Source organism: Maylandia zebra, linkage group LG17 (genome assembly GCF_041146795.1).
Source record: "Maylandia zebra isolate NMK-2024a linkage group LG17, Mzebra_GT3a, whole genome shotgun sequence".
Taxonomy (NCBI): domain Eukaryota; kingdom Metazoa; phylum Chordata; class Actinopteri; order Cichliformes; family Cichlidae; genus Maylandia; species Maylandia zebra.
The window spans coordinates 32,483,657-32,772,014 of record NC_135183.1 but is presented as its reverse complement, the minus strand read 5'-3'; the positions used below and the strand labels follow the sequence as shown (position 1 = coordinate 32,772,014).

The 288,358-nt window shown below is 40.3% G+C and overlaps 8 protein-coding genes and 1 long non-coding RNA gene across 37 annotated transcripts; 5 read left to right on the top strand and 4 right to left on the bottom strand.

Moving 5' to 3' along the window:
* Positions 1-72,330: 72,330 nt before the first annotated feature.
* Positions 72,331-122,552, bottom strand: tfec (transcription factor EC). Of its 10 annotated transcripts, none has more exons than XM_004560851.4 (9): positions 122,460-122,552; positions 112,589-112,818; positions 79,863-80,117; positions 79,007-79,108; positions 76,895-77,015; positions 75,972-76,028; positions 75,765-75,840; positions 74,669-74,816; positions 72,331-73,569 (listed from the first exon to the last, which is right to left on the bottom strand). In XM_004560851.4, the coding sequence occupies exons 2-9, from the start codon at positions 112,793-112,795 to the stop codon at positions 73,084-73,086; spliced, it is 1,452 nt and encodes a 483-aa protein (XP_004560908.4). In that variant the 5' UTR covers positions 112,796-112,818; positions 122,460-122,552; the 3' UTR covers positions 72,331-73,083. The 10 variants fall into 10 exon arrangements, with proteins under 10 accessions (XP_004560908.4, XP_023009098.3, XP_076732046.1 ...); XM_023153330.3 differs by having other exon boundaries at positions 76,970-77,015; XM_076875931.1 differs by lacking the exon at positions 79,007-79,108.
* Positions 122,553-125,634: 3,082 nt separating this feature from the next.
* On the bottom strand, positions 125,635-128,343 carry LOC143413133 (uncharacterized). The gene is made up of 3 exons (XR_013093713.1): positions 128,259-128,343; positions 125,955-126,090; positions 125,635-125,869 (listed from the first exon to the last, which is right to left on the bottom strand). It is a non-coding gene; the product is annotated as an uncharacterized LOC143413133 (long non-coding RNA).
* LOC101477205 (aldo-keto reductase family 1 member B1) lies at positions 127,863-137,714 on the top strand. Its single transcript, XM_004560855.3, has 10 exons — positions 127,863-128,041; positions 129,036-129,203; positions 129,323-129,439; positions 129,532-129,609; positions 130,476-130,598; positions 135,608-135,714; positions 136,024-136,105; positions 136,274-136,357; positions 136,451-136,533; positions 136,642-137,714. The coding sequence occupies exons 1-10, from the start codon at positions 127,976-127,978 to the stop codon at positions 136,682-136,684; spliced, it is 951 nt and encodes a 316-aa protein (XP_004560912.1). The 5' UTR covers positions 127,863-127,975; the 3' UTR covers positions 136,685-137,714.
* Positions 137,715-139,548: 1,834 nt separating this feature from the next.
* On the bottom strand, positions 139,549-143,596 carry akr1b1.1 (aldo-keto reductase family 1, member B1 (aldose reductase), tandem duplicate 1). Its single transcript, XM_004560856.4, has 10 exons — positions 143,491-143,596; positions 142,854-143,021; positions 142,326-142,442; positions 141,254-141,331; positions 141,031-141,153; positions 140,809-140,915; positions 140,614-140,695; positions 140,152-140,235; positions 139,803-139,885; positions 139,549-139,683 (listed from the first exon to the last, which is right to left on the bottom strand). Exons 1-10 carry the CDS (start codon positions 143,554-143,556, stop codon positions 139,641-139,643), a joined length of 951 nt encoding a protein of 316 aa, XP_004560913.1. The 5' UTR covers positions 143,557-143,596; the 3' UTR covers positions 139,549-139,640.
* A 2,185-nt stretch (positions 143,597-145,781) lies between these two features.
* LOC101478054 (THAP domain-containing protein 5) lies at positions 145,782-156,502 on the top strand. 3 transcript variants are annotated; one of them, XM_076875733.1, is made up of 4 exons: positions 145,782-146,564; positions 146,781-146,846; positions 154,219-154,405; positions 154,758-156,502. In XM_076875733.1, exons 3-4 carry the CDS (start codon positions 154,265-154,267, stop codon positions 155,460-155,462), a joined length of 846 nt encoding a protein of 281 aa, XP_076731848.1. In that variant the 5' UTR covers positions 145,782-146,564; positions 146,781-146,846; positions 154,219-154,264; the 3' UTR covers positions 155,463-156,502. The 3 variants fall into 3 exon arrangements, with proteins under 3 accessions (XP_076731848.1, XP_014265121.1, XP_004560915.2); XM_014409635.3 differs by lacking the exon at positions 146,781-146,846; XM_004560858.4 differs by lacking the exons at positions 145,782-146,564; positions 146,781-146,846 and adding an exon at positions 153,324-154,013.
* Positions 150,788-153,296, bottom strand: LOC101477770 (dnaJ homolog subfamily B member 9). The gene is made up of 3 exons (XM_004560857.3): positions 153,157-153,296; positions 152,626-152,867; positions 150,788-152,336 (listed from the first exon to the last, which is right to left on the bottom strand). The coding sequence occupies exons 2-3, from the start codon at positions 152,840-152,842 to the stop codon at positions 151,867-151,869; spliced, it is 687 nt and encodes a 228-aa protein (XP_004560914.1). The 5' UTR covers positions 152,843-152,867; positions 153,157-153,296; the 3' UTR covers positions 150,788-151,866.
* Positions 156,503-160,359: 3,857 nt separating the features above from the next.
* On the top strand, positions 160,360-170,118 carry pnpla8 (patatin-like phospholipase domain containing 8). 2 transcript variants are annotated; one of them, XM_004560860.4, is made up of 10 exons: positions 160,360-160,471; positions 161,805-162,828; positions 163,857-164,006; positions 164,104-164,255; positions 164,437-164,531; positions 164,645-164,816; positions 164,992-165,049; positions 165,220-165,414; positions 168,548-168,743; positions 168,880-170,118. In XM_004560860.4, exons 2-10 carry the CDS (start codon positions 161,947-161,949, stop codon positions 169,152-169,154), a joined length of 2,175 nt encoding a protein of 724 aa, XP_004560917.2. In that variant the 5' UTR covers positions 160,360-160,471; positions 161,805-161,946; the 3' UTR covers positions 169,155-170,118. The 2 variants fall into 2 exon arrangements, with proteins under 2 accessions (XP_004560917.2, XP_076731870.1); XM_076875755.1 differs by having other exon boundaries at positions 160,386-160,523; positions 161,809-162,828.
* A 6,618-nt stretch (positions 170,119-176,736) lies between these two features.
* On the top strand, positions 176,737-241,226 carry nrcama (neuronal cell adhesion molecule a). 17 transcript variants are annotated; one of them, XM_076875544.1, is made up of 33 exons: positions 176,737-176,966; positions 204,001-204,050; positions 219,536-219,716; positions 220,180-220,197; positions 220,474-220,579; positions 220,722-220,915; positions 221,047-221,169; positions 221,355-221,525; positions 222,299-222,355; positions 223,123-223,234; positions 223,366-223,550; positions 223,806-223,937; positions 224,071-224,214; positions 224,338-224,449; positions 224,542-224,708; positions 224,817-224,964; positions 225,045-225,169; positions 227,214-227,243; positions 228,757-228,858; positions 229,008-229,205; positions 229,292-229,362; positions 229,459-229,684; positions 229,980-230,095; positions 231,229-231,436; positions 231,799-231,921; positions 232,046-232,222; positions 232,413-232,445; positions 232,971-233,036; positions 234,238-234,360; positions 234,501-234,656; positions 236,198-236,329; positions 236,421-236,499; positions 237,854-241,226. In XM_076875544.1, exons 3-33 carry the CDS (start codon positions 219,623-219,625, stop codon positions 238,086-238,088), a joined length of 3,963 nt encoding a protein of 1,320 aa, XP_076731659.1. In that variant the 5' UTR covers positions 176,737-176,966; positions 204,001-204,050; positions 219,536-219,622; the 3' UTR covers positions 238,089-241,226. The 17 variants fall into 17 exon arrangements, with proteins under 17 accessions (XP_076731659.1, XP_076731658.1, XP_076731661.1 ...); XM_076875543.1 differs by having other exon boundaries at positions 219,531-219,716; XM_076875546.1 differs by lacking the exon at positions 220,180-220,197 and having other exon boundaries at positions 219,531-219,716.
* Positions 241,227-243,759: 2,533 nt separating this feature from the next.
* cntn1b (contactin 1b) lies at positions 243,760-257,613 on the top strand. The gene is made up of 24 exons (XM_004560871.5): positions 243,760-243,870; positions 248,567-248,699; positions 248,811-248,846; positions 248,945-249,071; positions 249,156-249,337; positions 250,430-250,525; positions 250,646-250,858; positions 250,942-251,041; positions 252,580-252,764; positions 252,846-252,970; positions 253,091-253,208; positions 253,315-253,465; positions 253,551-253,678; positions 253,771-253,943; positions 254,098-254,221; positions 254,637-254,804; positions 254,999-255,148; positions 255,235-255,305; positions 255,394-255,646; positions 255,744-255,865; positions 255,955-256,144; positions 256,227-256,348; positions 256,458-256,614; positions 256,721-257,613. The coding sequence occupies exons 2-24, from the start codon at positions 248,645-248,647 to the stop codon at positions 256,801-256,803; spliced, it is 3,129 nt and encodes a 1,042-aa protein (XP_004560928.1). The 5' UTR covers positions 243,760-243,870; positions 248,567-248,644; the 3' UTR covers positions 256,804-257,613.
* Positions 257,614-288,358: the final 30,745 nt, after the last annotated feature.

Sequence of the window (288,358 nt, the reverse complement as noted above, 5' to 3'; positions counted from 1 at the left end):
GGTGATGGAACGGGGACACAAAGCAATGTGATTAATAATTTACTGTTTAGTTTTACTAATTGATCTGTTTTGGGAGCCGGGATAAAAGTGAGGATGCATCTTCAGTGCACAATGCCTTTCATATGGCATTTATCCACAAGTCACAACCAGCTCCCTCAAGATGAATAATGAACTAAACAAGATCAAATAATTATCGCTTGGGAGTAGGAGAGAGAACTCCCTTACAAACACCACCGAGTTTACCTTTGGTTCTTTCTGCATATCACACAACAGAGTGGTGCAGGAGACGAGCTGTACAGAGGCAGGTTGTTAGCGGCAACAAAGGACACAAGTTAAGGGCTTGCAAGGACAGAACTTGAGATTAGTTTTAGTGCTTGTAAAGTTAGAAAACTTTAACACAAGTCGAGTTTTATGAGGATTTCTTGTGAGATGATTCTCTTACAGTTACCTTGACTGTCTCTGCATCTATCCATAAGTCCATCCATCCATCTATGTCAGCTATTATAGGGCAAAAGGCAGGGTATAAACCGGGTAAGCTGTCAATCCATCAAAGAATGACTTCTGGATGTTTGGCAATACTCTTAATATATATTTTTTATTTTGGTTAAAAGCTATTTTCTGCACACAACTGGCAATTAATAACCTAAACTATATATAACAGTCATATTAAAAAAATTACTTGAACCTGGTCGGATAAAGTGATGCTGTCCAGTCCCAGTGGAACCAACCTTCCCAAGTCTTTTTTGTTAAATCGACAAAACAGGGCTTTCTAAATCATTTAGAACATCGTGTGTCATCGCTTTGAATACTTCACATGAACCATTCATTGAAATTGAAGTAAATCCGAGCTCGTGTACGTCAAATCGTCTTCCCGGCCCCCGCTCACTTATAACAACTCAGCACAGTCAGTGAAGTGCTTCCTGCTGGATGTGATTCACGCACTCTTTCCGCCTGAACCTCTCCACAAGTATTGTCATGGAAAAAGTACATCGGCCCGAGGCATCCTGCTGGCTCAGCAAAGGAGGGGAAATGAGCATACTGTGTGTCTGTGACGTCAAGGATTTGAATCCATCTCTTGACTTTTGACTACCTGCAAATGCAGTAATGATAATGAGGAAAAATAAATTAGCATAACAACAACAAAGAGCAAACATGCAGTCCAGCTAAATACTCACATCTGGCCTTTTTTTATTATGCACTGATAGGATAGGTACTCAGGCTTGGAGTAAAAAGCAAGAGATAAGGCAAGTGTAAAAGTATTTATAAACACGCACCCTGTTGGCCTGTTGTGAATATACTTATTTATACACAGCCTCTTCACAGACTGACTTGTCTGCGAGCCATTTTATTGTGCTAATTTGTGCTTAAATCAGGAGGGGAAGGGAGAGAATGCAATATATTTATCCACAGCAGCACGTTACACTGAGGGTGTGTTGGAGGGGATTAAAAGTGAAATGAGAAACACTGCCTCCTTGATGCATTGAGGTCTTAAAAAAGAAAGAAAGGGACGTGGTGGCGGCGGTGGTATCACAGAGATGTGATACACGTGTTTGCAGACAAGGCATGTGTGTTTGTGTTTGTGTGTGTGTGTGTGTGTGTGTGTGAGAGAGGCGAGAGATTGACTCAAATTTACATTTTATTGTTTTGGATTACACGCTCTTGGCCCATTGAACCTAATGTGGTTTCTCCGCCACCGCATGTGTAATGGTTATAGCTGTTAGCTTGTAAATAAGGTTTAATACAGTGAGCCACTGTGAAGTACCAATCTCCTCCGCTCTGTGTGTGTCTGTGTGTGTGTGTCCACATGCTTTCAGTAGTCTCTTATAAATAGCCCCATGGCTGAGTAGAGAGTGTCATTATTTGTTAGCTGCAAGTAGCACAAGATTAAAGCTCGAACTAAATGCCCATATCATTACCCTATTAGCATATGACACATATATGTATAGGTGCCTGCTTAATTAGCGATGATTGATTGGAATCAATGACTGTAAAAAAAAAAAGAAAAAGGATGGGGTGGGGGGGCTAAGAGGGGGCAGAGTTTGTGGGTGGGTAAGTCGGGCGCCTTCTGAAAATATCCCGAATTAAATTGAAGATAGGCCTCTTATTTCTGATTTGATTTGGCTAAGCTGCTAAACAGCCAGACAATCTAGTTGCCTTTGATACTCCACTGAAATCTATCCTGCAGCTTCCTCCCTCCTGCCCCCCACTCCAAAAAAAGAAAAAAAAGTAGCCTAATTTTGTCACGGATATTACACAGACACACGCATGAATCAGTGTTGGTTGTCATAATTATGTTAACATAGGGGATATTAAATGAGACAGGCCCATTTCCAAAGGTGAGCCTGTAGAATCAACTCGGCGCTCAACAAACCTCGGTGTCAATCACGCAAGCGATTCATATTCAGCGAAAGTCAAGCGCATCTGTCTGGATGCATTATTTATGTCAGAAATAAGCAGCTTAACCGAATCATGCTAGCAGCTATTAGCAAGAGACACACACCTAGCTTCCCTCCCCGTCTCTCTGAGGAGGCCAAGTTTGAAGTCTAAATAACACAAGTTTGATTGGGCCCATGGAAGCAAAAAGCAATCCCATTGAAGTCTGCTGTTGTAGCGCTAGAACAAAGCTACATCTGTGTTTGTAGTTGTCATTAGGCTGTGTATCTCCCTCCACCCTCTGTAGCTCTCTGCAGGCCAAATAACAGTGGAGGTTAGCATTCTAGAGTTACGACTCTATCCTCCTGTCATGAGTGTAAAGCTCTGTTTTAGATCAGCTGTCCCCGCTGCGCCTGATGGACAGCTCTGAGGATAAATGTAACATGAATAAAAACAGCACTGTTGACCGTACAAAGGCTTTTGTTGATGAACCAGAGCTTGTGCCGAGGGGAAGGGAAGAAGGGTTGGCGGGGTTGCGAGAGGGTTAAACATTGCAGGGGATGGTAAGTGAATGTCATCCTCCTCCTCGCTCTTCATATTCAGCCTGCACCTTTCAAACACATCTCATTCATAATGGATAGATCCGGATCTCTGTTTTGCAACTTCAACTGACAGTTTTAGTGTTTAACTTTTTTTTTCATCCTAGCAGCTAATGTTCTGGTTGCTATGCTGTGGGAGACTGCGGCTGTTTGCTCCGTGACAAAGGGAAATACCTTTGTGTTACAAAGGGCCGTAATCTGCTGCTTAGTTCTTCTTCTGTGCGAGTCCATGAAATAAGAAGCCATTCGTGGTTTTATTAGAGATAAAAATATCACATTTGCTCCATTTGTCTGGTGTTACCGTCCTCTTCCAGTATTTGCAGGTAGACAGTGACAGTAAGTGGAGGTGGGAGAAATATCCTGGACTTGCAGACGTATAAACACCAGCACTTACACTGAGCTTCATAAAGCCATGTACAACAAAGTCGCATCAGGTGGTCCCCACAGGTTACCCGTCATTAGGCCTAAACACAGCCCTCCATCTCACACACACACACACACACACACACATACACACACAGATATACACCCTGTAACCCTGGCAGCCATAGTGCAGGCTGCCTTTTACCTCTGCTTATTTAGATGCACTCGAGGACACAATGGGGGTGCATTAGCAGCGCTCGGCCTCACAGCAGCTGTAATTTCATTGTGGTTACCACATGCATCCTACTTGACTCTCAATTCTCTCTCTGGGATGAGGGCCAAATAATGGGATTTACCCTGTAGCCTCCCACACTTTCTCTCTTTTGCGAGTGCGCACACGCGTGTCCGTGCATGTAAACGTGGCTATCTTGTAGATAGCGCTCGCCAACGTTTATGCGTGCGTGCGCAGACTTTGCATGTGCATATATGCAGCACAGTACATGTATATGCATGAATGTGTGTGTTGTCTTTGTTCCTGCCAGTTCTGCTGTCATTGTCAACATCAGGGCTAAATGCACTACTGCAGACCCACTACGAGCTAGAGGGATGAGATATTTCTAAATGGACCACTGAGTGAATGGTTTTATGGAGGAAAAGATTTGGCTGAACATGTGAGAGGCGACATTTCTATATGCTGCTTTTGAGCAAAAAAAAAAAAAAACCAACAAAAAAGCTACAGTTGCTCGAGTGTTTAAAAGCTCAGATACTTGCACAACCTTTTAGCAGCAGCTTAAAAAGGTTGTGCAAGCAAAGGTAGGTTGGCGTGACTCTTTTTTTTAAGGTTTTGTACCATAGAAACATTAACATTTATGATGAATTCAAGAAACGTTCAGGTTTTTATGTTTTATATATTTGTGTCTTGGTGCTGCATGTCCCACAGAAAGCTCTGCTTTTGTCTTAGCCACTATTTCTTAGTAATTACAGTGGATTTTTTTTTTTTAAAGAAGAGAAAAGTAAAGAGCTTAAAAACTTTTAATTTGTATTCACGAGATAAGAATTGTGAGCCACGAGGAGGAAGCAAACAGCTCCTGCATCACAATACAGCGAGACGTACTTTTATCACGCGGGAAAACATTCGCATACACATCCTTGCGCGGACACACGCGTGTGCACACATGAAGACAAACGTTACACGAAACCGAAATTAATCAGGATGAACAAAGACCGTTTGAACGTGCGGTTGCGCTAGCACGCGCCTTCATGCACACAGTACAGCAGAGGCATTAATTTATTCAGGTTAGTGGTGTTGTTTAATTATTACAACCACCCTTCTCTCTCCCTGTCTCTGTCTTCTTCCCCACCCCCAGTAATAGCCAGCACATTTGTAGCTGTAGCTGTCAAAAACAAGCTGAAACAATTTCATCTGTGAGCAGAGAAACAAACACACTCTCTGCTGCTTTGTAGTGTAAAGGCCTTTAATCAGGCTCTGGTGTATTTTCTGTTTGTTTATTATGTGATAGTGAGAACATAGCCTCTAAATGTGTTATGTTGTTGCGTGGCTTCATTGAACATTTCCCAGGGAGAGGAAATTGATAGGCAGTTTCATAATTAAGCAAATTAATGAGTTTATTCGGTGAGCAACCAAACACTTAGTACGATGCCAGCTCATATCTCCACGGAGACATGAAAAGTCTTACTTTGTTGCCAGGGTTTGTGCCACTAGTTTGTGCATGCACTGGTGTTACTGTATGTGAGCCTTGAGTTTAGATCCCTTTGTTTTTTTCCCGCTCATCTTTACAGTCCTTTGCATATATATGGTGCAGCCACGCTGAAAAAGCCTGGTGCTTTTTTATATTGATTTTAAAGCTATGCAAATAGACTAAGAAGGACATTTTAATATCAAACATGCTACAGCAACTCCTCAGCAATTTTTTCCAAGAATTTTTGTTCATCACTAGTGGCCCCAGGAATAAAGCTTCCCTGATTTCCAATATCTAGCTGTGTCATAATGGCCCCCTGTCACAGCAGGTTGTTAATGAGCGGCCGTTTTGTGTCTTTGACTGCAGTTGCACTGAGCTTCATTAATTTCTACAGGTCTCAGAGGTGAGAAATGGGTTGGGGGGGTGATGGCGGAGCCATTGTCTCCGGGGACACAACACTGACTATTCTGAACCACATTGCATTTATATATTCTTGCATGTGTGAAGAACTGTCCTCTTCAGTGTATGTTAGCCAGGGTCTTGAGTGTGTATATCGCCATAGTGACCACCCCTGCCCTGTCTGTAGGGTGTGAAATTACTTCAAAATAGGAAACAGAGGCAGGTGCGCTATGATAGATGATGACCCCTGCGCCCTCTTGTTCAGTAGCAATGGTCCGTGCCGCAACGGACAGGGCCACCCCAAGGCAGGAGGAGGAAATGACACGCTTTTTAGAGGACATAAACGCCATTAGGTCACCACAGGCTGTCTATAGCTTGTTCATTTAGTTTTCCTGTCTAATTTTAATGCTTTCTGTTTTACTCCCTGTTTTAATGTTTGGCAGCAACGATGAAACAGGTGTCAGAGTGCAGAGGAATTATGTCACAGTCCTGCTGAGTGCGACTTTGTTGTGTGAACATCAACCTGCGTGTGAATATGCAGTGTGTCCACAAGCTCAAACCTTTAGAAATGTTTGATTTTACTTTAAAAAGAATTTGATTCATATCTCACATCTCAACTCCATTGAAAAGGTTATTGAATTTGGAAGCTATTACTGTGCAGGATTACCCAAGTGCAACATTTGCATAAAATTCAATCCATCTATCTATTTTCTGACTGCTTATCCAGGTTCGGGTCAGTAGGGGAGCAGTTTAAGCAGAGAATCCCAAACTTTCCTCACCCTGCCCACTTCTTCCAGCTCATCTGGGGGCACACCAAGTTGTTCAAAAGCCAGCCAAGAGATATGATATCTCCAGCAAATTCTGGGGCTGTGTTTGGGCCATCTTCTGGTAGAACATACCTGAAAGACCTCGTCTAAGGAGGCACCCGGAGGGCATCCAAATCAAATGTTTCAAACTGCCTCCTTTCGATGTGGAGGACCAGTGCCTCTACTCCAAGTCACTCTAAGGGAGAGCCCAGCCACCCTAAGATCTTGCATGAAATTATTGGTTTGAAATTGTTTCAAAGTGTGCCAAAGTTGGCATAATAACCAGATACCACCAGCATTTTGAAGGACAGATGGTGACACACTAAACACAGCAATGGTTGAAGTTCCTAGCAAGTGACCAGTAGGAACGAAGATCCAGGGGAGAATTGACTAGTGAGGGTTTGTACCACATACAGATCACCGGCATAAGTTCAGGCCATGGACTAGCTGCCTGACCCTTGCAGCAATAGCAGCTGCTTCATGCTATTGGGATAGGAATGACCCCCTTTTTACATGGCACGCTACATATTGAACCCTTTAGGTTTAAACATTCTGGACTGACATCATAGTGCTGACATCACAGTCCCTGTAATGCACAGGTGTCGAACTCCAGGCCTCGAGGGCCGGTGTCCTGCAGGTTTTAGATGTGTCCTTGATCCAACACAGGTGATTTAAATGGCTAAATTACCTCCTCAACATGTCTTGAAGTTCTCCAGAAGCCTGGTGATGAACTAATCATTTGATTCAGGTGTGTTGACCCAGGGTGATATCTAAAACCTGCAGGACACTGGCCCTCGAGGCCTAGACTTCGACACCCCTGCTGTAATGTGTTTATTGTGGGGCTTGCAAAATTGCGACACAGGCCTGGGGTGAATGTTTATGTAATGCAGTGATGGCCATTAACAGAGCAATGGCAGAGAGAGATGTTCCATACTAGCTCTCCCTCTTCATCTGTCTTTGCACTCCTCCCCTCCCTCCTCCCCGGAATCATTGCTGATATATCTCTCTCTCTTAACTTCGAACTGCCCCTCCCTCACCTCTGTACCCCCATCCTCACCCCTCCCACCAGCAGATACAATAAATATCATGTCATGAAGATGGCAATGCTCCTTCATGGAACACTGCATGTTTATTAGAGGCAGAAGAAGTTTAAGAGAAATGCTAACAGTGTTCATTAATGGGCCGCATCCGCGTTTGATGAGGCATGGCACATCCTAGCCATCGGCCAAACGGGGAGAACAGGCGGGGTTTCAAGGGGGAGGAGGGGATGGGGCGATGGGCATAACGGCCACTGGTAAACGGCCGGTAATTGCGTCCAAATTGTACTGCAAGAAGGCCTCTCAAGGACTGACAGTGACGGAGCAATTATGGCAAGCCAAGCGAGCTGTGTCAAATTAGTCCTCTCCTCCCCTACCTCCTTACTCCAAAGCCCAACCCCTTCTGCCACCCGCTGATGGGGAGTCATATTTCTTTGCCCTACATAGCAGCATGGAGTGATAAACCTTTGATTGTGAATGATACGCAAAACTAGCCACGGCACTTGATGATTCAAATTGTAAATACCTTTTTTTCCCTCAAAAGCAAGGGATCACGTGGGTGTCTTAGGCCATATAAAAATGTTTAAGAAGAACGAAAGTTTAGAAAGAGGCGGGGGGGGGGATGGGTGTGTCTTGTGCTCAGCGACCCAACTGAGGGAGTCTCTACCCAGGAAGGTCATCAGTCAGTGTTGCCTGTCAGGAATGGATCACACACAGTGGAGTGCGTCTGGTAATTACATCTGACTGCAGAGTGGGGATGTCTTCTTTTGTGGGCCCACAAAGACTGCATAATTTCTAATTAACTGCAATCAGTTCAGTCACAGGGATGTTCATCAGAGCTTTTTTGTTTTAGGGTGGGGTGGTTAGGAGTTTAGGACTTGATCATCATTCTGTGTGTTTCAGTATCGCAAGCTTCAGATGTAGAAATGCATTTTTTAACCTAAATCCAAAAGCAGCTTTTGCTTCTATTGTCTTTCCTGTTTTTCTCCTCTGACGTTTCACTAAGTCCTGCAATGTATTCTTTATGACCCTTCTGCCAATGTTTATGCACACCGGAATCTGAGAAGGAACAACTTATTGGCTGGATATGCAAACTTTAGGTGGAACAAATGGGCTTTATGAAGATCACAGTGGAGGGGATCAATAGCACTGATGATTCAAGGTGTCAATCCATAAATGCAAACACATTCTAATTGATTTTCTCCTATTGATTTCACTTGTGCATCTGTGGCTCTGGTTAAGATGGGAACATGCATTTGTGTTTGATGATAGAATTCAGACAATGATTAGGCCTGCACTGTGTCAAATTAGTGTTGCTTACTTTGATTTATGATTGTAATGCATATTAAATAAACCTCAGACATTGCAAGCTGGGTTTGAATTATGATTAAAGGAGAATAATATATGGGCCGTAATGTGATAATTATCTTATAAATTATGTAAACAATTATGCCCATGAATCACATTTCCCAAATCATCTAAAAGTAGTTATTTAAATGAAATTCATTGTACTCCCCTTTTAATTTGAATTTGAAATCGTAATGCATCATTTTCTGTGCTTCTCCATGTAATAATTAATCATTCCATTTTAGGGTTAAGATAAGGTTAGGTAAGTAGTGGTTACAGTTAGGGTTAAGGTAATTCTCTGGGAAATGTAAGTCAGTGTAATGTCCTCTGACGTGATGGACATGAGTGTGTGTGTGTGTGTGTGTGTGTGTGTGTGTGTGTGTGTGTGTGTGTGTGTGTGTGTGTATATGCACACATGCACGCACTTGTGTGCGTACGTTTGCTTCTAAGTTCTAAGTTGAGTCCAAGTGTATCAATCTTGTTACTGCCATTAATGTCACTTTCAGCTCATCATACTCAAATGATATTTAATAATAGATAGCTTTTGGGCATAAATGTTAATGCAGAATTGCATAGAATTTTATGTTCTGAGAATGAAATGCCTTAGTTAACCTCTCAACATTTAGAGAGCTACTCCACTTCAGATGGCAAAAATCCTAATAAGTGAATGCAGGCTCATAACTTCCTCTGCAAACTTTCCTCTTAGTCTAAACCAAACACATTCCCTTAATTTCACTCTGAGTTTGCTTGAATAGTAAACACATTGATTATTCATTTTAATCCTAAAAGCAGTTTTATCTAACACGTCTACAGTAATGTGTCACTACTGGTTTCTAGTTCACTTTTTGATATTTGCCATTTCCGAAGAGCAAAATTCAGTGGTTGGTTTTCTCTTATGTCAAAGCTTTTATTACATCTATTGGGAGGTTTAAAAAAGTTTCTTTAGTTACGAAAACAAAAGTCATCAGAACTGCATTCCTTAAATGAATTCCATTTTCAAAAGCAGGGTGGTGTGGTGGTGCAGTGGTTAGCACCATCCCCTAACAGTCATAAGGTCCTGGGATCGGGCACCGGCCAGGTAAGGTCTTTCTGATTGGAGCATGCATGTTGTCCCTGTGCCTGTAGATTAGGTGGCCATTGGATAAAGCAGTGACCTGTACACTAAAGCGTGTACCCTGTGTCTAGCCCTATAATACGTGGGATAAGCTCCAAGTCCAGCTGTCATCCTAAATTAGATAAGCAAAAGAAAATGGATGGATGGATTCTTTAAAAAAAAAAAAAAGGCTAATTTTAAATGCCAGCAACTGTTTTCAAAAAAGTTCCGACAGGGTCACGATAACCATTGTTTTCCATCTCTCATTTAATAGATTTAATAGACTGTACACGATTTCTGAAGCTTGTAAGTTTGGGACCTCATTTGTTATAATGCACCTGATCCTTTTCAGTGTATGACAGGGACTGCAAGTAGGCCAGATTAACCTACAGGGAGTGCAGAATTATTAGGCAAGTTGTTTTATTTGAGGAATAATTTTATTATTGAACAACAACCATGTTCTCAATGAACCCAAAAAACTCATTAATATCAAAGCTGAATGTTTTTGGAAGTAGTTTTTAGTTTGGTTTTAGTTTTAGCTATTTTAGGGGGATATCTGTGTGTGCAGGTGATTATTACTGTGCATAATTATTAGGCAACTTAACAAAAAACAAATATATACCCATTTCAATTATTTATTTTTACCAGTGAAACCAATATAACATCTCCACATTCACAAATATACATTTCTGACATTCAAAAACAAAACAAAAACACATCAGCGACCAATATAGCCACCTTTCTTTGCAAGGACACTCAAAAGCCTGCCATCCATGGATTCTGTCAGTGTTTTGATCTGTTCACCATCAACATTGCGTGCAGCAGCAACCACAGCCTCCCAGACACTGTTCAGAGAGGTGTACTGTTTTCCCTCCTTGTAAATCTCACATTTGATGATGGACCACAGGTTCTCAATGGGGTTCAGATCAGGTGAACAAGGTGGCCATGTCATTAGTTTTTCTTCTTTTATACCCTTTCTTGCCAGCCACGCTGTGGAGTACTTGGACGCGTGTGATGGAGCATTGTCCTGCATGAAAATCATGTTTTTCTTGAAGGATGCAGACTTCTTCCTGTACCATTGCTTGAAGAAGGTGTCTTCCAGAAACTGGCAGTAGGACTGGGAGTTGAGCTTGACTCCATCCTCAACCCGAAAAGGCCCCACAAGCTCATCTTTGATGATACCAGCCCAAACCAGTACTCCACCTCCACCTTGTCTGAGCAGAGAGCTCCAGTCTGACTCAGACGCCAGAGTCAGACTGGAGCTCTCTGCTCTTTACCAATCCAGCCACGGGCCCATCCATCTGGCCCATCAAGACTCACTCTCATTTCATCAGTCCATAAAACCTTAGAAAAACCAGTCTTGAGATATTTCTTGCCCCAGTCTTGACGTTTCAGCTTGTGTGTCTTGTTCAGTGGTGGTCGTCTTTCAGCCTTTCTTACCTTGGCCATGTCTCTGAGTATTGCACACCTTGTGCTTTTGGGCACTCCAGTGATGTTGCAGCTCTGAAATATGGCCAAACTGGTGGCAAGTGGCATCTTGGCAGCTGCACACTTGACTTTTCTCAGTTCACGGGCAGTTATTTTGCGCCTTGGTTTTTCCACACGCTTCTTGTGACCCTGTTGACTATTTTGAATGAAACGCTTGATTGTTCGATGATCACGCTTCAGAAGCTTTGCAATTTTGAGACTGCTGCATCCCTCTGCAAGATATCAATCAATCAATCAATCAATCAAAGCTTTATTCGTCACATGCAGGTTGCCCTGCAGTGAAATGGGACCCCCCCCGACCTTACACATATAGCACAAACATTACATGGGGATACAGGTCGGAGATTGGTAGAATCAGAGAAAAAAACATTGAAATGTACACTACAGTGGGGAAAGTACAAGAGGAAAAAAGAGACCCCTACTCATGCTGTGCTTCCATGGTAGGACAGCATGAGAACAGGAAACAAAAAAACTCCTTTGCACAAAAAAGCACATAAATGTCCACAGCACAACATTGTGAAGACATGACAAGCCACAGGGGTGGGTGGGGGGTGAGGAGTAATCCGAAGAAACACAGCAGCCACCCTGCACAGCGCTATCATTCCAGCGCGGCACACAGACCCGCCGTGTTCCCTCGCCGGAAACAAGCATCGAAGGCGTTGGAAAGGGAGGGGGGATGAGTGAGTGCCTATCAGTGTAAGTGTATGTGTGTGCGTGTCCATAGTTCAGCGGAGACAGTGTCCTTCGCTCTATCAGGCTAAGTAAACAGTCTGCCAGCCAACCCAGGTGGCCTTCATGGGACGGGAAGAATAGTCATCACACAGTCATTATCAGGGAGTTGTTTTGGTGGGCTCCAGCCTTGGGCCTAGCAGCTGGCCCCGTGGTGTCCAAATGTTGAATATTGTTGATTTGTTGATTTCTCCTTTGTGAGCAGCTCGAATTTAGCCCTCTGACACTGGTCCCTCGATCTCCCGTTGGAGAGCCGCGAGCCTCCCCATGATGGTATCAAACTTCTGTTCCATGGTGTTGTCAGTCTTTTGATTCTGAGACCTCACAACTGCAGTGATCCGTTCCGCGATGTTTTCCAACTGTCGCTCAAGGGTGTCATTTTGAGCAGGCCTTTCTCTGATGTTTCCCCTCATACGCTCAATGGTGTTGTTTTGAGCCTCCACAGCAGCTGTAAGCGTCTCCAAGGTGTTGACCATATTACGTTCGTTGTGAGAGGTCGCGCCTCGTCCCGTCGCTTCGAATCCAGCGGGCAGCCTTGTGGGGGTTTGAACAGCCGGTTCCGCTCTGATAAACCAGGGCTAAGCCAACGCCGATCAGCATGAACCCTGTTATCATGGTTCCGAATAGGTAGATATCTTCAGCGTCCTCGATCGACAGTCCCGCCAGGCACACGGTCCTCCAGTTCTGCCACCCGTCCATCGTGTAACCGGCAGGGAAAGTCCCTCCAGGGCACTCAGGCTCTCCCGAGCCCCGACTTCTCGTTGAGAAAAGGGTGTCAATAGCACTCAGAGACCAGTTGATCAAATCCATAATTCTCTTTTAGGTTTTAGAGAACGACAGTGAGAGACTGTTCCAGGGAAAGTAAATGCACACAAGACAAGACAAGGACATAGAGGCTAAGCAGGGAAGATAAGGGTGAGGAGGAGAGGAGAAAAGTGCGACCGCCTTCGCTGAGAGCTCAAGACTTTGACTTTTCTGAGCCTGTCAAGTCCTTCTTTTGACCCATTTTGCCAAAGGAAAGGACGTTGCCTAATAATTATGCACACCTGATATAGGGTGTTGATGTCATTAGACCACACCCCTTCTCATTACAGAGTTGCACATCACCTAATATGCTTAATTGGTAGTAGGCTTTCGAGCCTATACAGCTTGGAGTGAGACAACATGCATGAAGAGGATGATGTGGACAAAATACTCATTTGCCTAATAATTCTGCACTCCCTGTATCTATCCATTCATCCATCCATCACAGGGCTAACACTCTAGTTTACTCCCTTAACTTTCTTACAGTAGAGCAGAGACATCCTGCTGTAATGCATGCAGAATGTCATTTGGCATTGTCTGGCTATAATAATGACACCCCTTAATAAAATATGTTTTATATGCATTAATGGTTATCTGACACATGTGCAAGTTATCTTCTGAAATGTTAACGTTGTGCTATTTTCAAAGAAATAAGCTGCTTAACGATTTGTGAATCACTTCAGTTTTTTTTCTGTGATGTTGACTTAAGAACAAGCTTTAGAAATCAATTTTTGAAGATGTCATTTTTGCCTCTTAAACAAGTGTCAATATGTTTAGCACATTAACACCTATTCCGTCTCATTCCAATGTGTTGCCCCTAGTCTTCTGTATACGATTAGGTGGATTAAACTATTGGGAATTGACCGTGACCCTGGACCATCGACCCTGTATTGATTAGCCATTAACCCACTAACACCAAGTAATCCATTTGAAATAGGTTTCCTCAGGACATAAATGTTGATTTCTTCCTTTTTGCCACAAAAAAACCTGGATGCTGGCAACCATCTTTGCAGTCACATTACATTTTAACAGCATCGCCACTAATGTTCTTGGTGAGTACACCGAAGCAGAGCCGCCTCCAGGATTAATTATTAATACTGTCCTTTGCGGAACCCAAACTAAAAGCATGTTCACAGTTTCTTTTTAAAGATTATCTTATATAAAAATAGCTTAGTGCTCTTACGTATGGAGCCTAGATTCCTGTAAACATGTTTTGCTTGGATTTCCATGGATTTAAGGCATCATTGAGATTCACTTACATGTTACCTTGCCTGTGATTGGAGCCTTTTCCTTGTATTTGTGTTTTTTTATGCTAAATAATACATTTTAAAGTGTTGTAGTATTTGACAAAGATCTGGACTTTTATTATTTCTACTGAAATCACAGTTTGGACACAAGTTCCACTGAACCACTGGAGGCTAACACATCTATTGTTGCATACTGGTGCATGTTCTTAGCATGAGGGTGTTCTGGCTTGTCTTACTCCCTTGCTGCCCGTCCAAGCCCCTAGTGGTATGTTTTTGTTTATTAGCCTGGATTCTTGAGTCCTGTTGTTTATTCATAAGCCATTGTTTTCAAGCTTGAACTGCTCTATTCATATTTGTCAGCTGAGTGTCAGTGGATGGCACCGACACGCCTCCCACCACCTCCAGAGACTCTCATTCTGACAAGGACATTTTTTTTCCTCCCCCATCTTCTTCAAGCTCCTGTAATGAAAACTAAATACACACATCTTCCCGTGCTGTCTTAACAAACCCTCGTTTTCTCTTTTTCTTTACTCTCTCTCCTTATTTTATCCTTCTCTCTCTGCTTTTCTGACACCTTGGCCAATGGGAGTTGTTTCTGTGCTCAGTGGTTGTCAGGAGAGACAGCCAATAAGCAATCAAAGTGGCGGCCAGCGGCTGAGACAAAGGAGCACTCTGCCTTTTTCTGAGGTGCTGCAGCGGGCCATATAGAGGGGGCTTGCATGTATAATTAAGTGAGAGAGGAAGCCGGGGCCACTTAATCTTCCCCCTAATGGTGATCCTAGCTCCATCACCAGGTCCCCTCTAGGGGGGCTGTACCCCAAAGACCCACTCTCTGGGTCAACGCTGTCCCCCAATTGTCATTGGCAAATCTTTTTTATCGGCCGGAAGAGCTGTTTTCCTGGACCGTTGGCATTGATCCATTCATCATGGCTTTGTTCCTTTAAGAACTCTGAGGGCACACCAAGGGTCTACCGAATGGGCTATTTATCATCCAGCAGAGAAAAATAGAGAAAGAAGTCAAGAGATGCATATTTCACGCAGAGTTTTTCTCAAAGCTTACAATAGCTTGACATATTTTCGAGTTCAACTTGTATTGTTACAGGAGTTCCTGTCACCTGTGTGATTTATATGAACAGTAATCATGTTGGAATGGCATTGAAACATACTTGTTTGATTATTGGCACTAATAAATAAACTTACATTGTAAACACAGCTTAGTTTTACGAGATCTGTGGGACTGCTGTCCTCTGGCTGCTCAGCATTTGAATAGTTTAAAAGAATAGTTAAACACTTTTAGAAATGTGCTTATTCAGTCCTGAGATTTAAATGACAGGTTTGTTAACAGGTTTGTCTCCATGCTATTAAGTTTCAGCTGGAAATATGGGTCTAGACAGTGGGTGGGAAATTATCTAATCCCCTGCTTAACTTGTATGTTTTCTCACAAAGGAATCAGCCATATCTAAGTTTGTTTCTATCATTATTTCATTTTAATGTGAAGATTACAATTACTGATACTCCTGATCTCAACTTGCTACGTGTATAAAGCACAACTGTCCACAGAATCAGTTTCTTCCATTCCAATTTCTCCACCACGGTGGGAAAGACCAAAGAGCTGTCAAAAGACATCAGAGAGAAGATTGTAGACCTACAAAGGTTGGATTGGGCTACAAGACCATACCAGCAAGAAGCTTGGTAAGAAGGAATAATGACCATCAGTCGGCCTCAAAGATCTTGCCTCGTGGGGTGAGGACGATCATGTGAAAGGTGGTGGACCAGCCCAAAATTACACAGGAGGAACTAGTAAATGATCTGATGACAGCTGGGACCGCACTCACGAAGAACACCGCTGGTAACTCACTACACTGTAATGAATTGAAATCTTGCAGCACCCATTCATCTGCTCAATAAGACACACGTACAGGCCAGTCTTTAAGTTTGCCAGTGAAAATCTAAATGATTCAATTTCAAGTAAGAAATTGCCAACAAGGCAACAAATGAGTGGCTAAAGAAGAAGCGCATTAAGGCCTAGGCCTAGTCTCCTGACCTCAGTAGTATAAAAAATCAGTGGAAGGAGCTGAAGGATTTGGAGAGCTTCTGTAAAGAGAAGAAGAGGGCCAAAGACCCTCTTCAAATGTGTGCAAACTTGTGACCAACTAAAAGAAGCATCACTTTGCTTGCCAACAAGGGTTTCTCCACCAAGTAGCATGTCATGTTTCAGTTAGGGATCAAATACGTATTTCACTCTTTGACTTGCAAACTTATAACTTTCAAGTAATGTGTCTTTTCTGGATTTTTTTGGTTGATCTTCTGTCTCTCTCCACTGGCCTGTATTTGTATAGTTAGTCCCTAAGGACCCCAAAGCGCTTTACACATTCAGTCATCCACCCATTCACACACGCAAGCTACATTGTAACCACAGCTGCCCTGGGGCGCACTGACAGAGGTGAGGCTGCCGGACACTGGCACCACCGGGCCCTCTAACCACCACCAGTAGACAACGGGTGAAGTGTCTTGCCCAAGGACACAACGACCGAGACTGTCCGAGCCGGGGCTCGAACCGGCAACCTTCCAATTCCAAGACGAACTGCCAACTCTTGAGCCACGATCGCCCCATCTATTATAAAAAGTAGAGACTGTTCATTTCTGAGTAAACTTACAAATTCAGCAGGGGATCAAATAATTATTTATGATCTTTCCTAACTAGTTTTGGTCTTTCAGCTTAACCTTGAAAGAAAGCACCAAGTGAAAACAGAAATAAATGAAAAGCAAAGCCCACGCGCAGCTCATGAGCTGCACTCTGCTGGTTAACTGTGTTGTGATTTGTTGCTGCTTTGAAACAGAGAGTGTTTGCTTTCATTTGATTTTGCTATGGCCTTTACAGTGAGTCACAATGATGCTCATTCTACCAAACCTGGAGGCTATCCGTGTATATCTCAGGAGGCTTTGACATAGCAACAGTTTTTGATTCCATGGGAACAAGAATGATTTCTCTATAAAGGTAAAAATACAATATGTATGACTATATATAGAGAGAGATTAGAACCTCGAAAGTTGCCACGATAACATGTTATGTCATGTTGTGTCTTCTCTACAAAAACTAAGCCAGCAACAAGTTGTGAGTTTGGAGTTATGTTGTGGAGTATTTCTTGTTCAGGCAGGTGACTATTGCAGTAACTGTCAAAGAACCTAAGGAGAAAGAGTATGAACTGCTGATCTTAAGACTTTACTTTTATCTGACTCAGACTCTTTTCTCCATCTTTAGTCTCTCTGGGAAACTAACCATCAGACATGACAGCAGTTTTTATCTTCGTTCAATTAAACAAGACATCGAATAAGTGTATTTTCGAAACAGTACCTTTAGCATACAGGTTTTGGTGTGTGGATAAAACTTGACTCGTTTTCATTATTTCTTCAATATGTGATCTTGCCAAAGCTTTTTGCATCATGTTGCTATTTGTTTGTTATGCTTGTAAGTATGCTTGCTCACTTTTATTACACCGGGTGACTCAATGCACAATAGAAAATCAGGAGCACGGCATCTCTCCCCATACTAAGCAAACCAAGATTTAATTCTCCTCGTTCTTACTGATGCAGTTAAAGGGAGCATAATGACCTATTATAGCCTACCTGCGTCATGCTTTATTCATCAGGTGGTGATGCTGTGTTTCCTTATTCAGTAGCCTCCTCATCCTCTTGATACAAAGCAGCAGCAACTAACAGGGTAGCAACCCTCAATCAAGTCCCCTGTGTCTACATTGGCACTCCAAACCACCAGTGACCCTTCACTTTCTTTGGACAGAGGTGAGGATCTGGGGACCAGGACAGGAGACTAGAGAGGACCCATGTGACTCAGTCCAAATGGAGTGTCTTGTGGTTATATCTCTAATATAGACTATAATGTGGTCCCACCACTGACACTAATGGGATGTTACAACGATTTAAAATGATTTAATGGCTCCCAGGTTGGGGCCCCTAATGGCCCTCTTTATACGTCAGTGCGTATTATGAATGGTAATGACAGTGTTGTGAAGTGCCTCTGTTTCTTTGGCTTTCTTTTTTCCCCTCTCTCCTGCTCTCTCTTTCTAAGCAGCTGTTCAGGTAGTGTGACAGGTATCAATTGTGTGGTGATAGGGCTGCAGACAGTGCTGTGAGTCAGTGGATGGTTGAAAGACTCCTTCTGCACACGTGGTGCAATAACGGGCTCATTAAAAGTCTTATTGCTCATTCACTCATGCGCACCAGACCATATACTGAACAGTTTGTTTATATTATGTGCGATATTCATGATTTATACTGACTAAAAACATGTCAGCTATTGGTTTTTAAAGACATATTTCAAAGACCAAAGCTTCCAGACTCTTAGAGCATGACTTAGCTATTCCCTAAAATATCCATCATGGACAAAATGAACATCATGCTTTATTAAAGAAGACTTGAAACAAGTAATCAAGAACCTTACTTCACTTATGTGCAGTAGAGTTTTACGCATCAAGTTGAAGATTAAAAAAATTAAAAACAGAATAATTTCTGAGATCATTTAAAAAGCAACAATGCAGCATGTATTGATACTTTTACAAACTTCCTTGAAAGAAGTAAAAACATATTTGCAAATCTAGATATCTGTGCTCAAAATTTCAAATGGAGAAACACATGTTGAAAAGGAAAACGTCTCTTTTCAATGCTCTAATATAATATGTGCATGGGCTATTTTAGGTTTTTAATTATTCATTGTTGTGATTGGATGAGGGGTAGTTAATTTTAGCTAGTATGTATACTTTCAGACATCATAACAATCTATAGCATGTTCTAGACCCCTTATTGTAATGTGTAAAATCTATAGTTACAGTCTCCATAATTCCCTGATACATACTTGTGGTGTGGTATGTACATGTGATGTACAAATACTTAAGGATCCAGGTAACTGTTTTGTAACTCCCAAGAGAAACATGATCCAACTTTCCATGCATAATGCAGATTTGTATGATGAATTCTTTTCTCTCTTTTTTGGGGGAGCAGGAATTCTTTAGAAAATGGGATATATCCATTTTTACTCTGCTCAATTATACACCAAAGTAAAAAATATCACTCATCCAGCAGATACTCAGCGATGTCCAGCAATCAACGTGGCAAAGAAATAGAATGGAGATATAATTGATGGCTTTAATTTTAAAGTCCTCTCTCTATTTTCTTATCCAACATGTCTGCTTTGCAATCCTCAAGGACGTTTCTCAGTGTGGATTAAAGCTATTGATCATCTATACACATACATAAGCCAGGCGAAGAGGTTAAGCTGATTGCGCATGTTGCATTTTCTAGTCCCCAAAAACTGCACACTTAAAGTTGTAATTTGTAATAAGCACTCATATGTGAAGTCACAAAAAGGAAGATCTGGAAGATCAAGTGCACACAGAATCTTATCAGACCTAATAAGGATATGATTTTTATCAGCATACAGATGATTATATGTTTCTAAGCACAAATGACAATATAAAAAAATATCAATTCCAACAGCCTTCACACTCTTTTTCCATTGTATTGTGTCTGTGGATGGTTGATGGTTGGAGCAGCTTGAGATGACCGGGTTTATTCCCTGAAACTCTTGGTCAGTTCAGCTTAGCTGTCTAGCAGACTCTCAATATGTTGTCCACAGAACAAACGGGAGGTTTGCGTATACATACGTTTCTATACCACAATATAGTGCGCGAGCGCTTCATGAGTAAGTGCTCATGTGCTTCTGTGTGTGTCTGTGTGTGTGTGAGACAGAAGGAGAGCCCAGAGGATTGACAGCTCTAGCAGTCATTACACGCTGGATTGAATGCTAGATTAGTCCAAAGTGGCTCAGGGTCAAGCGGCTGCCTGCTCCCTTTTGGCACTCAATGACTTTAATACTGGCTACTGTATTAGTCAATTACTTCAAAGGCTAGGCTGCCCTCTCATTACCTCTCCCACAGTCCTGACTCCTTGCTTTACGAAGCATCGACTTTTTATTGTATCTATTATTCAATTGGCTTATTTATATTTGATATTAAGGACAAAAGAAGACAAAAAAGACAAAGGGATTAAGTTTTTGCATTCATTCATATTGACCATAAAAAACAGGATTTTTATCCAGGATGTAAACATATTTTTAATGTGTCAACAACACAGATATTATTCATATTTTTGCGAGAGCTACAAAAACCTTGATCTCGACGAATGAAATTCTGGGAATATTTTTGCTGATATATATGTGAAAAAAAATAAATGAAATATGAAAAAGGTTGAAAAATCTTGTCAAAACATTAACACCCTGTCTGCTTTTCAAATAAAGCGAAGATAAATGTACAATGAATAGAGCTAATTTGAAGTACAGCAGGAAAAAGAAGCATTTCGATAAACCTAACAGATCCTAAAGCGCCGAAGTTTTCCAGTCTTGGACATTCTGTCTCCTGACCATCAAAATATCACGTGAGCACTCTGACATAAGATCGAGCCGCTCCGCTCTCCACCTCTCTGCTATTCTTTCTGTCTATCACAGCTCCACTCCTCCCATTAGCTCTGATGTTAAATTGCTCTTGTGTGATTGTGTCATCAGGCTCTCCCTTCCTTTTCTCTTGGGTGACTGATATGACCTTTAGGTACACCGACTGACAATTACTGTCACCGAGAAATTGAATTATTAGCTTTCTCTGCCAACGGAGCCGCGGGTAGGTGGTTGGTAGTTGAGAGTAAAATGCTGTAATTACTTAGCTAAATTGCCATATTATATTTTTTTGCCACTCCTTTTCCTTTTCCATTCTTTCTCGTATGTGATATAAAAGCAGGGTAAAAGAGGGAAAAGAAAGGTGTTGAGCTGTGAAGCTGATGAAAGAATGATTTTGAATGTCCCCTGTAACCCTTTCAGGTGTTGATTGTCAATAGGAGCAATTTGGAGATGTGTAAGGAGGGGCCAGAGGGAAAAGGTCACACTATGCCCCCCACCTTCCTTCCCTTTTTTTTTTTTTGTCTTTTTGGTTGTTGGTCAGCATGACTTTCTCTCTTTTTCATTCTCTCTCAGCCTCTCTCTCTCCGCCAAACAGCCAACAATTGATTTGACCCCAGTCTTTCTGTTCTCCAGCCCCCCTCTTTATCACACACAACACTTGCACATACACATCCCAGACTGGTCAGGCTGAACATAATTATTTTTTTCCTCCTCTCCAGTCCTGAGCCAGCAAGTGGTTTCCTTTGCTTAGCAGCTTGTATCACAGCCTGTCAGATCTCACACTTTGATTACAGTATCTAGCTATTTAGCAAAGCCTAAACTGTGCTTTTGTTAATTAACTAGCATTTGAGGAGGATTGATGACTGCGAGGGCCTTCAGAGGTCACTTGGCTTCCTGAGAAAGTGAGAGGAAGACAATGTGGCGGTTTAAAATGCAGAAAGAGCATAGTAGTATCTAAGATAGCACAAGAGGAGAGAAAAAAGCGTGCATCTGCATCTGTATTAACCTTTTCATCTCTTCTTCAAATACACTAAATACACACATTGTCAGTTTCACGAGGAACAAATACTGGCTTCTTATTTTCTTCATTGTTAGAAGGCGTTTATATTTGACAATTAATGCAAGTATTATCTGTATTTCTTTATAGGCTACTAAATGCGACTAATGGTTACAGTTTAAATGACAGCTATCAAAACACAAAAACGTCTCTCTGTGTTTGGCAAAAATTCTAATAAATGTAATCACTAAATACGATTGATTGACTTTTATACATTTACATTAAGACGTATTCTATATTAAATTACTCCTTAATTGTTGAAGTGGTCTTCAGGAGTAGTTTTCCAGGTTTTCTGAAGGTCTTTCTTTGGGTTTGCTCTGCTTTTTCATTCATGAACCAGTGTTGTGTCACACACAACAGAGCAGAGGCAATCTTTATACACTTTACACACACAAGTTGTTCCCATTTCTTTGGTTGAATCTATGAAAAACAGCCAAAGATAACAGTTGACAGGCATAAAATAGTAAAATAGCCTTCAGTTGATGCATCTAGTGTTGGCTGAATGTTCAACAGAAGGATAGCTTTCATAAAGACATTTTTAAAGAAGTTCAGGCTGTGTTCCACATTAAAGGTGGAATTATAAAATATCGACTTTCAGGCTTGTTAAAAATGTACAAACTCATTTTTTACTTATGTACTGTATTTCCATTTATGTTTGCACATATTTCAACAAATCGCTCCACCTATCCTTTGTTTTCCATAAAGAAATGAAGGGCGACTCGAGACACAGTACATATAGTGTGTATATATACGACTACCAAAGTCTGCAAACTGTCAGCTTTAGAGAAAACAGGCAAAAATGTCCAACAAAGGAATTTGAATAGGCACAAGAGCATACAGGGAATAACACAATGAAACCAAACAGGTAGGCAATGCAGGCTGACTAAACAAACACAATGATGTGGAGACTACAGGGGACAAGGGGAGACTATAAAAACCACACATGGCTGATTGTGGGGTAGGCACAGTTGGGTGATGAAAGACAAGTAACTACCAAAGTAAAACAGGAGGTGGATAACAAGAACTGGAACAAGGAAATTCAGCAACCTGGATGAACAACAGAAGGAAGTGGAGGAAAGTAAATAACGTCTGGTAAGTAAAGTGAGAAATGAAAGCACAGCTTGGCAGTAAATGTCATAAAAACTAAACAAGAAACCAAGAAAACTCAAAAGCACGCGAAAAACACAAGGAGCTAAACTACATAAGTAGTAAACCAAGATGCCGTTTTTCCTTCAGCTGTGGAAGGTGGTGGAAAAAAGGAAACAGAGATACTGAATACTACAGGAAAATGACAAATGATTGAAAATCATAGGCATGATGGGGGAGGGGGGGTTCCAAGATTTTCTTTTCCGTCTTTAAGGTCGAGCCAGCTAAACTATCATAAAAAGGGGACAATAGCCCATAAAGGACATTTATGCTCATCGCCTCGTCCCAGCAGAACCCCCATTGCTCTTTGTCTTAATTGTCCATGAACAAGACATTGTTCTGCAAGATCAGGGTCTGAAGAAAATTTCCTCAAACTTATTCATTGTTACAAGAAACACATTATAGTGCCTTCATTATTTTCACGCTGATATAAAGAATATGTTATTTGAATTTACATAATTCTCTGTGTGGCTCAAAAGCCACTTCTATAAATAGCTTTATTCAACTTGAGCGCAGATTCAAATGAAGGGAGAAGTCATAATCTCGTACAGTTTTACATCTTCTTCCGTTTCATGGCTGTGTCGTGCACACACACGCGCACACACAAATTTTACACGTCCGCTTTTGTATACTTTGTCCCTGGTTTGTGATGCATGTCACCGTTTTTTTGCGATGAATGCCAATGAATTGCTAGCCAATGGGAAGATTAATTTGTTGTTCATCTTGTAACACACGCGACTTTCTGCTGACTTTGTGCTGCTCTAAATTGGGTTTTTGTGTGTGTGTGTGTCGTACATTTGGCAGGGGGTTGTCCCACTTTCAAAGACTTTGTTTCAGAGAAAGGCCCAGAGGTTCTGTGACACACCACCCGCCAGCTCAAACACATCGTCACACATCCACACAGTGTTGACCAAACACAGAGAATCGCACACCAAAATCTGCCTTTCCCTCTGAAAGGAGCTTATCCTCAGCCTGATTTTTTGCCCTGGAGTTTGGTTAAAAGTGTTTTATGTGCTCTCGCTGCTTCTGCTTGGCTAGCCCAGCTGCGCCTGAGGACATACAGTTGATCAATGTGCCATCACAGACAGAGGCAGGACTTTCAGCAGCGCATGACTGACTCCAGCTCGACTACTTGCGGTGTAATAATTCTATTTTGTGGGCTTTTTTCGAGTCCAGAGGTTATAGGTACAATGCTTGAAGAACATCGGTGTTTTTGCCCACTCGCCAAATTACATTTACAGGCCATTCCAGTTTTTTATTAAACTTGACGTTGGCACTGGGATTTGGAAAGGAAGGATGTGATATATTAGTGGTATGTTAATCCCAGGAGAGCGATAAAAATGCATTAAAAATGAACCCTTGTTAATTTGTTGTTGGTGTGTGGCCCTGAGCGTCAAACAGTCCCTCTGTTATTCAGGTAAAGTTTATGTGGCTTCAGAATTATTTCACTACTCAGCCTTCTTCCACTCCTATGGCCCGGCTGCGCTGCCGGGCACTACAGTATCCATAAACCCAACCTGCAGTCTCTCACCTCTCGCCTCTCATTTCTCATGGTATTAATAATACAGAGGCATCCATAAAGTGGGGAGCTGGGCTTGTATTAAAACACCACTGGCCCAGGATATATCCAAGGTCACCACAAGGCTGAACTGTTATTCTCCCCACACACGGAGAGAGGCGAACCGCTGGTCATTCCAGCAGATGGAGATGAGCACCAACACTGAAATGCTTATTTTTCTGCTTAAAAAAAATTATATATATATATATATATATATGCAATGAGTTACCCATCAGAGACCTCTCTGGGTTGCAGAGATGTCATCTGCATTCTTTGTTGTGTTAAGAAGAGTTAAATGACCACTCGGGATGGCTATGGGCTGACCTTTAACCCATGAGGATAATGAATGAAATGAGGACCGGCAGGTATAATAGACTGCTGAGGTTGATAGTATTATAGCAGAGGCGGTGGCGGAGGGGGGGTAGGCCTCCCATGCTTCCTCACGTCTTTGCTTTCTCTCTTTTTCCTCGTTGTTAAAGATGATACAGACACAGAGGAGCAATTACCGAGAGAAAGAGTCTCCCATTTCCATCTGACAACTGAGTAAAAGGCCGTGGCCTTCTCGCTTAGGCATGCAGAGGGCCAAAGTGTAACAGGAAGCTGGAGAGGGTGACAGAGGCCAGCGGCTGCTAGCATCTATTCTCAGATTCCAAGGCCTCACAGGTTTTTTGAAATATGAAAAATGAATTTCATGATGTTTCTATTATTCATTAAATCCCAGACAGGAGTAGAGGGAAAAAGGAGGAAAAGGCAGGCAGGTAGGCGACCGCGATTATCGATTACAATGCTGAAAATATAATGAAGTAGATATGAGAATTGAGTTTTCCTTCATACATTCTGAGGCTACCGACTGTCACAGCGCTGTGTCTGTCTCTGTCACCGAAAGGGCACATTTGTTGTACGTCTGCTGTTGTGTCAAGGCGATGTGTGTGGAAAAGAAATGGGTCCTTTCTCTCTCTCACTCTCGCTCACACACACACACACACACACACACACACACGCACACACACGCACACAGACGTTTTTAACAATCACATTCCAAGGAATTCATTTGTCTTGGTTTAGCTTTGTCTCAGAGGTGACACACAAGCAGGGTGGTGGTGGTTGGGGAGCGGGGGCTCCTTTTGTTGCTCAAAATTGATACCGCCAACTGTGTAATAAAAATGTCCAAAACTTGCAACTCTGTTTGAGGGAGAGCTCCTTTTGTTCCTGGGGAAGCTGTTGTACAGAGGAGATAACTGCAACACTGTGTTTGGTGGCAAGATTAATATGTTGGGCCGTTTAGACCGGGGGTGTTTTCTTGCTCTGGCTGTGTCTCTGGTGTCACCATCACGGCTCTTTCTTTGAATCCGGCTCATGAGCGTGCTCATTCTGCTGAAATGGTAACCAGCACAGTTTAGCGACACATATATCCTGCTGTAGCCTGCTTTGGTTACAAACTGTGTTGCTGCCATCGGGTTTAAAATACTCCAACAAAGACAGCATTAATTCATTTAATCATGAAAGTTGGCTTATCGGCAGAGCAGAGGGGTGATGACTATCTACAAGGGGTTCCTTAGAATAATGACGACAGTTGATGACTGGAGTTTAAATCCTTTTTTTTTTTTTCTTTTAAGGTGGCATATCCAAATAAAGAAAGTGAAATGATGCTTTTCAATTCATTTCGTAGTCTGATATTTTTTTCTTTTGGTCTCATGAAGTAACCTGACACGGCTGAATTACTGAACTGTGTCTAAGGACTAATGAGAGAAATTTCCCCAGAGAATCTTTATCTATTGCTCCTTGGAGAGCACCTTGTGGACTCGCTGTGCTGTCTGTCACGTCCACACACACACACACACCATCCACACTCGACCCCGGTCCACCCCACCTCCCAACTCCGATCTACCTCTGTACTGTCTGCCTGTCTTCCCCTTTCCACCTCTTCATCCCCCTCTCTCCACCACCTCCTTCACTCATTGACACCCCTGTTTCCTGTAACACTATCATGTAGCACAGCCATTTCACTTTTGCACCTCGCAATTAAAACCAGAGGAAAGGCGGAGGAAAAAGAATATACTTTCAACCCCCACCCCTCATTCAGCAGCAACTACTGCCTTCCCATCAGCAAGACAACCTTTCATGGATTTTTTTTTTTTTCATATATGCGATACACATGTATGTGTTAGAAATCCAGAGTTTATGAGAATGGCAGGCATGGAATTAATTAACAAAGGAAATCTCACCGCTGCTTTGAGCTGAAGTTGATAATTTTAGCTTTTTAGTTTCTGCTCCTGTGATAGCAGGTGGGGGCAGATGTGACAAACACTTTAATAAAGAAACGGTGGAAAGTGAGATTTGTTGTGCCAACTGGAGGAGTCCGTTATTCTGCGATGGCTGACTGATTTGACTCACATGGACAGCACTTCTGCTGAGAGAAATTGTTTCACTTGTAACAACCACACAAAAACTTGCACACACGCACACTCTCGTGTGAAGTCAAAAGCTTTGATCATTTGGTGTTGCTTTGCTGACCTCTGCAGGATCCTCCCCCAGCTCTCTCTTGTGAGTTTGAGAGTGTGTGTTTGTATGTGTGGCCTAGCATAACTTGCTTGTTGTATGTATATGTTTTTCTTTGTTTGTTTTATAGGTGTGTAGAATTTAACATTTTCAAATGGTAAGGCTGAAAGATGGTTATAGAATACTGAGCAAGGAAAATGGGAAATAGGGAAATAGGTGTGGAAATGTATTGAAGCATGCAAACATATGTGGAAAAGGCAAAAAGAGAGTTTGTGCAATTTACTTCAGTATTTTTCTTCAGGCTGTATATTTCTTCAGTGCAGCCTGAGCTCATAGGAAGCTTTCTTGTAATTTCTTTAAGCAGTCTTTGTAGTCTTCAGGAATAGTTCTCCAGACTTACGGAAGGAAATTCAAAGCTCTTCTTTGGATGATGGCTTCCTTTTGTTCAGTCCTCTGTCGAGATGATCCCAAACTGCAGCAGTAATATTGAGGTCCTGTTTCTGGGGAGGCCAATCCATGTGTTTTTCTCTCCAGGTAAGCTTTTACTGCATGGTTGCCATGGTGAAATATTACATTTTTGCCATTTAGATGCTTTTTGGATGACATTGCATTATGCATCAAAATGTGACGTCACTGTTGTCACTCAGTCCAGTTCTTGTATATTTACATACTTCACCTTTTCTACCTGTTTCCATTCATTAAGAATAACTTCTTGACCAGTGTTGGTCAAGTTACTTGAAAAAAGTAATCAGTAACTAATTACTGATTACTTCCCCAAAAAAGTAATCCCGTTACTTTACTGATGACTTATTTTCAAAAGTAATTGATTACTTAGTTACTTAGTTACTTTTTAAAAACACGATTTACAACCTGAAGAGATGATAAAGCGATAGATCTTTCAGCCCAATTCTACTTTTTCTACATAATCCATCATACAAAATGTAATCAAATGGAAAAGTCTCTTTTTAAAACTTGTTTTATCAGTTTTAATCTTTTAACTTTATGCATCAAGCAAAAATTTAATTATATGCAACATTCTCTGACTTGAATAAATTCACATTCCATGACATAAAATAAAATACTTTTTGTGTTTACACTCACTCTTTCAAATAGATGCAAGTAAAACACAGCAGAAAATAAATAAAGTCAAAGACTAGCGGTCCTGTTCCTCTATTTTCACCTGTAAAGCAGGACTGCGGTAGGCGGAGGTTTACCCTGGTGCAGGTGTGCCGCGGTCAGTTGAAGAATCCGTGAGTTTCTCTGTGAGTTTCTCATTACCTCGTTGTGCACTCGGTGCTTGCTCAGAAGTTTAGGGGGTTTTTTCGCTTTAAAAAGAAGTTTTCTTCCCACGCACGATGGACGCTAATGTTTTTGTCACTTTTTATGGAATCAAACTCAAAGTAAGGTCAGTACTTCCACGCTTTAAACGCTGCATGCTCATACTCTCTCTGCACTCGATATGTGATCCATTGTCGATCTGCACACAGCTGTTTTCACGAACGTCGCACTCGCTTACGTCACTGTCATGAGACATTCTTGCAAAAAAATCACGGTTTTAGTAACGCAGTGACGCAGCGTTCTTACGGGAAATTAACGGTAATCTAATTACCGTTTTTGCAATAGTAATCCCTTACTTTACTCGTTTCTTGAAAAAAGTAATCAGATTACAGTAACGCATTACTAGTAACGCGTTACTAGTAATGCGTTTCAACTGAAGGGTCAGATGCATCTCTCAGGTAATGGGTCAGGTCATAGTTCTTGTTTTTTAAGGATATGACATTCACATACACATTCAGAAATGGAAACAAATTAAGTGTTTTTTGACAGGCTACTATTAACAAAAGACAATTTAAAATTGATTCATTGCAAGTCATCTGAGATACCTTTAGAAATATATAATCTATAAGACAAAAAATGAAGAAAGCCTATCTGTGGTCTCGTGGTGTGGAGTGAATTTTCAGCTTTGGTGGAGGTCTACTCTTCTTTGTGACACTGAAGCTGTCTTTTGATTACTCACCTGCCTCAGTCCTGAGATCCTGCATTTAGGTCTGTACTCTAGAGATGATAATCTGACGAATGAGTCTATCCACATATGGAAAACATTGTCTGTTGAGTAGTCCAAAAGTTGTTCGAGCTAATTAGGACATCTCACATAAAGAGAATGACCCAGGAAATTACATTGCTTCTGTGGCTAATTTCTTGCTAGACAAACACCATCTGTGTTTTCATACATGGGAGAGCGATCTGTGGTGTGACAGTATTTGGATGGAAGAAACTGCTCAACAAACAGAGCCAAACGGCCCAGTGTAATTTAGACACACACACATATGTGTACACAAACATTCATAGACACCAAGCCCCCTTGGGAAAACACCATCACACATCGAGTCAGAGATCACAGCTACGTAAACAACAATCCCTGATTAGTGTTGCATTACTGTTCAATTTTTTATTCGTTCCAAATTGGAAATCTGAGGGCTCTGTGTTTTTGTCTCTTCTTGTACGCCACAAGTTCTTTGATATTAAACATGGATTAGCAGTGTCTAAGCTCTCGCTGACCAGACATGAATGAGAGAAGAGGGGGTTGGAACTGCTATCTCTCCTTGTAGAGGCCATTGATTTCCAAGCTACTTACGCCTTGTTTGTATGTACAGACACACTGGAGTGTAAGCCTGTTAAATGTGAAGTGCTTCACCTGTCACCTACAGGTCCCTGTCTCATCTTCTTTGGGCTTCTCAGCACACAAACTCGCGCACGTGTGCACAAAATACAATCTGGCCACTTTGCAAATCAGATTTAGATATCGTATGGGACGCGGGCTGATTTTATCACCGTACCGTCTATTATATCAGGATGTTATGAGCTACTGGGTGACATGGAGCCGACTAAATAGGGTTATCATCCATTTGGTATTCTTATTCAGGGCCTCTGTTAACATAGCTGTAGCTCTATTTTAATTTTAATGTGGCAATAGTTATGTAGGGGTGGTGCCTGGTTAAACATTTGATCTACCGTTGATTTTCTTCTTTGAACTGACTAAGAACACGAGGCAAGATCGCTCCTATAGATTAAAATTCATGTCAAGTAATATCAATCATGTGATTACTCCCTATCATTTGTAAGTTCTCCTTTCATCTCATCCTTAGTGAATAGAGTTTGACTTGAGCGCCAAACTACTCATAAGGGAAGACAATTTTGATTATTTCTCTGGGTTCCTAAGAAAATAGAAGTTTGTATTTCTCATAACGTGAGCTTCCATCTGGCCTTGGTGTTCGGTGCTGAAGGATAGCCCAAGTGATTACAGTCTGTAGTCTGCTCCAGCTTATTATGGCAAAACATCACTGGCCCCTTCTCCAAATATATCATAAATAATTATTACGGAGTGCATGTTCAGTGCTCTGGGCTATGGATATAACTTGTTTAGTTTCAAACACAGCCCAATCAATATAACCTGTCATCTAAAATTTATGAGAATACCAGCTTGTATTTTATTTATCTATTTATTTATTTATTTCATTTGGCTGCTTTCTTTCAGCTTCTTTTTCTTAACTAATTTTGCTGATCTTTGCATGTGTCTGTGTGTGTGTGTGTGTGTGTGTGAGTGTGTTTGAATTCCTGAAAGCACTTGTACCTTTGTGTGGATGCAGTCAAGTATGCGTGTGTGAGTCTCTGGATGTGTGCACACATTCTCTGCAGCTCGGTCCAGCAGGCAGCGCCACTCAGGGGACTCCTGGAATTATGGATTGAGGACAGGAGTCATGCGATGATTGACAGCCGCATTCCGTTGGAGGTGATTAGGTGCACGAGGCCCAAAGAAAACAGACATGATGGAAATTTCAACATCCCTGCTCTAATTTTGACTGTGGGTAATTATGATACATGATGATCTGCAGACATCATTGGCCACACAGTCTGCTGTGCTCAGTCTCCCCAGTTCTCGCTGGCTCTCTGTGCCTCACTGGCTCACTCACTCACTCGCTCTCAGAGCAGCACAAAAGATTTCTTACAAACAAATGGTGTCAAAAAGCAGGTGGGCATCATTAAGCAGCACCGAAAGTATGAAGGTTTGTTTTTTCAGCGAGTTTGTTATTATCTTGTTATATTACTGTGTACACAAAATCAAAGTCGGGGTTTAGTACATCATTTGTAACATTTGTAAGGCAGGAAAAATTTTTAAATCCCAGAATCATTTGTTAAGTATGGGGGGAAATCCCTGTGTCCAGCGTAAAGTGGATAAAAATGTTGGCTGTAGCCACTGTGGCTTCACCCGTTAGTTCGTGAACTCTTCTTCGGAAGCTTCAGTTTCTGAATACTTAAATCATTTTTTGTATTTGCACAAGAAATTTGTGTGCTACGTTTTCAGCTAATGCTAACTAACTTGACCAGCAAGGTGCTAACCAGGTACACCTGCTCAGCTGCTTAATGCAAATTTGCTTAATGCAAATATCTATTCAGCCGGTCACATGGTAGTAACTCAATGCATGTCGGCACGTAGACATGGTTAATTCAAACTGCTTAAGTTTAAACCGAGCATCAGAAGAGGGAAGGGAAGGCGATTCAAGTGACTTTGAACGTGGCGTGGTTGTTGTTATTGCCAGATGGACTGGGCTGAGTGGTCCAAAAAATTTAAACTATCCAGTGAGCAGCAGTTCTATGTGTAAAAACGCTAGTTGATGCTACAGGTCAGAGGTGAAGGCCCAGACACCTTCAAGCTAAGCGGAAGGTGACACTAACTCAAATAACAACTTGTTAGATCTAAAGTATGCAGAAGAGCATCTTTGTTTGAGCAACATGTTGAACCTTAAAGCAGATGGGCTACATCAGCAGAAGAGCACACTGGGAGCCACTCCAGTGTGGTCTGCTCCTTGGTCTCTTGCTTCTCAGTAGGATCAGAATTTAGCAAGAGAGCATGAATCTATCCTGCCTTGTATCAACCACACAGCCTACCTGAGCATTGTTGCTGACATTGCACATTCCCTTATGACCCCAGTGTACCCAACTTCTGATGCCTGCTTCTAGCAGGATAAAACACCATGTCACAAATCTCAGATCATCTCAAACTGATTTCTTGAACATGATAATGAGTTCACTGTAGTCAAATGGCCTTTATCGACACCAAATCTCAATACTATAGAACAAACTTTGGGATGTGGTGGAACAGGAAATTCACTTCATGGATGTGCAGCTGACAAATCTGCAGTGACTGCGTGATGCTATCATGTCAATATGGACCACAATCTCTGAGGAATGTTTCCAGCACCTTGTTGAATCTATCCCACAGAGACCTGAGGCAGACACAAAAGGGGATCTAACTCAGTACTGGTACTAAAATGTAAACTCGTGCAAATAAAATGAAATTAGGTAAAAAGTGCAACCCAAACGTCTTGAACAGGCTTTTAATACAACAGATAAGATACTATTTCTCAGACAATAATAACAAAGCCAAAAGGTCCAGTTGAGGAACTCGTAGTAGTAGAACACATGACTCAGCACCCACTGTTTACTTAAAGCAGTGATGCACAAAATACCTGTACAGTTGTGAGCAATACTCACTGCAGATACCATGGGGGGCAATGGGGGGCAAGGTTATTTTAAAGCCTACCCCATGTGGCCATTAAAAGATCTGCAGTTATAGGCAGTTCTGCAGTGTCAACAGCTAGCTGTAGTTATAAAGACAATGTCTTCTCATGCAGCCCTCTGCAAGATAGTAAGTGCATTTCACAAAGTGCAATTAAATGTGAATTAAACATCTGTTCCACTGAATTTGAGTTAGTCCTTCATTCTTAAGTATCACATTCCATTTAAGTAAACTTACCTCTAGTAAGAACCATCGTGCATCTTATTAATGACAAAACTAATCGGCGTGGAATTTAACTGCTGCGTTAAATCACGCCACACAGTTTTCAAAACCCAAACACACAAGTGGACTCACTCAAACGCACGCACAGGCACGATCTGCAAAGGCCACGAGCGCACCATCGCGGATCCCGAGCCGAGTGTTCAGATCTGAAAGTTACAATATTCCTCCCAGCACTTTTCTTCTCGGCTTCTCTCATGTGCAGCCTCACTCTTTTCCCCCCATCTGACAAGAGCTGCACGTCCCGCTCTCACTCCCCCAACGTCAGGTGCGTTTAGCATGGCTTTGAACGCCATGCCGCCATATTTTATTGAACACTTTGTTGGTTGATGCTGGAGCCCTCCACAATGCCTGGCGATGAACTCATGCATTAGAGATGTGAGATGCGGACGGCGGCTGGAGAGGGTTTGAAAGAAAATACTGGGAGGGCGGGTGTTTCTCTCTGTTTTGGTGAGCTGTATAGAAGTCGTTGTGATTTAGTGTTTCAGTATTAGTTCTTGCTCCCTGTAAAGAAAAATCCATGATAGCTCTCACAGATTCCCTCTTAAGGATAAGAGCTCTGCAAGTGCTCTTAGCCTTGCTCACACACTGTCTTTCTTTCTTCAGCAGGTTCATAACATTGTTTTTTTGTTTTTTAAAAATTTGTTGCTCAAACTTGTGCTCCATGTTGACAGGAATAAAAGAGACTGTTGTCTCTTTTATGATCCTTCAGTCCGGTACCGTATCATCAACATTTCCCGTGTGACCTTTTCCTTTGCCTAGAAAGACGTTCTTGGGTGTGGAATACATAGAACAGAGTCTATTTTGCATATCTAATGTTAAACCCAGCTGCCCGTCCTATAGAATAGGTAAGAAAATACTGATTAATCCCCCAAAGGGGTGAGTGTAAAATACATATCTGCATTCTCTTGATTGTAAAGTGTAGCAATAGGAAAATTAGACACTGAAATGTGTTAAGCCTTAAATTAACGCTCCATATTTTAGTGCCATTTTCAACTGTAGCACGTCGCAAAGGCCTCCACAGACAAGAGGCATCTCACTTGTTGTCAGACAACCTTCTATCACCTCTGCTACACCTTTGTAGGATTTGCATACGATCTGGTTATGTGTGAGCCAGTGAATTAAGAACCAGGCTTTTTATTTTTGAGGTTGCATCTTTTTTTGCAGTACTGGCATTAAAAATAATCCCAAACTGCAGAGTTAGTGCAAAGGTTTTGCGTCGCTCTTTGGATTTCTGACAGAAACTCTGTTCTCGGACATTTATCGATTCACATTTATCTGATGGTCGCTGGATTCTTTGACTGCAGCGCCACAGCCAAACAGATGTTTCATTTACAGCTAACAATTACACCCCGAGAAGTTTTGGGATGGAGGGGGTGGTAAAAAAAAAAAAGGCATGAGTTTATTTAAACAGATTCTTCACATGACACGTCCTCTCTCCAGCACCCCGCAGATTTATTTAAAATGAAACAGTTTGTGCTGATTCTCTCATTTACTTCTCAACCCCCTCAGTCCGCGGAGCAATAATCTGGCTTCCTGTAGACTAAACATAAAATTAAAAAGCAATCTGGTTCTCCTGTATGTTTTATAGAAAATCTGGGGGAAAAAAGAAGTCACATCAGCGACTTTTACAGATAAAAGTGCCATGGCTTGCCAAGTGAAAAGACGGATAAAAAAAAAGAATATCTTTTTTTCCTCTCTTTTCGCCTTTGCATATGTTAGAGCAGCTTGATTAACGGCAGGGCTGTCCAAAAGCTAATTATTTTATTGAGTTGTGGGATGAGGCGGGATCCCACCCTGAGGATTTGGCTTTGGCTTTGGCTGCAAAATAGAAAAGGGCCCCCTGCATGTGATGTGTGATTTCTCCCTCCTCCTGGTGCCCGTCCTGCACGGTGACAGCAGGATGAGCCCCAGGTATGGGTGGTCTCATCTCTTCTCTATCAATAAGGAGCTTACTAGCTGTACTGGAAATGGGAGGGAATACAATACCATTGCAATTTGATTTTAAGCCCCACAGGTCAATCTCCTGAACCCCCTTTTCAGGTGCCGCCTTTTATCATTCCCTCCCCATCCTTCACATCTGTCATTTGCTTTCTCTTTCTGAGTCTCTATCGTCCCCCCTCACTTTCATTCTCTTTTGCTTTCTCTAACCCTTTGTCTCTATTACTCTTTTTTTTTTAACTCTCTGTGTTAAACCGCTAGCAGAAGTGCATTTAAGTTGCTCTCAGAGCGGTCTCTCTTTGAAGGTTGGTGGTCACATCAAAATATGCAACAGCCACAAATATGGATTTTAAATGTCAGGATGTCGTTTCTTTATGGTCACCACTGAGTGGCAAGTAGTTATTCACTTCAGTGCAAGAAAACAGATGCGCTGCACACAAAATGGGACAAACAAGTAAGAACTGGTGCATTCGTGTTTGCATTTATGCACTTCGTGCTCATTATTTGGCCCATTATAACATATACTTTGAATCCTTGAACAATAACAAATTATGGCAATCTTGTATGGAGGTGTCAGGATAATCACTTGAATGCAGCACAAGTTTTTGCTGTTTGTTAATGCAATGTGTAATCTTAAAGAACGACCCAGACAGCTCAGGCTGTGTCCAACAAGTGTCACCACACCTTAGTTCTTGTAGAAGAACTCTACGCTGACGATCACCTTGGGGGTGAATTTACAGTGCACAGTCCTCACCTCATGTGCCTCCTCCTCACTTGAACTTTGCACACTGACTAGAAATCTACTGTTTGGTCTCTGGGTGGGAGATCCATCTCTCATCACAACTGATTCAAAGTTGGGTCAGCTGGAAGTTGAGGTTGGAGGTTTTGAGGCCCGTGCTGAAATTGCAGATGTGCACATGCAAGTGGTCAGAATGGGACTTCCCGAGGGTGACCTAAAAATAGTAGCCATACTGGAAGCCGAGACACAAATATAATTCAAGAATCTTTTTTGGATTTTTATGGGTCCACTATGCAGTCAAAGTTCATTCAGGGTTTAACCCTTGTGTGGTGTTCGTATTTTTGTTACTCAGCCAGTGTTCATGGGTCTGGTGGACCCGCTAGAGTTTTGGCTTTCCAAATTAACACTATCAAACAATTTTATGTTAAATTACTCAACAGATGTTTACTTCATCCCAATTACAAGACATATGAACAGCAAACATGGTTAATTTTTTCCCTTTACCTTTGTTAGATCACATTTATGAATTAATGTGCTTCTCGTTTTTCTGTTATATAAAATGTTATAAATAAATCAGTGATAATCAAGTGGAGTGAGTGGAAAGACACAACACATTTACACGTGAAAAAATAATTAATTGTTTAATTTTTCTTTTGAAAAAAACTGAACACGGGTCTCACAGACCCGAACACCATACAAGGGTTAAAGCCTGTTTTTATATCGAGTAACTTGATGCAGTTGTTAAAGTTTCAGCAGTAATTCTTCTGAGGTTATTTAATAGAAAAAGAAGTGAAGAAAGAAGAAATGTTGTACTCATAAATAAACATTGATTAGTGCGTAATTACATCTTCCAACAAACTTTCTTCTCGTAAACTTAGAATTTATCCATTAAAAATACATAGGAAGCAGCGCCAGTTTGCGAAGCTGCCGTTTTGCCCTGCCATCTTGATTAGAGTGACTCAGATGGACATTGTCAGATGGACAAGCATGTGGCTAGAGAACTGCCACATACATAGTACCTCTTATAAGATCTCTCTTATCTCCTTTCTACTTCATCCTCTTCCTCCTCATTCTAAGCCTCAAATACTGAGCCGAAGTCAGGGCTCTAATATCAGAAAATGTGCAGAAATATGCCTATTTATTCCGAATATTGTCAAGCGTGTAGACAACAATTTTAGATCCATTTCAAAGAAAGTTTTACTAATGCCAGCTAACAACAGCTGACAGTGGCTAACAGCAGTTAACAGAGGCTAACAGCATCAGAAAAGTACAGGATACCTCAACAACTTCATATCACTCATCAGTGAGAAGTGAGGTTCACTGACTCAGTGTCTCAGATCGGACTTCTTTCATGAATTTTTACAGCCTCCTGCAGAGTAAATAGATAGGGATACATAGTGAGGCAGAAATAAACAGCGGACTAACAGCCTACATTCGCTACAGATGAACGGATACTAGAGTTGTTTGTCTTACAGTGTCCACCATAGCAAGAATTATACCCTTGAATTGGATGGATTAAAAAACATAATTCTGCAAATTTGACCGCAATCGGCAATCTACTGACATCTAGTGGTGAGCTTTTATAAAGTGTAACTTTAAAGCAGACTACGTTAACTTTAATTCAGAAAATGAATTAATTAATGCATTTCTTAAGTTATATACACTACACAAGTTTGACTGTGATGCACAGCATGCCTGTGTGAATGCGTGCTTGCATATGGTGTATATATGTGGGTGGCTCTGCATGTGTCATTAGTGTGTTTTAGTATACCACCGAATGCCATTTTTTGTGTGTCGCTGTCTGTAGGATCTGATTGACCTCACATCCCTGTCAACAAAATGTAGAGCCAGGCCTGCGAGTTCCATAAAAAAAGAAAGAAAAAAAAAAACTTTACTCACTTCTTTGTATCAAAGGCAGCTGCGTTGCAGACAACAAATTGGCTCTTCATGTCTCCCTCTCCAAATGCTAAGGTTAGGCTTTAATTGTGGCACCTGGGTCGGAAAGCAGCAGAGTTATAGACAAAATAGCGATGCTCATGTCAGTGGACGTGTTGTGAATAGTTCACATAATACCAGTGTATACACAGTGGACACGGAGCCAGCCACCTTTGCTCCTCTCCCCTGTTCTCGCTGAATAAGAATCTGACATAAATTCTGCACATATAAAATTAGTAAATGCCACTGTAGCCGTAGTTAAATATCACACAAACCCCCGGGGAGGGGGGCAGGGGGAGGCGCCGACAAGTTACCTTGGCCTATTTTTTTGTGGCGAAGACAGGGGGAGGGGAAGGGCCTTTGACTAGCAAAAGAGATGGTGGGAGGTTAGAGAGAAGGAACGGGGAGAAGGGAAAGGAAAAAGGGAAAGGAAACAGCTGTACATCATCAGAGAGAGGGTGGGGAAGGAGTGGTGGCGGTCTCCCTGCGAAAGAACCCTGCTTTCAGATATGGAGCTGTCATGCAGCAGGCGTGCTCGTCTCCCCCCGCTGCTCCCCTTCCTTTCTTCACATTGAAACTATCAAATAAAAAAAGTGTCGTGCAGAAACTTCTTTCTTCAGCCATCATTAGAGGTTAAGTGCAGTCTAATCTCTCCACTAATAAAGTTTCTTTGAAGTGAGGAAAAGGGGTGGAGTAAGGCCAAGGGTTGTTCACACACTCTATTTAGTAAATTAGCTCAGCAGAGGCATCACTGCTGGCGACGGCTGGAACACTCAGCATGAAAGCTGAACTGGCCTCATAGAGTTAGTTGATTATCAACACAGCCTTAGAGTAAATACTGGTTCTCAGTACATTTGGATGTTGGATGTTCTCCAGAATCAGTTTGCAATTCAAGGCAAGCTTTTTGGCTGTTTTTGCAGCTTTTTGGATGGAAACGTGAATATTTGATATTCTAACAAGTGGCTGTTGAATGGAAATGTATTTAAGAAAGTCAAATGGTTTATTTTCTACTTTCTTGTAATTTTTTTTAAAGTGGTCTTGAGCAATAGTTCCCCAGGCTTTCTGAAGGTCTTTCAAAGGTTTTTTGGACATTGGCTAATTTTTCACTCATTTTCAGTCCACTCTTCATACATTTTCAGAGGAATGAGAGCAACCTTGTTATGTCTACACATAACAGACAATTAATCAAAGAACCAATTTTAAACTCTATCTTACATCTTTGGGCCCTTTGTTACTAGCAGTCTGTCACAAAAACGCATCCTTTAGTTTACTTTACCAAATATGCCAAAGATAACGCAGTTTGACAGGCGTTAAATAGCATTTTTGCAACAAGGCGATTTCCAAAGACCTATTAGCTGAAAACTTGGCATTTCTCGACATCATGTGCATGTATCTTTTTAAGATTTGGGGAAACTGCTCGAGTGAAGGACAGAAATAAGAAGCGACAGGCCAAAAATGCTGTCAATAACAGATGAACAGTAACTAAAAATCACATCCTTAAGAAATAGAATAAAAAATGCAGCAAAGACCTGAAGCAGGATCTTCAGATGATTCTTAACCCCTGAATCCTCATCAGAAATAGTCTCAGTGATAGCTGAGATGGCTTCTTGATAGCCACCTTTCCATTGGTGAGGTATTTTTAATTACTGGTAAGGTAGGTTAAATTACACATAAACTGGACTGAAATCAGTTTAGATTTTGTTAAAGAATACAAAATACTGACTTTCATAATGTCAGACAATATTTTTACAGACCAGCCTTTAAGGTGTCGCGGATAAATGCAACAAAATAAAATGATACGACCAAGACAAAAACTGTGGTATTTTGTAAATATAAGAAAAAATGTGAATTATTTGTGCAATTGTGTAATTGTATTAGCAGCGTCCTCCTGAAATACGTCAACAACATTGAGAGTAATATCCTCCTCTCTGCCCCTTAATGCTCTCTGGTCACTATGGTAATGCGTAAATATTTCTTTCAAAATTAGACACACAACTACAACACGGGAAAAGACACAGGGAAACCGAGTTAACGATAAAAAAACCTGAAAACCATAAATTTCACACCTGAGCCTCAACTCTCGCGGCCCAGCACCAAACTACTTACGGACCGATACGGGTCCGTGGCCCGGGGGTTGGGGACCACTGTTATAGACCATATTTCCATGTATGACTGCACATTTCTCTAAATAAATGTAGGGTGGCTTAAGACTTTTGCACATTTAAAAAACTGAGCTCCCTTTCAGTCGTCAATGGGTAATAACTGTGATTTTGTGTGTAACATAGCAGCATCTAACAAAACAGCACATTTATTAAACAGAAAGTACTTTAATGTAATTTGTCTTATTGGATTTTCTTCATCATCCTTTTTCTCCTTCACTTTCTTCCAACCTTTCCCTGCCTTGTGTGTGTGTGTGTGTGTGTGTGTGTTTTCTTTCGTATCAGCCTGTTGCTTCCACAGCCTCAGCCTGGCACAGCGCCAGTGCTGGGCAGGAATCCCACCCCTCCCCTCCTCATTAATTTGCCAACAGATTGCCAAGGGCTGCTCGCCGTTCACAGACGAGGGGGCGGTGGTGGTCGTGAGGCGTGTTTACAACAGTTAAGTAACAAACTGACAACCATTAAAACCTTAATGCAGCACAGCATCACAGAGCAAAGACTCGACTGCCCCCACTTTGTCTGGCACGCGTGATGATGCAACAGCCAGAGCCGGGCATGCTGTTGGCACTTCATCTTAACTGGAAATCTTGGGATCCTGCCAACACCGGCAGCCAAGAAACAACAGGTCTGAGGCAGCACGGGCCTGCCAGTGAAAAAAAAACCCCAAAAAAATGCATGCAGACAAATTCATTCAACAAGTGGAATTTTTGTCGCGCGTCAAGTATAAATAATGTACAACGTCTAAACGGTGAAATTTAAACTATTTAAATGATAAAATAGTTTTGATAAATATTTAGCACTGACTAAATGTGTTCTGCATGTGTCTGGAGCATTTTTATAAACTGTAATTGCTCATTTTCTTGTGCTACAGATGTATTAAAATCAACCAATCAATTACGTCAATCACATCATGAACAAAAACAACATTTCCCTGCATAAACTGTTATTGTTGGGGCGGCTTACCTTATACAACACAGCTCAATTTGGTAGCGATTTGCAGAGTAAATGTTATTGCCCTTGCATGCATCAACGCCATATGTTTTTTGTGTGTGTGTCTTTTGTTGGAAATTTCACTGGAAGGGGGCAAAATTCCTTCTCCAAAGGGATCTTGTTAAATTACTCCGAACCGTTTAGTGACCAGCACACAAAAATGCCATTTCGTGACCATATGGAAGCCTTTATGTAAAGTTTTTCCTTGTTGATATACAGAATCTATAACAAATGATAATGATTTGCACATGTGGGATGGATAGGGCTTGGTGTCAGTTGATGGCTTGATGGCTTCAACATGAGTTGTGTGCCCAATTTTAAAGTTGTTCCCTGCCCACTACCTGTCGTAATGGGAAGTTTATGGCTACTTTATTATATCCAGTAACTGGCAGATAGTTTGAGGGGCTAGATTTAAGATGACCATGAGAAGGAAAGTAAAGTGCTGAGCGAGCTCAAACAAGCTTAGTAGGAAACTGAGTTTAAATGTTTTCAGCTTTCCCATTGATTTGATCGTTTAATCTACGCAGATAGATTTAGCTGAAAACCCCAGACCCTCAAGTACACCATTGCGTGACAGATTCATGGCGCAGTGACTACCTCCATATTTGGATTCTGAATGGCTGGTGAGCTGATATGGAATTTTACGCATATAGTTTTTATCAAGAAATCACAACCACATGGATACATATGTACATCATAATGTGAGAGCCTCCTGTGAAGAAGGTAAGCTATCTGAATGTAAAAGGCAGATAAACATGAGATGCTGGCAGCTTCCTTTGTCGGTCACTTGAATCAAAATCATTCACACAAGGGATACAAGGTGGATGAAAGGCAGAGATTGCAAACATGCGGGTAATTTCTAATGCATGTATAGAAACATGTCCTCTAGGAAAGCTGATATACCGTCACTGACCACCAAAAAATTTAGGCAAGGCGGTGACAAATTGCATTACAGGGCAAATAGGCTAGTTTTTTAGAGGCCCCAATTTGTCGTTTCCAATAAAGGCCATTGTTGCTCAAAAGTCTGGGCTCATTGCCCAGTGGCTGTTTAGAGCCAAACTGATTGGACGTAATGTCTGACAGCTGTCGGCGGTTCCATGAATTGAGTCAATTTCTATGTGTCATGCCAAGTTTTCTGTACATCAATATGTATAAGGTGAAAAGAGAGGCCGACAGGGCAAAGGAGAGCGAGAGCAAAAGAGACTGCTTTACAAAGAATGGATGACTTCCTGCTGTAACAAGAGGCCCCATCTGGCGCTGCTTTAGGTTCCCCGGGCTTCATGTGTAGACTGGGGAGAGTTTGGTCAAAGGGTGGGGGAAGTGTGGGTAGAATGTGTGGTAGGGAGTATTATGTGGTTACAGAAGGGACACTTCAGGCTCCCGAGGTAGCAATGTGAGAGTTTCTAGGTCAAGAGGGTCGACTCTGCCCTACCGTGGGCATCTGAAGTCTGGCATTTGGACTGACTTTGTAGTGATACAGATGGGTGGGCATGACATTAGGCCTGTAGGATGCGTGCTAGTGACACATATATACAGATATGTGTATAATACGTCTGGGTGTGAGCATGCAAGCCTGTGTGAAGTCTGATCAGAAGTTTTGGGAAGTCATGTCCAAGAATAGAAATAATCTGTGCTGAATAGAAAGACAGTTTAAGTTAAGTAAGTTGTGAATGCCTGAACACTTTATATGTGACTGCAGGTTCTCTTTCATTTTTGTGAAGTTAGCTACAGTGTGCTATTATATACATATACAGGGAGTGCAGAATTATTAGGCAAGTTGTATTTTTGAGGAATAATTTTATTATTGAACAACAACCATGTTCTCAATGAACCCAAAAAACTCATTAATATCAAAGCTGAATGTTTTTGGAAGTAGTTTTTAGTTTGTTTTTAGTTTTAGCTATTTTAGGGGGATATCTGTGTGTGCAGGTGACTATTACTGTGCATAATTATTAGGCAACTTAACAAAAAACAAATATATACCCATTTCAATTATTTATTTTTACCAGTGAAACCAATATAACATCTCCACATTCACAAATATACATTTCTGACATTCAAAAACAAAACAAAAACAAATCAGCGACCAATATAGCCACCTTTCTTTGCAAGGACACTCAAAAGCCTGCCATCCATGGATTCTGTCAGTGTTTTGATCTGTTCACCATCAACATTGCGTGCAGCAGCAACCACAGCCTCCCAGACACTGTTCAGAGAGGTGTACTGTTTTCCCTCCTTGTAAATCTCACATTTGATGATGGACCACAGGCTCTCAATGGGGTTCAGATCAGGTGAACAAGGTGGCCATGTCATTAGTTTTTCTTCTTTTATACCCTTTCTTGCCAGCCACGCTGTGGAGTACTTGGACGCGTGTGATGGAGCATTGTCCTGCATGGAAATCATGTTTTTCTTGAAGGATGCAGACTTCTTCCTGTACCAGTGCTTGAAGAAGGTGTCTTCCAGAAACTGGCAGTAGGACTGGGAGTTGAGCTTGACTCCATCCTCAACCCGAAAAGGCCCCACTGTCACGGTCTGGCTAGGGCAGACCGTATGTTGCAGGGAAGGACTCAAGCGCAGACCGAAATGAGATGTGAATAACAAAACAAGCCGTTTATTAAGGCAAGAAACGAGGGTACAAAATAATAGAGAATCGATGAAAACTAAACAATGACCTAAACTGGGTGAACTAAAACAAAACATAGAAAACTCTAAACATAACAAACTGACAGGGATACCTGGAGCGGAGACATAGGAAACAACGGACGAATACAACGGGTGAATACAACGGGTGAATACAACGGACGACCTGACAAAGAATGACTGAGAACACACAGACTAAATGGACACAGGAAGATAATGAGGGAAGTGGCAACACCTGGGGAAACAGCTGGCACACATGAACATAATGATGTCACAGTGGGAGAGTAAAACTGAACACGATGAACACAGAAATGCCAGACCTCTTCACAATAAAACAGGAAACAGAGTGAGACATAGACATGACAACCTGAACTTGACAACATAAGCCACAGACATGAAATACATGAAAAGCAGGGGAGACTTAACATGGTGGAAACACGAGGGGAAAATAACTAGAAACACCTAGGCATGAAAACGATGAACTTAGGAAACCTGAAGGCTACATAAACTAAACACAAAACGCTGGGTCAGCAGACCCAGGATCATGACAGAGCCCCCCCTTCAAGGGCGGATTCCAGACGCCCAAAACCCCGAAAAGACAAAACCAAGGCAACCCACCAAGGGCGGGCGGCGGGGGCCCAGGACGGAGGGCCAGAAACAAGGCCACAAAACAAAACGTCCAACAAGAGCACAGGAAACAGTTCGCAACTCCTCAGGGGGCCGACCCGGAGGGTGACGGTCCAGAAGTCCATAGTTGACTCGAGCAGGGGGCCGGCCCGGCGGCAGACGGCACAGGAGAACACATTCAAATAGTTCCGGGGGCCGGCCGTGCGGGTGGCAACGGCGGCGACACAGGCGACGGCGATCCGGGGGCCGGCCGCGCGGAAGGCAGCGGCGGCGACAAAGGAGACCACGGAGCAGTTCAGGGGGCCGGGCGCGCGGAAGGCAGCGGCGGCTCCCAAGTGTCAGGCGTACCGGCCGAGGCTTGGAGGGCACAGGACCAGGCGACGCTGAAGCAGAGGCTGGCCCAGGCGACGCTGAAGCGGAGGCAGAGGTTGGACCAGGCGTAGCAGAAGCAGAGGCAGAGGTTGGACCAGGCGTAGCAGAAGCAGAGACCGGACCAGACGAGGACGAAGACTCGGATGAAGCCGGACCAGACGAGGACGAAGACTCGGATGAAGCCGGACCAGGCGAGGGCGAAGCACAGGCTGAAGCCGGACCAGGCGAGGACGAAGACTCGGATGAAGCCGGACCAGGCGAAGCACAGGCTGAAGCCGGACCAGGCGAGGATGAAGACTCGGATGAAGCCGGACCAGGCGAAGCACAGGCTGAAGCCGGACCAGGCGAAGCACAGGCTGAAGCTGGACCAGGCGAGGATGAAGACTCAGATGAAGCCGGACCAGGCGAAGCACAGGCTGAAGCTGGACCAGGCGAGGATGAAGACTCGGCTGAAGCTGGACCAGGCGAGGATGAAGACTCGGCTGAAGCTGGACCAGGCGAGGATGAAGACTCGGATGAAGCTGGACCAGGTGACGACGAGGCGGCCGCAGGTGGCGGCTGGACAGGCTCCTCGGGCCCTCCAGCTGACGCGGCGTGAGGCTGAACGGACCCCTCGGACCCTCCAGCGGAGACAGGAGGCTGAACGGGCCCCTCGGACCCTCCAGCGGAGACGGGTGGCTGAACGGGCCCCTCGGACCCTCCAGCGGAGACAGGAGGCTGAACGGGCCCCTCGGACCCTCCAGCGGAGACGGGTGGCTGAACGGGCCCCTCGGACCCTCCAGCGGAGACAGGAGGCTGAACGGGCCCCTCGGACCCTCCAGCGGAGACGGGTGGCTGAACGGGCCCCTCGGGCCCTCCAGCTGACGAGGCATGAGGCTGGTGTGGTTCTCCGGAACCACCAGCTGACGAGGAAGGCTGCTGGACGGGCTCCTCGGGCCCTCCAGTTGACGTGGCATGACCAGTAGGTGCAGAGACCACCGGCTGAACAGAAGGCTGAGCAGGTGATGGAGCAAATGACTGAGCTGCACAGTGGGTTAAGGGCTGGGCTAACGGAAGCACAGGAATGTAAGCTACGGACTGGGCTGCTAACAGAGCTAACGACTGAGCTAATGACTGAAAGGCATGCAGTAGCGATGGCGGTGTGGATTGCAGACCGAATTCTCCTGAGCCCTCAGTAGAGACAGGGACGGGTGCAGGAGCACGCCGGACACTAGCCACTCCCACCCGAGGAGTAGGTACAGGTGCGGAGACGGGCTGTATCCTGGCTGCCCTCACCCTGGGGACCGGAACAGGTACCGGCAACGGCTGGGCAACTGCTCTTCCCATCCGAGGAGCAGGTACGGGTGCAGAAAGGGTCAGAGCCTCAGCCGGCCTGGAAACCAGAGCGGGAGCCAACCGGGCCTCAGTCTCCCCCACCCGAGGAACAGACACGGGTGCAGAGGTACGCTGGGCCCGAGTTGCCCCGGGAGGAGAAACACGAGCAGGAACGGGAGTAGGCTCAGATAAAACAGTCGCAGAAACGGCAGGCTCAGGGTCAACATATATAGGGTCGACAAAAACGGATCTATCAAAAATGAGCCCGCCGTCCACTTCATGTTTAGCAGTCTTAGCAATAGCAGTCTTAGTTTTAACAGTTTTCAAAATCCTTGGGTTAACAGTTGCAGAGCGGGTTGACTCGGGGATGACTGAACCGGACCTGACAAAACCCGAACAGACGGAACCGGAACTGAAGGTGTTTGACCTGGTAGAGTGGTTCACAGTTTTCCCTTTAACCGCATGTGCAGACTTAGGCGAGCGGGTATTGTTTTTCATCTCTCCCTGTGTAGAGGGAGCAAAGCAAAACGATTCTTCCCAGTCCACGTCGTCATCCATAAGGGAAGTTCCCCACGGATCAGAAGTGAGCTGATTACTTTTAATGTCAGACGGGACGTGAGAATAAAAGTCAATGTCACTCACCACCGTGAGCTCGGCATTGTCCAGTTTATGGCGACGGGCGCGCCGCTTCCTTCGAGCGGAGGAAGCCGGCGGAGCGAGCGACTGAGCCCCCGGTGCACAACACGGCGACAACGAGGCTGGAGCGTGAGCGCCTGTAGCCACGCGAAAAACTCCCACTTGAAGCGGACGAGGCTTGGAAACAGGCGGGGACTTACGGCAGCTCTTGGGACCTCCGAGAGCTAGCCGAGTCCCGTGGAAAATCCGCTCATAGTCGGGGGCGCACCACGGCTTCCAGCGGAGCTCCTCCTCCAGCTGGGCGAAGGCTGCCTCCCGACGCTCGTAAAGCTCGCGGTCTGCTGAGTCCATAGTGGTCAGGTCGTACTGTCACGGTCTGGCTAGGGCAGACCGTATGTTGCAGGGAAGGACTCAAGCGCAGACCGAAATGAGATGTGAATAACAAAACAAGCCGTTTATTAAGGCAAGAAACGAGGGTACACAATAATAGGGAATCGATGAAAACTAAACAATGACCTAAACTGGGTGAACTAAAACAAAACATAGAAAACTCTAAACATAACAAACTGACAGGGATACCTGGAGCGGAGACATAGGAAACAACGGACGAATACAACGGGTGAATACAACGGACGACCTGACAAAGAATGACTGAGAACACACAGACTAAATGGACACAGGAAGATAATGAGGGAAGTGGCAACACCTGGGGAAACAGCTGGCACACATGAACATAATGACGTCACAGTGGGAGAGTAAAACTGAACACGATGAACACAGAAACGCCAGACCTCTTCACAATAAAACAGGAAACAGAGTGAGACATAGACATGACAACCTGAACTTGACAACATAAGCCACAGACATGAAATACATGAAAAGCAGGGGAGACTTAACATGGTGGAAACACGAGGGGAAAATAACTAGAAACACCTAGGCATGAAAACGATGAACTTAGGAAACCTGAAGGCTACATAAACTAAACACAAAACGCTGGGTCAGCAGACCCAGGATCATGACACCCACAAGCTCATCTTTGATGATACCAGCCCAAACCAGTACTCCACCTCCACCTTGCTGGCGTCTGAGTCAGACTGGAGCTCTCTGCCCTTTACCAATCCAGCCACGGGCCCATCCATCTGGCCCATCAAGACTCACTCTCATTTCATCAGTCCATAAAACCTTAGAAAAACCAGTCTTGAGATATTTCTTGGCCCAGTCTTGACGTTTCAGCTTGTGTGTCTTGTTCAGTGGTGGTCGTCTTTCAGCCTTTCTTACCTTGGCCATGTCTCTGAGTATTGCACACCTTGTTATTTTGGGCACTCCAGTGATGTTGCAGCTCTGAAATATGGCCAAACTGGTGGCAAGTGGCATCTTGGCAGCTGCACGCTTGACTTTTCTCAGTTCATGGGCAGTTATTTTGCGCCTTGGTTTTTCCACACGCTTCTTGCAACCCTGTTGACTATTTTGAATGAAACGCTTGATTGTTCGATGATCACGCTTCAGAAGGACCATTTTTAATTTGTCATTTATTAAAATTATAAATATATATTTTAACTCAAAAGTACAGTTTTTAAATTTAACCCTAACCCTTGTGCGTGTTTTTTATTTTGACAGCGAATGCGCACCTGCGGACCACTTATGTGCAGCCCTGGTTATTTAGCTCATCATATTGCAGCCACAGAAGTTCTTTTGTCCATGAAACCATAAAGCTGCACTTTCTTTTTGCCTTATAGTCTGATTTGTCATAACTTCTCCGTTTTGTGGTAAGCTTTTCTTTGGCTGTCACTTCTTCACCCTGACCTGTCTTATTTGGCTCAGCAGAACTGAAATGCTTTTACACATGCACTCACATAAGCTCAGCGATTCTCTGCGCGATCAACCTCTCACATGTTTAAGCTTGCTGCGGGAGATTTCACTTGTCATGTTTGCATAGTAAGCTAACATATTAATAAGACGATGTCAGAGAAATTGGTGCACAAATTATCATCACTCACAGATCAGTGCTGTCGCTCTCTATACACAGTTCGCACGATTGCAAAGTGAAAGCAAAAAAACAAGCGCAAATTCAAACGCGACTTCAATATGTCACATATTGACAGTGGCTCACCGATGCCAATGACATAATTACCCAGCTACATTTCTGAAAGAATGCAAAAGCATTGACATATATTTTTCCTACAATAGCCCGACGGGCAGGGAAGAGATAGATTTTGGTAGCCCGACTGAAAAAATCGCTAGCTCCGGGACGTCGGGCTAGCGATATTGCGAGCCCTGTATCTGATTGAGGAATCACTCATCTTTGGAAAAGAGAGTTTATTACAGAGAAACGGCTCTTTCCAAAATAAAAGCTATACTATCCGCTTCTTCTGGGCTATATTCTCAGCAGCATAAGGAGAATCATGTGCTAACAGCTGTCTAAATGACTCGGCTAAAGTTAGTAGCATGCTTGCTTTTTTTTGTCTGCTTCCACTTGTCTTCGCACTAGGATGATGTCGGCGTAAATGTGCAGTCATATTCGTTGTGTTCCCACTAGTGCTTTCAGGTTAATCTCGTTGAAATGACCTTAACGCCACAACACGGCAAATCTCCGTTAACGAGCTACCGCCGATCGCTCCGTGCATGGGGCTAGACGGCCAACACGTTAACGAGCTAACTGCGCTAACACACTAGTTCACACCAATGTAATTGAGCATTGCATGGCACATCCAACATACTGTTTTACTTTAGTCCATGACTCGCTTACCTTCAGGGTCATACGTCACATGAAAACCAAAATAATTCCAAACGCCAGATCTGAATGAGGTTCAATTTGCCTGTTGCAAGTAGAGCTTAACTTCTGTCTCGCTAGCTTGCCCTGCGCTCTTCCTTCTGACTATGCTGTCTGTGTTGAGCGCTCAGTGGATCTGCGCTCGACAGTGCAGCCTAGGCGGAGTAGTCGAACACAGATTCACTGAGCGCTCAACACAGACAGCATCGTCAGAAGGAAAATTGATAAAATAAATTACAAATGTTGTATTGTTCGATACATATGCGTACCGAACCGAAAGCACTGTATCGAACGGTTCAATATCGATACGAATATTGTTGCACCCCTAATATATATATATATATATACACACACCATCAGCCGCTGAAGTCTTTCTTTCAACAGATTTTGTCTGCATGATAGCCCACAACTATGCAAAAGTCACATAATTTTGGAGGCAGAATTTGCAGATTGGTAAGGTTCAACATATGAATGCTGAGTACTCAGTAGATTAGCACCAGCACAGAATTCTTGGACAATTGACCTCACAGCGAATGCTGAGGCCCAGTTCAGAGGTTCAGTTAGTACACCTAGCAGCCAGCTGCTAATAGCGCAAAACCTAGAGCCCCTGCTATTTCTAAGAAAATTGCTATAGAGAAAAAGTGTTTGGTTTTTTTTTTGTATCAAACTGTAAACATTTTATACCCTGCTGTAATATTTGGCATTTTAACATGAGAGTCACTTTTGCTGCCATTGGCCATTTAAGGGACTTTTAGCACTTTGCATTGGCTTCATTTTTCAGCCATATAGGTTGTGCTAATGTAGTAATGGCTATAGTGTATATGCAGTATAGCTATACTGCATATCCAAAAAGTATCTGATTTAGAAATTCAATTTTTGTGGATTTAAATGGGGTGGGATTAAAAAAAATTAATACAGTGATTTCTGTCAAATAATGACAAACCACAAACTAGTTAACACTACAAATATTCACAGACAGAGTGCTCCCAGGTATAAAACATATCTCATAGACCTCGTATAGGAAACATTTAGCTTGTAGCACTGACCGATGTCTGATTTAGACTAATGCTGGCTGCACTGACAGTGTGTGTAGTTCAGTTTCTCAGGAGGTGCACATCAGGTTCTGTAGAAGGTTACGCTGTACATTTAAAAGAGGTTTCCAGTTGCTTCAAAAGTTATGATGTCGATTTCCCACAGAAGTCTAAATCAGTGATTAGTGAGCCAACGTGCATAAACCCAGGTTCCTTTTGATAAGACAGACTTGTGTTTATGTTAAAAGAATGCATATGTTTATGTTGGTATTATTGAAAATCTTGTGAATTTAGACTGCTTTTAATGAGATACAGAACCATTTGAAGAATCCATGACCAGCTCTTTTCCCTGGGGTGTGAGTCAAATTAAACCATTGGCTTTTAGTAGATTTCAGATCTGTGACACTGATTATCCTGCCATTAGCAGTGTCTGTTTATTTGATTTGCTTTATCGATTGGAGCCAGTCCCCGATCAAACAAACTTTGTGGATGTAACAACACGACCTCCAGGTCCCTGGATAAACAAGACACGGCTTGTGGGGGGCAGCGACACCAATCTGTTCTGGAAAAGTCTCCACATTTCATAACAACTGAACAGTGCTGTGGTTTCCCATAAGAGACGTGCAGAGGAATTATCTGTGACAGCACAAGCAAAGGCATGTGATTAGATGCCATATTGTGCTGCCATCTTTTACATACAATATTTATCCTATTGATTTCTTTTGATTAAAAATCTAAGCAGTCAGTGTTGGCTTGTCACTGCGAAAATCTTCACATTTCCCCTCCTTTGTGAGGGATATGTGTCATGTGGATTAATATTTCAAAGTCTGGTAATTCATTTATGGCAGGAAGAGCTCGTTACGGGGGGGAAGAAGCGTCTTCACGCTGCATAGTGAGGAAAAAAACCCCAACAACAATCGTGTTGCTGTTGCTGTTTGTCAATGACCTGCCGCGAATTGGCGATGAGGGAGTTACGGAGCAAGATGAAAAGAAAACATGCTAAATAATACAACAAATTACATTGCAACTTTTTCCCTGTGTGTCAGGAGAGCAGATTTGAATATCTATTATTTACACAAACATCTTGTTAGCTAAAGAGTAAGCAGTTTGTTTACTAAATATGTGTTTTAGGCTGGATCAGAACACTACAGTTGCATAATTCATGGAGCCAGGAGTTGTTTGTTCACGTAACTCAAGCATTGCAAAATGTTGTGGTGTCGGGCACATCCCTGCGCATTAAATATAGACTAGTGCAACACAGAAAAAGCTCCTTCTTTCCAGTCACTTATTCAGACTCGCTTCCGCACATTAATATTGCAAACCGTACACTGGCACGACAAAGCTTTTTGTGTGTGTGGGTGTGTGTTTGTGTGCCTTTTTACCCCAGTTCACTAATATGCCTTGTCCTGAGGATTTTTCCTGTTTCTGCTTCTTCCCCTCCATCGCTGCTTCCAACCACCGCTACCCCGACAACCCCCAAAATTAATCCTCATTTTAAACGTCTGCTCTGGTAGCAGATCAGGCCAGGTGAGAGATTGTCTTCTCCTCCCGCCTTCAGGGCATCTCAAGCTCCATTTAATCCAAATGCCAATTTGTAGCACACAAATAGGAAGAGGCTGGAGCCAGCTGCCTGGTTGGCTGGCTTGTTTGGGCATTTTGTGCACATACAGTACAAAGGTGTGTGAAAGTATCTGCATGCGTGTGTGCGCATGCACACGCAAGTTCCCCTGTACGAGGGTTTACACTGGGCTCTCTCAGCTTGGTGCGTCTATAATTGGAGAGCAGGGAGCGTCCAGAGGTGTGGGGTTGTCAGTCACTGTTTAGGTTGCCCCGGGGCCCCTGGCACTCCTGTGGGTATCAAAGTGGCGCTAATTAAATGTGGGCCCCGCTGTACGGCCCTCCACATCACGGGGCCAACGAAGAGCTCCCGCTCGGCTGTCTTCCCCATGCCTTTGAGATTCTGGTGCTCGCACTAATTACCCATTGTCCATTGACTTGCCCATTCTCACACACCCACACACAGACACACGCATTTCATCCCCTACCAACCCCCATCTACATCACTAACCCCCCACCCTTCCTATATTTATTATTTTATATTTTCTCTGCCCACTCTGTCTTTGGCTAGCCAGTCTAATTAATCTTATGGAAATCTCCTCCAGCCAAGGTTGGCCTCCGATGTTTGTAATTTGATTTGGTGATGATAAAAGTGAAAGCCGGGTTCTGGGATGCCGAGGGAACAGTGTCATTTCTCTGTCCTCTCGCCCTGTCCCCCTCCACATCCCAGTACTCGGGAGACGCGTGGGGGCTATCAATCTTTCCCACGTGCCCAGCAAACTGATATCCCTGAAAATTAACTTCAATTAATAACAGAAATCCCCTGATGCGGCCGTGGAGGCAAGCCGGGGCTTTGAAGGAGAACCTTCAAAGATGTCTCTCTGCAAGTCTTTTATAGGCCAGCTGGGGAGGGGGGTTTCTTTTCATTGTCATCAACCACCATTTGAACACTCATTTTTTCTTTTTCGTTTTTTTCTTTCTTTCTTTTTTTGTCTATGGCTGTGGACATTTAAATAAAACCACTGTCAACACTGAAAAATCGATTAAGTTTCCCTCCAGCTAGAAAAGAAAAAACAAAATGGCTGCTCATTATTAAATTGCACAACTTGGCCTTTGTGTGCTCGGTAATGTAAGTCTTTCCAACAAGACCTTGTTTATATCAAATGAATGACCACAAATTTCAGTCATCGTGTCAGTTTTTTATGTTTGCAGAGATTAGGATTTCCTAAAATTGAAGTTTTGACTTTAATATATTACAGAGATGTGTTAGTGTAGTAATGTAATGTAGTAATTCACACGTTCACCTAAGAAACAATGGGTTCTTGGTTTGGTCCCAGGAGGAAACACAAAAAATTACTTTGTGTTAGGAAGGTTATCTGCTGTAATAGTAGCCGATAGTAGGTTCTTCCAAAGTATTGTGACTAGTCAGGCTTTTGTGTAATTTCAATAAAAAGTTTTTTGTCCTTAAGATTTACCAGTATACCAAAAGATTATCAGATTTTTTTTTAAATGTAAAAATGTTCATCATTATCCCAAAAGTCTACTATTAATGAAGCTATTGTCCTTTTTTTTTTTTTACATGGGGCATAATTATAATTTGAGCAATTCTTACAATTTGTGAAATGACAGGCTTTTAGGGTTTTAGCTGACCTCTTAGAATGTCTCACAGGTTTTGCTGACTTGTACAAAGGTACAGTCAGTTTACAGGCCCTGCTCCCTCAGGCATTTTTCATTTTTTCTAAATTATCCCTCTGTGTGCTTGATTGACAAATCCTTAGTTCTTCTTTTTATTTGCGGAGCCTATCAGAGTAAAGAAGTCTGATTGATTCATGATGATCTCGTATAACTTCATTTCAACTTGAGAAGTAAAAACAGGCATATGGATGGGTGCTTCTTGAAAAGAGAGAAATCTTTAGTGTGAATCTCTTCAGCATTGTTTTTTTACACTTCATCACTCTTTGTCAGATAGTATAGCTGGATAGGGGGATCCATGCAGAAGGTGAGTACCAGCAACATAGTGACTAGAGACCATAGGAAGCCAATGAGATTCAGTGACTTTAAGCAATGCAGGCAAAAAAAACTCTGGAGATTGAAGTGATTACTGATGAAATGCCAATGAGTGATGTATGTCAAGATGGCAAATACTAAGGTTTTGAAGACACTAACTGCTAACCATGTGACATGAACGATTCTGTATGTGTGATAATCACAGTGATGTAGTGAAGAATGTGAAGTCAATAAGACCCCAGTCACACAGACCTAGAGACTGGTCCGCTGCCCTTCTGGTAATACCCATTCTGAGGGAAAAAGGAACATTCCCAGTTGTGAGTGTTTCCTGGAGGTTGATTGCACTTGTAGAGAAAGTGAAGGTTAGAGTGTTCAGTTAGGCGGGTCCCCAACCAATTTGCCTTCAAAGTAATATTTTTGCCTCACCGCTGAAGCTAGCATGTTTTAAAATGTGCAACTTTTGCTTTGAAAGCAAGTCTTTGCCATTTCCGGTGACACTTTTCCAAGCGGCACTACCGCTTGGTTAGTAGTAAGCTACCATTTTCAGAAAAACATGGAAAAACGACATGCAGCCTGCTAGCAAACAAAGCAATCACTAGGAGGTTTTTGACACTGCTCCTTCTTTGCAACCGATTTTCTCAGAAAGAGAAACTGAAACTTCCAGAAACCATTGCCAACCATTTGGGTATATAAATTTTATCCTTAGTGAAAGGTTGTTGTATTGATCCACTAACGATCAACATAGCATTGCACAATGAACAAATAGCTTACTGTGTGGACTCTTCTTAGTAAACCACTTAAATTTAGGACTTTATGAATACTATGTACTTAATTTTGTAAAGCATGAACTTAAATAGGTCAGTGTTGTCTCAAACACAGCAAGTTGCGTATTTACCAGAAATGGCGATTACAATATTTGGCTGCTATTGTCCTGCTATCAAGTGTGTCTTGTAAACATTTACAGTTTGTTGAGCCTTCAAGTACAGTTCTAAGCTCTTTAACAATAAAGAGAGGGACTTAATGATCATAAAAACTAACAAAGATACAATAACTATACAAAACAAAACAAAAAACAATAATTGCTAAAAGAAATTTAATTTGTAGTTCTAAATAAATTCTAAATGCATTTAGGACTTTTTAACTCACTTTATGTCTCTTCCACGATATTATTTTTTCTCTCCTACAATGTAGGTTACAATTACATTAGCATGACCAATTATGCAAATTAGCGCTAAAGACTATATTCCCTTTTACGCCATGTAGAAAAGTGTGCAGAGTTCTAGAGTGAAGTTCTGTCGATCATGAATACAGTGATCCCTCGTTTATCGTGAGAGTTACGTTCTAAAAATAACTCGTGATAGGTGAAATCTGGGAAGTAGTCAGCTTTATTTTTTACAATTATTGTAGATGTTTTAAAGCTGTAAAAAACCCTCACTGCACACTTTATGTACTTTTCTCAGACAGGCATGGACATTTTCACACTTTTCTCTCTTGTTTATACACTCTCAAAGTTCAAACCTTCATAGAAAAAAAAGTCCAATATTATAGAATGAAACCAAAGATCAAACCCTGTTTTCATGTCCAGGACAAGGGAATAGAGCAGCTGCCAGAGAATTCAACATTAATGAATCAATGGTACAGAAGTAGAGGAAGCAAGAAGAATGAGTTGAGTAAAGTTTGACTGTTTTATTTTGCTTATGCGCCTTATCATCTGAAAAATACAGTAACTTCTACCTGCCTTTAGCATGTCCAGAAGTCCAACTTTTTATGCAATGGTTAGCATCTTCCTCTGCCTTTTGGGTGCTAGCGCAGGTGCCTTTGAGGGTGCAAAACGTTTCGTCGACATTGTTGTGCTTGTTGGGGAGAAAACGTACAAACATACAGTACAGCACTTCAGAGTCACACTGCTAGCGATCGAAGATTTATGTAAATTTGACAAGCTGAAGCCATTCTGTACTGTACAGGAAACACGGCACGAAATTGATTGACAATGGTTTACAGCTGATCAGGACACAGAACAAAATGCGCTGTAAAGAAAAAAAAGGGGAAAAAATTGCAAAATTGCACAGAAAAAATCCACGAAACAGCGAGGCCGCTAAAGGTAATACCGTGTTATAGCAAGGGACCACTGTATCGCATTTCATCTTTGTAGCCATACTTCACTAAAATAGCAAGTAAAATTAGGCTATTAAACCTTTCAAAACAAAATCATTTTCACCTCATATTCAACCTTTAAATCTATTTTTATATTATATAAAAATATTTGACATTTTATTCCATTAAAAAATGCCTGGAACTATAAATGGCCTTTGCCACAGTAACAAATTCCTCTATGCTTGTTGTGTCCTTACACGCCCCCTAACATCTTTTCCCACACAAGGAGCTTTACTTTAAGTGGCACAAATACAACAAATACACCATGCTTATCAAGTCACAGTCCCCTGCCACCCCTACAATAAAACACAATTCTGTTTTCTTCACGCTGGCTTCTGGCGTGCTTGTATGCCATGGCGGTCACGTCTGGGGAGAGAGCTCTCTGCTTATTTATTTGTGGCTGTTTCCTCGGCTGTCAGGATAAAGAGGGCAACACGGAGCTAGTCTGAGAACATAATTTCACTCAGAGTGCCTTAGCCTGAAGCGCTGTACACAAGCACACACATCTAACAGACATGCACATACTGTATACATTGGCACACACACACACACAAACACAGACTCCCAAGCAGCGAGAGTGGCTGTTGACCTGCTGAACAATGCTTTCAGACTGTTGAAGCAGTGCAATGTGTGAGTGTCTGCATGTGTGTGTTTGTGTGTACGCCTCAGAGTGGGTGGTTAGCAGCTTAACCCTCCTGCTGACTCTTGTTAAGGGCTAAAGGGATCCATGTCAACAACAAGCAATAAAGAAGATGCCTCATCCAGAGAGATATGGGGGAGACAGAATACAAGTGCACGCACAGAAACACACACACACAGTCAACATGATGCACATCCTCATCCACAGCCTTCAAATACACACATAAACATAACGGACTTGTCTCAAATAAAATATAGATAGAGGTAAGAGTGATTGAAGGGGCTATTAGCACAGACAGTGCGGGAGTGATAGGGGTGGGATCAGTGTCACAGCCCCGCTCGGCTCAGCCCGGCATTGCTGCACGCCGTGGGGAGCTTGGAGTGCTGCCAGCTGCCTGTTTACAAGCCAGACGTGTGTTTGATAAGGACTGCTACCAGTTGATAGAAGCCAAATCCCCTTTCAATGAAAAATAAAGTAGTGGGCTTCCTCTGAAGTAGAATGGGCCAACATGGAGCAGCTCAGTTAAGCCATGATGCTGCCTGAGAGCTGCTGAGTCAGTGTGATTGGCTGTGTTGACTGGTGGATTGTAGAGCAACTGAATGTCTTTGTTTTTCTTTTCTTAAATGCAAAATATGACAGGGCTGCAAATGACTCATATTGCCACAGCACCTTACTTACAAGAGTAAGATGTATCACTTTAAAGAAATTGCACTTCCTTGGGTCCCCAGCATACACCCACCAATTGTGTAAGTAAGATAAGATAACCTTTATGAGATAGTAGATAACAAATACACACACACACACACACACACACACACACACACACACACACACACACACACACACACACACACACACACACAAACAAGAAGACAGACATGCAGAGTATCCCTTATTAGCAAGAATTGTAACAGCCTAATTGGCAGATCTTTTTCAGTTGTATAAACATACAGTGCCCTCAATAATGTTTGGGGCAAAGACACAATTTTTGCCCTTATACATCACCACAGTGGATGGTAAATCAAACAATCAATGTGTAATTGATGTCACATTCAGGCTGTCACTGAAGTTATTTTCATCCAAGAATTAAAAAATGAATCTTAAAAGGCTGAAGGTTGAAGTATGGACAGTTTTATCCTGTTAAACATCGTTTATTTATTGCAGAAATCTCTCTTCTTCCTTTAATACCCTTTTAGTAACAAGGTCATTTGAAAATGACCACAGTAAAACAAATAAACAAGACAGAAGTCGAGGTTCTTAAAACACTTCATAAGCTTGTTCCCTTTTTAATGCTAACAAGCCATGAATGTTTTACGTAATGTAAGCTTCCTGCGGGCAGATCAGTGGGTGGTTAATTAAAGTTTATTCAAATTCTGAATCAACCATTTAATCTGAAAACGATCTATTAAAGATGCTCTGGTAATAAGATGAATTAAGTTGCTCCAGTGTTGTGAGAATAAAAAAACACAAAATACTTGAAAGAAACTTCCCTGCACTGTGATTTCACAGTAAGTTCACATAGCTCCCACCTGTTACAAGAAAATTGTAATTTTTAGCCGCGGTCTCCTCCTCCTCCCTCTCGTCTCTGCCCGAGGCAGTGCCTCTCCTCCGGGAAGGTTTACATGTTGTGGTAGACCATCTACTTATTGATCGCTGCTAATGTCTCAGTGATCTCCACCTTGTGATGTTGGAGGGAAGCTGCTGTGCTTACTGATTGGTCAGATAACGGTGTGATCAGGTGAGGAGCAGTGGTGTGTTAGGCAGTTTGTGTGAGCGTATTGTACATCTTCGTGTGCTTCTGTATCTCGCTCTTTTTGATCTATAACCACTTTAATTAGCTGTGATGTTAATTAACCCCCCTCCCTTTACATTCAGTCAAGTAATGGATATTTTATTCAATTACATCTCATCTCAGCCTTTTCTTCTCATTTCAGAATCAAACTTTTGTTTCCTTTTTTTAATTTCTTTGGTTCATCCTGTCTTGTCTCTGTATATTAAAACATGTTAAAAGGAATTAAGGGGCTTGATACGAATGCTGACATCAGATATCACATTCATAATCACTGGTGTTCAAACTCGATGTGAAAATGTAGCACAGTCGAGTTAGGAAAAGACAGCTGGATGTATATGTGGGTACAAAGACCTTGGCTCTTTGTGAAGAAACAGTGCCTTCCTCTTCCTTCTCCTCGTGCCTATGTATATTGTTGCATTAATCATTTTCTCCAAGCTGAATGTCACAGAGTCTGCCTGGTAGCCCTGAATAAACACTGTCATCCCTCTGTAGGAATAACCTTCACATATTGCTACTGCCTTGTGTATGTGTTTGTGTGTACAGTATATGTACAGTGTGTGTGTGTGTGTGTGTGTGTGTGTGTGTGTGTGTGTGTGTGTGCCAAGCCTGACTAAAGGTTAGGAGGGCATGTAAATAAAAGAGCAGTACATGGCAGGCTCTGATAGTTTGCTTATGTATCTGTGCATTCTCACTTGCCTGTTAAAGCACCCCGTTGTGTTTGATTAGTCTGAGGTAGGGCAGGTTATTTCTTCACACACACACACACACACTGCACTTTCTTTCTTTTTTACTCTGTCGCTCTCCACGTCCCTTCCTGACGTTCCTTCGCTCCCTCCAACTCTATCCCTCGTTTGTTTTCATTAGTGTGATTGCCTCAATGTCTTCCTGACCTTCAGCCATCTTCAGGTCTCTCTCATTTGCTCTCTCTCTTTTGCTCTCACACACACCCACCCACGCACACATACACACACACACACACACACACACACATATATAAACATTCCTCTGGATGATCACTTCTGATTTTAGGCCTCATATCTTCATCCTATCGCTCATTTGGCTCTGTCGCTCTCTTTTTTCCCTCTTTCCCAGACCTGCTGGTAATAGCAACACTGTAAATGTTTCCAAGCTGATAACTGATAACTTTTCCTTTTGAACGAAGGTCTTTGTTACATTTTGACTCCCATTTTTCTTTCTTTCTTTCTTTCTTTTGAAGATCTCTAATGGACTATTGGTTCAAGTGGCAGCTGCTGTTGGAAAAAAAGGGGGGAGGGGGCTGGAAAAAAAGAAAAGAGGAGAAGGACAGGTCAGAGGAAGGGAGATGTGTTGCTGAGTAGCCATGACCTTCAGCGGTGATTAGGGACAATTATGTCTTCAACAGTAGCTTGAACCATAAAGCTACTCAGACAGAAAGATAGAGGGGGAACAGACATGAGGATTTACCAAGGTGTGGTCATTAGCAGATGTCCATAAAATGACTGTAAACGCTTTATTTGATGCCTTTTTCACCCCCACATCTGTATTTAACACAGCAGCAACGAGATGGAGGGCTTGTTGTGTGTGGGGGGTGGGGGGGTGGAGAAATGATTAATATTAATTCAAGGGCTGATTGAAGGCAACACTCGAGTGAAGTGGCTCATGATGATGTCTCCTGAGCAACTCCCACGCACTGCTCCCGCCATGAGTGGAAAGAGGAGAGAGGAGAAGAGAGGAAAGGCGACAGGAAAGGCAGGAAAGAGATGATGCCAGATGTGACAGCGAGAGGAAGATGTTAGATGAGCCACCATCCAACATCTCCCCACCCACTCTTCCATCACCATGTTATGGATTTTAAAAAAATCCACAAGCAAAACAGAGTTCACACAAAGAACTTTCGGGCGGGTTAGTTCAAGTTTTTTTTAATTAGCATGTGCTAGAAAATTAAGTAGTTGCTTTCATTGCCTTGGCATTTAGGGATTGGCATTAGCATTAGCAGACAAAACCAAAGACTAAATATTAACTTTTATTTTGTTTTGTTTTTAAATAATATATTCTCTGTGGTAGAAGCAGTCTTTGTATGTTTAATTAGCACATTCAGAAGTATGGAAGCTTTTTTAGAGGTCCAAACAAGTAGTGTGTGGTACAGTAACACACAGTTTCCAAACTTTGGAAGCTCACAATAGTAATCTTTCAAAATAAATGACCAGAACTCTGTGTATGTGTATCTGACTGGCCAGTGCAGTGTGTTGGCAGCAATGTTGTGTTGTGCTGCGCCAGAACTTTTTCTTTTTCTTGATCGCTCCGCATGTTTTTGTCAGATCTTTTTGGATCTGGATCCTATAAAAACAGAAAAATGTTTGCTAAGACCTTCCTTTTTTCTGCAGTCTTTATTTCTTGCTTTCTGTTGGAAGGCTGTTTTTGGCCTCAGTGCCTCATCGATCTAAGGCTAGTGAAGGTGGTGAAATGTGAAGTTTAGCTTAGTGTTTAGGCTGTATACGCCCTTGGCCTCAGATTCTATTCCCCTTGTGTCTTCCTCAATTTCCTGCTTTCATCCGCGGTCAAAAAAGGCTTAAAATGCTAAAAGTAAATAAAATTGTTTTCTTTTATTTGCAGATCTCTCTCAAGTGTGACTATTTAGAAGAGTGCGCCAGATTCTTCCAAATGTCTAAGCTTTCTCTCTCTCTCTCTCTCTCTCTGTACTAACCCATATAGGTTGACCAGAGGTGCCGGGTTAAGTTATGTTAATGTTACAGGGATCATCAGAGTGTAAAAGGAGATAACAACATGTTTTAAAGTCCACATTGCTGGGAGGTTGAATGGTGTTGAGGCTTGGGTTTGGATTGGCACTGGCGGCCTTTCGAAGTGTGTATGTGTGTGTGGAGCTAAGGCATAATGACTTGGGCCAAGGGAGGGGAGGCCAGAGGGACTGGATTGGTGAAAGCAGAGGCAAGGCAGGGCACCCTTAGGTGCCATGTGAAATTAGGAATGATTAAGAAGTAAGAAAGACCAGGAGCAGCGCTTTGCAGTAAGGCGTACTTAATGAATAATGCAGTAAAAAGTCACATGCATGTACCCGGACGGACACATTGAAAGAAAGACGGACAAAAATATACTGAACTAGGTCCTTCGAGCTTTCTGCTTTACAAAGAGGCACAAAATAACTTTCATGCAAACATGCCCGGTTTGAGACACAAGTGCCTATACGTATTTCTGTGAGTCGACAGATACTACATCGACGTGAATCGAGGTAATTTGTGCTCAAATATCTAACTCAAAGCAGGTGGAGTGCCTGCTGAGAGGCAAACAAGAGTCGAGGAGGTGTTGCAGCGTCCATCAGGGGCTGACATTTATTTTGGCTCGAACAACTGATGTAATTAACTTTTAGACCTTCCTGTTCATGACTGCTTCTCCGGGCAGGTGCGCCAAGGAAAACATGCCAAAATTACCCACCCTCCCGTTCTCCCTTTCAAACACATCCACATTAATTTGCGCGCACACACTTCTTCCCTCGTTCCATCTCTTCTCTAACGGTACGTCTCTTCCAACCCCTCTTTTTCTCCCACCCCCGTTCTTTACCTTACAATCTGCCCTCACTCTTGTTTTCTTGCTCTCTTTCTTCCCGTCTCCTCCTGGCAGTACAGCGAGGTCTCTTCAAGCTTCGAGTTTTCGTAACCAACCGCAGCGGCGTTCAGTTTCCCCTCCATCGACGCGAAAAAGAGAAAAAAAAGCCACTTCCTTACTTTGTAACAATTTTGTACTCCGGGGAGAAGTACTCAGTAGGCCTACGAGTTAACTTCAACCGCCGTGACACTCCACAGTTGCTTAACGCAGCACTTTTTTTTTTTCATCAGCCTGGCAGTTTTGTATTGGAATGACTGACAACATACAGCCATCAGCTTCATGTTTGTACCTTGTATGTGTCTGGAAGACTACAAGAGTTTCCCATAAGTTGGAGTTTTCACAGGTTTTTTTGCTCGTCTTAGACTGACTTTCAGTTAGGCTTTTGCGTTTGATGACAAGATGAATAAATGAATAAAAATGAATGAATTCTATATGAGGTAATAGCATATCCTAAAGACATGACTCCTAACCTCCTTGTCAGTTAGCATGAATAACCCATATCACCTGTGAGGAGCATTTGGCATCTCCCTTGGGTCACTTTAGAATTCTGTGGGTGGTGCAGGTGTACTTTGTACACTGCCCCCAACTCTGCCGTATCATCTTTAATAATGAATAATGATGCCTGTGGTCTTGTCGGGTTTATTTGTCGGACTGGAAGCAGAATCTGGATTATTTTGCGAGACGAGTGATATGAGGCAGATATGAGGTTATAATGGCTGGCAGATGCGCTGGCCTGCACCGGGCCCGCAGAGCAAGCAAGGTGTTTGTTTGTACAAGCTGATTTCCCAGACTAAACGGGCTCTGTGTCCTACCAGCTGCTTTGGATCTAGACAGTCAGTTTGGAGCGGGAAGGAAAGGGCCCTCAGATTCACCTGGCAAAACAAGATGGGACCTCGGCATGACAGAGAGGATAACATCTCTGCTAGCAAAGCGAGCTGCTTACTGAGATGACACATCTGAACGGCCCGCACGTACGCCTGCTCTGTCTTCAGACTGGGCTCAGACAGAAATACAGGATCTTACAAAGTCATAGGTTGTTCTTATGCACAGATCAGGTGGTCGCAATGATAGCACTCTGGCCTCACAAATCCCACCTCAATCTGCATCAGTACTCATGTAGGCATTTGGTTTACATTAAACCGGGCCCCAATGCGTCGCTGTTTTTGCTGTCATGCGCTGTTGGCCACAGCCAGACGCCATCAATTCAGCGTCTTTGGGTCTGAAAGAAACTGTAAATCACATTAGTTACTCAGGTAAACAACCTCAGCAACTACACCCCAGAGAACATTTGATTTCACGAGCAAAGGCGCGCCGCTGAAGAAAAAAAATAAAACACAGGAAAAAGTGTTCAGATGTAAATTTTAATGACCGGTTGAGTAGCGGCACAGGTGCGTCGAAGCAGAGGTCGCCTGCAAAGGAGAAAGAGGACGGGGAGACGAGTGTTTGAATGAGTTCTGTGTGTTCTAACAGGTTTCTGCATCTCCGGGAAACCTTGCTGGTCTTGTTGGCCAGCAGGCTGCTGCCTTCTGGGAATACTGAGGAAATGTCCTCATTTTCTGTTTTTAGAGGCCCAATTCTGTTCATGTGCAGGTGCAGGTCAAGAAAATAATTCTCTCTCTTAAAAAAAGGAATACAATTTGTGTCTTTTTCAAGCCTGTTGAGTTGTTTTGTGCTAATAAGAGCTAAATGTTTTTAGGAATTTTAGGGATTTTGTGTTCTGGTTTCTGGTGAAAACAGTGCTTTTATAGTGTGGATTAAAGGTTGAGACATTATGGACTTAGCATGCATTTATTACAGCAATAAGACAGACTTGCAGTCTTTGGCTTAGAGCCTGTATTTATAGAAAAACAGTAGGCAAAAATCCTTTGCAAAAATCCATCATATGAAAATTGGGCCATTGCATTATGTTGCAAAAGAGCAGAATGAGTCGGTTTAGAGAGGGTAATTGAAGTAATGAGCCATTCTGGCTTCTTCCCTTTGATTTCCAGATATAGATGATTCACAGCAGTCGAGGTAAACTTCCCTCAGTTAGAGAATTATTGCCTCCTTGTCGTTCCTTAAAAGCCATGGGGATAACATGGCTGCAGATCGTGGTATCTCCTTTATCACCTGCCTGTTACAGCTGAAGCCACTTCATAAATAAAGCCATTGCACTTCAGATCCAGGGTGGGAGGAATTGGGGGGGCACATACACACATAAACAGGCTGACATTCACACTGCGGGCAGGTACTCAGGCTGCTGTCGCTGGGGAGCTTTAACCCTGAAACCCTGACCAGCTTAGTTCAGAGGCGAGAGGCTTTATGGGACATCGGGGAGCTGCTTGCAAGGAGTAAATAGAATCTCCAACAGTATCTGTCCCAATCTCAGATTAAGCCACCAAATCTCAGCAGTTTTTCTCTCTGACAGAGATGTGTACATATGTTTCTACAACATGCTTTCAACACGCACGTGAAAATCAGCCCATACAGAAAACAGTGTCTACGAGTGGGTCCCAGTGCAGCTAGGGGTTTATGCTGACACTAAAGAATGTGTTCATCTATGAGTGAAGGGCCTCTCTCTGCCTGTCTGTTACCTGCTTCCCTGCTTTACCGACAGACCGACTTACTGACTGATTGACTGACTGAATGAAGTGCAGTGCAGCGGAGATCTGACAGGGATCTCGACGTGATCCGATGCAGCTCCCAAAGGACCCCGAGCTAAAGCTTTCCCTGAGCGTGCTGGCAAAACAGTGCTCCATCTGAGCAGAGCCAACTTGCAGGGTGGCCCAGCTTTTTAGTCAAGCTTTCGCTGAAAAACTCCCAAGAACTGATGTCTTTTGTCAAAATGTACTCCCAAAAACAGAATCTCTATTATTTTGTGGGGCTTCTGGGGTCACCGGAGGTTTTTCTGGGTAAGTTAACTAAATGTTGCCAGGAGCCAGGAGGCTAATGGTTCAAAGGTGAGCAAAAGTTAGCAAGCTGTTTGGAGTGGATGGCCTTTTCTTCGAATCTGTGGAAAGTGTGAGGTTAAATCTGTGCCACTCTCTCCTTGTTTTCTGGTACCCTGTCCTGGAGACCGTGTGGTAGAACGTTAAAGATGGAGGAACATAATTTATAAGGCAAGCAAAAGGAGTTCATGAGCTGATGTTGCTTGGGAAAGAAAAAGCATGATAGGGAGTAACAAATCACCACAGGAGGGAAAAAAAGAGTTCAGAAAAGAGTGGAAATTTAGCTAGTGGGGGGAGGTTAAAGTAGGGTATGTGTAAGCTTGAAAAATAAGAAATTTAATTTGAAGAAAATATGATTTTGAATGAAAAGTGTGAGATCTAAATATTTACGTCTCTGCCTCCCTGTTAGCTCAGACGGTATACTTGAACCGGTCATTGATGGTGTTCATAATTTTTACATATGTGTTTGTAACACATCCAGGAGCAGCTGAGGTTTCTCCACGACGTGGCTTTCACACAGCGCGGGCTTGATTGAATTCCAGTCTGCACGTAAGTGTTTTTTGATCTAGCAGGCTTGATCCTTGTGCACCAAAGCAGCGCCACACACACGCACGCACTCACACGTGCAGACGCGAGCACACGCATCCCATTATACGACATCAGGCGGGCTCAAAGTGGATCATTATTTACTAAACAGGTTGCCTAACAAGAAAAGACGGATTCCCCTGCAGGCTTGTATAAAAACCCTGGAAGCATGGCGGTGGAGCAATATCCATCATAATTGATGTGTTGCAAAGCAGATTACACACATTAGCGCACACTGTTCTAGCTATGACAGCTCCAACTGAACATGACAAATTCCATAATATGGAAAAGAAAGGTAAAAAAGCTTCTTTTTTTTTTACTCTCTCTGGGTATTAAAAAAAACCGGCACAGCAACTAACAAAGAACCATTTGCATGTGGCAGGAGTAAATGTGTGTTTGTGCGCTCAAATGTTAGCGCGTGAGCATCCGTGTCTAACTGCACCTCCTCCGTGCTCTCATCTCTCCTTAACTACATTCTATTTGTTCCACTTGGGGCGGAGGGGTCCTGTAAACTGTTTGGCACAGCTCTCCCCCTGCTCTGACACAAGACTTCATTCAGCACAGCTAATCCCAGCGTAGCACTAGCTACATGGGATGATGCGTTTGAGGCCAGCTGACAGCTGCAGCATTATTTACAGCACGCGGTACAACAGATAAGCCCATTGAAACGGCAGCCGGCAGTTCATTGTGGGGAAGTGTTAAATGCGTATGTGGCCGGCTAATCAGTGGGCCGGATGCTAGAGGAATAAATAAACCTCAGAGGGGAAAGAGGGGCGGCTCGGCACGCTCACTCCCTCCTCTCTTCTTACTTGCCCGCTCGCTCTCCGTCATTCGCCTCTCACACTTCTAATCAACTCAACAGCATTAGGGCAAATCTGCCAGCAGAATTCCTATTTCTGTACGAGTGCTATTAAATTAGAAAAAGGCTGCAAATAACGTGTCACTGATTTGCACTTATCAATATTATTATTATTATTATTATTTGATTCTGTTTATGGTTCATTCGCTTGAAAACCTGCATATTTTCTCCTCTTTTTTTCATCATCTTTCCCAGCAATTTAATGAAAATATTCTCACCATGATAATTTTATTAGAAATTATCATTTTTATTAAGTAAGAGGCTAAAAAGTCATATCACAGTCATACCTTCTGTTCTGCTGTAGATGCTAAGTAATTGGATGTAATTAAAAGAGAGCCTGGAATGACTTACAGTTGTTTTTATACATTAATAATAAAAAAAGGGTTTTATTTAGAATTTATTTTCCTTACACATCCTAAAGATATCCTTTCATTTTGTTTGATGGCATAAAAAATATAATTTTATTTCCCTTTGATTAAAGCTAACATATTAAAGTATTTTGCTCAGCACTAATTGTCAAATTCATTTTAATTGTAAAAGAAGGCCGAAGCTCAACACTGTGTGTGTGTGTGTGTGTGTGTGTGTGTGTGTGTGTGTGTGTGTGTGTGTGTGTGTGTGTGTGTGTGAGACCGAGCTGTTTCGGAGCCGTGTCGTTAGCCGCACACTCACTCCTGACGACCCACTAATTAACACCCCATGTTAATCACTCTCAACCCAGCCAATAACCAGTGACATGCCATCATGCAGATCACTTTATCATACCGCAGCACAGCAGCACATCCGAGCTGGGCGATATCCCCCCCAACCCCACCCCTCGATCCTCGCTGTTTTTGTTGTACGAAACTCTCCGTCGGTATTTTGACTTCTTTCACAGGACGAGAGAAAAATATTTCATCTGTGTTACCAAACCAGTGAGTTGCCATTTAACGTGGGAAGTGAAACTGATATATTATAAACACTTCAACAGTGACAAAGAAACATGTCGTCCCCACCTTTCAATCAATCCTTTTTGTTTCCGCACATTCATTTATGTCACCATACCGAGTGCCACATGCATTAGATCTGATCCATTAGCTTGATCCCACTTCACATAGACTGGTTTAAGTGCATGCTGGCTAAAATATCTTCTCAGTGAATCTGCCATTCTGGATGAAATAATAATTTTGATATAAGTTAAGCTGATTTGCCTAAGCTACCGAGTAATTAACTGGACTTAATCATTTCATTTCAATTCATTTCCATTACCTGAATTATTTTTCCCAGTCTCTCCTGTCTTTTGTAATGTCTGCTTTAAGCGTGCTGTTGTTTGCTACCGAAGACCGGTGTCCGAACTCTGTTACAACACTGACCTCTAGTGTCGGTTCGCCCCAGCTGTGGCTCGCTGTGTGAGGGTTTTCTTTTTCTTTTTTTAAATGTGACATTTTAGCAGGCACATTGGTAGTCCTATCTAAGGTAATGAATCCGCTTTGGCCAAACTGCCTCGAAGCTTTAGCCTCCAAACGCCTGCAGCGGGGATTGCCCACGATAGGGTAAAGGTAGATTAGGAGCCAGTGTAATGAGAGGCAAAGCATCTCTTTAGCTTACCCTTTGTCTTTGCCTCCATCCACCGAGCCTTCGAGGAGAAGGAGAGACTTACTTCTTTAGCCAGTGGCATCCACACAAGCTTTAGCTTTATTTTTCATCATCCTTTGCTCCTCTCCTCCCTGCCAACTTCCTCCTATTTTCCCATCTCTACCTACTTTTTTTTCTCCTGTATTTTCTACATCCTGAGCTGTGCTGACACTTACTCATGCCAAAGCAGTCTCACGTCCTTGAAAGGGGATTGTCAGATCTTCTAGAATATGGAAAAAACACAGTCGCTTGCCAGCCACACTGGTGTGCGGCACTTGGGTAATAGGCATAATAGGGTCATGCCTGCATTTAATAAACAATTACCCATCTATAATAGATGAGTCCAGCTCCTAAGGCCCAGTGCCTGGCCTGGGTTGGAGAGAGGGAAGAGAGAGAGCGGGAAGGTGAATGAATAATGCAGTGGAGTTGCCCATCAGAGCGCCCAAAACGCAGTGCCAATTATCTTCGACTGCTAATGATGATCATCTTGATGCTCTCCCCTTTTACACCCCCTAACACTGCCATGCCTAAATCTGACATTTACCCAGCTGCTCCCACACCTCACCTCACCTCACCCAACTTGCACAACACGAGCCAGGAGGCGCGTTAACCAGCATTTATTTTATTTTGGAGGGGCATCCAAAATGTATTTATTTTTCTTCCTGTTGGTGGTCAGTGGTCATACCTGCTCTTTGTGAATTTCAAATCAATCAGGGACTTCTCTTCAGCCGCTTCGCATTCAGTCCAAGGTCACCCAGATTACACAAGGTTAAAGTGTGCACGTGCAGGAAGACTTAGGGTGGTGGTGGTGTAGAGAGGAGGGGGGCTTGCAAGTTGGATTAGCATACAGCACTGGCAGAGCAAGGGAATTAAAGGCAGCACAGAGGTACGATGGCCAAGCAAAATGGTCCCCGCTCGCTGCTGTATTTGAATAGAAAGCCTAAGATACGTGAAAACAGAGTGAGGAAGCGAGGAGAAGCTCCGTGGCCCTGAGGATCAGAGGGGGGAGAACCTGTGGTGCTCAACTCAGACTGCTAGTGAAGTCGATAGGGCCCCAGCAGACAGCTCCACTGTGGGCTCTGGGAAAAATACATAGCCATTTTGGCTCCCTCGGGGCCCCGAGTCTGTGGTAATAATGGGATCAGAGCCATGACCCTCCCAGGACACCGTACCGCTGTTGGATATTCTATTAGTTTTCTCTGCAGTGAAAAGAACTCCGTGCTCAGCTACTTTCCTCACTCCGGATCACATTTGTTTTACTTTTATGTCGGTTTTAACAGCGACTAATCGAATTACTTCAAGTTTCCAGGAAGAGATTTTATTAACAACAGAGCAGAGTGCAGCGTTTCTTATGGCTGCCGTAAAACCCTCCTAGTATATAAACTGTGGATATCTTCTAATCATATCTAATGTTCTTTATGTATGCAAGGATATTGTAAGCTATTAACATATGCGGCAAAAAAAAAGAAAGAAAAAAGAAAGAAAGCCCCATAATTGTTCCTTTTTACCATTTAATCCCAGGCACTGGAAGATACAGCAGAGATCACATTAACATTTACATTTCTGAATCCCTCCACCTCCTTGATACAGTTCCAGCTTTCAGCCCCGGCATCTCATCTGCCTTTACATAATATCAGGGCGTATTAATGCTACATATGGCACTGTCTGTGCTGTGCCGATTTACATTTTTCCTAATGATGTGCTTTCATTTTTCCTCCTCTTATCCCCCGTGTCCTTCCCTTCACCTCCAGCCCACAGCCCACTGTGATTTAAAATGCATACAACTGTGCCGCTGTTTTTTACTGCGGAATAACAAAAAAAACACACACACAAAAAAAAGAGCGGGCCGAGACACCTTCGGTTGCCCCGGCTCCATCTGTTGCACATCTGGAAGTGGTGTGCGGCACCAATAATTGGAAGTCAATTTGTTTGAAGTTATGTATTTGGCATCTGGTGCGATTCATAAAAACTCTGGAAATCGCATTAATTTTATAGCATCTTGAGAAGGGCCTTTTTAAAAAAAATTCAATTCTCTGTCTCTCGTGTTCCTTTGTTAATGCACGTGGGGGCCTCGGCGGTCCATTGACGTGGGAGTTTGTCGAGCGTTGGTCAGGGTGTGGTCCTTAATAAAATCAGCCCTTAGAGAATCATGGGAAGTATTACTCTGGTGCAATGGAAGAACACAGTCAATGGTATGAGCATTAAAATGTGATGCTCAGACTTTGGCGAAGTTTTATATATTTTTTTTCACCTTTAACTTTGACCTTAGCTTCAGATCGCTTCTTATTTTCCTGAAGGGGGGAAAAAAACTCATGGGGAGGGGGGGGCGGGGTAGTTTGCCACATTTCCAGTAGATGGGTTGACTGATTGAGAAGCAGCATGGTGTTGTTTGTCACACAGCTCTGAGTCATGGCTGAAAATAGATATGACACTTGATGTTTGGTTCCTCACTGCCGGCTGTCATATTGTTATTCCCACTCAAATTTCACCTAATTTGTGCACAAGTCTTGTCACAGTCCAGATCCTGATGAGGGCTTTTACGTGGATTTCTCTCTCTCTGTCTCTCTCTCTCTCTCTTTTTTCACCTTCTCTTCCACCTATGTGTGGCAACGAAGCTCAGTGATACACACACCTGCGCGTGCATTTGTGCGGCGAGTGTGTGTTTGTGTTTACACACGAGCACATTTGATTAGGCTTGTTTGTGTGCACGAGCGAGCGCGCGGCCCCCCGTGCATATGTCTCCGAGCTTGCCATGCCTCCAAAGTGAGTCACCTCAGCGGGAGGTGATTAAGAGTTGCCAATGGCAGGCTCGACAGGTGAGCGCATTGTAGCATGCTGGCAGCTCTGGCATCTGTGCAGGTGACAGCTTCTCCTGCTCGGCGGTGGCGTCAGTGTTGGTGGGTGGCAGGAGGTCTGACAACGTTGTTTTGGTGACAGAACGACTGCGCTGTGAGGTTCACGACATCACTTGCCTTCTTTAGATTTGTCAGTTTATGCTGGGAAGTATATGGAGTACCCTGGACTTTAGCATATACTGCCAAGGCACAGTTCCATATGGGAAAGTAGTGTTTTCCAGCCATTGTTACACAGTAAAGGTTTTTTTTATTCTTCTTTTATTGGCTTTCCTTAAATAATCCACCACAAACGTTCCCTATTGGCACCACAGTCCTGCATTGAGTTTCTTTTCATTACTGCACAGTGTGATAACAACACACAGCCAGCTGCTGCCACCTGCTGTTGCAATCAGGATACAGCAGCAGCCTTTTCTTTTCTTTCCTCCTTTTTTTTGCAGTCGTGGAAGTGAGGTGATTCACCGAAGGGGACCATGTTCCTGTGGGTGCTTGTAGTATAACAGAAGGGAGGTGAAGTATTATTTTACTAGGTGCACTTTTTTTTTCTTTGCAGATTCTGTAAGAAGCTAGAATCCCATCTGTTTCTCTACGACGGAAATTAGGCAAGGACTATAGCGAGTGAGACAAAGATTGAGAGAGTTGCGCAATTGGAAATATACCCAAATTTGTTTTACATGTTCAAGTTTAACTCCTTACACATGCAGCTAATGCCTCTAACATGCAGGCAGACATGTTTTCTCCATCCAGCGCAGACACAAACCCTCCGAGTTTTTCAAACCTGGGCTTGATGAGCTGTGATATTCCTAATAAAAAGTCACTTGTTCTGATGTCACTGTTGCCTCATCCGACCACATTTCCTTTTGAAGCATGTGCACAATGGACCTTGAACTTTGCCTGTGATAGCTTTTTGATATGGAGGAAATGAATTAGTTAGGAAGTGTGTTTTGTCTATAGAGTGTGAATGTTTTGGTTTTCTTTTTAATTAACACCTTTTTAAAATGTTCTTGCTTCATATCCTTCCAATACTTTAACTACAACAGAGAGTGCTGTTTTGTTTTGTTTAGCATAACAGAAATCTGTATTTGCCTTCTATAACTGATTTGGAAAGTTACTCGTAAACATCACTAATCACTTTGTAGTTTGAAGTGGCTCTGCTCCAAACCAATTGATTGGATCTTCTCTTTATTTGCAGCTGAAGAGGAGATGCGAGTGGGATACGTTTCGATTTCAGTACACACTAATAAGACTCTGAAACATTAATTTGAAGAGGCTTTGATGAGAAATCCATTTGGGAAGTATTGGCGTGTTTGTTGTATTATTAATGCATGACCTCATGATTAGAAAACCGCTTGTTGATGTATGATTTTTGTCAATGACACAGCTACTTTTTTTTTTGTCAATATGAGATCAAAGAGTTTTTATTTCTGTGTCACACAGAAAGTTTCTGCGGCTAACTTTGATACAGATTGTTTATAATCGTATTCCGAAAAGGACACCATCTCCACAACCTCTTACCTCAAAGGAAACTTTCTCGGCTCTCGGCTAACAGCTCTCAGAGCAACTCTTTATCCGTCGCCATTATTCATCCTCAAGGGCTCATCAGCTCACAGTGGGCTCATCAGAATTATTACTCCTCCTCCACTTGTCTTTATTATCTAATTTCCCTCCTCTCTCTTCCTTTCGGCCTCTCGTTGCCAATCAGCCACCTTGTAAGGCTCCTCGCCTTTCACTATGAATCTTTCCAGGCTTTTTTATTCACTCCTGTTGTCATCCAGAATGTGCTTTTCTTTTCTTTTTCTTCTTTTTTATTGCCCCCAGTTTACAACTAGTCACTTTGTATCAAGTTTTTACCTGCAGGTTTGTGGGTGTTGAGTTAGAAGTAAAAGTTTTTGTAGCAAAGTGAGAAATGTGTTGCTTGGATGTGACAGATTGCTAACTGAAATTCCTGACGGTGGCTACAACAGGTGTGACACTCAGGAACAACTGTTTGAGGAAGGGTGCACCAATGAATCCAGCATGACAAGAAATAAGAAATACAAAAAAAGGGGTTTATTACGTCGTTCCCACCCCTACAAAGAAGTTTTTAAAAAAGGTGTTAGATAATAATATATATACTTTTTATGAATAAATGGAATAAAACATATAAATACACCAACATTTCAAACAAAAACATTTCAAAGACACTGATGAGGACGTGTTAGGCATTGGGGTGAGTACATCAGTACTGGTCAAATAAGGCACATCAAATAATGCAACCATCTGCAACGTATTAACATGATCTTTTGTAAAGAATTAATGCTTTCATGAAAGGAAACACCTTTGGTATGTTTTTAGTGGTTATTTTGCATATGTTACAGTGTGTGGCCACCACAGTGTGTTTAAAAAACAGTAGTCATTAACATTATGTACTTATAATTGTCTCCCTTTTTCTTATAAGTCTTTTTCAGCTGTGTCTGGGAGGCAGAGAATAGTTGAAACTGTCTGTAGTAAAGTTAAAAAGAGCAGCCGGTCCGTGGTGTGCTCACAGGATGTTTCTGTTCCCGCTCAGCTTTGGCGAACGTCAGTGTTCTGTAGCTTCAACACTCAACTGATCGACAAGAACTACACGCTTAATGCACAGGTGGCACTTTAAAGGAGTGCTGTCAGCTGTCGTTTAAATTACTTGCAACCCTAGTAGGAGTCTTAAATGTATGCTCGGAGCCATCACTCAGTCATTTAAAGGCCACGTGGATGCCCTTTACCGACAGGGATTATAGGTGATAACGAGACTGAGGGCACCCTTATAGGTCATCACCCTCGGCAGAGCTGAAGCTGCTCCTGCGGCTGCTGTCCTTGGATGCAGCTCCGGGGGAGCCGGCCGAGAGGAGCGGATCGGTGCCAAACGGCGACAGTGGGTCATCCATCAGGATCTCATCCAGCTGGTGTTCCTCCTTAAGCGTGGTGGTGAAGAAGTCTGTGAAATGGGACAGCGGGTCGGAGAAGGTGGTGCAGGCGTCAGTGCCACTAATGTGATCCTGCGGCCCGCTGACGGTGGCAGTGGATGGCACGCCAGATGCCGCAGCTATCCTCTGGAGGTAGTCGTTGTTGATGTCCTCTTGGTAGAGAGTTGGCTGCTGAGGTTGCTGGGCCTGGGGAGATGATTGCTGCTGCTGCTGCTGCTGTTGTTGTTGTTGTTGTTGTTTGAGTAGGTGGGAGGAAAGTTCGACCGTCCCCAAGGCTGTGGCCATGTTTGGTAGCCCGTGAGCTCGTGCTTGAATCTCAAGCTCCTGGAAAGCAAAGAAAAGAAACCTTTTAAAAAATAATAGGTTTAGAAAATGTGTGCATCGCGAGAGCAGGCATAGGTTCAAAGGTGCTGGGGCTGGGTTGCAAAGCAGTTTGCAGCTGTAGGTGAAGCTGCCAACTGGATGCACAGATGGATGTAAGCTGAGACGTCAACTTTTTTTTGAAAAAAAAAAAAGCTATGTGTAGTATCTGAATAACTATCTAAAACTGTGTGAAATTCATCAGTTATGAGCTGACGTCTTTAACTAATATGGGAGTAGCTCTGACACAATCACAGTCACACCCTGGCTCCTCCACATTCTGAGGTTGGATTGGGAGGTTCACTGCGTAATCTTCTCACACTTTTACAGAGTACATTATCTGCGCTTATCACCCATCAGTGACACCACAAAGCCCTGCTGTTGCATTAAGCCCTTTGTTTGCTGCCCTTTTGTCGGGGTTGGTTATTGTTTCACACATACTTTTATCATCATTTCTGATTACACATACTTTTCTTTTCTTTTTTTTAGCATTCCCATCATTGATATCTACTCTGGTTAACCACAGTGAATGAGTGTGAAAGTCTGCATGTGCATAGTGCAATCCTATCAGCACACATTTATCAGTAAGCATCTCTTCTATTAGTGCTCTTCATCTATTTATGCCCCTGCTGCATTCCCTGAGGTCGCAGAGCTGAGGTCATTGTGTTTATTTATCAGGTAATTAGCACTGACCTCTATAAGAAAAGATTATGGGATGTGAGGGATCTTTTGTAAAAGAGAGTGGTGGTGAAGGTGGCGGGGACTGTGGGAGTCCCTAAGTTTGCGTTGTGGTGTCGTAAAGCATTCAGGTGGAAATTAGCGTGAAGTACCTGGGGATGATGGATGTGGGACTGGCAGTTACCAGCTGATCTTTGGCAGGAAGAACTCAGTATTGTAAAATAGAATTAAAATATTATGCTGTGTGCTGATTGGCTTGTAAAAATGTATATGAAATATAAGTTCCTTCTTTTTCTCTCTGTGTTTATCAAATGTGTCAAGCACTTTATCTGCATTTATACCACAGATATAAAGTAAACCCACTGAGACATTCACATCTTATTACCTGGATCCTCAGGAGCAGCCTCCTATTGGCTTGCTCCAGCTTCTTCTGACGGCTTTCCAGCTCCCGGGCGTGCTGCTGCTCCTTCTGCAGCCATCTTATGTACTCCACTGAGGCCTTGAGGATGGTGCCTTTGTTCCACCGCATGTCGCTGCAGAAAGGAGAAACGTAAAAGATAACCTTTTACACAGAACCCCCTTATGTCGGCAGAATATCCTTTGCAATAAAAAAAAAATGCAGGGAAAAGTTTTAACAGAGGTTTTTTTTCTCCCCCTTTTTTATGATATGAATAAGAAATGGTGATTTACACGGGGCAATTATTCATCCTTGGACATTACATGGGGACACTGAATGGGAATTTTAATAGAATAGTTAAGTAGGTATGTGGAAAGTCCATTCTTGTACCTCCTTGTACGGTAAAATTAATCCTCGAATAAAAATAGGTGAAGGGAAAATGAGCTAAGCAGGAAGGCAAGGAGAAAAATGGAGAAATGGACTTAAGGTGCTAGAGTGCAAGTCATTCTTTTGGAGATATTATTACTTTTTTAAAAGAGGACAGGGAAGCTGTAGTAAAATTGTCCTTTTCCACACGAGTGAGACGTTGGCCTGATCAGCGCTAATAATCTCTTTTATCCCGCGTTAATGGCACGACGACAACGCTAACCTTCCATTTAAATTTGAAGCAAAGTTCAACTGCGAAAGATGGCCGCGGGATTTCAATTCAGTTCCACGCTCCGTCTCGGTGTTCCAATTGTGCTTCAAACTTTGATTCAAATGCCGTGGCCCGCTTCTTTGCATTTGACCCTTTCCTCATCATTCATGCTTTGAGCTGAACTGCCGGGACCCGGCGAGGAGACGTACAGCTCGGAGAGCGTCGACTACAATGAGAGTTCAAGTGCACCCTTGAAATATGACTGAAATGTGCTCGAGCACTCATTTGAATTCAATGAACGACTTTTCGAGTGTCTTTGTGCTGTGAATTTAATACCCAACACACAGGTTCTTGCAGTTGTTTCAGTGGCGTGAAGTGAAGCGAAGCAGGAGGTGGGGTGGCGGGGGAGAATTTTTCAGTAAATATATTTAGGATTTTGCAACTTACGGATCATTCGACTTTGGTATGAGTGTTCCAAGCTCCTTAATCCTGTAGTTAATGTTGTATCGTCGCCTTCTTTCAACTGTGCAAGCAGAAAGAAAAAAAAGGGAGCAAAAGTTGATGAGAGCAGTGTCAGATGCTGCACCAAAGGTTATCCCAGATGTTAAGGTATTATGGAGCTGAACGGCGTGGGTTGGAGGGGGTGACACTTACTCAAATTATGGTTGTCTTTTTTCTGCCTCTCTTTGGCCATCACCCTTGTGTCGTGTTCTGTCCAAAAAAAAGCAAAAAAAACATAAAAATACACGAATAAATAAATCACGCAGGAGAACGAATGGATTAGCAATGCACACAGATTTAGAAACTGAAAGACAACAAATACAAAAAGCCACAGAAGGTCCAGTCAGGAGACGCACAATCAGCCGTTTTGAGGGGAGTTCAGCGCCAGGGTCAGAATGAGGAGTGTCTGTGCAGCGAGTCTACACTACAGACATAAATTTGACCTCCTTACACACACGCTGACCCCGGTTCATCCCCCTTCAGCATGTATGAAGCTCATTGTAAAGAAAAAGAAAAATGGTAACCCCATTTTTTTTTTACCGCAAAACATTCTATAATTAAGAAGATTTAGCGAATTGACTCATCCGTCCGAGAAGGACAAAAATTCCAGTGTATCCATATTTGTAGTCACGTTCTCCTAAATTACATAATTGGGGACCTGAGATTGGATTTCCCAATTTGTCTCTTGTTGATTTATTCAGGACAATTTGAACTCTGTGCAACAGCCCATTGTCCCCTCTGCCTACTCTCAAATGAAACAGATGGCAATGTTCTTATTTGCCCATTGAGACTGAAGGATTTCATTTATTTATTTATTTTTGGTCAGGCATCCTTTCTGTTTCCTAATCAGCTTTCGTCTGGGTGTTTGTAATTAATATGAACAAAAAAACCTAAAAGGATCTCTTTTTTGTTGTTGTTGTTGTTGTTGTTGTTGTTGTTGTTGCCTTGAGATGAAAAGTCTCCACTAGTGTCTAACAAAGGGAACTTTGTTTTAGCTTCTATTTTTTTAGGTTTCACAATGTGAGCAACTCTTTAATGGTTTAGCTGTTTGGTCAGATTATGGTATGAGTTCATACCTGTGTATTCCCTTTTTACAGTGAGCTTTGTAGGGTTAGATGTAGGACTCAGTCCACCATTAGGGGCGTTCATACCTTGTTCACCCCCATAGACGTCCAACATGCTGCTGCTGAGAGACACCTAGGCAGGAGAGAGGGGAGATGCAGAGGAAGAAAGGGGAGTGAGTTAAGTGAATGGGAAGTGCATTTACATTTCACACATTCACACGCACATAAACAAACAGGGCTTTCACACTTTGACACAAAAGCCGCCAAACAAACAGTTGTTTTTAACTGCTGTGTGGCTTTGTTTGGCAAAACTGACAAGAGACATGTGGAGTGATCAGAGCATTGAAGAAAAGATTGTTAGCATCTCCTCCACTCTACCCGGGAATGTGGCAATGGAGTAAAAACAACTTAACAGAAACGCAACCTAATTGTAAGACGTTTTACCCCTGACCTCGAACCCAGGCTTGCTGCTCGCCAAGGGGGCGATTTGACCAAACATAGCGCTTTGATTTGCTAATGGTACCATTTTCAGAACCCCTCCAGATGAAAGTGCTCCTAACACTGATTCGCTCTGTGTTGAAAATAGCATCCCATTAGATGAAAAGGCTAGCTAGGTCAACTGCATGAACAGAGGCAAAACTGTTTTCCTACGGGTGTCTTCTTGTCTGAGAACACATGTATCCCCCTCTGCAATAATACGGCCTTTTCATGGAGTGGAGGGACAGAGATGTCTGGATCTTTAGCATGATGGCACACGTGTGTGTCTAATTCGCATTTGTGTATTTATGTCGAAAAAAAAGCATGCCAGAAGCCACCACGGATTCCAACTAATTTTATCTCCAACGTGTGTTAGATTTAACAACCACGCTCTTATATGTGGAAAAAGGAAGTCAAGAGAAAATGAGTGTTAGCTGGTTTTAAAAATATGTACGTGTGTATATATATATATATAGGAGGAGGGGACAAAATTGCATATCAAAATAAAAGATAGGAACAATTCCCCTACTACTAAAATTGTAATCACTTCAATTCCTCTCCCGTCTGCGTTCCTGAGTGTGTTGACACAGCGAAACGATGTGATGCATCGTACTGTATGACTAATTAGGATGAATTGATCCATTTAAGCACGGTATCATTTCTGAACAAGCCCATGGGGACTATGTGCATTAGGCCAATCCACTGGCTCAGTAACTCTCTCTGGCAAAATCTCTCACTCTTCGCTCCTGGCTGTTGCATTCCTGTCTACATTTGAAACCCACTGACTCGCCCTCATTCTTCCTCCTCCATTACAATGTCTGTTGTGTTTTACTCTGTTTTGCTTTATCTGTGTGTGTGCCTCTTTTTATTTATGGAGTTAGGCCTGATTCCCATTGTGTAGCTATGTTCTCTGGCCAAACTGACCTCTTGTCCCAGAGTTTTTGAATTCTTCCCTGTCTGTGAATCCTACTGGTGCATCAGTGCATCCACTTCATTTTTGCTAAAGAGTTAAAAAGTGTGCATTTTATGTGTTTTTTTTAGACTGATTTAAAGTTTTCCTTTATGTTACTAAATGCTTTAATGCACTAATCTAAATGTCAGGTTTAGATTTGATTACTTTGAGAGCATTTATTTGATTTTTTTTGTTATGCGCACATCATTACAGACTAGTATAAAAAGACCTTTCTCACATGTGATTTTCCTATGAATTTATGAATTTACTATACATTTAGCTTTAGTTGTTAAACGCATGTCATCACTTTTCCTTTAAAAAAAAAGTTCTTAATCTGCTTTGTTAAACTTCTTTAGTAATGTTGCTAATCTCAAGTGAACTTTGACTCATTTCTAGACTTAAGCTGACCTCAAACTGAGTCGGGTCCCCTTTTTCCCAAGCGAGTCAAACCAGCACCTAAGGGTTTGGGTAAAGAAACCTCACTTTCAAGTCCCCATTCAACTTTAAAAACAGAGAAGTGATTAGTTAAGGGGACTGTCACAAATCTAGGCTCACCTAGTCTAACCCACAGAGGCAGCCATGCAGAAATGCAGAAATCAGCACAAAGCATTATTTAAAAAAAAAAGGGGGGGGGGGGGGGGGGGGGGGGGTTAATGAGTAGCTATTAGAGCAAAGTTGATGTGATTCATACTTACATTGTTTTGCATTATGATGTTAGGCTCCATGCAATCCAAGCCTCCATCATTGAAACCGGATTCAAGACTAATTAGGTCATCAATAACTTCATCCATTGGAAACTAAAAGAAAACAGTGATTTCAGTGTACTCAAGGACAGACTGATGATGTTTGTACCAGAATTTCAATGCTGTCCAATTCGTTTGAAATCTCAACATTCAAACCAGAATAGACAAGGGAAAAAGAGGGAGGAACTGTGGAGAGATTAATTCAATAACAGACGAGCTCTTCGCCGCCATGTTCTCAGATTTGTTAGTGGTGCTGGCGGGAAAAAACAGGCATCTGTTACCAACCTAGTTTCCTCCTTTGAAAGGGGTTCTCTCATCAGAGACTGCATGTCTGAAGTTATTGATGAGCACATCAGAGAGAGAGGGCGATCAATAATGGCATCACTTTGTTTAGATGATTAGTTGGACCTGCTCCCTGCATTAAGATTCAGACCCAATCCAGATAGTACATTTAGTCATAATTGATGCTTCTGAAGTATGCACCGTGTCAGCTATCCATCTCAACAAAGTGTCAGCCATTATTTATCACCCTTAGAAAGAAATTAGAGGGGCAGCAACAAATCTTTCACAAGTGCTTATTAAAAATCAACAGAGAAGAAAAGCTTTGCTTTAAAGTAATAGGCTGTGCTGAAAGGAAAACCTTGTAAGGATGTTGTGTAATCTACAAAAACCATGAACCACAGTTCATCCGTAAGTGACCCAGTCTGTGGTTCAAAACTTCTGTTTCAATTTCACGGTCGGAGTTCTCTGAATTTCAGTTCCACAAAGTCATGACTGAGATTCTTTCCTTTTCCATGCGTCCACTCACCTCACTGTCATGATTGGCCATTGTAAGCAGGGTAACAGGGCTGTTGGGGTTACTGCTGTCACTGACAGGGGGCATGTGTCCGTTCCTCATGATCGGCACGGTGGCGAGTGCCTGGCCAGGGGTGTGCGGATGTGTCACGGCGTGGCCTGATGCGGCCGAGGAGGCCAGCTTGGAGCCCAGCGTCAGGTACTGCTTCACGGGCTGATTCTGGCTCTGGTGGAGATGGAACTTGGAGTTCTCCAGGTGGCTCTGTACCTGTAGCAGAACAGATCATTCAACAGTTCAGCAAGCTGACTAAGTTAGTCCAGGAAGCGCAAGGTTGGGCACTGTTTCCCATACCGCTGAAACAGCGCTGACTCAGAGTATTTGCACAGGGGTTGTCCAAAACAGCTGTTGACTTTATGAAAAGAATATCTAAAGTAACACACATAACTAGTTTGCCGTGATTAGTCACTTATGCGCAGTAAATTTACAGACTTGCAAACTGTAAGTTAGAACTCATAATAAAGTGAATCATGTACAGAAATAAAAATGTTGAAAGTGTCTTTATGGGAATTTGATCTCATTCTCTGAACTCATTTTCACAGTCTAAAAGTTAAAAAAACAAACCTAAAAGCAAAAAGCTTTTCTTCCCCCCTGAGACTTCAGCTGAATTTAACCAACTAAGCTGACTATTTTTACAATCAATCTTAATATTTAATCTTCAGTTGATCTTGAATTACATGTCAGTACAGCAATAGTCAAGATAACCTTAAAAAACATTATGAAAGCAGTGTTAAATAAACTTTACCAAGCCGCTCACAATGTTTCTAAAAGTTGGTATTCTTACATTTGAAGCTCTGGTTGCATCCCGCATTGTGTAGTAACTGCAGTCACTTAAGTGTGGCATTCTCAGAAAAGCAGATAATCTTCAAATTGATTTGTTCTGGTGTGGCAGCAGGTCAACTTTAGGGATCCACAGCTGCTGCTGCTGCTGCTGCTGCTGCTATCCTGTTGATCTGGTGACTTCTCAGTGAGTGTCTGTCCCTTCCAGTCTCCCTACCAGCTCTTTATAAAGGGCCCTAAGTGAACTAATTAGGCCCAAAGCTGGGTGTAAGCCTTTATGTTGCGTAGCAATGATAATCACTTCAAACACTGGACTGTTAGATCATCCAAGGTTTGATCACTGCAGGGTATCTGCCTTTAGCATCTATCACTAACTCCCTCAGACTGCCCTTTTCTTTCTGGTTGACCAATCAGTGGTGATCTCCCAAAGTCCTCTGCAACCCTCTGTAGGGGTTGTGGCAGCACAATTGACCCTTGTTCCCCAGTGAAGTTTTTAAATAACTCCTCCAATGCCATTTTTAACCAAGCCTTTCAATTCATTCAAGGCTTTTAAAGTAAATAGTTTAGTATTATGCGTTCCCCATACAATAACTGCAGTAAATCTGTTTTGAAGTCTCCTTTGGTGTAAGTTGAGGGCAAATTTAGGAAAGAACATCCCTCCTAAAATATCAAATTTTCATGCTTGTTGGTGCTCACAAAGATGGTTGCTGTCGTGACTTGCTTTATTAGTTTAGGGGCTGCAGAGTATTTAGGGGAGTACATGAAGTGCTATGATTTAAGAATGGTAGTCTTGTTGACTGTAATAGGTTGGTCAGTTTGCCTGTGTCTCGCGTACTTCCTCCCAAATCTGTTTTATTTACTGGTCAAAACAGCAAGCTCTCAGTTATTTTAAACCATGGAATAGATGCTCTTTCAGGGACTGACGGAATCAGGACCCACCAAAAACTGAGCAACAACAAGCTCAAGAAGCTTCGATTGGCCAGACCAGTATTACTCGAACATGATTTGAAAATGCCGATATTTAATGTGTTCCTAATTTCATGGTAACACATTTAGATCACAGTACTCAGCCTTAAAAACAGGCGACAGGTGTCGTTTATGTGAGATGAGGAAAGCAGCTAGCTTATTTAAAATGCCAAAAAAAAAGTATCATCAGCTGTTGGTTAGAACAGTCCAAGTGTTACTTCTTCTTTTACGCTGCCTCAGAAAAAAAAAATAGTCAGAACTGATTTGTTATGCAGCTATCCTTTATATCGTCATGCTTTCAGACCAAACTTCTTATTCTTCAAATGCTGTCTGGCACAAAGCTGCTGAACTGTAGGGAGTTTTTAGCTTTGACAGCTTTAGAATTGGTCTTTATGCTAAAAGTCAGCATTAAATTCCCCCTTGTCAGCTAGACTAGCTGACCTTATTCACAACTCAGCCACCTAACTAAGACCAGGCTCATCACAATACTCATCTTGTCAGTAGTGACTAAGAGTTGTTATCTGAGTTCTCCAGGCTAAACAAGATGCCAGTTGTTAGCCAATCAACATTTTTTTCCACTTTGGATAGCAGGAGGGATGCCAGGACCGCTGCACACCACATCTGCTTTGTGTGACAGCGGATTGTCCTGGTTTCACTTCAGCTTTCTCTCTACTGTAAATGCCGGAGACACGCTTGTTATCCACTTAAGGAAATCTGATTAGATTTGAGGAGTAATGGTGCTTCAGTCACCAAGGCCAGCCTCGACAATGGCAGGCCTGTGCATGTGTGAAGCGGGCATGCAGGAAAATTATCAGTGCCCGCCATACACATGGGTCAGGAGAGAATATAAGAATGTAATCAATCAGGAGTTTGGGCATGTTGTAGCTATTCAGATGCTTCAGTTTTGTTTTGTTTTGGTTGTTTTCCTCTTTTTCGGCACGGCTACCAGCACCTGCTACAACAATCGAGGCAGTGTTTGAGATTATTGGCACAGAGGAGGTCATGGGTTCAGTTTTCTATTTACACACATTTGTACAGTTATTCCTGACATGCAAACCTACATTAAACTATGAAAGCTTTTTGCCTTTTGACTTAATGCACATAGTTTAACTTTAGAACACACCTTCTTGTCAGCATATTTCAGAGTGTTTGAATAAAATAATATATATCTGTATCTTCCTCACTTTTCGTCATTAGAGATATTAGACCACTAAAATAAAAATGCCAAAACCCAGAACATGCCTTTGTCCCTACATATGTCCTAATCAAATCTAAAGCACTCTACAGTACACGCCCAAGAAATCCCATCACAAGTGAATACAACTGCAGCTCTTCAACATATCAATTCAAAGCTCTGTCAGGCTTAAAATAAAGCAACATCCCAAACCTCAGCTTCTACTTACAGATAGCAGCAGGCCCGAAATTACAGTAACACCTTCACAGCTAAACGTAAGCCCAGTTCTTTAGCCTCTATTTGTGAGATCCATTTAACAGTGGTGTCATTTACCTCGCAGTTAAGAGGCGTATTTCTTTAGTGGCCCTCTCCCCCCGAAATGCTGCACTCACAAAGCCATTGTACTAGACAACCTTGCAGGTTTTACATTGAAATGCACAAAGCTCTTGCCTAATCCAGTTTCAGTCTTGCCCAAGTTCTCCTTTCACTTCAGAAAAATCCAACAACTTATGAAACACTGGGTGATGGTGACATTAGCTAGCTGTACAAATTATGGGCAAAACCTACTAGGAGTTTTCATTTCTGCAAAATGCCGCACTTTGCGACATATTGATGCAGATTATTAACATCTAACATCTTGTTTTCCCATCTCAAATGGATGGAGATGAGTTGAAAGTGGAACAAAACTCTTCCTCGGTCATGCTTACTGTATTTTGCTGAGCCTGCTAACCAGTAAATAGCTGTAACCACCCACTAGATTGTGCAATGTGAGGAAAGATAAGACTGGGATAGCGAACTGATAGCAAAAGTCCCATTCCACGGTGCCTCCATGGTTAGTCTGGCTGTAACTGCAAATGTGTCTTGCGTGCAAACAAATGCACACATAGAATTTAACACAATGTTTTCTTCAGTGTGTGTCATTGCCTCAAAATTCCTGGGCTGTAAATAAGTCATTTCCCCTACCTGTAAAAGTTGGATCTCTGTCAAGGTGATTACTTTGACCACACAACAGCGGCTCATGGCTCTCCAGAGTGGCAGCGTCTCCCACCACAGGAGCTGCAAATCCTTACAGAAGAAGAACAACTGTCACAGCCACAGCTTCGTCTCACACCGTGACAGGAGGAGAAGAAGAGGAAGAAAAAGAGAGGTGCTGCAGCCTCCTTCCTGAATTTTTTTTTTTTTTCAGAAATATCAGAAAGGAAGCCATGACACATCAGCTTATTTGGGAGCAGCACGAGCCGTTTCCCCTCTGTAGCTGTGTGTCTGTGTGTGTGTTTGGTCAAGGAAAAGGCCTGACAGAGGCAGAAATACAGATGGCATTTACAGTAGGGGGTTGAAGTAAGTGTGTGAATGTGTGTGTGCGAAGCCATAATAAGTTGACAGAATGTGAATTCCTGCTTGCTTGTGGATCACTACACTTTCCTGCTTTTCCCACATAACATCCAGCCTAGCTCAGCGCAGTTTCCTGTCTTCATGACACCAACTTCCCAGTGGAAGTCATTTTATCCACAAAACTGTAGTCACTTTTCCAACACAGGGAAACAGGAATCTTGAGAATGTGTGCAAACATGCTAAAACACACATTTTTATTATGTTCTAGTTATTATTAGGCCAAAAATCCCTGAAAAGTCCTCCCTTTAATCCCAAGATTTACAAGTTTTTATATTAGCAGGTGAATAAATCTGAATCAGAGTTGCTCCGATACATGTTCTGGGGTGAACTCCACACTTCATATAGTAATTATTTTTGATTCACTGTAATAAACACATCAGGATTAATTTGAGGACATTGAACATAATGGCTTAAACTGAATCAATTAAATCAATCCTGTGCAGACTTTGGGTTTTAAAAGTCTTCTTTCAGCAGTTTAAATGCAGCCTGCCCCACACGTGTCTATGGTCAATGTTTTCATTACGCAAAGAATGCCCTTCTTGATGCTACTGTGCACAGTAATCTTCTGTGTATATAGCGGATCTAGATCATTAGGTAATATTTATGCTGCACTATCTGGATTCTGTTGCTGCTGTTTGACCATCAACACAAGGCATGCCCATCTCTCCAGCTTATCTGTTGCTGTGTTTTCCTGCACTCGTTTTTGTACTGTTCTAACCATTACCCATGTGTATATTTGTCCACTATTTTGTTTATTTGATGTCTGCTGTATGTACGCTCCATCAGATCTAGGCAAAAATTCCTGGCTGGCCATTTTTGGCTCATCTTGGGGCAAGCCACAAGTGCTCACCTTTGTTAGTCCCCCGTCATAGCATGTTTTAAACATCAGGGACTTCCTGTAAGAGTTGGCCTGCTTCTGAGACAACACTTCAAAGTGCAGCGCCCACATCTGAGGACTGTTTTATCCTGCTAGAAAAGGAATGCATAATGGACACAGCACCACTGCACTTTTAATGATTCTCATATGAATTAAATATTACAGCTATTTTAACTGGATTACACATGAAACTGTGTGCGAGAGCATGCGCTTGTTACCTTGATGAAATATTGAATTTAAGAAAATGGTTCACCTCAGCAGTGCTGCGAAAATAATTAAAATTCATACTTAAAGTAAAGACATCTCACTGTAAAATGATTTAAAGGTGCCCTGTGGAGGTTTGATTGTAAACAAACTTCTTTTTTTTTTTAAAAAATGCCATCATTAATTACAAAAACACGGGTAATATTTTGAAGCCTGAGAGAAAATGAAATGTAAATTCGTACAGCGCCATTAGCGGTACATAACTACAGCTGTGGTTAAAAAAGAAAAACTGATTCCTGTAAGTACACAAACAAAACCTATTTAACTATATTTGACTGATATAGCAAGCAGAGGACTTAGTTGTGAAACTATTTTCTCTGGTTTTAACACCAAGTCATATATAGAAAAATATTTTCATAATCATTTTACTTAACAGTTCACTTTCCACTGAATTTTGGTTTAAAAATGTAGTGAACTAAAAATGTGAGCTACTGTAGCAAAGTGCAAATACCTGACATAACACACTAATAGACTAACAAAGTATACATTTGTGGCTGACTCGTTTACCTTTAATTTTACAAATGAGTATTACATAAATAGCTACAGTCAGCTGAAGGTCTTCATTTTTTCTCTCTCTCCTTCTCTTTATTTATGAACAAGTGACGTATTCTCTCCACCTGTCTAAGCAACGCACACAGCATACATCCCTAGTTATACACAAACATCTATGGGTACACTGAGGTTCATTACATGGAATATAAATGGAGCTGGCTCCAGAGAAAAGAGGTTAAAAATATTTAACCAACTCAAAAAACTACAGGCAGATGTTGTCCTATTACAAGAGACCCACAGAGCCTCTTAGAGGTTCGAATGAACTTAAAACACCTGAGTTTCCTAATGTGTTCTCAGCTTGTTATAATTCTAGACAAAGGGGAGCAGCAATTTTAATACATAAAAATATTAATTTCACAGTACTCGATACAGTTATAGATCCAGAGGGCAGATTCTTAATCATTAAACTATCTATACGTGATAAAAAGCTATGTATTGCAAGTGTATATGGTCCAAATGTTGATGATCCCTCATTCTTTCACGGTTTTTTCAGTGCACTCTCTGAACACTTAGATGGCACACTTGTTCTTGGAGGTGACCTCAACCTTGGACTAAATGAAGACATGGATAGGCTCAATACAGCGGGAACTCAGCGTAATTGGCAGTCCACAAATATAATCAAACAGTATATGAGCGACTTTGGTCTTTGCGATGCATGGCGCTCCCTTCACCCCACCAGTAAGGAATATACTTTTTTCTCACATGTCCATCACTCCTACTCTCGTCTGGATTATTTTTTGGTCAGCAGCTCACTGCTGAACGACATTTCAGACACTGAGATTCACCCTATAGCTGTCAGCGATCATGGTCCTGTATCTTTAACACTAATGCACAAGAATAATACTACGCCAAGAAAAAACTGGAGATTTAATATATCACTACTTAAAGATGAAGACTTTATTAAATATTTTAAAAAAGAGTGGACTTCATATTTGAACTATAATGACACTCCCGAAACATCAGCTTCTGTTCTATGGGAAGCAGGGAAAGCTGTGATGAGAGGTAAAATAATTTCTTTCTCATCACATAAAAAGAAAAAAGAAAACAAAAATATTCAGGAATTAGAAAAAAACATCAAATCACTAGAAGAAGCCTACGCGTCCCACCAAGATCAGGAAACATTGAACAAAATACGCAAAACAAAACTAGAATTAAATGAGATAATTGATAAAAAAACAAAATTCTTAGTACAAAGACTACGCCTACAAAATTATGAACATGGTAATAAATCCGGTCAATTTCTAGCAAACCAGCTAAAAATAAATAAAGAAAAAACAACTATATGTGCTGTTCAAGATTCATCTGGGAACACAATATATGATCCGATACAAATAAACAACATTTTCAGGGATTTCTATAAAACGTTGTATTCACCACAAATAAACCCATCTAAAAAAGAAATTGATCAGTTTTTGGACAACATAACTCTTCCAAAATTATTGGACACTCAAGCAATGGCACTGGATTCACCACTGACACCAGGTGAACTCCAGGAAGCCCTGATAAGTATGCACAATAATAAGGCTCCAGGTCCAGATGGCTTTCCTGCAGAATTCTACAAAGAATTCTGGTCGATTCTAGCACCAGTTTTCTACAGAACGTTGTTGGAAATTAAAGAAAAGGGCAGACTTCCATCAAATATGAATTCTGCAAACATTAATCTCCTGCTAAAACCAGGCAAAGACCCTGTATATCCCTCAAGCTATCGTCCAATATCCCTTATAAATGTAGACCTTAAAATAATCTGCAAAGCTCTCTCAAAGAGACTGGAGAAAATAACCCCCCTCTTAATTCATCCTGACCAAACTGGTTTCATAAAAGGTCGGCACTCATCAACAAATACACGTAGATTACTTAATTTGATAGACTACTCATACAGTAAAAACCTAGAAACTACAATATTCTCTTTAGACGCAGAAAAAGCATTTGACAGGGTTAACTGGAAATTTCTATTTGCAACTTTACACAAATTTGGTTTTGGATCCTCTTTCATAAACTGGTTAAAAATATTATATAATTCCCCAACAGCTTGTGTTAGAACAAATGACCAGACATCCTCCAGCTTCTGTCTCTTGAGGGGCACCAGGCAGGGATGCCCACTCTCCCCTTCACTATTTGCAATTTTTATTGAACCACTAGCAGCAGCAATTAGACAGAATTCAGTAATTAAGGGCATAAAATGCAAGAACGTGGAACATAAAATCAGCCTTTATGCGGATGACGTGTTACTCTTTCTCCAAAATTCACAAACCAATATCTCTGGGGTGACTGAATTGATAAACTCTTTTGCAAGAATATCAGATTACTCAATTAACTGGTCAAAATCTACAGTCCTACCGATTAATTGCTCCTTCCATAATTCCTCTTCTACACCACTGCAATCGGGAAATATAAAATATTTAGGTATTAATGTTTCTCCCAAGCTTGCAGATCTAACTAAATTAAACCATATCCCACTTTTAAAGAAGGTAGAAGATGATCTGGCTAGATGGAAATGTCTACCCATATCACTCATGGGAAGGGTCGCTGCTATAAAAATGATGGTCTTACCAAAAATAAATTATTTATTCTCAATGATCCCAACTAAACCGCCACAAGATTGGTTCAGATCTCTAGATTCATGTATGTCCAAATTCCTTTGGAAAAATAAACCCCCACGTATAAGCTTAAAAACACTACAAAAGACCAAGGATAAAGGAGGACTAGAACTGCCTAACTTTCAGCACTACTTCTTAGCCAACAGGCTTCAGTTTATCTCAGGATGGCTAAAACACACCCTCTTAGATGAACCTTGGCTAGATGTAGAACAAGCACTCTGCAATAATCTAGAGATCTCAGACCTACCATTTATCAGCTCAAACATCCAACGACATGAATGCTTTAAAAGCATCAACATCAGCTCTTCTCTGACAGCATGGTGGGAGTTTCTAAAATTGACGGCGTCTTCATTAATCCCATGCAAACGTACACCTATCTGGAACAACCCTGACATATTACAAAACAATAATATGATAAACTTTTCAGATTGGAGTGATAAAGGAATCAAATATTTAGAACATATACTAGAAGGAACAGAATTTATTTCATTTGACGGACTAGTTACACAATATGGGATCAACAAGAAAAGATTTTTAGAATATCAACAAATTAAATCCATAGTAAAAAAGAAATTTAAACCGGGTCAAGTTGAACTACAAACACCACCAAGTGTGGTTCAATTTCTTACTCTTAAACCCCCCAAATTACTATCCAAAATATACAGAATGCTTTCTAAAACAGATGAATCAATATCACTTCCTATTGCAAAATGGGAAGCGGATTTATCAGTTAACTTAGACCTAAACTTCTGGTCTCAGATTTGCTTAAAAACCTTTCATCTAATTAGAAATCCCAGTCTTCAATTAATTCAATACAAAATATTACATAGAGTGCACTATACAGGTCATCGGATGTTCAAGATGGGCTTTACGTCTACCAACAACTGCTCACACTGCCAAACCAATTCACCGGACAATTATATCCACGCTCTTTGGTTCTGTCCACCAGTTCAGAAGTTTTGGCGCGAGATATGTGAAGACTTATCGAAGTGTCTGAAATGTAACATTCCAACTTTCCCCTTAGTGTGTTTGTTGGGCAGCTTAGATAATGTCACTTCAGAAAAGAATATCGCCCATATGGTTTTCACTGCCCTATGCATAGCCAAGAAAACAGTCCTCATGAACTGGAAAAATAAAAATAATCTTAATTCTAACCAATATAGAAATTATCTAATAGATTACATTAGTCTCGATACAGCCTCTGCCACCACATCAGATCAATTGCTCTGGGCTCCTTTGATCAGCTCCATCACCTAGTGGGGGTGGGGGGTCATAGTTTGGTCCCGCCTTCACTGTTGTGATTGGTGTGGGGGTAGGGACAGGCTTAGGGCGTCGGGGGGTTCCCCGGAGGCATCTTCCTTGGGTGGCTCAACCCGGGGTAGCGGTCATGTCCGGTTAGGGGCTCTGTTGGCTCTCCGGTGACTGTTTCTTCGCGGCTGCGTGCAGCGGGGCTAGGGGAGGGTCTGTGCTGACGGACGTGGGTTACTGACCTGGTAGCCTGGCTGCCCCTGGGTGGGTCCGGGATGGGCGTGAGATTCTGGGGGCGCTCCGTCTCTGGGCTGGGACCCGGACCGGGCCTCGGGGGCTTGGGTCCTGGTTGGTGTGTTGCCGGGGTTGTGGGCGGGTGGGTGCATGGGGGCCCAGCCCTGGAGCAGGGTGCCGCCGGTGCGTCGAGCCACCTGGGGGGCTCTTCAACTGGTGGGGGAGATTGTCACATCTTGCAGGAGCTTTCCTCTCCTCAGGAGCTGCCTCTGCAGGAGGGGGAGATACAGGAGAGGTGGAGGAAGATCTCAGCCTGGGTGTTTATTGTCTTATGTAGTCTGGAAGATGAGTGGATGGTGGGGTGGGTGCAGTTTTCTCTGTGGTGGGGTTGGGTGGACTGTCCCGGGCTCTGTGGGGCCGGGCGGCGCTGCTGCACTGGGCCCGGTCTGGATGGGCCTGGGCCCCCTTTCCCTGGCGGGTCGCGGAGTATGGGGGTGCCTACTGGGGTCAGCGGGGGAGCTGGCCCCAGGGAGGGGTCACTTGCCCCTCCCTTCCTTCCCTCCCCATCTCCAGCTGCCTCCCTCTTCCCGCTCCACCACAACCACCCACACATGCAGGGCCTTGGAGTAGGGGTATGTCACCAGGGTGCAGAGAAGGCTACCCCCCCCCCCCCCCCCCCCCCCCCCCGTCCCCTTCTGGCTGCCTCTGCCTCAATTTTATCCCACAACTTAGACATTCACATTACTCACACTCTCATTACACATACATATAGGATCTTGGGGGTGGGCACGATACACGGAGTCCAAAGTACCATCAGGGTGTACACCCCACCCCTGGCATCGTTGCCCACCTCTCAATTTTAAATACACGTAGACATTGAGGGCTAGCAGGAGGGACCATGCGCTTACCTGCTGCTCTCTGGCAGGTAGCTCCAAGCCCTCCTGGGTTTTAAATGCACCTTAGAACACACATGCATCAACATTACAATGAACGGGTGGAGGGAGGTTCGGAGTCTTCTCTCACCCCCGTTCTCTGCGACCTGCTGGAGCAGGGGGGCTAGGACTAGGAGGAGGAGTTGGCCGTCCGACTGCGGTCTGGAGTGTGGAGCCTTCCTGCTGCTGCGGAGTCGGGGCGGTCTGCCTCCCCCCACCGCAGGGAAAAGGGAAACACCACCTGGGTCTGGGTGCAGTTCCCCCCTCCAGGGGCGGGGGCACCTAGACCCGGTTTGTAGAGTACGCTTGGGGAGTGTGATCGTGTGTACAACGTCTCTTTATGTCTGTCTCCACGTTGGTTGAGTGTGGAGTAAGTGCATATGAGAGCATGAGGGTGGGAATGGATGTTTGTATCTGTGTGTGCCTGTATGTCTGTGTCTATATGTCAGGTTGGGTGTCAGGCGCCACCTCTCTGGGGACATCTCAGGCCCTCCAAGTTTTGGAGGCCTATCTCCCCCTACCACCACTTCCCCTGCCAGTGGCGGACCCCCTCAGACATCGGTGCGTTGGTGGTTCTTTGTGTCCGGGGATGGGCGTCCAGGTACACACCGGCTCACTCCTTGGCGGCCGCTTATCGGGGCCTGGAGCCTGGGGCTCGCTCAGGCCACTTCGGAGGTGGGGTGCCCCCGGCCTCTCGGCCTGGGGCTCGGTCACTCAGGCGCAGCTGGCTGCCGGCGGAGCTCACGGGCGCGTCACTGCAACTCCCCCTGGCTTCTGCTCCGCGGCTGCTGAGTGAGCCCTCATCTGGGACTCTCCTCAGCTCTTTCCGGGACAGTGGCGCAGCTGCCCCTCTGTTGGTCTTCCTTGGTCTCTTGTGTTCTGGGGGCCTCTGGATGTCTGGAGTTTTGATCTCCTCCACACCTGCTTCACGCCCTGGAGGACGGGGCTGTGGCCCCCCCACACCCTCTAGCAGATTATTACATGAAGGAACCTTTTAAAAAAACAAAAAACAAGCGCGTCCATGCTCACAGGTGTACACACGGGTGATCACACCCACAAACTACATCCTTTTTGGCTCCTACCTCAAAGCACACTGTGTTCTGTTGATCTTATGTGCTGCACAATAATGTTTAACATTTAGTATTTACTGTCATATTCCCATATATCATTGTGATGTTGTTTATTCTATTACTCTTGTTCTCTTCTGCTTGCTTTCTTTTTTCTTTCTCAGCAGGTGATCCAGGTGATTGATATATGCATTTTTTTTCTCTGCCCGTTCTGTTGGTTTTTGTCTTTTGCCCTTCTCCCCCATCCCTCTTCTCAGCTGTTTCTCTTTCCCTCTTTTTTTCTCCCCTTCTTTCCCCCAGTCAAGTCTGTCCCGTATTCAGTAAGTGAAAATAAAATAAACAATAAAAGGTGAATCAAATGGACCATTACGGCAAGGCTGGGATGGTCAGTTTGGTAAAGTAAATCCGTTGGGCATCTTTCTTTGCCTTTAGACAACAATTCTGATGGCAAAAGAGCCAAACGGGACAGGCCAAAAAAAAAAAAAAAAAAAAAAAAAAAAAAAGAAGGTCTTCAGAAAGCTGAGAGAGGAGTAGGAGAAAGAGCGACGCAGTGCAGCCTGTCCTCTCTGTCAGTACAGGGTAGATGTAATTAGTCAAAATGCAATAATACAATTTTTGCTGCTAAATCAGTTAGAGCGCATTATTCTTTCTGTGAGCAGTGAAAAAGGAGCCTGTTCACAGGAACACCTGAGAGGTCGCAGACCCTCATGCACACATGCATGCACACTACTTCACAGACACGCGCTAGTTAAGAACATGAAGAAATAGCACAGAATAAATCCAGGTTTGTAGACTATGTTTTTTGGTTTATATATATTTTTTTTACTTCACAAGTGGTCTACACAAACTGTATATTTGTGAATAAAACCTTTTGCTGTTAATGACACTGTATTGTTTACATTGGTTGGTTTTAGTTTTTTAATGATAAGACTATAAGACATATAATAACTAAACATTATTTAAAAAAATGTTAAAGTGCACTGTCCTGTTGTTGTTAAGCCACCTAACACTGACCTGTATATTTTTCACACATAAAATGGCCATTTAACTCAGGGGATTAACCAATGATGCGTTTACACAGAACTCATTTTAAATTGTATTTTTAGCCACTTTGTTACTAGCAGCCTGCTGCAAATACATTTCATTTGTTCTAATTTCTTTAGTCAAATATAAGTAAAATGGTAACAGAATAACATAAAATTTGACATAAGTTGGTGCTATTGCACCAACAGGGTGATTCCCAAAGAGCTAGTAACTGAAATATTGGCATATTGTGATATAATGTGCAGTCTGTCCGTAAAAAATTGTGGGAATGGAACCCATGGAGGATAAAAGAAGAAGTTGTAGGCCTAAAATATATAACAGCAGATGAACCGTTTCTAAAAGTCCTTAAGAAATAGGGGAAAAAATCCAGCAAAGACCTGACACAGGACCTGACTGTTGCATATGGCCCTACAGGTGAGCCCTATACTGTTCACTGAAACCTCATCAGAAATGGTCTAATAAAAGGAACCAGGAAGAAATGACTGAAATATGCCACATTACACAAGAACCTGACAATCAGTCATTTGTACAACATAGGCTCTGTCTGCGACTGCATGCATTTCAGCCAGTAGCGTTGTGCAATCTTGTCAAACCTGATGGAAATATTGTATGGAAAAGTATGATCAGGTTTTAATACCATCTCAAACGTATCGAATTGTCAACTGCTTCATTTCTCATCATGACAGTGATGAAAAATTCAACTTCCAATGCAGTAAAAGCATACCCGGGCAGAAAAACACATTTCTTTGACACACTGTCAGTCATGGATTGGCCTCCCCAGAACCTCTCAAAATTATTGAAGCAGTGTGGGATCATCTCGACAAAGAACAGAAAAAAATGCAGCATAAGAGGAGCTTTGAATGTTCTTCAAGAAGGTTGGAGAATCTTTCCTTAAGAAAACATGAGAAAGTTTTTCTAAGAGAGTTCGGACTGTATTAAAGGATAACAGTAGTCATACCAAATATTGACTCTAAAGCTTGTTACAATGATCCAAACTTTGATTTTGTTATTATATACTACATTTTTAGGCATGTTTGCATATAATTAAATTAGTGCAGTCAGCATTAATCTCCTTAAAATGACATTAACACCACAACTGCATTAATCTGGCAAATCTCTGTTAGTGAGTTAGCACGGATCGCCTGATGCGTGCGTGGGGCTGCATGGCATCAACGTGTTAGCGAGGTTAGCTCGTTAACATGTTAGCGCCATCCAATGCGGTTATGGTGTTAACGTCAATTTAACGAGATTAACACTGACCGCACTAATTTACCGCACCAGGCCACCTGGTGGATTTGAGCAAGAAACACAGGACAAGTTTTCCTCAAAAGAAGTTTAAACAGAAGCTGTTGAGCAGTACAGAACAGAACAGGATTATGGGTAAACTACTGTGTAGTAGTTCTGAAAGGGGAATCTCAGCCTTGACCCTCACTGTCCAGTGAGCTAGAACAGGATAGAGCGATGTTTAGTATTGCTTCTTTGGATGATGTCAGAAAGCTGCACCATAGACAAACTTTAATCTCTCGCTTTGGCAGACGGTGAAAAGAAGCCCCAGTGAGCCCCAGCTATAACTATTAAGATGAAGTCTTATTAAAATTATGCACATGATTGATTGCAAGACAATCCCAGCTTACCAAACTAAAGACTTTTCAAGACTGGATAAAGGATTATAGACAAAATAGTTACAATACAGACAATGAATTAGATTTCCTTAAAAGAAAGATGCGGTTAAGTACGACTGTGCTACCCTACTTTTTTGTAAAGGACAGATATATTTATCTATTTATCTCAAAAGATTTGACTCACTGTGCCTTTTGTACAAATGCTGCATGTCAAACTGAGTCTAAATACACTTAGTCTAATCGATTAGGAATCTATTCTCTCTCACTAATTCAATCTGTTCTGAAGTTATACATCCTGGTGGGAAACCACAGTAAGAGACATGAGTGTAAGTAGGATTTTATTGAAGCGTTTGATCTGTTCAGTTCACAGAGACTCTGACCTCTCAGTCCTCAGTACCAGCTGTCTGCGTGTCTACACCAGGCTGACTGACAGCTTAAATTTGCTACTGGTTTTATTATAGGCATAGATTTTTATGTATCAATTTACCAATTTCAGTCATTTCTATCTGATTTGTTTAGCAGACAAGCAGAAAATAAAATCAGAAACTACAATGGTTGTCAATAATCGGTGATTGGTAATCCTGCTTTGAAGACTTGTCATTTCATAGCATGGAGGTTGGTCTTTTACCCACCTCCAACAAAACTTATACTGAAATAACACTTACAGACATAAAACTAGAACCTTTTACATCTGCACTGATGGGAGTTTAAGTTTTAATCTGGATTCTTTGACATTTCTAGCTAGATAGTTGCAATTAGTATTAATATTTAGAACAGCAAAAATAACACTCAAAGATCATCTACTGGAATATGTTTAAATCCATTATTTAATTACTTAAACACAGCCCAGCTCATATCTATATATCCGCAGTCCACTCACAATGAGTCTGCATCTATCAGTTACTAAGAAAACATAACAATTTTTAAGAATTCAATGAAACTGTCTACTGGCAATTCTTGTAAAATTACACTCTTAGATAAACACCCTGAATGAAACTATTCATATGACATGAAGGTATAGTCATGGATGAAGCACAGACTATTGAATTTAATAGTCAGGAAAGAATCGGTAGAGCTGGCCAAAAAAGATTTAATAATCTAACAGCATCAAGACTTGTAATTAAGTCTTGGGTAACCTATTACAGAATGATCAACTTAGTCTGTAGTATTCTGAATCAATATAAAAACATTAGGCAACATGATGTAACATATAAGTGGAACATTAGACGTGCTTTTTGTGTCTGAAGATAATGGAAAATACAAAAACTAGATTGTAACTTTTTCCAACAAGGGTGCACAACATTACTTTGAATGATGCAAGCCAAATCTCTGAAGTCACATGCATAGTGTTTGGCGGTTTGTATTTCCTGTCTGGATTTAGCTGTTCGGGGAGTTGCACCTTGTCGGCCCTTTGTCATTTCATCTGGTAATAAAAAAAAACGTATTAGCTGAGATGCTACTGTGAACAGAACATGATGATTTTCCACTTATCAATCCACCTACGTTCTTCCACTTATTCAATTCGGGGTCGTGAGGGGGCTGGAGCCTATCTAGTCGGTCATGAGGCAAGAGGCAGGTTATACCTTGGACAAGCTGCCAGTCTGTTGTAGGGGTAATGGAGAGGATCAATTAATCTGACGTGCATGTCTTTGGACACTATTGGATCTATGTAAACCAGTCTAGTGGCCAAGATCCGCTGTTTGATCCTGGGAGGAGACACAAATCCCTTTGGTGTTGCGTCACAAAGTCCACCCGGTTTTAAAAGACACTTTAAAATCAAATATGTGGGCCTACCAAATGTGGTGACTCCTTGTAAATAAGGGAGCAGCTGGAAGAAGCATCTTTGTGGGAGTAAGCTGGAGTACCTGGATAGAACCCATACAGGCTTGGGGAGAACATGCCACACAGAAAGGCCCTAACCAGGTGGTGGATTCAAATCCAGGACCTTCTTACTGTGAGGTAACAGCGCTGACCACTGTCCCCTCTGATATATTGGTTTTTTTGGGGCAAAATCATGGATTCAATTGGACCAGTTACCTGCACCCCACATTTAGCAATTTGTTTAAACACTCTTTCAAGCGTTTAATTTATTCTGTGAGCTACTTTTCATTTCAGCTTACTATTTCAGACATCTATCTATTAGTTTTTATATAGTAGTGCCCTTCAGGTGGACTGTAGTGCATTGGTTGCAGACTTCAGCATGCATTACAGAATTGTTCGTTAATTTAGCAAGCTGTTTATCCCATTTATCTGTTATTTTAAGTTATTTCATCTGTGTTTTTAACTTATCATCAATCAGTTTTTTTAACCAGTTATCTAACTAGCTGTCGCAGGAGTATGGAGTCTTTCCAAGTCTTTCCACCTTGGAAAGATCCCTTTTAACTTACTGTTTATTTAAGTATTTAAACCATTTCTCCAGTGCTTCTCTGTTCATTCATTCTCAGGAGCAATTTATAGTTCATGTTTATATTTGCCACATTTTTTTAATTAGTTGGGATACTCAAAAATCTTTACATATATCACTTAGTAACTTCCACTGTATCCCACAGGGTAAACAGGACAGGCCATCAGGGTTTGATGAGTGTTTATTCTAAGTCCTCATAAACATTCAAAAACTTTTGATGAACTAAAGTCTTTGGCCAGAAAATCAGAATCGGAAATATTTCAATATTTTAATATAGTGCTGACCTTTAAAGCTTAATATGGCATCAAAAAGAGGATCGTACTGTTCCTAACTAGTATAAAGCTTTGTGGGCTAAATTTGTAATCTACTGTTCAAAAGCTTTTGGTGGACATATATTAATTAGTCAACCCCTACTCTTCTTCCTTAACTTGATTGTGGGAAATTAAATAATGCAATAGCTGTTTAATGAGAACTAAGCAGAAAATTAAATCAGCTTTGACCTTACCCGAACTAATAATATATAGTGGAGCTGTGGACAAAGAGCTGTTTGTTTGCTCCGTCTGGCTATCTTTGTGCTTTTGCTGTTTGAACGAGCGAGCTGCTGTGAAGTGAAAAGCAATCACAAGCAGGATGCAGCTCTGATCAGACGCTGATCTGCATTTAGATCATATCACATCACCTTCCTACATAACATAATGTGTTTCCATATATGCGCACTGACCAAAATGAAAGTATTTTTTTCTCAAGACTTCAAAAGCAGGCTTTCTCTTTTCTTTTCTTTTTAAATATCCTTCTTGCGTAGATACTACTGGATCATGCTACACTGCGAGCCACACTCTCCCACCACTCCAACTCCTAGTCTGGGGTAAATTGTGTAATTAGCTTTGCCTGAGTTCAATTTATTATTATTTATTTCATCATTTGGGTACTGCCAGTTCCAAGTGTGTTACAGAATTTCTGCCAGTGCCAACTTTTTCATTGTAGGCTACGATGCACTCCCCTGCCGCTCAAAATAAAGTTCAAATCAACTACAGGTTCACCAGTTTTAAACCTTAAATTTAACATGAATGTTTTGATTTCTGTTACCAACAAAATGAGCTGCTGCACATCACATCGATGTTCATAATGGCATTTGTTAATCTTTCTTGCGTCTTCGCCATATTTTAAAAGTAAACTGGCGCTTTTATTTGTTTTTCTATAACAGACTAGAATACCAAAGGGTTATCAGAATACCAAAGATTGTCTGCTTGCAATTGACATCCATTTTCAACATTTAGTGCCAGGAGTAGAGGGAATCTGCACCACACATTAAGGTTTGGGGGTGAAGTTTGGGGTGTTAGTGCAGTAGTGTCAGGGATATGAGTTACATGTAGAAGACCAGATTTTGGTCCAAGCCTTAACCAAGTGTTATAGCTGCCAAAGATGTCTTTCAAAGGGAAATGCAACAATTCCCTATTGACCAATCCTGTGCTTTATATTCCCAAATATCTTCCCAAAGCTCCCACCTCAATATCAGGAAGCCTTCATTTATTATTAATTGTAGAATGCAGTTAGAGCGTGTTGTTTTACTCTTAAAGATCCTTCTCAGACATTTTTACAGAATTTTTATATTTAAAAAAATCCAAATACAAAGTTAAAAATGCTTAAAACCAAACTTTCTTGTCATTGAAATGAATATTAACTTGCTGTATTTTATTTTAACTGTTGGATGTCCAACACCAGTTCTTATACTTACATTCAGTAACTAAGCATAAACACATTTTCACTCATTTTTGTAATTATAATGTTGTAAGGGATGGGCGGTTTATTTATTTCTTCCTCAAAACCCTGCTGACACTCCCTGAATACTACTTGCTCATTTCTGCATGCTTCCATTGTCTGTGTTCAAGCATGTGTTGTTGCATTTACTCTACTCCATGGTATTACTCTGTGTGTGAACCAAAATGATTGGTGCTTTACAATTTTCTGCTTCTGTGTGTGAAACGTTTGCGATGTCAGTGAACCAGAAATGACCATGAACCGTTGCTGTTTTACATAATTTATAATCATATATAATCCTTTTCATATCTTTATATACAGTATGAGCAACATAATTCAAACTGGTCATGTAGAAAGGTGCACAGTACAAAGAAATGATGGATTAAAGGATCTTGCTGGTGGTTATGCATGTTTTAACGTGTGAAATAAAAACTTTGTATACGTATAATTATAGCTAAACATTTTCTGGAGCATTTTAGCTTCATCTTTGTCTGTTTAAACAGCCATATGCCTCATATTATCCCAGAATGTTTTAGAAAATATAACTTTCTTCCACAAATCTTTGGCTATTTTATATTTTATAGGACCCTGAAAGTATGTTTCTCTTTCCATCTCAACTTATGGTAATTATCAGATGTGCTGGCGGAGAATGCGCTTGTGCGAGGATAACAAGACACGACACCAGTCTTTTCACAATTGGGAGGTCCACAGACCAAAAGACTCACTTAAAAGGCGTTTTTCAGGGTATTAATTGCTTGACATGGCTTACCCAGGTATGGGAAATCTTTGGTTTCACAGTTAAAAGACTAAAAGAGGGGAAAAGACCGTTCTGCAATAGCTAAGAGGATGGCAGAAGTATTTCACGGTGTGTAACACGCAGCTATGTTTTCCAACAAAATCACGTGTTGTGAACAGACAAAGTTCTGGCAATTGAAGTAACTCTCCTGTTATCCTTTGCTCCTTCACATCTCCTTTGGTTATGTATGCAAGCACAATATTTCAAGAAGGGTTTTCAGCCCAAAGCCACACTAGCTGGTTTTGACATGTGTAAATAAAATGAAGTTTGTCAGAAAAAAAATGACAAAGATACATTTTTTAAAAACCCAGGAAATTCTCTCATTTAATGATTAACAATATCAATTAATGATATTCATTAAACACATCAGAAAATCTGTGAAGTACAATTACGTTGTTTAGTACTATGATGAAAATACTTACACTGACTTAACAGATAACGAAGTGTGCTAAACAGTTCCTGTGACATTATGACATAGAACAGCATGTAACTACTAAAGAAACAAATTGAATTACTTATTGTCAACATGCTTTATTGTCCAAAATCAAAAATTTAAACAAATCTATTTTTCCTATTTACTGTGTTTTTTACTATAACGTAATTCTACCTTGCACGTGTTTACATCACTTCAAAGAAAGCTAGTCGGGATTTGTGAATATTAGCGACCACTAAAGCCAGGGGCAACACTACTGTAGCCCTCATAGTTGCTGTGACAACAAATAGTGTTCATAACAAGTGAATGAAACAGAAGTAAAGTTAAGCTCCTTTAAGGAGATTATCTTTTAATGAGTCTGCAGTGTTTTGCTATGTCACTGATGAGGTAATACTGTCGGCCTTGTTAATTTAAACAGAATTTGACGGAGTCTGATGCCATTTAAATGCACATTATTTACTCTAACTATGCCCTGTACAAACTTCATTTTATTTAACATTTAATAGAGTCATCAAGTTCTTTTTTTGTGCTATGTGAAACCAGGCTGTTCTTTATGCTAAGCATTTAAGCAGTCACACAATACAATTATATTATTTTAAAGTTAGTGATATGAAGTTATGTAAATGTATAGAGTAAGAGTCCAAATAATTGCTTTGATTTTATTGAGCATGTAGTATAGAACGAGGGTAGACTTGGTCTGATTGTCTACAGTCTGAATGTTAAACAATAAATGGCGTTTAACATTGTTAAACAATGTAAGCAGTCAATGCACAGCAGTATAGTAATTCAACATTAGCAATTCTGAAAGCTTTGCAGACTCACGCAGATACATCAGCAGAGGTTTACATCAGTATACTTTTGAAAGCATCAATGCAGGGATTGGTGCGTCAGCTTCACTTACCTGTCCGTACCAGTTATATTCCAGCATCGCTACAGGACTTGTAGGACTCACAAACATAAACAGTAAAAGTTGTATGTCTACGTTCTTGCACAACTATTTAAAAATAAAAAAATTAAGTTAAAAAGTGCAGTCTATTGCTCTTTGCTCTCAACCTGCCTGTACAACTCTTAGTTTTCCTGTGTGGAATTGATGTTGTCAAGACTTGGAGGGGGGGCAGGCAAAAATCTAAGCCATTACACACGTTTTTGTACACATGGACTGGCAAGCATATGCACGCTCACTCACACACCCCTGACTCTCCAGTTGAATTTTGGCACTCCCAGGGCTTACAACCTGTTGATAATGAACCTGAACCCATTATTTTGAGTCAATGAATTGAAAGAAATAGGGCAAAGAATGAAAGCCACAGGGCCAATTAACGGCATTCTTTGATGTATTACCCTCGCTCACCACTCAACCAGACCGCTCTGCGCCTTTTGTCTTTATCCTCTCTGTTATTCATTAATTATTCTGAGCGGGGTCAGAGTTCGACTGGCTAATTGTGCAGACTGTCTCTCTTTGAGGATGGCAAAAGATTCGCCCAACACTGACACTCCCCCTGACTGTGCCCAGCCACCTTGAATTATGCCAATTATTCCAATTCTTTGATTTTTTTTCCCTCCTACTCTCTGTTCCATCATTGTACTCAGCTATATTACTCTTTCTCCCTCCCTCCTGCCTTTTCGTAGTTTAGTCTACATCACTGGACTCTTATCTCTCTCTCACACACACATACACGTACACACACACTCAAACCAGTACATAATATTTTGGCAATGATGGCATTTGAGCTGGACAATTAGGGTCTTCTAAGGATAAAATCTGACTCATAATTGAATTATACACTCAGCAGATCTACACTACAAAATGTGTCACACAATCTACTCACAAGAAGAGCACCATTCTGATGTATTAACCCATTATAACACATAAAAGGAAAAGTTTTGTGCTCTTTTAAGTGCACATTTGTTAAGTGTAGATCTAGTGTTCTTGCCAAGAATGAGATGACATGATTAATAATGCCACTTTCATAACTGAATCACCAGATTAATAGTAGATAAACACGCAATCTTCCATAACAATAGAATTAGTAAGCTAAAAAAAATAGCTCTATTCTAAAGAAAACAAGGCTCATTTTCCCCCATGTTTCTATTTTTTAGGCTAAGCTAAGCTTACTAGCTGACCACTGAACTAATATGGAACTATAATATTGAGCAAATCACAGGAATAGGTCTTGTTGGTTTATACACAATTTATAAAATCTTAGACTACCTTCACCTGGAAGACTGAGAACCTACATAGACTTAATTTATAACAGTATGTAGAGACTCTACAGACCCCAGTTAGCATGAAAGCTCATAACAGTGCAATCAGAAACAGTGTCTAGAACACAGGTGGAGATGTTTGGTCATAATGCACAGGGCCACATTCAGAGAAATCCAGACACAGCATATCAACCAAAAGCAGCCACGGGACCTGGGCACCTAGTATTCAATGAGTTGAAAATGCACTCCTCTGTATTCAAAGTATTCTAGAGTCCTATATTGGGCCATTTATCTGACAACAAAAGTTTGGCTGAAATTGCATCATGCAACAGAATGGCTGAAATGAACAAAGACTCAAGGTGTTTAAACTTATTTGCAGTCATTGCTACACCCAATCCCAGACTTCATTCTGATTAAAATGCTGTGCCAGGACCTGAAGACAACTGTTATAAATGAAAATCTGCAAAACCTAATGAACTGAAACAACTTGTAAAGAATAGTGAACCAAAATAATGTGAAGCACTTCAAAGTGTTGCTGCTAAAAGTGGTTCTACAAACTACTGAAATGTGCCCTTCACAGGATTGCATACAGTCCTGTAGAAATATCACTCTATTCTCTTGTGTTACCCTTGTTTCTGTATTTTCATTATATGGATGGAAGCATCCCGAAAATAAAGACTTTTTGACAACTAAGGATAAAAAACGGTAACAAAGGTAAAGCAAATGAAGAAGCAAAGGAAAGATGTAATCAGGTTAGGTAACATGGCCCCTCTTTAACACCATTATAAGAATAGACAGCATATAATGGTTTAATTATCTGTCTGGCAAGTTCTACTTCTATTCATCTGAACTGAGGATGCAGTGTTTTTGTATCACAAATTTATATATATGTCCCAGATTCACAAATCATTGTATTCCATTTTTGACTGACATTTTAAACAGCATTCAACGTTTTGGGGGAAACAGGGTTGTAATAATAAAACAGTTATTATTCTATTAACTCAGTGCTATTACTTTAAAAGCCTACGTTAAATAAGCTTTAGTACTTGCAGTTAATGTCAAGTATCTCTTCAGAGTCTTTGTTCCTTGTTTGTTTTTCAAGACATGAGACTATGTAAGATGAATGAAATCCTGTGCTAACCTTTTGTCTCTCAAGTCCTTTTGGATTTGTTTTCTTCAAAGGGAATCCCATTTAGCACCTCTGGCTATGGTCCGTCCTGAAAGGATAAATCCTCAGGGTATATCTGTGTCACTGATACCATTGGCTAAACACTGTGTCCTCTTCTGACCTCCTTAATTTGGTGTGCGTGAGTATGTGCTGCTTTGCCTATCACAAGTGCTCATCTTGTCTTTTGGCAGGCACAAAAGGACAGAGGGGGCGGTTAACAAAGGGTCTTGATAATATGTTGTAGCTACAAACCCAAAATAGAAAGGAATCAATGAGGTGACAAAGTTTTTGATTGTTTAAGGCCAAGAGTGGTGTTTCCTACTGTCTTTTGACTTGAGGACCCCTCAATTTAGATTGCATCTTGGGATTTCATTCTTACCAGGAAGTTTTTGGTACAAGTGAAATTCTAATTGTGATGCTAAACGCAATTTTTTGGTTTATTTTATTTTATTTTATATGAATGTTATGTACCCTTTTGTCTTGTTTGTTGTCTGCATCTGTGTCCCTTATATTACAGTGATTTATTTGTTGAAAAGAAAATAACATGGCCCTTGTGACATGCATTATGAAACATAATGTAATATGTCTCACTACAAAATCCACTTCATGTGCTGACATTCAGATGAATGTTTGAAAGATTAAGATAAATTTATCACATTCTCTAAACCACATATTTTGTCTTCATTTCCCTTTTCACTTGGCAGAACATTGATCTATTACAGCTTGCAGCAATGAGCAGCAAGTAGTTAAATCATGTATGTATATATACAGATCACATACATGCAGATAAATGTGATAATCTTCCTCCAATCATCTTTCATCAATTAAACTGTTCACTTATAAATCACACCATTTATTATCCATGGAGCGCATACATACACAAACATGCAAGAGAGAGACGCCAGCTGTTCTTGCTTGTCCACCTTGAGGGAGACCTCTGGCTTGTTTCCTCGCTCCCACATATCCCCAAACTCAGCAGGAAGCCCCTACTGGTCCCAATACTGTCCACTTCCCCAGCCACACACTAACACTGCTGCTCTCTTCGTTGTACCTTTTTTGCCCCCTTTTGAATCCTATTAGTGCATGAACTTAGTTTAACTGAAAAAGACTGTGGACTTCACTCAATTGGGCCTAATAGGATTAGGCTGTGGGTATGGGCTGGAAGGTTTAAATGGGAATGGAATTTTGGCAGACACCTGCTCAATCCATTGCATTAATCTTATAAAGGTTATAGACTATGTGGGGGCCCCACTGATGCCCAGAGTTGAATGGTTGGATGAATGGCTGTATTAGGTACTTAGGTTTCAACTAGGATGGCATCAGTATTAGAGGAAGTGCAGCCCAGTGATAAAAGAGGGCATACGTGGACCCAGTGGTTGCAGGTATAGAGAACATTATTCATGTAACAATTATGATTCCATTAATTTAAATGAGATCATAAGAATTAAGAACTGTACTTTTATATACCAAATATACCATTAAGTCTTTCTGTTTATACTTAAAAAAAGTTATTTGAAATTGTTTTCCAGTTTTTATGAAAGCCTATAGAGTCATCTGAATTCCTAGAAACAAGAAGAAAGCACATGGAAATGATGACTGAAGCTTGGGAACATTCTTTATTGTAAGATGTAAACATTGATCAATAATGTAAAACTGACTAAAGCTCAGAAGAAACGTCACAAGTAAATTTTAAATTTCACATGTCCAATGGTTTCCTACTGAATTTTCTCACCGCAGATAAATTTTTTGAGGTTATTTTAGTATGTTGCAGTTCAATCCTGTTGGATGCTGCTATGATAACCTTTATGTTTTGAAAGCTTGAAATATGAAGTAATGTTATAGATATGATTACAAAAATAGTTTCTTGAGAGTTCCAATTCTACATCAGAAGTAGCCAATAATAGATTAAGCATTAAGCATTGCTCTGTTTAAATCTTTTACACTGAACATTACATTACTGAATGTAATTACGTTGATTTAGAACTTTGATCATTTTAAAAATATGCTGAGAAGTCTTATTCTATTATAAACCCAGACATTCCCTATTTTATTTTTAGATCTGATTAAAGATTACATGTTAATGTTTTCAGTTATGTTGAACATCCATCCATCCATCCATCCATCCATCCATCCATCCATCTATCCATCCATCTATCTATCCTTCCTTCCTTCCTTCCCTGGACTTTCCAGTATCACACCAGGAATGTCCAGACCTGCCACTCATTTACAACATTTTAAAATGCTTTTAAAGAGCTCAAACTCATATCAACAAATAATGCTAAACATCTTGGGTGTTCAAAATTACATAAATAAGTCTCTTCATATCCCAAATAATTACAGAGTGTTAGCCAAAGTACTCAGCCCTATCAAAAGGGACTTTTTCACTTTATGACAATATTGGTATCATATTATTCTAATGGAACAACAATTACAATTAGTTGTTAGAAAGTTATATGAACATATACTAATCAAAAAAAAATCTAGCTTAGGCTTCAATTCACAAATTCACTTCATTAGGTCAGAAATGCCTGAAGGACTGCAGTCACAGAGACTGCCAGAGGACATGAACCCACTCATTGTCACGGGAAACAACACCATAAAAGTAAAGAAATGGAGATAGATAAGAGTGGCACAGGGGAGAAAATGGCTTGATGTGGTTCATGCTCTTAAGATAATTACTAGCAGTTACTGTCTCTTAATACACTGAAAACAGTGGCTTTTTACCATGTCACTGATCACTTTACTGCTTGATTCACACAATACCTAATCACTTCAACACAAACCGTTCAAATATGTGAGGCTTAAAGAAAAAATTTTGAATTAAATTATATTTTTTAATCTTTGTGTGAAACAGATATGTAAATCAATATGATTATGCATGCAGACTCAATGGGTTTGATTAATGAAATAAATTAGTGAGTAACTCACAGCACTTCAAAACCTACAATCAAACTAAAACCACTAGATAAAGATCAAGATTGCTAAAGTAAATTCACAATTTAAAACTTTAAAATTGAAAAAAGTTGTGAACAAAACAAATAATTTTCAAAAATGTTGAATTTTTCTTGAAGCTCTTGTCATTCTGCCCTTTGAACTTTGGGTTGTCGACACTGGAATGCTTACAGGTTTGCTGGCACAGATTTACAGGGAGCACAAGACATTTCTCCTCAAGTGCAACATCTTCACGTACTTGCTAGTATTCTTGCAGCATCATTAACACATTAGTCGGTATTTTAACACCTAATAACAGGTTGTAAAAGTCTTAAAGTGCAGTTGATCCTCTTCATTTTTAATCACCATTCTTCCCAGGGGTGTCATACCAAGTCTCAACCAACACCTCATAATGTCTTTCCCGGAGGTCTCTACATGTTTCTGGATGCTATGAATAGCTTTCTTGGTGGCCTTAAAACTCCCCTCCCACCCCACCTAGAGGGATTATGATATGTTTTAACCAGAAGTGGTCTGTGCTTTCTTCTTTGTGTCAATTATTGGGACAGTCTAATGAATGGCTTGATCTGTGGTGTTGTAAGAACAGTTGGTGCAGGAGGAGATCAGGGGCAAGCTGGACAGGTGGTGGTGGTGGTGGTGTGTGTGTGTGTGTGTGTGTGTGTGTGTGTGTGTGTGTGTGTGTGTGTGTGTGTGTGTGTGTGTGTGTGTGTGTGTGTGTGTTGCACAAGCTGGAGTTAGTTAGTTATTTTCAGTGTGAAACACTGAAGAAATGAATGTGAAGCATTTAGAGGGTCATTCTTGTCTAATCCTATTAGTGTCTTAGAGCTCTTTTATATCAGAAAGGGTCAGGGAAAATACCTCTGTGGGAAAAATATCACAAAGATAGCAATTTCATCACTAAATAATGCAGAAAAAAGAAGAAGAAAAAATACTTTTACTCATAAGCAATTTGAAAGAAACAACAACTATATTCTATTTTGGTTTATAAAAATAATTATATGTCAATTTGAGCTCATCTGTATCTGTGAGTATGCATTAAACCAGGTTTGTAATTACAAGGAAAGTTTTAATATTGACTCTGTGCTAGCGTTGTAATAGCATCACTGTTACATATTTAAAATTTTGACAGTTTTTTTTCATTGTCATTAAACTGTGTGTCTCAGTTTGGGTGTAAGGAGAACTTCTCCCTTTCACTCATAGCTTTGTTAGTGAGTAGAAAATCCAATTTCAGTTTAGTATTTGCGGTCATGAAATGTACAAAAAAAAGATAAAATTACAGTACTTTACCTGTGTGTAGTCCTGCTTTGGACGGACTGATTTAAATATGAGAGACAAGGAAACTGTTGTCTCTGTGAGGATAACTGTCTTAGAGAAAACAGGATTTAAAACCGAGGCTTTATTTGAATAGCTAATTTTATTTACAGTATACTGTGTAAATCTGACTCTGTTGAGCATAATGAAGAACCCAAAAAGCTGCACAATTGGTCTGGCCATAAAAAAGCCTGAATTAGTTGATATTTGATAATTAGAATTTTTATGCACAGATCTAATCAGGAAATGCACATATAAAACTTTAGTCTTTACCCTCAGCCTGTGTTTGACTCAACGTAACAACTTTTAAATGATGAATTCGAAGTCTATACTCACATCATAAACAGAAAATGTGTTCTAATTATGTACATGACTCTTTAATGAACCATTTTATGGTGTACAAAAATGACAGAAATGGTAAAATAAACTGTTACTTTTCTTTCCCCCAGTGCAAAAAATACACAATTTTTTCTTTCTTTTATGCCTGCTAACTGAAAGATGATTCAACTACATGCTTACTATTATTTTATTTCATAGTTGTGAAGTTTAATTCTAGTTTAAGGGACTCTCGGTTATTCCAGGTTCACAGAGTCAATGCAGGAAATATGTCTGTTTTCATTTATATGTTTAATATTTCCGATGCCTTGATTCATCTCTTTGAATTATTGCATAGGACCTCTGTTTCTTCACTCATGCATACATCCAGTCCTGTGGGCTAACCCGGGCCAGCCCAGGCGCTGAGCCAGTCCAGATGGGTGGTCTACACCCATCACTGCTGCTCTCTCATGCTTTGGCCTGTTAATGTCCTTGTTGCCCTGATACATTTTTTCTATCTTTCTTCTTCTGATTCTTCTCCTTTCAGCCCTCACTTCAATCTTAACTAAGTCCTTATTTCTTTTCTACCTTAAATGCTTTGTTAGTTCGTTTCATTTCATTCAGTCACAAAGACAGCGTTGCACTAAAAACCTCCTTGTGATTGCTTCGGTCACAAGCAGATTGCCACATTCTGCCTTTGTTTTGCATGGAAGAAAGTGAATTGTCTGTATATACTCACGAAGGAATCATGGAGCGGTAGTGAAACTTATAAAAGTGCAGCACAAACCAGAAATGAAGAACATTCACCTTCAAAGGAAACGTTACCTTAAAACCAACACATTTCAAAAGGTGCAACTTATGCATTGAAGGCAAAGGGTCTCTACTTCCAGTTTGTGTCACACATTTCAGTTTCACTACTGCTAAGCCAGTTTTAGGCCAATGTTTGCAAATAAGTCTTTGTCCTTTATACAAACTAGGAGCAACTGCTAGGGACCAAAGCAATCACAAGGAGGTTTTGTTGCAGCGCTGTATGTCAACCTCCAGCAACCACTCACCAACCAGTTGGAGGATACACATTTTTCCATATTAACTCTTTTTTAGCAATGGTTTACTGACCGGTTTCTAGACATGGCTGAGGCAGCTGGCAGTAACCTTCAGTAACCACTTACCACTGGTCAAAGAATAACACTTTTTCCATACCTACACTTCACCTATATTTTCATTATATTTTCTGGTTACCAAATAATCTCTCAGCCTGTGTGACTGGGATTTAGAGCCCATAATCACTGATGGTCTGCTAGGTGTAGTGGAGTTGTAGCTGACCTTCTAGGTGGAACAAGAAATACTTTTCCAGTGTGGAATCGATCTGATTTAGAAATCTGCAACGTTTGCAAATTGAGGAGTCTTCATTTAATTTTATCCATTAATTCAGCGGTCCCCAACCTTTTTTGCGCCACAGACCGGTTTATGCCCAACAATATTTTCACGGACCGGCCTTTAAGGTGTCGCGGATAAATACAACAAAATAAAACCAGTATGGGTACCGAAAAAAAGAAGATTTATTCATAACACACGTGAAAAGACCAAGGAAAACCGAGTTAACGATAAAAACGATAACAAAATAACGCTGAAAACCCTGAAAACCATACATTTCACACCCGAGCCTCAACTCTCGCGGCCCGGTACCAAACGACTCACGGACCGATACTGGTCCGAGGCCCCGGGGTTGGGGACTGCTGCATTAAATCATTACACACCCAGCAACACACTGAAGGTTTTTTTGTGTTTCCTCACTGACTCAAATGCCCTGCTGTGAATATTAGACAAACAATGTTTGTGTTGTTGGTTGTATAGTGAGATTCACTTGCAGTAGACAATATGGGCTAGCTATTTGACTGAAATTATATAGAGTTTTAATGCCAATATAATTAGTGTAGAGAGAAATTCAGTGTGTAAGTAAAAAACATTAATTCAGTTTGGTATTTGCCTAATTAACAATATACATTTATATAGATAGATAGATAGATAGATAGATAGATAGATAGATAGATAGATAGATAGATAGATAGATAGATAGATAGATAGATAGATAGATAGATAGATAGATAGATAGATAGATAGATAGACTCAACTAAGTAGTTATTTTAATTAGGAGAAGGAAGTTACCTGACTCTACCTAGCCACTAGTGAAAGGGCTAGCTTTTACCTTGAGGCAGACATCAACTCACAAACACCCGCAAGTATTTGTGCATGTACACAAACACACACATCACACATCAGAGAAACTTTAGCACATGAAAGGCCTCCCACTGAAGTGAAAAACATGCTCCAACAATGCTTTGAAGTCTACTAGTCATCCATCTGATGTTTTCCGTTCCTCCTCCTCTAAAAGTCTGATTCATGCATCCCTTGCAGAACTTACCTCCCCAAAGCCAAGAGACGACTCCAGCCGATCTGGGAGTCATTTGACTCTTTTCACAATACCCCCCTAACACATCCCAAACATCCAAAATTCAGCCTTACTTTTTGCATCAAAGCAAAGCAGGAAAATAAATGGTCCTAGACGACGCATGCAATCTTTGTGCAATCTAAGAAAATACACACATATGCAACAGTACATGATATGAATACCCAAATTATGCATACTTTCAGTGGCATACAGTAATTGCAGAAGCCAGTTATGGCTCAGTGAGCTGTCAGCACATTGTGTGTGTGGTTTTTGGAGTTCCTTGGACAATCTGGCAACAATATCCAGAGACAAAATATCAAGGAAGTGACCCCTAAAACTTGGATCATTCAAATGGTTCTTGCCATGTGTGAACAACAGCCACAAATAGGCTAGTATATATTATATATTATATATATATATATATATATTAGATCTTATTAGCAAATACTAAGAAAAGATTATTAACAGTAAAAAAAAATATCCAACAAATGAGCATTTCTTCCACAGTCACCTTTACTGTGAGACACAGTTTTGTTGACCTTTTCAAAGGCCTCTAAATAGCTTTGATGAAAAGAGAGTAACGTTTCATTGGTATTTACATGTGGCAGGCAAGAGGAGGTTCACCAGGAGAGTCCCCTCTGTGTTTACGACCTGATTGCATTCTATATTTATGTCAGTTGATGCATTACATAGAGCTTCGTAATTATACATGTGACAACATTTTTTTTAACCTGACAGTTCAGTAATTAAATACCTGTGGTGATATATGGGCTATTAGCACAGTGTGTGAATAAGAAAAAACACACATTGTTAGTCTTTTTAGCTACAGGTGTTAATTGTTTATGCTCAGGTCACAGTTTTATTTCCTCACCATTAGTGTAATGTAATGTAAAGTGACAGAGAAAAACAAAGGGAGAGGAATGCACCAAAAAACCCCAAAACAAACAAGGATATGGCAGATACCATAGATAGATAGATAAATTTAATTAATTTAATTAATTTTGAATTTGATGGCAGCATCACATCTTTAAAAGTTGGGACAGGGCCTCTTGAGTCCAGAGGACATGGTAGCCATGATTTCCAAAAACAAATTCCAAAAACTGATTTGTCTGAACACAAAGCATTTAAGCCATTTACCTCCATCCATTTGAAATGAGCTTTGGCCCAGAGAAGATAAGGAATGCCGCTAATGCATTTCAGTGGGCACAGAAACGCCACTAAAACTCTGTCATACGTCTTCTCTGCATGGTAAAGCTTTAACCTTTATTTCTGGATGTCACGGGGAACTGAGTTCACGCAGTGATTTCCGTGATAGAATCATGCCTGTTTTTAATGAAGTGCTGCTTGAGGGCCCAAAGATCATGAAGCATCTTATTTTGATTTTATTTACCAATTGTCTGCACACAGAGATTTCTCCAGATTCTCAGAATCTTTTGACAATATTAGGTATGTTATATGATGAGATCATCAAAGTCTTTAAATTCTAAGTTAAGAAAATTCATCTTAAATTATTCGACAAATTGTAGACACAGTTTTTTACAAATTAGTGAACCTACTAAGACGCTCGCATCAACCTAATGAGTTCCAAAATGTTCTTTTGGCTTTTCTAACTGTTTATTTACTCCATCCCGACTTTTTTTAGAGATGATTTTTGACATCAAATTCAAAATAAATTTTTATGGGACATTCCTAAGTTTAAACATTTGAGATTAATGTTCTATTGTGAATATAATTGTGATTTTTTTTCATTGATTGTACTCATTTGTATTTTTGTATTTCCTTCTGATATCTGTACCTAAACCCCATATAACGGGATTCTGATTGCTAACAGATACCGATCATGCCTATCATTGGTTGCTAGTGTACATTGTAGGTTCTGGTCATGAAGGTAAAACTCCGCCATATTACAATCAATAACATTCACTCTCATTAGCAAGTCGTTTCAGTGGCACAGCACTGAGTTGAAATTAATTAAACTCTGCCACATCACCTTTTTCAAATAATTCTCTGTATTTTATTGACAGTCCTTGATATCTGTTCAGCAAAGCGCCACAAATCTCTTCTTTCAGTCAGTTGTATTTATCATATTTAATAATGTTTCAGTGGTATTTGATGATCTCATAACCTCATAACTCATAACCTACCTTCCACATGTTTTTGGACTGCCTCCAAAATGGAGCTGGTGGCCTGGTGTAGACTTCACCATAGGGACACTGGGAGCGAGCATTACGGATGGCGCCACTGGGATGAGAGGGGCAGAACTGAGGCCAATGTGGATGTGGCTCAGAATCATATAAACCCTGTCCACTAATCATGCACTGGTTGTCTGGACTGGAGCGCGACTGGAACATTTTCGAACAACCCAAAACTGGATCTAAGGAAAAAAAGGAAATAACAATTAGTCAGCAAATTAACCAATTCTTGTAATGAAATTGTTACATTATCCTTATTAAATCATGATTTATACTTGAATTTCTCAGCAAATATCTTGTTAAAGAAAGGGAAGCAAGAGGGCAGAAAGTGGCTGCACTGTTGGATTTGGGGCCTGTGTTTGCATGAGTTTATATTCGTTACTAAATCAGCAGGGTTTTTTTTAGACAGCTATAGACTCCAGCTGATTAGTTACCAAAGTCTAACATGCTGTTAATCTTGAAAGTAGGGCGTTTTCCCTAAAGACATTAGAGGAATAATTTCCAACTACATTAGCACACATCAGTCACAGTGGGATGTATCTATCACGTGGAAACAACTTGTAGGAGACTTTAGGCATTTAGCAGAACAGCTGTCCTTCACAATTCACTTGCCTCATTCACATAAGTGGTTATGCAAAAAGGTCACTAACTTTACTACTACAACTGCTAATACTACTACTTCCTTAGTGTCTTTTTTTGTTTGTTTCTGTCTGGGAGCCTTGCTGTCTCCCATCAGATTTGAGAACTTGATTGCATCCACTTACAGGATTCCCTCAAATGTATTGAGTTCAGGAACAATAGTAACTTACTTGAGTTTATTTGTGAAATGACTAAATGGCTCCACATTTAATTTACTAAAGGTTTAATTCCATAAAACGTTTAGTATTTCCATTAACGAGTGAATAGACAAGCAAACGTGATTACTTGTACGACTGAAATAACAACAAGCAGCATGCCCCAGATGAAAGCATCTCTGAGGCTGTGGCCTAAGCAGAATCAGTTGATGTATAAAATCAAAAGCAAGTTTGATTGGAATAAAACATTTATGTCAACCAGCCTTTTATATTTAATTGTTAATATTATCAGCCATTGAAATGGCAAGGGGCCTATTAGGCAAATAGCAGGCCTATTGTATTTTCTTTTATTATTATATTTATTATTTTACTTGCTGGAAACCAAGACATTAAAGATCTATTAGCAGTGCCAGACAGGGGCAAACACATTTGATTTTTCTAACTTAACTCTATTTATCACTTAATACATTACTGTGCACCTCTTCATTTCTTTATATTTTGCTAGGAAGATGGAAACACATGTAGCAGTTTATCAAAACACGCAAACGTATATGCAAATACAGTATACAAGACAAAAACAGTTTTACACGTCAATATTTGCTGTGACCACATTTATTCTTCAACACAGCCTGAACTCTCTTAGGCACTTTAACTTTCTTCTCATTTCTTTACGGAGTGTTCAGGAATGCTTCTCCAGGCTTCTTGAAGGACATTTAAAGACCTTCTTACCTTTTGGTCTCTTCGCTGCTAAGAAGTTCCACACACAGCTTCAATAATGCTGAGGTCTGGGTTTTAGGGAGGCCAATCCACGACTGATAGTCAATTTCTATCCAGGTATGCTTTTACTGGATTGGCAGTAAAAAAAAATGCTGAAAAATGAAGTTTTTGCCAATCAAATCCTTTCCAGACTGTATTGCACTGTGGATCAAAATCTAATGCTGATGAGTTCGTGATTCCATCAGTTTTGACAAGATCTCCAATGCTGCAGGCTGAAATGCAGTCCCAAACCATGAGAGAGTCTCCAGTGTGTTTTACAGATAGCCCTCTTGCCACAAGTGTCCAGTGCAGTTCTTGTTTAATTTGGAAAACCTAAGAATTTTCTCCTTAAGAATGTCTTCTTCACAGCCACCTTTCCACAGGGACCACTTCTAATGAAGCTTCAGTTAACAATAGTTGGACAAACAGAAAGCCAGATGCATCTCTTGGGACCTGTGTCAGGTCTTTATTGGATTTTTTTCCCCCCAATTTCTTAAAGACATGACTTTCAGATTTAGTTCATCAGCTGTCAGTTGTTTTATGGGACTGACACTTCATCTTTTGTCCTCCACTTGTTCAATTTCCTCAGATTTTTTAAAGACACATTTCCCACCATGCTGAGATATGCCAAGTTCTCAGCTAATAGCTGTTTGTGAATTACCTTGTTGGTGCAAAAATGCTGTTTTATGCCTGTCAACTGTGTAATCCTTGGCATTTCAACTAAAGAAATTGGAAGAAATTATGTGTTTTTGAGACAGGCTGCTGGTAACAAAATGAATAAAGATACAGTGTGATACAGTTCTTTGCTAAGTTGTCTGTTTTGTGTTGACACAACACTGGCTCATCACTTGAGTGAGCGGCCTTTTTATGCTTGAATGATTCACGGGACAGTGCTAAGTGGCTTGACCATTCCCCTAAAAATGGTCGGACTGGAAATGAACTATTTCTCAAAACCACTTTAAAATTATTATAAGAAAGTCTGACTCCTAGAAAGTAAAATATAGATAAAAGAGGGGTTATTCAAGACTTTTACAGAGTACTGTGCTTAAAAAGTCTGAAACTATGTTTTAACTGGTTGGGAAAAGAAATCTCACTTTCTTGGAGTTATTTTTATTTTTTGCCTTCAAAAGATTCAAGAAGATGTCTAACATGGAGAATCACTGGTGACATGAAAGGAATTAAAATGTTCCACTCTAAAATAAAGGTGATTGGTCCTCGCGGAAGCAGACTGGGGAGACGAGCCCAGAAGTAGGTTAGATGGGGAGAAGTCGACAATAGCCGATGATCCTGAGGGGGAGCCAAGCAAGGGTGCAAATGTGGAGGTAAGTAAGCACTTCATATCAAAATTACAATATCTGAGTGCAAATTAGCTGTCATAGAGGAGTAGTAACACAGAATACATGCAAAATAAGAGAGCATTTATTACAGCAGAACAGCAAGCAGAACTGATTGAACACAAAGAGGGGGAAGGGTGAGAGACTCGAAGGATGTGCGCGATTATAATCTTGCAGTGTCTTCTTCCTTCCCTCCTTATTATGTGGGAGGTTAATTAGCTAGGCATATGGCTGTCTAAGCACAGTGCAAACAGTGCTTAATTGCCTTTTATTCTGAAGCCAACATCGCAGAATCTGCCAGGCACTTCTATGCACCGTGTAAAACCGTGTAGATGACGTAGGCCTGCCATGAGAAAACAGGTTTTTGTAAATGTAGAGAAAGGGTTTTGTCCACCTAGCTGCATTCCTGCAAAAATGGTCATCTGGAACAAGTGGTTTGTTTGTGTGGGTTTAGTGTGAGTCTTTGTCTGTGGTTTGTGGGCCTCTCTGTTAGGCCATGAGCAAGGCATCTTTCTTAATTAACAATTAACTAAGTGTTTTGTGGGGATGGCAATGCCACTCAACAAACCTTTTGTCACCCAGTTATCCCTACTCCATTACTAATTCATAAAGTGCACATTTAGATCAAATGGATGGCTGGAAGTGAAACACAGTATCACTGCCTGTCTTCTTAAGTGAATGTTTAATGCCAGTTTTCACAGTTTCAAGACATTATAAAACCAAATCCCAAAATATTGGAATGCTGTGTAAAATGTAGATTCAAAAAATGCAACATCTGCAAATCTCATAAATCCATAATTTGCAACAGAACATGTATCAAATGTTTATACTGTGAAATATTACTATTTCTTGAAAAAACAATCTCCAAAAAGCTGTGTCAAATTTTTAAAAATGTGATTCTGCAATCAAATTCAACATGTTTTTCTTTAAGTGATACATTTTCTCAGTTTAAACAGTTTTTCTATGTTATATTGTGAATAAAATCTGGGTATATGAGATTTGCAATCTTGTTTTTATTTATATTTTACACAACAGCCCAACTTTTTCCCAAATGTGTGAAAGCACTGTGTGTGAGAAACTGCAGCTGCCTTTAAATTGCCATACAGTTACTACAGTCATATGTGGCTAGATGCATGTCATATCAACAGGGGTACAGTTTGTGCCTGTAATAACCATTTTATCATTTACTCTAATATTCCCCTTACATTACAATAGAATGAATCAGTTGGAGAAAGGGACGATAATTATTTAATTGATTTCTTTTAAAAATGTATATTTTAAAAGCACAGCCTGAATGTGTTTTTTGTCTTCCTTCCTTTGAATCCAGGTTGCGTCTCATTCTTGCACTATTATAGACCAACATGGATTATTTGAATGAATTTACCTTATTCATTCATTTTCCTTTTTATTCATTTACCTTAATCTGAGATTTCTAAGACAAAACGCAACCACATAGCATCCTGTGTTCGCTCAGTCTCTTTAATTACGTTACCCTAGTTAACATGGCTCATTAAAAGTTACACGTTGAATGACCATGCAACACTCTAAACAGTGTGACTGTGATGTCCTGATCTCATGAGACCACCATCTTATGACCCCTTGCTTGTTTAACAAGTGTTACCCCTAATTGAGCCTTTTGATTTGCTTTTGTTGCAACTGAGAACTAACACCAGTATTAAAGGTCTCCTGCTGCTCTGAAGACACCGACTACAGTTAAACTAAGCCACGGGGGTCACTGAAAAACAACAAGCAGCAGCACTACAGGGGTTACATCTCTTTTCATTAGGTTACAGGCCTGGTGCCATTCTCTGTAGATGATAGATGACCTTTTTATCTGTCATGAGTGACTAGTTTTTATCTTGATCTTGACAAATTTAGTTATGTTTTTGTGCTCTCCTGCTATGCCCTTCCAGTCCATCCACAGATGGCTGCCACTTCCTGAACCTGGGCTGTGTCTGTGGTTGCTTCCTGTCAAAAGGGAGTTTTATCCTTACCACTTTAGCCAAGGCCTTGCTCATAGGGAATTGCTGAATTGTTGGGGTTTTCCCTCCAATATTGAAGGGATTTGTAGTATAAAGCACCTTGACTGTTGATGTGAACTGCACCGTTTGAAAAACTAACTTGAACTGAATTGAACTGCATCAGAGTTTTAGTAATCAAACACAGTCTGTATATAAAAGATGGCCATAGCCATTGTGATGCTATCATTAGTTTGTGGACTCACCCTCAGAGTGAGGAGAGAAACCAAGTACACTCGACATTCTTTCATTTCATTTCATTTCTTTATTTATTTCACACATGGTTCAACAGTGTTTCATTTCCTACATACAGATCCTCCTTCCCATTAACGGCACTGTCTTACCATTCGCAGTGTGTCCAGTTAAGCACTCCTTTACAATCTTTTTTTTCCTAAATTTACAAAACATACATCACACTGTATTGGAGAAAGCTTCTAGTCTATGAGCGAGGTAGTTTCCACAGAGAATTTGATATACTGAAAGTGGACTTGTTTTTTACGCAGGGGAAATTATAAAGAATGCATATTTAATGCATGACCTTTTTCTACAGTCATTCCATCTATCAACCAAACCAAGCTCAACCATCTCCAATTTACATAAAAAATTTTATGTTAGAAAACTTTCATAATGGTTGTTGTGAAATTTTTCCTTCATATATCACATACATTTTGGGGGAAAGGGTCAGTCTGCCCACTTTAAGGCCTTTTTCCACACACTGTGTTAACTATTCTAGTTATAACTGAGAAGATAATTTTGTTAAATATATAATTTTTTTTGTCCTCTCAGTATATTTTACTCTGATTTATCAGACTTTCTCGGGGCAGTTGGTCTCAAGATTATAGGTAGGTAGAGTAGGTCTTAAAAAATAAAGATTCCATAATGTTCTTCTATTTGGGATAGACTATGTTCTGATATTTTCGTTTTTCTGGTACGGCTTCTGATATTTGCACAATCCTATCTAAGCATGAGAATTACATGCAAATAGCATTTTCTTCATTTTTGTGACTAAGAATTTCCGTTAAAAAGTATTCTACATCCTACATTTTTCAGCATTGTGTAATTCAACTACATCCCATTCAGATATCGTCACTAGTTGTCTTTTGCAATTTGACGTTTTTCATTAATGTGTGATCAAATACGAGACTTTGAAGGAATGGGGGACTTTTTTTTTTCATATTTTAACAAGCCAGTAATCTGACATTACATTGATGGCTCGGTCTCAAATGTTAGATCCCGATTAATGGTAAGAAAGACCAGTGAAAGCTTCTGGCTTTTATCTTTAATAGTTTTAAGATGTTTTTCCTGAAGACAATCTGATATTTGAAGCTAATATCAGATTGTTTCCAAGCTAAAATATGACAGCACTCATTATATGTTCAAACTTTGTACCATAAAAAATGATACAACTTGAAGATGCTCAGGTAGGAACTGTTCTAAAAGTTGAAACCCTTGTCCATCTTTTATATTCAGTCTACGTTATTAATTGACTACTTTGATCATGACCCCGATAATCAAATAATCTATTTTAAATCATAACTGTCTCTGTGTCCATGTTGCACACACAAACCTTTACCCACCCATGTTGAGGCAGGAAGTTAGGAGTATCATTGCTGAGGATTTTCTGAGTGTCTGTGTCACAGATGAGAAAACATACACACACATACACACACACACGGACGTCTGCCTCATTAAAACCTATCCCATAGATGTACTACTTTGTGCAGCTCTTCACTCATCATCACCTCCAATCCGCTCAAGCCTTGCCTCCCTTTGAGCTTCGCTACTTATTTTCATCAAGGCTTCTCTCCCCACCTTCTGCCTCTCTCTCGCTCGCCGTCTTATCCACAGTGGGCTTTGTCACTGGGCTGCCATGTATTTAGGAACCTATTTACTTGCTTTTTCCACCCCTAATTCTCTCTTATTGTCACTCCCAGCATCCCACTGCGTCAGGAACAAGGCCTCCACAAGAGTTTTGTTCTCTGTGCCCAAGACATGAATCACTGAACCAAGATAATGATGAAGAGCTCAGACACACTGCAGATCAAGCCTCTATCACCGATCGTGCCAGCAAACACACACCGCTCGTAGGAGGTCATTATTACAGAGGGCTTTCAGTTTGTCTGAAGAGCCGAGGTATTACAAACCTGTGCGTTTTAACTGGTCATCAAATTTTGGGTTAGATTGCAGTCACTTAAATAGGGTTTTGAGATCCATGCAACAATATTTATTCCAATGTCACTTTATTATGATTCTGTTTTCATTCCATTAAAGAAAAAAATTAATAAGCTGCACTGGGTGATGAGGTCCACCTATAAAACATTAAGCTCCGAGAATTCATTAAACCTCACAGCATGTCTCTCAGATGATGATAATAACATTACATTTAGCTAATCTCATATAATATGATCTTTGAGGCCTAAACAAAATTGTGACTGAAAACTGTTTGCCACATGTTAAGAAGCCCCAGATATGCTTGTCTGTATTAGTCCCACTAGCTGACAACGTGACATATAGAAGCTCAAAAATGATGATAGCGAAATCAATTTAACTAAAATAAACTTAAAACCAGAGGGGTCAATGCAAGGTCAACGGAGAGACTTGACGGTTGTTCTGTGGGTACATTTTATAATAGTTATGAAACAGATTAGGTTTTGTGAAAAAGAAAAAGGGGAATCGGCTTTTATTGTCTAACAAATATGAAACTGCTGGGAATTTTTGTCACATAAATAAACCAAAACAACACTCACCTGGGGCTAACCCTTAACCACAGAATCATGAAGTTGATACTTGTGCAAACTCATCCCTGTGGTTGTTATGTGTCTGCAAAATAACTGCCAGGATGTGCGTTAATTATGAGATCTCCAGTTAAAAGTATACATTTTTAAAACTAAAGCACTTTCTCTTCTCTAACGCTTGCTAAACTGAATGCTAAAAGATGAAAATGATAATTCTGATGAAGGAACAACAACAGAAAAGGGGATGAAACACATGCTAAAGCATGCTCGTGCATTGCCGAAAACAACCCCTCTCCAGAGATGGGAAACAGAGAGGTTCTGTATGTGTCAATCAGATCCATTTAGTGACATCAAAGAGCGGATTCAGGAAGAAGCTGTTGAGAGTGGATGAGCATTCACCTTCCCTTTTCATCGGTCAAGGGCCACAGCTGAGAGGAGGTTGCCACAGGCTCACTTTGAAGTCAGTCCTCAGAGCAGACAATGTTTACATTCTTCCAGCACATTACCCCATTAGCCCATCATTTCTTACATACATCTGTCTACCGCCTGCAGAAATGGCACCTAGAACCTACTACTTGAAGCCACATGATACTGGGCTTGGTCTTCCAGGTTTCTTATTCTTATTTTTGTTGTTTCTCAAAGCCGAGATTATATTTTTTCACAAAGTCTTAACAACCATGTGTAAACAAATATGTGCTTCTGAGGAGGTGAAACAGACCAAATTGTCATTTTCATATTATCCACAAGGTGGTGCTGTGGTGCTCTCACTTACTCACTTCAGAAGCTTTAAAAAGAAAGAACAAAAAACCCCAACTTTTATTTCCTTCTTGAAACTGTTTTGCCCCCACAAACAGAAGAAACAAATCCTAGAATATTTGAAAGGCAGAATGAGTGTCAGTTTTCAAATGTCATTACTGACAAGTCATGACTCAGAGAAGAATGATTTCTCAAAATTGCAAAACATATGGAGGGCAATGAGTGCAGTCAGTCATGTCAAAGTACCACTTCCACAAAGCTGCACGCTACTCCATATTTGCACTCCACCCTTTGAAGATAGACTGGAATTGCAGCGCTGCACACATCTGTGGTGCTGCACACTGCACCCCTGCACACACCACTGACACAATTTCTTTCACCTTCTCATATTTTTGATTAAAAGCCATACTGAATTCTGTCATTGACCTTTTAATAACAGCTAAAAGCCCCCAAACATAACTGGATGCAATCTCGTAATTATACCTTTTATGATCATTTCTGTTCATCATACTGCTCTACCACTGATCTTCATTGTGACTCACTGTCCCATTAGTCTTTTACACACATCCCCACTCTTTGCCACACCGCTCAGTCTCTCCACGCTGTTTTTTTCTCTTCCCCAAGCCCCCACGCTGCACACGCACTCCAAAAACAACATTCCCGTGATGCAAGATTAGAGAAGTTTTTCTTAAAATATTGTAAATAATATCAGATGACTGAAAACGAGGAAGTCCCCCATGAGGAACTTTTCCCGCTGTGTCATTCTGATTTCTAAAAGCGGCACCCAGACAAACATACACAAACAGACCACATGCCCACGCGATAATAACTTGTTGTTAGGTTGCAACTGGAAACAAAGGATGCAGTGGGGCTTGATGCAGCATGGTTATCTTGTCCAAATATTAACTTTACTTTTAAAATATGAATATAAAAATGAATATAATGAAGAATCAAATTATTTTAGTGTATAGCAGCAAACTAAAATATCCTCATTGTGTTACATAACCATCTCTGAGATGTCCCGTCTCAGAAATATGAGAAATGTGAGCCTTGCGTAAGAAAAAGTTGAGCATTCGAGTTATCGTAAAATGATTATGCTGACACCACTCAATAATCTTAAAATATGAGCAACATGTTTATATCTCAATAATGTCTATCCAAATTGCTTACATTTCTCAGCACTATGCTCACACGTGAGCACAAAATCTATTTATTTAAGAACCCAATAAAACATACCTGCCTACCGGGAAGTATCAAACTTCCTGTTAAACAGGATGTTACTTGTGGAGAAGTGAAGGACAATTCTTCCTCTTCATCACACATGACAGCAAGAACAGGTGATACGCATTATACATATAGAAGTAAAATTATAGCCTGCACAATATTAATTGCATTCTAGTGTGTCTGTCAAAGAAAACATTCTCATTTACCTGTTTGTTTGGACTCTTTGTTGAAAGTCTCGTTGGTATATTTTATGTAGCTTTTCTATATCCAAGTGCAGCTTCAGTTTATCCAAGTCAAAGTGCTTGTTGACGTGTGACACATGGAAGCCCGAGCCAGTGAAAGGGCCCCAGATTTAAACCAAATTCTATTTCCTCTTTTCAAGCGGGGTGCAAAGGGAAGCTTTTACGTCAACTGCCCCTCTGCCACTCTAACAGGAAAAAAAAAATCACAGATTCTTGCAAGTCATTGTGTGACATAATGATGGTTACTTTAATCTTAGCGTCTTAAAGTTTTATGTGAAAAGTGTAAAGTGGTGAACAGAACTTACTTTATACCTGACTTTGAGGGGTTTTTTACTGGAAATTCTCAACAAAACCACAGTACTTACCAGGTAAATTACACTCCAGCTGATAATGCAGCATGCTGCCTCACTTTGATATTGTTGTCAAGGTCGACACTAAAAATAAAGGCTTGACTTTCAAGTGTAGACAGAATACTGTTAATTTCATATTCTTGAGACAGTTTGTTCATAACTGATCAGGACTACTTGAAATATAAGAACAAAACACACAAGTGTTTTCGGTCAGCTTTATGAAATTGTGGCATTTGGTTCCAGATGGAAAGGGCTTCAACACTGCATTCACGGTCACACTGTAATCTGCATGATAACAATGATGAACAACCCATCAGGGACGATTTAAGAGAAAAAGCCTTCAAATTCCCCTTCAGATGCATGTTGATTGTGTTTATTCATGGCAGTTAGGTTGATGAGGGAGCAATATGGAGGAGGCTGGATGGACACTTGTTACGCGTTACCGTTAAAATAGCAGACATCTCTTGACAAAGAACAAACAGCAAAGGCAGACTGAAATCAAGGCGTCTGTGAAAGCTCTCAGGAATGCAAATTCAAAAGCACTTCATTACTTGCTTTTTCCCTGCAATCTTGTGTCTGAGAGACTGAACTAAGTGGTTAATCAAGCCAAAAACCAAACCTCGTCTGAGGGGCCAGAGAGGAGGCACCTCTGCTCGCAGACAAGGCCAAAGCTGTGAGTATGTCAGCACATGTGAAAATACACAACTATGTGTTTTTAGAAACTCATAAGAAAAGGATAACACTCAAAAATAATTATTATGAGATATCCGTGACTTGTTTTTGATTTTGATACTCTGTGGGTAATTTCCTTGTTAGAATTACGGGAAAAGTACTGGCATCTAGATTTACCAGCATTTAACTGTTATTTTGTATTATATCAACAATAACTGTATTTGTTTTTAATAAGTCTCTGTCGAGAGTACAAGCTTTCTAATACTGTCAGCTTGTCATTCTATGGTTATTTCAGTGTTCCTACTGTTCTCCCTATGAACAGTTTAATGTTCTTGCCCATGTACCATGCAGTAAGTATCTTGTCTTCCTCGAACTAGCACATGATGTTAGCTTTTTCGCAACTCCCATAGGTTACAGGAATGTTGCTGTGGTAAATTTTCCAACAAAAACCCCCAAAGATGAAGTGATTAATCACTAAATATGATTAATCACATATGGAGGAGGGTGTATGGACATTAGGAAACTATTAAAAACCTACAAAGTGTTAGCGCAACACATCATCTTAAACTACATTGTCCCTATCAAATTAAAAACTGTAAGCGTGTTGTGATAATGGCCCATTATAATGGAACGCACATAGCACATTCACCACAATTAAAGTCAACACACTGATTATTAATTAGAAGGAAAAAGATGCTGAATTATACCATAAGACAGTGGTTTTCTCATCAACATCAGCATTTACAGTATTCAACTGTATTCAAAACACACAAAAAATGGTAGATTACTTTATTATTACTGTATTTTTATTTATTTTACATTTTTAAAGCAATTTGTTACAGTGTACAACTCTTCTACTCTTAGAATGAGTAAGTTGGATTATTTCTATGACATGTACTGTATGACAGAAAAACAAACAAATACTGTAATGAATCCAAAGGGAATTTAGGCATTCAGTTAAAACGTCAGAGATGCTGTCGGGTTATGTTAGTACATAGTCCTTTTCACACACACAATCCCTAACATTATTTAAGAAAAAAAAAAAGAGTCTGAACTATTCTGGTAGAGATAGATTCTTCTCTTTCTCGCTTAATCAGGGTCTTAACACAATTTTAAGGCTATGTGAGCCTTCACACACCAACAGAGAGGGCACAAGTCCTCTGTTGTCTGAAGTTAGATGCATTAACACGATATCTCAGGATGGAACTTGAGCACTGATGTTCCCCTTCAAACTGTCTTAACTGATTTAGTACCATAAAAGCGTTCGATTCGTTTTTACATATCTCTGTAAAATATGATAGAAAAAACAGTCGTGAATCTGTGACTGCGTGCGTGAAGTGCACGCTCACATTAATATGGTAATTTTATACATACTGTATATCACAAGACATGCCCCTGCATTAGTCAGTAGAAACTATCCAGCAACATCCTGTAGACTAAGTGCCAAAATATGTTCAACTTGCTGCTTTATAATACGGATAAAAGCTAATAAACAGTATTTATTTTTGTAGTTGATTAAAAATTACCAGCAATCGCCAATCAACTAATCAGCCGATTAAGTAAAAGCTTTAGATCTAAATCTATTTAGACTGTCTGCTGAATTTAAATATCAGCTGGATTATTCTAAGTTTATTCTTCCTTGATGTCTGCAGGGCTCGAATCAGCCCAAATTATCTCCCGTGCCTCCAAGAACATGTAATGCACCTGACAAATGACCATGATTTACTTATGACGTAGGGATTTCTCTCCCTGATCTTGTTATTGTTCAACAGGCGGAATGTGCGGAATGCCAGTGTGTGAGTGAACTCAGCGAGAGCCGACACTCGACATTAGATTTATGGGTGAAGATTATGACCCAGGGCGCTCTGGCAGAAACAGAGAAAAAGACAGCAAAGCCAAGGCCAATGGTACAGACGAGAGGAGGAGAGAAAAGGCAGGGAGAACGGAGCAAATGCCAAGAAATGAAATGAGGTGTTTGATCTCTCCAGGACAGGCCAGGTCTTACCCGTGGAGTGTCTGATCTGATGTAGAACCACTGAAAGCACCTCCAGCTGCACAAGGCATTCATTACAGCCACACGTACTGGAAGAGGAGAAATACATTGGAATCTATGTATTTATTTGTGACGCCCCTCTCTGCCCGTTCCACTTCACCATCCTATAAAAATCTATCTGTTCTCTGCAGATTCTTTGAGAATATACTCCTCCAACACAAACCTACCCTCTTTGTCCAAAAGTTTCCTTGAGAGACACTCGGTTTAACTCGAAGCCTCTGTTGTCTCTTCAAATGCCCGCTCGTTTTTCTTTTCTTTTATTCTAATCGATGCACTTGGCAAAGTGAAACGGTGTCTGCCTGCAGACGCAAAATAAGAAGCTCTGAAATGAAAACCTCCCTTTTAGGTGGCAATTGTATGTGGCTGTATCTTCGTCTGGTTTACCTGCGGGTCTTTGATCCTGACAGTGTGCGACTGCGTTTGATTCCTGGGGTACTTTGACAGTTTGCAGGCTGGCAAAAGGCCCTCCAGTGTCTGAAGTTAGATCAGAGGAGAGAGGGCCTGAAAAGCAGGCGTCCAGCTGGGAGAAGATCAGAAGAGACACAAACTTTAGCGAGAGCCATTGTGAGGTACACAGTAGCTGCTGGCTCCCGTAACTTTTCTCTTTGTGTGTGTGTGTTTTTCTTTTTTTCATATGGCTATCTTCTCCCTCTCTTATCTTCGTCGCAGAAGTTGAATGGCTCAGTTAAAGGTCTGCGAGGTTTTATCTGATTTCGCCAAAACAAGTCACCTTGTATTTGTTCCCTCTTTCAACTGTCTCTGAAGGTTTAAGGCCGGTGTGTGCTGAACAATGCTACACATCCTCTTTAAGAATTTAGTGTAAGAATATAATGAAGATCTCCTAAAAAAAATAATCCTAGAAACATAAAACAAAAGTCTTTAAATATCACATCCTATGTCCAGTCAGTGTGCTTAGAATAATTATTGTAAATTGAAATTAAAATGTAAATGTGAGCATGAGTTTTTGGGAGCCTCAAGTTAAAATATCAATCATTTCATTTACTGTAATTACTGCGTACACTGACAAATGTCTAAAATTATGGAACTGTATTTCCTTTGAGCCTCAGTTGGGTGATTTGAGGAGACTGTTTCACAGATTTGTAAAGCGTAACGGTGCCCTCTAGTGGTGCAATGGTAGACTCGAACAAAATTGAAGATAAAAGCAAAGAGGTTTTATTTTGCCAGTTAGTTCTGGAGTTTGGTTAGGTGAAATCATATAAATGCCACACTGCAAGACAGAAAACAAAACTGTGCAGGTATCGTACTATGCAAAGGTCTTGACCTGTCCCTCAATGTCTTTATATTTTTCTTCCAATGAGTCACACTCGGTTGTATTTTTTAGGTGGCCTTGGACAATAGTTCTCCAGATTTTTCTGAACTGTTCCATATTATTTCTTTGGATTTTGGCTCCCTTTTCACTTATTTGTCAGACATGTCCTTTTACCTCATCATAATAATTATTCAAGCATAAAAAAGGCACCTAACTCAAGAGATGAACCAGTATTGTTCCTGCACATAACAGTCAACTTGGCAAAAAAACAAACAAACAAAAAACCTAGCTAAATGTTGTGTTTTTATGCTATTTGTTATTGGCAGCCTGTCAAAAACTTTGTTGCAGATTCTTTAGTTAAATCTATTAAAAAATACCCCAAAAATTAGTTTTATTAATCCCACCTGTGGGACTAATAAAGGTCATCTTAAAATGTATTTCTGCAGAAACAAGGTGATTCGTGTTACCCAAAAACTCTACATATCTTGGTGTGGTGTGCAGTGTGTCCTTTATTGAGCACAAGTTGCAGGCCTAAAAACTAAATTCTCTGGCTATTGGAGACTAACTGAAATAATTTCTGAAGACTACTTAAAAAAAACTACCAGAAACGCTTGCTTGAAAAAGTTCAGTCTGCATTAAAAAAAATAAAGGTGGTGATACCACATACTGACTGTTAGAATTGTACAAACTGTCTTTTTGTTTCATTTTCATCTATGCTTGTTCCCATTTTCCTAGCAAAATATAAAGAAATGAGGGGTAGTATGAGATTTTTGCACTGTACTACATGTTTTATTGTTTGTTTGTTTTTAGGTCAGTATTTTCTGGAGCATTATCCATAGTCCTTCAGTATTTTATTAATATTTATTTCTAAGTTACTTACGATTGTAAAGGTACTTGAGCTTCCCTTTAAAAAAATGTCAATCAATGTAAAATGATGCTGCTTATCAGTAAATACACTGGAAGGTGCGTGCGACTGCCGCCTGTAGCACATCCTGCAGAAAAGAATTAAAAGACATCATTAATCGATCGATCGACGATGCTAGCGATCTACTAGCTCTCTGCGGTGCACTTGGCATTTGCTCTCGCTCGTCGTCTGCTTTCAACCACATTCAGGTTCTGCTCGTTCACTACAGAAATGGCAACTTCAGTGAAACTCAACACCGGTGCACAAATGCCCATTTTGGGACTGGGGACGTGGAAGGTGCGTCTGCTTTCATTTATTATGCCGTCCGACTTTGCACAAGTTTGTAGTTAGCCTTTTATGTAGGCTAACATGCCAACAGAAAATATGGTTGGAGGACGAATAATGGCCGTTTAAAACAAGTTTCTATCGTATTATCTTTCGACATTTCGAGGTAAATTGCATATACCGTCTACAGAAATTACTGCTCGACATTATTTTCACTTTAGGACCCCACCTTTGGGAGTGGAGCCAACCTTGGCCGAGTTTCTAGAACCATGACAAAGTCTGTGCGAAGCTGGGGCAGTCCTCTAATGCCCCACGTTTGCTTCACTGTTATTCAGTGCGCAGAATCAAGAGTAGTTTAAGGATTTGTTACAAGTCGTGCTACGTAACTGCTGCTGAAACACAGCTGATACATTTACCCTGCTTGTGTAAACAGTAAGGGCAGCAAGTTTAGTGTACTTGAAAGCTGAGATCGCTGTATTCTCCTTTTAGATATATATATCCATCCATCCATCCATTCGCTACCGCTTCTCCTTTTCAGGGTCGCGGGGGGCGCTGGAGCCTATCCCAGCTGTCATAGGGCGAAAGGCGGGGTACATTTAATGAATATTAAATGTATTGACCTTTCCTTCTTAAATAAAGGATGGAAATTGAATTTGTCCCCCAGATGTTGCTTTTAGCTAAGTGGGTATAATGGAAAAAGTAGCAATTAACATTAGGAAAACAGTTAGACTATAGCATCACTGGACGAAAGGTATATGTGAAGAGGACACGAGACAAGGGCAGTGTAAATGTAACCTATTTAGTGGTCCTTTCCCAACAAGACAAAATCAGGAACTGGAACTCGTGTTTTCTAAGTTACATTTTGTGAAGTGTGCAAAATGTTATCTGCATAGAGACAACAGGTCCATGTATAAGTCTACCATGATGTTTTGGTACAGCAGTCTAAATGATTCTTTTAACTGCCAGGGTGAAGTACCACAACAGCTAACCATCTCTTGTTTGTTAGTCTCCACCTGGCAAAGTTGCCGAGGCAGTGAAAGCAGCCATTTCTGCAGGTTACAGGCACATCGATGGTGCCTACGTCTACCAGAATGAGGTAGAGGTGGGTGAAGGTATCCACACTATAATCAAGGATGGTGTGGTCAAAAGAGAGGATCTTTTTATTGTAAGCAAGGTGAGCTATTGGTGCAAAAAGTACCTTTTTTTGTTTGTTTGTTTGTTTGTTTGTTTGTTTGTTTTTAAGATTTTATACTAAATTGATGAGCAGTGCTTATGTGTGCTTTCATTTCCCAGCTGTGGTGTACTTTTCATGAAAAGTCCTTGGTTCGGAAGGGTTGTGAGAAGACTCTCAGTGATCTTAAACTGGACTACCTAGATCTCTATTTAGTGCACTGGCCCATGGGTTTTAAGGTAGGACCACTTTTGTTTTAAACATAAAAATATTTTAACTCTTTGCTGCCCTCATCTTGTTTAGTGGCATATAATCCTTTGTCATGTTACAGGCAGGTGATGAGCTTTTTCCTTTGGACAGTACAGGACAAAGCATCAGTGATAACACCAGCTTCCTGGAGACATGGGAGGTAAGTTAATAAGACTGTGTGGGATAGATTACACTTTGCCATACTTATAGTGCTGTGCTAATAATTTTGTGTATGGTGTGAGGATTACAGAGGTCAAAGTATATCACTTTAGTGACAATGGCAGACTTCATTTTGTTTTGTGGAGGTAAGAAATTGCGTTGCGTGTCAAACCAGGAAAAACTGCACCGAGAATGTGTGACAGGGTCAGTCATTTTGGATCAGGAAGGATCGTGGTTTAAGGGAAAAGATGGTCATGTTATACAGATACACGGCACTAACATTTATCAGAAATGTCTTCATTGGCACATTATTTCCTCAGTCCCATCTGCTTCCAATCAGTCAGCATTTTTTATGCAAGACAGTTCTCCTTGTCACGCTGCACAATGGGTAAACCACTTCCTTGACGTTGACAAAAATGAAATAATGAAATGACTAGTCCAGAGTCCTGAAATGAACCCAACTGAGAACTTGTGGGATTTTCATTGAGGACAAAGTTATGGCCGAGGAAACCACCACAGTTATCAAACAGTGAAAAAATATGGGAAGAGAGAAAAAAAACAATTCTGCAGATATACTGAGGTAATTACAAGAAATAGGCCTCCACTACTTCCAACTTTCTTTTTTTTCTGTAGCCATTAATAATTTCATTATTAATGAAAATATCTTTTCTGCTTCAGTGGTTACTTGTCTGTAATTCTGATTAGTTACTTTTATTTATTTTTTTAATCTGTTTTTAATTTTTCAGACAAAATCATCATCTTGAAGGAAAAAAGGGTTTTATATCATTGCATATCATGCGTGCTCACACCAAAAGTCCTTGTGCACCAAAGTCCTTGTGTTTATTTTTTTATCCCAAATGTTCTCAGGGAATGGAAGAGCTGGTAGATGCTGGTTTGGTCAAAGCTATTGGGATCTCCAATTTCAAAAAGGAGCAGATTGAAGCCATTCTCAACAAGCCGGGCCTCAAATACAAGCCTGCCAACAACCAGGTATGCTAAATGATTTGTATTGTATAAAATAACCGTTTCTGTTTGTTGTTGGAGTTAGCTGTTGTGAAAGTTAAATACTCAGGGCTATGAAGGAACAAGAAAACATTAATGTTTCATGCTTGCTGTTCTTAAAGGGCAAGAGGCCGTAATAGCATTATCTGTCTCCTCCTGTGAGGCCTGAGAAATAAATGTCTTGTTAGTTCATGATGGGCCGCAGCAGTTTCCCCTCAGGCTGGGCCAATTAGTTGAGGTGACCTTATATTTTTGTTTGTTCTCAGAATCATGGTTTACCATCAACGTCACGTTGTGTCTTATATTAGATTTTCATTCATTTCATTCATTTATTTATTCATTTTCAGGCACAACAAATACCTATATTGAACATAAAATACACAAAACAAAAAACAAAACTTGCCTGAAAAAGGAGTGGGACGAAGAAAACTTATTAAATCCCACCCCTATACTCACTCATCAACAAAAAAAACCAATAAACTTCCCGCAGCTACGCCCATCATTGCATACAGACCCATCAACAGCCCCGGGCAGATACAAGCATCTAAGCGGCAGCTCGCAACCAACAATTAGAGCCTTCATAACTGAATACAGAATATATAAATTATAAATTGCATTACCACAGGTAACAGGCAGTAATAACTACAAGTAACAGACACACATACATATACATACATATATATCTACACACACAAGTACATATATGTACATACATACGCACACTTTATTTTTTATTTTTTATTTTGGAATCCATACCAGCAATGGTAAGAGAACAGACATTACAGAGCACACTAAAACCCATCATTGAGTATACTGTGACCAGACCAACTGTTTGTAGAGAAATTTAAATCTATGAATATTTTTGCATTGTTTCAATTGTAAACTCAGACTGTTCCAGATTTTCACACCACATACAGACACGCAAAAGCCTTTACGGGTTGTTCGAGTTCTGGGTAATTTGAATTCTCCAAAGCCTCTCACATTATAAACCTTTTCTTGAATTTCAAATCTAGTTTGTAAATTTGCCGGTAAAAGTTTAGTAAAAGCTTTATACAAAATTATGGATGTATTGTAATTAACCAGATCCTGGAATTTAAGTAACTTTGCCTGAAGAAAGAATTTGTGAGTATGATCTAGATAACCAGCCTTGTGAATAATACGCAGTGCTCGTTTCTGTACTGTGACTAATGGATTAGTTGTATTTTTATATGTATTTCCCCACACTTCCACACAATATGTAAGATATGGAAGAACCAGGGTACAGTACAGAGTACGAAGTGCATCTTTATCAAGGAATTGTTTCACTTTGTTCAAAACTGCGAGGCTTCTGGAAATTTTGGTTTTTATGTGTCTGACGTGGGGTTTCCATGAAATTTTGTTATCAATTATAACTCCCAAAAATTTGTTTTCACTCACATTATCAATTGGTACACCTTCAATGATAATTGGTAATTCTATATTATATTTTAAATTACCAAAAAACATTGCTTTAGTTTTATTTATATTTAATGATAATTTATTTATGTCCATCCATTTTTTTATTAATTTTAGCTCCCTGTTTACGGTCATTACAAGATCAGTATAATCATCGCTACTGAAAAATATGTTGGTGTCATCTGCGAACAGTATGAGTTTAAGTACTTGAGAAACATCAAAAATATCATTTATGTATACATTGAAAAGTTTTGGTCCCAACACTGACCCTTGGGGAACACCACATGTAATACCAAGTTTCTCTGAATGGTAATGCCCTATGCTAACATATTGTTCCCGACCTGTTAGGTAACTTTTTAACCAGTTACCAGCTTTCCCTCGAATACCATATCTTTCCAATTTATCCAGTAAAATTGAGTGATTGATTGTGTCGAAGGCCTTTTTGAGGTCAACAAAAATACCAACTGCATATTTATTTTTATCCAGTGTATCAGTAATTTCTTCTACTGCCTCAATTATCGCCATTGAAGTGGTTCTTTGCGTTCTGAAACCATACTGACCAACATTTATTATTTGATGTTTTTCAAGGAATTTTTCTAATCTTGAATTAAAAAGTTTTTCTAGAATTTTTGAGAATTGAGGCAGTAGAGAAATAGGCCTATAATTGGTAAAACTGTGTTTGTCATTACTTTTATATAGTGGTATTACTTTCGCAATTTTCATTTTTTTTGGAAAACAACCGGACTGAAATGATAAATTACAGATATATGTTAAGGGACTAGCAATATTCAGAATAACCTGTTTAACTACAGACATATTTATGTCGTGATAATCCATTGAAGACTTACTTTTACATTTTAATGTGATATTTATTACTTCTTGCTCATTTGTAGCTGAGAGGAACAGTGAAAAGGGATTTGATTTTATATTACTGATATTTTCATTTTTTTGACACGGGATGTCCGCTGCTAGTTCAGGGCCAACATTTATGAAGAATTTATTGAACCCATCGACAATATTACTCATGTTGTGATTTTCACCATTTGCATCAGTAAAATATTCAGGATATGATGTTCCAGAAGATCCTTGTTTAATTAAGTTGTTTAACACATCCCAAGTTCCTTTTATATTGTTTTTATTTTCATATAATCTTCTTCTATAATAAAGTTGTTTGCTCGTTCTTATAATATCAGTCAATTTATTTCTATATGCTTTATATCTTTGTTCCACTTCTTTTGTTTTTACTTTGATAAACTGTTTATACAGATTGTTTTTCTTTTTGCAAGCATTAATAATTCCTTTTGTGAGCCAAGGACTTTTTATCTTTTTTTTCTTTGTCATGTGTTCATTTACAGGACAATGTTTATTGTACCACATAGTAAAAATATCTAGAAAATTATCATAAGCCTTGTCCACATCTGACTCTTCATACACCGAACTCCAATCTTGTTGTGCTAAATCGAAATTGAAGGCATGAATTGCTTCTTCATTTATTGTTCGCTTTGCTATCATGATCTTGGTATCTATTTTTTTTTTAAATCACAGTCACACAAAGTAAAAACTGGTAAGTGGTCAGTTATATCACAGACAAGCAGGCCACTATTAATTTGGAAATCCATGACATTAGTAAAAATATTGTCAATAATAGTGGCGCTATGTGAAGTTATTCTGCTTGGCTTTGTTATTGTTGGATATAGTGATAAGCTGTACATTGTGTCAGTAAAGTCATCAATGGCTTTTAACCTTGTTGGATTTAGCAAATCAATGTTAAAATCACCACAGATAAATAGTAATTTTTGGTTCACCGAAGCAAACGTTTTTTCTATCCATTCATTAAAAGTGTCAATACTTGAACTGGGTGTCCGATATATGCAACTTATTATAACATTTCTCTTTTTTTCATTCATAATCTCAATAGTCAAACATTCCAAAATTCCATCAATAGCCATAGACATAGTTGTTACAACATTATATTTTATAGAGTTATGAACATATATAGCAACCCCGCCGCCCGCCTTATTTAATCTATTCATGTATTTTAAATCATATCCATTCAAACAAAAATCTATTCCTTTATCGACATTGAACCAAGTTTCAGTGATGGCTATAATACTAAAGGGGCGAGAAAATTGTTGCAAATAGTCCTTAATGAAATCAAAATTAGAGTACATACTTCTGCTGTTAAAGTGAATTAATGAGAGCTTCCCGTCTAGGTTAATTTCTTTTTCATATTGTTCCTGAGTGAAATAATTACAATTTTTAACAAAAGAAGAGAGAAAGTTACTTTCAGAATCTATTTCTGGATCTATTATATTATGCTCCTTATATTCACAATCTAGATCAATTACTTTCTGTTGAAGAACTAATTTCAACGTGTCCATGTCATTTCCTGGTGTAATTGATACATTGGTGTCAGTTATACTTGTCCAGATCCTCCATGTTCCTCACTATCAGTACTTTTGCCTCTTCTGGTGTCCCGTTTAGCTTAATGAAAATCTTACAGTTTGTTACCCATGTATGTTGTATTTTACCGTTCTTCTTCAGTTGCCTTGCCTTCCTCGCGATGTCTGCGTTTTTTCGTGTCAGATGCTCATTAATGAAAACGTCCGTGCCTTTCAGTTTGCGTCCTTGTTTCAGCAGTGCGACCTTGTTCTTCCGATTGACAAATCTCATAATGATGGCCGGCAGTCTGTCACTCCTCCTGGGCAGTGAGTGACATGCTTCTATGTGCTCCAGGTCCATCTCTATCCCCTTGCTTTGGAGGAAGGACGCCACCTGTTGCTCTACCGAGCGGGTCTCCTCGTCGCTGGGCTCCCCGACGTTCCCGGCCACGCTTGATTTTAATACCGCTGATGACCACGTCGTTCGTACGGGTGTACTGCTCCAGCTCATCCACCCGCCGCTCGAGATCCATGATCCGTCTGTCCTTCTCGGCATTTTGGAGGCGTAGCTGTTTTACCTCCTCCAGAAGCCCCAGAAGCAGCTCCTGCTGTGCCCTGACTCCGCACAGCGCTCCGAGGGAGGTTTTAATGTCCTCAACCTCCTCTGGTGTTGGGCCTTTCTTGGGTGGCATACTGAAGCGAGAGCACGAGGCGGCCACCACGAGGGACCCGGAAGCGGAATTTCTGATGATGGCGCCTGGCTAGGCCTGCTGGCTGATGATTAAAGCACAATTCTTTTCCTTTTTGTCATCAGAGCACAGCAGTGCTATAGCTGCTTATCAGGAAATTTATCACTGAAAATGATGCCAAATGGATCCAGCAGACTCTGAAGGCTTATGGTCTTGTATCTTCTTCTAAGCCAGTACTAAAATACTTCATTTAACCATGCTAAGAGTCTTTATATACAAATATTAGTCCTTTGACAAGACATTCAATGCAGAATTTTTAAGTGAAGCTGTTTTTCCTTCTCTTTTCTTCAGTCATTTAATGGAAATACTAAAGTGGTAATAATAATAATTAATAATAATAATAATAATAATATGTGCATGTTTTGAAGGGGTTCAGTGAAATGATACATGCATAGATTTATCACTCTTATTTGCTTCTCATTTTTCCCACTAGGTGGAGTGCCACCCATACTTGACCCAGGACAAGCTGATCAACTACTGCCACTCCCAGGGTATCTCTGTGACAGCTTACAGCCCCCTGGGATCCCCTGACAGACCATGGTCAGTAGGCATGGCAAATATGTTTGCCTCAAAATGACTTCAACAGGCCTTGAAAAGTGACCAAATACTCCACACTCACATTGGTTGATTCCCTTTATAATATTTATCAATACTGTTCAGCGTATTATATCCCTTTAGCGAGTTTCAACTCATGACTCTTGTTCCTCTTTCTCTCTGTGGCATATGTTGTCACGAGTTTGATATTAAGTAACAAGCCAATGAGACCAGGGTCTCATTTATTTATTTTTTTACAGAATACACTATTTTGTACACAGAGAAAATCTTATTGAACATGTATTGAAAATGCAGGGCTAAACCAGAAGATCCCTCACTCCTGGAGGATCCCAACATTAAAGTCATTGCTGAGAAACACAAGAAGACACCTGCTCAGGTACAGCTGTCCTTCTGGGCAGAACATGCCACTGATATATTCTATTTTATTTTGAGTAACTTCTATCCAAGAGAAAAAAGTAAAATCAATCTGCCTGTTGTACTCTGGAACATTATATTGAGCGTAATCACCTTATCATGTTAATAGCCTGAATTCTTATATTTCCAGGTCCTGATCCGCTTCCACGTCCAGAGAAATGTGATTGTGATCCCTAAGTCAATCACACCGCAGCGCATTCAAGAGAATTTCCAGGTCTTTAGCTGGGGAGATTGATTATCCTTCCATTTTGTTACTTAAACTTCTTTTGATTGGGTCATTATTCTTATATTTTATACACATTTGCAGGTGTTTGACTTTGAATTAACTGAGGAGGAAATGAAGACTATACTGGGATTTAATAGGAACTGGAGAGTCTGTCCAATGCAATGGTGAGACAGGATAATTGTGTGCGCTTTAAACAAAGAGTTGTGAGTTGGATAACAGGGAGTCATGACTTGAATTTCATTTTTTTCTTTTCTCCCTCTCTCTCTTTGTAGTGCCACAAAGCACAAGGACTTTCCATTCAACGCTGAATTCTGAGAGGAAAACTGGAAAGTTTCCACATGTTAACGCTGGGTCTTTGTTATTGCTTACTTTCCTCTTCTTTATGTGTTTATGCTGTTGGGTTATTGCATATAAAATCAATCAAATCTGGAAAAAAGTTCCCACTTCACACTCAAGCACGTGAAAGTTATTGTACAAAAGAAGTCAGTTGACATGAGGGGTTAGGTGGAAACACTGATTTTTATTTTTATTTTTTTATTTTATTTTTTTCATGGAATGACCCTGCTGTAGCTTTGACTCCTTTTACATTTCTCAGGTAAAAAAACACCTGCTTCCTGTGTTACCACTAAAGTTTATACACACACTCCAAAGACAACTTGATGCTTAATTTGATCTTTGGGTTATTATAACATATAATTATGTTTTGGATTTTGCACTCCTGTAGTGGCATATTGGCATTGAGCCTTGGGGTGAAGTAAATGTATTTGTTAAGTTACTGAAGAGAATAAAACATAGACTTTACAATGTCATTTAGTTTGTAGTTTTTCATGTCTAGTAGTGTCACATGCAAGAGCAATCTTAACTACCTTTAAGCTTTCATGTCCAACAATTTTTAAAAATGTATTTCATTTATATAGAAAATTTGATTTAATTTGCATTAAACGTGAAACCTGCAGTCCCTGACAGAGGCAAAAAAATGGCGAATTTATAAAATTATCTCTGTGAAGCACATGTTGCCTTAGAGTCATGCCATACAGTATTTGGTGCTTTGTATTACTGTGTATTACTGTGTTATAATGGTGTGGCTTTTGCTTCTCATGCTCGTTTTATTGTCGAGCAAAGCGAGCGCGTTCACTCCACACTAGGGTCTGCCCATCTATCTGCAGTGAAATCTATTATCAGATGGAGGCAGTGTACAAGTTATGTGCTACAACCGGTCTGTAGGCCACTCTTTCTTGTGTTGTTGCTGTTCTGCGAGCCGGCCGTAGAAAAGAGCGAAGTTGTGGGATACAAAGAGCTGACGTTAAACTGAGTGTTTAAAAACAATTAAAAGTCTTACTCCTGCCATTGTCTGTGCTTTTCATGCTTTGTTTTATGATCTTTGAAGTTTATTTACTGTTCTCCGTTTCCCATGAACCCCTGTGTTCCGTATTCCGGCGCACTTGTCAACCAGCTGTCAATAGCCAGTCACATAAGTCATCTACTTCCAGCGACATACAGTCAGGATCTTCGAAGACTACCCTGCAGCACGCTTGTTAGAGCTCTTCTCCTCCTGTGTGACTGAAAATTGTACACGGATAGGTACATTTGTGGGACTAGAAATCCTGCTTCAGTTGTTGCTAGTTTAATAAAGTCCCGTGGAAGAGAATAAAATAATTATATTTAAAAATAAGAAGGAAGGACCAGCCCAAGCAGAGATTTATTGTATTCAATTCAGGTTTATTTAACGTTAACGGAGATTTGCCGTGTTAATGCGGTTATGGCGTTAACGTCATGTTAGTGAGATTAACGCTGGCAGCACTAGTATAAATAAAAAGAAGCACAATGAGGAACTGTAAAATGTACAGCTCAAATTGGATCTACAAAAAGAATAAAAACTTCATAAAAGAGTTTATGAAAGTTGGCTACACTATTGTATTTCGTGAATCTGTTCACTCCCATAAAGTGATGCTAGCATTGCATCACCACACAGAAGTAGCAGTACCTTTTTGGTCTTTTAAAAAATAGTTTGTCTTATGAATGATTTATGAATTAAACACTCTTGGCCCACAGGCAACATGTTTAACATTCAGGGCATATAGTTGTAGAGGTTTCTGTCATGTCAGCAGGGTGCTGTCATCTTGTTGCTCTTGGGCAGCAAACTGCATATTTTCTTATTACACTGTCTTTTCATTTTTTTTAAATTATGTATTTATTTTAAAATGCAGTAACACAAAAGACATCAATGTCTGATAAAATAAGGAATAGAAGGGAATTTGACCTTTCACCCAAGGGTGAAGCAATCCTTTCAGGAACCAAAGCACCAGCAACTGGTAAAATTAAAACAAGTTTATTTATTCCCTCAGAGCAACGGTATACAGTTAGGATTCTCTTCTTAGGGCACGTGATTTAAATTTTCATCTTATTATCAGGCAACTTCAGCATTTAATGCCAGCTGATCATTTAATCATTAGTGCCTCTAATGTTTCGAGATGACTGAGTTATGGGATATACACGTAGTCAAACTATGCACCACAATGAACTTGTACTAACTTACAGAAAATGGACACTATATATTTTAATGGGAGAAAAGACTGATTGGACAGTTATGATCATCCCTTCTGGCAGTGAGGATGAGTGCACCCCAGGATTAGGTCAGGGGTCAGGCATCCAATGTGATATGTGCTTTTAGATCTTATTAAGGTACCCACATGTAAAAGCCACACCTGCCAGTGGTTTCCTCCCAAAGTCCTACATAAGGTAGTAGTGTCTGACACAATAAGAGATGATGATGATTGATTTACCAACAAAGTCCCCCAAGCTCCCAAAAGTAAGGTGCTTTTTTCCCCCCTTTCTCCTAAGAAAAAAAAATTAATACCATATAGGTATGAAAGGACAAATGTTTGTTGTTGTTTTTTTTTAATCATGTCAACAAGAAGATGCTGGGTTTTTTGTACTGGTAGATCTACAGTTTAATTACTGGCTTATTTTGTGCCTTTTCATCCATAATTTTAATTACATGGATTACAACATGATGCATTTACAAACTGTAAATTAGTTCTGGCAGAACTATTTGACAGTTTCACTGAAATGCCTCTCTCATTCCAAAACCCTCACTGTGGCTTAAAAAGCAGCTGAACTCACATTCATCCAATGCAAACACAAATGTCCTAACAGGATTTTTAACAAAGCCACACAAGTTGCATTGTTCATTTTATTGATTTATTTTTAAATTCTGGAGGAAACATTCATGCAAAACTGATATAAACAAGGCATGGTGAACCATATTAACTTAGTATTCTGCATTAAGGGGAAAGTCTTTGTGTTTTGAAGCCCTGGAAAGAGAAGACAAGAAATAGCCATTAATTGATAGCACAGTTTATTTTAGAATAATGCCACGTCTTTATTTTTTCTGTATCCCCTTTACCCTTAATCTTCCTTTATTTTTACTCACCACTGTAATGTGAAGCCTCTCCAGTCCTTATTCAAGCTGAGGATGTCCTTCATGTCATCTTTGCTCAACTTGAAGTCAAACAGCTGAAAAAGAAAGAACCGAAAAATAACTTATAACCTGCACAAACTATATGAGCTGCTCTATGGAACCCAACACGTATAATGAAAATCCAAATGAGAACATAGAAAAACACAAATTTTTGCATAAGTCCATGACCTAAATTTCCCCCAACAATGCAGATTTCTACACAAATAAATCTAAATATGATAACTGCTCAGTGTGAATACACTATATTAGCTAAAAAAGACTAAAAACAAAATCTGCTCATGAATATTTATGATTACTGTACCTGGAAGTTCTCCTTGACACGATGGGGTGTTACTGACTTTGGAATGACAACCACATTTCTTTCGATGTGGAACCTAATCAGAACCTGGGGATATGGTTCAAACGAGCAGTGGTCATTCAGTTCAGTATTATTTAACTTTCCCATGATTTAAATATTTTTTTAATAAGCCTTCTAATCCACCACATGACAGTATTGATTTTCTTCTTGCTGACGTCAGTAATTTAACTTTTGAAATGTTGCATTGCATAACTGTAAGCACACAGGTTTTGGTTTTCCATGGGAGACAACATGCAGCCAATAACTAAGATATTCAATATTAGTTAAATACTGCATCTCGTTGTTCTCTGGTTGTGCTGCACACTCGTGATCCTACTGTCTGATATCTGACCTTTTACCCAACATGAGATGTCTCATTTAGAAATTCAAATTTCAAAATTCCTGACTTGTGTAATTCCTCAGTACCTGTGCTGGAGTTTTCTTGTACTTTTGAGCAATGGCCTTGATCTTAGGTTCCTCCAGCAGCGAGGGTTCATCAGATGAAGCCCTTTAGTAGAAGAGGACAAGAAAAACAATGTGACACTGTTAATATCCTCGAGAAGTAAAGCTGATTATACTCCTACATTAGCTTTGTTTACAATAGATTGTACATCCTCTTACCAGGGTCTGTCAGGGGAGCCTAGAGGACTGTATGCTGTCACTGTGATGCCTTTTGAGTGGCAGTAGTTGATCATCTTCTCTTGAGTCAGATATGGGTGGCACTCAATCTAAGAAAACAACCACATTTCGGGGACTTTGTTTTATTTTTATTTTCATTTCATCTTTTAACAGTGCATGCCTCCAGAATTCAAAATAAATAAAAAACAATTTTGCAAAATCTACCTGGTGGTTGGCAGGCTTGTGCTTGAGGCCAGGCTTGTTAAGTATGGCTTCAATCTGGTCTTTGTTGAAGTTGGAAATGCCGATAGCTTTGACCAAACCAGCATCCACCAGCTTTTCCATGGCCTTTAAGATAAATCATAAACTGGTTTTAGCACAGCATATTTTAATTTGGTTGTCAGCAAGTCCACGGGATTATCACTGTGCAATAAGTCATTTATATTACCTCCCAAGTGTCCAAGAAGTTGCTGTTGTCAGAAATAACCTGCCCATTCTCATCCACAGGAAAAAGATCATCTCCTGGCTGCAGTGGCCAAAAGATGTGTTCAAGACAGTATTAAATTTAGACTGCATAGTTCAGTCTGATAATACAATTCAATTTTATTTTATTTATATAGCGCCAAATCACAACAAAAGTCGCCTCAAGGCGCTTCGTATGAGAAAAACCCAACAATCATATGACCCCCTATGAGCAAGCACTTTGGCGACAGTGGGAAGGAAAAACTCCCTTTTAACAGGAAGAAACCTCCGGCAGAACCAGGCTCAGGGAGGGGCGGGGCCATCTGCTGCGACCGGTTGGGGTGAGAGAAGGAAGACAGGATAAAAGACATGCTGTGGAAGAGAGACAGAGGTTAACAACAGATATGATTCAATGCAGAGAGGTCTATTAACACATAGTGAGTGAGAAAGGTGACTGGAAAGGAAAAACTCAATGCATCATGGGAATCCCCGGCAGCCTACGTCTATTGCAGCATAACTAAGGGAGGATTCAGGGTCACCTGGTCCAGCCCTAACTATATGCTTTAGCAAAAAGGAAAGTTTTAAGCCTAATCTTGAAAGTAGAGATAGTGTCTGTCTGGAAGCTGGTTCCACAGAAGAGGGGCCTGAAAACTGAAGGCTCTGCCTCCCATTCTACTTTTAAATACTCTAGGAACAACAAGTAGTTCTGCAGAGCGAGAGCAAAGTGCTCTAATAGGGTGATATGGTACTACAAGGTCATTAAGATAAGATGGGGCCTGATTATTTAAGACCTTGTATGTGAGGAGCAGGATTTTGAATTCAATTCTGGATTTAACAGGAAGCCAATGAAGGGAAGCCAAAACAGGAGAAATATGCTCTCTCGTTCTAGTCACTGTCAGGACTCTTGCGGCAGCATTTTGGATTAGCTGAAGGCTTTTCAGCGAGTGTTTTGGACATCCTGATAATAATGAATTGCAGTTCATTATAAACACTATTATATCACAGAGATTTTAGAGAAAGTTAACTGTATTGTAAGGACTGGACAGAAGTTTCCAGACCTTGGTCCCCATTGGGAAATGCATGAGGTAAAGATCCAGGTAGTCCAGCTTCAGGTCCTTGAGAGTCTTCTCACAAGCTGTTCTCACCAGAGATGGAAGGTGAAAGGTGCACCATAACTAGGAAAAATAAGCAGGAGTTTTACAAACAAGGTGTCTCATTTCCTCCAACGCTGTAAACATGTTATAGTATGACCATTGTACCCTCATTATTTCCTTATGCAACTAACAACATAACTACTATAAAGGTACTGCTGCTTAGCTGCTCCTTTATTTCCAGAGTGGTTGCTTTTGATTCAGCTTAGATACCCTTCCTGACACAACCCTTCCACCGACCCTTGGAACCAGCACTAGGAATTCACTAGCTTGTGTCTTTATCCCATCTCAGCTGGGGATCTTTCATGTAAAGGGATCACCATGGTGTGGAAAGCCACATGCCTCAGGTTGTCTTCCAAAGCCACTGCTTTGGAAGACAACCTGAGATAATAAAATGGTTTATACTCATTTTTATTGGCTCTCTCTAAAGCTCACCTTGCTCACAATGAATAGGTCTTCCCTCTTTACCACTCCTTGATCAATCATTGCATGGATTCCAGCTCCAACTTCTTCTTCATTCTGATACACATAAGCGCCATCTATGTGTCTGTAGCCACAACTTATGGCGACTTTCACGGCCTCAGTCACTTTTCCTGGTTCTGACTGCACAGGTAAGGTGATAGAAAAACATGGAATGAATAAAGCAAGTGTGAATCGCAAGAAGGCAAGCAGTTTGTGACCGCTGCGTTGTTATGGTAAAATGATGTTGGAATAAAGACCAAAAAGGACAAGATAAGTACTGCTGGAGTTATTGGACTGTTTAATTCATTCATGCATACCAGTGACATCGCGTCACGTAGGATTAGCCTCTACAATCCAGTTTATTTTACTTTAGTTGCACTATGTAAATAACATGTTACTTTGGTTTCTTTTGTAACCAGACTCTATCAGCAAGATAGGGAATTTGTTATATAAAAACAAATTAAATATAAATAGTACAGATAACATAGACGAGTGAAACCAGTGAAAAATAATGAGAGTAGCAGAAATATTCATTGAAAAGTAGGGTGAGCATGGACAGATTAGCAGTCTCCCACAGAGCTAGTTTAAAACAAAAAAATCTAAGACTTACCCTCCAGGTGCCCAGACCCACTATTGGCATCTTTGCTCCATTGTTAAGTGTAACAGCAGGTATCATCTTAGTAGCTTTGAAGTAACGTTCTCAACCTAGTCGGAACACTCACTGTTTGAATGTACTGACTCATGCTACTATATACTCTCTCCAGTAGTAGGAGGAGACCGTCTCTTACATAATCATAATATCAGTGAAATAGGAAGGCTTTCAATGGGCCCCGCTTTTCTTACACACAGTGCAGAAATATTCTGTTAGGTGTACATAAAAATTTTTAACGGGTAGTTCTATAATTTCCACAATTTGGATAATGTGGAAAATTTGAAAGTAATGTCTTTATTCAGTCTGAGCATAATTCTGAAAAGCTGCAAACAAAATTATTGTGTTACTGAAACTGACATTTGACTGCATCTCACTTTAAATTGGTAACCTCTTATATGTGTAAACATAAATCCGCAGACAAAGTAAAATGAAATTTTTTAATTGACACTTACCATTGATACCTCTTACAACGATGCAGCAATAGATGACTCCTCTAGAGTTTACAAAAAACATGTCTGTGACATCAATTAGTGTATAGTCACTATAACGTTCACAACCATATACAGTGCTGTAAACTTGTCAGAATCGAGGCAGTAAGCAGTCTCAGTTGTGTCAAGAGTTTACAGGAAAGTGAAAAGTTAGTATACAACCATCACAGGAACGCAAAGTATTGTAAATAAGATTATGCAATTTGATAAAGTTTCTATTAGCACGGCTTGCGATTTTAGGTCAGTCTGAATGAATTAATCCCCCCTCAAAAATAATCTTTGAACACAGGACGCGGAGGAGAAGAGACAGCAACGTGTGTTAATTAAAAAGCTTCAGCGGAAGATTGCTGCAGGGTTTATTCAGCAAACCAAGGTTAGGAAAGCCTTTCAAAATATATGCTCCCAAGACCAAAAATCTGTCAGAACTCACTTACTATAAACTAGTGGGAAACACACACAAAAGAAAAATTTTCTTTTTCTGACTGAGTTGGGTTTACAGCAGTAGGATAGTGAAGCAGTAACTTTTTGTTGACTAAAGGCCTGTTCTGTCAAGGTGAAGACGTTGTAAATATAAGTGCGTTTATTGAGATGTTGGTGCATGTTATCTTCAGAAGGCAAAAGATAACATGTGATTCAGCACTCTGTTCTCAGAACAAAATGCTGAATCATGCAGTGAATATTACTTCAGCAACACACTGAAAACTACACCTGCAGATTCAATGATATGTTAAACGTGACATGTCAAAATGGAAATATGTCTAAATGCAGATGTTCTCACAAAGATCACAACGTTAATGATAAAAACTTTAAAAACTTTTCTCTGCTCATTAGAGTTAATATAGATATACAGTCCTCCTCTTTGTCAGGAACAGTTTGTTCTTATGGGTGCTTGACCCTGTTTAGCTGAATTCCAAAAGAATAACTATGTTATGTAACCGGAAGGTCACCGGTTCGATCCCTGGGCTCTTTGTTCTGGTCGTTGTGTCCTTGGGCAAGACACTTCACCTACCGCCTACTGGTGTTGGCCAGAAGCGCCGATGGCACGATATGGCAGCCTCGCTTCTGTCAGTCTGCTCCAGGGCAGCTGTGGCTACAACTGTAGCTGCCTCCAGCAGTGTGTGAGAGTGAATGAATAGTGGAAGGATATATATAAATGCAATCCATTATTATCCTGATAATATGTATGTTTTTATCAGTTGCGTTAAAAATGTAGACACAATCTATGTATATATATTTTCACAATTTTTTGTTTTCAAACTGATTTTGATTATGACTTCTCTTTTACACCAAACTTCCTTCAAGGAGATAAAAGTTAGGCCCAAGGTTTTCTTTCCAAAGCACCAGATCGAAATCTACTCGATTACCTTTTGAATGTGGTGGAACAAGACAAATCGCACAGACAAATCTGCAGCAATTGTGCGATGATATCATGTCAATATGGACCAAAATTTCTGAGGAATGTTTTCAGGACATTGCTGAAATTGATGCCATAAAGAATACCAGAAAAATATGTGTGTGTCCTCAGCGGCCACACCGAAGATGTGAGCAAGTGGGTGAAAATTTTATCTGACAGACAACTCACCCAAGCAAAGCAAAAGGGTTGAACTTTGCTGTGACACCAAGACAAATCCCGCTAGTGGAACTGATCACAGTCACAGAAACAGCAATTCAAAATAACAACATTGCAGATGTGGAAGCAGAGCAACTACAGATGAAGGTTTCGGCCTGTCCCAGCAATGCAAAGGTTGCGGTTGTTAGGTATTTTAGTACCATGGGAGCATTTACTGGATATTGTTTTATAGTGACATTATGCAGGAAAACTCTGTCATCCAATAAGGCCCCTTTGTTTTAGTTATTTTTCTCTTTGACCCAAGAATTGATGTGTGAGAATCACAGGCTGGTACAAGGTTGAAATACCACAGAGATCACTCCCTCAGCTACATTAGTTTCTTAATCTTTTAGGAGACGCCTGTTGAGGCCAAATGGTTTGTTTCAGATTTCACTAATGTAAGAACTCTTTGTTTTGTGCCTTGAAAATATGTCGCTGAGATAATCACAATTGTATCTGAACTAATAAACTACACAAAGGATGCTTCTTCACCCAAGGGCAGGAAGACGCTCCCTTATCTTGGTCTGTACTGGTTTAAACTGATAATCTGCTGTCTCATGAATTTTACCCTCTATATAAACTGTTATACTTGTGAATAAAGTTGAGTCAATTTGGGAAGACAATCTGAAGCAGTCTCTGTTTTCTTGTTCTCCCAAGCTGCTCCCGAGCTCGTACTAACACGCTGAATGGCATGCTTGAATATTGCTTGAGAATATATTTGACTGTGTTACAGACTAAGGGACATTCTCTGCTGATAGGTGAAGGTACATTCTCTGCTGATAGACGTCCACGCCTCGAAGGAAGTCGATCCACGGATTAGGCCCTGGAAACCGTTTCCTTCAGCGGTGATGATACAGCAATGCAGGAGGAGGAGAAGAAAGCATTCACATCGCTTAATAATGAGAACAGCAATACCATCCGTCCAGCAGACAAGGGTAAGTGCACAGTTTTGCTAAACCAGAAAGATTATTGTGAGAAAATTTTGTCACTGCTCAGTGACCCTTTGCATTAGTACCTACTTTTTTTTTTTTTTTTTTTTTTTTTTTTTTTTTTTTGGAAGTGACATCAGAAACAGCAGCATGTGACATCACGTGATGGCGGAGCTTCAGTTCATCCTTTGTCATCCTTTTTTTTTTTTTTTTTTTTAATAGGACAGGGGGAAAGAATGAAAGAAAGAGGGGGAGAGGAAGAAAGAAAACCAAAGGGGAGAAGAGACGGTGAGAAGGGGGGGAAGAGAGAAAAAAAAACAAAAAAAAAAAACTCCTGGGTCACCTGTATGGAGAGAAAGAAAAACAAAAAAAACAGGGGAGACAGCAAACAACAAAGAGCAACATTAGTACCTACTTGAATTGACTCACCACGGACGGACGGTGAGGCAAGAATATACCTGCTGCTCAGTCTGTGGCTTTTCGTCAGACGCTGGGAGCACGGAGTTTGGTGGGGTTTTTCTCCCGTTGCCGGATTTCAAAAAAGGTGGTTTTGATTTCCATGAACAAGCCGAGTTGGCAAAACTACAGATATTCTGTGCTTATGTAGAAGTACAGATACTACTGTTAAAAACTACTCCAGTAAAAGTTGAAGTACTGAGTCAAATTCTTTACTTAAGTAAAAATAGAACTGTACAAACTCTGAAATGCACTCAAAGTTAGAAAGTAAAAAGTAGCTCTTTGGAGGATGTTTCTATTTGTGTGCAAAGCTATATGAACCTTGTGTTATATTATTGTGTTATATTAACATAATGATAAAATAATATTAATAGATGGGAATACAAACGTTCAGTCTAACTTTTTTAAAATTCTAATTATACTCAGCTTGAATCTGAAGGGAAAAAAAGGAAAATATATCTATTTTCTGTTGCCTACATTGTAGAGGATGACTTTGCCTCAAAACAGGAAAATGTGTACAGTAAAGTGGGATTCAGCAGGTGGGGGAACCCTAAAATTGGTTGTAATCGCTGAGTGTGGAGGGGGAAAAAAATCATAACTGACAATAATTTCTATTGAGAACTTCAGGAGACTTTCAGACTAGTGTACAGGCTGTGATCAGCTGACCTGCTGCTCTTTGTGGATTTACACAACGTAATTAAACCAGATGTCAGCAGATATTTCATGAGTTGTCCTGCTGATTCCATCCTCCACTGACAGCAAGCATTGTTTCTGCTGCCTTTTTTCTAGATGGTATAAATTTGGTATGAAGGTGCAATTCAGTCAATGAATCTAAGCATCATCAGCTGAGGTTCATATGAATGTCTGCTACACTTGATGCAACCTTACTCTGACCATGAACGACAGTCACTGGGCACCAGTCACACATTGTTCTTTACTTTAGAACCATCACAGTACAGCGAATTAACCTGTTTATCCTGCACTAACCTGTTTATTTTCATGCAGCTTTTAAATAGCAGTTAGTCTACCTCGATTTGTTTTACAGCACATTTCACAATATGAAAAAAACATAATGTTGAATGTACAGACCGAATATCTGATTTAAAAACATGAGGAATTACATGTAAGCTTTACATTTACAGTTTATCAAATACCACTAAACAGTCCTTACATTTAAATCCAATCTCTCTTCTTTCTCTCATGTCTTTCTTATCTTTCTCCATCTCTGAGTAAAGTTAGCCCTCTTTCTTTTCTCTCCTGTGAAATACAGCAACTGGACCTTTAGCTAGCAACACACTGTGTGACAAACTGCCCACAAACAGTTTGTGTTTGCTGATGTTTGTTAGGCTGATAGATACCTTGCATTTGAAACTACCTGCCACTTTTTTTAAGCCACTCCCTTTATGTTTGCTCCTCTTCAGTAAGGCTAGCTAGATCCTGAAGTACCGCAACTTATAGACACCTGCAGTCATTCTGGTGTTGTGTCAAGCAAGCAAGCAAGAAGGAAAGAAAGAAAGAAAGAAAGAAAGAAAGAAAGAAAGAAAGAAAGAAAGAAAGAAAGAAAGAAAGAAAGAAAGAAAGAAAGAAAGAAAGAAAGAAAGAAAGAAAGAAAGAAAGAAAGAAAGAAAGAAAGAAGATTAATACACGAACAGGACTGCCTTTCATGTTACAGTTTAGTCTCAAATCGCTTTGATGCCTGAAAGCTGGCAATGACAAAACTTCCCTCAAATGCATTAAAGCTAAAGTAATGAGTCTGTTTTGAAAATGTAAGGAGAAGAAAGCACAGATATTTGTTAAAACATGTAGGGAGTAAAAGTGGTCGGGAAAAACAACTACCTTTACCGGAAATTTGTACCTAAGTATAGTAAGGAAGTATTTGTAGGAGTCAAGGAGGCCACTTACATCGAAAGGGAAATACCATCTCTGAAATAGATATTAAACGCTTGAGTATTTTGCATAAAAAAATAATATGTATTTAATGTGAGATGGCTTCATGCCCAACTAGCAGAGCCTGCCCTACAATTTAACCAAACCAGTTACCTCATTTGTATCACAGTGTTATATGTGTGTTGTCATAAAAGACAAGATAACAAATGCTTTATTAGAGCTTTATAAAGAAATCTGCAGTGTCATGCTAGCTCTGTGACGCTGCAGATTTGCAAGACCATGGTGTGCTGGATCTCTAACCTTATTCAAATTTATGAAAAATATGATGGCCATCAGGATTACTTGTTAACCAGTGTTTATTACTTATTAGCCAACCTTATCACCACAGAGCTCTCTGCTAATACACATGCTCACTTCATTTTTTTTTTTTTCAAATGGAGACGTTAAGGGGATTGCTATGCCACAGTCTTTTTTCTTCTACTTTCTCTCTTGTTGTTTTTAATATTTTATTTTATTATCTTGTGGTTGGATCTCATGAGCATTCGGTTTTAATGCTTTAACCCTCCTGCTATGTTTGTTTCTCAGGTACAGCAATTAAGTTAAGCTTTTGCTTTGTACTTGAGGAAAACCCACTAAATGACATAGAGAAATTGTAGGAAAATGGTTTGCCATTTCATGAAATGAAATAATTATGTTATTTATTGCTGTGCTGGATAAACAGTGGGTAAAAATATGTAATTAAGCCAACTTTAGATTTCAAGATTGAAAGATAAAACAGGGAGGGGATTTAAGGAGAGGAGATGCTGTTAGAGTCATAAGTATTTTGACAACAGCAGATTTTTTTGAAAATATAGTCTCTCAGTGGATTATGAGAGAAATTCAAACTTTGACTTTATTTAAAAGTGTTTAATAAAAGTATTGTATTGAGTGTATAGGTGTTACAGATACCCCTCTGTGAATCGCTGCCTTATCGTGGTGGAGGGGTTTGTGTGTCCCAGAGATCCCAGGAGCTATGCTGTCAGAGAGATTTTGCACCCTGGTAGGGTCTCCCATGGAAAATTAGAACTGGGTGAGGGAGCAGACAAAGAGTGTTTCAAAAGACCCCTATGAGTATACGATCAAAGGAACGGTTCACCCTTCTTGTAATGCATTATAGCCCGAATTTTAATAAAAAGCATTACCTAGGTTTCTAACCCACCATGTTGTTATTTTTGTCAAGGTTGCCTCTGTGTCACCTGATAAGCCAATGAATGTTGCAGATTGCGCTCAAAACACTTTTCCTGCTTTAAGAAAGTATGACCTCTACTGGAAGTAGGCAAGAATTGCTTATCAGGTAAAATGCTGGCAAAACTGAAAGTGGGTTACTTGTGTATTTTGGTAACTGGGTGACCCAAATAAGTAAAATTGGGGGGTGGGTTATGATCCATGCATTTGAACCCTTAAAAAGAGCGTGAAAAACTGTCTTTCAGTCAAATCAACTATTAAGTTTCACATAAGAATCATCCAATGTGCAGTTGTGTTGTGTTATGTAAATATCCTTGAGTGGATCTCTCACTTACTGTACAAAACTGATACAGTCTGTTTATCTGAGACTGTATAACACGTATGCATGTAAAACAGTGTGCAGAAGCCAGTGCAGCAACTTGCACTTTGTGGCTTCACACATCAAGCAGCTTCTCCTTTTAGTTGCATCTCATCTCATGAGACCACATGACACGGAACTTATTCTACATTTGCATTGGTGTGTGCTTCACATGAAAATATAATTCATATTTTATAATCAGAATACAATCATAAACAATAAAGCACATTAATAACAAAGACCAATTACACAAGTGCATTACTGCCTCCCTCCTTTCCCAATTCAGTTAAACACAAGCACAAACTTTCCTCTAATATATATTTTTTTATTCATTCTCCAAACATTTTGCAACCAATTGATATTCAAGACACTCACGCACGCATTCAAAGTGCAGACATTAGACAATGACATTTACACAGCACGGTCTATAGAAGATAGGCAACATGAAGAGCAAAGGTGCTAAATATTGCACGTTATGATCAGTTTAGGGAATCTTAACTTGTCAGACCACTCAGTTTGACTGGCAGATGAGCCTGGGTGGTTTTTGTGATAGCTGGTCCAAATGAAAAAACAAAACAACAAACAAACAAAAAACAAACAGCCAAGCAATCACGCATGCAAACACCTCCGCCGACTTTGCCTGTGGCCAAGTCTGCCAGTTTTTGTCATAGGACTGATGTTAATTTCCAACCCTGACTGAGTAAAAGGTAGATGCCACTCTGTTGGAAGAGGAAAAAAAACAACAACAACCAAAAAAAAAACCTAAACGAGGTAACAGTTGATAATGGCCAAACTGTACACATTCCAGGTGAATGTAGTGCATCCACAAATGCAGTTAGAAGAATTGATTGTTAATGTATCCTTTCACCAAAATAAAGAAAAAAAAAAGGGGGTTGTCAGGAAACCAAATGTGCAAAACCTGCAAGTCTTGGTTTTGGATGAGAAAAAGGTTTCTATTGATGAGATAAAATAAAATATGGCCTATATAGCTGCAGAGTTATGGTTTCCCATTTTCACAAATGTGAATTCTAATGCATCTAATTGCTTCACTGCTCAAGAGAAAAGTACTCTTTTTAAACTAAGCATAGGCCATGCCTGAGAATCAGATTGTAAACATAACGAACCTGGAAAGCGAGGTGATAGGGAGGTATCTGACTGATCTTAAGACTTATTACTATGCTATAATAATAATAATATGAATGAGTTATTGCTTGGAAGCAGCCATTTTTCAGGCTAGCTTAGATATTTGTTCATACAGGAAATTACATGCAATTACAAAAAGCCACACAAAGCCACTCTGTTTCACCAAGTGATAAATTAGCTTTCAATTTCAAAAACCACAAAGAACCCCCCCCCCCCCCCCCCCCTACTATCCAGCCTGTCTTAAGAGCAGTCAGTGAAGGTGGTCACCATGTTCCCCCTACGCTGCGTCACTGTCCTGCAGTGTTGCTTCCCTGAGCCCTGAAATCTGTTCTCAGTCCTGGAGCTGTGCGTGTGAAAGGAAAACATCTTCTCCAAGTCCTCAAACATATCATCAAATAGTCCTCCGCCAAAGCTGCCCTGCTGAAACTGCCTCCTGTGCCCATTCATGGCCTCTCGATGAGCCTGGAAGTGGCTGTCAAAGTGTCTCTTGTGGTGGGAATTAGAGTGGGAGTGAAAGTGGTGTTGGTGGTGTTGTTGTTGTTGATGTTGACCAAAAGAGTCAAAGTCTTTGAAAATGTCATCAAAGTTGAATGACTTGAAGTGCTGGTTAAAGTCGTAGTCTCCTCCTCTCTGGCCCTCCCCTGATGAAGCACTATGTCCAAACTGGTCATACTCTTGCCTCTTCTTATCATCCGATAAGGTTTCATATGCTGGAGGACACAAATATATATATAAGATTAAATTCATTAGGAAATAAGTTACAAAAAGCACAGAATGGGGCGTGTAACCCTTTAGCCGTTACCATAGTGTGCAATTACGTCAACAAAAACAAGGAAAGGTGCGACTGCTGGGGCAGATCCTCCCCTTTAAGTCCACTCTAACATCAGAATCCTTAAAAAAAAAAACTTTTAAGTAGCAACTATTTTGCTTTTAGGTCTCTAGATCAACTGTATGAGGACTCTTTCCCAACAATACAGACTGACATAATGTGTAACTTACCCTCTGCTATTTCTCTGAACTTGGCTTCAGCGTCTGGCCCCTTGTTTCGGTCAGGATGGTACTTCAGGGCCAGCTTGTGGAAGGCCTTCTTGATCTGCCGCTCGGTAGCATCTCTCGGCACCCCTAGTATGTCGTAGTAGTCCCTTTTGGCCAGAATGAACTCTGAGATGAGCAGAATATGCACTGCTAGCAGCAACGTCGACTGCGCTGTGGCCATACTGGTGGTTTAGACACCTTTCTGTCTGTGAGAACAGCATTTAGACAACTGTGTTAAAAACGTTTCACACAATTCTGAAACACTTCTGAAGCCTTAAAAGGATAAAATTGTTACCGTTTTGTCAAATGATACAAGCAGTTATTAACTTTCGAGCGAGTCTGAAGGCAGAAGGCGTCGCAAACAAAAAAAATGACAACTTTTACTGGAAAAGAGGAGTAACTAGTTTGACCTTTTAAAAGCTTGTAAATTATACCCTATAAAGAGCCACCGGCGGCAGCTAAGTTAAAGTAGCTAAGTTAAAACTGAGAGCTTACCTGTATACAAGGTAACAAACAGCCTGGGGATACTGGTGTTAATCGCCGGAGGTTCCAGCTCAGCTGATGTGAAACGAAAGCTAACAGTTGTTGTCTAGCTGCATTCCTGAGCCGTAACACCACGACTCGCAACGCCATTGGTGGGTTTCCGAACACAGTGATTCAGACCGTTGTGATTGGTGGAAAATATGCGCACGTGGAAGATTTAAGGCCAGGGCGGAACGTAGGTATAGGTAACGCAAGAAAATAATCTGCTTATCTTTTCCGCCTTTGCTTTTCTATTCAATTTTGACGTAATCGATTTAGCAGAATTAGAATACTTAAATAATCCGAGGGTTGGGGAAAACGGAAGCATTGAAAGTCAATAGTAAATTTAAATGAAAGATTTCAAAGATTAAAACGTCGATTGTACTTTATAGACAAATGCCGTAAGACCTATACAGGTTTTGCCATCGGTACATTTTTTATTTAGCGCGTGCGTTATTATTTTGTAGGTTTTTATTTAATACAAATAATGAAAATAATAATTTTATTTAAAAAAGTTATATCCTCATAGGGAATCTTAATTTCGATGCAAATATGTCTAATAAGTGATGACGTGAAAGAGCCAGTAAAAAAGAAAATAAATGCTGTCACGTCACTTCCGTTACGAGGGCCACAAACCGGATATAATCATCTACGAGCTGGTGTGTGGGTTTTTTTTTTCTTTTTTTCTAATTGTATCCTCGAACGGGTCTCGCCGATGTGTTTTCATGTAGTCTGTCTACAGATATGCCACGCTACTGCGCTGTGAGAGTTTGCAGAAACCGTGGGGGGACTGCATCAAGACCAGACAGCAAGAGAATCAGCTTCTACCCGTATGTTTTTGTTGTTTTAGTTAATCTGTAACGTGTTGCTTGGCTTAATTGGTGAAAGATGTCACTTGCAGGAGGTGCAAAAAGGATGTCATCTAAGTATATCATAGTGCTTGCTTGTAATGACACGAGGGTAGTGTTGGGCTGATCCAAATCACACTCCAGTGCTTAGAGTTAAAGCTCTCTATTATCGGTCTATCTCTCAAAGGTTTCCTTTGCAAGACAAGTCCAGGCTTCAGAAATGGGTGAGCAACATGAAGAGGGAGCAGTGGACCCCTAGTCGACATCAGTATCTGTGCAGTGAGCACTTTACAGCGGACTGCTTCGATATTCGATGGGGAATCCGGTACCTGAAGAATACAGCCATCCCCACCATTTTTCCTTCTAGTGAAGATGTATGTATCTAGAAAACATCAAGCTCAGAATACAATTTTAGCTTCTTAATAACTTCTTAAACTTTGAGTATAAAGCATAGTCTTGTGGAGTTAAGCCTGTATTTATATATATATATATTTGTATATATTAGTACTATGTTATAACAGTGACTGCAAGGAAAAGAGGTAGTGAAGGCAGGTGAGTTTAAATACCTGGGGTCAACCAATCAAAACAAGAGACAGGGTACAAGAGTGGTGACGAAGAGAGTGCAGGCAAGGATTTAAGCAGTTTCTTACCACGCGTTTGTTGCGCCAAAACTTGTTGATTTTCTGTTAATTCCCATTAATGAAGACCTTTTATCTTTTATTCCAGGACGATGAGAAGAAAACGACAAACCTGAAAAGAAGCCTCAAGGCTAAAACCAACATTTCACTCGGTGATCCTGAGCTTGCAACATTCGACTCTCCTGCCAGTAAAAAAAGGCCACTCATTTTGAGCAAAACAGGCAGAAAGTCCCAGTCAGCAGTGATAAACAATATGTCTGGGGAACGCACAGAGATGGTATTTGAACCTGCAGTGTTGGACTCTCATTTAGAACGTTCTGAGATACAGACTGGTGCTTGTGAGAAACCACTTGATGGTGAAACGGCAGCACAGTCTCCAAGCAGGGAACTCTGTTCTGAAGAGCAGGCCGAGTCCACTGTGACTGTATTGTGCTGTGAGCCAGGTTCATTCTCTGATGCAGGGGCAAACATGGATGGAGATGCATTCCAGGCAGTGCTGGGTCAGGCTTTTAGCTTTGTCCCCATGGAACTGGTCAAGGACAAAACCACAGGCTGTTTTTTAGCAGAGAGTGGACTCACTGATGAAGAGAAGGTTTCTGTTTTTGAGCATTCGTACTGCAGACCGGATACTGACAAAGATGAGCTCTGGAGGAAGATCTTGAGTTTGCACGCAAAGATCTTAGAACTGGATCGCAGGGAGGAGAGCACGGTGGCTAAGATCCGTGCCCTGGAGAACGAGGTAGCCCTCCTGAAGAGGGATGGTGCTGTTTTTAAAGAGAAGCAGAAAGTTTAAAAGAGTGTATATCATCTGTGCTGGTCTGAATTTTTACAAGATGGAACGAGATGTTAATATATTCTTACAGTTAATTTGCTTTTGTAGAAATGTTGCAAATGCTTTCATACAAACCTTACACAAAGCACACCAGAAGACGCTGCGCTTCAGTCATATGTCTGCTGGATTCCTTAATGCTGACCTGAATTTATGCGTACACACATAATAAAGTCAGACCAGCCTCAGACCATGCATATCCTCAAAGGATGAAGCCATGGCTGTTTTAGACAATTTAAACACAATTTCTAACAAAATAATATAGCAAATACCTAAAAAAAAAAGAAATGACAATAATAACAATGTAATATATATTCATGTATTCATTTACAGTTTTAAAAATGTATAAAACTATAACACAGAAATAAGTGTAATGCATTCTAATGAAGAAAACACAAAATATGTTTTACATAACACAAAAATGGGGATACCTTATCACACCTGTGATCATATCCCAGCTTTAAGTGGTTAAAATGGGGGACAGATAACAATAATAATAATAATAATAATAGTAAATAAGCATGGCATTGATGTGCTTTCATCATTGGTCCATTTATTGCGTCTTTAACATCAAACCTTTGTACTTCTGTCTGAACAGAAGCTTATATGATGTGGGTTTTTTCTCCTCTTTTTTAACCATTACGACTGCTGTGCAAACACAGAATTCATGTTCAGTAAGCTCACAGCTTTCTCCACCATACACATCACCGTCTCTCCACGCATTCCTATATAGAGAAATGTGGGGTGGAACAATGTGGCACATGCCTGTTGGGTTATTATCAGTATAGTGATGAGGAAAACTGGCTGGTGTCCATGTTTGATTGAATGAATGAAAGAAGGCCATTGTGCCTCATTTTATCCAGCTCAGTGTTCTACAAAACGGTTCCCTGCTTCTGTTATTACACACGTGTATCAGATCATCTTTAAGGTTCCACCTGCTGGAGCTGGATTACAGCTTCTCAGTGCTTTGTTACAGTGCATAATTATTATTATTATTATTATTACGGGATGCAGTGCAGAAGTTTTAGGAACCTTAGATGTGGTATCTGAACGGACGCAAATTCTGCAACATGACTGCAATCCAGAGACATAAAGAACAAGAGCCCTGCAGCAGATGCATCTGAGGTGCTGCAAAAGAGCTGGGGCAACTTCTCTGAGATGCTTGGAACGGCCTTTCTGCTGAGAAGCTTGAAAAACTGTGAAAGTTTTCCTGTTCTTGCTGTTTCAAAGTTGGCCACGCCAAAAATGCATTACTGCACTTTATATAAGTTATATTTGCGAGAATGTTTAGTGCCTAAGACTTGTGCACAGTAATTTTCTACTCTATCTTGTGATCAGTTTTAACTTCCTAACTTATTAATGGTTATTTGACTGCTGCCCTGTGCAGCGTTGTTGCATTTCACTGTGTGGTCTGTCGGCAGCTTCCTTTGTTATACTCAGTTTGTTTGCTGCACGATGTCACTGTTATCACTTATGCATTTCATATGTTTTCTTTTAACAAGATTTAAGTGGTTTACATTTAATGTACTGGTGTGCTGCTTAAGTGCTACATGTTATACAATTAGTCATTTAATTGTGTTTTGTTTTAAGACTGAATTAATATAAATAGAACTGGACAAACTGTGATACCTTGATGTGCTGCTGGTAAATTCTCTCCATTTTAACTCTGTTGTATCAGTGCATTCATTCATTTTTTTTTTTCTTCAAACATTTAGTCTGCAAAAAGAGTATTGAGTGAACATTGATGCAGGTGTATTGTGATGATGGCAAACTAAGCATATGATTCAGTTTTCATGCAGGGGCATTTTTTGTGCAGTGTAGATTCAAGTGACAAGGGTCAGGTGACCACAAGTCTAGATTTTCTGGGTTTGAAATTGAGCTGAAGACTACTGACAATGTGTTCATTTGTTTTTCTCCTCATGCTTTGAAAATGATGGTGAGCTTAAGTATATCTCTTTGTGCTTCAGCTCCACCTGCTGGAGAAAGAAAATCATCATCGCTGTCTTTACACGATGCTTTACACAATAGCTGGCACCTATTTAAGCACAAATTGCTGTTGTTGCCTTTATGCCTCTCAAACTGGAATTGAAATAATGCTGCTGTGCATTTTCAGTATTGGGATACTGCTATATATCTCAGAGATATCTCAGCTTTCTTCTTCTTTGGTGGATCACAGTAAAAAGTGTTTTAAGTCATTCTTACAGCCTGCTTTAGCCTAAACTAGTAAAAGTCTGAAGAGGTACTTCAAGCCAGGTGTTTTACTTTCATCCAGCCATCCATCAATCCATTATTTTAATACCTATCCAGATTCAGGTACCACGGGCAGCAGTCTAAGCAAAGACATTACCACCCAGGCATTCCCAGGTCAGTCTAGAGACACTGACGCATTCCCAAGTCAGTTTAGAGACATTTAGGCGTTTCCAAGTCAGTTTAGAGACACCCAGGCGTTTCCAGTCCAGTCTATAGACAGCTAGGTGTTACCAAGCCAGAAATTCCTCACCTAGGAGTCGTCCAGGAGGCATTCTAGTCAGATGCCTGAATCACCTAAGCTGTCTCCTTTCTATATGGAGGAGTGGCGGCTCTACTCTGAGCCCGTCCCAGGTGACCAAGCTCCTCATGCTGTCTTTAAGTGAGACTCCAGACACCCTTTGGAGGAAGCACATTTCCAACACTCGTGGGCTTTCTCTTTTTTTGAAAAACGAAAAACACTCAAAAAGAAACAAAGGCAGACAGAGAGAGTTGTCTATAACTCTACAAAAGCTGTGCAAAAACAACAGTTACACATCTTTTGAGATATTATATATGTTATCAATATTCTTTTTTTTAAACATCAGGATTATCCACAGCATCATGACAAGTGAACTCTGTCCACGCTGTTCTTTTGAGATTAAAATGATAAAAGATTATAAAAGATATATCTAAAACTTATATCTAAGTTTATTTGAACACTGACTTTTTAAGTGTCAGCGAACCTGTGTGTGAAGTTCTTAAAACTTCTGTTTTAAGATGAAAATAATCATTTAAAAATGTCAGAGTCTCTTTAAAATGTGCAGGTCGATTGTTTTGTGTTTGACCTTGTAATATCTGCTATGACTAGGGAGATTTTAAAGGTTGTGCCCATATCCTTCGCAGACCTTGGAAACTCAGCGTACAGATAAGCGTCTCTCATAGGTCCAGACTTTTTGCATTTGTGATTTAGATGAGCAACAACTAGACAAATAGGATAAGCTATTGCTTTTTGGCTGTCCTGCTACTCAAACGGCATCTTGTAAATTTGTTGTTGCTTAAAACAACCGTTTACTGTATGCCAAAATGACCTTCAAGCTACTGAAAAAAAGTACTAAATACCACGTATCTTTGTCTTAAAAAGGTTAGGTTTTGATGCAGTGACTTGTACTAAGAGCTACTGAAGTAGTCATGCATATGGCTTGGTGGTAGTTTCCCTGGTATAATCAAAAAACAGCTGACATATAGACTGAGGATAATAGAAAAGTGAGATTGAATAAGAATAGCAGTAGATTATTGCCCCAAAATTAATGAATATAGATGCCTTATTGTCAAATAGACCCCCCAAAAAATCCTGCGAACAGAGTTTTTTTCCTGCTTATGTTTTAACAGAAGGGGTTCTTCAGTCTAAAAGTTATAAGTCTAAAAGTGTTTACTGTGAAACCATCCATATTGGAATGAGCAATAGTGCCATGTCGTGACCAGATCAGTAACATTACCTCAATTTGGAAAGATAATTTAAACCAAGCATTAATAAGAGCATGAGATAACACAACCTTAATGACTTAACAGAGATTCATCACATTGACTGAACCAAACATATTAAGTGAAAAAAAAATTAACTGTAGAAAAATAATTAATTGTTAAAGAACACAAAAAACCGTTTATTTGAAATTTCTTGTGAGACATTTAAAGAGACATCACTTATATCTCAGTCAAAGGGCAGGGGGGCTGTCAAGAAGCCATTCTTAATGAAGGGAAACAGAGACATAAGGCTGATGTATGCCAAATTACACAAGAAGCTTCATATGGGGTTGCCACAGCAGATGGATCCATAGATTTTTATACCAGGTGTCTTTAATGATGCAGTCCACCCTGACATTGTGCTCAGTCTTGTACCAAAGTGTTATATGTCATGTGTTAAATATATTTGTTAACTACTAGGCTATTGATCCACTATCCTACACATAAAAAACCCAACAAATGTGACATTTTTGGTTCAAATCTTTGTCTGTATGTACAGAAGAGATGGTGGAGGCTATGTCATAGTTTAGAGACACACGGGTGTTCCATTAGTTTTACCAAAACGAATGAAATAATGGACACAGAAAAGTAAAGATCATCAAAAGATTTTGATCCACCGTGCAATACCACCTGGAAAGTATCTGACTTTTTTCAACAAGACAATGATCCCAAACCTGTTTCCCTGTGCTCTCTTTTTCTTTCCTCTTTTCTTTCTTCTTTTCTCTTTCCCCCACTTCCCAATTGTGCATGACAGACCCTACCTGAGCCTGATTCTGTCAGGAAGACGTCTCTTCTTGTTAAAATGGAGTTCTTCCCTCCACATTCGCAAAGTGCTTGATTATTGGATTTTTTTCTCTAATACTGCAGGGCCTTTACCTTACAATATAAAGAGATGACTCTTGTTGTGTTTTGCCACCATAGCACAGTAAAGAGGGTTTTGTTGAAAAGGAACTTCCCCCTTACTCTTTGTTGTCATTTTAGAAATGAAAACCTGCGGCTCTCAAAGGATTTCAAGATTTTAACTGATGTTGTAACGCTCCTCTTATCTCCTTATTCCTAATGTGTTTTTACTGACCTCTAGTGGCACACCTAAACCACTGCAGGGGAAACGGTCCGCTGAACTATGCCCACATGCGTAACTTCCTCTCCTCTTCCTGTTTATTTTTTTCTAAGGTACCATCCTCATACTAATGAAACACTCCAGGAGCTCTGGGTTCCAGAAGGTGAGGAGACGATCTGCTCATGTTGCTATCACCAATAGTGTTAGAAAGGTAGGTGTTTTATGTTCACTAGTATTGCTGTCAGGTACCAGCGAGGTCACATGTTTACGTTTAGACGTCTGTTTAGTAAGCTAGCTTTCAGAAATCATGGGTCAGGTGCTTATTCCTTCACATAAGCGTGTTATATAAAATAAGAAGCTTTCTAGTCACTAATACGTTTGAATTGGTTCTGCTAACGCCTAGCGCCAAAACAAACTGTACAAAGCGGACCCAGAGAACAGATAATGGTCGTTATTTAGCCTTTTTTGTGTTTCGAAGTATGTGTGGTGGGGTGCTAATGAAGTTTAAAAGCACCCTCACAGTGCAGAGCTAACACCCAGGAACTTAAGGAGCGATATTTTTATCTGCTGGGTTTAAAGGTCTACCATTCGTTGGAGCAAAGTCTTGTTCTCTATAACGTCCACCAGCCACTTCTCTCTAAACCTGGTCCTCCCCGGTGTGTGCACCAGTTTGTTTGACTCCACTATGAAGCTGACTTCCACTGGTAGAGTTTGAGGTTTAACCTTCGATACATCCACGACGAAGTAGACGCTAGCTGTCCCCCGAATTGGCTTCCTCGGTGTTGGGGTGCTGAATCGGGCCCGGTAGTGGTGGAAGGTCCGGTGCTCCTCCTCGGTTGAGCAGACAAAGTCCACACTGTACAACCAGCAAGAGGGGAGCTCCCACGTTTTAATGTAAGCCCCAATCTGCTTTTCCCCGACATTCACTGTGAAGTCCTTGCAGGCAGCCCATGGGATATCATCCATCTCAGCCTTCTCAGTGCGGTGGTGTCGGTCCAGCAGGGTTTTTACAAGCTGAGCTGACTCTGTTGTTAGGTTCATTGTTGTCCCCCTTTTTAACAGTATCTTGATGAAAGTTGCGGTCATTTGTATTGTTTGTTGGACTGTTTCTATAGTTACCGGTCAGACGGCGGCCTCTGTTGGCCAAATTTACAATGGCAAGCAAGTTAACCAATATCGCCCTGAGCTTCTGTTTGGGATGTTTTTGTTTGTTTTCTGATTTCACCTAGCTGTTCGGAATTAGTTTGAACTGATAAATAAAAGAAAAGCACTATATTTGAACTGAGAACATTTTTTTAAAGTATTTCCTCATATCCATCCTATAAGGTATATTTTAGCATAAAACAAAGTCACTGATTTACAGTGTTTAAAACACTTTATTAAGTGCAAAAAAGCCCAAATTTAAGGTTTCCATATGAGGACACTGGGTTTCCAGCTGATATACAAGTGTTCCTCTTTATATAATTTCCTTTTTATCTCTGTTTTTATCTTTACAGGTAGTGTGTTGCAAGCAGCGAACAATAAACTCATGGCAGAAAGCCTCCCAGAATGCTGCTGAATTTGCCAGAAGTTATCGCCTCATCTGTTTGCTTGAGGAAAGTATTTCTCTCCTGCCATCCCCAGTGAAACAGGAGACGTATGTCACGGATTAGGATCACACTTGACAGTGTTACCAAGGCAGTAGGTGGCACAGACTTCATCTCCAAGTTCTCCCGGCTCAAGGCGGGGGGCGGCGGTGGCACAGCTGAGAGCACCCACGCAGAAAAGTCTCGGGTAAAAGCCGAGACAGTAGCCTCAAAGGCTTCACTACCTGAAACTACAATGAAAGTAGAAGATGAAGGTGAGGAGACAGATAAGGAGCAGCAGCAGATTACAGAGAAGCCCTTTGTTTCCACAAAGAAGTCCATGTCCACTTTGGATTCAGCAGCAAGTGTTTCTGCCCCGTCCTCTAATGTGGCAAAACAAACTATGCAGCTGCTCCAGCCAGCAGCTCTGTCTACCAACATGGATGAGACCTACAAAACGCTGGCCAACCACATTGACGCTTATTTCGGACCCAGCACAGAAGGAGAGAGCAGGCAGCAGCAGCACATAGAAGGGGGCGATCATGTTGCTGGACCAGTTCCTCAGTTTTCCTCTCAGAAGAAGGGGGACCACATTCCTGTTTTGTCCCCAGTAGGAAAAAGTGTTGAGGCGCCAGCTAAAATTCCTGCCTCTTCCTCTTCGCCTAGTCCTCCAGTAGAGGCTCCTTCTGCCGAAAGCAAAGCTGTGGCGACGGCCTCCCCTAGAAAAGGCTTCACTCATTATCTGTCCTACCCTCGGCCCAGTGTTCAGGCTTTTGTCGGCAGCTACATCGCACCACTGGTCCCCAAATTTAGAAGCGATTCCAAAAAAATGGCAGACAAGTCTTCAGATGTTGCCGTGGATGATGCCACTCCAGAGAAGGAAGAAGTAAAGACGGAGAGTGAGGAAGAGAAAGCCGACAAAGCAAAGCAAGAGCTGCTAACTCAAAGGGAAAAGGTGAGGTGTTAAATGTGATGCTAATGACCGATCCATGCTTCAGAGCTTTGATTCGCATTCACAAGCAAAACAGAACAGGAGAGGAGAAGCAGTACAATGAAAAATTTAAATAAAAGCTAATGCCAAAAACATAGATGAAATGTATTTACACTTTCTTCAGTAAATTAAAATAAGATGGAATTATTCTGGAGAGACGAGATCCTGTCAGAACTAAATAAGTCACGTAGAAAAATTAAGTTTGGAAGTGATCCAATCAGAAGGAATCTTCTTACTTTCCTTTGTGCACATTTGATTTGTCCATCGTAATTTTTTTTTGAGAACAGGACAAAACATCAACACTTGTGAGGAAGAGAAGAGCAGGTATATGGTCACATTTCTAATTTTATGTCAAGGGAAATTAAAATGCTTTATGAACTGTGTATGAACTAAAATTAGACTAAATCTAAAAGAATCCCAATGACTAAGCTATGACCTTTTAGACTATGACTAAAAGATTATGACTAAAACTAAATCTATATTAACACTAGTTCTAAGAAATGAAGATTACACCATGTGGGAAATATGCATCGGTGTGTACTGCTCCCTTTACTGTCTAATGAAGCTGGCAGTTAAGGACACGTGAGGCAACTGTTTCTCAAACTAGAGATCTCTCATAGTCACGTGACTGGATCTTCCTCTTCTCCTCCTCCTGTTCTCCTTTCATACCGGTTACAATTAGATCACCTCGTTGTGTGAAGGGAGTAGAATGAACTCATCCTTTCCTGCATGTAATAACCTTTTATTTCAAACCCACAAAGGCTGCCCCTCCACATGTCGAACTACCCATAATTATTGCTTCAGCTCCCAGATATATACAAATGTATGAGATAGCGCAGCGTGTCTTTGGGCATGGAAGGGATGGTTGATAATCCCCCAAAAATGTTATAAATGATGAGCTCTACTATTTGTCATTGTCATTTAACACATATCCAAACAGTTTCCACATTATTTTTGACCTTTGCTTTATTTTGTCTGCGTTTGTCACCTAGATAATAGCCAGGGTGAGCGTAGACAACAGGACCAGAGCTCTGGTGAAAGGGCTGCAGGCCGTCACCGACGTCAAACTCCTCACTGCTCGAGTGGAGGAGCTTAGCAGCCATCTCCTGGAATTCCCAGAGACTCGAGTTGTGGCCATCAAGGTTAGTGCTGTTTGTAATTTCAACTTGTTCTTGTAACATGTGGGTTACATGGTCATTAAAGTCATTCATTTTCTGTGTTTACTATTGTGACTGATAGGAGAAAGTGCTGCCCTGCCTTCTACGACTGCGCCAGGCCAGAGATCTTCCTCTTCAGGCTGCTGTGAGAGAAGCGTTGGCCCTGACTGGCTACACTGAACCAGTCAAAGGCAGAGGAATTAGAGTCCTGTCCATAGATGGAGGGGGAACAAGGTGCGGCTTTTGGAAAAAAAGACAGACACCCAGATTATATTAAACTAGTACAGAGTACAAATCTACTGCACATGAATGTAAATGAAACAAACTTTTTAAACACGGTGATCAGCAGACATCAGTCTGTCTAAAGTAAAAGTGTTGCGGACACAGACTGAAATATATTGTTAAACTGTTCCAGGGGATTGCTGGCCCTGCAGACTCTCCATAAGTTGCAGGACCTCACAGGGAAACCAGTCCACCAGCTCTTTGATTACATCTGCGGGGTCAGCACAGGTATGGTGTTGCCACCTCTCTCTTGTCGGTCTGTTATAAGCTTAATCCATCATTTATCTAATCGATTAAAGGATTTTAGGTGTCAGCTGTCCTCACTTGTTCCTTTCCATTAGGTGCCATTCTGGCTTTCATGCTGGGGATTTTCCAGGTCCCCCTGGAAGAGTGCGAGAAGATGTACCGGGAGCTGGGCTCGGATGTGTTCAAACAGAATGTGATCGTTGGAACAATGAAGATGGGCTGGAGTCATGCTTTCTATGACAGTGAAATGTGGGAGAACATCCTCAAGTTAGTCTGCAACACTCTTTCATTGCTTATTTAAAAAAAAAAAGGTCTGTTTTTTCTTTCTTTTTCTTCTTTTTTTGTACACTTTTTGCATTCTTTCTTTCCTCTCTTCAGTCCTCAGCTTCAAAGACACCAGGATAGTCTAGAGTATTTGTATGTAATTTTGTGTTTTCTTTAGAGAACGGATGGGTGATGGACGTATGATCGAGAGTGCCAGGGATCCCCACTGCCCAAAAGTAAGTGTTTGAGTGCACACCCATGGGATTTTGTTTAACATCTTAATATTTCTAATGTGCCTGTTTAGTTTCATTTTCTTTTCTCATTGTTTATACCGCAGAGGACTTAGGACTTGAAGGGTTTCATGAAACTGATTTCAAAATTAAAAAGTTCTTTTCATGCCCACTAGGTGTCAGCAGTGAGCACTATTGTGAATAGAGGTCTTCCTCTGAAGGCATATGTGTTCAGGAACTATCGACTCATGCCAGGAGTGAGATCTCACTACCTTGGAGACTGCAAACACAAGATGTGGCAGGCTATCAGGGCCTCGTCTGCCGCTCCGGGCTACTTTCAAGAATTTGTTCTGGGAAAAGACCTTCATCAGGTACAACATGAATGTGAGACAACTGGGAGATGTTTGACTGTTCAGTTTATTCAGTTTATTTATTTTTAACTTAAATTTAAGTCTGAACTGAACTCATCTGTCCATCCACTCATGCTGCTAACTGCTTATCCACTTCACTAACTAAATCGCAATATATTAATTTAGTTATTGTGTCTTGGTTTCAGTTGACCTTCACATTTTCAAAACCATAAAAATAATTATCTGTCACAAATTAAGCCTAGAATTAAGCCAGTGTTATGGAAGTAACAGGGATTGAGATTGGCATGTGAAAGTGCACGTCTCTAAGAGGTTTGCTTTCCAGGAAATCTACCAATGCGCTTCTGCCACGATGCTGCTTTTTTAAGGGACCAGTGCCAAGGACACAGGCACTGCGTGCAACAGCAGTGGCAGTTTTATTTATATAGAGCATTTTATTACACATAAACTAAGCTGCAGTGCATCGTGTGTGTTTGTGCATCAAGGATATATGTGCAGATTTGTTCCACTATTTCAAACTCACAACCTTGGAACAGCCCCATAATTGGCTCTTCCTCTTTTCTGGCTGTCAAGAGCCTGAAGGACAGAGGGGAAAGTCAACAGAATGGGGTGGCGGTACAGAGAGAGAGAGAGAGAGAGAGTCCTCAGACCTGGTCTGTGACCTTAAACATCAATGGTATCCTCCTTTTTACACCCCGAGAGGCCTTCCTCGAGGGAAATTGCAAAAGTTTCTGATTCCCTATGAAAGAGAATATTTTAAAGGAACCGTGTCTGTGTGGAGCCTATTCCAGTTGTCACAGAGCGAAAGGAAGGGTAACACCCGGGACAACCCGACAAGCATGTGGGAGGCGAACCCATACGAGCAAAGTGAGAACATGCAGACTCTACAGAGATCATCAGTCAGCCCGTAATATTGCCCAATATGTCATTTAGGTTCTAGTTTGGATTCTTGTCAGATGTATTGTTTTTTTTTCTCATTTTAAAAACTGATTGCTTTTAATGTATTAGGTGGGGCTTAGACGGTGGCCCTGAGAGTTCAAATGTGCTGCAATTTAAGAAAACACACTGGTATTTTGCTGTACTCTAATAAATCTGGAAGTTGCCCAGAAAGACTAATATTAAAGTGTTATTTTGAAGTGGTATTATTAGGGCAGGATATCTTTAGATGATCTTACAGGCAGCAATTCTCCTCAAGGCTTAGCTTCATTTTGATAACCTACTTAAGCAAAATTAGCCTTGTCCCTTCTTCTCTCCCCTGCCATTTTCTAATACAGTAGTCCTTGTAGACCCCCCCTTTTGTGTTTCCTTTTTTTTTTTTTGCCAATAACAGGTCATAATCTACACCTCTGGTCTACATAAGCCTTGATACTTGTAGACGTTATTGGTTTAGAACCAAAGGCCTGCTCATTCTTTGCCCGGAGAGCTTCTTTTGTGGCACTATCCCAGGAAAAGTGCTCTAATCTTTAGTTAACAAAAGCTAAGCTGTCTGCTGCTTTCTCTCCATTTATTAACAAGGCAAATATGACATGGCTGTAATCTCCCTTTCTATCCAACACAATTACAGTTACATTTCTGTTTGCATGTATAACGTGTGTGTGTGTGTGTGTGTGTGTGTGTGTGTGTGTGTGTGTGTGTGTGTGTGTGTGTGTGTGTGTGTGTGTGTGTGTGTGTGTGTGTGTGTGTGTGTGTGTGTGTTTCTGTTTGCACATTTCTCTCCTCACTTACACCTCTGCAAAAAGTATCTGTTTCCCATGCACTGGGCTGACAGCAGGGATGGAAAGACAGAGACTGAGAGAGTTATGTGCGTTGTTCTCCAAATTCCTCTTGGAGCCAAATAGTGTTTCATCAACATTTTGAGCTACCCTCGCCACCCACTGATCTCACTCCTACTCTAGTTTTCAGCACTTGCAGCGGTATTTCTCAGGAGAGTTCTGCCACTGCAAGGGATTTAAAAAAACACACGAACACATTCAAGTCCATTGTTTTCATCATACAGCATTACTAAGGAGTTTCTTGCAGTCACTGAGATCAGAGGGGTTCTGAATGTCATTTAGTGTCAGAGTCAAGAGGAATCTGTGTGGTTTGTCTCAGCAGTGCAGCTTATAGTATACGAATATATATGAATTGCTTACATCTTTGTCTTAACAGTCACACAATCAGGCTTAAAATGACACTTTTAATGTTTTATTGTACCATAAGAACGCCTTGAGAGCAGAGCAGACCCATTAAGATCAACATTTACTGTGGTCTAATGTAATGTGGGATAAGTGAAGAGCAGAAGAAAAGATTTTTGTTACCAGGAGCTTTCTGCTTTTGTTTGTTGTCCTGGTGCTACTGACCCGTTACAGCCTACGGTCACTGAAGAGTGAAACAGGGAACTCTCATCAGATGACACTTTGAGTCTGATATAAATGTGCATCCTAAAATGATTTCTAAGTCTTTTATGCTGGTTCTGTATCCTTACAAACTAAACTACTGCATTAGTTTCATTGCTTTTCTGTTGCCCCACCACCTGTAGAAGAGTGGAAATAACCTTTTCCCACTTCTCTGTGGGGCAAGATGGAGTGCCACACTCTCACACTATTTAATCTCAGCCAAAAGAACTTCAGTGCTTGGATTAAATTCAGAACTGAACTTGGTGAAAGGCTGACAAAGAGCAGAAGCAGCAAAACGGTTCAGACAGCCATTGAGCTGGATTATTCTTTTTTCTTTTCTTTTTTTTTTCTCTGTTCATGATTCTGTCAAGAATCTGTTAACACTATTTAGTAAAAATGCACACCAAATGGGTAGTGCAAAAGCAATGGGATAATACAAGAAAGTTGTAAGATTAAAATCCTGAAACGCACTGTGATTTACCAGTGAAGCTACATTTGTACTGTAGGTAGTTTCTGTCCAAATGATCCAAATGCAACTTATTTTTGAGGGCAGATAAAACCACTGTTTTCCGGGCTTGTTTACTTCGTTTTCCAGCACAGCACATCTCTCGCCCAAAGCTGTGTAGCTCCAGGACAGCCTGTCCACTTCACCTCATTTGTCCTCAACATGCTGTCACAACAGATATATTTAAGCTAAAGGACACATACCAAAAAATCTTTCTCTGCACAATAAAAACATGGCAGCCTTTCTTCCTCTCTAGGATGGAGGACTCCTAATCAACAACCCCACAGCTCTGGCCATTCATGAGTGTAAGTGTCTGTGGCCAAACACACCCCTGCAGTGCGTGCTGTCTCTGGGCACCGGGCGATACGAGACAGCGGGCAAGAATAGCACAACCTACACAAGCCTCAAGACCAAACTGGCTCACGTCATCAGCAGTGCCACAGATACAGAGGGTAGGACCACACAAAATGTTGTTTATCAGTGTTTGACATCCCACAAGCAGTTATTTCTAAACGAAAGGTTAGAGGTGGTGTGATGAAAACCAGTATTGGACAAAACAAAAAACATGTCCCTCCATCCTTATTTCAGAAGTACACACCATGCTGGATGCTCTCCTGCCCCCGGACACCTACTTCCGTTTCAACGCCTACATGAGCGAGGACATCCAGTTGAATGAGAACCGTGTAGAGAAGCTGAACTTCCTCAAGAGCGAGGGCGAGCGCTACCTCGAGCGCAACGAGGCCAAGCTGAGGAAGGCGGCTAGCATCCTGGGCCAGGAGAAGAGCGCCATGCAGCGACTGGCCGAGTGGGCCAAGCTCAAGGCCGACATGTACGAAGGTTTCCCCTTCGTCTCCAAGCTCTAGCCTGGTAGCAGTGTGACCCTAGGGGTTTGTTTTTTAAGGTACAAAGACACAGAGAGGGAGGCAAATAGACCCCCAATGGAATCAATGTTGTGGAAAAGATGCATACTAGGAGACAGTTTGAAGTTAAATTACAAATGTTTACACTGTTTTACCGCAGCTACCTAACACTAAAAGAAAAGATCTTTTGGTCATATTAATGTTTAATAATTAACAAGTGTAATACAATTTGCTGTTGGTGGGGAAGGATGTGTCTATAGTGGAGACGGAATGTTCTATTAGAACTGAGCAGGTTTTGACATTACAGCGGAAACCTTTACATGACTGAGGGAGGAGGAAAATGTAAGAAAATGCTGGTTTACTGGTTTTTGGGACGCACAAAGATGGGCATGTGATACCTGTTATACACAACAGTTTACCTATGGTTATTGGGTAAAGGAAGTGAGCTTTGTTTTCTTTTTCAGTAACTTGAATACATAAAGATGTAATTAATACATGATTGCACCGTGAGAACATGAGCGTGACTACCTATCTGTAACACTGTACACAAGTTAACACCTCACGCACTTTTTAAAGGGTAATTCTTAGCCTCTCTGTTGAGAATGATGTAAATACATTTTGTGGTAATTATGACATAAGTAATTATGAAGTGTTAGAATTTAACAATTTAAAAAAGTGTGCACATACCGCTACTTTGAAGACTGATACTAAAGTAAAAGAAAATGTTGTAATCTGGTAAAAAGCATGTCTATCCCGCTTTAAGCAGCTAGTTGTGGCCCCATGGTTAATATAAAGCTTTTACCTTGAACCTCAATCAAGCCTGATTTCTGTTTCTGCACAATTTATAAACTAAATAGACTTGACATTGTGAGAATCCTTCCTGCCCCGACCCCTTCCTTCATTACTTAGTGGAATGCCAAAAATGAACAAAATGTAATGATATAATAAAATTATACTGTCAAACCACTCTTCCTTCTTCCTTCTTGCACAAAGTGTTCTTCACTCACTCAGTCTTTGTGTGTTTACACACTACTTTGAATTTAATCCTTAGTTATTATTAAACCTGACCCTGGTTCTGCCAGAAGTTTCTTGTTGTTTAGAGGGGAGTTTTTCCTTCCCACTGTTGCCACTGTGGGCTCATCTGATAGTTTTGATTTTCTGTATTATTTTAGCATCTTTACCTGTCACTCATTTATAACATTTGGGGTGTTAGGAAACAAACCAACAGACAAAGGAACACCCAGTGTATTGAGGATTGCGTTGAAATCCTATACCATCCAAGAATGGAAAATCATTTTGTTTTCAAAACTGCAGAAATGTCTCTCCTTAGTTCCTAAACACCTAAAGAGCAAATAGAAGTGATTTTGTTTCTCTTTGTGTTTGTGTGTGCGTGTGTGATGTATATCTGCTTTCAGTTTCTGCTGCCTCAGTGTCATTTAAAATAAGGACACAGACAAATCACAACGCGCCACACAAAAGACATGTCAATGAAGAATGCCAAGTGTCGTCTTATGATGAATTGCTTTTCTTTTTCCAGTTGCGCGCATTAGGTTTTTGCTTTGTTGTTTTGATCTCATTGATTGTCACTTGAAATTCCACGGGATCATTCCTCCCAGTCATGCTGCCGTTACCCCATCAACATAAACGGCATGCCACTAAAAGCTGCACCTGCAAACACTCAAAAGCTACAGATATCAGAGTAGTGCAAGTATTTCCCTGCATTGATGTCTCACTCCTGCATTCAGTGTGTCAACATCACAGTTTGACATGCGGATTGATGGACCTTTTATTTTTTTTCTCTCTTCAGTACCAGCTTGAGATTGACCGTGGCCTCAGCCAAACGTCAGATCCTGATTTACGATCGTGCTGCCTACTCTCGTCCTTGCTCTAGAGTGATTTTTTTCATTAAGTGAACACTGATAACGGGGTGAGAGATCCTGCAGGGGTGTGTACAGCTACCAGTGTGGCTGAAAGTGTCTGTGATAAACATGGCTCAAAATACTCTTCGAGTCAGGAATTCCCTGACTGTTTCAAAGTAAAAGTTCCACCCTTTTCGATATATTAACATGATTGATAGAGCGCTGACTTTTTGTTTTTATGTTATTTGTCCAAAATTTGATAGATGGCAGAGAATTCACTCTTCACTACTGTGGAATACACTCACAGCCCACTTTGTTTGGCATACCGGTTCAACAGCTTGCTAACACAAATAACTAACAGCCAATCACATGGCAGGATCTCAGTACAGTTAGGTTGCATGCTAAAATGTTTGAACTGAGCATTTACCCCTTAGTACCAACTGGCATTATTTAAACACCACAGCCTACCTGTGTATTTTCTAACCGTGTCCACCCCTTAATGACTACAGTGTAATCAATCTTCTGATGGCTGCTTCCAGGAGGATAACACACCTTGTGACAAATCTCAAATCATCTCAAACCGGTTTCTTCAACAGGAAAATGAGTTTACTGTACTCAAATGAACTCCACAGTTACCTGGTCTGAATCCAGTAGAGCACCTTTGTACAGCAGCACTGTGTGCAGGAAATCTGCAGCAACTGTGTGATGCTGTCATGTCAATATGCACCACAATCTCAGAGGAATATTTCCAGCCCCAGTTTGTATAATTAAGGCGCTTTTGAAGGCAAATAAGGGTCCAATGAGTTCCTGGTAAACTGGCCAGTGAGTTTGTATAAGAAGTAAAACTTTCATGCTGAAGGTGCTGCAATTTATATCTCAAGGTTTAAGACAGAGAGTGGGTCAGGGTTGGCTGCATTTCTACGTTTTCTGTTTATGTAGCAAATTAAAAATGTTGAAATAATTGCTGTTGCTCTTTGCTGTTCTTACATATGTTTATTTACAGATAGATAGATGGGGAGATAGAGATGGAGATATAGAGACTTGGGTGTCTTTGACAAGGGTGGTCAAGAGAGACAAATGAGGTGAATGTGACATTAACACTCACACGCAATTTTCATTCTGTTCTCTTCGGTGTTAAAGGCCAAAATGCCAGGGTAGAGTGAAGTCCGCCAAGCACTGTTTACATGAAGCGTCTATATAAATAGTTCATACCACCGCACTATAGCAAGAGCTGTCTGTCTCTACGCCTCCTGTTCCTGGTGTTCCCTAGCAACTGCTTTGGTTCCCATTGACAATATTCTCAACGTATGTGTGCCCACGTTTGCTTAAAATTGCCTCAGATTTTGGCAAAAATGTGTTACACAGCAGACCTGCTTTATTTCACTGCTATAGAAAGTCATTTGGAACTTAATAAATGTGTCTCTTTGTTTTTTGCTCAGTGTTTGAAGCATGTGCCAAGTTTCTCCTCTTGTTTTCAAGTTCACGCTCTTGGCTTATGTGATTATCAGATCAACGTCTGTGAGGATCTGCCATCTTCTTATACAAACAAAAGTGTAGCATGTGACCAGATGTTGTTACAAGGTGACTGACTTCTCTTTTATCGTGGCTCTACTCTGTATTGAGATTCACAGCCGCCACCCCCTAAATGCGAGATTGCAATCTCTCAGTCTAAAGTAGTTCCAATTGTGTGAGTGCACCCACGGGAAAAGGGGTTACAGGTTTCGAATTCCCTCATATGAATATGAATAAGGAAGAAAGGAGAAAAAAAATGGCCCAGCACTCACTCAGTTTTTTTAAGTGTATTTCCTTCTCACGATTCCCTGGGTTGACGCAGTCCGAGTACTCTGAACAAGTTCATATTCATGCTATCCCAAATTACATCTGAACTGAACTGAAAAATCCAATATGAAATATTATTTAAATCTTTGTCAGTATATATGGGAGAGGTAAGGAAAGAAGTACAATAGTGAGTATATGCAGCTATTTGTAAAGCACTGTGGAGGCTCTATCATGGTTTGGGGCTGCATTTCAGCCAGTAGTGCTTGGGATCTTGCTAATACAGGCCCAGTATTGCAGATACCAATACCAGCACTGATATGTTTAACTTATGCAGGGCTGAGCAGTCTGAAAAATACTTATGAGATGAATAATCACCAATTTTCACATTCTGAACACATTTTAATGGCCACTATATCACTGTGATATTTTTTTTACTTTCCACTATAATGAGTTAACACAACAAAACAAACAAACATGTATTTCAAAACTGGGTTTTTCAGAGTATCATATAAATGTGCCTGGAATGTAAAGAAGCCTGTCTCCAAACCACTTTAGATCAATTTCTGTTATTAAAGGTATATTTTTTCATTTCCAAAGAAATAATTTATGCAACACAATTCAGTGGGCTACATACTGAACCTAAAGGAAAGAAACAAAGTATCGATCCAATACCAATACCAGCATTAGTATCGATACTATCAATATTTGCCCACCTCTAGCTCATACTGATGAGTGAGAAGAAGACTCTAGCTGCTTCTCTTCAGTGTAAACATTAACAGTGTGGAAATATATATCTGGTGAATGTTAAACATACACTGTCTTGCCATAATATATCCTGTCCTGTATAAACTGTTTTTAAATCATACAGTGGCACAGAGAAGCTCTGGTGTAGACCCCACTCCAAGTCCGACATATTTTGGCCTTAAAAGATGCTTGGTGATAGGAATACGATGGCTTTCCAGGACACAGAGAAAGCCTCTGATGCATGAAAATATGTTAAAGTACTGCTGCAGGAGTGTTTTTCCACTTAGTGGTGTGTCTGCCAGTAATGTCGCACTCTTAAAAAAATTAAATAAATAAATAATCTTGTCTCGCCATGTCTTTCACTGAGCGAAAACTGAGTTTGCACAGTGCCATTGCTCTCTGCAGGTCTCTGTCAGCCAGTTAATATGGAGACACACCTGCGCACACACACACACAAACATCCTACTTGCCCTGTGGAAATGTCAGACATCAGTGCCTGTGCCCACCGTTTCAACGTCTGCACGTCTTTAAAAGGATAATATCAGTCACACCCATGAGCTGGTGCACAACATTCTCTCTGAGGTTTGAACGTACATGTACAGACACAGCAGCATATTTTTCATCTCACATTAAGTTGTGTTTGTTTTGGTGGTGGCCTTCCCTCAGGCCTTGTCACCATTACTGCACGTTACAGCACTCTGCACAGTGGTGAAGGCTAATGTCCCTCGGCCCAGATGAGTGTTACTTCATGCACATATCGTGGACAAACTGTACGTATATCCTTTTTCCCCCTAAACAGTGTTGATGATCTGAGCCTGCCCTGTGGGAAGCTACATATGATTAAGCCACAGCTGCAAACTCCAAGCTCACTGTTTTTCTTTTTGCTGACATATAATGGTGAAAATACACTTCTCAGAATAATTAAAGGAACACTCTAAAAACATCAGATCTTTATGGGAGAAAAACCTCATGCTGGATATTATACTGATATGGACTGGATAATGTGTTGGGAACAAAAAGGATGCTACAACATTTGATAGAAATTAAAATGATCAACGTATAGAGGGCTTAATTAAAAGAGACTCCAACCATCAAATTGCAAAGTTGCATTGCAGCAACTCAAAATGGTATTCAGTAGTTTGTTTGGCAATAGATGGTGTCCCAAGGAATCGCCGATCCCAGATATGAACCAGGGCATCACTGAGTTTCTGGTCAGATTGAGGTGCATATTATTGCCACGGCTTCTCCAGACTCTTTCATGTCTGGACATGCTAATTCTGGTATTCTATGGCAAAACACACGGTGCTGGGTAGTGAGCACAGCGTCCTAGAGTAGCGGTCCCCGAGTTGAGGCTCAGGTGTGAAATGTATAGTTTTCAGGGTTTTTATCTTTTTTTTAAAAAATAGTTTTTATTGTTAAATGGGTTTCCCTGGGTCTTTTCCCATTTGTTATGAATAAATCTTCTTTTTTGGTACTGGTACAGCTTTTATTTTGTTGTATTTATCCGCGACACCTTAAAGGCCTTGAAAATATCGTTGGACATAAACCGGTCTGTGGCGCAAAAAGGTTGGGGGCTGCTGTCCTAGAGGACGTCGGGCCCCCAAGCCACCCTCAGGAAGTCTGTTTTTGATTCTGACACTGACTCTAGACCAGGGGTGGACAACTCCAGGCCTCAAGGGCCGGTGTCCTGCAGGTTTTAGATCTCACCCTGGGTCAACCCACCTGAATCAAATGATTAGTTCATTACCAGGCCTCTGGAGAACTTCAAGATATGCTGAGGAGGTAATTTAGCCATTTAAATCAGCTGTGTTTGATCAAGGATATATCTAAAACCTGCAGGACACCGGGCCTTGAGGCCTGGAGTTGCCCACCCCTACTCTAGACAAATGCAAAGCTGGTGAAAAAAATAAAAGTGGCATCCACCTGTAGCCTAAAGCTATTTCTGTTATAGGAGTTGTGTCATTGTTGCTCCTTTTTCAGTAACAGCAAAGCAACTGAAACTGATTAGCACCCCCCTGCTACTTAACTGTTCACTTCATTATACCATAAGTTTAACTGCTTACTCTGATTGAAAAGTGTTCCTTTTTTTTAGTAGTGTATGTAGTGATGGTGAGTGAGAGAGAGATAGTGAGTCTGTAGATTACTGGTGTTGATGGCTGCAGTCTATAGAAGACATACTTCCTGTGTCCCTGACATGACACGACCTGAGTTATGTGGGATAGGTGAGGAGTGTTCACGCATACAGCTGTCATGTGAGAAGAAGGATCTGCAGTTTAAAATATGTAGTGGGATGGCGGGCCAGTAATGAAAATGTAATGTGCAGTGGAGTGTTTGACACCAGCAAGGCCTTGTTCATATCTGTATAGGCCATCTGTCCAGTCCAGGCACGTGACATTGGGAAACATCTATTAGCAGCACACTGTGTTAATTTTATACTGAATGGAGACTTTTGAAGGTGCCAGTGAAAAACACTGGCAGCAAAGCCAACGTAAGTGCCAATGACTAAACTGCTCAATGTCTCAACATCTAAATCTTGCAAATGTAAGGTCTTTAAAAACAAGAGCCAAAACTATAAAGCAAACAAAGCTTAATGATGATTTACTAAAGTAATGGTTTCAACGTTTTAGAAATAAAGCCTTTACATCCCGGCAGGACTGTTTGTTTCACGCACCTTCGCCCGCAGGCCCCTCTGCTGCGCTCATTAAAGAGGGGTCGCTGTAGTTGGGTGGTTTTTTTGTTGTTGTTTTTGTTGTTGTTGTTGTTTTTTTTAATCTGCGTCACATTGGTAACGACTGAAAACATTAAAGCAAAGGAGTCTCACTCTGGTATAAAAGAAAATAGTCTTCTTTTTGTGAGGTTTTAGATTACTACTAGTTTATATTAGACTAAAATCAATAGATTAATAATATTAGTTAAGTACCTGACAGAGTATTTACCTGCCTTAGAAATATAATCATATAGGGAGTCTGTGTTACCTTATTTGACAGAAATCTTAGCTTTTACTGTTGTTTCTACGATGAAAACATGCTGATGAGCTTCTTTTCCTGCTGGGGTAAATGGCATAAAAGTTTTCATGGCATGTAGGCCTTGTTTATACAATGTTTAAAGCACAAAGTCAAATGTTGGGCTAAAGCTTGGTCCCTTTTTTGTGAGAGGAGTGCGTCATCCTCTCTGAGCGTAGACGATCTCTGTCGCTGCTGGTTTTGACAGCGGTAGGGGAGCTGCTGGGGAGAGCGGAGGACCCGTGTGGACCACAGCTTGCTGTAGCAGCGGCTGAGAGGGGGGGGGGCGGACACGCACCAGCCGGACACAGACTCTGAAACACACACACCTACCCACAGCACACACGCGCGCCTCTCTCAGCCTTTTCAGCAGCATCAACACACATTTCACTGACGGGGTGGAGGAAACAACAGTCGGGTTGTAGAAAACGGTGAGTGTTTCTCATCTCTTTTAGTTCTTTAAAGATGGAGTGGGGGTGTGTGAAGGAGGGGGGTGTCTTTATTCTTTCATCCCCCCCACGACATAAGGGTTAGGGTAATGGTGCAGCGAGTGTGTCAAGTCTTGTCATCTGCCGCGATGTCCCTGTGATGCTGGCTGGTCCAGGATGCCCAGGTTTGCGGTAACACAGCAATATGGACGCCCGGTATTATTTTGGATGCCGCCGAGTATGAGGCAGACGTTGCAGTGCGTGCACTAGCCGCACTGCATCTTGAGGAGCAGTAGCATCAAAGCCACAGGAGGGGAGGGAAAGCGGTTTGTCGGTGGGCCCTGGCGTTGAATGAAGCTGCTGGTGCAGCAGGGTCGGTGCTGCCGGCCGGTGCGGGCAGGCCCGTGAAAGCGCTGAGCGGATTACTTGATGTCTGCTGGTGATGCTGCCAGCTGTAGCTCAGCTCCCCCCTCCATCCTCCCGGTGTCATTTCAAGTGTTTTGACTTAAAGGGAAGCTTAAGCCGCCCTTGATTTCATATCAGAGATTTTGAGATGTAGGGTAAGAGCTCGACTGATTATAGTCGATAAAACGAAACCATTATACATGAGTTTGGAGGACAAAGGCACAGAGACGAGGACAGCCTTTAATATTTTTCAAGATTTGCTTGAAATATACATCAGCAGTCATATTAAACCCAATCTTATTATTATTACTACATCAGCTAAAAAAATGTTGTTCACCTTGCCATATAATTGTAATAGTAGCATTTAGCAGTCCTTTGTCATTAATGATTAGTGAATATTACTGAGCAAATGTTGGCCATGTTCTAATGAACTTGTGAGTTGGAAGTTTGTTAAAGTGTAGACAGTTTAAGACAAAATGCTGTAAATGGATTCTCAGTGAGTGCACCTGAATACTGCAAAATGTGCATTTAGAAATAAAGAATACTGCAGTCACAGAAGGATTAGACAGCACTCCAACATCAGTAGGAATGTGAGCGTTTCTGCCATTCATCTAGACGTATTACAATGGTTATGTGAGTGCTTTGTGTGTTTGCACTTTGTTAGAATGGTGTGATGCAGTGTTAAGGGTTAATTAGCGATGGGCCATGATGGTGTAGATGCTGTAGTGATCATCTGCATGGAAGGAAATGTGCAATACAGCAGGGAGTTGTGACAAAGCTGATGTCCTGCCGCAGTCCAAGAAAGACAAGAAACTGAGTTTAGGGCACACTGGGGACGACGTGTGATTTTACTGTGGGGATTATGGTGGGCATACTAAAAAAATAGTATAATGCATCCAAACAGCTGTCAGTATTATACATTAAAGCGTAGAATCAATACAGAACATTTCTGCTGTTGTATAGATGTAGGCAGGATGAAAAGTAAATAATTGTTTAAATTCTACTAGTTCTGACTGTAATTTAACAGACAAGTTGCTTACAGTGTGGGATTGCAGATGTGAATGTGCTGGAAACTGTTCTGAAGCTACAGTGTGGTCTGTGTCTGTGGATGAGATGAAGGTGGAGCTGAATAAACAGAACGTATTTGCTATAACAGCACAAGTGTGGGAGAAAAGTTGATATAGCATAGTATCGCAGTATTTTGCATGACGGTGTATCGATACAGGAACACCAAATAGCAGTATTTTTTAAAATAAATTTGATTTCTCTGTGAATATTATGAACAAGAGGGCTCATCTCATGCACCGCTATCCTGGGATAATGTTAGTTGAGCAAATTTACTTTAAATCTGCTCAGCCGAAAAACCGTCCCACTGCTGCCTCCTAATTCAGAGCAAGCTAATAGTTCAGTCACAAGTACCAGTTTTGGTTGTAATTGCACAGGTTGCTTGATAGGAGGCAACATTTCTGCAAACAGATGCAGTTTGACATAATTGTAACAGTTAAATGTGAATATCTGTCTATGTAGATATGATAGACAGAAATGTAGATAAGAAATATATGTAGATAGAAAATATGGGATTTTTTGACAATTTATCACAGTTAATTGTTGTATTATCAGGAAGAAATTGCATGAAATTGCTAACGTGATCCCATTCGATTGCAGACTGATATCTGATTGATATCAGATATCACCAAATGTTGATATTTTATTAAATAAAATATCATATCATATCATGAATGAACTATTGTGATAGTGTTCTGTTGTGGGATTTCCACCGCTACATAATATAGACTCAAATGTAAATGCAATGTAATGTAAATGACTGCAACCCTGATTTGCTTATTCATTGTGATTTCAAGGAACTGAGCCCAGTGTCCCTGTTATGCAGTGAAAAACAAACAAACAAGCACTGCTCTTTGCGTAGTGTTTAATTAAATGCATACATGCTTGTTCTATATGCTGCAGAAAGTCACCAGTGACTTCCACGCCTGGCTGCAAAACAGTCCATGAGTGGGTAGAATCTTTTTGGAGGCAATAAGAATGGCACTGTGTGTCACTGCAGAATTTAAAGTGTGAGTTTTGTGGGGGTTTTTCCTTGGGGTACTAACATTTACAGCGTGATTCAATATGACTTGATGCCGTGCGCCCACTCTGACCCAGGGGCACCACCAAGGGGGGGCCAAGGGGGGCACTGGCCACACCCAAAATTTGCTAGCGCCCCCTGGCATGACTATCCAAAGATGGTAATAATTTTAGTAAACATGAGCACAAGCGAGAGGAAGACAGCCTACAATGAGTTGAAACATTAACTTGTTATTTATTACTACATATGCAGTTTTTGTCATTCGTATTGTGTCACTTTGTACATCCCTCACGATCTTCTGTTTTTGGTGTGCCACCCCAATATTTTTGTAGCCTCCATATGGTCACCCCTATGAAAAAATTCTGAAAAAATTGACCCTGCATAGGAAAGTACTTTAGAGCACAGAAAATATTTGCAGGTTTAATAATTGTTGCAGTGAACAGGAAGCCTATAATTGTGCTGTGCGAGGCGGCACCAGAATGCTAATATCAACCTGCTAACCTACATTTCGAAAGCTCCAGTCAGCATTTAACTCTCTGTTCTTTTATAATCTCCAGGAAAACACAGCGAGAGCTAAGACTGCAAGAAAACATATCTAACTTTAACTGCCTTTAAGGTTTTAATTTCTTCTAAAACGTACGTGACGAAGCTCTCTGCAGTTATACGATCTCCTGCCAAAGCCAGCCCATGTTAGGCCACTGAAAAAAATACACAGGTGAGAATTAATAGAGAAAAAAAAAAAGATTGTACACAGTTGTAACTGACAGGTACTGAATTATATTAAAGCTTTTCACTGAAAACATTTTGACAAGTCACAGCAAGGAAAAGCACAGGTTTGAAAAATGAAATGAAAAGTCTGAACTACATCAAGACACTTGAATATAACAGTACCGCTATTACATATCACCTCAGCTTTTATATGACGAGTCAACAATTCCTTCAGGTCCTTTTCTCTTTATTTAAAAATGTTACCTAAAATAATCTTCTCTTTTAAAAGTAGCGAACACCGGGTTTGTTTAAATGTTCTTGCAGCTGTAAATAGTGTTATAATAGTACCGGTAGTACTATAATTGTTATCCCATGGCATGGCAGGTGTTGCATGTTGGCACTGTGGGCATGACTGCTGTTGGTGAGCTTTTCCCCCATGAGACATCAGACGACATACCTCCAGTCTCCTGTGAAAACTCCCCGGCCTGTCAGAGCAGTGCCAGCACTGAGCCATTACTCATGGCAGATGCACTGTCACCATCACTCTCCTGCTCTCCCATTTATCCACAGCCCATTAGACGAGAAGTCAGGCGATGGAGCTCGAAGTTTTGGTTTCGGTGTATTCTCATTCTAACCGCTGTCGACTTAAATGATCGAACGATCTATAAACCAGAGACAGGTATGATGTTGTTTTCAGACTGATTGGGGATCAGGGTTCAGGTCAGCTTCCTTATATAACACCAAGGATTTAAATTAGTTTCATTCTCTGAAAAGGTTTTCTTTTCCATAGTATAGCTGTGATTAGAGCTTGAGGTTATTACAGTGGAAAATAACCTCAAGGAAGAATTACAAGCATAATTAGGTCAACTTTTAAAACCAGAAAAATTAATGAAGAAAGAATATATGCGCATGAAGCGAATGGCCACTTTGTTAGATACACCTGTTCAACTGCTCATTAACTAAATTATCCAAACAGGAAATCACACAGCGGCAGCTTAGTGTATTTAGGTATGTAGACATGATAAATGTGACCTGTTGAAGTTCAAATTGGGATTCAGAATGGGGAAGAAAGGTCACTTAATTTACTTTGACAGTAGCATAGGTGTTGGTGGCAGACTGGCTGTTCTGAGTATTGCAGAAACTGCTTATTTACTGCGATTTCCCCCACACAGTCAACTCTATGGTTTACAAAGAATGGTCAGAAAAAGAGAAAAAAATGCATGAATGCACCTCATGTTAAACCTTGAAGCAGGTGGGCTATAACAGCAGAAGACCACAACTAGTACCACTCAAGTCAGCTAAGAAGCTGAATCTGAGGCCATGGTTTGCACAGCCTCACACACACAGCCTACCCGAGTGTTGTTGCTGACCATGTTCATTCTATCTGAAGCCTTCAACCATCTTCTGATGGCGACTTCCAGCAGGATAGCACACCATGTCACAAAGCTCAAATCATCGCAAAATGGTGCCCTGAAAATGAAATCAACTCACTGCACTCAAATGGCCTCGACACTCACCAGATATGAATCCAATAGAGCACCTTTGGAGAGATGGAGGAGATGCATACTGTGGATGTGCAGCCAACAAATCTGCTGCGCCTGTGGGATGTTGTCATGTCAGTATGGACCAAAATGTGTGAGGAATGTTTCCAGCACCTTGTTGAATTTGTGCAATTAAGAATTAATATTGAAGGCAAACGAGATCCAACCTGTAAAGCAAAGTGCAACTAATAGTAATGATGAATTAATATAGTACATTTAATTTAATTTTTTTTTTACTTTGCCATTTTTTAGGTTAATGTGATTTAATTAGTGACAAAATAATATGTTAGCATTATTAATACATTTGCAATTTTTTTCATAAACTTAATAGAATCCCATTGAAAACAATTACATTTACCGTGTCCTAATTTCAAATGTCTTTGAATTCCTGTTCTTGTTCTAACAGATCAAATTATTCCATGTAAAAATAAAGAAACACATTGTAAAAATTACATTTTATAATCATAAACTTTGAAAAATAAACTTCTCTGTTGATTAGTTGTTAAATTCAACTGGAAAAACATACAAGTATCCTACTTTAACTATTATGAGGCTCCCATAGGAGAGCTTGTACATTATTACCTCCAGTATGTATTTGATATGTCATTTTTCTTTCAGAATTGGTGTTTAATATATTGAAATTGGAAACAACAAGGAAACATTGCTTCTTTTGTTAAATTCGTCTACAGAGATTGTTTTTTTTCTTGCCAGTACTATATAAGAACAATAAAGTATTCAGGTGCACATACTAATGAAGTCACAACAGGAGCATCTTGGGGTTTTGTCTTCATACCAGATTTACTCATTCGTGCTGTGGAAGCTGCAGCCGAATGAACACAATTAGCATCATAGTACATCATAGATCCTTCGGTACTCTGTGGGTTAATAGCACCCTGCGGCGATGGTGGGGTGGGGGAACATAAACATCACCCCTCATCTTTGCTGTACCGCTTGGCTCATGGCTGAATGTGTCTGGGTGGCTGTTTTCATTAACGAATTGGAACACATGAAAATTAGCATCAGTGGTTGAAGATTGATGAATTAGAGAATGGGGACAAGTTAAAGCCAGGGCGGGAGGGTGACACGTAGCTTCTGCTGGAAGGTCTCTGATAGAGCAGATGCTAGTGTTCTCCTCTCCTTTTTTTATACAAGACAGATGGTTTTGTAATTGAGTGTGTGTGTGTGTGTGTGTGTTTTCCATTTTTGGAATATGATGTTGTTTCGGGAAGATGGAAGAGACCCAGTTTTGCTCAGTGAGGGGCTTTGAGGACTACAGCAAATAAGCTGTATTGTGTCAAGCAGATCTGATTTTCTGCAAGACTAAATTCAAGTATTTGATGTCTTTGCTAACATAAACACCAAGCTAGAGCTTAAATTAAAAACTGAATCTCCAGCTAAGGCAGGGCGATATCTCGATTCGCCTTGATATCTTCGATTGTGTCTTGTTTTGTGATCAACTCAATAAGTTGCATCGTTCCAACTGTCGTAGGGTAGACAGTGAGCTAGAACCAGATTTTCATTTAAACAAGTCAGTCCTTCAAGCTAGACATATGAAAATGGTGTCTATTTGCAGCTACCAGTAGGCACCCCCCTCCTAAACCTACTTGACCCCTTTGAAAATGAAATGTTATATCTCAAGAGGCTTAATGCATTTTTAACTGCTCAGCAGACTGCATTCAGTGATAAACATTCAGGTTATGAAGGAGACATCTCATGGTTTTCTTAAAGAACTTCTAAATCTCCAGTGTTGAATGCCATGGATAAGCTGCTCATGCAGGTTTGAAGCATGTTCTTTATGTTGTACAAAAATTGTATTTTAAACCAAACTGTGATATTTTTCCAACTTTAATCAAGTGGTTTTAATTCAGAAAAAAACGACGATCTAACAGCGAGTTAGATCAAAATACAAAATACTAAAGTCCAAAAGACAAGTCTTGAACTTATGTACAGCTTTGAGAGTTGGTTAATTTACTCCTTTTCCACATATGCAGTCTAATTTTATGAACTTTGTTGCCATAGAAAAACAATGGCTAACTTTTGATTACCTGAGAGAATGAAACCAGGTCTTATTATGCAGAGACAGCCACCTACTGGCACTATGAGACTGATAATACTAGATAACGTCTATTCACTGGGCTGACAACATCCAAACCAAGTGGCAGGGACTGTGTACTGAGTTACACACAGAAAACAATATTGTCCTAACTGATTTATGGGCAGGCTGATATTATTGGCTAATATTAAATATTTGCCAATTTGTTGGTGTTTTTTAATGTAAATAATTTAATGTAAAGAAGAGCAAGGAGAAACACCATTCAACCATGTTATAAGGGTGGATGTTGCATACTTTGTCCACAAGACAATACATGTTTGGAATGTCACAAAGACAACAACCAGTAAATCCAAGCAGAGTCAGGCAAAGCATATATCTCTATCTCTATATATATCAGATTTTTTACATCACCAATTATCAGTATTGGTATCGTTCATAAAAAACCTAAATTGATATCGCTCTGCAAAAAAAACCACAGCTACAGTGCAGAGAGCTTAGAAATCCTTTTGTGGAATTTGAAAAAAAAAAGTTAAAAATATTTATTAATTGAATTATGAAAGGAAATGAAAGGTAAGGAAAGAGAAATGGGAAGGCACAATGCTGGAGAATAGAGTGAAGGAACACAACAAGACTAAGATTAATAAAAGGATGCATGGCATAGCAATCTTGAACTCCTGGCTCACATGTATACACACATATTGAATCCTGCATGTGTCCACTAATATAGTAACACAACAATCAAGGCTAAATGATAATCAATAATGACTGTAACTATCTGCCCCTCAATATTATTTCAGGCCCTTTTGAATAGAAAGCAATCAGTAAGTGTGACCCTGCTTGTAGACTGCAGGTGAGTTGCTTGTGGGGATCAGGTGGGCAACAGATGGTAGAGTGGGTGAGAGCAGATGAGTTGCCAGACTGGTGGTAGATGTCACTTGCTGAGTGTAAAAAAAAAAAAAAAAAGTCCAACATGTATTTCTGAAGGGCTGATTTGATTTCATATACTGAGACATATGCACAGTTTGTTTAGATATGATTATCTTCACAACATAGCAGATGTCTCCAGATCTCTTAAAACCACATAGATTTCCACTTCTGACAAACTGCAAATTCTTCCAGTTCCTCTTATCCCTGAAGTTTTTAAAATATACTGTTAAGGAAACAAAGGAAGCATGCTCAAATCCCGGTGGTGTGAGCTTAATTCATTGTATAGGCAGCTTAAAAATAAAATTACCCCCAGGCAGCCGAATCTTTGTCACAGCTCTAAAATGATTAGTAAGGATTTAAGTCAAAGAAGCCATTAAAGAACCTCTTTTATCGCACCAGACATCCAATTGGTTCAAGGCACCAGCATCACATGACAATTGTGAACCAACCAGCCTTAACAATGACTATTAAGGCTGTATTTATAGGGTATAATTGAATCTGGCAGCTTTTCACTACATATGCAGCTGCAAATAACTGCATCATCACTTTATATACAGTGGGGCAAAAAGTATTTAGTCAGCCACCGATTGTGCAAGTTCCCCCACTTAAAATGATGACAGAGGTCAGTAATTTGCACCAGAGGTACACTTCAACTGTGAGAGACAGAATTTGAAAAAAAAATCCATGAATCCACATGGTAGGATTTGTAAAGAATTTATTCGTAAATCAGGGTGGAAAATAAGTATTTGGTCACCTCAAACAAGGAAAATCTCTGGCTCTCACAGACCTGTAACGTCTTCTGTAAGAAGCTTTTCTGTCCCCCACTCGTTACCTGTATGAATGGCACCTGTTTGAACTCATCATCTGTATAAAAGACACCTGTCCACAGCATCAAACAGTCAGACTCCAAACTCCGCCATGGCCAAGACCAAAGAGCTTTCGAAGGACACCAGGAAAAGTATTGTAGACCTGCACCAGACTGGGAAGAGTGAATCTACAATAGGCAAGCAGCTTGGTGTGAAAAAATCAACTGTGGGAGCAATCATCAGAAAATGGAAGACATACAAGACCACTGATAATCTCCCTCGATCTGGGGCTCCACGCAAGATCTCATCCCGTGGGGTCAAAATGATCATGAGAACGGTGAGCAAAGATCCCAGAACCACACGGGGGGACCTGGTGAATGACCTGCAGAGAGCTGGGACCAAAGTAACAAAGGTCACCATCAGTAACACACTACAACGGCAGGGAATCAAATCCCGCAGTGCCAGACGTGTTCTGCTGCTGAAGCCAGTGCATGTCCAGGCCCGTCTGAAGTTTGCCAGAGAGCACATGGATGATACAGCAGAGGATTGGGAGAATGTCATGTGGTCAGATGAAACCAAAGTAGAACTTTTTGGTATAAACTCAACTCGTCGTGTTTGGAGGAAGAAGAATACTGAGTTGCATCCCAAGAACACCATACCTACTGTGAAGCATGGGGGTGGAAACATCATGCTATGGGGCTGTTTTTCTGCCAAGGGGACAGGACGACTGATCCGTGTTAAGGACAGAATGAATGGGACCATGTATCGTGAGATTTTGAGCCAAAACCTCCTTCCATCAGTGAGAACTTTGAAGATGAAACGAGGCTGGGTCTTCCAACATGACAATGATCCAAAACACACCGCCCGGGCAACAAAGGAGTGGCTCCGTAAGAAGCATTTGAAAGTCCTGGAGTGGCCTAGCCAGTCTCCAGACCTCAACCCCATAGAAAATCTGTGGCGGGAGTTGAAAGTCCGTGTTGCTCGGCGACAGCCCCAAAACATCACTGCTCTCGAGAAGATCTGCATGGAGGAATGGGCCAAAATACCAGCTACTGTGTGTGCAAACCTGGTAAAGACCTATAGTAAACGTTTGACCTCTGTTATTGCCAACAAAGGTTATGTTACAAAGTATTGAGTTGTATTTTTGTTATTGACCAAATACTTATTTTCCACCCTGATTTACGAATAAATTCTTTACAAATCCTACCATGTGGATTCATGGATTTTTTTTTTCACATTCTGTCTCTCACAGTTGAAGTGTACCTCTGGTGCAAATTACTGACCTCTGTCATCATTTTAGGTGGGGGAACTTGCACAATCGGTGGCTGACTAAATACTTTTTTGCCCCACTGTAGGAGTGGAGGAATTTTATCCTAAAGTTTTCATACTTGATTTGCAGAGTGTGTAATTATGCATTGCTTTTTAAGCCCGTTCACTGACCTGAATCAGACAGTGCTCTTACCACACCTACACCAGCCCGAGTAGCCTACACCTGCATGGAAGACTGGAGTCGTTTCCTCAGGAGAAAGTGAGCCCGGTCCCAGTTGCTCGTGGGGGTTACTCTGAAATGAGCGTCTGCTAATCGTCAGTATAGGAGTGGTAGAAGTGCTTCGGTTCAATGGAGCCCGCATATGTCCTCAACCTTGCTTGTCTGACCTCGGAGAAAGTCTCTTCTGAGCACTCCCTCAGTAAGAGTCCTCGGCTTGCACTCAAAGAATGGCTTTGTGGAGAAAAATAAACTGTGCAGTGAGCAGATGAGCAGGATCGAGAAGACAAGCGGTTCTCAGGGTGGAAAAGCTATCCATCAGCAGACTGATAAACCTATTAAAGACCCTCAAGTTTGTCGGCCTTGATGATAAGAGATAAAAAGAAAGGCATCTGTCATGTTAATATATATATATATATATATATATATATATATATATATATATATATATATATCTCTTTTAATACTTGTTTATTCAAACTTTAATTTTGTTTGAACCGGATGAGTTATATGCTCAGATGCTTAAACTGCACTATGGAGAGACTGGAAATCCCCATGCTGTTTGAACCAACACAGATCTTCCATTGTCACCACAATAACACATATAAGGTACCAAGTTGCATTTAATCTGCTAATGCAAAATTACATACTCTATTACAATTGCTAGAAAAATTACAACAAATATACAATTTTACCTAAAAATATGCTTTTATGATAATGCTTTTTTGTGCACCAATCCATTTAAATGTACTTCCAGCATATTTTTTTTGTTAGCTGACTTGATGAAAACCAGGCTGCAGAGTCTGACTTGCCGGAAAAGAAGAAGTCTTGTCCCTTTTTTCTTACTCAGCATTATTTTTATGCATTTGTGTGACTGCATTTATACGTCAGTAGCATTTCCCATCAGCGAGAAGGCTGCAGACTGTGACTCTAGCTGCTCTGACCTCTCTGTCTCCTTCACCTTCATAGCTGCTGAGCTGGTGTGTTTTGGGACTGCCAGTTACTCTGTACTGTCCTTTCAGTGCCAGGTTGTGTTACTCACCTTGGCTGACAAATGCATCATTGGCTATTGTCATAGCACTTTATCTTATTGGAGCTTCACAGACAGAAGAGAAGAACACTTTAATAGAATATGTCTCTAATGTATTGATTTTATATTTTGCTTTATTCTGCCTTAGTTGCTTCTGATAATGCTCATCTGTTCAGCAAGAAGCAATTTTGTGAATCTCAGTGGCTGATACTGATCAAAGGATTAAACAGATTACAATCAGGCAGTTTCCTACTAAGTGAGCTACTAGATCTTCTGCAGTCTTTTGATCTTTTGTATCTCTCTTCTGTGGGAAAGAGATAACCATGAGGCCTCTGCTGCAGATATAGTCTGCAGATACTCACAGGAAGATTGAGATCAGACAAGCTACCTCCACGTAAGCAAACTGTATGATATGCTAACTATATATACTATAGTATATATCTATAAGCAAACTTCCTGTCCTATAACAAAATAATAGTGTTGGTGGTACTGGAAAGAGCTACAAAAATTAAATGAAAATGAGCTGCTGTACATCCACCTTTACCTGACATATTATACCAAATAAAAGAAGGTGCAAAAGATTTATATCAATATAAATTAAATTTGTATATTAAACATGTTAGTGACTTGCACCATATTCCAGTATAATTTTTACTTCATCAGATAACAGGACATCAATCCTTTACTCTTTTCCAATCACTCCCATAATTTTCCTTGAAACTGCTTTGATCGTTTGCTAATACCGAGGCTGCTGGCTTGTGGCTGGCTGTGAACCCTGGGTAGCTTTAGCCTTAGCCACTTTGTGTCTCTTAACTTCTTTAAAATTTTGCTTTTCAGCTGGGTGAAGGTGATTAGGTTTGCTGTTACAAACTCTGTGTCTTCTCTCACAGTGAGGAGCTTCCATGGTAACGACATTTCTCTGTGACTGTGCACTCTGCTAGTTGTATCATTGTACAAGCCTTACGACATCATCACCAGTCTGGGCTAAGAACACTGGAAATCATCCAATTGCGTTCTCTGCTCGGTCTGTCAGTGCATCTCTATGTACCAGAATTTTTTAAGTTGAAAAAATAATAATTTTAATTTAAGTTATGTAAAGCTTTTTTCCTACAGCTGATATACGTCATATATTGTTACATATCTTCCTTTGGTAATTCTCTCAACAGAAGAAAAGTAACGTTATGAATTATGGGATTTGAATGCATCCACATTATTTAAACTATAACTACTTCCATGACTGGAGGGACTGCATACATCTCTGCACTTCTCAGTTTGCCGAGCATTCTTTTCCCCCTTGTGTCCTTCCAAGCGTTTTCCCACCGTATGCACACTGCTGGTATTGACCCACAACCCACTCCATCTCTCCTCCACTTTCAGCTGTGATCTGTGACTCACAAAGCCTATTTAACCTTTATTCACTGGCTGCAGGCTGTTTTTTTTTTTTTTTACTTGTTTGTTTCTTTGCTTCTAGTTTTTATGGAAATGTTGTAGAATGTGGCTTTTGGCAGAGTCCAAGTGTGTGTGCTGTATATCATGTGGGGCATTTAACCATAAAGACCTTCTTCCCCTTTAAGCTATTAAATGACAGCATAAAAGACCCCAGGTTGTGATAAATGCAAAGGCACAGGAAACCACTGTTGCTTTGTTTCAAGCCAGGCATCCGTTACAGCTATGTGATATACCAGCTGCAAGATAGTCAATCCACAAAAGGACCCTCAATAAGTGGAAGACCAGCTACATTTCTAAAGCCGGTATCATGTACTTTTCCCATGGTAAGCTCGTCTGGGTTCACATTCATATAGGCAGGTAACACAAGCTATCAGGTGACAAGGGAGTGTCCTGTCAGGGTTGGATCACATTAACCGTCACTTTTTCGGTCAACAATGATAGCAGCCACTAGTGCCATATCAGTGGTGTTATTATGGCCTTAATACCATACTCATGGATTTTGTTATATTCCCTTATCCATTTGCCAGTGTTTATAATTTCTTTCAAAGCTGGTTATTTGAAAGAAGGCATGACTAAAAGAGTGTGTACCTTACATTAAGATGTAGCTCATTATGATTAAAAGACAGGATACAACACTCTTTGTGACATCACGCTCCTACCATTGTGGATCCTGTGTTTCATAAATATTGCAGCATTGCCTGTGCTCCTCCATCTTTACCTTTGTCTTTGCCTCTGGGCATAAAAAGTGAGAGAAATGTCTTTTACATAGTGTATATAAAAAATACACTACACCATATATATATATATATATATATATATATATATATATATATATATATATATAGCCATTAAAATAACCCATACTGATTTCATACTGAGTCTTTATGGAACTCCTCAGTTCATCTGTCTGAAACAAGCCCCCCTTTCCCGCTTCCTTTCAGCCAACTTTCTTTTCATTGGCTGCCTTTCACAAACCAAAGATTTGAACGGCAGGTGGATGGGGCTTCAAATAGGTAGGCCCCTTATCTATGATATCATACAGGGGATAGGTTGGAAAAAATTCTGAAACAGAGCACTTAGAGATGGACAGGATCCCACCTGCGATTGCAAGACCACCAGGCACTCCGTGGGTTATTGTTGGGACCTGCAATTGATATACATGGCGCGGGGGAGAGGGACCAAAAGCAGGGATGCAGAGCTGGCTATCGCGTCCAGCTGTGAAGATAACAACAGAAACCACCATCATGGCTCCATCCAAACATCCCCAATGGCTCAGTGGAGTTACCGTGCTGGACCCTACACAGCCAGGGCTGCATCAAAGACTCGCGTAAGGGAAGAGGTTGTTGGCTCTGTGCTTATGTGCTTCAGGACTGGTGCCATGACAGTAGAATTATAGACAGTCACTGCTCACCAGACCTAAAGGCCTGGTCATTCAATGCAGGCCCTTCTATCTACCTCGCAAGCTGACAGTAGCCATAGTTATCATTATTTACATTCCCCCCCCCAATGCTAACGTTAACTCAGCACTCAACCACACACCCGGAGGATGTTCATATTGTTGCTGGGGACAAGGTATGTTTTACAGGACACTGGGCCATGTGTACAGTAACAACGAGCAGGTCTACAGAGCAACATGGCTCCCGCCCTAGGACAATCTGAACACCACTCTCTGGTCCTCATCCCTGCCTACACCCCCCTCAGGAAACAAACCCCTCCAAGTACCCAGGTCATTAAAACGTGACCAGATGATGCTCTCCTCCAGCTACAGGACTGTTTTGATCTGACAGACTGGAGACCTTCACTCAGTCTGTACTTTTCTACAGTTAGTGCTGTGTAGATAATATGACAGTGACCAAAACCATCTGGGCTTTTCCTAACCGAAATCCTTGGATGAAGAGTGATGTACAGGCTCTGATTAGAACTCGTAACGCAGCCTTCAGGCGGAGGGACAGTTCTCTGTACAGCACTGCCAGAGCCAACATGAGGCTGGGCATCAAACAGGCCATGGAGGTCATCAGGACAAGGATAGAGGCTTCTTCACAGACAACAACCCCTGTGAGGAGAGCCAACCAGGCCCTCATCTACTACAAATCAACTACAAATGCCAGAGCCCCCCCAACCCCTGACAGCAGCCTCAAACGCAGAGCAGTTAAACACCCTCTTTACTCAACCTGAGTAAAGAGGGTTCTTCTAGAAACATGAGGTCAGGAGGATGATGAGAGGCTGGGGCTGTGGTTAAAGCCTGCGCAGACCAACTGGCAGGGATCCTCACCAGGCTATTCCACCGTTTCCACCTATATGAATGCCTCCACTATCATTCCCATCACCAAAACGACAGCCTTGATGAGACCTATAGCCCTCATGTCTGTAGTCATGAAGTGTTTTGAGTGGATAGTGTCTCAGCACATCAGAGACGGTCTACTTCCTCTGTGTCCTGAGGAAGAATAACCTGGATCAGAAGCTGTTGCTGGCCTTCTACCGCTCCTCAGTGGAGAGCATGCTCAGGGGTGGTTGGTACTCAGGGCCCACTACTGAGAACAGGAAGGCTGCGCAGAGGGTAATTAACACAGCCCAAAAAAACCATTGGCTGCCCTCTGCCATCCCTGGAGGCTGTCACCAGATCCTCCTGTGCACATTTGACATGAATTTTCATAAGTGCAATTTCCAGTTATATCTAAATAAAAATTATTTTGTGCCTCAGAGAGCAGCTTCTGAGGAGAAGAGGCAGTAGCTCATGCCATGCGTTTTTAGTAGGCTCAGGTTTATGATGATGTAGCCTGTAATGTTCCTGACTTCAACATAGGGGTTTATGCTGCAGACAGCCTAGGAGCTATGACTGTAGCATCCAGGAAATGCAAAAACATGCAAATATGTATCTTATCTCCTTGCTTAGGAGCATTGCTTCTTGGTGAATCAAAGCCAGGCTAAAAGACACTGAACTGAATAATGAATTATTGAGTGCTTTTCCCCTCTTGTCACTTGCACTTGCAATCGTCCATGTTATAGAGGCACATTTTGAAGTGGTGGCGATATACTGTTGTTTGCCTCTCTGTGAAATGGTAGCTGGATACAGGCTCACATTAGGGTAGTGGTTCTGCTATTCTCTGTCTGAGAATATGTTTGTTTTGTTTTTAGTTTTTAATACTTCAAAATATAATCACATACTAGTATGTAGACATTTTCATTAACACCCTTCTGTTTGATGATGTGGACCTGGCATCACAAATCCATAAGTATCAGGACATCTAGTTGCGGATGCATTCAAATCACATCTAGACATGAAGAGTATTGATTCTGGGATTAGGGTTAGGGACCAGGAGTGCATCAGTGGAGCTGAACACTTTGCCCCATGTTTCCTTCACAACCTCATTAACACTGCATTGAGTAGAGTGGGTTAACTAAGTGTGTCTTTGATTGCCCAAATCTTTCCTGCTGTTATTATCATTGTCAACCATATTGCAATGAGCAAGAGAAAGCAGGACTTTCCTGCACAACACACTGTTTTAGTTATTTCTCTTTTGAACAAAGTATTATATCAGGATTACAAACAACTAGTAAATAGAAGGCATTCTGTTGTGGACTGTCCCAATGTAAACCCTGAGCTGCAATGCTGCGAGCTACACTCATTAGTTCTGACAGCATCTGTTTTTAGTAGTACTAAACTGCTGACTAGGGTCATTCTATAGAGATAGCTACAGCCTCTCTTTTACAGCTGGGTCCATGCTGTCTCGCCTACCATGGGCTCAGCTCCACTCTCCAACAAGGCAGTGAAGCCCCGTGGGCAGAACTGAATAATCTCTGCTTCTTTGTGTGTGTGTTATGTGAGATGTGCTGACAGCATGCTGCTGGGGTCTGCTACTTTGCTAAGTCCAGTAGTCCTAGTTTTCCCTGGTGTTATTGATCTCGGCCAAACAAGTGACTAAGCCCATAAACTCATCAGGAAAGTGTTTTCACAGGACAACACAGACTTCTATAGCTCCTTTTCTTCCGACAAGGAAGCTAGGTCCATGTTTTATTCTGTCTATTGGCAAAGTATGATATTTAAAAGATGTTCAGTTGGTACTAACAGGCCCAAACTGTTACAATAAAATTATAGTATTCTGCATACCTTGGTTGTAATGAGGGGTTATTTGAATTACTGCAGTGTGGCAGTATTATTTAAGTAATTGTGCTCAAATAGTACTAATACTTTTTAAAGTTTTCATCAACTGTTTCACACAAATTTTCCAATGTAAATCCAAAGCAGTGTGCTCAAAGATGCTAAAATGCTTAACAGACTAAGTGCACTTTGCTTGCGTGGATTCATCACTATGTAAAAACTGGCATCTTTACATAAATGTCAGTAAACCATTTGCTACTTTATTGATATAACTACTTTTTTGTGGCATAGTATCCAGTCTGAAGTTACTTAATTTAACAGCCCTAAAATGTCACCCTAACCAGTCAGCCGTGATGTGTGGCCATGGTGAAATACAAAAACAAACTACACTATAGAATACTGAGAATACAAGTCATGAATATTATTAAACCATGCCTAGCTCGACACAGTTCAACAATGGTGTTAATCGTGCTTGTGACTTGTCATTACTCCTGCTATGCCCATGTTTCCATTTTACTGGACCATTTGCTTTTTTTAGCAGCACAGCTGCCTTTTATAGTCACAGTGCTGATGATTTGCTGGAATGGACAGATTTGTAGACCTGGCCCAAAACGAGGTTTTTGCTAGTCTTATGAGGAATGATAAGAGGTTTGGAGAAGTGAAAGAAACAACACATGAAATCTTTAAATCTCCTCCATAAGCCATGGAAAGGTGTTAAAAGATAGATATAGCAAGTCCCCAATAGTACTGAGATTGGTGTCAAAGAATGAGGCTACTGGGACACAGACACAGTCTATTATCTACAGTGTCACAAATGTATCAAAATACCTTAACAGCTTTATCCAAATGATGGCAGAAGTGTGATATTAGCCTGTTTCAAACCTGCCAATCTTTGATAGGTTTGTAGGTCTCAGACTGATGTTTGCTGTCTGGTTTATTTTGTGTGCTAGAATTTGACTTTAGATCAATGTTGTTTGATTAAGAATTTGTTTAATCAAAATCAAGGCAAAGGTAGGAACCAAATAAAGGAGGTTTGCGGTGTGTGTGAGCCAAGTGTATGCACTGTATGGAATCATCTGTGTCCAGTTCATGCAACAGTGGTCCTGCACACTGCAGCAAGGAAACAACAGCATCACTGTATCACTGAACCATGAAAGCATCCAAATAAGTTATACCAAGCGTCATAATTTTCTGCACAGGTGAGGGCATGACTCATGGCTGTCAGATAATAGGAAGGCGTCAGGCAAATTTGCACATTAGCCTTCCTTTGTTATCCCAGACAACGTTGTCACATTAACAAAGCCGAGAGCCACAGAACTGAAAGCCTTGCGAGCGGCAACTGAGATTTATTTGACCCCATGGCCAATAAACAAATATAGCACTTCGAAATGCAGAAGAAAAACAGACAAACATGTTAATGCATTTATGGCAAAGCTCTGCTGCTGCTTAGATATCCCCCTGCGTTGTTCTTGTTCAGTGAGAGTGATATGGAGCTCAAGTACACATTTTAGAGCTTTCCCCGGAAAGAGGGGTTCACAGAAAGACAAACCTAAATCTGATTGGTAGCCAGTGTAGCGACTTTAAAACAGGGGTCATGTGAGCTCCCTTGTTCAAACGGGTCAGTAGCCTCACTGCAGACTTTTGAACAACCTTTAGATGAGCTAGCCCTTTCTTGTTTAGACAAGTGAACAGACTGTTACAGTAGTCGAGTCTTGTAGAGATAAAAGCATGGATTATCATCTCAAGTTCACTTGTTGACACGATGGATCTAAGTTTTGAAATGTTCCTCAATTGAGAAAAACAGGTTCTTAATATCTGATTTAAATGTTCCTCCAAAGAAAAAGCTTCATCAAAAATAACACCTAGATTTCTAAGGTTATGCTTCTGTGAGGAACCTAAATCACCCAGTCACTGTTTAATATCAGGTATTGCGCTGTCTGGTGCAATAATCAAAGTTTCTGTTTTGTCTGGGTTTAGCTGTAAGCAATTGTTGTTCAACCATTGTTTAATGTTGGTTAAACAGTCAATCAGAGCGGAGAGCTTATTAACTTTAGAAGGCTTAAATGAATGGTTTAGCTGAATGTTGTCAGCAAAAAGATGATAAGATAAATCTTTTTACATCAGGAAACTGCTGTATTATCTTAAAGGAAAAATATATATTAAAAACAGAATAGGTTCCAGCACGGAGCCCTGAGGAACTCCACATATGAGTTGATTACCTTTACAAAAATATTGAAGGTTCATTTAAAATAAAATGCCTGTCACATACTTTTTAAATGTACCTAACATAAAATATGTTCTATATTGCATTAAAAAATGTAAAAATTGTAAACAAACATGCAAAAAAAATCCGCATAGAATTCTCTTTGTGAGTATTTCACAAACGTTCATGAGGCCTGGCTGGCATATCGACTTTTTAAAGGACATTATCGTTCCAATAAGATATAGGCTGGGCTGATATCTTAAATAAACAATTAATTAATAGCTAAGCCACAGCTTGATTGAGTGTTTTCAAATCTTATTTAGTCACTGTTCAGATCCCTGAAGTGGCCTTTTAAAGCACTTAGCCACGGGTATTTAGTCCCTGAACATAATCCTTTTTAACATTGCCTCATTACACTGACTATGTAACATAAATGGAAAAGAATAGGTTAAAAAATAGGTGCTTAATATTTTTATTTTTAACTAGAAAAATCATTCATAACATAATGCTAGGGCACATGTATGAATACCACACCTGCTGTGCTTTCAGTAAGCACATCCTAATAAACACACTAATAAACAGGAGCTAGAGTCTCCTGTGCAGGATGGCTGTTCCTCCAAGGTGTTCGTTTGTCTGGAGTAAGACTGACAGGAGAGGGAGAAATGTGCTTCTTAGTCTGATAAAGCTACAATCAAGCATCAGTCTTCATGCGGTGCCTGTCTTAAACCAAAGGGAAAAAGTGATATCCCATTTGCTTTAATCTCTTGGTTACAGCACACTGCCAGGCAGATCTGCACTTTGCTGACACAGAAAGCCTTTGTATGAGCTTCTCACTTCCTCATCACAGCTTTAAGCCTGAGAACTTTTTTTTTTGTATTTGAGGAGTTCTAAATTAATGAGATCACTTAGAGAAATCCCTCTCCACTTCTGTTACTAATATTAGGAGGCCTCAATCCTCATCTGTTCTTCTTCTGCCTTTTTCTGTGTGAGGTGGAAGACGTGCAGTCAATATTAGATGTCTCCAAGGCGTCCTATAGGGCCATATACCTCTGCTGTTTGCTCACCCTTTTTTAAACAAGCCTTTTGTTCCTCACACTCTCATTTCCACCGTTCTGTTTCTCAGTGTCCTCCACTCGTTTTCACTCTCATTGCTTAGTTCTACATCTGTCTCCATCTTTGCTTTTCCTTACATCCCTTTTGTGTTGTTGCTTTCGTTAAGAGGGTCTCCGGGGTTCTGGCTGTATGGACTTTTTTCAGCATGTTTCTGACGTGTTGCATCCTACTCTGTTAAGTTTTCATATGCTACTCTGTTTGACACTCTCTATGGCGACACTAGTTAAAGCTCTGTGCGGCCTAGTTTTTTATAGCAGTCATACTGTAATGCATATTCAAGATATTTTGAAACCAAATTGTTCTCACAATGTCCAATACTGGTTTAGACCTGTGCCTCATTCACCAGAAAGGGTGACTAAAAGGTCTCTTTCAATACAAATGTGCAGCTCTTTTACTGCGCTGCTTTACTTGTGATGAAGGCTGTGTTTGTGTAGTGGGGCCTACCCCAAGAACTATATAACCTTCAATATATCATTATATATTAGCTCTAATGTATGCTGAATTGATTAAAGCTGGTCATTTGTTGGTATGCCAGTGAAAATGGTGTTCTATTTCTTTAGTTGCATGCAGGCTTAATAGCCCCAACTTCACTGTCAACCCAGTACTCTTGTGTTTGTGTGTTTTTTAAGCCCTACATTAAGAGCTGTTGTTCAAATTTTCAGCCTTTTGTTAACGTTTACACAAGTTTTTTTAAATGGTGGTTTAAGGTTATTTATACATGTGTGTGACCCATATACTGTAAAAGATATAAAAGATGGGTGTGGAGTGCTGTTTTGAAGCTCTAATATTGCAATTTGTTGAGTGTGAACTAACCGTATTTGGAGTGGATATAACCAACTTGGTTAGCAAGATGCGCAGATAAAGATACTTGCTAATTAGTGCAGACGTGGATAAAATAATACAAAAATTTTACTGACCAGAAAGCGGAGCACTGACTTCTTAAATAGTATTTTTGATACAATGAATGAAACAGCAGATCCAAAATGCTCCAGAAAGTAACAGCACAGAAGGATTTGGTGTGGAATTTGTTTTAAATATAAAAGTAACAAAATCCGGTACTAGTACTTTCAAAGGAAACTGCCTGAAAAAGGTCTGTGATGTTGGCATGACTCTTACAGTGATAATATGTTATAATTTTACATGGTATTTGATTACCGATTAGAGTTAAATGTTAAGGTTTCAGACATACTATCTGACATAACATGTTTGTTTATGATAGGGGCTCAGCTTGATCTATGCTAGAGAACAGGTAGACTGAAGTTAGCATGCGTGTCAATGAATTTAGCTTCAAATCCAGTACACTCAGCTTTTAGTTGTATTTTGGGTTTTACCAGGGTTTTCTTCAGGTTGGATGCGTTGCCATACCCAGCTTTACATTCTGCAATAAAGATGTTAAAGAAAGCATTTTCTGCACTGAGTTTTGAAAAGTGTAACCACACCTGACATATCAGTTTTTGGTTTGCCACCGCCACCATTGACCCACGTGTTTGTTTGGTTTCAACATGTCACAGGAGTGACCACACATCCCCTCGCTGTCTTTATTCCTCTAACCCCGGTGTGCTCTGAGGTTTGGAACCAGCTGATTTAGTGTGAAACGGTACTTTAGGAATGGCAGTGGATCATCTACCAAGGTTGGTAGATTGATCCATCGACTTCTTCCATCTACATGTTGAAGTATTCTTACTGAATGTTCAATTGAGCCCGATGCATCCATGTGTGAGTCTGTGCAAATGAGACTTTTATTAGGAAGTGCTTTTTTGGTCTCAATTTGAGAACAAAGGTGTTATATAAGTACCAGCCCATTTACCATTTAAGTTGGTACTCAAACCTACGGCTCATTGACAGATCAGTTTGATTGAATGGACACCTACTGTAGTAGACAAACAGTGGTCAGCACAGACATGCCCATCAAAAATAATGCATAACTTATATAAGACATATGTAGCTGAAAAATAAAAAGTTGTTATGAAAGGAAATTTCGATTGAGAGATGAAAACTATATTTTGTACAACGCTATAACCACATTTATTTTTCATAAATATTCTGATCTATGCTATGTTTGGGCCTTTTAACAGAAAAGATTAGTTTATGTGAAGTCAGTTTTAAGTGACAAATAAACAAACCACCATGTTGGTTTCATTCAGCCCCGATGTTGCCGCTTGGTTAGAACACTTAGTGTAAGCACTTAAGTGTCGACCGTGCTGGGAGAGCACTTAGCCTGCTAGACCATAAAAGACCACAACAAATGTAGTTCTTCAGTTTCACACCAAAAAAGGCAAATCCCTCAGCAATAACATGGATTATGAAAAAAGTCCTGCAGTCTAAAAACTCCTGTAGATAAAGATTTTTGCAGTGTGGTCTTTGCTTTCATGTTCTAAGTTTGTTATTGAAATCTGTAATAATAGTTAATTTAGGACATCATAAGATTCTTGTCAGATTGATAGAGCAGCTGTTATCTCTTGTGGAGTGTCACTGAATAGTAAACTCAAACAAGGTGCTTAATTGCATAGATCTGTGGCCTGTGAAGGAAGTAAAATGTTAAAGCTTTAGGGGTAGGAGTGCATGTTTATGTTAAATTAAGTTTTACAGCCCAAATGAGCATTTCCATATAAAGCCTGCAGGAATCCAGACACTCACAACCCTCTTACTGTGACTTGACTGTTAAATCAGAGTCAGAGTATTTCATCTACACCAGTTTTGGCTCATTGGCTCATCTTGCACATCATTTCTTTCCCTACAGTCGGCCTGTTTCTTCTTCTGCTGCTCCAAACACGTTTCTACTCCCTCCCTGCTTCACTCGTGCTTTCATCCTTCTGCTGGGACTTTGAGATGAGTTTGTTGATTGGATCAATCCCCAGAGAGCTCATACCTGGATTTCTTTTTTTACAGTATGCATCACCCAGCTGCAGAAAGCTCAGTAGAGAATCAGCCAATGAAACTAAAAAGCTGCTTCCTGCTGTTCTTTAATCTTGATTTATCTTTCTTTCTCCTCCGTCTCTGTGTGTATGTTTGACATTCTTGATGACTCCATTGAGTGCGCTGTGCGGTGTCGAGTGGGAAAAGCACAGATTGGAGAACTGCCTCTTTAACCTCTGAAGGAAGAAATAAACTTGCGGGAGGTTATAAATCTCTCTGATTAAAACCAGCTCCTCTTTGGCGGCCCTTTTCTGTGTGGGACTGGACTATGTGTGCTGTCTGTCATCTGAAGGATGCTCACAGACTGTTAAAATTAAAAACCCCTTAGAACAGTCATGGTAACCAACCCTCCCTTTCAGTCTGTGTCTCTAGCACACACACAACCATTACAAGGGAATGTATGGGTTTAAATTGTTGTGGGGGAGGCTTCAAAAGCAGTCTGAAAGGTCAAACTGACACTGACTTGTGGCCTTTTTTAATGTAGCCGGATCATAAGAAATACCATTATATAATTTCCATCTGTCTGGACTGCATAAGCTGTAAACTGAAAGAGGTTCAGCCTGACAGGAACTGGTGGTATCTTCAACATTTAAACTGCAGTACTTGTATTAATGGTGGGATTTGCTTAAAAAAAAAAAATCTAATACAGTTTTAATTTCTCTTTGCCCAAGGGAGCTATACATCTATACAACACTATGAATCGGTCCACTGAACCCAACCAGGCTAGCATCTTAATAAGGTCATTTGTCATTTTCTGTCTCTAAAGGAACATGTAGACTGATGTGCATGGGCACAATCACGGTAGTAAACAATCACAGCAAAATGTCATTACGCACAGATGGTATGTCTGAAAAAGTGCACAAAAAAAGCATCTATAGATAGACATTTGTCACTGTTCGGGTGCTACATCCAATGGAAGCACTCGTTTTTTGTTGTTTTTTTTTCTTCTCATTTCACAATGAAACCAAAACATGGTCGCAAATACCTGCAACTCTTTCTTATTGTTGTTGTGGGACCGAAAGCCTGTATTTGCTGCTCCCACTCTGGCTTCAAGTCAGATGGTGTGTGGAGATCAAATGCAAGCGAGTAAGACTTGATGGCACACTTGTCTGGACACAATATTTCACTACTTTAAAGGTAGGGAGTGAAGAGGCCAGGCAGTCAGGGCATGTGTTAAGTGTGCTTTTCAGGCAGCTGCCACCATCGCTGATTGCTCTGGCCCTCTTGGCCTAAGGGATTACAGCCCACACTCACAATTTCTATTCATGCCTGGGGTCAGTTATTCTATCACAGGATGAAAAATCCACACACCGATACATTTAGATGCTTGCAGTTTACTGGCTCCCGGTGGATTCATAAACTCAGAAGGCTAATTGAAACAGGAGCTAGATAATAAATCAAAGCGGTATTTCACCAGGCCTTGGCACATATATGACTTTAATAATCCAGAATGGTGATCACAGTTTAGTTGGTGTAAGCACATACGTAGAGAAACAGTGGCCTTCATCATCGGAGCTTACAGTTCACATACATACTGTTGTCACAGAGTTATTTTAGTTTCTTTGAGATCAGATCTGTTTCTACTTCATGAATTCTTCTCAAGGTGAAGTGAAAATGTTTACTTAAGACTTTGTTCTGTGTGTGAGGTAACTTGTCTCTTGTCCTGGGTTTTAAAATACTTCCCATTTGTTTAAAATGAAGTCAGTGAAGCACCTGGAGAAAACAAATTTTGGCAAATCACAGAAATTAAAAGATAAACAACAATGTGAATGTGAAAAATACAGATTTTTCTTACAGGAGTAAGGAAAAGGGAATTTGGTCAATAACCTCAAACAAAGCACAGTACATTTCAAAATATTCAAGAAAACTGCTAAAGGTGGAAACAACAAACTTGTTACACCACTTGAGGTAAAATCACTCTGTTGAGTAAAACCAGGCTACAAAGGTATGCGAGGATGAGATGTTAGCAGCTGGTGATGTGTTTAAGAAAACAAAAAACTCAACCCAGCATCGTGGGATCGCTCATTCATGTGAAAGGAAAAGCAAATGGTGCATTGAAATTACTGATGCGGTTATATATTCTTTGGCTATGGATTTTGGTGGAAACGATGGAAAAGGAAGACTGCAAGCAGCTGGTTAAACATTTGAAAATTTAGAAATCCCTGTTTTATGTATTGAGATGTTAATTTAACTTTTTTGTCTTAATTCTGTTCAAATATTTCTAACTAGTACATCTGCTGCTCTGACAAGGATCTTCTAGTTTCTGCTTTTTGGGGGGTTTTCTTTTCTTGTTGACAGGTGATATTGAAACCTCTTTTAACAAATTATTCTAAATTACAGGTTCTGATTTATTTAATGTTCTATTGAATTTTCTATTTCTATTTTTTTCATTCTTTTGTTTGTTTTTTTTACCTTTACAAGCAATCGTGTTTCTGTTTGAGCCAAGTTGATCTTATGTTTTGGCTATGTATGTCAGCTGGCTCCACACTGAAAGGAGCCATCCATCTATCCATCCATCTCCTTAACCCAGGTCTCACAAATAATCATTATTTTTACACCCAATTTATGAAGCTATTGAAACCAGATTTACTTTATGCTAAGTTGACTGTTTGAACACAAACCTACATGCACCCCCAAAGTTTTACTATAGTTTGGTTTGATCCCCATATGTTTAAGTGTTTTCTTGAAAGGGAAACTGTATTCTTTATTCTTCTCTGCATGTCTCTTTTTTGTCTCCATGGCAACCTGCTAGAGCATGGGGTCAGCTCTGCTAGCTTTGCTCTTGTAGCACCTCCCAGCTCTCCTCTCCTCTCCTTTTATACTATATGTGTATCTCTCTCCATCCCCCTCCTTGCGCTAAGATGATGAAGCGCTTTTAGATTTGCCGATTAAAAATGGATGCTTCTGATTCCCGCTCTCTCTTCATTTTTTAATGTTTGTTCTTCTTCTCTTTCTCTTAAAGCACTCTTTCCCCCTCATCGTCCTCGCTCTGCCTTTTTTTTATAAGTCTTGCTACATTCCTGCCTCCATTCATTAACATCTCACACTGTTTCTTCCTCTTTCCCTGATCTGTGCCCCCTTTTGTCTCAGTTCAATTTGTTTCAACTCAGCTGAGATAAGATCAATGCAGCTCAGTTCAAATCGGATCAGATCAGTTCACAATGAAAAATTCATTCAGCTTATCCTGACACATTTAAATCAATGCACTTTCAGTCGTCTTCATTAAGATGAAATCGATGCAGGGTTTGTTTAATTATAAGGTGAGGTTATACAACAACAAACTGCCTTCCTTTTTTTATTGTTGACTTCCTTCAGATCACATTTTGGGCTTAGGCTGGAACATCCAGGCTCTTCCTCTAAGTGATAGCATCTAAGTAATAGATCAAGAACCCTTTCTCATCTTTTTACATCATCTAGTAAATTCAAACAGCTCAACCTCGCTTTATTGCATGACTCACCATCTTTCCCATCTGAGCTAACTACAGTTTTAATGGCTTCACGTCCAAATGTGCCACCGTCCTTTGTCTGTCACATTTGTTTTGCTAATATGAGATGAATGGAGTATCTCTCAGGAGATTATGATAATGCATTCACGGTCACGAAGGGACGCCCGTTTGGGGGAAGCAGAGGTCGCTGCGTGCAAGTGCGTGTATGGTGGTGGGTAACCTTTCATTGTGCGTGTGTCCCTAGTGGAGATAAAAGTAATAAAAATGACAGGAGAGATTTTGGTTATTGATTGAGGTCCTTGTGTTCAGCAATATGCAATCATTTACTGGGTTTTCCCTGGAGAGATAAGTGGAGGTGCCCACGTATTTATGTAGTGCTGGTGGGTAACACTGGCCTTGTGCAATGAATGAATCAAAGAGGTCTAAATAAGCGTTTGCCAAGTGTATTTAGTTAATTGAAGCTTCTGAGTCTTTTTGAAATCCAAGGTCTTTTTTGAGAGCAGTGAACACGTCTTTTAACTCCAAATCCTTCCCTCTAACATGATGCTGATTAGGTTTCTGGTCTGAGTTGGCATAAATGGAAGCTGTGATAGACTTTAAATAGACTTATAATTTCTTTGCCAAATATTATGCAGTAAAAGCACCCTTGCTACATAATGTCAAAGGAGTCAGCGTCATTCCCCATGAATGCTTAGACGTTAATTATTTATAGTATTTCTAATCTGAGGTAAACTCCTTATTTATAGTCATTTTCGTCTTGTTTTTTCAGGTTGAAATATCCGTTGAAGACAAACAGCAGCTGAGAATAAATCCTCGGAGGTGAGTCAGAGATTGCTTCTGAGTATATTTTGACTGCTTGACTACATTTTCTCCACGATGTGCCAATTTACATTGTTCTCTCTTTAATGAGTGATATATTATTGAATTTAAAAGTAGCTTAGAGATGTAAAAAATCATTATATAGGGAGAGGTTTAAGCCATTAATGGGTAGCTAAGATTATGTCATTATGTAGTTGATGATATGGCAGCATGAGAGGAGACAGCAGTCTGAACGAGTTCTTTTTTTTTTTTTTTTTTTTTTTTTTTTAAATGACATCAGAAACAGCAGTATGCGACATTACGTGATGGCAGAGCTTCAGTTCATCCTTTGTCATTTTTTTTTTTTTTTTTTTTTCTATATATATGATGAAATTGTGAGTCTGAATGATGGTTGGTTCCGGTTATTCCAATGTGAGTGACATGTGACATTCTCGGGATGCTGACCCATTCTTCTTCTGTAAATGTGATTCAAAAATCTGTTTGTGTTACTCTTCTCTGAGAACAGGTTGAGCAAGTGGCTGCTTGTTCACATCATTTTCTTAACAATTGTGAAACATCTTTTGAAATGTTGATTTTAAATTTCCTCAGTTATTCTAATTGTCTATGTGTATAACTGAGAGAATAATGCTTCTACCTATAGAGTAGAAGAAGAGGGTCACCCAGGTTCAGTGACTATAAAACGTGCTTATGCTTTGCTCTTATTCACTTGTAATGCTACTGCAGCTACATGCTACGTGTGCACAATGATGTTACTGAATGTGTCAGCCAGCTTCTTCTTCGAATACCCCAGCCCCAGTTTTTGCTGATGGCATGTCTGTTCTAGTGCTTTTTTTCAGTTGGCATTTCTTTTTATATTTTCGTCTTAGTAATATGCTCCCATTGTGTTACGGTTAGTATCACTTCAAGGAGCTACTGCAGTTTTTGCAAAGCCATAAACTCCACTTGGTTGCAATTATACGCTAAATACATATTTTTTTCCTTTCTGACAGACGTATATATTACTCGAATGTATGACTCTAACAGACCTACAATTATAATTTGTACATACACATGACAGATCATTTTATGAACTTTATAAGCGGCTCAATCCCTGGCTGTACTTCAAATAAAAAGGTCAGTTAGCATAGATGAAAAGTGCTGAGTGTTGAGCATGACTCACAGCTGGCAGTGACTGATACCCTTTGCAGTCTTGGCTCTGCCCTGTTTGTATCTGCAGTGTATACAGGGAGTGCAGAATTATTAGGCAAGTTGTATTTTTGAGAAATAATTTTATTATTGAACAACAACCATGTTCTCAATGAACCCAAAAAACTCATTAATATCAAAGCTGAATGTTTTTGGAAGTAGTTTTTAGTTTGTTTTTAGTTTTAGCTATTTTAGGGGGATATCTGTGTGTGCAGGTGACTATTACTGTGCATAATTATTAGGCAACTTAACAAAAAACAAATATATACCCATTTCAATTATTTATTTTTACCAGTGAAACCAATATAACATCTCCACATTCACAAATATACATTTCTGACATTCAAAAACAAAACAAAAACAAATCAGCGACCAATATAGCCACCTTTCTTTGCAAGGACACTCAAAAGCCTGCCATCCATGGATTCTGTCAGTGTTTTGATCTGTTCACCATCAACATTGCGTGCAGCAGCAACCACAGCCTCCCAGACACTGTTCAGAGAGGTGTACTGTTTTCCCTCCTTGTAAATCTCACATTTGATGATGGACCACAGGTTCTCAATGGGGTTCAGATCAGGTGAACAAGGTGGCCATGTCATTAGTTTTTCTTCGTTTATACCCTTTCTTGCCAGCCACGCTGTGGAGTACTTGGACGCGTGTGATGGAGCATTGTCCTGCATGAAAATCATGTTTTTCTTGAAGGATGCAGACTTCTTCCTGTACCACTGCTTGAAGAAGGTGTCTTCCAGAAACTGGCAGTAGGACTGGGCGTTGAGCTTGACTCCATCCTCAACCCGAAAAGGCCCCACAAGCTCATCTTTGATGATACCAGCCCAAACCAGTACTCCACCTCCACCTTGCTGGCGTCTGAGTCGGACTGGAGCTCTCTGCCCTTTACCAATCCAGCCACGGGCCCATCCATCTGGCCCATCAAGACTCACTCTCATTTCATCAGTCCATAAAACCTTAGAAAAACCAGTCTTGAGATATTTCTTGGCCCAGTCTTGATGTTTCAGCTTGTGTGTCTTGTTCAGTGGTGGTCGTCTTTCAGCCTTTCTTACCTTGGCCATGTCTCTGAGTATTGCACACTTTGTGCTTTTGGGCACTCCAGTGATGTTGCAGCTCTGAAATATGGCCAAACTGGTGGCAAGTGGCATCTTGGCAGCTGCACGCTTGACTTTTCTCAGTTCATGGGCAGTTATTTTGCGCCTTGGTTTTTCCACACGCTTCTTGCAACCCTGTTGACTATTTTGAATGAAACGCTTGCTTGTTCGATGATCACGCTTCAGAAGCTTTTCAATTTTGAGACTGCTGCATCCCTCTGCAAGATATCTCACTATTTTTGACTTTTCTGAGCCTGTCAAGTCCTTCTTTTGACCCATTTTGCCAAAGGAAAGGACGTTGCCTAATAATTATGCACACCTGATATAGGGTGTTGATGTCATTAGACCACACCCCTTCTCATTACAGCGATGCACATCACCTAATATGCTTAATTGGTAGTAGGCTTTCGAGCCTATACAGCTTGGAGTGAGACAACATGCATGAAGAGGATGATGTGGACAAAATACTCATTTGCCTAATAATTCTGCACTCCCTGTACACTCAGCAAGTACAAGTAAGAAAACCTAGAACACTAGAATAAACCTTGTGGATGCTGTAACCTCTGAATAGCTACGACAACCCCATTAGCCTATGTGCGAGTAAACTCTATGGGCCAAAAGCTCAAGCTCGAAACGCTCAGTTTTAGACTGTTTTTTCTACTCTTGGCTCTGTATGCTGTCAGTAAGAGTAGATATCCCTAATATGGTTATCTCTGGGACACAGCACCACCCATAACCCTGGTCAACCCTTTTGTTTACAATGGGGAAGCCAATCAGAAGACAGCTGGTTTAAAAGGAGTGTGAAAGTAGCTGAAGTGCCCTATTTTCGACAATTGTTTTGAACTGTGAAACTGTGAATCATGTAAAGCTACTCGAGTGCAAGACATGAAAATTATTATAACAGATCATTTAAGTTTGATTTTGTTTAGAGTAGTATGGTTATCTGAGACATTCACAGGTCAGACACGTGCTATAAAAGGTTTTTTGGGAACAGATTCAAGTGTAAACATGGAAAATCCTTAAGGTCACATAATAAAAACAGCCAAAGTCCCCATAAATCCACAGCCTAAAAGGCCAGCACGGGTTAGTGTAATTACTCAGCAACTGTTTGAACACAGGGGATTGTTTATGACTGGATAAATAGCAGCCACATGTCCTGGCATCATCTGCTGCTCACCTGATAATCAGCACACTCCAGTGCACATGCAGAGGACACACAAACAGACAGGAGCGTGGTGCATTGATGCGAATTAACACATTCAGATTAACAGTGCAGGGAGTTTTACAGTCATTCTCAAGTAGTAATGTATAAATGTTAGAAGGCTGGAAAGAATGTGATTGCTTTTGTAATACTGAGCAAATACTGAGGTCCACTTAGGAACGTAAATCTGCATTGCAAGACAGGAAAAAAATAAATAAATACAAAATAAATAAATAAATACTGAGCAGCAAATATAATGGCTTGTGAGTGGCACAGCCAACAGGCCACTGCTATACAGCATTCTGGGGAGCAATAGTCTTAGTAAGTAGAGCACACTCAGCAATTACATAACACATCACTACAGTGTTTCCACCTTCCGGCACTATCATTGTTACCTCAATAGTCCCATGAGAGCCCTCTACTATATTGCAGTGAGCCATAATTTTAACAGTGAGTCATTATCGCAGCAGTTTATTTAACTGAAAAGAAGTCATGGAAAAGTGGTTTGAATTCAGTTATCGCAGGTTGCGATGATGGATCTCCTCTCCTCCCTGCCCTCTTCCTCCAGCTTCCTCTCTCCTCCTGTCCACCCGTCTCTATGAGTAATCCTTGCGAACAGATGGGTGGAGGAGAAAAAAAAGGGGCATGCCAGCTTGTTGTGCAGCTATAACACTGTCAATCAGTCCCCTCCCCCGTCCCATCCTGTCAACATTTCAGCCCGTTCCGCCTTAAAAATTTCCCACTTTCTTCTTTCTCCCTAATCATTTCATTCTCCCCTCCTGCCCCGATCGGACTGTCAGTTAGCCTGCCATCGGTTTGACAATGTGACTATTTTTGTTATGTCACCACTGCAAGAGCCATATGTGGGAATAAGTTAAAGGTGTAACAGTCTTGCCCCAAAGGATAAAAACAGCCACATGCTGGAAACAAAATAAATTATAGGACCCCACACAGTAAGTCATGTCAGAGTCACGTACCAAGGCCATGTGCATCTATTGATATCTTTTACCTAGCAGTAACCCCAGAGGAATACCAATGAATCTTGGCTCGGTTACAAGCCCAGCTGGGTTCATGCCCTGTCACATTGTAGCACTGTATTAGAATGAGACTGCCCATTGATTTTAGGGTCTGTTTTTTTAATGTCTAGTCTTTGCTTTTCAGTAAACACACTTTTTCACACTTTATACAGCCCCACCTTGAAGCTGAAGCCTCTGCAGTGCAGTGCCTTAATTGGTGTCAACTTATCTTTATTTTAAAACACTTTAAGATACATGATTTTAATGGTTTTCTGTGTAGTCGGAACCACTGTTTACTCTTCATTTTGCTAAATAAAACATTGCTTTTCATTTCATAGCTGAGAGATGGTGCAGATGATTTCTTTCCCATTTTACAAACTTAATCATTGATGGCAAAGACCTTGGCAATTATAGTAAATGCTTTGTGAAAGATCATTTTAGAATAAGAATACAGTGATTAGATGAAATGTTTTGGATTAACTGCAAAAAAGATGGATATTCATTACTAAAAATAAAGCAATTAAATGAGGCATTCATTGCATTTCATGCAGATCTTTCTGTAAATTATTGCAGCTCAAACTGACATTTATTGCAGTGAATGAACGAGTAAAATAATATGGCTATACAGGCTGTAAAATCTTTTGTTACATGATATCAACATATTTTTCAGGGTTATCGAGTTTTCCTCACACCACCTGTCACCCACACAAACACAAAAAAAATCACTTATGGATTGAGCCAGCACGGCCCCCGGCTCTGACTGAGCCCATGGCTTTTGACGAGATGACCTTAGACAGGCGAGACACTCGCAACTGATGCCTGCACAGACCCAACCAGGCTGCCGGCAGCCAGCAGCAAGCATGTCCCTATGCACACAATATTCCAGATATCACAGCCGTAAAATGTGACATCAGATGAAGCGAATTTTAATGACAGCCATCGTTAATAGCTTCTGATGAGTTATGCACGGATGAGAACCCCCCGTCCTTGTTTTAAGGCAATTATCATTTACAAAGCCTGTATAGTTTAAGTATATAAACTTGGTTTGATGGTACAACTAATATCGTCTGATGTGGGGTTTTTTTTTTCATGTTTCAATCTAAAAACAATCCCATTCTTAGTGCCATTAATCTTTTTGTCACAAAATGAACGTTGCAGTTTGTTTCCTTTGTTAGGCAGTGTGAATGATACCTTCAAAGTCCTCCCTAGCTATTTTCTCACTCTTTTACACAAATATGCCGGGAGCAAAGCTGTTAGCATTCACGTCTTGCAAAGGCAGGGCTCTTCTCTTTCCCTCAATAGGAAAAAAAAGGAAAGACAATAAGATACTCTTTTGCTTTGTTACAGTCAAGCTTTTATATCATGGGATTATGAGGGGTTGGATATGCATGGGAATTTACTTCAACAGGGTTGAATTTGAAAGTGGTTACAGGGTGGGGGGGTCAAGCAGATTTACAGCTTATGTCCCCTTTTATGCAAGACAGATGTACAAACTGGCCAGTAAAACAGCACAGAATGACATTACATAAGCCTAGTTTCACTTTGACTGCTCATTCATAAATAGACCTGTTGTCGACAGCTTTAAAGGCTTGTAAGGCACGATGTTTTAATCCTCAGGCAAACAGCGACCAACCAGTGATAATCCCAGTATGAAATACGGGGGGGCTCAGGTGACACTCACCAACCCATTCATATATATAGCTGCTATGAGTTCGATCACTTCATGTCACCTGCGTGCTCCTGCACACTAGCACAAAAATCACAATTTTAAACAGCACAAAGCTAAAAAAAGAAAGCCAAGACCATCAGTCAGTGTGCCATGCCTTTCAATGACATGAATATTCAGATACCTCAGAGGCAAATAAGGAAAAATCTAGTTGTGCGTGTTTATGACTAAAAACATACAACTAGTTTTGTAACTCGAGTGTTACCTTTTCTTTTATTTGACTTTAGCTTGCAGGGGCAACCATGGTTCAGGGGGTTGGGAAGCTCATCTTCTGACCGGAAGGTTGCCAGTTCGATCCCCTATTCTGTCTGTCTCGGTTGTTGTGTCTTTGTACAAGACACTTCACCTACCGCCTACTGGTGTTGGCCAGAGGGGCCGATGGTGCGATATGGCAGCTTCGCTGCTGTCAGTCTGCCCCAGGGCAGCTTTGGCTACAACTGTAGCTTGTCTCCACCAGTGTGTGAATGAATAGTGGAACTGTAAAGCGCTTTGAGCGTCGCTATATAAATGCAATCTATTATTATTATTATTAAACTCAGTGAAAATATTTCAAAATGTGTGTTTGGTTTAAGGAAACACAACTGTGTCTATGTGACCATATAATGATCATACAGTCACACAGCCTGCATATGTATCATTTATGGTTATGCAGATGACACCATCCCTTATAAATTGCGTCATTTCTTGGACCAAGCAAAATTGATTATAAATCCATTTCCAAATTAATATTGAGTATCAAAACCAGGTCTACTTGTACCGACGTGTATTAGTTTCTGTCATCACAACAATACTGGGTGGCACTGTGGCTACATCTTTTATTTCTGGAGGTGTGACCTTGTCCCCTGCCATTTCAGCATTATCCCTTTAGTAAACAACAGGAAGCACAATGGACATGGCGTGGCGCATGCTGACCATCAGCACTTCACAAAGCCTCAGAGAAAAGCAGGCGCTGGGGCATTCTGCGGATGGTGCTAGAATAACTGATCCTAAAAGGGAAGACCCACACTGTGTGTATGTGTGTCCGCATGCAAAAGAGCATTAGATAGTTTGCTTTGATTAGTTATCTGCGTGTGATCCGGTTTGGGGGCTATTGAGGACAATGGGCCTGCCAGGTCTGTATTTTGACTGTAAAGAAGTGGTGTTAGTGTAATGAAAGCTCCCTCTACATCAACTTCCAAATAGCAGATAGACTCATAGATAGTCAGCAGTTAAATGATGAGGCTTTGATGGTGAAATCAGGGTAAACAAAGCTGGGTAAATCCTGCTGAAATGCTCTTTGGCAACAGACAAACTGCTCACTGCTTAAAAGTATAAAAATTATATATATGTATGTATATGTATACTTACTTATACTCCCTATCTTCCAAGTATACGACTGTGTGCATCTTAAAAATAGTGCATGTTACGCAAGGTGAGGTGAGGAAATCACTGATGTGGCCTACTCAAGATAGTCTTGGTTGGTAACCTTCAGCAGTGTCAACAGCATTTCACCCCTTAACCTGTACGCCTCACCTGAAGATGAGGAATAGTACCTCTTCACTTGCACATCTGCCATTTTGGTTTTAAGATGATCTCATGAAGAAAACAGGAGAGTTTCTTGGGAACTGTTTCCTTCCTTTTGTGATCTAATAACTTTGAGTGGGTAGGTTGGGGTGGTATTTATTAGCTTTGACTTTATGGATGTCCATTTGGCCATTTCTTTTAGCTTCCTTCTTCCAGTGCTTTGGAATAGGCAGTCAAGATGTGGTTCAGAGTGCATGGGCCTGCACTGCTTGCAGAATGGATAAGGCCCTAGGTTGGCAAGAGGTCAACCACAGCACAAAGGATTGAGGTCAAATTGGCCATGCCAGTGGTTCATCCCTGTGCAACTACTGCCCCTGGACGGAAACTGCTCCCTCTCAGATTCTCCGCACCACAACAAGCCTCCTGATTTCTTTCCTATAAAAAATTTACACGCACACACACATCAATAATATCTCATAGTAGGGGTGCAACGATACACAAAATTCACGGTTTGGTTCAGTTCGATACTTTGGTGTCACGGTTCGATATTTTTTCGATACAAAACAATGTTCATGCTTTTTTAATTTGTCATTTATTAAAATTATAAATATATTTTTTAACTCAAACGTACAGTTTTTAAATTTAATGTTGCTGAAACAACAAAGGGATAAAATAATAAATCTATCTGATTGAGAAATCACTCATCTTTGGAAAAGAGAGTTTATTACAGAGTAATGGCTCTTTCCAAAATAAAAGCTATACTATACGCTTCTTCTGGGCTATATTCTCAGCAGCATATTAAACATATCAGGTCCCCATAAGGAGAATCATGTGCTAACGGCTGTCTAAATGACTCGGGTAAAGTTTGTATCATTTGTAGCATGCGTGCTTGTTGTTTTTGTCTGCTTCCACTTGTCTTTGCACTAGGATGCTGTCGGTGTAAATGTGCACTCATATTCATTGTGTTCCCACTAGTGCTGTCAGCGTTTATCTGAAATGACGTTAACGCCACAACACAGCAAATCTCCACTGCGCTCAGTGGATCTGCACTCGACAGTGCAGCCTAGGTGGAGTAGTCGAACGCAGATCCACTGAGCTCTCAACACAGACAGCATCGTCAGAAGAAAAGTTGATAAAATAAATTTAAAATTTTGTATTGTTCGATACATATGCTTACCAAACCGAAAGCACTGTATCGAACAGTTCAAAATCGATACGAGTATCGTTGCACCCCTATCTCATAGGTATTTCATCAAATCCGTACCAGTTTGAATTTTTGTGCTTTTCTTCATTAAAACCTGCAATTGCATTGCATAGCTTCCCATTTGTGATGGGATGGGATTATGACCGGGACCGAGTACCGAGTACTGCTTCACCTTACAGTCCAAGCAAAGAGAACTACAGTGAAGCATAGATAAGTAAAGTAAATAATTCTAGGTTCTGTAAAAAGATATGAGAGCGTGCATGAATAGCACCTCATCTATCAAAGCTGATTAGTAAGGCAGTGCTACCAGTTATTTTTCTTCCACTCACAGTCGAGGCCTTGCCCCAAAGAACAGGCAGTTCATTGTCATAGATCGGCTAGAGAGAGAGAGAAATAGAGAACATGAGTCGAGCAGTCAGCCAATAAGATTATGAAAGTGACAGATACAGCACTAGGAGTAGGTTGGTGTTTTTAACACGAGCCCTTTACTCAGAAGACTTAATAGGTAAGTGTCTCTTTCATGGTGTATCATTACATCTCTGGCTTATTTCCAATACCGTAACTTTCCTCTGGCGTTAGTGTAGAATAGTCTGTAGGATTTATCTATCTGAAGGAGCTGATGGAGACCAAACCTGAGCTACAAGGATAATGATCATTGATCTTTTTCTTTAAGATGGTATCATTTACCTCAGGGACAGAAGAGCCTCTATTGTTTGTCACTGTTTGGTCTAAAAATTTGGGTTCACAGGCTGTTTATGTTTTAGTAGCTAAAAGGTTACAAAAAAAAGGTTGTTAAAGTCTAACAGTATCACTGGATTATGTTTCCTATATGATAAATTAAAAAGATACTATTCCCTGATAGACTGACACCAGCACTTGCTTTTCATCAATGAATGCAGCATCAGTTGTGAAGCTACTGCAAACCACTGAGGTAAAGTTCTATCCTCAGGCACTGGTAGCACAAAAGCAGTTGTTTGGTATCAGCCTGCACTGTTTTTGTATTTAGTTACAGGAAGCTGTCTCTGTCTTCCTTTTTCTTTTCTGGAACTTGGAGTAATATATTTCAGCTGCTGGTATTATTTCAGTATCATTTTTTATATGTTCATTGATGTTTCTAAAGGATTTCACTCATATAATTATTGTACATCTGGGTACCCACATTGAAATGACAGTATAAACTCTGCTTTCACTGACTGGAAGAAACGCAGAAATCAAAGAAAATGTATCTGATGTCCATTCTGATTACATGGTGAACTGCGGCTTTTACTCTACAAACTGAACGTATGTTATTGTGATGTCAGCTATGTAAAAAGAGTGAACTATCTGAGTGCTGAGCTACAGTACAGATGAGAGAGCATCCAGTCTAGTCCAGTCTAGCTGAAAGCAGTCTGACTCAGTCTATTGTTCACAAATATCTCTGTCACTATGATTTGATGCGACTACAGATGATTGTGTTTTCTGTCCCTCCCTCTAATTCTCTTCCCGCTTCCCTTTTCTGCCTCGCTCATCTCTCTAGTCGGGCTGTCATCTCTCAGTGTCTCTCAGTGTGACTGAGGGCTGCGTAGTGACCAACTTAGCAAGTTGCTTCAGGGTTTACGAACTAAGAAGACTGTTGGGTTTCTGTCAGCTGCCCTCACATCATGAAATGTTGACTCTGGCTATGATGACTTCTTTTGTCGAGGGTAATTTGAGTGAAAGTAACCAGGAGTTCAGTATCAATCAGCAAGTCCTCCAACTGTATGTTGCAAGTATTCATATAGGTCATTTGTTGCTACTTCCGTTGGGGTAGAGGAGTGACACCAAACCCTCAACCTGGAGACTGAACTTTCATTTGAGATCATTTGTAGGTTATACTTTCTCCCATTTTTACTTGTTTTATTAGATTTACATATAATAATTGCTTAGTTAAACACTTATTTACCTTCGGATACCATTCCATCCATCCATCCATCCATCCATCCATCCATCCATCCATCCATCCATCCATCCATCCAGTCTCTTCCACTTATCCTTGTCTGTCGCAGAGATAACACATGGAGACAAACAACCATTCGCACTCACATTCACACCTATGGGGAATTTAGAATTACCATTACTATTATAAATTATAATTACAACACCAATGCATATTTACTCTTACATCACTACACCCGGAGGATCTTCTTCTTCTCCTTTATGAGTTGCCACAGTGGTTCCATCACACTTCTTCTGTCACACTAAACCTCTGCATGTCCTTCTTCACCACATTCATAAATCATTTCTGTGGTCTTCCTCTTTTCCTTCTGCCCAGCAGCTCCATATGCAACATCCTTTGTCATTTGTCCTAACAGTTAAAATAACAATCCACATAAAATACTTATAGTGTGGTTTTTCAGTGGGAGAATGTCACTAATCAGTACAAATGGGTAAACTTGAAGGAGTGAACTTGATATCATATAATATACCTCATAAGTTAGCTTGGCCACTATTTGATTCTCCCAAGTCCAGAATAATCTTTTTTTTGTTTTTTGTTCTCTGAATCAGGTGTGTTCTCACTACTGGTAACATTCCCTTTAGTTTTGGTTAGAGGCACCACATGACACGCCCTGGTTCGCTCTCAATTCTATGCTAAATATGCTAAATAATACGCTAACTCTCAAAGCTGGGTAGTTTACCAAAGCACAGAGATAAGAAGCTGTGTGCTCATAGTGAGAGCACTTTCAGTCCTCTTGACTCTGGCAAGAAGGCAAGCAAAAAGTTGTCAAAATCAAACTATTTTCAGGTTGCTAACGGTCAGTGTTTTGTGTACATGGATACAAGGATCTGTGTTTTGTTTTATTATATACACGGAACACTCTTTTCATTCACTCTGAAGAAAAAAAGGAGTACCTTTTGCTTGAAATGCTTCAAATATCGAGTATTCTACAGTAAAACTAAACCGATGAGATAGTGAAACTATATCTTGCTCGTGGGCTTGGTTTAAGAAAGAATTGGAGAACACAGTGATGATCAGGCTGAAAGAAAAGAGGAAAGGATAGAGTGACCAAGAAGGAAAAGGCAGAGCCTTAGGGTGACTTTTTTGACCTGTGGACTTCGACCTTTGAGTCAGTAAGAAGAGAAAAAAAGAAGGATGAGAGATGACTTGCCTACTAGCCAGTCATCCCACTCATCCTCCATTGAGTCCTCTTTGTTTTCATCATCTTTGGCTTTTTTGTTTGGAGCCTCTGAAAAAATGAGCAACGAGAAACTATTTTTTCCCATCTAGCTTCAGGAAGAATGTCCAACTCTCTACATGTATGTGTGTAATTACACTATTATAAGCATCTTTGTGTGGATGAATCTCCTGCCAGAGAAATATCTTCCGCCACGCTGCACAGTACAGCCTCGTGGCTTTAATTATGACAAATTCAATCACATTCGGTGTTGACTGTGCAACAAATAGGTTCGAAGGACTGTTTGTCCTTGTCATGCAAAGATTGAGAGTTCAGTTTTATTTTACATGATCACGCAAGTTAAAGTTTCTGTATTTACAGTGTCTAAGCACTGTGCCAGTTAGACCCAAGTGAGTTCTAGCAGTAGAAATATGCAGATGCTGACATTTTACGCATGTGTGTGTTTGTGTCTATGCTTCACTATGTCATCTGTGTTGTCTACCTTTTTTTTTTTTTACCCTGCAGGCAATCTTCACTCTGGAGATGTGACTTAGGTCAGATATAAAAGCTGATTTTTCTACACATGTAAAAATCAGTTGTAAAGCTTGTAACACTCATTTATTAACTAGCATGCTCTTTTGTCATCTTATATATGTAGAAGAGTTAAAGTGTAATAATCTTAGAGCCAACGCAAACTGGGCTTTCCCATGAAAAAGTACTGTTTTAAATATTCTAATCAAATGCACAAACTGATTAACTGATGTTTCATTTGTTTTTTAGTTTTATAGTTAATATCAAGTGAGAAAACATTTTAATAAACTGAGAATTTATTTGAAGGCAGTTGATATTTAATTATACACTACATGTATACTGCAGAGCTTCGTTTGCTGATTTAGCTGCGTTGTGTTGTTAGCTTAATTAAGCTAAAGGTACTTTTGTTAAATACTTTTTTACCAATTTAGCAAGCAACTGAATCTTGTTTCCTCACATTTCTCAAATGGTTACATGGTTTAAGGGTCATTGTTTAAGGCTATTTTTTTTCTATACTAAAGAATTCTCTTTCAATTCTTCAGCATAGAAAACAGTAGCCTAGCGTAATCCGTAGCCTAGCTTAATGACAAATCTAAAGAGCGTGCTATTGAATGCCTAGTGAATTAAATCTGCTATGCTTAAAATGTTTCTTAAAATTTGTCTCCCCATATTAAAGGAGAGGAATAGGATGGTAAAATGGATGATTTAGCGTATTTCAGTCTTCACTCATGCTATAGGTATCTTAATTTCAAACCCACGTTGAACATTCTCTTCATTCTTGGTGATTGATTGATTGATTGATAATACTTTATTCATCCCGAGGGAAATTGGGTTAAGGCTGCCAGCCGTGCCAGCGCCATCCTTTCTCTTTTTTAATCATTACCTTTTAGACCAAACTACTTCTTAAAAGCTTCAATCACTTTTGAATGAACTCAGGCTCAATGTGTCTCTGTGGGAAAATGCTCCAAGGTCCAGCACAGCTCAGCATGGCTAGTGACACTGTGTGGGAGGCCATTACTGTTATAGCTGCATGGACTATGATTGTAATTAATCTGAAGATAGCCCATTACATTTGCATGATCATATTGCCTCTCTCCACAATGAGTTTCAAAGGTTTTGTTGTGTGCTTCTTTCTCCCTGGTGTCTCTCCTCTCGACTAATTTGTGAGAGGAATATCCAATAGGACGTGTCAGCGTAATTAGCTGTGTCCTGAGGTTGTATTAGCTCACACTCTCTGCCCTGTCACAATAGTGCACAACACTTGTGTCAGAGTCATTACCATACTTTTTCATATCATCAGACATGCTTCCTGTCCCGCAGAGTAGAGATAGCCTGAAGCAATGAGCCTGAAAATTTCACCTTCAAATGCCTCTGAGGACCTTAACCCCCTTCTGTCAAAATAATATACTGATGTGTTTGTGCGCACTGCTCATAGAATAGTGTGTATACAGAGATGCATGTGCTGGTTAAGAATAATCAACATGTCAGGATGCACGAGACATGGATCCCTTATTACATATAACTCATGTGTTCTTCTCATTTTAATCTGGTTAAGAATTAGCCATATAAGTGACTCTGGAATTCCATATACTTGTCTTTGTGATCACAACTGTTTTATCACATGAAACCTTTTGGGGGAAATCATATGATCCCAATGGTGATATTTGTTTGCCAGGAGTCAAAACATTATTGTGTGGGGTATAAGAAGGTTTTAAAAGTTCTGCAAAGCTTTCTCACGCCATGACTACAAACCTGTTAAATCCGGAACTCAATTAAATAGAACCTTTATGCTCCAGCTCCATATAGCCATATCTATTCTGGACTACCTCGCAATTCCCCACATGGAACTCAAAGTAAAGCACGAAGGAATTTTCCATGAAAGAAAAACAGGATCATGATTTCAGTTCATGCACACTGCATAGGACATGAAGGGGAAAAATGTTTGTTTTTGCATAATGTCCTGTTCCCCATGGCCCAGTTTAGAGCAGCCCATTAATTTCAACACAATTCTGTGTGTTTGTGACGGCTCATCAATCTGCATCTATTTGTTTAGAACTACGCAACAGTAGCCGAGGCTCATGTTTCATGTGTAACTTGATATATATGACACACTGGCAACGATGGTGCTTCTAATGTGATATGTATTTGCATGCATGTGCCAATCTGTGTGAGGCTATATCTGCAGCAGAGCTGCGATCGTTCCAGCCCAGTGCACTCACATGCCATATGTTTACAGGCACGCACGTGGTAGGAGGGACATCTCAGCAGTGCGCATGCTATGTTTGAGTGGCTATTTTGTCTGGAGGTCAATAAGATGTGACTGCAGCTAGCGCCAAATAAGTCAACACAAACTGCCCAAGCATATTAGTCTGTGTCTGCTTTTTGGAATATAACACCCAGATGATTAATTCTGACAGCACCTACACTCGGAAGCTCATTGTGCCGGGCCAGTCTGTCTCGCTGGCATTTTCATCAGAAGAGAAAGTAAACGAAATGAAGAAGGACAGATGCATGCACACTGCTAAAGTTGTTTAAGTTGCAAGGATGGGAATCCGGTTTGTTTGGACTTCTCCTGCCAGTGTCTTAGCCTATGCATGACTATGAGTCACTTGCCAAGCATGACTCTAGATACCCAACTTTGGAAATAACCTCACAGAAAAACTAAAGTAAACTTTCCATTGTAGTACAGAGTAAATATTCAGCTCTATTTACCTGTCGTTCATTTGAATGGATGGACTCACATTATTTAACCATATTTGTATACATCTGAGGATAGTGCGTGTGCACTTGTTTTTTGATTCTGAAATCTTTTTTTGCCATTAAAATTGCTGAGACAAATCTCAGTAAGTTTTTCTTAGTATTTTTTATTCCTCTGTGTAGTGCAGATTCAGACTTCTTCACGCTGTCTACAACCTTCACCTCTGTTGGACCTAGGGGAAAAGGTTTGCACCGTGCCACTGACACACCTGAGCATGGACAGGAATAGGAAGTGGGTGCCAGGCTTCGGAGCTGTGCTGCTGACACTCCTAAGTCACATGACTTCAGCACTTGAAGTGCCTCTTGATCGTAAGCGTTGCCCTTTACATGCTCTGTGATTGTAAGACTTGATGTTACGCTTGCATAATTCTTTTCAAACTAATGGAATTTCAGTGAAATACTTTCATATTGTGGGATAAAGTGAAGATATTTTACCTCATGAAAATGTAGCAATAATCTATTTCTATTCTATCTATTCTATTTCAACTTTGCATGTTTCAGCATGGTGTTTTGCAATGAGATTTTAAGGATTTCTGTTTATCTTGATATCACACAATCTGTTTGAACCGTTGAACGTCTTCATCTACTTTTCTAGCATTTATTGCACCTGCCTTTCTAAACATCCTCCCCTCAAAAAGTGTGCAGGCTCAGTCAAATGCTTAAAAGTACCTGAATCTATTTCACCTGAACCTGTTGTTTAGTCCTTGCAAAAACTAACACCTTTCCTCAATATTCTATTACTGTGGTGTGGCATGTCATGGTGGACAAAAAGCTAAAGTACTGGAAGGATGTAAGTTTCCCCAAACACTGGTGTGGTTTCTGGTGTGGAGTTTTTTAATATTTTGGCGAATGATGTGCATGCACTTATTTCAACACTGTAAAAAGTGGTGCTTTGTAGATGTGATGGTAAGCTGCATGGAGTGTTTCATCTATAAATGTCTTGATTGTCGCTGCTTGTTGCATGCTGCTTGTACATCCTCTGTTTGAACACATTCAGCATTATTCAGCACATTCGGGTTTTGTTGTGCTGTGTATCTAAACTACGCTTCTTTTGGGGTTTCTTCAGTGCCACAGCCCCCTACTATAATATTACAGTCCCCAAAGGATTACATCTTTGATCCACGCGAGAACATTGTCATCCACTGTGAAGCCAAGGGGAAGCCTCATCCCAGGTGAGAGAGTCCCTGCAATGCCTAATGAATGATTTAGTGTCAAATTCGTAATTCAAATTTGCCTGACACATGAATAAATGTGCCATAACATCTTCTTCTGCTCCATGTGTTTCCTTCATGGCTCTATACTTCTTGGTTCTAGCTTCTCCTGGACAAGAAATGGGACTCACTTTGATGTGGAGAAAGACTCCAAAGTTTTAATGAAGCCCGGTTCAGGAACTCTGGTCATTGATATCAGCAGCGAAAGGGCTGAAGCTTATGAGGGAACTTACCAATGCATAGCTAACAATGAGCATGGCACTGCCGTATCTGACAGCATTGTCATCAGGCAGTCCAGTAAGTCTTCTCTTTGTATTTAAATGCATAAGCTCTAAAAGCTTGGGCTTTAAAAGTGACGACTAGTTGAGTACAAATAAATATTATCCACTCTGCATTAACCTCTTGGTGTTGATGTTTGTGACTCACAGGGTCCCCCTTATGGTCAAAGGAGAGAAATGAGGCCATCATGGTGCAGAAGGGGGTCTCCCTTGTGCTGCAATGTCGACCCCCTGCTGGGCTGCCCCCTCCTGTCATCTTCTGGATGGATAATAGTGAGTCGTGTGTACATATTTGCAGACATATAAGGTGCAATGACTAAAGAATTTCACCTTCACCAACAAAAGATTGGGTCAATCCTTTCTGACCCATCTCATTTCTGAATGTAGTTGATAAAACAATCTTGTGAGCTAATGGAAGCTTTTTGCATTGTTAAGTTGCTTGTCTCTCACCCTCCCAGACTTTCAGAAGCTACCACTGGATAAACGAGTGTCCCAGGCCCTGAATGGAGACTTGTACTTTTCCAATGTTCTCCCAGAAGACACCAGGAGTGACTACATTTGTTACGCTCGCTTTCCTCATACACAAACCATCCAGCAGAAACAGCCGATTTCAGTCACTGTCCTGGACAGTAAGTCAAAACTGGTTTAAATAAGCAATGGATTTCTCCTTAAAGAAGCCAAAAACTCAATTACTTAAATTAAAAAAGTACCTTTTTCTGAATTTCTCACAATATTTTCTACTGAGCCAAGCTTAAGTCAGCTCAGCATAGATTTCCTTATATGGTCATCTCACATGAAAAGGCAAAGTTTACAAGCACTTTCTGTTTGTGGAAGCCAGATTAGGGGCATCCAATCAGAAAAACGTAGGCTTTTTAATAGGAAGGAACTAAAACGACTTGTTTCAAATAGAAGAGGAACTGAAGGGTTTTTAAAACCATGCAAAGCATCTCAAATGGAATCCTAAACTATGAAGCTGTGCAGCTAGAAATAACTATGGAGCTAAAAAGGTCTGGTCTAAGCTTGCACAAGTCATTTCCAGCATTTCACATTTGAAAACTTTCAGTTTTTATTGTAAACTGAATATTAGTATTTTCTCCTTTGTCAGACACCCTTTTACTTTACAACTTCCTTACTTCACTCTTGCAAAACTGTTGTAGATAAATGTTAGTTTAAGTTTGTCTCCCCTGAGCTCTGTAAGGGCTTTGATTTTATAATGTCCTTATCTCAGTCTCACTAATAATAATTGTGTAATTATTTTTATTTTATTTTATTTATTTGTTGTTGTTGTTGTTTTTTTCAATTATGGCTTTGGGTGACACACATACTTTGCTTTACAATGTAAACTAGGAAATGCATTGCATTTCCTAGTTTTGCATGCTTATGATTCTCTGTTATATTACAGTGGAAACAATGAATGAGACTCTGGCTGCTTTATACAATATCACTGATTTCTATAGTGGTGAGTGCTGGTTTATACCCATTCAGCCCCCTTCAGTGTGAACCCGGCCCTGTTTTTACTGCCCTGCATAACCATATCTGACTTACACACTCACTCACCTTTAACTTGGCCTCAATCCCCTCCTCTGTAAGTAACACTTGCCCTTCCTCAGGTTTCTCCTACTTCATTCAAATTAAACGTTAATCAGTACAAACAAGATACAAAGTGTGATACGAGGTAAAATGCAACTCTATCAATTAATTGTTACTGACAGTTTGTGGCCTTTAAGTAATTATCTATAGTCACAAATTAAAGAACATTATTATGTTAACATTATTTTTTATGTAACATTGTTCATCTCCACCTTGTGAAACTTGATATGGATAATTTGCCATTTTCTGACCTTTCCTGCAAATTCTGGTCCTTTGGTATTTGAACCCTGTATCAAAACATGCTGGCACTGTTCTCTTGACCAAGGCTGGAGTCAGTCCAGCTGTGCATTTATATGCATGGGTTGTTTACTTAAACAAATGCTCAGGTCTTTCAAAGACATCCCCTTTGCTCTGGTATTGTCTTTATGCTGTAAATAAAGACTTTCTTTTACATTCTACTGAACCATCTCTCCTATCCACAATTAGTTTTTCATCAACACTACATTTTCCTCTTCCTTTGCCCTTTGAAAATGTAAATCATCCCTGAGGTTTCTGCTCTGTTTTATAAGAAGAGCAGTGTTAAAGTATAATGTTTTGGTCTGTTGCTGATATGGTCTTGTGCTCTGACCTGTTCAGGCAGCCCAGAGGGCGAGCGTCGTCCTGGTTTTATGCTGCCTCTCGGCACCACCAGCACCAAGATGGTTCTGAGAGGGCAGACTCTGGAGCTAGAATGCATCGCTGAGGGCTTGTAAGTTGGCATATGCAGTAACTACTCTAAGGGTTTATGTTTACTCAAATTAGTGCCGCAGTGTCTGAAAGAGAAGAAAAACTAACTGACTGGAAGAGTTGTTTGCTGTAATCTCTTTTCTTCTGTGATAGGCCGACTCCAGATATCTCGTGGCAGAAAGAAGGAGGAGAGCTACCAAGCAACAGAGTGTCCTACCAGAACTTCAAGAAAACACTGAAGATTTCTGATGTGAATGAAAATGATGCTGGCAACTTCCGCTGCGTAGCCACAAATAACTTGGGCACTGTACACCATACCATCAAGGTCACTGTCAAAGGTAGGCAGATCAGCTCAGTCATGTTACTGATGCCCTTAAATTTGTTTTACAGTATTACCATATTTTATTCTGAACCCCAATTTTTATTCATAAATGCATTCTAATGCAAGCAGATAAATACACATTTGAATCTTCCATTTATAGAAACAACCAGTGTCTTCTCTCCTATATTACGTTGAAAGCTAAAGAAAGATTTATAGTGATAGCTTGTCAAGAATTTCACTGAGCATTTTCAGTCTTGTTCATTATCCCCAGCGGCTCCTTTCTGGGTCAGCATTCCAAGGAACCTGATCCTCGCCCCTAATGAAACTGGCGTGTTGACTTGTCGAGTCAATGGAGAACCCAAACCAAGGATAGACTGGTTTGTCAATGGAATTCCCATAGAGAGTAAGAAAAATTAGATCACTTCTAATTTAAAGCAGACAAAATAGTAAACTTGATTAGCTGGGGACTGAATTCTCAGTTCCAGCTCATTTTCAATTAAAGATGATGATGTAGAGATCATCTTGCCCTGTGCTAGACACTCCTGAGGACCCCAGCCGCAAGGTGGAAGACGACACTGTGATTCTCAGCAACGTGCAGTCAGGGTCCAGCTCTGTCTACCAGTGTAATGCTTCCAATGAATTCGGCTACCTCCTGGCGAATGCTTTTGTCAGTGTTCTTGGTGAGTTAAAACATATTTATTTCATATTAGAACTGCCCCATACAAATCTTTAGTTAGAAACGATTTGGAAAATGGCCATATTAATGAGTTTTACCAAGCATCTTCTCTTTTTTTCCTTTAAAGCTGAACCACCAAGGGTCCTCACTCCACCTAACCAAGTGTACCAGGTCATCACCAACAGCCCTGCATTACTACACTGTGCTTCCTTTGGCTCGCCTATTCCAACCATCACATGGTAACTGTCAGCTCATTTGAAATATTATTAGATTTCAAAGCTAAGATGCACTGTACTGTACTTGAGCTGCCTTGGTTGCCATTTCTATGCAGGTTCAAAGACAGTCAGATCAGCATTAAGAATACTGACCCATATGTAATCCATGAGAATGGTACTCTGGAAATAAATGTAGCCCAGCCGCTAAATAGCGGAAAGTACACCTGCATTGCCACAAACAACCTTGGGATCAAGGAGAACCATGTCTTTTTGGAGGTTAAAGGTCAGTATAGTCTAATCAGAACTCAGACAGTGACATTGGTGGTTCAATTCTTCTTTGTCAGTGGGTATTAGGTTATCAGCGGTGACATAATGGTTATCCATTTTGCAGAGCCCACTCGTATCCTGAAGCAGCCAGAGTACAAGGTGGTGCAGAGAGGAATGAGCGCTGTCTTTGAGTGTAAAGTCAAGCATGACCCTTCCCTAATCCCCACCATGACCTGGCTCAAAGACAGAGGAGAGTTGCCTGATGATGAGAGGTACGCCCAACCATTGAGACTGCACTTATTCTGTTGACTCTGTAGAAATGCCTGATGTTATTTCTCGTTAATACTTTCAGGTTCGAGGTGGACACTGATAGTCTGACCATCAGAGACGTGACTGATGATGATAAGGGGACTTATACTTGCATCATGAACACCACCCTCGATCAGGACTCAGCCAGTGCCATGCTGACTGTTGTCGGTACGTTCTCACCTTAATTTATTAACGTAGTTATCATTTAGCTCTAACACAGATCCAGAGGCTTTTTTGCTTTCCTGCTTCTATTGTTTGATTTCCCCCCCCCCCCCCCCCCCCCCAATTATAACCCCTTTTGGTTCCTTAATTGCAAGGCAAGGCAAGGCAAATTTATTTGTATAGCACAATTCAACAACAAGGTGATTCAAAGTGCTTTACAGAGACATTAGAAACAAAAACAAATAAAAAGTATGATTTAAAATTGATTAAAACAAGCAAACAAACAAACTAACTAAACACACACATTTCACACCTGTTCGCGCGATCTGAACCCTTATCGTAAGGGGAGCTACCAGTCCTTCTGTGGACGAGCTACTTTCTATTTTAAATTCCCTGAATTTAAAATACTCTCTAGACCCAGTCTAGACCCAGCTGGGGAGCTACCCAAAGCTCTAACCCACTTAACAAACAAACAAACAAACAAACAAACAAACAAACAAACAAACAAACAAACAAACAAACAAACAAACAAACAAACAAACAAACAAACAAACAAAACAGTATGTAAAATCAAAACAAATAAAATCAGAACAGTAGATAAAATCAGTAGTTAATGTAAGTTTTGAAATTTAAGCTTAAAAGTGTGGATTTGGTGCTTTATTTAAATGCAGCTGAGAACAGGTGAGTCTTCAACCTGGATTTAAATAAACTGAGTGTTTCAGCTGATCTGAGGCTTTCTGGGAGTTTGTTCCAGATATAAGGAGCATAAAAGCTGAATGCAGCTTCTCCGTGTCTGGTTCTGACTCTGGGAACTGATAAAAGACCGGATCCAGATGACCTGAGGGATCTGGAAGGTTCATACTGGGTCAGGAGGTCACTGATGTATTTTGGTCCTAAACCATTCAGAGCTTTATAGACCAGCATCAGAACTTTAAAGTCTATCCTCTGACGGACAGGCAGCCAGTGTAAGGACCTCAGAGCTGGACTGATGTGGTCCACTTTTTTGGTCTTAGTGAGGACTCGAGCAGCAGAGTTCTGAATGAGCTGTAGTTGTCTGACTGATTTTTTAGGTAGACCTGTAAAGATGCTGTTACAGTAATCAAGCCTACTAAAAATGAATGCATGGACTAGTTTTTCCAGGTCCTGTTGAGACATCGGATCTTTTATCCTAGAAATATTTTTGAGGTGATAGTAAGCTGATTTTGTTATTGTCTTAATGTGTTTCTCTAAGTTTAGGTCTGCATCCATCACTACACCCAGATTTCTCGCCTGGTTTGTGGTTTTTAGATGTATAGATTGAAGTTCTCTGGTGACCTGTAATCGTTTTTCTTTGGCGCCAAAGACTATTACTTCAGTTTTGTTTTTGTTTAGTTGGAGAAAATTGTGGCACAACCAGTCATTAATTTCCTCAATGCATTTACCAAGAGCCTGTACAGGGCCTCGGTCTCCTGGTGACATTGTGATATATATTTGTGTGTCATCTGCATAGCTGTGGTAGTTTATTTTGTTGTTCTTTATAATCTGTGCCAGTGGGAGCATGTAAATGTTAAACAGAGGGGGTCCCAAGATGGAACCTTGGGGAACTCCACATGTGATACTAGTCTGCTCAGATGTGAAGTTACCTATTGATACAAAGTATTTCCTGTTTTCTAAGTATGTTTTGAACCAGTTTAGTACAGTTCCTGAAAGACCTGCCCAGTTCTCCAGTCGTTTGAGTAATATGTTGTGGTCAACTGTATCAAATGCTGCACTGAGATCCAGTAAAACTAAGACTGACATTTTTCCACTGTCTGTGTTAAGACATATGTCATTAAACACTTTTGTCAGAGCGGTTTCAGTGCTGTGGTTCTGTCTAAAACCTGACTGGAAGGCATCGTAGCAGTTATTCTGTTTTGCAGAATAACTGCACTGAAACATTAGTTTTTACTCCTCAAGCTTTAGTTACATTCCTAAAATAACATTACCATTGAGATCTTTCTGCTGTTTCTTAAATGTCTGTCCCTAACTTCTAACCCTCTTCTTGCACTTTGCTCCTGCTTTTCGCTGTCAGAGGCGACTCCTACTCCTGCAATTGTCTACGGTAAACAATGTCCACATTGTCGCAATTTGTAGCTTCCATTAGCTTAACTCATTGTGTGTGTCCTTTGGCTACTTCCTTTCATGGTGTACATTACTTTTATACTACTTGAATTTTGGCAGTCTGCTGTCTCAAATCAAACACACAAGTAATTAAAGTTGCCTTTGCAGTGTTTCACCTGCTGCTGTCATGCTAGCTACTGCATTTTATGTACTTTTGCAAAGTGTAGTGCGTTTAACAATATGGAAGACATCATTTTAACACACACGAACACTAAATTCTGATGACACATCGTATGTAATGTGAGGTTTTACCTGCAACACCTGAACAAATCTGGTGCTGTTCGCTAACTAGCAGTAGTATCATCATCAGTGTTGTCAGGTTGGTCACAGTCAACTGCTAAAACTGTACAAAATTCTACAAAATAATACTATTTTCAAGTTAATTAAGTAATTAAACTGTAACAATCATAGCTTAACGGGTGGGCCAGTCTGAACAAAACTTTGCAAAAACTTTTGTCACACATACAGCGCTGCTTAACATCTATTTGGTTTGTTTTTTTGTTTTTTAAAGATTTATTAAAAATCCCAGTTCTTGATTATTTTTATTTATTTATTTATTTTATTCAGCGTATGTTGCCCGTGTACAGAACCACCCATAGGGCAGGCTTTTGCTAGTAACTTTTGATGAGCTGGTGTTGATGATATAAAGCTAGTCCTGGTGATGAAGATCACACAGGTTTTGGTCAAGATCATTAATTAAAAGCTGTTTTTTATTTAATATATGAATGGAAATGCCCTCTTTTTTTATGATATTACACAGTTTCATTTGGTCTAGTAGTTAGTTTTTAAATATATGTTTAATGTTTTTTCAGTTTGTACATACATACATCACAGAGCTTATATGCAACATACATATTTGCATAAATGAGACACATTTTGACATGTTTTACTCAATTATATAAAAATGCATTATTTTAAAAGTGTCTGTCATAAAAAATGATAAAGTTGCAAAAACTGTCACAAAAAATTGGATATAACAGTCCTAACTTTTGCCAATAATGTGCAGCGTTCGGCTATTTGACTGTGATTGACCCATTAACCTTTTGACCCTGCAGTCTGATTATTTCTGGTCAATTTTGTCTTAAAACTTGCCATAAACTTTAAATCCCACCATACTTGCATAGAATGCATGTGAGCGTTTTAAAAGTTTTTCGTCACTGTTAATGATGGGTACATTTGCACCCACGTTTTCAATATTTGGACCTCTCCTCAGGACTGTGTGAGTGCATACAAACTGTTGACTGACATTCATGTTTTTTAAATAAGAAAAACACAGTTAATGATGTAATCCGGCTAACAAATGTTGGTGTTAACCTCACTAGCTACCCATCAAAATACCTGCTGTACATTTCATTTACTGCTGTTATGTTTTTAATTGTGGAAAGGTGTTGTATTGGTGCCAAATTTTATATGGAAACAGAAGCAAGGTACTAAATTTCTTATTGCATTCACAGAGAAACCTGACCCTCCGACTGACCTGGAGCTGACAGACCAAACAGAGAGGAGTGTCCAGCTCACCTGGACCCCAGGAGATGAAAACAACAGTCCTATAGAGAGTATGAAATTCTCAGTGCTGGAGCAGTTTGCTCAGATTGTACTATCGGCAGACATGATTTAACCTACAGTAATTATGACCTGTACAAATGAAAACAAAGTTTCTGCTGTTAAAAACATTCGTGACATCTGAATCTTTTATCTTCTCCAGAATTTCTGATCCAGTATGAGGATCTTCTCCACCAGCCAGGAGTTTGGACAAACCTGACAGAGGTTCCTGGTACTAGCACCACAGCACAGCTGCACCTCTCTCCATACGTTTACTACTCCTTCAGAGCGCTGGCTAAAAATCGTGTCGGCTATAGTGAGCCGAGCCAGTCCTCACGTCAATATAGGACCAACCCTGCAGGTAAAAGTCACTGAAAATAGAAATATGTTAATCATCTTAACACAAAAATAAGTTCAGACCGAACCAGGATTCTTTGGTTTTCTCAGCTCCTGATGAAAACCCATCAGGTGTTCAGGGAGTAGGAACCGAGCCAGGCAACTTGGTCATCTCCTGGACAGTGAGATGGTTTTAATTATATTTCAGATTGATTTGAGCCTAAATGTATTGTATAGATGAAATATGCAAGTACTAATTAACATTACTCTCTGTGTAGCCACTCACAGGACTCCAGTCCAATGGGCCCGGTCTGGAATATAAAGTGCAGTGGAGACAGAAGGATGTTGAGAAGGAGTGGTCAGCACAGAATGTGGCCAATGTATCCCAGTGGGTTGTGTCTGGAACTCCAACATATGTGCCCTATGAAATCAAAGTTCAAGCTTTCAACGATTATGGTGTTGGGCCTGAACCTGAAGTGGCGTTTGGATACTCTGGAGAAGACTGTAAGTGCATTCTGTGGAAATACGTTTCTTTTCGGTATTAGATCAGAACTATGGAAGATAGAAAAAGATAAAGCAGACTGGGAAGTTTGAGAATGAGCATCTGTTGTTTAAGGTTTCAATAACAGGCGCTGTAACCCTTGTCATTTTGTTTTATAGTATTGGTCAAGTCATAAATAAGTCTAGTTATGTGACATACTATAAAACCTTACTGTGTTTACTATTACAAGACCACGATCCATCACCACAGTGTTTTCAAACTGGTTCAACTTAATATTTCATATTCTCTGTTTTGCAGTGCCTTTGTCTGCTCCAGAGAGTGTGCAGGTCATGGTTCATAACAGCACACTGGCAGAAGTACACTGGGAGCCCATATCACCGCCCTCTGTCAGAGGAAAACTACAGGGATACAAGGTATTGTCTTATGCCACATTTCCCCCTCCATCACAGAGATGTCAAAGTAGATGTCCCAATCTTATGACATTAATGTCACTTATAAATACAACCAACTCTATAGATACTATGAAAATAGTCCTTCTTGAGTAGTTGGGTCCCAGTTTCCCTTGAGAAGTACCTTAATTTTTTTGTGGCATAGATTCAACAAGGTGCTGGAAACATTCGTCTGCTGCCCATTTTTCAGCTGCACAACCAGCTCAAAGTATGCCAAGAACATTTTCCCTACAACACTACACCACCTCTAACAGCCTGAACCTTTTATACAAGCCAAGATGGAGTCATGCTTTCATGTTGTTCACACCAAATTTTGACCTCAACATTTCAATGTTTCAGCAGAAAACAAGATTCATCAGGGCAGGCAACATTTTTCCGATCTTCTGTTGTTCAACTTTAGTCAGACCATGTGAATTGTAGCTTCAGGGTTCTGTTTTAGCTGAGAGGACTGGCACCAATTGTGGTCTTCTGCTGCTGTGCTTTCAGAAATGGTCTTCTGCAAACCTTGGTTGTAACAAGTGGTTATTTTTAAGTTCTTGTTGCTCTCCCACCAAAGCAAAACCAAAACAGTCTGGCTATTCTTCTTTGACCTCTAGAATCAACAGGCATTTTTCCCCGAGAACTGCCGCTTACTGGATATTTTCTTGTTTTCCTTTTATTGCTATATGATTTTTTTTTTAAATCATTTTTTGTATATTCTAAGAAGTAGTTGATCCCAGCAGATTAGCAGCATCTGGCACCAACATCCATTCTGATGCTAGGTTTGAACTTCAGCAGGTCATCTTGACCATGTCTACATGGCTAACCCTACGAAGTTGCTGGCATGTGATTGGCTGCTTAGATATTTGCATTAACAAGCAGTTGAAAAGGTGTATCTAACAAAGTGACTGGTGAGTGTATGTCTGAATGAGTGTAGTATAGGAAGTAAGGAAAAAGAAAGAAAAAAGTTACTTTGAGCTTTGAAGGAGAGCCAAAAAGCTTTTCTCTGTTTTTTTTTTTTTTTTACTGAGCATCACTTTAATTCTCCTGTTTTGTGTTGGGGAACCTGGTTACAACATCACAATGATTCATTTAACTCTTGGTGTGTTTTTCTCCAGGTATACTACAGGCGAAAGCATGGTTTGCATGAGACAGAAGAGGAGACTGATCAGGAAATGCAAGTTTTGACTTTCAGTGGAAACCGAAGTGAGGGACGATTGCCAGGCCTCCAGCCTTACAGTGTCTATAGTCTCTCTATCAGAGTCCTTAATAACAAAGGAGAAGGGCCTTCTAGCCAAAGCAAGACATTTGAGACACCTGAGGGAGGTGTGTATGTCTTTCGGTCCAAAGAAGAATAAAAAAAAACTTGTACTGTAATAGGATGCCAAGTTCCTCCAAATTTTAAATGGATCACCACACTTTGAATGTTGCTATACTACAATATCTTAAATGTACATATTAATACAAAATATATATTTTACCTGCTGCTAGTAGCACTGTTTGTACTAGTAAGACAGCCTACCAAATACAAGGGCACACAGAACCAACATCCAATTAAAGCCTTAACAGTCATACAGGTTCATGTACTCCTTAGCCACTATTATATGACCTTCAAATATAAAATATTTGTATCCTACAAATGCTCATGTAGCCAACAGACTCAGAGTTAATTCTGGTTTTGTTTTCAGTCCCAGGGCCTCCTTCTTTTCTCAGTGTAATCAACCCTGGTTTGGACTCTCTCACTCTGGAATGGGGCCCACCAATTAACAACAATGGACGTCTCACTGGATACATTCTGAAATACCAACCAGGTAGGATTTGCAGTCCCCTTCAACTTTAAGTATCGCCACAGTATTATGCAGCATTTTTGCTTTTTCCTTTCAACTTTCATCTTTGCATTTTCCAATTGTTGGCTGTTTCTTGCCGTGTCTGCAGTCAACAATACCAGCGAACTGGGACCAGTCCAGGTCATGACCTTTCTAGCCAACGAGACCACCATTACTCTGAGTAACCTGAACTCCAGCATGCTCTACAAGTTTTACTTAAGCGCAAAGACAAACGAGGGCTCTGGCCCGATCATCACAGAGGAGGCTTTCACAGTCATGCATACAAGTGAGTCCTGTGTCCAAGAACTTGAAGTTTAAGCATTTAACTTAAGGTGAACCAAATAAAAGCTCAATAGGAAGAAAACGTTTTAAAGCAGCCTAACCATAGCCACAGTGCAGTGACAGATGTCAGGAATTCTGTAAAAATGACAACCCTGAGGAGGTTCTGTCTCTTTCTCTTTCTCTCTTCCTTGAAGCTCGTACTCGGCCCACTGTAGAGGCAGGCAAAGGTAACCCAAGTTTGCCACTGGAAGTATCTGCATGCTAATTACATTAATAGATATTAGAAACGAAAACAGCCCTAGCATAGATGTCATGTTTATTGCACTTTTCCCTGCATGTTAAGGTAATCCAACAATTGTGAGAAACCATGCTTGTGTCCTGTTCTGTAAGAATAGGTCATTTTTACACAGTCACACGGTGTGAAATATAGGATTTCTATGTTGTAAAATGATATTTTCTTTCATCTTTTAGTATGTCTCTTCTTTAAATGAGCAGATTCCTTTTGCATGATGGTTTGAATTCCAGCGCTAACATTTATGCTATAAACTGACTGTTTTTATAAACAAAGTAGAAATTTATTTGCTGCAGAGTTGCTCATTTTTCTTTGTGTAGATACAGAGCTGGATCAGGTGCTTCATTTTAGCTTTCAGTATTAAGAAGCGTTGCCACGTTTTAACTCTCCGTGTCAGTACTGTATGCTCTTTGTTGTGATGCTTATGTATTTTGTCTCACTCTTTTCCGTGTTCTTTCAGGCCCCACAGAGCCCCCTCACCCAACTTCCCCCATCACTCAGTCTCTGCATTCCCCGTTTCACAATGGTACAAGCACTCCCTGTGTCCCTTACTCCCTCCCCCACTATCTCCCCATGAACTCAGTCCTGCAGAAATGATCCATCTTAGTAATTTTAGCTGATTTCGTGATGGTAATGAACTAGCTTATCACTGATACAATTTTTGTCATTTTGCCTCTGTGCACCACTACAGTGGATTTTAAATCAAACAATCAAGATGTTATTGAAATGCAGTTTTAATTTATGGGGTTTAACAAAAGTATTGTAATTACTGTTTAGGAATAACTGCAATTTTTATACAGACTGACTTAGTCATCGATTTCTTGCCTCTGAGAAAGTCTTCAGCTTCAGTGAAATGTTTTACTGGCTTTTCAGACTACTGATGGCCTCCTTTATTTGCATCGACAGTCCGCATACTGAGACCTCCAGTGAAGAGATATCAAATGCAAGTTCAGCACTTTGGCACCTAAGTCCAGATTTTTCATTAGCTAAATTTCTCATAGAATAATGAGCAAAACAGGTCTCACATGTTAATGAAACTGCTTATGAGTCAATTGCGTCTCAGAAAACAGCTGTAATTCCTAAACAGTTAATACAATATTGAAATTCTGAACTTTAATCATATCTTGAATGATTGGTTTAATATCCACTGTGGTGGTGTACAGAGGCAAAACTGCCACAAGGTCACAAAAAAGTAATTAAAAAAAAAGCTCAGAAAATATTGCTAGTAATATTAACCACCTGATTGGTGTTTTATTGAGATGGACATTTTTGTAGCAGCTAACCTGACCTGTTTTTAATAATGTAACAGGAGCTTAGAATTACACAGCGTTGTTACTTATTTTGTAATTCTTTTCTTGATTTTATTTTGTAACGTTAAAGCTACAGTACTTTGTAGACTTAACTTTAAGTTTCCAAAGATAAATGTTCACTTTATATATTGAGCCAAAACATAACAACAATGGCCTTTTTAAAAGCTTGCCTGTGGTCCACTTTACCACATGTGGTGGAAAAAACTACCAAAGACACCAGCTGTTTAATACACGCTGGCAAATTGTTCTGGAGATGTTCATAGATGTAAACATTGATATAATTTTACTTGTTTTGCTGGATTTATTCTAGATTAATGTAATTTAGTAAGTTGAAAATGTAGGTGTCTTCAAAAAATGTGTACTTTTTATGTTTTATATTAGCAAAAAACACATTTTCTCTCTCTCTTCGGTGCCCAGCGCCTCCTGTGGGTCGTGCTTTTGGCACAGTTAACACTTCTGTATCAGAGGACAGTGCAGTGATCAGTTGGGAATACTTTGGACACCATAAGAATGTATATGTGGAGTATATTGTTGAGAACAGTAAGGCTTTCTCTTGTATTTCAAAGCATCAGTGCATGTCTTGACTTGCTTACAACTGACTAGATCTGATTTTTCAAAATTAGCATTTATCCCAGTATCAGATTCCTGAATCTAATTCCTTTCCACTGCCTCGATTCCAGGTAAAGAGGAGTGGAAAAAGGAGTTTGCAAACGGTTCACACTCACATACAATAAAAGGTTTAAAGCCGGGAACTTCCTATAGGGTGAAAGTGATAGCTAAAGATGCAGCCGACCCGACAGTCCACAGCACAGACGAAATGTTGGTTACGGTGCCAGGTGAGGCAGCATGCCTCGACATAGATGGTTTTTGTTTTCAGTGCCTGCTTCATCTTTTTTTTTCCTTCATCATCAGATTTAGTTTGTTACACTCAGACATGAATGTACGGTAGTTAGTTAGCGTACAAGCATGTCAGAAGTTGCCATCAGTAGCCTCTGGTCTAATGCATGTCATTTAAAGTCGCCACCGCAATGCCCATTATTACCCATTATTACCATTATTACTCTTTTAATTTTGTTGTGTTAGTGCCTACATGCATTGAGGATCAGAACTGCTGAAATAAAAAATTAACAAAGACAGAAACACGTGACTCTGTAAAACAAAATAATACCCCCCACACCCATATTTCTTTGCCCTTTTTCAGGCACTTTTAGCTTCTTCGACTTATCCAGTTTAACTGAACACCTCATTTTTCCAGTAATCTGGAAACATAAAAAATTAGACATCTACGGTGCACACTTTGCACACAACGACAGCAACCTAGTTTCAATACTAAAACAACAATGTAATCGAAAAACAGAAATAATTTAGTCTGGCTAAATAAATAGGAAAATGGAAAGGTAAGTATATATGAAATTAATACAATTGAAAGTAGACAGAAGCAGAAAATTTATAGAAAAGTAAATACATACAGAAGTAAACACATCTTACTGTGATCCACAAGGTCTCTGCTTGTGGATTATATGGTCACGCTGTCTGACAACCACCCAGCAACAGAAAAAAACATCACAGACCAAACAATATTGTTGCAAGAGCATGTATCAATGCATTAATATTGTGTGCATTTTTGTTTTGCATTCTTTTTCATGCATTAAAGACAATTTTGATAAGGAGAGATCATTTGGAAGAACTGAATGTGATTTACTGAGATACAGAATTCAATTAAGCTACTTGGTGATTAGACTCTGATAACCTGTCATAGCAGGACAGAATCTCAGCGGTGATAAGAATTAGGACAAGACCCACCGTAGTGTAAATGCTGGTGGTGATGAAGATGAAGATGAAGGCTTGGATGAGACGGATTGCACGAAAGCAGATTGAAAGAAAAGTGCTGAGATTTTAAGTATGCAAAATAGAGGCCAATTGGCTCTGTTCTGTGGGGTGGGGAAAGAAAATGATTGGACTAGAGTAATGATGTCAGCGTTGTCAGTTTGACACCGTAGGAAAGTGGAAGTGATATAAAGAATAGGCTAGCAGTTTGAGCACTGACAGCAGTAGTGATTACAGATCTTCCTTATTGAACATCACCATAAGTGTCATAATAATTTATTTAAAGTCATTTATTTATTCCCCAATTCTTTTTTTTAAATTTTGGCTGTTTTGGTCCTCCATATAAATCGTCATATTAACCCATTTCACAGTTCCATCCTGTGTTTACAGCTTCTGTTAATCTCAGTGTTGCTCAGCATGAAGAGGACAGTTTCACTGTTATAGGAGCCTAGAAGTACATTTTGAGCTGACACTTAATGTTTATCTTATTTCTGTGAACTTCTCCCCACCCGTTTTTCTTTCTTTCTTTCCTCTTTCTTTCTTTCTCCAGCTGTAGCCAGCCGGCAGGTAGACATCGCTACCCAGGGCTGGTTTATTGGACTGATGTGTGCCATCGCTCTCCTCATCTTGGTGCTTCTAATAGTGTGTTTCATCAAGAGAAACAAGGGTGGCAAATATCCAGGTAAACCACACATTATCTGTGTGCATTATGAGTCCAAGCCTGTAGTCGGGAATGCGCAGAAATTTAAATTAATTGCTGTTGAAACTGACAGTGAAAGAAAAAGAAGACGCTCACCAAGACCCAGAGATCCAACCCATGAAGGAGGATGATGGGACATTTGGAGAGTACAGGTGAGAGACGTTCTTCAGTCAGAGAAGCATGGTTAAAATAGGACCAGAGCAGTGTATGAGCGTTCTCTTTGTGTTAGTCCATTGTGTCCTGACTGGGCTGTTTGTATATGTAGAACATTTTACCAGGCTGCAGAAACACTCCCCACTCCAGACTCGATTACCAAACACTCCACAGAGGCAAGGCGATATCCAAACTACTCTGCTTTGACTCTTACATTTACCAACTCACCTGCACATTGCCCATCTAATATAAAAGAAGCTTTTTCATATTATACAATATGTAAATTTTAACAAGTTGTTTCATCTCTGACCTCTTAAATTGTATACTAACTGCTCTTAAAACAAATGAGATCTTGCATGCTTCGACTAGCAGAGCTGAAAGCGCTGTCTGTTTCCAAAAAAAGCTCACAAAAAATAGACACTCACCGTGGCTCATGAATTGCTTTTTATGTGTCCTTCCACTTTTATCTTTCTGTTTTGTTTTTCGGGGGGAGGGGTTTAGGTCGATGGAGAGGTAAGACAAGATGCGATAAAAGCAGCATGCAATTCAAGCAACCTATAAAACCTCCTTGAGTTTCTGATTAAAGAGAAAATGAAGGCAGAGACTACTGTGTCATGATGCTCATTATAGTACCAGCATTAACACTCCAGATTTACCATTTAATATTACTGCTTTAACTGCTTCTAGCTCCCTTCATTTTATTGTTTTAATAATGATAATGTCTTTAATATCTCCATTAAGTGCTAAAGTACTTGTATGATCCTCACTGTAGCTGCCATAGTATTGAATAAAACTCAATGTGTTAATACAGGTGGAGCGTGACAAAATGGTTTAAATGATGCTGTTTGCATTTTGGATTCCTGCATGTAAAGCGAAAGCATATTGACTGAAAGCGTTTCAGAAATTGCATTCGGATGCAGGTACATTGCAAAGGACTTGAACGGCACGTATTTGCAAACTCCTCTTGCAGCTCTGCACCCGGACTTGAACCACCACAGCACTAACACCCTAAATGATATTTAACTGAGCTGCTCCACTGTACAATAACAGTACCACAACGTGTAATGTATCACTTACCCCATGATTTTGCTCATTTTAAGTTTTTAGTTTAAAAAAGTAATCACTTGTGGATGTATTTGCACACTTGAAGTGAGCTTCATCAAAATGTGTACCAAAGATGGCATAAAGTTGCAGTGATATTGTCACTGTGGTAAGCTATGCTTGTGCAGTGGAAAAGCCAGACTGCTTATGTGCTTGAAGAGCCTGTTTTCTTTCTAAAAGGTTATGAGAAGTGCAGAAGACGTTCTGCAAGCTGCACGAGTTCTTTCTCAGCCATCTTCCTACTCCTTACAGTGACACTGAGGACCACAAGCCGCTGAAGGGTAGCCGGACGCCGTCCAATGGGACGGTGCGGCGTGACGAGAGCGACGACAGTCTGGTGGATTATGGTGAAGGTGGGGACGGGCAGTTCAACGAGGACGGCTCCTTCATCGGCCAGTACAGCGGCAAGAAAGAAAAAGACACGCATGAAGGCAACGAGAGCTCGGAGGCCCCGTCGCCTGTCAACGCCATGAATTCATTTGTCTAACAAAGGGCCACAGCCTGGCTGCAACGCTTGCTTCAGCCACTCCCTTGTCACCCTGGCAAATGTGACCATCTCTGTGGTGACAGCTGCTAAGGTGACAGTTGTTGTGGACACCTACCTTAACCCCTTGGTGGTTCTCACTCCGGTGGCCATGGCTAACTGTCACCAAGACTGCTGACACGACCTCATCCCCACACCTGCCAGCCCCGGTCACACTGTGACCTCCACTCATCAAGACGCACTCAACATGGCAAAGACCGGCTCCACATCACCCATAACCATTGAAAGAAGGTGTGAAATGAGGAAAGGAGAGAGCAAACAATACAGAAAAGCAAAAGGAATGTACCCGAAGGGGTTTTTACCACTCAGACTGAGCACGAATCTTTTAAGTGTGTTAGTGCCATTTGATATCCTTTGCAAAATATACAAGATATGAAATATCAAAAAAGATATATTTTATCAAGCTACAGTACATAACCAGAAGGCAGGCAAAAAAAAATGCATCCAATCCCATTCATAAACATGTGCATGGAGTAAATTGTGATCCTAATAAGCGTTTTACCACACTCGTGTCAGTTGTTGCAGAGGTAAGCTGCGTGTTGAAACTGTATACCATGCACGCCTACAAGCAGCTGGGTATGTCTTTTATTGTTTCCTTTTTTTTATCAGTCAGAAAGTGTCAAATCACGTATGATATATAGAGGGAAAAAAAGACAGCAGTGTCTTTGCAGAGACTGCTGTGAAATGTGTGACTCCAAGTAGAAGCTAGCATAGGTTTTTGACCTTTTTTGTACATATGTGGTAGAAGAAGAAGAAAGCTATATTTTAAGGACAGGTATGTCTATTTGCGGTCATTAAAAACCTGGCTAGACATTAGATAAGCTCAGCTTTCAGCCACTTATCACACCAGCCAGCTAGCCAGACCTCCCACACTTAACTGCAGTCGGCCTCCCATTCTTTTCTTTTTTGCAGTCTTTTGTGTTTTTCCCAAGCCTGCGCTTCTTCTCACTGATCTCTTAAGTGGTGATTGATCCAGTGTCATTGCCAGGTGCTTCCACCTCGAGTTGTGGCCCCTGCGCAGGCCTCTGTTTTACGTGGACAGAGCTAACCGCTACCCCAGCACTGCTTCCAATAGCATTCCTTCTTGCATATGTGCTGTGCGTACTGTGCTGCAAATATGTCGCATTTAGAGAAAGGTTCACTGAGAGATGGTGCAGCGGTGTCTGGATGTTTGGATGTTAATGATTGAGAAGCTCTCAGCACGGTTTCTAGTGCCTTTGTAGTGAACGGCAACCTGATTCATAGTTACATACATGAGACAGACCAGAGCTCAGAGCAGTTCAAGAAGTCTACAGCTGCGATGCATTCAGAATACCACCCGACCTTACCTTAATAACAGCTTTAAAAGCTACGCGAGTGTTCAACACCGCAAAAAAATGCGCTTCAGGATTTCGCTGATAATAAAGTTGTTCATAGGGGAACATTAAAACTAAGACCATTTTATCAGCTGTAATGCCACTAAATATTGTATGTGGGCTAGTTATTTAAAAAAAATAGCCTCTTTCATTTTGGAGTCCAGGGTTCCTACACAGTGCTATAAACGTGACTTGATTTGAACAATTTTGATGTTACACAGTGGCGTTTGTTGTGAGGGATCGCTTCCACCTATAGATTGCTATGCCCTTGTTGACAATCATATTATCCAGCTACCATCAGCTCACAGTGTATACGCATCATATAATCATACCATCCAGCTATGAACACTCGATAATAAAATGGGAAAAATGTGTCATGTGTACATTTCAAACTTCTCCCAACCTGTTGGGAGCACTAAACAACTGCCAACCTTCTCACCAGGTAACCGCCAGTGGGAACCAGACTCAACATCTGGAATAGACTTACATTTGCTGGTAGCGCTTAGAAACGACGCGGTCATAAAAATGATACTGAATGTGAAAACAGGTGTATCTGTTCATGTGAAAATATTGCTTGTTTCACTCCAAATGGTAAAACACACTGGTGACTTCGGTTTATGCATTCAACCCTTATGCTGTATGTCGTCTCAGTCTGAGCGCAGTGAGTTTTATATTACTGTAAAATGAATGAAGCTTAAGTGTGAATGTCCGGGTGCACGAGAGTGAGCGTGTGCACCACATGCATGCTACCGCGTTGCAGCGTGCCCAATGTATGCCGTTGCTTTCTGTTTCCATTGGTACCAGTCTATAATTCCAATGTGCGTCAAGCAGTCTGCTCCCACTCTCAACAGGACATGCAAAACTTTCTTTCCTTTCCTTTTCTTTTTCAGAGAACATTTCCATGTGTTGGGTTTATCATAACTTGCATCAAGTTTTTAGGTTGCAACGTGTCAGCTTTCCACGTGTAGATATTTCTGTTGCATTTTTGTAAATAATACTTTGAATTGAGCACGTTGAGGTCGAAGGTGAGAGCTAGACCTCAGTCAGTTCAGTGTGAGATGGGACTATTTACAGTTATCATTCTTTTTCATTTGGTGTGAAGTTATTTTATATTTTAACCCGTCAGGTGACTTTGCAAATGTTTAGCCGATCAGGTATCAAAGGAGATTATTTAACTTGTGACTGAGCTCTTGTGACACCTGTATTGTTTCTGTTTTAGACAGTTCATGCACATTTTCTGTATTTTTTACAAATAAATTAAAAAAAAAAAAAGCACACAGTTAAATAGGCTATATCATTTAAAATAAACACATGCATCTATTTTGGGACAACACCGTGTGGGTGGATGTAGCTTGCACAAGAACTATTGTCCTAAACTAGACATCAGTTAAAAATGATATCCTTTTAAAGCGTGTGCATCCAAAAAGAAGACAAAAACCCCCACAATTAATATTAATTGGGAGCATATGAAAATATGGTCAGCATGGATTTATAACCGAACTGGCAAATTGGAGTGTGAATACACCAGAAATGATGTTCTAGTTACTGGTTAACATACAGTAGGCTACACAGTATATGATATGACATTCTGGTTAATGTTAACGCTACACGGGAAGCATGAAAGGCTGTCAAAATGGTTTACTCTACGATATAATATTGCAAAATATTTTGTATTTTAAATGAAGTTTAAAAAAATGAAATAAATGTTGGTTTCAGGATTCCACAACTCGTATGTTTTTCTTTGACTTTGTACAAGGGGTAAAACATAAAGTGTGTATGTGCGTGTGTGTGGCGCCACCTAGTGCATGATTTGTCTTTTCTCCAGCTAATGACCAGCAGAGATTAACAACTGAAAGTTAATCCTCACAAGATTAACATACATCTGGGGCACCGCATGTGTGGTGTGTGTGTGCTTTATTCAAATTCCTCTGTAACACTGGTTTCCATTGAAAAGGAAATCCGTGTAAATATGACAGCTATCAGAGAAGATGACTACAAAATTCAAAACCCAGCATATAGGCATACACAGTATTAAGGCAAAAAAGACTGGAAATCCAAATTTGAAAAAATGTATACAAATGATGACAACACACATTAACAATTTTATTAGACCTTCATCCAGTGTAAGGTTTATCCCACAGCCTAAATTGACAGTATTATTAATCACCAGAATAATTTTTGATTCACCAGTATGTGCAAGCGCTTTAATCTGAATTATATTTTTAATGCTAAAATATAATTATTGTCATCACCCATGGCTTTTCAAATGTGCTCTTTTATTTATTTATTTAAAAAAAAAAATGTTGCTGAGATTTATTGATAAAAACAGTACAAAAAACCAACCATTTGTACACATATTTACAAATAATAATAAAAAGTGAGTGAGTACATTTCAACATTTTCAGCAATCACTCACAATCCTGGCACTGCCATGGTATCTGTAGTCTGCATTTACCACATGTGTATCTGTAGCAGTCAATCATGTTGTAAAACACGGCAACTGGCCAGCGCCGTGTTCCTCTGCAGACAGTGTACTCCCGAACCATCTGGTCCATCACATCCACGCCACACTTTGTTTTGTTGTAAAGGGTGACAGTGTTTGGCTTCCTTTTGGTAGTGTTGGGAAGCTGGGAAGAAGGCAAGAAGGCAAGAAAAGAACAGTTGCTTTGGACACAACCCTCCACACCTAGCCCTGGAAAAAGAGCCATGTGTCAGGTCAAACACAAATGCAAGAACAATCATGCCACTGTGCGATGTGTTCACTGCTACAGATACACATGTGGTAAATGCAGACTACAGATACCATGGCAGTGCCAGGATTGTGAGTGATTGCTGAAAATGTTGAAATGTACTCACTCACTTTTTATTATTATTTGTAAATATGTGTACAAATGGTTGGGTTTTTGTACTGTTTTTATCAATAAATCTCAGCAACAAAGGACATACACCCATGTGTGTTGATTTCTCCCTAAGATGGCAAACTGAAACACTCCAAGTTTCCTTGTGGCTCAGGAAACTAACCACTCCAAGTTGGTGACTTTTGGAGATTTATTTCCCTGGATGATTGAGAATGCATTAAGACGAACACAAAAGGAAGTTCACAGCTTTTAGCAGCTCCCCCACCCCCTCATTCACACACCCCCACTCCCCTCCAGAATTCTCAGGTAACAACCTAATTTACATATGAATGACTAGCCAATTTAGCTTCCACTTGGCTGAAGCTAAAGCCTAGCTAAAAGCCTACCAGCCATTTGGCTGGAAGGCGGGTTTTAAAGGTAGAAAGGTAGAAGGCTGGGCACTGCTGCTCTCGGGGGACTCTAAGTGTCAAATCATTTTCTCCCATAAGTCTCATCCTGTAAATCCTGTGAGGAGGACTGTCTGGAGGACCCTCAGTGTGTAAAAGTGCAGTAACTGCAGTACTGATACAAACATCTGATATACTTCAGTTTTTCTGTTGTGCTCCTTTCTACTTCTACATTTGTATTAAAGACAGATTATCAACAAAAATGTGTAACTAAATCACTTCTTTTCATTGTAAAATTAGCTAGTCATAGAGTAAGAACTTACTTGAGATACTTTAAGTAGTTTACTTTAATAGTTTTGCACTTTTACTTAAAAAAAGTACAAAACTTGTAGGATAGGTAAAAAAAACAAAACCTAAAACTGTAGGATTAATTATGTTTACTAAGTTTAGGATGACCCCCCCGCAAAAAAATAAAATAAAATAAAATCTTGCCCCCACCCTGGAACCACAACTTATTTTATTGTATTGTAAGGAATCCTTGTACCTCGCCTGGTCTGCAATCCACCATTAATAATAATCTGCAGGTCATTTAAGATGCACAGCACATGGCCGCATCAGCTATAGGAAGCTTTCCTTTATGTCTTTTTTCAAATTTCCCAAATCCCTTTGTATTATAATAAATTTCCAAATTCCTGCGAAATCTTTAGTGCGTTGGAGTGCCAAGTTATAGCCTGCCCTTGTACTTGTACTTTATTTTCAATCAGATGACAGCAATTCAATAACTCGCCTTAATATATTTCCTCCTTTAATTTTATTGATTTATTTTTAATACTTATTATGACTTAACCAATTATCTTTTTTCCTCACTGTGACTTTATTTCCCTCGTCTGGGATGCGCACAAGCATGATGCTCGCATCCCTCCCATCCTCATCCTCCCTCTCTCGAAAGCCAATCGCAGCCGCCTCCTCCCCGCTAACCATGACCTGCCACTCAGCCTCTCTCATCCAATAGAAAAGTTCATCTGAACGGGACGCTCCGGCGGGGTGGGCTCTGTGGCACGTTGCGGTTCGGGTCCAGGTGTGCCATGAAGACAGTGCGCTGAAATTTCTCATTCCGCCTCAAAAGGTAAGAACGACACCGCAGACGAGCGCGTGCATGACACAATTGTCTCTTCGTGTCCGGAGATGTGAGAATAAACCGGGGGTGCTTTGAGAGCTGGAGTGTGGAAATGGACCGGCTCTGGAGTACCGCAATGCAGAGCAGTGAATTACCGGTGCCTCTCAATCGTCATAGGGGTGAAGTGATGTAAGGAACTGCGCAGTTACTTTAAAAGACTGAAGACTGCGACAAAGTCAGCGCTGTCTGGCTTTGCATTTCACTCTGCAGGTTTAGTTCAGAGTGAATCGACTGCAGCACATGCTTTTTAAAAAAGTGCATCAGTGGATGCAGGGAGGAGACTCAAGGTGAAAGTGTCTCATACTGGATGCGTCAAGGGCGCAGAGTGCAGTGGATCCATTATGGCATCTGCTTGGGAAAGTATTAGACAGGGCTACTCCCTTATTGGCCCAAACTGCTGTATATATGCGCTGGAACATCTATCCTCTTAAAACATTAATTCTGAATTATTGTTAAATTAAATGTGTATTGCTATAGAGCCACATCCTGCATACCCTTTGAATATGAACTTAACAGTCAGCCAGATTAGTGCCGCAAACGGCCTGCACTGTAGTGTTCAGTGTATTTGTTGCATAGTGTGAAAGAAATGGAAGTAGCTGTAGGAGTCAGTATAACCAAGGTAACTTCAAATGTGTTTGCTCACATTGCAGGATTGTGTCCCTCCCCTACACTTTCTCTCTTTTCCCCTTGTCTGCTGGGATTTAACAGATTGTAAAAGATGTGACGAGTGTAACGCCTCCTTTCAGATGCTGAAAAGTCCTTCACCAAATGGATTTGGCTGCAAGATTCAGATTATTCCTTATTCAGCCTCGTGTGTCTTTATTCTGTCATTTACATCACTTGTGATCCAAATGCCCGTGCATAAGTAACCCAGCAAACTCAAGATTAAAGCAGCATTACTCGAGTGCCCTGTTGCTGAATTCTAACATTACTATGAATGTGATTTCTGGCAGCCACAAAAGCCACATGCAAACATGGTTATCCAGTCAGCCCCCGAGAGAGACTTGAGGCTTAATACGTGTGCTGACCTAAATTTTTTTCTGGTCTGTCCAAAGAGGATGGTGGTGGGATTATTGCCAGCTGGGAATCGCATGAAAACAAACTCAGATGAATTGATCAGAATTTCCATTATGACAGATTGCAACTTTAATCTGCAAAGCTGTATGAAAGTACTATATATAAAAGTGATTTCTGAATGTGTTTGCACACTTTCAATGTAGCCTGTGTACAGATCTGTGTACCCATATCTAGATGCAAGAGGTGTACTTTCATCTTAGGACAAGATGCACAGACACATAGCTGTGCAGCTATGGTGACATTAGTGCTGAGTCATCATGAGGGCCTTTGAGAAGTCACTGCTGCAGTCTCTGCATGTGGATAAGCTACTGGGTGTATGCCTCTGCTCTCTCACTCCCTCTTTCTGCTTGTTTGAGACAGATGCTGCTAACTGAGAATGATGGCTGTTTGGCCCTTTCTAGGTCTATTTTTTGCCACATTTTTTTTTACCATTCAGCTTCAATTTGCCTTTTAAAGTTTGCATTACTAAAGTGAAGTGCATGTTAATTTTAGTTTTCGTGCATACAGTATATGCCTTTAACTATATAAATGTAATGTTTAATATGTTCAGTTTAATACGGCCTCATTCCATGTGACAGTGTATGAAGATTATCCATTGTAAGCCTGAGTTGATGATGGTTTAGAGCAAATTGAAAGATTTCCGATGCATTTTGAACCAGCAGCAGACACAAAAGAGAAATCTGCAGCTCTTGTATCCTCAACAAGTCAGCAGAGACTTCAAGGAAATTTATAAATAGTATTTGGCTATGTAAAGTGAAGTAACTTGCATACATAGCTGTAGTAGTTGTCTATTCTGTGCCGAACCAGTGCACTTTGCAACACTAATACAAAAATGAGAAGCTGCCAAAATGTAGCATTTACACCCACTAATCCCACAAGATTCGTCACAATTACAGAGTCAGGCTTTTCCTTCATTCCTTTTTTAACCTCCTGAGACCCGAACTCTTCCACAGCATGCATTTTCAATTTCTCTTTCATATTTGGGCATATTGGGACCTGATGAATGTAAAAATAAAGATCGGGGGGCGATCGTGGCTCAAGAGTTGGGCGTTCGCCTTGTAATCGGAAGGTTGCCGGTTCGAGCCCCGGCTTGGACAGTCTCGGTCGTTGTGTCCTTGGGCAAGACACTTCACCCGTTGCCTACTGGTGGTGGTCAGAGGGCCCGGTGGCGCCAGTGTCCGGCAGCCTCGCCTCTGTCAGTGCGCCCCAGGGTGGCTGTGGCTACAATGTAGCTTGCCATCACCAGTGTGTGAATGGGTGGATGACTGGATATGTAAAGCGCTTTAGGGTCCTTAGGGACTAGTAAAAGCGCTATATAAATACAGGCCATTTACCAATTAGCAGATTTTTTTTTTAATCTCATTTTGGTTTTTAAGAAAAATGAGAGCCACATATGAGTATATTCATTTAAAATTTCGATAGAACAGTAGCAGTATAATGTCCTTGTAAGTGGATATCAGGCCCTTGTAGAGCAAAATTGAGTATTTTGGTCTAAATAACCCAAAATGTGATGTCCACATATGTGGACGAAAGGTCCTAGGAGGTTAAATATTGAAACCTGAAATGTAAATGTCATATAAGCAACAACAAGGTCAGCTTACAGTTTATAACAGAGTTGCTTAAAATACAACTAAAGATTTTAGTTCTCATTCTTATGCAAATTTTTTTCCATATTTCCATCTATATTTACAGTAAACTGAAATCACAAAGGGGAAGAAGCCTTTAGTTAGCTATCAGTGGGCTTACACAAAGGGTGCTAACTAAAGCAGCCTTCCATAAAACAGTATAACTAAAATGACCTCTGAGATGGCTTGTTTGCTTATTAAAACCAAATTCTATCTATATACTAGGTTGTAGATGTGGCTTTGCTGATTTAAAACCTTAACTTTAACTTACTGTTGTTGCCATCTTGCTTTTTTGGAGCATGAATTGATCGTAGTTAAAGGTAACAATTGAGGGCGAGTAAGCTTATTTAGCTAGGAGCATCCATAGACTGAATGGGTGCTACAATAATGCTAAATAACACACAAATAAAATGGTAAAGTTGATGACAAAAAATAGACTTATTGGAAGAACAAAACAGAATATATTATCTTTTAGATAACTGATAGAAATTCAGTGACCCTAATTAGCGATGGTGAGATCAAATAGATAGCTAGCATGTGCAAAGCTGTAAACCTTAAATGGGTTATATTAATCTCTACCCCTACAGTTGTTATGAAGAGATAAATTACCCATTAATACTAAAAAAGAACCTATCTGCACAGGGCTGTAAACCTGTGTATTTCTGTTGTAAATAACAGTATTTTAAAATGGGAGTTATGGTCAGGAGTGCACATAAGTGGTCCGCAGGTGCACATTCGCTGTCAAAATAAAAGACGCGCACCAGATAAGAAGCTGCAACGCACATTTGCGTACATAAGATTTTCTGGAAGAGGACAGACATTTGTTTAGAACTCTTAAAGATGTCGAAGAAATAAGCTACTTTAAGCAATTACTCTGGTGTTCCTCCACTTCCAAAGAAATGTCCGAAGGAGTCCGAACCGCAAAAGAAGCGCGTATTCTCGGAAAAGTGGTTGCAGGAGATGAGCTGGCTTCAAACAAATGATGAATGCACAGAGATGTGGTGCAGAATATGCCGTGAAAATCCCACTCTAGCGGACAAAAACAGTGCCTTTTATATGTACGCAAACGTGCGTTGCAACTTCTTATCTGGTGCGAATGTGCACCTGCGGACCACTTATGTGCACCCCTGGTTATGGTAACTAATTGGCTCTTGGAGTCAGCCTCAAGTGGCCAGTCCTGGAACTGCATTTACTGGTTGCCACTTGGTCCCCAGCACAGCTGCAAAGTAGCAAACACTGCCAAGACAGGGGAAAAACAGACAATCATAAAGGGATTCCTCAATTTCTTTATGAGATAATGATATAAAATGTGTTCTCCACAAGAGATTTTAAAACTTTACACAGAGATATCCAATTTCCAGCTTAACCCATCCTGTTAACCAATCCAAGGTCATACTTAACATATCCATGCCTCTGTGAGTCATTCCTTCTGTTTTTCACACTGTCATGTTTGACATAGTTTTCTGCTGTTGCAAACACACACACCAACACACAGCAGCAGTACTGTCATTTCATCCTGTAGGAGTGATGCGTAAGCATGTTTCATGGCACTGCGGGAGCCCTTAAGTAATGCTGAGCTACAATGTGTTTTGTTCATATGCAGGCAGTTGTGGGGTTTCAGTGTTTGAGCATGCACTCAGACAGTGCAGGTATGTGTGTTTGTGCAGGTGCACTTTCTTGTGGTTGTGCACCCACCCAGCTCACACTGCATTGTACTGCTGAGTCACTGACATCCTGAATCATATATTCACAGGGAGGATTCCAGCTTGCTCTGCACTGACTGCTTCTGGTCTGCAAAGTCCAGTAAATAGCATGTAGTGTCATTAGCCTGTTTTGAGTGACATAAGTGTTTTGAAGAAATAAAATAAATTGCACTGAATAATGAAACAAATGATGACATAGATCCTGAAGGAAAAGCTCTCCTTCCTCTCTGTCTCTTTCAGCCCTCCCCGGTTCATGTCCTGTCCATCGACTTTTCTCTCCATCCACCTCCATCCCTCTGAGTCAGTCTGCTGACTGCCATGGCTTCCACTGCTTTATTGCTGCTGGCTCTCTCCTCCTTCCCCTCGCTCACAGGTAAGAAAACTAATGATGCCTAAAAATAACACATGCTCTCTCAAAATGATGTTGAGGGGAAAAAAGATATTATTGTGCAGCCTTTAATGTTTAATGTTTCTACTCTTCTAGTGGCAGTTTTGTTTGGTGAGCCCAGAATATATGGTGGTGAGTTGGTTTTGTCATAATAAAAGGACTCTAAAAGAGCTAATTCAGGATTATTTTTGATCTAATATGTATGAACTAACTAATTTGTTCTGTATCAGAGGATGCTACTGGTTACGGCCCCATATTTGAAGAGGAGCCTGTGGATGTGGTTTACATCGAAGACTCACCTGATGGGAGAATCTCCATGAACTGCAGAGCACGTGCTAACCCCCCAGCTACATACAGGTTACAAGCCGGTGCATGATAGTTTTCCTAAATAAGAAATACATTAAATTACATTACAGGATGTCACATTTGAATTGCTGCTAGGTGGCGTCGGGATAACTGGGAAATCAAGCTCAAGGAGCAGCCGGATGAACACTACAGCCTGGTGGGGGGGAATTTGGTAATCACCAATCCAATCCAGAAGAAACATGCTGGGACGTACGTCTGTGTGGCCAGGAATATTTACGGCACCGTTATCAGCAAAGAGGCCAGAGTCAAGTTTGGATGTGAGTATAATGTTAATATAGTTAAAACTGAACTAAAAACTAAAATTATATGTAAAAAAAACCAAAACATTTTAGGTCACTCAAATAAAACTTTAAACTAGACATTTGAAAAAGCGAAATAAAACTAACTCAAAAAATATACAGGAAAGATTCTTAGTTTTTGTGTTTGTTAATTTAGTAAAGAGTTGTTATTAAAACTTGTCTTTTAAGGCTTTGATGGTCATATTTATTGACATTTTGGATGCCTACAAGAATGTGAGTCAAGTTGTGTGTTTTTATTCTATTAACTGTATTGACTTTCCTAAGTCTTGCCTCTGACGTATGCCTTCCATACAATAAAAACTAATAAAGACCAAAGTTGCTTTTTAAACTAAACTGAAACTGAACTAAATTAAAAGCAAAAAGTCAAAGAAATAAAGTTAAAAATGTATTTGAAAGTGAATACCACCAAGCACGGCATTCCTGCTTAAGTTCAGTGTTGACATCTTGAGCTGAATATGTTCTTGGCTTTAGCTTCAGGTTCGACAGCGTGTCTGCTCACATTATCTCCAACTCATTAAGGTTGTGACGATTGAGTTCCTTGACTGGTCCAGATTATTTTAGTGTTGATATTTATGTATTAATTTCAACTGTAACGTCCTCAGACTGGCATACAGATAAAGACTAAGTGGAGATCAAATGGAAAAAACCTAAGCCAGGTATGGCAGTTCCAAATCACTAAGGCTGAGGCTCAGGTGGTAGAACGGGTCTTCTACCAATCGAACAAATAAAAGCTACCAGTAAATCTACCAGTACAAGAGCGGTACAAATGTGTGTGTGATTGCGTGATAGAGTCTTGTAGGAAAAGCAAATTGAACGTTTAACTACGTAGAAAGGCACTATGTAAGTACCATTTACAGAAGAGAGGACAACACAGACTAAAATCTAGAAAGCAACACAGCAAGTTTTCATCTTTGAGGGAATGCTCTTTGAATCATAATACTTATCAAACACTGTGTTGACTCATTGAGCTCCTTAATGACTAAAGCTTATTCACACCTTTGAGCAGTTTTGCAGTGGCTGAACTTTGACCCCCGTGTACTTTCTGTGTAGTTCTGGGTGAGTTTCCTGATGAAGAGAGAGAGCCAGTTTATGTCAAAGAAGGACAGGGAGCAGTTCTGTTGTGTGTACCTCCAAAAGCCTGGCCACGTATGTACATGTCTTCAAGAATTACACCTAAAATTCATCATTCAAACAGTGTGTAGATTTCAGAGGTACAAACAAGAAAACGTGGCCTATGCATCTCTCCCTCTTTCTGTTCCCTTTCAGAGGAGGTTACCTACCGCTGGATCTACAATGAGTTCCCAGTGTTCCTGAACACAGACCGTCGTAGGTTTGTCTCCCAGAAGACTGGGAACCTCTACATTGCCAAGGTGGAAGCTCAGGATGCGGGAAACTACTCTTGCTTTGTTTCTAGTCCCGTCTTAGGAAAGAGTGTTTTCTCCAAATTCATCCCTCTCATCCCCTTACCCCCTGACGATGGTTAGTCACCGTGCTGCAACGATACCGGAAAAGGATTTTTGCATGCTTTATTATTGTATATATAATGAAGCCTTTTCTCTTAGGTGAGGAGAGAAAATACCCAGCAGACATCAGGGTGAAGTTCCCAGATACGACTGCCATGCTGGCCTCTAATATTACATTAGAATGCTTTGCTCTTGGAAAGTAAGTTTTTCTTAGTATAATTCATGTACACATGCAAGCATTGCATAACACTGATGCATTCAAATACCATAGGAAAGAGTTTATGTGGAAACAATAATGGAAATAGTTGACTTTTTTTTTAAAAACTAGGCAAGGTAACAAGAGCACACATTTGATTCCCTTTTACTGATAATTAATTGGTATAAATGCGAGCAGATGCCACGTAAAAACAACTTTTTGCAGTCATTTGTAAGTCATTTACAGAAACTGGACTTTCAATAGAAATACAATCACATGCAGAAAAATGCAAAGAAGAATGGCTCAAAAAGAAAAAAATGTTTGGATTGTTAAATGACTGAGTCAAAATCCATATTTAAAAACCATAGTCCTGTTTCAAACTCAAGAAAACCTGGAAACAGTCTGTAACTAAAGGGGTTGTATACTTACGTGTTCCAAATAGGAACGTTATATCTTTTGAATATCTTGTGTTATATCGTTTAAATTATTCTTAAGTTTGCATTCATGTACAGTGCCTAACCAATTTATTCGACTAACTGTCATAAAAACAAGAAAATAAAACTATTCGAGTGATCTGTCAAAAACCTGTGTAAAACTAAAAACTGTATTGGCAAATTACAAACTCAATTCACATTCTTATGTTCAAATTCAGCCTGTTCTCACTCCCGAGGTGTAATACAGTGATGATTTTGTCAAGTCCTGAGGTGTTCCTTCTGCGTTCTTATGCTACGCCTGGGTTATGGATAAAATCCAGTAGAATGACTCTCCCAGGGTAATACACGTCCCAGCCATGTATTCCAGCCCTAACCCTAACTTTATTCCTAAACTAGTGCTGTCAGCACGGCGTCGATGCATCAGCGCGGTTAGCTCATTAATGCGTTAACGCAGTCCAGCTCCACACGCGGGGAGATCCGCGTTAACTCACTAAAGGAGATTTGTCGCATTAATGCGGTTATGGTGTTAACGTCATTTTAACAAGATTAATGCTGACAGCACTACCTTAAACCTAACCATAACCTTATCCCTAACCATAACCAGGACTTTAGACATTAGATAGTGTTTTCCAAAGCGATTTAAGTAAAACGAATGCAGATTAATTCCAAACGGTTCCCATGTTTCCTCATTTCCTCATCTCGTAAAATAGGGAGATCTCATTAAAACAAATTTTTCTGTTCAAGTATGCAAGTAAAAAACTGTAATTTTGCTTCTTAATCCAAAAATAATGAGTCTTTTCTTTTTTTGCTTTTTTACAACAGTAAAATTGAAAATTTATTGAGAACAATTATATTTTACATTAAGATTACTTTGTACAAAGAGTTTGTGAATATTCTTGGATTGCCTATTACAGAAATAGAAAAATGATTTGGGTAATGAACAGTTCTGTTAATTTAAACTGGCTGGTGGTCTAAGACATTTTTTTATACTTTTTAAAATACTTTTATTTTTTGTATACCTTTATCTGTAGGGACTGCATCAAAGAAGAGCCTCTGGTTAGTTTGCTTTACTATCACATCAACAAACTAACTGTATTTTCTGCACAGTCCCATCCCACATATTGTATGGAGGAAGGTTGATGCTACAGACCTCCCGGCTAATCATGAAATCAGTGAATCGGGGGCCGTGCTTCATCTGTTTAATGTACAGTACGAAGATGTGGGATTTTATGACTGTGAAGCCATCAACACTAAAGGAAAGGACTGGCACAAGGCCTGGCTCTATGTGGAGTGTAAGTCATTTGTCAGAGCTCAGTGACTTGCCTGTCTGTGTTATCCAGTAATGTATAGTGATTCCCATTATATTTTTCCAGCTGCTCCGGAGTGGGCAGAGACCATCAATAACACGATGAAAGACATTGGCTCAGAGCACACCATGCGCTGTGTGGCATCAGGGAAACCCTTCCCTTTCATCCGCTGGTATAAAGATGGATATATGGTAAAAACTCTTTGACATGTTGTGTGAAACTGGGCAATATGATATCTCAGCTTGGCTTTACAGTTGCTTTGTGTAAGTCTTCTTTGGCTCAAGTACACGTTTGGGTTGTGTTTTTACTAGTATGGTAAAGGTGAGCTGAAGTTTTCCAGCCTGACTTTTGCTGACTCCGGGATGTATCAGTGCATCGCTGAGAACTACTGGGGCATCAAATACGCCAACGCTGAGCTGCGAGTCATCGGTACTCTGATTTAGTGAATTTTGACATTTAAAAGCACAACTGAACTGCTATATTATGGTTTAAGACAGGTATTAAACACAAAATGACACTTCTGACCTCCCTCCAGCCTGTGCGCCAACATTCGAGTTCAACCCTGTGAAGAAGCAGCTTCTCGGAGCTAAAGACGGACGTGTGGTGATTGAGTGTAAACCCAGAGCGGCTCCTAGACCTCGATTCACCTGGACAAAGGGCAAAGAGCTCCTCTACAACAGCTCACGGTCAGCCTAATACCTCAGCTTTACTCTTTTGCTTGTTGAAAAAAGGCACATCAGGAAGCTTAACTGCTTATGTCCATATTCACAGCATTTCAATCATGTTTGACGGGAGTCTGGAGATCTTGAATGCCACCAAAAACGATGAAGGGGTTTACACCTGCTTTGCGGAGAATGACAGAGGAAAGGCCAACAGCTCTGGCTATCTCACCATCACAGGTCAGCGCATGTATATGTGTGCATCTAAACAGAGTAAAGATCCCACAATCTAGAATGATTTTTAAGTGTATCTATAATATTCTTTTGCTTAGAGGCTACCAGCATCACAGTAGCACCTGAGGACACTGAGGTTAGAGTTGGTGACGAGGTGATTCTGAAGTGTCAAGCTTCATACGACCCCATGCTGGACATCACATTTATCTGGGCTATAGACTTCAGAGTCATCGACTTTAATGCAGAGTGGCAACAATATGAACGTGTCATGGTAGGGTTGGTGATTTATTACAGCCATATTTATGTTAAACCTTCTTCGAAGATGCAGACTAAAGATCCTCTGTATACTTCACCCACTTTTCTCATTATCCTTTTCTCCTTTGGGTTTCCTTCCTTCTATTATGCTGTTGTTTCCTGTCATTTAGAACGAAGATGGTGTTGGCGACCTGAGAATATTGAACGCTCAAATTTGGCACGAAGGTCGCTACACCTGCACGGCTCAGACTGTTGTGGACAGTGACACTGCCTACTGTGATCTCAAGATTGTAGGTCAGTCTGAGCATGAGGTGAACACAGATGTAAAGAGTCAAGTATAGTCTTAGAAAGCTATGAAGGAAAGTTCTCAGTGCCAGCCCACATCAGCAAGTGATGGCAAAGCTGTAACATTTTCATGGATCCAATGAGGAAATCTCATATAAAAGTATGCTATGTAAGCTGCTGTAGCCTGCCTAGTGTTGCTGCAGATCTGCAAGCTACTTGGGAACCCACCCCCAGCTCAATATTTTTCCATGCTAGCAAATAGGCATGACATCTTTTGCCATTAAAGTCTGTTCTGAGGTGCTAGAACAAAGCAACACTGCTGAATATAAGTGACTACAGAAAAACTGGAATTATTTTTATCCCCCTTATACTCATTTTTCCATGTGTTTTCATTCTCCTCCCTCATCTGATCCCCAAACCCCAGGTGTTCCTGGTCCTCCTGGTGTGATTCGGGTGGAAGAGATTGGGGACACGTGGGTGAAGCTGTGGTGGACTAAAGGAGCTGAGCATAATAGCCCTATTCTCTACTATACCATTCAGACCAGACACTACTGGGCTCTATATGAAGATGACTGGAGGAATGCCAGCACTTGTGAGTACTGCTCGCTGCCAGCAGGGGGCCAACTCACGCCACAGATATGATAAACTAAAGCATCCTTTACTATTTTTAGGCTCTGAAACAAATGAGTATGATCTGTGATTCTTTTGGATATAAATTACTTAAAAAATAATAGATATATTTATTATTATTATTTTCATCATTTAAATGTTCCTTGTGTCCTTCAGCTCCAACTGTTCTTGATGGCAGTATGGAGAAAGCAGAGGTGACAGACTTGTATCCTTGGATGGAATATCAGTTTAGGATCATTGCTACTAATGAGCATGGCTCTGGAGAGGCCAGTATCCCCTCCCTCAAGATCAAAACCTGGGACGCTCGTAAGGATAAAAAAGAAATTGAAGTTGTGATATGTTAGATATGCTATTTTAAAAATACTAATGATAAACTATTTTCTTGCCCTCAGCACCAGTTGTGTCTCCCACCAATCTGGCCGGTTATGGAGGTCGAAATGGTGAGATAATCATCACGTGGACAGTAGGTGTCTCTGCTTGACTTCCTCATTCGCAAGTTCCATTTTAACAGTTGAATTTTACTGGAAACTGTTTCAACTTGTGACCTTTAGCCCGTGGAGCCTTGGTACTTCTATGGTAAGAAGTTTGGCTACATCGTCGCGTTTAAGCCTCACGATGCTTACGACTGGTGGTACGAGACCATCTCGGACCCTGAGACAAGACGACACGTTCACAGAGACACCTATTTCATCCCCACTGAGGAAGACTTCCAGGTGCGAGAGTTTCAGGTGAAGATCAAGTCATTTAATGTGAAAGGAGACGGACCCTACACCCTCACAAAGGTCATCTACTATCCACGAGATGGTAAGACCTTTGCTTTGGGCTTGATCACATTCCTGTTTTTATTACCGTGGAAACTATGAGCACCTTTTTCAATTTCATTTTTCTCCATCTTCTTCAGTACCTACAGAATCTCCAACAGATATCTACGCTAGGCCTGTGTCCTCCACTGAAGCTCTGGTTTGGTGGTTGCCAGTGGTTGACACTGGAACAGGCCTACAACAGTATATTGAGGGATACCAGGTACAGAACCGCAGAGAGATTAGATAGTTGCATTAACAATCAGTTGAACAGGGGTCCATTCCATAACAATCCCATATCCTGTCATCTAGGTCAGATACTGGAGAAAATATGATGATCCGGAACCAGGTGCCAATCGTATTTTTGTCTCAGCCTCAGTCAATCAGACAAGGCTGGAAAATATGCTGCCAGATTCACACTACCTCATCGAGGTCCGTGCCTACAATGGAGCAGGCCTCGGACCCCCTGGAGAAATGTGTGAGATGTTCACCAAGAGGCCACGTAAGACAGAGCATAACTATAATAAGATTTATAATAAGGAGCAAATCTGCATTTGGAGACTCAATAAATGATCTCTTTACAGCACCACCAGATCCTCCCAGGATGTGGCGATACATCAGTTGGACAGGGAAATGGCTGTATGTGTGGTGGGATCATATCCAGTACGACTGGTTCGGTAATATTTCCTTCCCGCTGTACTACAAGGTTTGTAAAGTGTTTCTCTTTTAATTAGAGTTAAAACAAGTTTCTCACGTCTGTCGTATAGCGATAACAGGATTGCTGAAGACCTTCCATGTTTCTCATCATCTGCCAGGTCATGTTCAGAAAGTCAGGCTACATCTATGGGAAGGTCTACATCACTGGCTGGCACTTCATGGACTTCCCCATGCCTCAGGTTGGAGATTATGAACTGATGGTGCGTGGCCGTTATGAAGGAGGAGATGGCCCAATCAGGAGGATTAAGATTCTGGGTAAAGCTCAGAAAAATCATTAAATAAAAATGAAAGTCTTCACCCATTTTACCTACTTTTCAATCACTTTTTTGTGTGTTTGATGTTGTTTCTTCTTCTTCCTCAGGTCATGCATCCACAATCACGCCCACCTTAAGCCTGGTGTCTTTGGTGCTGCTGGCACTGTGCGTTGTGGGACTGGAAATTTAAGCCTGCCTCAAGCAACATGTATATAACAGACTCTGGGAAGCAAATACACGGACCATATTGAGGATCTAGTCTTTATTATCAAACAGTCTTCACATTGATGCTCACTAAGATGCCACATCCTGCATCCTTCTAGCTTTTGTTCAGGTGTAACACAATACTGGAAAAAGAAAATTGTTTCTCAAAAATAAGATTTGTTGTTAATCCAAATGCTTTTCTAGACCAATTACCAACCATATTTGTATACCATCATATGACAAGATCTAAAATGTCTTGAATGGATTATATGACAAGGCACATGATTCTCCAAACACTGTGTAGATAGAAATAAATGCACAAGGAAAAGAAAGTTTAAGTTGTTTGTCAAGCGAAAAGTGCGATTTTCCAGTCTCTTAAGTTATTTTCTATTAATTCTTTTTGTTGGAAAAATTATGATTTCTTTTTACACAGACAGTCTCCATCTCTCTGTTAAATCAGTCATTAGTATGTACACAAAAATATAATAAGAAATGCTTTTGGTTATTTTTAAAAAGTGTTTATGAAAACTATGTAAGTTATTTGTGAATAGCGTTTTTTCTTCTTCTTTTTTAAATTTATTTATTGAAACAGGAGTAATGCTACCAACGATGGGGACAGAATGTTGGTGGGGGAGCTGTGGGTTTCGCAATGACTCTAAATTGTTATTCGGAGTTATTAACAATGAAAGACATATCGCTTTGACATCTACTACTGTATATCACCTGGATCTGTACGCTAACTTCTTTTGTGTCAAGCTGCAAAACCATTAAACCGAATGCAACAAACAAATGACAACTGTGTACTTGTGAAATTTTCTCAATGCGTCCCAACTGAGTCCCAACAAATGACACAACTTAATTATTTTTGGAGGATTTGTGGAAATGTGATGTGTGTTTTCAGTCAACAGATGGCAGTACAGCCACATGTTGTTAGCCACTGTTTTAGTTACCCATCACTGTACTTGCTAAGTGTTTTGTTCTTAACCTGAGTAAAACTTAATAACAGTCACTGCTTGTAGAGAAAACAGGGAGAGAGCTTGGCGGGTATGTAGGCACACATACTGCTTATGCTGCTTTGCTTATACTGGGTTAAGACCTTTGTTGCTTTAATTCTTCATGCCATAAATTCAACAAGGTGCTGGACACATTCCTCTGTGATTTAGTTCCATATTAACATGACATCATTATACAGTCACTGCAGTTTGCCTAAAATCTCCTTTCCACCACATCCCAAAAGTGCTCTACTGAATGAAGATCTGGTGACTGTGGAGGCCAGTGAGCTAATTATTATATTTATAAAAACACAGTTTGAGATGACTTTAGCGACATGGCGCGTTATCCTGTGGTCATAAAGGAATGGGCATGGTCAGCAGAAATACTCAGGTTTGTTGTGACGTTTAAAGGATGCTTATTTGGTATGCCATGCAATCATACAACCACTGTGGCCTAAACCACTGATAATGGGCAGCAGAAGTAAACAGTTATCACACTAGGCAATGTTTTCGGGATCTGTGGTCTTCCACAATCTTCTGGTGAACCTTTGTGAGTTGTAGCTTCATTTTTCTATTCTTAGCTGATAGGAGCGGGACCCAGTGTGGTCGTCTGCTGCAGCAGAATCTCTGCTGGCTATGTTGTGCACTTAGAAATGCTCTTCTGAATACTTTATTTGAGCAGCTATTTGAGCTATATTAGTTACTTTTGCCTTCCTATCCACTAAAAGGAGTCTGGGCATGCTGCTCTAAATTTTGTCACCAACAAGTCATTTCTCTCATCTTCAGACCATTCTCTCCAAAGCCTCTACGGATGGATGTGTAGAAAATCCCAGTGGGTCAGGATTTTCTGGAATAATGATACCACCCTGAGAACCACGCTAGATTCAGAGTCACTTTTCTTAAATCAACATTTTGATGCTCAGTTTGAACCACAGCAGATTGTCTTTCCATGTCTAAATCCCTAAATGCACTGAGTTGCTGCTATGTGATTGGCTCATGAGATATTTGCAGGTGAACAGGTGTACCTAAAAACAACTGGCTAATGGCACTGGAAACATATAGGTCAACCAGGTGAGTAGAAATTGTTGTTATGTGGTTAAAAATGTTGATTGTCTCTGTTTTAAGTACTATGGAGGGATTTTTTGCTGTTGTTGTTGTGACTGATGTTGTGCAGTTTTGAGTTCTCCCCTCCCCAAAGCCTGTCAGCAGACAGCTGACCCACTGCATGACCCTTTCCAAAACAGCCCCCACACCTAAAGTAGGGAGTCTGTTTATTAGGGTGTTGGTCTAGTGATGTAGTGACTTTGATGTGTGTAGTCAAGAAAATGGAAACAGTGACCTGTTGACCCGTGCTGCCCACCCCTGTGCACCAGAACATTCTGTATCCGTAAATCCTAGACAGCAAGACAAGGGTGGAAATAAATGAAGAACTTAAATAAAATCCATAGTTTTCTATATTTATGTTATTTATAGTATAGATTTTATGGTATTTCCAAGCTAATAGAGAGACGAAGAAGGAGGGATTCACTGCATCCCAGAGGGACTTTTGTCATACAGCATATTGCTTTGCTTAGTCCAAAGCAGTGGCTACAGCATGACCATAATATCTGTGATGTTGTTGGAGAGCAAAAGGAGGCTTTTGTAAGTCCATGTTTTTTACTTGTGCTCTTGCTTGTATATAGTACAGTAGTCTCTGTGGGTGGCTTTTATCTCTCCTGCAGCCACCTTCATTACCACCAGTTTTTCTCCCATTTTACCTCCTTCCATTCAAACAAATTACACAAACACTGAAAATCCCATGCGAGGCTGAAATCAGTGCTGCAGTCATTTACAAACAATCACAGCAGATGTGCAAAGGTGAGTCTTCCATGGCAGGGGAACGAGTCGTCCTCCAGAGAAGGATATTGAAAAGCCTGTTGTGATTCATGGTTCCTTCAGCTTTTATTAGCATTCTTGGTATAGATCTCCTCTGGACAATGAACACAAATATATTGTTTGTGGCAGGGACAGCAGTAGCTCTGCAAAATGGTATTTTTGTTGGAGTTTGTTGCAGTGAAATTGTGTTTAGTTTGTCAGCAGAACTTGAAGTTGTGTTGATAAATGAGACTGATTTCCAACATGTATATTCAGAAAATTACATATAGCAGCTGAACACTGTCACTTTGAGGATGTGTTATACTGAACATCGATATGTGCAGGAATCTGGATCATTACTGTAAATGAGAAAGGCGATTGGGTTACATCACCTGATGAATAATACATATGCAGACTGAAGTCCAGCTCTGATATCTGTGAATATGCTTTCAATGAATTCATTTGAGCAATTGATTCCATTTATTTTACTTGAACAATTATTTAAAGCAGTCTATGACAAACATTGGACTTCGGAGTTTATTTATTTATTTTTTTATGATAGGAAACCTGCCACACACACACACACACACACACACACACACACACACACACACACACACACACAACCCCATTCAGCTATCTTAGTGAGGACCATAATTGACATAATGCTTTCCCTAGCCCAGGGGTCAGCAACCTTTAACACCCAAAGAGCCATTTGGACCTGGTTTCCACACAAAAGAAAACACTGGGAGCCGCAAATACTTTTTGACATCTAAAATGAAGATAACACTGTATATATTGGTTTTTTTTACCTTCATGCTTTGTGTAAACAACTAAAGTGTGTTGCTTATAAAATCCATGAAGTGCTACAGAGAAAATTACATTTTATTTATGTAATTAACACATTTTGAACTCTTGAAGAAATATAACAAAAGGAAAGACACCCAGCTGAACTAAAATGATCCATGTAGCAAACAAAAACTGTTATATCGCCTTTGGGCTTTTGGAGCCTTGACCTGTCTTTTAAAAATATTTGGAAAACAAAGCACCATGCTGCTAAAAAATGAAAACTAGATATTTGCAAAATTCTGCCTAAATATATATTTTACCTGGTTAATGTGTGGCGGGGTCTGCAGTGCCGCTGCATGGGAGTCAGACGCACCGGAGCGGCACCCGCAATCACTCCTCGCCGCCTTAAAGTCTGTACTCTCTTTGCTGTTGTGTTGTCAGGCTGAGAGCTGAAAAGCTACAGCCGACTGTGTGCGTACAGCAACCGTGTGTGAAAAGTGGTCAATAAAGACATGCTGAAAAACATGGTCATGGAAACATCGTCGGCTCTGCCGTGGTATGTTTACGATGGGACTTCTGCTCCTCAACCTCTGCGCACAGATTCTGCAAATCGGGGCTGTAAGAAGTCACTTTCATCTTTACGCAGGACTGTAAGCTGTCATCTGTGAGGCGTGAGCGGTGTTTGTTTTTAACATAGTTCACGGTGGACAATAGCTGCTGCCATAATATGGATCCGAAGATCCATAACTGGCCTACCTGGGGTTAAAAGTCTCGATAAATAAACGGTGTTTCGGCGGGTACACCGGCTTCCGCGAGTGTGACGCTTATTTTGAGCGATGAAAAATAATAAAATATAATTTTATTTTTATATTTCAATATCACAATAATCTTCCAATTTAGAACTACAAGTTAAAATAGAACTAAACACAAATAAAATACACTTCAGCTAAATACTTCTAATTTATTTTCCCAAACCACCCGCGGAGCGCAGTATAAGGACAAAAGAGCTGCATGCGGCTCCGGAGCCGCAGGTTGCCGACCCCTGCCCTAGCCCCTTACCCTAACCATTAAAAATGAATGCCAAACCCTAACTAAATACAACTTTTTCTTATACCTAACCATAACCTAATTGTAACCCTGACACTAAAACCACATTTTGAGCCTCAAAAATGCCTTTAAATGCCTTCAAACTTGTGAGGACCGGGTTGTGTGTCCTCACAAGTGACTGCTGGTTCTCACAAGTATAGTAGAATGCAGATTTCGGTCCTCACAAAGATAGCTAGACAGGAACACACACACACACACAAAGTAGACAATTTAGGAGTCAAGCCAGGAAATTACATTTCTTCCTTTTGAAAGGAAATTAATAAATGAATTATTGTTATAACCGGTGAGGGGAACTAAATTTACTTACTGAAGCACTGCAGAAACGTTTTGATGTATGTCTATTTCAAAAACAACAGCAAAAAATTATTGTAGAAGAAATCGTCCAGAAAATAAAATGAGTTTAATCTTAATGAGCCAATTTTAAAGTTCTGTATAATATATTAGGGATATTAATGATCCATTGATGAAGCACTACTGTGGACAATCAACATAACAGTTTAATATTTCTTTCATTTTGTAGCCAATGCATTGCTTAAAGCAACATCCCACCTCCATGAGATAATTTTAAGAATGGGATGAAGTGATGATGAACAGGTGGAGGACCAGACATGGGTGAAACTGATTAACATCAGCACAACAGAGACAATGAGGGTGGGAAGTATAACTAATAGAGGACACCACTGAAGATTAACCTACAAAGTACAATGGAAATAACCTGAGAGAAACTGTTGTAGTCTGAATACTAACACTTAACAAGATGAACAGAGAATGGAAACACAAAGGGAAATTAATACAGACTGAGATGGAGGAAGGATGATAAAAGCAAGACTCCAAAAATCACAACAACAAAGCTCAAACATGAATGAAAACCAAGAGCAAAAGGAACGATGAAAACCAACAAACAATAAGAATCCAGAAAAACTACAAGAAAATCAAAAGCCCTTTATCCAAGACCCAGGACTATGACAACAATTAATAATTTAACATAGCAGGTTAGGAACCACCAACCTAAGGTGTCCACAGATCACTGCAAACTTACAGATCACTGAAAGAAAGGAAAACTAACTGCATATGATAGATACAGTAAATAAACTCGCACTGAATTCTTTGGGATGCTGCTGATTATTTATATATTAGATATTCCCTTTGCTGCTTTCCATTTGATCCGTTTGCTGTCAGATTGAACCTGTGATGGTGTGAGGTACATAAATAGACTAAGTAATAGAGCTGGAGCCCTCAGTGCTCAAAGCAGGTTCAGCATGTGTGACTTCCTGCCTCCAGCATGTGATTGTTGCATTTTTATTGACTTTTCTCAACCCTTTTAGTCCTATTTCCCTTCTCTAAGCTATCCCTATCCTTATCCATAAACCAGAGACTGTACTTTGTGCAGCAGCAATCTATAAATGTAAGCAGGGTTTTTCTCAACTACTAGTAGTTTGATTGCACACAAGGTAATACTATGAAAGCTATGAACACTAGGTAAGGCTTAAAATAAAGAGCCAAACCAGGACATATGCAAAGTAGCCTGCACTGGCCCATAAATCACATGCGTTTGGCAGGACTCCCTGGCTTTTTAGCTAGCTATCCCTGACTAGAGAAGTCCCTACTACTGGTCCCACAGAGCAGAGAGGACTACTGAGCAACATCAGATGGCTTCCCAGGATTGGAAGGAGCCACACTAAATCTCCCCATCCAATTTAGTGTGACAGATTTAGCCTGAGTTAGCAGCACAGCTAACCTGGTTAGCAGCCTGTAACACCATGGATGCTGGTCCCTACCGCTGTTTGATTGGCTGAAATGGGTTGTTGTGTCAGGTCAAGAAGTAATTGCCTCATCTATGGATAGTTTATGACCCTGTTTAGTCTGTGAGGAATAGCTACTTCACATATGGCTCTTTTTGATGGTGGTACTTTATCAGGCTAATGGTTTATGTTGGTGCTGTCTCACTATTAGTGAACAAAGAATGTGCACCTTGAGGCTGAGGGGAACCATTTTAGCTGTACTGTGTGGCATTGAAGGGGAACTGATTGCTTACTGCGCTTCGTATTCCCTCACAGAAAGCACATTGCCTAAATTGTGAAACTTACACATCTAACACCCAACAGTGCAGTCTGTATTCTGAAATAACAACCCACAGGTTTTACTACTGTGTGACTTGGTTTTGTGTAGCTCATCAGTTCCTTGCCAGATTTGTGCTCACTCTGCACCAGGACCCCCTAGTCTGCTTTGGCAGACGCACAAAATCCTCTCTGTTTTCGTCTCTGTCTTGTGCTGGCAGACCTGATGCTTGCCGATGCTGATGCCAGAAAAACTGCTTCCAATCCTTTTTTAGTCCAATTAAAGATTAACACAGAGCCAGGAACCTTTCTCGGTATAAATACCTTTTCAGGTTTGTTTTGAAAATGTTCATTCGGCGTGATTGCTGAAATGGCAAAACAGGCAGTACGTACATAATAAACAATTAAATGGGTCATAGTTTGACATCTGTAGCAGCACTTTTAAACAGAAAGTATATGTTGAGCTCCTGGGTGATATTTAATCTAAGGTATATAGCAGTGTGCATATAAGCCTCCACCTCACCCAGTCATGTTAAAGGAAAGTATTCAGGTACACAGTAGCTACAATAGGTTGTAGAACCAATGTCAGAAGCAAAAACATGAAGTAATCATTTTCCATAGGACTGTATCAGTCTCTCGCATCACTGGCGAGGAATTTTTTCCTCATTCATTTAGATTGTTTCTTCAGTTCCTTGAGGTTTGTGGGAATTTTTTATGCGCAGTCTCTTAACGTTCTGCCACAGCATTTCATGTACGTTGCTTCTTTTGTTTTACAGCTGTTCTGTTTTGTATTTCCTATTTTAGTGTTTAGCTCAAAGCTGTCCCCACGAAGCACAACCTTACAAAGCTTCAAGTCTAATTCATTTATTATTTAGCACAAACTAAGGCGCTTATATAGGATATGAACTGTCTGCTATTAACATAATGATTACGAGGGAGGAGGAGAGCAAAGTGTTGAAATTACTCACCACTTAATGTTTTTTTATTACTTCTAACAATGCATTTATTAAATTATTTCCTTATCTGCTGGTAACTAAACTAAGTAAATTTTTTATTTCTTTTTGTGGTTGAAAGGGAAGTGGAACACTTTGATATCTAACATGTAAAACAGCTATTTAAATTACTTGATATCAACTTGAGGGAAATGACACAAACAAGATTTAATCATTTGATAGAGCTTGTTATCAAACCTCTTTGAGGTTGTACAATATCTGGATTTCCAAATGAATATAAGTAGAAACTCACCTATTAAATGTCTGATATTTATTTTATCTTTGTTATATATCAGTGCAATCTTGTCTTGTTTGTGCTGTGGACAGGGGAGACAGGCTCTCAGCTGCCGCACAGGAATAAAGGATGAATGAGCGGTTGATAAAGGAGGAATGTGATACCTGTGTTGTTTGGAAGGACAAGCTGGAGGGATGCAAGCAGGGAGGGTCAGAAAAAAAGAGAGAAATAGAACGAGGGAAGGGGAAGGAAAGTCAAAATGACGTTGGGCTCTATCAGTCCCAGTGAGGCAGGATGATCACCTCCATCCTCTTTACACACCCACTGTATAATGGCAGGATTTATCACACAGTCCCTGTTCACCGGGTAGCTTTCTCCAGCAGTGAGGAGATGATATGAAAGTGCAAATGTAGTTATAGTTTAAAAGCAGTGCCTAGGTACAACCTCCAAAAATATCCTGCCCGTGTGCTCCAAGATGTCTGTCTGTCTGGAAGCTGTGATGAAAATGTCGTCTTGAAAAGTCTAAAATGACTTCATCCAAATCTGAAGTGGGAACAGATGCACAGCAAGATGGGACCTGTGCGGTGTCTTTTATTGTATGCATATTTTGTTTGTGCATGTAAATAAAAGCAGCTCTTTGGGGGATTTTGCCTTTTTTTCCTCCCTGACAGGAAGCCAAATGAAATCCTTTTTCCTCGCATACACACTCACTTCATCTTAGACTCGTGTTTGCAAGGCAAGCAGATTGCACCAGGTGTTATGGGCACAAACAAGCTCAGGTTCAGCCCCCGTGACAAGCTCTATTGTCAAAAGAGTTGTTACGTAAAGAGTGATTAGTGATATTGCATTAAATGGAAGATGCAGCCTGTCACCTGTACACAGTGGAGGCTGTCCACCTCAGTGAGAAGTGTTCTCTGCCCTCAGCCATAAAATTTTTATCTCTACAGAAAAAAAACAACAACACAACAGTAAATATGTCACTTCCTATGAATGATGACTTCCCTTTCTGGGCCAAACAGTAGCAAACATGTTTCATTGTCAGGTTTAACAATGGTACCCCGTTCTTTATCTGAGTATGTGACACTGATCTCAAACAGCTGTAATGGTAATGTCCTGCTTGGGTAGATAAGTAGAACACGGCTACAGATATGACAATCGTGTCCTAAAGCCAAGCTCTTTGCCTTTCGAAAGGGACGCTTTCACTCTCACTTTGACACTAGAATCAGGGATTTCTGTGACAGACATGCAAATGGATAGATGCATACATTTATTTCCAAATTACTATGTAGTTTTTGTTAAACCTGCAGTTATTTCCTGTAGAAAGCAATGGCAACATCAAGTGTCTGCTGAGTCTTTCAGAGCTGGCAGCATGCATGTTGAGTTCTGGTTCTTGTGAGTGGTTTTTGGTCTTCAGATTACAGATTTAAAGTACTCTAATTACTTTTTTTTATTACGATGGAGTCCAGGGAATTAGTTATTTAGTTACTGCTAAGGAGGTCCACGTTTATAATTTGAAAAGCACCTTCAAGCTAAGCAGCGCTTCACAGCGAGGGTAGTGAGAACTGCTGAGGGGGAAAATTATGCTGATGTTATGGCTACAAAACAGCAAGCTTTAATTTGGTTGAAGCTGCTGCTCTGAAGGGAAATGAACAAACTTGTTGTTCCTAATGCGATGGAGGAAGTGCTACCAATATCAGCCTTCCATGCAGAGAAGTATTTACTGGTTGGAGACCAACACTGAAAATGTGATATCGCAAATTATCTGATCGGTCAAATACAAATGCAACTCAGGCCTGTAGACATGGTGAAGATGACCTGCTGAAGTTCAAACCAAGCATCAGAATGAGGAGGACAGGAGGGGATTTGTGTGATTTTCAATGTGTCATTGTTGTTGGCTGGTGTGAGAATTTCAGAAACTCCTGATCTACTGTTATTTCTTCCCACACAATCATCTCTAGGGCTCATATAGAAAATGGTCTGAAAAAGAGAAAATATCCAGTGAGAACCAGTCTCTTTCAGAAAATGCTTTGTCAGAGATCAGAGAAAAGATCCAGAATGCTTTGAGCTGATAGGCAACAGAAACTCAAATAACCACCGAGGTGAGCAGAAGAGCATCTCAGAATGTTGAACTTTCAATCCCTTTAACTCTAAAGAAGACAACACCAAGGTGCCACTTCTATCAGCTAAAAACAGGAAACTAAAGCTACATTTCAAGCAGGCTCACCAAAAGCGGACAACGCATCTCAAGCTAGTTTCTTGAAAATGACAGTGAGTTCACACACACTGTCAACACATGTCATGAGAGCACTTTTGGGATGTGATGAAGCAGGTGATTTGCCTCATGGGTGTGGATTCGACAAATTTGCAGCAACTGTGTGATGCTGTCATGTCAATATGAACCAAAATCTCTTCTATCTGCTTCTAGCACCTTTGCTGAATGTATTAAGGTAGTTCTGAAGGCACAAAGGAGTTTCAAATCAGCAACTAATAAACTTTTAAGTGTCTTTTGAGTGTATAAAAGTTTTTTATATCCTAACAAATTGCTTGTCACAGGAGGTAGTTCTTTAATATAGCAGTTTACTTGTTAATGGCAGAAAATTAACAGTTGCTAAAAAATTAGGATTCTTTTTTAAAAATAATTATTAATCCACAGAAGGGAGTCTGGATATAAACCACTGAGTGTTGTGCCAAATATTAAAAAAAACAATATATGCTTGTATATTAGAGAGAGAGAATTTCCAAAGCAGGTCTGTGGTAAATAGCAATCACATATGGTTTCTGACAGATACAGAAATGTGTCTATAGCTTTATCAAACATTTGTTAATTAGAGGAAACATCTGGACCTGCCACGCAGTTTTGCCAAAACTCATTAGAATGCCATGCAGATATTTGTTCATACATGCCACAAAACAAACTACTGGACAACCACAAAAGTCTGCACCAAATATTATGATTCTTCAATAAATAGCAGACACCAGCACCCAAAAGTCAACAGCAAATCAGAAAGAGTCAACCTCTGGGAACCCTGTTTGTTTAGTTTGGGCCAAAAGGTCGACCAACCAAACAACAGAGAAACTCCCCTTCCCTTCTGATTGCACTCCACCACCCCAACCCTCCAGAAAAAAGCTAAAATTCAGACAGACAGACTGTGACCATTAGTTTGTAAGTGAAAATCTCCAAAACCTATATGCATTCTCATAACAACCCGGAGATACTCCTAGGCTGTTGCCAAATCTCCACATGAGCAACAGAAGATAAGGTACATTTACAGACTTTGTAAATGTACCTGTGCTTAGTAAATACAAAAAACAAAAGGTGAAAGTGTGCCTTGTGAGCGAATGAGTTCATGCGGTACTGCCTTAATTGAGACAGATGCATTTTTAATGACCAGTCCTAGCTCAAAGCAAGAGAGGCATCAAATTATGCTAAGTTAGTAAAAAATGCTAATAGCTCAGCCATGATTCTGGCTTACTGCTGAAAGATGATACTTACTCGTAGCAGTCCTTTCCCCCAGGTGAAATCTTTTAACTTGCATTTGGTGTATTCCTGAAAAGCTGAAAGGGTTGGTATGCAATTTAGAGGCTCCTTGTGCAGACTAGAATTACTCCCAAGACATAATTGTTTAATTCACATTCAAACATAAACATTTGTATGACATGCACAGACGTCAGCTCATGGTTATACAAATACATTTAATGTTCACTGCTTTTCTGTCCAGACACATTTTCAGTTTCCCTCCCTAGTTCAGTGGGATTCATCTCCAAGTTCTGGCGACACTCAAGATGTGGCATTTTAACTCAGTTGTGACACCTGGAGAGAATCGTGCAATATCAAAGAGAAGGCGTTGCTATGTCGCAGGGACCACTTGTCAGATACAGACAGACACAAACTGATGTTAAGATGAGTGCACATTTCTTTTTTTCCCCCCTTTGGATATGTGATGCAGAGAAATCTGCACATACGCATACATGCATAGACAGGTACATAGACACGCATGCATCCACAGCCTGATTTCCCTTTGCTGCCATCTGTCAGTTGTTGAAACCTCAAGGGAGGTACGGTTGGCTGCAGCCTGTGCCACAGTTGGGTGCTAAAATGAACAGCACAGCAGATGTTTGAGTTGCTTTTTTGAAAGTTCCTAAACCCATCTTTCCAAGAAGACTGCCAGTTTCATTCCACATGAGGCTGCTTAACGTTCTCTTGTCATGAAATAATGTCATTTATTTAATGATGCCCCAGCAAAATGGTTGGAGAAGCATCTGTGTTCTGTTTATGATTGTCTTTGTGAAGGATGACCCGTGTAAGCTGAAAAAAGTTAACTCAAGACCTTTGGAAGACAGCCCAGCAGGACTGTCTGCTCAATTCATTTCAGGATTATTTATATTACACCCAATCACAACACTCGCCTCAAGGTGCTTAATACTGCACGATAAAGATCCTACAGTATTTCAGTGAAAAACCCCAATAATAAGAAGTTGTCCATCAGATGGATAGGCGACAGTGGGAAGGAAAAACTGCCTTTTAAGAGGAAGAAATGCCCAGCAGTACCAGGCTCAGTTAGGTAGATGTCTGCCCCTTGGTATGGGATTGAGGTAAAAGAGAAAAGAAAAAGTAGATCTGTAACATCTGCAAATAAACAAATAAACAAAAAAAGGAGCTGAAAACACTAAAATGCACTGTAGGCCTGGAAAGCAAGATGTCTGTGATGTCACTGTAACATCACGCTTCCTGCAATGGTATCATTTCCCCCTATGAAGGACTGCACAAATAACCCACAAGAGCCTTTTCTATACCAGCAGCCCATCAGGGTGGTGAAGACTGATGAGAAGAGGAAAAGGTTTCACTCGTTTCACATTCACACGCCCGGTATGACATCACTACCTCATTGTAAAGAACCCCTCAAACAATAAGAGGCATGTCCCGTTAATTCCCAGCTGAGGTGATTCTACAGCCTTGCATTAGTCATTGATGGATGACACAGTGAATCCTCTCTTCCCATTGTTCCTGAACATTAAACAAATTAGCTGTGTCTATAAGCCTTAGCCCTGCTGATGTCACAAGAGCTCTTCTGTGGAAGTAGATTAGTTGCTTATATGATCTGGTGGAAGGAGCAAGCCTTCATAAGCCGTTTCTTTGAAAAGAGATATCGAATTCTTCTTTTGGATTGTTCTATTTGGATAAAAGATTGCATGAAGCTCAAAGTCAAACAGCAGGGGTCTCTTTCTCTTTAGATATAAAAGAAATGTGAGCAAGTAGGGATTTAACGCCTTAACAAGAGTATTTTATTATTTTGCATGTCTTCCACATGTGCCCTGGAAAAGGACTAAAAGTCATACTGGCTGCTTGCTGAGTAAAAACTGAGTTATAACGCCCTCCACCACCGTCTGCTACAAGAAAGTGGACTGCCTGTTTTGTCTCGGAAACAGAGTAAATCTACATATAAATGTGTGTTCCATGGAGTTCACTGACTAATAAACATCATCCAGCATTGACTGCCTGTGTACTGTCACTTTAACTACTAAATATGCCATGTGTGAGGGTGGCAGGGTGAAAATGGGAAAGTGCCATAATGAAAGCATGCTAACATACCTGCATGTTTACTGTAGAAATGTTTACTGTACAGTGATCATCAACCTACTTTTTATGTAAACACTCACAGAAGGTACATCAGCAAACTGCTGGTGATCGCGACAAGTATCACCCATCTTTGGGATTGATTTTGCTCTGCTGCTTCCAGCAACCTTTAGCAACCACTTGCCAACTAGTTGGGGAATACACATTTTTCCATAGCACCCAGAGGTTATCAGGGGTCCCCGAACGATTACTAAGCATGTGTGACTTTGCCTACATTAAATTGAAAAATAACATTTATTTATTTATGCTCTCAGCAGTGAAACGAAAATGGCTTCAATAAAATAGCTAATGTTTAATTTTCATCTAAAGTTATCCAGCAAAGCCAGGTCATTCATAGATCAACTCACAGAGAGACAGCATATTTCACTTCAGACTTAAGTCTGGTCTATGATTGTGTTCACATGCAAATCCTAAAAAGCAGACCTTTCTCAACAAGCCATTAACCATCTGCACAGTAAGCCCTCATCTATTGATTTCAGGCTACCTTTTGTCAGATGTGATTTCTAAACCAATTTCTTACATTACTTAAATGTAGAGAGGATAGCTTGCTGATCACTACACGTGAGCCTATTCAATTTAAAGACAAAGAAACCCCACATATCAACAAATGGGGTAAAACAAAAGCTTACGTGAGGATGAACAAGTAAACTTTCTGGCCTTAATTCTGTGTAATGGTTAAGGTTTTGTACTTATTCTCCCACTAGGTTTAAAACTGGGACTCCCCACCATTTGACCTTAGAACTGAAGAAGCTTCTCGGATGAAAGGTGAAACATCTTCAAGCAACTTAAAGAAGTCCAGACGCTTTTCTTTGCAAGCTCCTTTGACTACGATGACCTGGATGACTGAGAACCTTCACAGACAATGGTTGAAGTAGTGAGAATAGTGAACAAGGGGTATGATCCTAGAGTGTACGGAAATGTCAGGATGGGGTTAAAGGTCAGAGGGCAGGGTCTTTGGGGTAATGAGGTCAGGCAGTGATACATCACTGTACTCTTAATGCAAACAACTTTCAATGAGCTGAAAAAACAAAAAAGCATGCTTATTATGTGCATGTTCATTTGCTTACATCAACTTTTGGTTTGGGATCAGTTCTGCAGCATCTAACTTAAAAAATATTAAAAGAATAAATATAGCGTCACTATGTCGATACCATTTGTTGAATTATCTTTCTTAATATTTAACACTATTGCTCATCTGAACTCAATCAAGCATCTTGCAGTCTTACACAGCTGCTTTATGCTTTCATGCAAGCATGCAATCACGTTCCAATCAGTTCTTCCATGCATTTTAACACAGTGTGGCTTGAAAGATGCTCTTATGGTATGAAAAAAAAAATGATTAAGATTATTTCTTGACCTTTCAACTTTCAGAATGAACCCAATGACAGCTGAGTTGAAGATGCAGCTACCAATGATGAGTAATTATAGTTATTAACCGTTGTTAGGAAAGACAGGGGAAAGAGGGGAGAGGGACGTGCTGCTGTGAATCCATTCTTCATCAATACGTTTGACAGGTAAAAGCAGGCTGCACAAAGTCATTATTTTGCTGCAAATTCTAGCCTAGCAAAATCAGTCTGACACCTTCAATGACTGCTTTATTTTACTGCGTTTTCTCAGCACATTGTCACACATACTTTGGAAACATTTGCTTTCATATAACAAAACAATCTGCCAAATTCAGGAGCAAGAGCTTGTCACTGAAAATCTGACATGGCACGTAGCTGATGAATCGCATTTGTCTGTTGAGAGGTACAAAGCTGTTGTGGTGCGTCTGGAGCTTTTTGAAACGGTTCCTAATTACAGGTAGCATCTGGACAAACCGGCCCAGAAAGACATTAAACGTCAGGAGACTGTGACACGTTTTAAAAAGGCTTCTTGTTCAACAGAGAGTTTGGATAGATCAGAGTTTCGGGTGCTGAGAAGTGCACTGATGATGTTGAACAGTTTCAAATGATTTTTTTTTGTGAGCAGCACAGTCCAACCTTTTATTCTATAATGAGTGATATCTAAAACCTCTGCGAGAACTAAAGATAGAAACCATTGTTCTGAGGAGCATATTTGCATGTGCAGTGCAGAACGAAACTGTGACCTGAAGACCCCGAGACTGATGAAAACGGAGCCGCACGAAAGAGGCTCTGTATGAGAACCTGTTCTTGAGACAACAAGACTTGCAATTATCTCCACCGCGGGCCAATCAGACATGCTGCACTGAGGTAAGAAAACCACAATCAATCTCCAATGCTTGTAATGAGAAACATATTTTTGTCTGCCAGTGAAAAGATAATCAGCAGCTGAACAAAGGGGTCAACGGGTTCCTGCTACAAGGATGTAGCGAAACAAATAACACAAATCTCTATCAGCCTCTGTGGCTTCAGTTCTGAATCCTCAAACAAGGTTACCTTAAGACCAGCAAAACCTTAACACAGCTACTTGCTGTGGTATTGATCAGTGAGTATGTGTGTGCGAGCTATCTGTACTTCCAGCAGTTTTCCTGTGTATGCTATGTGAAGCATCCATTGATTTAAACACGTGATATACAGTAAGACTGTGTGATAATTGCTTACTCCAGTACTTTTTAACAGTACAAGAAACATCTAACTGCAACTGGGAGAAGAGTTAACATTACTAAAAAAAAAAAAGTGTAAGATGTTCTCATTTAATTAGTAATTTAATTAATTCTCCAAATTTCCTGTATCTGCACATTATGCTGCAAAAACACATTTCAAGATTAACCAGAGGAAAAATCTTTCTTGAAAATCAGTGTTTTGTTTCACTCATTATTCATTTGAGTACCTTTTGAAGTTACATGTTGGCACTGTACTTGCCTACATTAATTTTTGCTTTAGGCTATGAAACAAAGGGAATGTGCAGTACAGTGATCTTAAATCTCTCAATAAGGCCTATTTCCTTTTAAAATAGGCTTTTCAATCTTACAAACAATACAAAGACCATTCTGGTTAAAGCAACTTTTTTAAAACATTTTTTTTTGGTAATAGAACTACTCGCTCATAGTTTTTAAGAATATGAAGCTAGCATTAGCTTGCTAGCTTAAGGTTAGCAAATACCCCCCTCTGCTTTTCTTTGTGCTAAACTAAATAAGCTATCCCACTCACAAGCTAATCTGTGAAACAGAAAAGTATCGTGCTATTTCGTTAACACACACAAGAAGCTGACTCATCTGCTTCTTCTATTACAACAACAGTGAAGGAAAAGAAAGGGTTGAGCTGGTTTCGTTCTCTGTGCTAATCTAATCACAGGAAAGGGGCGGTTTCATCTGCAGAATTGAAAGTGCTAACAGTCGATTTGTTCAACTCTTAACAAGAACACATACATATTTCTAGAAATGTTGAATTATTTCTATACCACACTTTGACATGATCTTGTCTATTATACTGTAATTACTGCATATACGCAGCCATACACTCAACAGGCATTTTTAGTAGGTACAACTTTCTAGTACCAGGTTGGACCATCTGTTCCTTTGAAAACCATCTATAGATTCAACAAGGTGCTGGCGAAACTTTGATCCACATTGACGCTGTTTCTTGATTTGTTGGCTGTGCATCCATGAGATGGAACTGTCCCACCACATCCCAAAGGTCTTCTGTTGGATTGGGATCTAGTGGCTGTGGAGGCATTTGAGTACAGGGAACTCATTGTCTTGTTCAATAAACATGTTTGGGATTATATGAGTTGTATGGCATAAGATGTTATCCTGTTGAAAACAGCTATCAGAAGATAAGTTAGCAAGCACCAGGTAGACTCTGACATTTAAACATAGCTCACTTGGCATTAAGAGGCCCAAAAAGTGCCAAGAAAATATCAACCACACCATTACACCACATTATGCAATCACCATCCTGACACATTCATACAAGCAGGTTACTGTAGATTCATCTGTTCCATATTGTTTATGCCAAATTGCGACCTTACCATCTGAATGTTGGAGCAGAAATCAAAGCTTATCAGACCAGGCAATTTTTTTCCAGTCTTCTCATTGACAACATTTGTGAAGCCTAAATAGCGATTTTTTGTTCTCAGCCAACATGAATGGCACCTTAGTGTGGTCTTGTGCTGCTTTAGCCCATTTGCGTCAAGGTTTGCCCTGTTTTGTGTTTAGTGGTGTCTTTCTGCTAGCACGGAATGATTATTTGAGTCATTGTTGCATTCCTATCAACTCAAAGCAGTTTGCACAGCCTCCTCCGACCTTTGTAATCAACAAGACATTTTCACCAAGAGAGTTGCAGCTTACTGAATATTTTCTCTTTTTCATACCATTCTCTGTAAACCATAGAGATGCCCCAGTGAGAAAATCCCAGTAGATCAACAGCTTTTTTTTCAGACCAGCCCATCTAACACCAACAACCATGTTATGTTCACCCGAGTCACCTCTCTGCCTCATTCTGATGCTTAGTTTGAACTTAAGCAGGTCTCAAACATGTCTACATGCCTAAAAGCATTTGCCATGCTGCCATGTGCCATTGGCTGATTAGATAATTGCATTAATGAGTAGCTGAACTAGTAATCTTTATAAAGTGCCATTTGAATGTATGTATAATTTGTCATCTTCAAAGATGATGAAAAATATATGCAACATTTAATTACCCCGTGTTTAACTGATATAAGCATCTCACGATTGTGCCAAAAATTGAACTCCATCAGTTGATCTGTATTAATTATTTTCATTTGTGAGGCTCTCTCTTTGTAATCTTTCTCACCATGCGCGTGGACTGTGTATGCCTGTGTCTGTCTTTGTGGGTGTGTGCCAATTTGTGGCAGTTAATGGATCTTGTTTTAGTTTGTCACTGTTTGTGAGTTCAATTTCATATAATTTGAATCAGCTCTTGAAATCGATGTTGCCACTTAAATTTCTTTCTGTGGGTTTTATTTGGGTAATTAGAGGAATAAATCGGTTTGAAAGTTAAAAAAAAAAGAAATCCTTCATTCCTGAAAAGTAGAGAAGAAAAACACACTAAATAATACATTCACCATGCTCTTCTCTTTTATATCGGGTTAAAATTCAATATCTCATTTTTCATTCCCTGCTACAAAGCCTTTGAAGCTTATATAGGTTTTTGTAATTTGAAAGCAGCCTAATTATTTCACAGTTTTCTACAAAGCTGCAGAATATACTGTTAAAGATTTTCCTTATGAGCTGCAATCATTTTTTATTGATTCACTTAACTCATAAACACAAATAACAAAGAAAATGTTGATATTAATACTATAGTAATACTATTACTGTAAGAATCTCACAGAATTTCTCAATATTTTCAATCACTTTATGTGGGCTTGATGCATGCTGATGATGATAAATACAAAAGGATGTGCTCTGATGTGACCTCTGTCCCCATCTGACCTTATGTGACTCATGAAGTATATGACCTGTGACACTGCTAAAAGGACACAAAGGCTTCTGACATAAAGAGACATAAATCCATATTACAGAGTGTTGTGGGGTATAATTGGACATCGTGTTTTGAGTTACATTTGACACTTGCTACATGCACATGATTGGTATCTTTTGCATGAAAATGCAAACTGATGGGGATTAAATACCTGAAACCCTAAACTGCATTGGTTATATTTAAGTTTTTACTTTTCATTATCTTAGTGGTTTGCAATCTTGTTTTTTCTTTTTTCTTTTTTTTCTTCGTGTTTTCAGACACAAATATCCAAATTTTATTTTTGTGTCCCTGAACATGACTTTTTTTCTGACTGGCTTCTCCTGGTGTTTATGAACACAAAATTAATCTTTACTCTTTTTAAAGAGCTTTAAATCTGGAGGTTGGAGGTGTAGGCAGTGGGGTGCTTTGTTCACTTGTTTACACTGGAGACCATATTTTGAATCCCACATATTACAGAATTTTACACTGTATTTACTTTGTATTTTTTTTTAAATGGATTATTAACACAACCCTATTTGAATTCTCATCCACTGTCAGCACTCACTTCCTCACACACAGACTTCTTTCACACTGATAAAATAGCACATACAGCAACAGACAGCCTCTCATACAATTTTACTCAAGTGTGTAACAGCTTTTATAAAGTTTTGATAGCCCAGTCTCACTCCCAACTTGTTACATTTAGACAGGATCCCTAGTGTCATGTTACATGCTATTTAAACATATTTTTCAGTATGCAGGGTCAGTATTGCAGACAAGTGTTTTGCACCTAAATCATAATTTTGTCCCCCTAAAGCTTAAGTGGTTTTGATGGTTTCCATACATTACAGCCACACTATTACAAGACGTTTTCCAGCCACAGTGTACTTGTCCAAAGCTGAAGTTTTTTGCTGGCAGGTTGTCATTTCGTGGAGCTGTGTGTTTTATTGTTTTCACAGTCTGGAGCAGGATAATTGCCATGCATTGGAAGCAGCGTAGCATGACAGGCACCGATAGATGGGGAGACAAACTACATATATATACAATGTACTATATACTGACTCAACACTGCCATTTGTCTTATATAGGGCAGGGCGAGAACAAAGCTGTACTTTTTGGGTTTTTTGTCATTCTGTCCCTCACCCTTTACCCCTTTGCTTCTAGTCTATAAATTTCCCGTTCCACCACATCCCAAAGGTGCTCTGTTGGATTAATATCTGGTGACTGTGTAGACTATTTATTCAAGAAACCAGTTTGAATACTGTGTCTATACTAAAGGGACCAAAAGTCTGCCAAGAAAATACCCCCACACCATTACACCACCAACTGACCCAATGACACAAGGTAGGATGTTTTCATAAATAATCCAAATTCTGACCCTCCCATGTCCACACCAAACCAGACAATATTTTTACATCTTCTACTGACCAGTTTTGGTAAGTTCACGAAGGTTTTGCTTTAGTTTTGTGTTATTAGCTGCCAGGAGTGACATCAGGTGTGGTCTTCTGCTGCTTTAGCCCATGTGATTCAAGATCAGATGTGTTTTGCATTCAGAGATAATCTGCTGCATACCTTGGTGTACCAAGTTGTTAATGTTTTGGTTATTCCTGTTTTCCTAAATTGGAACCTAGAGGCCTAAAGTGTGCCAAAAAATATCCACCACAGCAATACACCACTAGGTTTTTATGTAAGAAGTGATTGTTTTTACTGATACCCTACCTACTGTAGCTTTTCTGTTAACTTAAAGCAGTCTGACATAAAGCATTTTCACCCAAAGAACTCCTGCACAATCTATGTTTTCTCTTTTTAAAAACATTCACTGTGAACCCTAGAGATGGCAAAGTGGGAAATTCCCAGTAGAACAGTTTCTGAAACACTCAGGCCAGCCCATCTAGCACCAAATTGACTGATCAGATATTTGCTTTAATGAGCAGTTGAACAGGTGCATACAAATTCTGTCTCTGTAGTTTTCTAGAAATGCTGGGAGCAAAATACATGGATGACTGGTTTGAATGGTGTATTCAAAAATAGCCAGTGTAGGAAAAGAAATAGTGATGAAATGTTAAGAGCTGGCGAAGCATGTGAGCTGACATAGAAATGGCCTAATAAATGGACCTAATGCTCTGCCATTAAGACCTATTACATTGAGCTGTGACTATGTTTGGTATGATTAGATGCTGGGACCTCTAATAGACCTCTTTGTATTTTTATCCCTCAATGCTCTAAAAGCTTTGAGTGGTCTTGCTCGCCATGGTAGCACTTGAAGATACTTATGGGCGCTGCAAGCCCAGACCAAGTTGAAATTATCATAAAACAAAAATGTTGCCTCTGAGGTCAAGCAACCTCACAGATAACCCAGATACTTAGCAGTGAGGTCGGAGCAAGCTTCTCACTTTTAATCTTGGAGCGTTTTATTTTTTTTATTGGTTACATCATATTTTCACACACTTAATTTTTTTCTCATGTAAAAAGCTTAAGAATCAGGCAAAAAAGCAATTTCATCATGCACTGTATAGTGGCAATATCTGGTGTGAAAAGGGTGAGATTCCTATACACAGACATATTTTGCACAGCTGCCTGCATGTTTTAGCACCACACTTGTAGTTCCTGTACCCTGTATAGAAAACATAGCAGAAAAATTACTGCATTGCACCACTGCTCCAACGCAGTAGAGTTTTTAAAAAAAGAAAAACAGCAATAAATCCATGAAGTGAGATGTTTCTGCCTTGAGAATGCTGAAGAATCAGACCAGGAGGAATGCAGCATGTTGATGGTTTTACCCTCATACTGTGTATGTGACAACCTCAGTTCTAACCTTCAAGTATTTTGTCTCTCTGACTGTAACAAAAGTCCTTCTCTACATCATCTCACCTGGTGAGTTTGTTTTGATAGAACTTACCACCAGAAGATGAAAGCTAGAAAGGAAGCAAGAAGGTTGAGTGGTGCTTTCTGATCTCTGACACTTCACCGGACCTGTCTTGGAAGAGCTTCACCCTCATGAGATTAAACCTCTTGAACATTTTGATCTTTGTGACCAAAGAAGACACCTCCCCACTGGGACACAGGGTGACCCCAACACGCCCTAATGATCTGTTCAAACACACTGACCACTAAAGGTCAAACAATGAAAGTGCTTCCATCAAGACTTAAGTGACAAATCTCAAAACACTCATTAAACACACAGTTCTGTTCACATGTTCCAACAGTGTGTTTTTGAGGTGGACAGCCAGAGGGGATACAGTCCTAAAGTATTTTAGAAAGTGCTATAAATAAGACAAATATCTGGCAATATTTTAATTTGTGAACTTTTTGTGAAACTTTAATTGGTGAAACAGTTCCACAATGTCCACTCAGCTCCACACTACTGGGCAAAACTCTTGAGTCAGGGAACTAGGTGCAGCAGTTTATCGAACGTGCAAACATAACGATAAATTGAATTACAGCATGTCAGGCAAAATTAGAGCCTGTACAAATCTAACAAACTTGAAAATCAATACTTAGTATGACCACATTTATTCTTCTTTCTATATTTTCTTCAGGAATAGTTCTCCAGGTTTCTTGGAGGACATTCCTCACTCTTTTATAATCGTAATGTTGAGGACTAATAATGTTCCATTCCATGTTTTTATACCCAGGTATGCTTTTACTGCATAGACAGTATGTTTGGAATCACTGTCATCAGGTGGCTTCCAGATGATATTGCATGGTGAATTAAAATCTGATGGTACTCCTCCACTTATATAATTCCATCAATTTTCTTTTTTTGTGACTGCAAAGATACAGTTCAAAACAGGTTCTTTGTTGAACTGTTATCCTTTGAGTTAGGCGCCTTTTTGTGCTTAAGTGATTAATAGGTCAGTGTTTAACTGGCTTAACAAACAAACAACAACAACAACAACAAATGAGTGGACTGAAAATGGGTATAAAGCTGCAAACGTCCAAAGAGAAATTTTGAAAGACCTTCAGAAAACCCTGGAAAATGACTGTTCAAGACCAAAAAATAAAATAAAATAAAACATTTATGCCACTTGTAAAAATCCTGCCTCGTTCTATATTATAGGGTGGGTTATTTGTAGTAGCCTGTAATTGTGCTCTTTTAATATAAGCAGCTACACAATATTATTTTGTGGCTTGTTAACAAAGATGACTTTGCCACCAATTGCTGAATTTTTTTGGATTTGTTTGGTTATTGAAAAAAAAAACCCATTTGAAAGTACCAGAAGCAAAATTTTGCTATGTTCATAAAGGATATCATTGGCACTACTTTAACTTTTGCATTGCTTTTTTGAATGGATGTTTGAGAATCTTTTAATCAAGACAAGGTCCCATCATGTATTTAATTGTGAATGTGAAAAGCCAAAAATTGAAAAGATGTAATTTTAATTTCCTTATTGTTGAAAGTAGTTTAACTTCAAGTAAAATGTGACAGCCATAAACTAGAGGGACTGTCAGTTCCAGTACTTGAACACCACACGCAGGCCTTACAGCACAAAAAGGGGACTCAGTCAACACATCACAACTGAAATGTTCATCCCCGGTGTAAATGCGTCACCTTATACCGCCTCCACCTGAAACACCTAAGACCTGAAAAATAAAACGTACTCTGCTTTTTGTAAAGACTGTTTGCCAGACAGGTTTTATTGTAGCACGAGGTCTTTCTGCAGGTTGCTCATAACCTTGACTTTCAGTGAAGTGAAGAAACAGAAAAGCCTTATTAGTTTTGTCTGATATCAGTAGATGACACACCAGCAAAGCACACTTGACACCGCTCCTTTGTCATCTTTCTGGTGACAGGAGAACTCTCAGGTCAAATCAAAGGAAAAATGCTCAGGCTTTTTCTGTGGACACAGCAGAACAAGAAACAAGAAGTAATGACACGTGCGCGCACATACGCAGGCTGACAGGTATACACATCATTATAGCATGGCTCCCCCATATGAGGCTATTTCAGTGACAGATCTCCGCTTAGCTCTCCTCTGTCATCAGCTCTGTCATATTGCATGGTTGCTATGACAACCACAGCATGATGTCAAGAAAGGGAGGGGGGGGTTGAAAAAGGTGTTGGTCCCCGGCACCCTGTTAGTTTTAAACAAGACTGATTTGATAAACATATGGCGCATATTGCACATGCAGGTGATCTGCATTAAGCCGTGAATATATGACAAATCCAATCATATCTGACTGAGAATTGTCTTTAACAAGCAGTCAAAGTGCTGTAAAATGCTTCTGACAGCACCATGACTTACACCATTGGTATGTGCCAATAAAAACCTACACACTGACTGTCTGTGCTTTTTTTCTCCCTCTGTCCACGTTGCTAGTAAAAACAAAAATGCTCGATATTGGACCATAAACAACTGACAAGGCTGCTGTCGGATTAGAAAAACAAGTGATTTTTATAAGGTAAAAGGGAGCTGTAAACATCCAGTGGGTGGATATTTTTTTTATTGCTTACCTTGTGAGAAGCGGTGTTAAATCCAGGTCACGCTAGTATCAAAACATATTCACATTCAGAATATTTGACTTGTGTTTTCATTTAAATGCAATTCCTGCACTTTGCAAATTCAGTAAAGGCCACCCAAAGCAGTTTTATGTGTTTATTTAAACTTTGAACTTTAATCAACTTTATTTTTATTTTTTGTCAATGACTAATTAACAAGGGCAGATGCTAGATTGGATCACCTGGAGGGATGCGACAGAGAGGAGCTGTGATGATTAACTGGGTCAGGGTAGATTAGGTCAGACATCAGAGCTGAGAGGATCTAGCACCAATTATTAGCAGGCCATGGCAATTAATACTGAGAGAACTAGAATTTAAAAAAAAAGAAAGTCAATGCTCTTGTGAAATAAAATAGTGTAGATGTAACAGCGTTACAGAGAAATTAATAGTGTATCTTTTTATGTGATGGTCACACTAGGAAACCAGTAGTTGACCAACTTTCCTAAAGATTATTATGAATTTGAAATGACTGCTCCAAAGTTGGGTCCGGATCTGTGACCACTCGCAAATCAAGTGTGTTGGGTCAAGATGGAGATAAGAGTGTAATTAGTCTGCTATTAATTAACGACTGAATGGAGGTCAGGTTTGCAATTTGCAATAATATGGCAATTGACTTTAAGGTCTTCACCTTATTGTATAAAGCTCCTTGAGATCTGACTTTTTTTGTTTTGGTGATAAATAAACCTGAGCTCAATAGAATAAATGGACTAAAAATTACAAATTGTTACCAACCTCAGATATGACAGAGAGATTCCTCCACAAAAAAGTGATGTTGATAATGCTGGATGCATGCAAAATAACAGGTATTCAGTAACCTTACTTTTATATATGAATATAACCAAAACATAACGAGTTGGCAACTAGCTGAGTCAAGTCTCCTTTTGTGAAAAGACGCACTGGAGACTAATCATGGTCATCATCAACAGACCCATACTGATTACAACATGTTGGCAGCCTTTCTGTGTTCATAATTTACAGCGCACTTATTTGCAATCCTTTGCCAGTTAGCCTGAGAGTGATTTCAGTCAGATGGTGATTGTCTAGAGAAAAGTTGCTACTCTCACCAGGTGACCTATTGCTTGCTGTATCTACTTATAATCGAGCAACAATAGCAACAAAATTTTAATCCAATTACAGGGTGCTTTTTTCTAATTGTAAAGAGGTTGCAGTGTATTTTATTAAATAAAATAGTGTGACTGAGCCATAAAAAAACAAACAAGCTAAAGAGTTTGCTACCTATACATTTATAAGTACAAACATAAATTTATTTCCTTAGTTTTCATTAAATATATTGTCTTACACAAGTGAAAAAATTCTCTGTGGAGTATAAAAAAACACAAGTGCCAGCTCATGCTCTCGATACTTCCAGACTAGCTGGCTAGCAAAGCCAGCTGTCTTCTAGCTAGCTAACCTTTCATTTATTGCCACCAAGCTTCAAAACCAAATATTACACAAACACCAGCTGTGTCACACTCCAGTGTGTTATGACTTTAGTGGTGAATAAAATAATATTAGCTTAAAAGTAAAATTTTTGAGATATAATTTAGGTTAAAGGTCAGTAATATATAGTCAATGTAAAATCCTCTTTTAGCTAGGCTACTTTAAAAATAGATGCATCCTTGTGTATAGCGGGTCTTTAGACACAATCCTCATTAGCATTCTAAAGACGGAGGCCATCTGATCCTTCCATCTCTTTGACCTCTGGGGTCATAACAGAGCTGGTGACAAAGCTTTGTTCATATACCAAACCATCTGTGTTCAAGCTGCTTTTTACTGTCTGTAATACACAGAATGACCCACAGTAGCTCTATACATCAGTGCTAAATAAATCTGGCGCACAATGTTATTTTAGAAACATTCTTCCTGAAATTCCTCCTAAAGTTTTTCTTTTACTTTTTATTGAACAGAAAAATGTGTACCATTTATCATTTTATACATATTGTGTACCACCTACACCACAATAAGTAAGTAAAACTTTTACTGTTCCTATTTCATGTTAGTGATTTAGGCTTTTTGTTGTTGTTGTTGCTGCTGCTTTTTTTCTTCAGATAAATCTTGGATTTGCTGTAGAATAAAATGAAACTGTTCCTTTCAACTTTGATTGGTCATCTTCTTCTCGTAAAGCAATATTTCACTCTCGTATGGGTGTCAAGGGGACAGTAAATTTTTTATTAGTCAGTTTGGAAAAAGACAAAGACAAGCATGGTGCTACTCGCGTACCCACTCAATCAAGCGATCAGTCAAATTTATTTGTGTGTAGATCATTTTGAAGACCAAGAAAGAAAAAAAAAAAGATTTAAGTGGCCGTATTGTGAGAAGGCACAATTGGGATATTTGTAGACGCAGACCTCCTGCGGCTGTCCAGCAGATTCAAACAAAACAAAATAAAATCCACAATGTGGAATAAATTGAAAAACATTTCACCATGGTTTTATTAGAGTCATTTTCTAGAAACAGCAAGGCAAGGCAAGGCAAGGCAAGTTTATTTGTATAGCACAATTCAACAACAAGGTGATTCAAAGTGCTTTACAGAGACATTAGAAACAAGAACAAATAAAAAGCATGATTTAAAATTGATTAAAACAAGCAAATAAACTAACTAACTAATTAACAAACAAACAAACAACAGTATATAAAATCAAAACAGATAAAATCAGAACAGTAGATAAAATCAGTAGTTAAATGTAAGTTTTGAAATTTAAGCTTAAAGTGTGGATTTGGTGCTTTATTCAAATGCAGCTGAGAACAGGTGAGTCTTCAACCTGGATTTAAATAAACTGAGTGTTTCAGCTGATCTGAGGCTTTCTGGGAGTTTGTTCCAGATATAAGGAGCAGCTGAATGCAGCTTCTCCGTGTCTGGTTCTGACTCTGGGAACTGATAAAAGACCGGATCCAGATGACCTGAGGGATCTGGATGGTTCATACTGGGTCAGGAGGTCATTGATGTATTTTGGTCCTAAACCATTCAGAGCTTTATAGGCCAGCATCAGAACTTTAAAGTCTATCCTCTGACGGACAGGCAGCCAGTGTAAAGACCTCAGAGCTGGACTGATGTGGTCCACTTTTTTGGTCTTAGTGAGGACTCGAGCAGCAGAGTTCTGAATGAGCTGTAGTTGTCTGACTGATTTTTTAGGTAGACCTGTAAAGATGCTGTTACAGTAATCAAGCCTACTAAAGATGAATGCATGGACTAGTTTTTCCAGGTCCTGTTGAGACAGATCTTTTATCCTTGATATATTCTTGAGGTGATAGTAAGCTGACTTTGTTATTGTCTTAATGTGTTTTTCTAAGTTTAAGTCTGCATCCATCACTACACCCAAATTTCTCGCCTGGTTTGTGGTTTTTAGATGTATAGATTGAAGTTCTCTGGTGACCTGTAATCATTTTTCTTTGGCGCCAAAGACTATTACCTCAGTTTTGTTTTTGTTTAGCTGGAGAAAATTGTGGCACAACCAGTCATTGATTTCCTCAATGCATTTACCAAGAGCCTGTACAGGGCCTCGGTCTCCTGGTGACATTGTGATATATATTTGTGTGTCATCTGCATAGCTGTGATAGTTTATTTTGTTGTTGTTTATAATCTGTGCCAGTGGGAGCATGTAGATGTTAAACAGAAGGGGTCCCAAGATGGAACCTTGGGGAACTCCACATGTGATACTTGTCTGCTCAGATGTGAAGTTACCTATTGATACAAAGTATTTCCTGTTTTCTACGTATGTTTTGAACCAGTTTAGTACAGTTCCTGAAAGACCTGTCCAGTTCTCCAGTCGTTTGAGTAATATGTTGTGGTCAACTGTATCAAATGCTGCACTGAGATCCAGTAAAACTAGGACTGACATTTTTCCACTGTCTGTATTCAGACATATGTCATTAAACACTTTGGTCAGAGCGGTTTCAGTGCTGTGATTCTGTCTAAAACCTGACTGGAAGGCATCGTAGCAATTATTCTGTTTTAAGAAGTAACTGAGCTGTTGAGAAACTGCTTTTTCAATGATCTTACTTAAAAACGGGAGATTTGAGATCGGCCTGTAGTTGTTCATTTGTGTCTTGTCAAGATTGTCCTTTTTCAGTATAGGTTTGATTACAGCAGTTTTTAGTGATTCTGGAAACACACCTGATAATAAAGAAAAGTTGACGATCTGTAACAGGTCTGACTCTAAAGTCTTTGAGACCTTTTTGAAAAAACTTGTTGGCAGGACATCTAAACAGCAGGAGGAGGAGTTCAGTTGACCTAAGATGTCCTCCAGGTCTTTGCTGTTAATAGGTTGAAACTGTTTCATGGTGTTTAAACAGTTTTTTGGTGGACACAGTACATATCCTGGATCTGCTGTTGATGTACCAATTGCTTGTCTAATTTTTTGGATTTTTTCAGTGAAGAATTTGGCAAAGTCATTGCAGGCCATGGCAACTATTGCTTTGCCTGAAACACTCAGTCTTCAAAAACATATCCCCTTAAAGCTAAAATGTACAATAGATTTTACCTTGAGGAGTATTTTTATTTAATTGCGGCATTCAAAATGTGTGTTTCTGTGGGAGGTCATCCTTCTTCATAAAACAACCACATTAGTTGGTTTTGCACGCTAGACTTTTAGCCAGACACATTTTGACATGATGTATTGAAGTCCCAAACAACATCCTTTTCAAAACCTATTCAGGCTTAGGTGCCCAAATGTCACCAAAAATAATGTGACAACAAAACTTGAAATTCTTCTCCTCTGCATTTATTAATTTTCTTTCTAAATTAAATTCAGAGTTCATATTGGAAATAAAAGATCTGTTTAAGGAAGTATCTTTTTAATTTTGCATCTCCTTTAAGGGACAAGCTTTAAAGCTTGTGCCTTAAAGCTTTAGTTTCATTACACCTTGCAGAGTAGCTTGGACAGTGTTTGTAGACAAGGCCGTCTCTTCCATTTAATTTCATGTTCCTTGCGAATGCCATCCACTTAGGGCAACTACTCCTAACCAGCTGATGAATACTCATTTTTTCCCCTCCTGGTTGGTGGCAGCCAGATGGTTGCCTATCACTCTCTAAGCTTTTGTGACTGGGGCCTTATACACTTGATCTTACACTGTCACCATGACTGGCACAAATCTAAAACGGCACACAAGTTAATGTCACATGGTTAGTGGTCACATGTCTGTAGAACCGCAACTGTCAACTTTTGGCAATGTCTTCGAGGAGTTATGATAAATGATATTATGATCAATCTGGAACTAACATTTTTTCTATCAATATCATATCATGTGTCACTTAGAGCACATAGTATTTTCAGAGAGAAACCTTGCTTTATATTTGCAGAAGGTGTCGTGTATGTGACCCTTTACACGATTGCAAGACTGTAATGACTTTGCAGTTTAACATGAATCATGTAGAAAAGTGGTATTGAGGTCATTTGCTCTAAGTTACACTATGATTAAGAAAACAAGTAATTAAAGGATAGACATTTACATTTGTACTACAGAAATTCCCAGCTGACCTGTTATATGGATTTGCCCACTATAGATCTGTGTTCCTTGGGATTTGCCAAATTACTCTATGTTCTATAGTGTGTAACTTATTGAGCATATTGACTGTAAGGACAACCCATTGCCAGTTAGACCAGCAAACCCGTAGACTGAGATCAATACACTGTGCTTATTCACTACATGGGCTCAGGCCCCTGTTGTAATGGATGCAGTGTGGCAAACACAAAGCCTTCATGTGTGATCTCAGTGAATGTTTCTCCTGGCTTGTAAAGGAATTAATATGCACTAAGCATTGGTCTGGTGTCTGTGATTGATCATGTATATGGCCCCAATTTTCTCCAACTGCTAAGAAAGGTCTGATTATAAGTACAAAATCAAACTCAAGCTACATGACTGAAGGATATTACCTTAACAGGTGTACTTTTGTGTCCTTCTCTTCCAGATGGAGCTATTGTGGCCTGTTGGGTTTTTCCCCCCTGTTCTTACTACCCCACACCGTTAGCACGTTTGCATAAGCAGCACCTTAATATACAGACATAAGGATGATCACGGTGACAAAAGACACTTTTTATCTTCCTGACAGGCAAAGGTTTAGTCCCACAGTCAGGATTAGACAAGAAAGGGGGCACCAGCAGCTGGTATCAAGAAGTGAGACGGCAGGCAACACTGCAGACCCCACTTCGGGCTTAGTGGCGTATGACTAATCTTGTGTCCTCTGACCGAACATGCTCTGTCTCTTACACTGCTTTATCACCATGTGTGGGGCGCCAGATTAAGGCCACATTAATTCACAACAGGGAAGCCCTTTTAAACCAGAGCGGGGCACAGATAAAAATCAAAAGTGCTGTGCTCGGCAAAGGGAGGAAGTGCATGCACAAGAGGTAAAAGTAAAAGGGAGGACCTGCAAGTTTCTGAACTAAAAGTTTCAAAATTAACATTTCAGTGTATTCAGCAAGGGAAAATGACATGTGGGTAACGTAAACAATGAGCAAGGAAAAACTTGTTAAAATTGCAAATCTTAAAATTAGAATTTCGATTACCTATAAGCGTGCAATCACATAAACTAGCAAAGTAAGCAAAGAATTGAATTAATCGTTTTCTGCATTACTATCTGTATTTCACATCATTGATGAGGAATTCTGGCCTGCTCCTCTTTACAGCATTGCTTCAGTTTATTCTTTGCAGTTTTTTTATGCACTGCTTTTTTTGGGTCCCGCCAAACCATTTGAGTCAGGTTGACTGGGCCATTGCAGCACCTTGATTCTTTTCTTTTTCTGCCATTCTATTGTAGATTTTCTGCTGTGACTGAAATCACTATTCAGCTGCATGGCCAAATTTCAGCTTTAGTTGTTGGACATAAAGCCTCATAGCTGACTCTATTATACCTTGGCATACAGAGTTCCTCATCAGCTCAGTGACTGCAAGGTGAGAGGTGTGTGCTACCAAACAAGCCCAAATCATGACCCCGCCACCACCGTGCTTAGTATTGGTATAAGATGTTTGTGCCGATATGTGTTGTGTTTGGTT

Excerpts from the sequence above, each read along its gene's own strand:
- akr1b1.1 (XM_004560856.4), bottom strand. The coding sequence starts at position 143,556 with ATGATACCTGCTGTTACACTTAACAATGGAGCAAAGATGCCAATAGTG. Across the intron at positions 140,236-140,613 it reads ACAAGAAAACTCCAGCACAG|GTTCTGATTAGGTTCCACAT; the intron begins GTACTGAGGAAT and ends CCATATCCCCAG. Across the intron at positions 139,886-140,151 it reads GTGTCAAGGAGAACTTCCAG|CTGTTTGACTTCAAGTTGAG; the intron begins GTACAGTAATCA and ends TTTCTTTTTCAG.
- nrcama (XM_076875544.1), top strand. The coding sequence starts at position 219,623 with ATGGACAGGAATAGGAAGTGGGTGCCAGGCTTCGGAGCTGTGCTGCTG. Across the intron at positions 228,859-229,007 it reads AAACAACAGTCCTATAGAGA|AATTTCTGATCCAGTATGAG; the intron begins GTATGAAATTCT and ends TATCTTCTCCAG. Across the intron at positions 230,096-231,228 it reads GAAAACTACAGGGATACAAG|GTATACTACAGGCGAAAGCA; the intron begins GTATTGTCTTAT and ends GTTTTTCTCCAG.
- LOC101477770 (XM_004560857.3), bottom strand. The coding sequence starts at position 152,842 with ATGGCCACAGCGCAGTCGACGTTGCTGCTAGCAGTGCATATTCTGCTC. Across the intron at positions 152,337-152,625 it reads GTTCAGAGAAATAGCAGAGG|CATATGAAACCTTATCGGAT; the intron begins GTAAGTTACACA and ends TGTGTCCTCCAG.
- tfec (XM_004560851.4), bottom strand. The coding sequence starts at position 112,795 with ATGTTCCAGTCGCGCTCCAGTCCAGACAACCAGTGCATGATTAGTGGA. Across the intron at positions 77,016-79,006 it reads ACATCATAATGCAAAACAAT|GTGTCTCTCAGCAGCAGCAT; the intron begins GTAAGTATGAAT and ends TCTCCTGCCTAG. Across the intron at positions 74,817-75,764 it reads ATACCAAAGTCGAATGATCC|CGACATGCGGTGGAACAAAG; the intron begins GTAAGTTGCAAA and ends TCCTTTCTGCAG.
- LOC101477205 (XM_004560855.3), top strand. The coding sequence starts at position 127,976 with ATGGCAACTTCAGTGAAACTCAACACCGGTGCACAAATGCCCATTTTG. Across the intron at positions 136,106-136,273 it reads ACAAGAAGACACCTGCTCAG|GTCCTGATCCGCTTCCACGT; the intron begins GTACAGCTGTCC and ends TTATATTTCCAG. Across the intron at positions 136,358-136,450 it reads GCATTCAAGAGAATTTCCAG|GTGTTTGACTTTGAATTAAC; the intron begins GTCTTTAGCTGG and ends ACACATTTGCAG.
- pnpla8 (XM_004560860.4), top strand. The coding sequence starts at position 161,947 with ATGTCACGGATTAGGATCACACTTGACAGTGTTACCAAGGCAGTAGGT. Across the intron at positions 164,007-164,103 it reads CTCGAGTTGTGGCCATCAAG|GAGAAAGTGCTGCCCTGCCT; the intron begins GTTAGTGCTGTT and ends TGTGACTGATAG. Across the intron at positions 168,744-168,879 it reads CAGTGCCACAGATACAGAGG|AAGTACACACCATGCTGGAT; the intron begins GTAGGACCACAC and ends TCCTTATTTCAG.
- LOC101478054 (XM_004560858.4), top strand. The coding sequence starts at position 153,928 with ATGCCACGCTACTGCGCTGTGAGAGTTTGCAGAAACCGTGGGGGGACT. Across the intron at positions 154,014-154,218 it reads AAGAGAATCAGCTTCTACCC|GTTTCCTTTGCAAGACAAGT; the intron begins GTATGTTTTTGT and ends TATCTCTCAAAG. Across the intron at positions 154,406-154,757 it reads TTTTTCCTTCTAGTGAAGAT|GACGATGAGAAGAAAACGAC; the intron begins GTATGTATCTAG and ends CTTTTATTCCAG.
- cntn1b (XM_004560871.5), top strand. The coding sequence starts at position 248,645 with ATGGCTTCCACTGCTTTATTGCTGCTGGCTCTCTCCTCCTTCCCCTCG. Across the intron at positions 249,072-249,155 it reads AACCCCCCAGCTACATACAG|GTGGCGTCGGGATAACTGGG; the intron begins GTTACAAGCCGG and ends AATTGCTGCTAG. Across the intron at positions 256,615-256,720 it reads CAGGAGGATTAAGATTCTGG|GTCATGCATCCACAATCACG; the intron begins GTAAAGCTCAGA and ends CTTCTTCCTCAG.